Here is a 288358-nt window from a genome sequence, read left to right on the forward strand (position 1 = left end):
TTTTTTAATATATTAAATTGCAAATTGAATTTTGTTAATGTTTTTTTTCTTTAATTTAAATTTTAGTTTAGTAAGGTCAAACTTAGATAAATTTATAAATAATTTGGATCATTGTTATCTAATACCACCAAATCAATCTTAGTAAATTTATAATTGTGAATTAAATTATATCAAATTTTATAATTGGAATCTTTCAATTTATTTGAGATTTATTTGGTTACTCAGTTGGAATTTTAGGTTCATTTAAAACAATTAAGTCATATTATTATGATTTGATCCAAACTAATTGCTCATTTTGAACTAGCAACTCTATAATTAATTATTCTCGTGATAGAAGTAAACGTTGATTAATTTTGCATGTAAATGACACTATTTTTGCATCATACGAATTACTTATATATTAATTTGCATTCATTGATGAGTAAGTTACATTTCCATCATCTTCATGCAAGTTACACGTTTTAATATGTGAGTTCATAATTGTCATTATCATGCAATTATATAATAAATAGTTTAGTTGTAGAAAACTAGTATTTTTATCAAGTGGTATTTGAATGCCATCAAAGTAGTTGTTTCAATTAATTAAACTTTGCAATGTCTAATTATGTACATTCATTTCATAATTGTTTTCAAGCATGATGTTTTTCATAGCTTCTTAGTTAGAAAACTAAATAAAGGAAGTCGGAAAACCAAAACCTAGCAGCGTTCGGTATATACAGTGCCTCTGGGTCTTGCTTACGAGTAATGCCATCGTGTTGAACTACTGCACTTAATGCCTAATAAAGCTACATCAACGACGTCTGTGGCATCGTCCCTATAAATCATTGGGGAGTAATAAGGGACACTTGGAAGTTAAAATCCAAGGGGCGGGTAATCCCCCTTGGATCGATAATCTAATAAGATAATCCTTAAATGATTTTACATCGGTTGAGTTAAACCATAGTAAACCCCCTTTAGGGTTAATTAAGTGAAATGCTTTTATGAAATTGATTTAATCTTGAAGAGTTGTTGACGATTGACAATTTGGTCAAGGCTGACGCTTATGATAGGTATTAAGATCTAGTTGTTTTAGGCCACAAGCAATAGGCCATCTTGAGCCTTTGCTTAAGTGCTACCACTGTGGGTAGCAACTGCAAAGAAACTGTCTGGGACATTGACCCTAGAAAGAGTTGCGTACCCACTAATCAGTTTACATCAAACCATAGAGTAGAAAATAGAACTACATACTTTACGCCTTGATCCCGTGCCGAAACAGGTATGTAGGTTGTCTTGGGACAGAGTTGTCCCTAGTACTCAGGCGTTCGTGGGTGGGGTCTAGGTTTGGTAAGAAGAAGGATTGAGGAGAAACCTAGCTTGAAAGATAAGTATAATAAAAGGAAAAAAGGTAATTCAACGCATACTCGGAAGGAATCCCGTATGGATTCGCTTGACTTCCTGAGGCTTTAAGCCAAATTTCGAGGCAAAATTCAAGCTTGTATTATGTTATTTTGATTTCTCCTAAGGACGGCGACCTCGGTGCACTCCTATTAGAAGAGTGTAGTACTTAGTGAGTGACTCAGGACCTGAATGGTCCCGATGAGTCTAAGTCTCTGGCCAAAGCACCTTCTATCCCAATTGGATAGATGCCTACCCCGTATGGGTAGATGCCTATCCCATATTGGATAGATGAAACCTTCTGCTCTGTATGGACAGATGCCTAACCTGTATGGTTAGATGCTCATACCGATGGATGAATGCCTAATCCTAATGGATGGATGCCCAGAGTATGCGATTGAGTCAAACACAAATGATTAAAGTAAACAAAAAAAAAAGTGGGTCAAATTTTGTTGGGTTAAGTAAAGTGGGTTATTACATGTTATAAAAATAAAAAGAGATAATCCTTATAAAAGGATACTCGAAACCCTAAAGGAGAAAACCCTAAAGAATTATAAGATTCCTAAGTTTAGCTTAAGCATGGAGTATAATAGACTAATAATTTAAATAAATAATTATTAGCTAATAAAAGATAACTCCAACACTATTCCTAGTAGAGAGCATTTGATTTTCTTAAAAGGGTGTTTAGATATTTTTGAGGTACTTTTGATTAACGTTTGTTTTATCGTGCTATGGATGATGTGGTTAAGTCATTGGACATTCATGGTTTTGTTGATGCAGATTGGACATGTGACTTGGATAGTTGAAGGTCCACTTGTGGCTATGTATTTACTTTGTTTGGAGGAGTAGTGAGTTGTATGAGTAAGAGAAAGCCTGCAATTGCATCATCCTCCACTAAAATAATGCATATGGCTACTACACATGTATGGTTATTATTGTTTTTTCATTATAGGACTATGAGGGTCATATGTGATAGTCAGAGTGTTAATTGTTTGGCCAAAAATACCATGTATCATGCTCATACTAAGCCTATTGATATTTAGTATCACTTTGTGTGAGAAATGGTTGAGAATGGAAAGGTATTGATTGAAAAGGTTGACATTTTAAATAATGTTACAAATTCTCTTATGAAGACAATGATCATAGATAAGTTCTCTTGGTTTATTACTTGATCGTTGTACATTATTTGATCTCTTGGATGTAATTGCATTGTATAATGTCAAGTAGGAGGACATTAGGATAGGTAACATTAAAACTTGCATTCCTATGTTGTTCATATCTCTCCATGTTCATTAGAAAGTGTTCTAGGGGACATGAGAGAAAAACATTTTATATTTGCATTCTAAAATATTGTAATTGCATCTTGAAGAGGTGAACATTAGTCAATGATATTTACAAGTTGAAATGGGAAAAGATACTTCCTATGCATCCACTTGTAGGAACGCGAAGAGTCATGAGTTGGGCACCCAAAATTGTAAGGTTCAAGACTGCCCATTGTGTCATAGAAAGAGTCATTAGGGAGTTACAAATCATTCGTGAAGCTAAAGAGTTAAGTGGATATGGGTTAGGAACCCCTGTTGGAGCCATATGAATTATATTATTTTATTATCATGTCTGTTGTATGTCCATTATCATAGGTGTGGGTTCTTGAGAGTGATTTCTTACCTCTTGATTGTGTTACCACAATGGCTTTCCCACCCACAAGTTTCTATTAATTGTATGTGTGAGATAGTATTTTTATGTTGAGTTTTTGCAAGTAATAAGATGCTATTGAGTTGATTAGAGGATAGCGGTGAAGTGTATTATTGTACATATCTTCATTTAAGATTAATAATATACTTGTCCTCTTTCTTGTGTGGATTTTTCTCTCAAAAGAGTTCCTCCATGTAAATTTGATAACTCTTGTGGTTTGCTAATTTTTATATGAATGTTGAATGTGTAATCATATAATATCTATTCTCGTAATCTTATTTTCATACTCATTTATAAGTTAATATTGCAACTTTAACTTATTCTCAACACCTCCCGGAGTGGCTCTTTATGATGATTATTGTTCAATAATATTATAGTTCAATAGATTGTTTTGCTTATATGGACATGGTGATATGATGATAATTGTTTTGATGTTTTTATTTCATATACTATTGAGTTATTAGATTATTTATGTTATATGGATTGAATATTCCAATTGAAGTTATTTTAATATTACGAGTATCATTTTATGTTGTGAGAATTACCATGCTTACTTGATTTTAGTAAAATTTTATTAGTAAATGATAAATATATGGAAGTAGATAGAATGAAATGTGTTTAGTATGTATAGATGATATATAAGGAAATTGTGTATGTTGATCACTTGTTGCTTCATCTAGGTGTACTATATGAATAAGAATTGATGATTGTATCGAAGTGTGCACTTTATGCTAATGACATTCGGGTTATATAGTAGATCGTAAATTGTGCATACTAGTTAGTTGATCCTATTCCATATAGAGGGTCTACGATTGTAATTGTTGTGATCAATATGTTTTGTAAATGTAAATTTTGGTAGTAATGTGAAACTATTGTAACTTATTTAGAATTGATGTTTTACGATTGTGATATTTTTATTAGTTCATGCGTTGTAAATATAAGGCCACTAATTTTTTTATTTGCGAGTTTAATTTTGGAATAGTTTAAAATTGAGTTTTAGGGAGTATCTTTTCCCTATTCATTTAATTTTAATGTCTTAGGTAATAGAACCATTGTTTAGAAGATTTTAAAGAGTAAATAATGTAGGGAAATTAAGTTTGAACCTCTTTGAGTTGGCATTTTTAGTTAGTGATGAATTTTAGGGATGTTGGATCAGGTGTCACAACCTCATCCCTTTCCTTAGTTTATTAGTATGATGATTAGGATGAGGCTTAAGCTTTGGACATTACTCTCCATAGGTGATGAAATATGGTGGCCTCTCTTGGTAAATGATCTCCTAAGAGGAGACACTTGGGAGGTTCTCGAAGGTTGTATACTCCTAATTTGATGAGCCCTAGGATTTGGAGAGGATTTAACGTGAGAGGACATATTCCACTCCCACGTTCCAATTTGAGATAGGTAATATTTCTATTTATTCTTCCTTCCTCATTTTGGGAAGAAATTTCTATATTATTTTGAAAGCTTATGCGAAGTGTTGAAGTTTTTGAGAAGAGTTGGGTAGAGGAGTGTGGTTTGAGAGGAGATTCAAGAGGAGGTTGGTGAATTATACTTCAAGTATCTTCTACAAGTCTTTATAAAAATCTTGATGTAAGAAAAGGTATTTAATACTTAAAAATAAGTGTAACCTCAAAGACAAATAGACCTCACTTATCTCAAGCAATGCATATTTAACTATTGTACTCAATCTAGACCACTAGAAAACAAAGTGGAAACTTTTATGTGGAAAAACAACAACTTTTTAATTAGGGCTATATATACGTGCAAGATGTGAAAAACTCAAAATTTACTAAATTATAGAGAAATTGAAAATACTTACAAAAACGAGTCTATCGCTAATCAAAGGGACTCTTGACATTAGACACCAACACATTGTGTGGACTAAAACTTTCCCACACTATCATCCCAATTTACTCAACTACAAAGTTCCCAAAGCACGTCTTTAGATTTCATAATGCCTCAACCAATACAAAAAGAGGTAAAGAAAAAATATTGGGGACTGTTTAGGGGTTTGCTTCATTTAAACTCATGTTTTGGTATTTTGACCTCTATAGATAGCCAAATTGGAATAGATAAAAAGACAAATGTAATAAATGACACAAATGTAAATGGAATCATATAATTAATCCCTCTGTGAAGGAAAGGCACTATTCAACATGTGGTAGAACTAACCTCTCTATGGAGGAAATCCACTACTTGACACTTAGATAAAATATATATCTAGACAAAAAGAGTAGCAATAGAATAAAATACAAGAGAGTGTTACCAACACTTTAGGGCTCCTCAATTGAAATTATTGACATAGATACAATGAGAGAAAATGGAGAACCTTAGGCTACTGCTAATGTGCTTGTCGAGATGAAGCTTGTGATAGCTAGAAATGTTTAGCAAAGTTTCAATAGTTGGAGAGATAGAGTTTACTTGCTAGAGAGAGAGAGAGAGAGAGAGAGAGAGAGAGAGAGAGAGAGAGAGAGAGAATGTTGCATTATGAAATATCTTAAATGAGCCACACAAAAAATATATTTTTTAATCTAATTTTTTTTCAAGATGCTAGCACATCACCCAAGTTCATCTACATGTAGCACTACAATCCAAGATAATTCTATTAATTTTCAAACCAAAAATTGATAATGCTTTATCTGTATCATTTGAGGAGTTAGAATCTTTACAATCAATATATGTATTTTATCATAGATATTAAGAGATTTACAAGTGTAATGCATAATTGTAAAACTCCATGTGCAATTTTGGACACTACGTTTTGGCCCCACTATAGAAAGATAATTTCTCAAAGGAATTAGTTGCTAAAGTAGATGATAAAATTGAAAAAAACCATGATTTTTGAAAACGATACTATTGAGGATGAAAAATTTGACCAGGACAACTTGACGATGCTCCTAACATTTGAGCCCAACAAAAATCTACATTATTTAGTGCAAGGTCTTGCAAGATTTCATGGTTATTCACAAAAAAAAAATTGCAAAAAAATTGAAGTGCATTAGATTTATAAATCAAAAGAAACTTCCACAACAAGAAGAACATTACAAGAATTCACTTTAGAAGAAAAATTGATAAACAAGTGTGAATATATACCCCTTTGTGTTTTTTCCCCTTGTCATAAGGGCTAAAAAATAAAAGTTAATTCACACAGCCAAAATTTCACAAAAATAGAGCAAAAAAATAAGTATATACTAAAAATTTGACTTTGAATTATTCATTTTTACTATTTACAAAGAGGATTTTTATAAAACACAAAGAGAGTTAACAATGACAATCCCTTTCAGACTTGACTTTCAGCCACCCAAGTCCAAGGAGCTTAGGACAACGATCAAGGAGGGCAAGGTGCTAGATGAGGTACATAAATTTTCCCCTCTTTTGACAATTTGTAGTATATTTTTTAGTTGTTAGCCCTGCAATGCATGTTGGCCTCCAATAAAAATGATATAGTCTTATTGGTGCATAGGAGTTTAGGGTTCATGCCCACATCCACCCCATGTACTAGTGTCTCAGTGATGTTCTAACATCTTGGCAGAATGTGAAGAGTTTTATAGTTTTAGAATATTTAGAATGTATAAAATGATCATGTAAAAAAAAAGTAAAATGAATTAGTAAAATGAATTATTATATGTTTTCTAGTCGTTTCCCACTATGCATTAGCATGGTGGAGGAGCAATACTTACATTTCTATGGAGTCGCGTAGATAAAATGACCACACAAAAGCATAATTTCCTTTAGAGATTCAAATTATGGTGTGCCTTTTCTATGTAAAAGATGTTGTTCTACTCGACCATGTTGATGACACTTATGAAGAGGTTGAACTCAACACCATGACATGCCATCTCCCTATAAGGCAAATTACTATGATATTAATTCATGTATACCACATCCTCCAACTACCCATCCATGGTCAATGAGTCACCATCTAGAAGGATTGAGAACTTGCTATTGTTTAGGAAGGTTAACAATGTGTAGTCAATCACATTATCCCTTCATACACTACCACCCACATTTACATGAAGTGGTTAGTGCAGGGACGATTTTTTATTCCTCTTATTCAAAGGATCATGATCACCACAATCATGTTGAGAGTGATGATATATGGGCAAGGCACACACCTTCACAAGGGACCCATCCATACCATTAGAGACATGGAAGAGCATTAGATTGTTTTTGGGTGGGGACAAGGCATGCTCACTCACTTGTACCATGATCTCATATAGTAAATCTGCTATGAGGCCATGAGCCTTGTGATGTGCACATTTCTATAGGTATGTGTTAGGGTTTAAGCAGACTAGAACAATAAATAATATTAAATATAATGCAAAATAAAAGAAGCAAAAATAACAATTCATAGTAACACACAATTTTAATGTCATTCACCTTATGCAGGTTACATCCATAGAGAAACATCTGTCCACTTTATTTTTATTATCTAGTGAACAACAAATTACAATTTGACGATCTTTCACATTTGATAGTCATTTATTTATCAATTCTTCTTTGTGGTTTACAAAAGTTAGTTTACATACCAAAATAATATCCAACTTTATTAAATAACGAGTAATATTTGTTTTAGGGATGTTGCCCCTAAACCCATATCATAATTTAATTGGGGGAAAACAAAACTAACAAAGTCACCAAAATTTAAGCTCGACAACATGATTAGTCACCACATGCCAACAATCTCACACTTAGAACTGATTATGATCCATAATAAACAATATGAACTTTCGAGCATATCACCTACATGATATTTTCTATCTTGGATAGATTTTGTTTGATGCATCGAGGTCTCATGTGTGTCCCCTTGCTTGAGATTTTAGATATGGAGATTTATTATTTTGAAGATAAATCAACAATTGGCTATGTAGCATGCATATCCCATGTCATCCATTCAGAGGCATGAGTGCATGGCCTAGCTACACGAAACAATTGGCTTGCATGCACTAAGATTGACTATTTGTTGGTAGACACAATTATATCGTAGTTCCCTTCTACTACAGGTGAGTCATGTGTCAATTCGGCCTTGTGTAGTAATTTCCCTCAACAATTATATCATAGTTCCCTTCTAATCTCATTGTAGTGTCACTAGAGTAGGAAATCACCATTGGCCCACCATCGTAGAGGTCACATTGAACAATTCAAACTGTGAGGGAGAGGATCAAGCCCTAGCCCTAGATGTAAATGATGCATGCATCACACTAGTATTTATCAAGTGGTGGCAAGCTAATTTGCTAAAGGATTACCTTAAAGGAGATCTTGGTGCACAAAGATTGGAAGAGGAGGATTCATCATCAAGAAGTGGAGGAGAAACTAGACAATGATAAGAGAAGAGACTATTGATGACAAACAACACTCTTAAGACTCAAGCCAATGACCCCACCGCACAACTAGGCATAACATCCCCAATTTTAGTGTCTTATGGATGGTTTGTTGGTAGAACAAGAGTGGTAGATGATGCTTCAGGGCTAGATCAAAGAGCTTAGAGGAGAGATGAGAGGGTTGTGGTCATAAAATATGGAAATGAAACACTCATGGCCACATGCCTCCATCAAAGAGCCACCACCTCAAGGAGGTGATTTACTAGCATCAAAGGGGGCAACCATGGACCTTGATGAAGATATTTTTTACTCCATTTTATATATACATATACATACATACACCACTATTTTTTTACAATAGTGATGAGACATGCACATTTTGACTATATGTGAACATTATATATATTTTTAGATATATATGAGATATTGTTCCTATGGCTTATGCATGTGTGATTTTGATGCTTTATGGATATATATTTATGATGTGATTGATAAATTTTAGATTAGGGGCTATCATGATCTAATTAAACAACATTTAGATATGTTTAATTAAATGCAATGGTGATCTAATAAAAAATGTGTGCAATCATGTGAAATGCAACAACCATGCTAATAAAATGAAATAACATGATTTAATAGCATAAAGCACATTAAAATGATCATGACAATGAATGTTAAAGATTAAAAATAATATAATGCAAGTAAATGAAAAAAATTAAAATTTCTAATCTACACTACACTATAATGATAAGGAAATGAATGATTTTAATTAACTAACCATAATCATCCCTAATAAAAGGAATAAACAATTCTCTACTAATCACTATCAAAAAGTAAAAAGATAATAAACAAGTGATTGCATAGAATAGAATACACATGGATTGTATTCTCAATGGATATATACAATTCACACACATCATAGCACAATGATTATGTGTTGATGAAGAAATAAAATAACATAAGAAGCATAAATCAAAACAAGTAATGAGTGTTGTGAACATGGCACATGAGGAATCCCATACATAATAGCAATGAATATGTATTTCCTTTACAAGTTCTTTCAAGGTCTTACCATCCATTGAAGATAAGCCATAAGCACCAAAACCATAAACAAAGGTAATTATGTAAGGACCTAACCGATTATGGTTAAAGTTTCCTTTTTGTCTCATACATGCATTTAATTTTCTCTAATTGTCAGAGAGAATGAGATCACCTATCTTGAAGATTTAAGAAAGAACAATTTGAATGTATTATTTAGAAAGAGATTTTTAATGTGTTTGAGAGATCTTAATCAATGCTTATTGATAAATTCAAGATGGTTTAGTTTCTCATCTTAGTTCTTTGAGGGAAACTCGCAAATATAGAAGTTCCCCCTATAAAGGTGTAATAACATCAACACTATACATTGTAGGATTTGTAGACTCTAAGATCACCTATGAAATAATAATGCCTTCCACAAGAGAGTATGCAAGATAATGAGCTTGCTTGAATATTTAGATATGAGATATGGGATATATTACAATTTATAAGAGCCTTTCTTATATAGACAATGTGAGATGTAGTATGACCAACTACCTATACCAAACATCAAATGCCTAATACAAATATTAAATTCCTAGAAAAATAAAAGTAAATGAAGTGAACATGTCCAAGTTATAATCAACTTCTAGAATGACACCTAGGACCTTAGTTAACCTTAACATATGAATATGTCCTTGTTAAGAAAAGTGTATCTCAACCTTGCAATAATAAAAGGTTATTGTTGATAAATGAGCATGAAGGGTTCGAAGGGGGGTAACCCCCCCTTGCGAGGTCCGAGGGATTTGCCCCCTCGGTAGGGGGTTCGAGGCTCGTGTGCCTCGATGAGGGATTTTTGGCACAACACCCCTGAAGCCACATTTGTGTATAATTTTTCATTGTAAATCATGACAGTTTATCATTAGGTCATATATAATGGTGGATATATTGTGCACTTTTTCCTAGAAGATAACCCTATTTTATGAGGGAATTGTATTACGACTGTGTACTGTGATGTATTCAAAGAGTTTGATAGTTGTTGAGTTGTCTCTGACTCTCTATTGGTGATACTCCTATAAGAAGCTTGCATAGAAAGTATATTGTAATTTTTTGTTGATTTGAATATTATATTGGGCGACTTTTAGAGTATGGATTTTTTCTCTTGAAAGGGCTTTCCCCACAAAAAACATTGTGTTGTGGTATGCATGCTATTTATGTTTATTTATGTTGAGTTTTTGTAACTGTTGTAAATCTCTGTAAAAGTTTTTGTATTACCCTCCTCTCAAGGTTAGTATAGGAATTTGTTTCGTTACTTAACTTCCTTACAAGTGGGATAAGAGTGATCACATTTAGTTTCAGTTGTGGGTTGTTGGTTTTTTTTTGAACTAATCCATATTCAAGAGAGCTTCTGTAGAAGATAATTTTTAATCCTATTGTAGAAATATTTAGATGGAAAATTTGTTGGGGAGAATAGAGGTGGAGAATTATTTTGGACGTACTTTTGAGATGTTGAAGATGAAGATGGAAGATCTTATAGTAGATCAAAGATCAATGGGATGTTATTGATGTGGATGTCTCAAGACCTTCATATCCTACTATGGTTGTTTAGTACAATGTTATTGGTCTAATAAGATTGTGCTTGGAAAACTCTATTCTAATCAATGTCCATGAAGAGACCTTTGCAAAGAAGCTATGGAAAAAGATTGGCGAGATGTTTCAAGCCAAATATTTATCAAATCATATTTTATTGGGGAAGAAATTGTATTCCTTAAGAATGGAAGAGGGTGGACAAATTATAGACCACCTGGAAGCATTCAATGTTTTGGTGGCTCAATTGGCATCCATTGGTGTCAAGATGGAGGAGAAATGTTAGATTTTGTTTTGTTCTTTTCCTAATTCATGGGCTTCTCTTGTTATAGCTATAGGTATTACTTATGTTGTTTTGAAATTTGAAGATGTGGTGCATGCCATGCTTGGTGACGAGATGCAAAGGAATGTATCCATCAACTCAAAAGAAACTCTAACTATTCATGGAAGACCTAAGGAAAAACACAAGAAGAATGAAAAGTGTCATAAATCCAAGTCCAAAGGGAGATCCAAATCTCCTAGAAATTCCAAAGATATTTGTTGTGTAATAACCCAATGTGCTCAACCCAAAAATTTTGACTATATTTATTTTATTTTATTTACTCTTAATTGTGTTTGATTCATTCACATACTCTAGGCATCTATCCAAATGGAATAGGCATTCATCCACCTGGTATGAGCATCTAACCATACGAGTTAGGCATTTGTCCATACGGGACAAGATGTTTCATCTATCCAATTTAGGATAGGAATCTACCCAATTGGGGTAGGCATCTATCCATTTCGGGATATGAAGTGCTCTGGCTAGAGACTGAGACTCATTGGTACCATCCGGGTCCTGAGTCACTCTCTAAGAACTACACTCCTCTACTAGGAGTGCACCAAGGTCATCGTCCTTAGGAGTAAATAAAATAACATAATACAAGCTTTAATTCCACCTTAGAATTTGGACTAAAGCCTCGGGAAGTCAAGCGAATCCATACGGGATTCCTTCTGAGTATGCATTGAATTTTATTTTTTAAATCTTCCAATTAGTATCTGCACCATTTGATTAAAATACAAAGGACATTTGAGAACACACTACTCACCCAAAAACAAATCCTAATCCCCATCCTTGAACGCCTGAGTACAAGGGACAACTCTGCCCCTAGACTGCCTACATACCCATTTCGACACAGGATCAAGGCATAAAGTATGTAGTTCTGGTTTCTAACTATGGTTTAATGTAAACTGTTTGGTGGGTACACAACCCTTTCTAGGGTCAATGTCCCAGACAGTTTCTCTGCGGTTGCTACCCACGATGGTAGCTCTATAGCAAAAAGGCTTAAGGTGGCTTCATGCTTGTGGCCTAAAACAACTAGGTCCTATTTCCTATTAAATATGCCACCCTTAACCCATTATCATCCGCCAAAATTCATCAAGATAAATAAACTCCAGAACGTCACACACAACCAACCCTAATGGGGTTTTCTAAGGTTTAACTGAGCGGATGTAAATTCTTTTAAAATTTATCTTTTTAGATTATCGATCCAAGGGGGATTACTTGCCCCTTGGATTTTAACTTCCATATGATCCTTATTTCTCCCTGACAGTTTATAGGGATGATGCCACATACGCCGTTGTTGCAGCTTTATTAGGTGTTAAGTGCAGTAGTTCAACATGACATCATTACCCATAAGCGTCACCTAGAGGCACTATAGATACCAAACACTCCTAGTTTTTGGTTTCAACTCCACTTATTAGTTATATAACTAGGAATGAACCATAAGTTCATGAAAGCTTGAATACACATTACACTTAACAATTACGAAACTATTACATGTAAAAAAACAAATTATTGCTTGAAATTGAAACTAAGATATAATTAAAAGGAACATTTGACAAGAACGAAAAAATAAACAAATCTACTTTGGAGTAACGTTCTCGTGAAAGAAACTATGATAAAAAAAAAATTCTAATCTTGAACTAAATACATGAAAGTTCCAATTTCTTGAAGCTAGGATTCTCATAGGAAATAATTTACAAAATGATTTGAATTACTAACTATTACACTTTAAATAAGAACTTAATACATGAAATATGCTTAATTGCTTACAAGAAGGGTAACAACCAATTTAGTGCTTACTTGCTTGAAGGGGAATGATTTGTACAACCACATTACTCATGTTTGACAAAAAAAACGTTAGAAGAGAGACTAATTTCATGCTAATTAACCAATATGAATATGACTCTCAAATAATCCCAATCAATCCACTTTTAATTAACCATATGAATATGGTTCCTAAATAATTCCAATTAACCAATATACAAAAATTTCCTAAATAATTCCAATCAACCAATATACCAAAAGTTCCTAAATAATTCTAATTAATCAGTATACAAAAAAGTTCCTAAATAATTCCAATTAACCAATATACCAAAAGTTCCTAAATAATTCTAATTAATCAATATACAAAAAAGTTGCTAAATAATTCCAATTAACCAATATACCAAAAGTTCCTAAATAATTCTAATTAATCAATATACAAAAAAGTTGCTAAATTATTCCAATTAACCAATATACCAAAAGTTCCTAAATAATTCTAATTAATCAATATACAAAAAAGTTCCTAAATAATTCCAATTAACCAATATACAAAAGTTCCTAAATAATTGTAATCTTTTTTTTTTTCTTCTAGTTGTTCTTGAACCAATGCCAAATCTTTCGCAAATTATAAGGAGATAACTAACTAACCCATCCACTTGAAGCAATTTAACCCTTGCAATTTTTTTACAAATGATATCTTTATCAATCTCAAATTATTAGATGGGGGCTAAGGTTTGCTCCTAGATCTTCCTCAATTAAAATTGTTGTTTAATCTTCTAAGTGATCATGGAATAGATTTCTCAAAACCCACATTAAGCCAAGAATCCAACAATAACAATTTATAACTCATTCCATCTTCGAAGCTAAGTTTCATTAGACATTTACAACAAAAGACGAATACTTGATTTGAGGTTCACGAGCCAAGTCAAGTCTCATGGTAAAATGATTTCAGATTTGATAACTCTCTTTGGTTTCATATAAAGTTTCTGCACTTCCCAATTAATTTCAATGTTCTATATTATACCATGTAGATTATATGAAGCTTTACTATGAGATTCACCCCTACATTTAAATGTAACTTCTCCCTTTTACTATTCTTATGTTTCTTTAAAGTTAGAAGATAATTTTGACTATTATTAGGTTTGACTATACTAAATGTCTTGTTTGTTCTGCATCTTGGAATCCAATATCCAACCTACTACTACTACTACTAAGAGATTTATATTCAAAATGAGAAGGACTATTATTTCTAGCTTCTTGCAACTTGCATGATAACATCAATTGTGTAACTTGCATGATAATCATAAATATCTACGTGGTATGATGCCAATAATGTGTAACTTGGATGGAAACAATAATTAAGTAACTTGAACATGATGTAACTTGCATGATAACAATAATAATGTAACTCATATGAAGATTAAAAATGTTCATTTTCTTAAATGAGGACTAGTTAAATTAAATTTGAATCATTTTCTTGAAATAAACAATTGACTAAGGTGGCTATGATTTCTTAGAGAGGTCCCTTTATACAATCTTAATCAAAATAATTTAATAATTTAAGATAGGATAAAAATACTGACCAAATAACTCAATTAAATCTAAAACTATTTAGATGAGTCTAAACTTTACATATAGTTACAAGTCCATCTACAAATTTAATTCCCTTGATTTAGCAAGATTGAAGAGCCCCAATCCTTCAACAAAAATAACTCTCCAAATTTATCCCCTTTAATGGTTAAAAAAAAATTACAAATTTTTATATTAATAAAATTTTATTCATGAACTAGCCAACTCAATTTGCAATTAGATTTTATTTATAAATCACCCCATACAAATCAAGTTTTTGTATTACAAAACAAAATTTAATATTAATAATTCTTATTTTCACTAATAAATATGAAGTAGGATTAATGCATTTTTAGTTTTTAAAATAATAATAAATAAATAAATAAAATCAAATTTATATATATAATGTAGTCTTTAATTCTTTCTTTTGAATAAAGGAAAAGTGGGGGAGTGGGGGCCCGCGAGCCCTGCCACCCCTGCAACCTCAAAGCATTAAAAACGCTAACACAATTAAAACGCGTGAACATAATAAAAATGCTCGAACAACATTGATTTCAATTTCGATTTAAAACAAGGATTGAAGAGATATTTATAAATTTATTATTATTATATATATTTTTGTATATATGATTATTTATATATTTTTATTTGAGTTTTATTAAATTTCAGAGAGAAGCTAAATAGACTTAGAAATAAAATAAATAAATAACATAGATAAACAAATATTTGTTGATGTACTCTGGAAGATAAAATTATTGGCAAGGAGAAATTATTTGTTTTCTAGAGTTTTTTTTTTTTTTTGCCACATGGAATAAATTTACAATACATTTGAGGTAGATATGAATCTATAGCAAGTTTTCTCAGAGATTATTAAAATTTCTCAATGCATTCTCGGACTAAGTTTCCAAAATAAATTGCTTCACAGAGAAGAATTCCAGAGAAAAATTAACTTATATTTTCATGCATGTTTTGAGGAGAGAATAGTCTCAAAGGAAATCAACCAAAGAGAAAAGAAAGGTTTTCAGATAGAGGTAATTTGGAATAAATAAATATTTTGTGGTAGTGTTTTGAATTAAGTAAGAAAAATACATAAACAATTTTCCAGAGATAGATTTCAAGAGAGATGAAAATGAACATTCACAAATTTCACAGAGAGATGAACTTGGATTTCCACAGGTTTCACAGAGAGATGAATGGTTCTACACCATATTGAAAATAATAACAACCAAGTTTGAATTAACACAGAGAAGAGATTTCTCCACAACACACACACACAAAAAAAAAAAGTTGTTCAATATATATTTTTTTGTTCTATGCACATTTTGAGGAAAAGAAGAAGAAAAATACTCATAGAGAAAATCAAATACATAAATTTCTCACATATCTTTTTCTTAGATTTTTTTTTTTTTTTTTAAATTGAGAAAAACAAAAAGTAAAAAGAAATTTGTTTTTCTTTCTTTTCTCTAAAACAAATTAAATATATAAAAAAGAATTTGCATATGCATATTGGGAAGGAATTTTTATCAATGCAAAAAAATAGATTTTCCTTTTGATCAATCTTTCTAAATAATTAAGAGATGATTTCTTGAAGCAAAATTTTCACAAAATAAAATAAAAATAAATTAAAAAATAAATCTAAGAGAGATAAAATATATTTCTTTTTGAAAATACAAATTTCGCACATGCAAATAAGTGAATACAAAGAAGGGAACCTGGATTGAAGAAGCTTTTGATGTTGAATCCTTTCTAGCCTTCTTAGATCCTTCCTTGTAGCTTGGTGAGAATTCTTCAAGAGAAAACTTAATAATTCTACAATGAAATGTGACTAGAAACAAAATCCTACTACTATTAACAAGAAATTGAGAAATTATTTCACACCAAAAACCATGAGCTCCCCTATCAAAAGTTTGGCATACAATATATAGAAAGAGTGCACTATATTCCACTTTCGAAAGAATTAATTGAAATGGAGATTCTTTTCTAAAATTATTTTTCATGCAACATTGATTGTTGACATAGTGAGAGTTGCATGCAAGAACAAAAATTTGAAAAGACTCTTCTAGAAACTTCCCTTTTTCTCCTATGACATGTGCTAGAATAAATAATTTATAAATAAATCTTATGACCTCATATGTGTCTTTACTTATTAATTCTTTTTATTTAAAATTCCAATCATATTCAATTTATCTTATCTATCTAAAATTACTCATAGAATCAATAATAATAATAATAATAATAATAATAATAATAATAATAACAAGTTAGGAAAAGAGGGTTATGACATGTTGGATTTGTGGTAAATCAAGACACTTTTGTAATGAATACATAGAAGAAAAGAAGAAGAAAAATAAGTTTGATTTGATTTTGAGTCTATGAAGGAAGATGGTGATGTGTTCATTGCAACTTTGGCCACTCATGCAACCATGGTTGATTGACTTAGGTGCATCTTTTTATATGACTTCTAATAGAGACTAGTTCTTTAATACAAAAAAAATTAATGTAGATAAGGTGTACTTGGGTGATGATTCTCATTTAGATATTGTTGGTTGTGCTAAAGTTAGAAGCAAATTTCCTAAGCATAGAGTAAAAAGGATTAGTGATGTGTTCCATATCCTTGGACTAAAATGAAATTTGTTATTTGTCAATAAACTTATGGATGTGAGTGTGCAGGTAGTCTTTTCTGATGCAGAATATAAAATGATTAGACTTGCTATGGTGATTGCTAGAGGTGTCAAATTTGGCACATTGTATAAGCTAGAAGCATACACTATTGAGTGCATTAGCACTTCTATGAAAAGAAAATTTGTGGATACTTCATTAAAAGATATGAAGGTTTCACCTTCAGCAAATGGAGATGGCTTTTGGGTACCTAAGGGTGGTCTTTCTTCAGATAAAAAGTTACCTATAGAGAAGACTATGTTATGGTACTAGAGGCTTGGCCACATTGGAGAAAAAAGTATAAGGACCTTGAAAAATAAAAACCATGTTAAAGGTTTGAATGATTGTAATCTTGATTTTGATTTCTATGAGCATTGCATTTATAGAAAACAAAATTGCGTTCAATTTTAATTGAGTTCTCATAAACCTTGTGGTGTGTTGGACCTTATTCATTATGATGTATTTGGTCTTGTAGATGTTCCTTCCATTGGAAAATCCACGTATTGTGTTTCATTTAAATGATTTTTGTAATAACCCACCATAATTAACTCAACGAAATTGACCATTTCTTTTTTTTGTGTATGTTTAATTTAATCATTATGTTTGATTCAATCGCATACTCTGGGCATCCATCCATTTGGATTAGGCATTCATCCATCCGGGATGAGCATCTAACCATACGGGTTAGGCATTTGTCCATACGGGATGTAAGATTTCATCTATCCAATATGGGATAGGCATCTACCCATACGGGGTATCCAATCCGAATAGGAGGTGCTCTGGCCAGGGACTTAGACTCATCGGGATCATTCAGGTCCTAAGCCACTCACTAACTACTATACTCTTCTAACAAAAGTGCATCGAGGTCATCGTCCTTAGGAGTAATTACTAACATAATACAAGCTTGAATTCCACCTCGAAATTTGGCTTAAAGCCTCGGGAAGTCAAGCGAATCCATACGGGATTCCTTCCGAGTATGCATTGAATTACTTTTTCCAATTTAATTATCTTATCTTTCAAAATAGGATTCTTACTCAATCTTTCTTTTACCAAGCCTAGACCCCACCCATGAATGCCTGAGTACGAGGGACAACTCCGTCCCAAGACTGCCTACATACCCACTTCGGCATGGGATCAAGGCGTAAAGTATGTAGTTCTATTTTCTACTCTATGGTTTGATGTAAACTGATTAGTGGGTATGCAACCCTTTCTAGGGTCAATGTCCCAGACAATTTCTCTGTGGTTGCTACCCATGGTGGTAGCGCTTAAGCAAAGGCTCAAGATGGCCTATTGCTTGTGGCCTAAAACACTAGATCCTAAATTCTTATCATAAGCATCACCCATGACCAATTGTCAATTGACAATAATTTTCGAGATTAAATCAATTTCATAAAAGCATTTCACTCACCATCCCTATAGGGGTTTACTATAGTTTAACTCAGTGGATGAAAGATCGTTTTAGAGTTATCTTATTAAATTATCGATCCAAGGGGGATTACCCGCCCCTTGGATTTTAACTCCAAGTGTCTCTTATTACTCCCCAATGATTTATAGGGACGATGCCACGGACGTCATTGATGTAGCTTTATTAGGCGTTAAGTGTAGTAGTTCAACACGACGACATTACCCGTAAGCGTGACCCAGAGGCACTGTATATACCGAACGCTACTTGGTTTTGGTTTTCCAACTTCCTTTATTTAAATTTTTCTAACTTATGATAAACATCATGTTTGGAGAATAATTATGAATTGAACGCGTATATTTAGACATTGCAAAGCTCAATTAATCGAAATAACTACTTGATGAATGACATGGGATAAAAACCATAACTACAATTATTTATCATTCAAAACTTGAATATAACTTGCATAATAATGACAACTAGGTAACTTGCATATTAACAATTAAACGTATAATTTGTGTGAAGATGGGAACACCAATAATTGAAATCAATGTAAAGACATTTGCATAAAGCGAAGGTAGGGTAAGTTACATGCGAGAATATCGCTTATAAAACCACTAATCCCAACATAGAATTTAGCTTCAAGTCATTTAATATGGATTAATTGTTAAGTGGATCTTAAGAGAATCTAAGTATCATTTAATATAAATTTGTTAAAACTAGTTATAAATCTAATAGTTGCCTAAGTTTAAAAATTTATTAGCTAAAATTTATATATATACATAAAAGGAGGAATTTAAATAACTAAAGTTTTAAACATATATATAAAAAAAAGAATTTCTTTTAAAAAAAACATTGCCCTTCGAATTATGTTTGATCAGCATTAATAAGGGTTAATGGGAGTGGGACCCCACGGGTCCCCTCCACTACCTTGCGGCCACTGCCACAGCAGTGACCGCAGGCTAGTGGGGGGTACCGTTATGGCACCACTCCCTGCAGAGTATTAACTCCGTCCTCCACCTGCGAGCCGATACGCACAGGCATTATATCGTGCAATATAATTATTAATTACTTCGCATAAACTATTAATACCTTACATCTATGTGTGTGTGTGTGTGTGTGTACATGGCCAATTCGAATCAACTAGCATTCCCAATGCAGATGAACCACGATAGAAGGAATTGTAAAACACAGCTCACCCCGATGCAACCATAATGGCCTCTGTTTGAGCTCCAATCCCACTACTAGATCTCCCTCCCACCCAGGCCACAAGGAGGGTCATCTATCGTATCCGATTGGATTCGTTGGTTTTAGCCATTATTTATTAAATTGCCGCAACTCGGTATAATGCATTCCTCATAGCCAGCCTTACGGATAGAGGAAAAGAACGGAACCAAAGGTTGGGTGGACCGATCCCACTTCAGGCCCTCCATCCCCTGATGACCTACTTGCGAAGAACTACCCAATCCCGATCCTTCCATTCGAGCGATTGATCCGATATAGTTGGTGGGAGGGTCGTTCCTTCTATAGATGGATGGGTACCATAAACTAATTCAATGATGCTATCCCCATGCTTGTTTAAACAAAAGGATCCCCCTGTCGGTTCAGCTGGCAGCGCAGTTATAGTAGTGTTGGTCGTTCGATCGTGGACTTCCCATACGTTTCTAGATCCGATGTTGGCTTTCCACCACTCCCATCTGTGATTCCGTTCGGCAGGGGGTGGGTGGGAGGATATAAGATAATAGGTAGATCAATAGCTTATGAAAGACTATCGAGTGTTCAATGAGATACTTCCCATTCCAGTCATGTCCACGAGGCCTACCTACCTGTGAGTCTTCATTGATGGTCAACTATAGAACCTCCTCCCTCCAACCATCCTATGACCAACATACATACATACATACATACATACATACATACATACATACATACATACATACATACATACATACATACATACATATATATATATATATATATATATATCTATGTATGTATGTATGTATGTATGTATTTTTTTTTTCTATAGTTCATTCCAGAATAACAAATTGTATAAAAGGAGAATACATAAATAGGTATGTAAACTTAAGAAAATATTAATGTAAGAGAGAATATCATATTAATCCCCAGGGACGAAATATAACAGAGAAATAAAATAACCAGAGAAGTAATTTGCTCGTAGGTGGGTGTTTAAACTGAGAAATACAAGCTAACACAAAGGAATTATATTCTATTTCTCAACCAATGTCCAGAGAGGGGGATAGAGAGTTATTTACAGGAAGATTATTTATTTTCAGATTTCACAGGGAGAGAGTTTGTTTGACTGATATTCACAGAGATTCAGCTAATATTCACAGAGAAATTTGTATTCAACTAATTTAACTAATATTCACATAGAAATTTATTTAACTAAAAATCACAAAGAGATTTAAAATAATCACAGAGAGATTTTAAAAATAATCACAGAGAGATTTTAAAAATAATCACAGAGAGATTTTAAAGGTAATCACAGCGAGATTTTAAAGATAATCACAGAGAGATTTTAATGATAATCACAGAGAGATTAAAGAATGAGATTTAGATTTCCATTCGAAGGACCAGAGAAATGAATCAGAGGGAAGAATAAAGATTCAAATCACACAGGAAGAATTTTGATTTCAGAAAAAGAGATTTTAAACAAATAAAGGAATATGATTTTCTTTTGCTAAAATTTTTGGAAGAAAAACAAAAGCAAGATCATGTGCATATTTTCTTGAGGGAAATAAAATAATTTAAATAACTATATTTTACACGCACTATATGAAAGCATCATCATTGCTATTTATCCTCAAATAAAAGATTTAAAATCAAATAAAAGAATTTCTTTATATAAAGGAAGATCTATAACTATTGATAATACGAATTCCTCATAAGTAAATGTAAAGATAAACAACGAGAAGAGAACCTGGTTTATCAAGCTTGATGTTGAATCCACTAGCTACCCTTATGATCCTTGCAACTTGAGAGAAATCCTAAACAACAACTTAAAATTCCTGCAACGAAAATGAGACTACCAAAAAGATCTATTTCTAAAACTTGGGAAATTTTCTTCAAAACATAATCAACTGCCTTCTTTGAAACTTGCATATAATTTTATAAGAAAATTCCCTCCATTCCACTATCTAGAAAATTTAATTAAAAAGGAGATTCTTTCCCAATTTCGGACTTCATGCAAATTGATTAGGCTTAGTGGAGGAGTTACATGCAATATGGTGGAGAATCCTCTGGAAGCTTCTTATTCTTCCTACAACATGTGCCATAATTGGATGTGGAAAATAAATAAATAAAAATAATGTATATTTTCCATGTGTGTGTGTGTGTTATTATTTTTCATTCTTTTTATAACATTTATTCAATCATTTAAATAGCTTATCCAAAGATAAAATAAAATTGTAATTTAAATCCAAAAGTGATAAAGGAGGGTTGTGACAATTTTAGTAGAAGGACATGGGTATATTTTTTAAAGAGTAAATCGGAAGTTTTCAATTAATTTAAGGAGTTTAAAGCAATGGTTGAGTTGCAAAGTGGAAAGAAAATAAAATGTTTGAGGATTGATAATGGTGGTGATTTTTTCTCTAGTGATTTTCATAGATTCTGTAAATATTGTGGCATTAATAAACAAAAGACAACTTTGTATTCTTCACAATAGAATGGAGTTACAAAAAGAATTAACATGACACTAATGGAGAGGGCTAGGAATGTGTTGAGTGATGTTGGTCAAGAACAAAAATTTTGGGTTGAAGTTGTTGCCACTTCTTGCTACCAAATTAACAGGTCTCCAACATTTGCTCTTGTTGATAAAATTCATATGGAGGCATGGTCAGGTTATAAGCCTTCATTGAGACATCTTAGAGTTTTTGGTTATGAGGGATATGCACATGTACCAAAGGAGAAGCAAACAAAGTTAGAGAATAAGGCTATGAAAATGTATCTTAATTAGATACATCTATGGTGTGAAATGATACAAGCTCTAGGAAGTTGTTGCATACAAGGTAATACATAGTAGAAGTTTTATTTTTTGAGAAATTAATCCTCATATTTCATTGCAACTAGAACAAACTAAATAGGAAGATGTGATTCAATTTCTTTTTATGTCTGAAAGAGTTGATTCGAGACCCCTAGATAGGCAATAAGTTGAGGAGAGGTCATATAGCTCCGAATATTCAGAAGAGGAGGAAGAACCTCCAAATCAAATTGTCCAAAAGTCTATAAGACATAGACAATCACCAAAAAGGCATTCGCTTCATGATTGGAGATGTATTTTTGCTTTGAATATTAATGTGGATGAACCTAGATCTATAGAAAAGGCATTAGGTATGAATGATGTAGAATCCTAGAGGATTTCTACGGATGAAGAAATGTCAATTTTGAAAAAGAATGATGCATGGGATCTTGTACCATTTCTTGAGGGATGAAAGCCTATTGGTTGAAAAAGGTTGTTCAAGAAAAAGATTGGTGCAGATGGAGGTATTGATAAGTATACAACATGGTTGGTTGCAAAAGGCTTTCTCAGGTTGAGGGTGTTGATTATGCTGAGATATTTTCTCCTATTGCAAAAATGACATCCATTAGATTTTTTCTTTCTATTTATACTATTTATGATTTAGAGGTTGAGAAAATGGATGTGAAAACTACTTTCCTTCATGGTGATTTGGAGGAGGATATTTATATGGCAAAACTAAAGCACTATGTGATAAAAGGTAAAATTAATCTGGTTTTTAAATTGAAGAAATATTTGTATGGCCTCTAACATAATCTGAGGATGTGGTATGAAGAATTTCATACATATGTATTACGCTTGGGATTTGAGAATTCTAAATCAAATTGTTGTGTTTATTATGAATCTAATGGTGATGATTTCTTGTACATTGCATTATATGTTAATGAAATGTTATTCATTGGTAAAGGGAAATGTGTGATTTTAGAACTAAAGTCTTAACTTGCTACTAAGTTTGACATGAAAGATCTTAGTACAATGAAACACATTCTTGGGATGGAAGAGATGGAGTGAAAGCTTTGGCTAGGTCAAAGTAAGTATGTGAATTCAATTTTATAGAAGCTTAACATGCAGGATTGTAGACCATTATGTGTTCCCTTTATCGTTGGATCAAAGTTATTTGTTTTAGATTGTCCTACATACCCATCAGAGATGGAAGATACGAGCAGAGTGTCTTACTAAAGTGCAGTTTCAAGTTTGATGTATGTTATGATCTACACTAGACCATATAATGCCCAAGCAATGGAACTTCTTTCTAGATATATATCTAATCCAAGTGAAATTCATTGGGATGTAGTTAAAAGAGTCTTCAAATATTTGAAGGGAACCTCAGAGTATTCTTTGTGTTATCATGGTAATTTTTTAGGCTATTAAATTTCCCCTAATATTCATGGTTATGTAGATTCGAATTGGGCAGGTGATGTTGATAGTAGAAGATCCACCAATGCTTATGTGTTTAATTTATTTGGTGGTGCAATTAGTTAGATAAGTATCAGGTTGTTGTTACTTTGTACACTATTGAACCAAAGTATATGGTATCTACTCATGCTTGTGAAGAATCCATTTACCTTAAGAGACTGTGTTTAAATATTGGAATAAAATAAGGTGTGATAATAGTTTATTGTGATAGTCAGAGTGTGATTTGCGTAGCTAAGAACCTAACATTTTATGCCAAGACCAAGCACATTGATGTTTAGCACCATTTTGTTAGAGATATGGTTGAGGATGGAAAGGTGAAGATGGTTAAAGTAGAGACCCTGATGAATGTTACATATTCTATAACTAAGGTTGTGGGCACAAAGAAGTTCAAATGGTGTTCAGAATCTATGGGCCTCTCGGTCACTAGCAATTAAAACATGATGTTGCTACCCCTCCCGTTTCTCTTGCAATGTGTTTGACAAGTGGGAGATTTTTTGAGGAAATGGTGTCTCAACCTTGCAATAAATATAAAAAATTGTTGATAAATGAGCCCAGAGAGTTGCAAGGGGGGTGCCCCCTTTGCGGTGTCTAGGGGGATGGTCCCTCGGCGGGGGGTTTGAGGGCCTCACACCCTAAAGTGGATTTTTGGGGAAATGCCCCTAAAGCCATATTTTATGTATAGTTTTCCATTGTGAATTTTGACCATTTATCATTAGGTCATAGATCTAAAGGTGGATATTTTATGTGCTTTTTTTTCGGATATCAACCTTATTTTATGAGGACATTGTATTACAACTATGTATTGTGATGTATTCAAACAATTTGATAGTTGCTGAGATGCCTCTAGATCTTCACTAATGATACTCCTATAAGAAGCTTTATCTAAAAATATATTGTAATCTATTGTTGATTTTTGAATAATAAATTGGGTAGCTCTTGGAGTGTGGGTTTTCTCTTGAAAGGGTATTCTCCATGTAAATCATTTGTGTTGTGGTATACATGCTATTTATGTTTATTTTTGTTAAGTTTGCATAACTATTGTAAAGATTTGTAGTTTTCATCACCCTCCTCTCAATGATAGTGTTGAAAGATGTTTTGCTACTTAACTCCCTTATAGTCCCCTCACTAGGCAATTGCAAGGTACAAGACCTTGACTATGTACTAGTTAATATTCACTCAAAGAACCCTCCTTAAGTTACAACTCAGGAAGATGGAATTACTATTAATATTATGTTAATATGGGTCTTGGCTGCTAGGCCATGTTATGTACCCATGCACAAATGATCTCTCACAAAAGGAGAAAAGGAGAAAAACCACTTGAGAAAAAAACCCCCAAAATAAAGAAAGAAAATAAAGATCATATACAAGTGAGAGAATGAGTGATGTATGAAGGTCTCAACAATACCCTCAAGAGATACATTCATCACAAAGATACAATAAATATCACCCATAAGAGGGAAAGAGAGAGGCTAAGAAGCCCATCATAATGAATAATCTCTTGCAAAAATGATAAGTGTCTGATGAAAAAATAGGATCCAATGCTTACAACTTCTCTCCCGTTAGGAAGAAACAAAACCAAGTGTAGGAATACTTCCCATTCAAGACAGGAATTGAAGAATTGAAGCATGAAGAAAAATGATGATGTCTCTGAAAAGTGTTCAAGTGTTTCATTGTCCATGAAAGATGAGGATGCCACTATGCAATCATGCACATGACCAATCAAATAAGATGGTAAAAAACTAGAAATATGTAGAAACTAAAGTTGAATATACTACTAAAACAAATATGATTTGATAACATGAGTACAATGGTTGTCATTAAAGAGGATAGTTAACCCCTCAAATGTCTTCTCTAAATATAAAATACAATGATGATCTTGATAAACAAGAGTTCTTGAAGTCTCAATCAATGATTATGCATGAGTCCATAAAAGTGAAGGTAGATCAACTATCTCTAAAGAAGAATTAGGAACCTTTGGAGACACTTCATCTTCATCTTCTCAAGCTTCAAAGTACTCTAAAGAATCAAAATCTTGAATAGTATCACAATCATATGGTAATCTTTCTAAAAAGTGAAGAGGTATATTACAATATGAAATAGGATCATCTAGGAATGGCTAAGTATTAGGATCTCCATATAACTCCCAAATTTTAGTCAAAAGAGCATGAGTACTCTCAAAAACAACAATATAATTCAATATATCACCATCAACATGGAATTCTAGAAATCCTAAGACATAGTCCCTTTTACAATTCCAAACAAATTTCTTACTAGGTGTACCAATAGAAGGAACACGATTATATAAATTTGACAACAAATTAACCATCTAATATATTTTGTGATTCCATCTCTCCATTGTTTATAGTTTTCTCTTTTCAGAATGATCAAAGAATAATGAAATGAAAAACCCCTTACAAACTCTGATACTTATTCAAAATTACAAAGATAGAAACAATTAACAAAATATAGAAACTCCCAAATATGTTTTGAATTCTTTCTAAAAAGATAAAACCTCTCTAGGAGTCAGTATGCCCAAGTAATCAATCATAATACCATATGGTAAAAAATTCAAATAAATTATACATGGGGCTAAGTATGAAAAATGTGCATGGCACAATGATAGATCTTCTCAATACCTTTCCAACATTGCAAGAATCATGAAAATTATAGACCGTAACAAAAATTTATGAGCTCAAAGGACCAAAATGGAAAAATTAACTTTAGTGAGCAATAAAATTCACCAATAACAAAATCTATATAGAATACCTGCACCATTTTGAATTATGTGGAACTAGCTTACAAGTGATATCTCATTTTATAAAAAAATGATACCCTAGGATGAAGCTATAGTTTGAAAAATTGTGTATTTGGCTCCTTGGAGGGTCAAATCATGGCAGCTAGGGGCTAGTGGGTGGTTGTTCATACATCCATAGGCTAAACAAAGGAAAAAAAATAAAAGGTTGAAGTCGAGGGTGATTTCGCCACTCAATAATTGGCACTTGTGTCCCCACCCACAAGCCTTAGCCTTGGTCACTTGAGCAGTTGTGTGCTTCAAAAAAGGCACCAAGCCAAAATTAAACTAGAGAACAAATATAGTATTTGTTTTACCACCTAATGCTTTGGTTGTGTCATACATACTTTTCCCCCAAATCACTACAAAAGAAATATATCCTCTTATCAATCTACTCAAACTCAAGGTAAAAAATTGTAAGAACAAATATCAAATATCTAATGAATATTAACTTAGCAACTAGAGAAAAACACCATCAAAATCAATTCCCTCAATGGAGGAATATCCTTTTACGACTTGCATTTACCTATACATATCAGCATCGTCTTTCAAACTAAAATTATTCAAAACTCATTTGCACCAAATAGTTCTAACCATGAAGAAAATGAACCAAATCCCATGCACTATTATTTTTTAACATAGTCATCTTTTAATCCATAGTCATATTTTGGTATTTTCATTCATCTTTATCACCTCCTTCACAATTCAAGGTTCATTACAATTAGTAATCAATTAAAGAATATATCTAATATCAAGTTGGTTATACCTCTCTAGTTGTCTCCTCTACTGAGTGGATCTCCTCAAAAGTTGAGGTAAATGAGATTCCTCCTTTGATTTCTTCAAGATATTAATATTATCTTCATCTAATCAATCATGAACCTCGAGTTTAACCTCAAGGTCAACTTCCTTATTCTTTGGTTGTAATTTCACTATAGACCACTTTTCCTTAGACACATACACATATGCCTCACAACTAAAAACTTGAACATTTTGAAGTGGGGACTTCTTTCCCATCCAAGCCTCCATATGGCTTTTATCAATAAGTATTGATCTAGGAGACTTTCTTATCACATAACATATGGTGCTAACCATTTCCACCAAGAAATTTTACTCCAATCCAACTCTATTAATAATATGCATATCCTCTCCACAACTCCATTGTTTTGAGGGGTGTATAGATTTTTCATGTGTCATGTAATGTCATTGTTCTTACAAAATCTATAAAATATTGTTGAATAGTATTATCTACAATCTTCCATTATAAACATGTTGATATTTATTATATTTGTTTCTATACAAGAACCTTAAATTATTTATGCGTCCAAAAAGAGACTCATGTCATCCTAGAGAAATCATTTATAAAAGACATGTTTTGCAAGTAATTTAGTAGTGAAGGTATATCAATTGGACAAAAAAAATTTATATGAATAAGATTTGAAATCCCTACAAATTTATGAGAGTTGAAATGAAACTAAACATGGGTTTGTTTCACATATATACAATGTTCACATAAATTAAAATTAAAATCAAAGGAATCATTAACAAAATACTCTACAAAATCTATATTTTAAAGATCCTACTACCTTTCCTAGCAATGTGTTTAATATATTGATGCCATGACATAGTCTTATTGGTATATTTATCTTTGAGGTAAGAGGATCCTTAAGAACTCATGTTATATTGTGGCTTGAACTAGATAAACCAATCTCATTGCTACATTTTTCGATGCCAAAGGTGTAGATGTTACAAATATCTTCATTGTATATAAAAAAGAATTATTATATTGAATGTGGTACTAGCATTAAATCACAAAAGAGTTCCAATCTAAACCCCTTTTATGAGCATCATAGATCCATGAAACATATTGCACCATTCCTTGTTGAAGATCACTTGCACTCCTACATCATTCATATTACAAGTATCCAATAGTACTAAGGTAAGAGTGGAAACTAAGAAAGATCTATCCACTATAAAAGATATTGTATTTCAAATACCACTACCTATTGGAAACAATGTTTAAAGAAGCTCTAGTTTTGATAATCAATGCATTAATAGTAAACGTTACAACAAATACACCACCAACACCATCCTAAGAAGTCTTGGAGTTTGAATCATCATTTGATTATCCCTTGTCCATTTTATTATTTTCCTTGCAATATTTAATAATATGGCATGTATTTCCATAGTTCAAAAAATTGACTTTGAACTTCCCAAAAGACTTAGATCTACCTCTAGATTTTGGTTATCAGTCTTTCTTTTTATTGCCCATTTCTTTTTCCTTCAAAAAATTCATAAAAAACAATGCATCTTTTGTACATTTAGAATTTTTCTATCTTAGCCACTCTGAGATAAGACCACCTACTATCTCTTTAAGTTGTCTTGGTGATACCATCCCATTACCAAATTGTCCCAATAATCTAGCAAAGAACATAGTAGAGTAATACTATAATATTTAGTCTATTTGCATACCAATGGGTTTCAGCTATGTAATGATAGTGTTGAATGTATTTAGGTGTTGAAAATAAAATTGCCATCACACATCTTCAAGAAGTAGAGTTTCTTTTATTTAAAAATATTTCTCACTTAGGATTTGGCCTTGTACAAGTTTCTAAATTTCCAAAGGGTTTTTGTGGTGGATTCTCCCAAAATTTTCAAGAGCATTGAATATACCAAGCATAATCTAATCAAGCTTCTTGTTTTTTAATCCAACATCACCCAATATCTATTGACAAAACCACAAGTCTATTTCTCAAGACTACAATCCTTAGATATTGATCTATAACCAAGACCTCCATTTAAAGATTATATAGCTCAAAATTCATATCACTAAATATGTGTATCTCTAACCATGATCTCTTTGTCATTTTTCTTGAAGGAAAGATCTCTTCTATGCACAAATCCAACACAAACCAAGTTTATTCCAAACATTTCGGAAATATATTTGATCAAACTTTGAGAACAAAATATAAGGAAACAAGATACAATAAATGTTTCTTACACTAATCTATGTGAAGAGAAATGCAAGAAAGATGCAATAAAAAATAATCAAAAGAGAAATAACATAATATTTAAAATTCCATAAATAGATACATGACATATATCTTAGAAAAACACTTTTTGGAAAAAAATCAACTTTTGAATCCCAAACCAATTATATTCACAAAAATAGTCAATTACAATATAATCCCAAACTCAAGCCTTCATATGAGATCGACACCAAATATTGAAATTTTCTAATAACATAATGTAGGCACAAAATAAGATAATAATACATCCATCCTAGGCACAAAATAAGATAATAATACCTTTGTCCTATGCACAAAATAAATAAAACAAACCCAAACCACAAACCACTAAATAGTTTCAGGAAAATAATAGTACAAGGTTCCATGGGTTGTAAATGGCATGCAAAACTAAACCAAAATCCAACACCCCCTCCATGTTGGCTAACCTACTAAAAATAGGATGTAACTCTCATACTATAAGACATCATAATCAACCATCAAACTTGGACAATCCAATTTGGACCCCTTATCTACATCCAAATATGCTCTATAAAAAGGCATTTGTGTGTCATAAGCTGGTCAAATTTATGACAGTAAGCTATCTAACCTCCTACTTATATACTCTTTCATTGCATCGTGAAGTATCTTACATCTTATATATATCTTACAAAGTCATAGTTACTCCTTCCATGACATACGTGTTCATACACATATTAATACAAAATACATATAACATAAATGCCAAAATAAAGTGGGATGCCCTTTTTCATGAGTACACAAAAAATTAATACAAACAAATCAATAAATTGAACCTTAGGATTGCAAGTGTATAGAACCTAACCAAATATTTCTCTATGTGAGACATTGATATTTAGAACATATTTGACCATTAAAACGGATCAAAATTTTCCAAAGTCATGAGAGAAGCAATACTAGTAATAGTATTGACATGTTTATTATATTTGTGTGGATGGCATTGATAGTGAATGAGTTGATGGAATCAAGCAATTGCAATGCCAACTCATGATATTGTACAAGTTTTGCTTCTTTTGTATTATAGTCACCAATTATTTGTCTAACTACCAGTTGTGAATCACCATGTATCTTAATAGGTTAAAGATTTTAAAGAAATGCTTGACCCTACAATCAATGCCTATTTTTGGCCACATTATTAGTGAGAAGAAAGTAAACTCAAAAAGAGGAGAATCAAGTCTCCTAAGAGATGTATCAATATCAATTCTACCCTCGCAATAATCATACATTTTCATCCATCAAAAAATATAATATAAGTGGACAGAGATTCAATGTGTAATTTACACTCATTGGGAAAAGATGTAACAATAGGTGCATGAGTTGGACACGGTCTTGCTGCTAATTGATCAATAATTACATGTTCTTAAATTGATTTCTAGGAAACAAATTTATGATTAGATTCCAAAAGTATCATCACCCATCATGCAACATGGTTTGATAGATTAGATTAAAGCAACACATATCAATATTGCATCTCATAATCTACTACTATGTGACTAATTCAATAAACTGCATCTTCCTTTCCATTTTCATATTATATTCCCAAAGATCTCCAAAGAGTGAACTCAATGGTCTATAAATATAATAGAAAGATTTTTCCATGAAAAACAAGCATGAGTACATATAGATTGATCAAGTATTATTTCATATTACCAAATTTATTTTGACAATTTATGTTACACTCAAATTCATATCAATTTTAAAATTTAGTGACAATCAAATATTAAATCTATTAACAGTGTAATAAATCATTTAATAACCTTTTTCCTTTTATGTTTTGAAGCTGTAAAAATTTGATTAATGAAGACATGTTAATAATGACATCAATCTTTTCTTTCACAATTCTGTCAAGGATAGAAGACAAGGTAATCATATTTCTTCTATCAAAGCTGCAAATGGGGACCTTTTATCTTCTAGTAGACATATTTCTAGTGAGGCGGTCCGCTATTTTTGTACTCTATTTACAAAGGATACCCATGTTGCTGATGAAGAGGAGCGTCTCATTTTGGATTGTATTCTTTCTTTGGTCTCGAATGAGATAAATGAGCTTTTAATCAAACCTATCACCTTGGACAAGTTGGAAAGGAAAGTGTTTCAGTTGAAGAAGGGTAAGGCCCCCTGTTGGGATGGTTTTCCCTCATAATTTTTGCAAGAATGTTGAGAAATTGTCAAGCTTGATCTCTTGGAGGTGGTTATGCAATCTCATAAAAACAAATAGATGCTAAAGGTCACGATGTAATATCCCCTTTTTGGGGCATAGGAAATTAATTAAATAATTAAGTTTTAAGTTGTCAAAGCACAATAACTTAAAAGACAACTTAATTTAATCAATTATTAAAGTAGATTAAAGTGACTTTTATGTCAACATCAAATTATAAAATAAATTCACTTTATCATTAAAGGGGAATTCCAAGACACAAGCCGAGGAAATGTGAAGAGTCACAGGGATGTCCTATTTAAGTACATGGAGAGGCTCATTTTGGGATGCTTGGTTTTATGTTTGGAAATTGATTCTCTTGGAGAGTTTCTAGGAAGCTCTAGCTTTCAATAGGTTTGAGTACACAAACCCTCGAGCTTGGAGGCAGTGGACATAAATCAATTGTCAGTTGGAGTTATGACGCAGGTGACTCACATGTGCTTCAAATGCATGTTTGTTGGTTGTCCAATCCGATTGTAAATGTTGTGGTTGGGATTGATAATTTCTATTGATGTTCTTCTAAAGATTTAATGCAATATTTTTCTAATTTCAAACTATTATTTCAGTGTGAAAATTAATGAATATCCGTTAATTTGATTAGGTATTGAAAACAATTGCATGCAAATTGTTGTTTAATTTTTTTGTGGATTAATTGGTAAAAATCTAGAACAAATATCCTAAGGGAATATTTCACATGAATGCTACCTTCCTTTCTTTGATCCCAAAAACAATTGATGTAGACTCTCTGGATCTTTCTTAGGCCTATTTCTTTATGTAATGTTGTTTATAAAACATCACTAAATTGATTTTTGAGAGACTTAAACCATGGCTTGGTCTTCTCATTTCGGAAGAGAAAGGGGGCTTTGTGGCAAGAAGATAAATTCTTGACGTGGTGTTTGTTGTTACAGAATCCATTCATTTCATGACAACATTAAAAGAGAAGGCTATGTTCATCAAGCTTGATATGGAAAAGGCGTATGATCGTGTCAAGTGGTCATTTCTAGAAAAATTTCTTGGTGCTTTTGGTTTTTGTCGAGAGTTAGTTCAATGGATCATTAGTTCTGTTAAGCTTCCTTCTTGGTTTTCATTAATGGGGAACCATTTGAGTTATTTGGATCCTCTTGGAGCCTGCGCCAAGGTGATCCCCTTTCTCCTTACCTCTTCATTTTGATGGTTGAAGGTTTGGGGCTATTTATGTCTTCTCAGGTAAGTCATGGTATTATTGAGGGTTGGAGTTGGGGCAATATAATTCCTCCCCACTCACATTTGTAGTTTGTAGATGGCATTGCCTTGATGGGTCTGGCTAAGGTTAAGGAGGTTGTGAGTTTCAGATCGGCCTTGTAAATATATTTGGTTGCTTCAGGGAAAAGGATTAATGAAGTTAAGTCATCTATCTATTTCTTTAACATTCCTAACCTGATACAGAACATGATTGCAAGAATTCTCAAGTTCTAGGTTGGCTCTCTCCCCTTCATTTACCTTGGCATCCCTATTGTCATTGGTTCGGTTCCTAAGGGGTTCTGACAGGATATCTTGGACAAATTTCATAGGAGAGTGTCCCACTGGACTAACTGATGGCTTTCTGCAGTTGGTCACATTACCTTGCTTAATTCAATGATCCACACTCTTACTCTGTATAGAATTTTTGTGTAGGCTGCTCCTTCTAGTTTTATTTAGGCATTTGACGCTTTGTACCACCAATTCTAATGGGCTGACAATTTAGGATCGAGGAAATGGAGTTTGGTTAAGTGGACTTCGGTTTGAGATCAAAGCAGGCTGGGGGTATGTGTCTTCCTCAAACTTCTCTAAATGGTCAAGCTTTGGCAGCTAAGATTTATTGGAGATGGTGTTGTTTCTAGGATCGGGATTGGACCAAGATTCTTAATCTAAACTATTTGCATGGGGTTGCAAGTAGTGATGTGCCTAGGTACAACATTGAAGGGAAGGGAACCATGATATGGAACTCTCTTAAAATAGGGGCATGTCTTCTTAAGCAGGGTCTATTATGGATTTGCAACAAAGGTTTTGAAGCCCTTTTCTAGTTGGATTCTTGGGATGGGTTCCCTCTCATCTTGACTACTTATCCCCATCTGAGACACTTATGTGATATCTTTGTGGTAGCTGGATGGACTAAAGTGCAGGAGTATAAGATTTTTGAGTGGCATGGACAAGTTAAATTAAATAGATGGAAAGTCCCTGAGGAATGGCCTCCAGGAGGATCTATTGAGGACAAGCATGAGTTGTATAGTATCTTAGTTGGTAGAGCCTGTAGCTCACTGGAAGCGAGGGACTACCTCTCCTGGGGCTCAGACCCCAAGGGGAAATACACTGTCACATTGGGATATTATAAACTTGGTAAACAAATGTATGGGTGTGTGGAGATCTCATGGTGGAAGGAGGTGTGGAATAGATTTGCATGGCCTAAATGTAATTTTTTCTTATGGTTGGTTGCTTGGAGCCGTTGTTTCACATGAAATAATTTGGTTGGAAAGGAATAGACAGATCTTTCAAGGGAAAGGAATGTTAAGTCAACAATTGTGGATGCGCATAATGAGTATCTTATAGGAAACTATCATGTCTAATTGTGAAATGCCTGACCTTGTGGATGACAATGATCAGGCAGTTATCTAGAGGTTGGGTTTGGTTGGATGTCGGGGTTGGACCCTCCCTTGTAGGAATAGCTCGCGTAGTATGAAGAAAGTTAGACGAGATGGGTGTTGGACTTCACCCTCTTTGGGGATTTTGAAGATAAATACTAATGGTTCATCACGTGGCGATCCGGGGCATGCTAGAATTGGGGGAGTTGGTAGAGATAACAATGGTGTGGTGTAATTATTCTTCTCCTTTTACAAGGGACATCAGACCAATAACTTGATGGAGGCCATGGAAATTCTTTATGCTTTGGAGAAGGGTTTCCTCTTAGGTTGGAGGAAAATTATTGTTGAGTCGGATTCTCAGATCATTGTGGATATGTTATCTAGCAAGTAGCTAGATGGGGTTGGTTGGCATTTGGCTCGTATTGCAAGATTTTTTTTAGATATGTGGTTATTTGGATTTTTTTACCTTCTGTCATGTTCCTTGAGAATGGAATAAGGTGGCGGATTGCTTGGATCAATGGGCTTCAAATCATATTGGTCAGTGGGAGGTGGAGGATTGGAATCAATTTCCCTGAGATAAGACTAGGGTTCTTGAGGATTTACTTATAGAAGATATGTGGGAGGTGGAGGATTGAAATCAATTGCCCTGAGATAAGACTAGGTCTCTTGAGGATTTACTTACAAAATATATGTGTAGACATATGGGTAGGTGGAGGGAGACTTGATTCTGGTTTGTTTGGGTTTTGGATTTCTCTTGTTTCCTGGTCTAATTGCTTTGCAATGGATTCTTTTGTTAAATAAATTTGCAACCTTCGTTTCAAAAAAAAATAATGATATCAATATTTTTGGTTTCAACCTTAATGCCTCAACTGGATACAATAAATCTCAATGATCAATTGTTATCTTATTTGAAATACACATTTGTTAGGGTTTAGTTTGTTGGTTGAAAATTTTGTACACCTGGGAAGGTGTGCAAAGTTATGGTTTCGGCCATAGTGTGTGAGTTAAAAACTCTCGTAATTCTAAGGGAAGGCTCCCCCTTTCCTAATTATTCTAACTTTTACAAATTAAATGTAATCTATAAACACTAAAATTAATTTGGGTGAGACAACATCCTTTTCTCTTTTTTTTCAAAAAGATGACATTCTTTTCTCTCTTTTTTTTTTTTTTCAGAAAAGAAACTATAACTTAGAGTAACAAATTTAGAAACTTTCAAGAAATTTCCAAAATTACAAAAATGCTTATACAATAGGAAGAAAAGTTTCCATAAAAGCACAAAGTCTTCCATCACTTCCTAGGGACAAAAATTTAAAAACAAAATCTCAGAGTCTTCACTCTTCTACTATCCTATCAACCTTCCAAAATGATTATTATAGTAACAATGTGCAACATACAACGACTCAAAGTCTGTCAATATAATGCACTTATAGACTGCTATTGAACAAGAACAATTGCAAGCACAAAGTCTTGTATCTTCTTCCTAAAGGTCTAACAATCAACTATGCTAATTTAACCCTCAATATTTCCATCACAAACTCTACAAGAAATCAGATTAAAGCTCTTTTCCACAACTTCACTAGAATCTCAAGTATATGCAGAAATGTATATCACTGTGATATAAGAACACAATGGATATATGAACCAGGCTTCAACACAAATTCTGAAACTCAAATGTCTTCTTTATATGGCTTGAGAAACCAAATTACAAGTATAAAACACAAAGTCTTTATCACTGTAAATTTTTACAAAGTTTTCTTGCTTGCTAAAAAGATAAAAAAATGCATAAAGAACCCTTCAATATATGTAGGAGAGGGGCTGAGAGGAAAAAGTGGGAGAACCCCAACTAACTAAGACTTTTTCCACAACCAACTATAACTAACAATGACTTATTCCAAATTACAATCCAATTTTCTTCCAACTTATAACTTGTTTACACGTAATTACAAGTTACGAGATTACAAGTAATGAGACTACATGTAATTACAAGTTTTGATACTACATATAATTTGTCAAAAGGAAAATATATTCTACAACAACAAAAAAACATAACTCAAGTGTCAAGAGACTTCGTGTTCTTCTCTATCTCAGGCCATGAAAGCTTGAAACTTGCTAATTGATTCTTACAATTCATTAGGATTTGGACCTGTTGTAATCCTTGCAACAACAACAGTTTTGATGATGACATCAAAGTATCTCATTGTCACTACTCTATGTTCTTCAAGAACAATATGTATCTTATCGAGGGAAACTTGGCAATTCGCAAATCTATTGATTGAAGTCGATGTAAATTACTCAAATTCAAGCTCTTGACGAAGCCTTGACACCAACTCAAATAGTATCACATTTTTAGGACACAACTCTTCATCTTGACTTACCATCTTACATGACATTCTCTATAATTAGAGATAATACCCTACTCCACTTCAGCACTCATTTCTAGAGAGCTTCTATATCTTTAATTAGGTCATTAGTAACTAATGATTTATTGATCACCAGTTCTTCAAATTCAATGTAACTTTCTTTGTTCTGCATCATGGTGTTGTTGCTTAGGATTTCCAACTAAATTTGATCCATTTCATGCCAAACTTTCAAATATTTTTCAATGGATTCCAAACTTTGCTTAAAAGATTCTAAAGTCTACTTTAGTTTCATTTTTGTTGCTCTTACATTGCCCAACACCCGCAAGGCTTTCTTTACCACTTGAGAACATCGATTTGGCAATTGATTTACCCAGGAATCAATAGATTTTGCTTTCTAAGAAGTTCTTTTGACCTAATTTATGGATTCTTCAGAAGTGGAGGAAGTCAAGGGACCAACCTTTTCTAAATAATTGGTGATCTTTTGGATCACTGAGATGAGTTGTGCATGTTCCTCCTTGAGCTTATCCTTCTTTTCTAGGAGCTCATCCTAATTTTGAACCAATGAGGCTAACGAGTCCCGAGCATCATGCATTCTTCCAATATGTGTCTACTTTCCTCGTTCTACTCTCGTGAACCTGTAGTCAAATAGTTGTATTTATCCTTGTGGTTTTTCAGTAAGAGGTTCTGCCACCTCTGCATACTTCATCTTATTACTATCTACAACCACTCGCGGAATTGTTTTGGCTTTCTTGGTAGCTTTTGGCTTGGATTTTCTAAGATATTGAAAGTTGTGAAAACATTAGGAGAAATTTCCTGGTTTTTCCTCTTTGTAGTGATTGAACTCAACCATGGGGGCAAATCTAATGAGCTTGTATTTTTAACAACTACAGCTTGTGTAGAAACAGGCTCTACCTATACTGCAGTTGTCATTTTAGGGAAAGCCTCGATCTAAACAGGGACAAGTGTTTCCTCAAATGGCAAATCATGGAAGGCTTCAGATATGAATTTATCAAAGTTTACGTTAGATGTATCAATCTCAAGAAGTGACATACTTGATAGAATGGTATACAAAGACTTTGCATCAAAAAAAATATCCAAGTTGTCATGTGAAGCATCCATAGGAATCTCTACTGTTGATGACACATTAGTGCAAATAGATACACTTGGAATGATAGGATCAACATGAACCGTAAAGAAAGAATCAACATTTGTGTCTATTGGAGATAGGGACATCCAAAGACAATTGGGGAATGTCGTATGAGGAGAATCTTAGTTCAAAGTAGTAGGAGATTTTGGAACACTCTCCTCTTGTTGTTCATCCTCAGGGTCAATGACCTAAATTTGCACTTGATGCTTCTCTTTTCCTTTCAATGATACTTCTTTTGGTGGAATAACCAAGGCCCTACTAACTCTTAGCTTGATTTTGGTATCAAAGGAAGAAGCACCCTCTTTGGATTTCTCTCACCTCAGATTTACGCCCAACTGGTCCTGTTGAATCATCTTCTACCCCAACCTTAATCTTTATGGTTTTAACATTATTGTTTTTTAGCCAAGCATTGGTATTGAGGTACATTCCTTCTACAACCATTGGACAGATGGAAGAGAAAGTCTCAAAAACCCTTTGTTCTATGGACTCTGGGTCAAATGTTTTCCCGTCATCTACCATGCCTTCTGGAATCTTGGTTAGATCCAGATCTACAATTTGCTCCAAGGTAAGCCTGTTGTAGTCCATGTTCCTGGTGTCTTCCTCTGTGTGAAGATCAACCCAGATATCCTCAAGGCGATGAACATGAGTGAAGGCTCTCTTGATTTTATCTTTCATCCCTCAATAATCAAAATCTTTTCTCACCTTGAACTTCTTCAACTTGATTTCCTGAAGTTTTATCTCCATTGCCTTGGCTCTTGCTGAAGTTGTCCAGTAAAATTGGCCAATCTGTAGCGGATTATGTGAGGTTATGTTGATCCCTAACTTATGTTGAGCTAACTGGACTGTATGAACTATCATTAGCTATCTAGCCAATTCAATCAGAATTATTTTGATAATAGGATATCTTGAAAGCATATATGGACAACCTTCAAAACAACCAACTCTCATGTAAGTGAAAGTTGGGAACTGAAGGAACGAGCATCTATATTCGTTCACTTTCCTCTAGGCTGCCTCAAACACTCTCTTGTTCTTAAGTATCTTATCAAAAAAACAAATGAAGTGGCCAAAGAAGGCATCATGCACCCTCTTTGTAGTGAATCCTGTTAAGCCTCAAGGTGATTCGATCATAGTATTTCCACACTGGTACCAACGACCTGTCACCTTTGGTAGAAAGACCTGGAAACTGTCTTAGTGACACTGTTATGTACACCAAATAGGAATTCATGTAGAAAGTGAGAGTGGTTGGAACTTGTGAGAGTTGCTCACATAAGTTGTCACTGATCACTTCACCCCAAAAGATATGAGATTGAGCTTTTCTCATGACCACAATATATTTATACATCTAGATCTCAAACACATTAGATTGTTTCAACCCCATTATCCTGCTCAGGAGTGTGATCATGTCATTGATTTCTTCAATGAAATTAGAACTGTATAATTTAGGCCATCGAGAGAAATATGTCTTGGGAGTCTTAAGCCACTTGGAATTGATATGCCTTATGCAATCTGACCTTTTCTGGTTGTAGTGATCAAGAGCACCCTTCATGGAGATGTCTGCATATACTAGAGAAGCATGAACCTTGAAGATTTTATCAATGGTTTTTGCATCCAACCTGACAATAATATTGTCACCATCATCCTCGATCATCCTAAATCCTTTGTCAAAATGATCACCACAAGGACAAATTTTGGTTCCAAGGCAGCCACTGAGAAAGTGAAAACTGAGTGAATATGACTATTCAAAAGCAACTGCATGCTATGCTTCAGTGACCTTCTTGCTCTCTCAAGGAACTCGGACATATCAACATGACCAATCTTCGTATCTTTGATTTCATCGACAGGAGAGTTCACTTGAGAAGGAGAAATCTCATTCTGGTACTTGTCATATTTGTACTTCATTTTCTTGTTTGAAGGAGATGTTGGCTCTTCTGTTATTGAGCAAAAATTTGTAATGTTGCGATGAAAACCCCAAAGAGTTAAGACATTATCACAAGCTATTGGAGAAGCCATGACACCTTCAAATAAAAGAGCTTACAAAACAAGGCCCAACACTTGACTTACCATAAAGTCTATCATGGGAAAGGGAAAATGAGTGGATAAACTTGAATGATGTGTTATGGACAAAAAAATGATGGTGACATGGGCAAAATTTAGTATCTTGGAAGGCGAAATGCAAGTGCAGTGAACTTGGAATGTGCAAGTTGGGAAAAGACGTTGAAAATCATACTTGCAATCGGGTCTTGAAGGTTCGATTGCAAGTAAGTGTGATTTGAATGATAGATGGAAGCTTGTAGATGAGTCTTCAAGACTCGATTGCAAGTGTGGATGATAAATGCCAAGGCGTTTAGGCATAATAAATTTTACCACCGTCATCCTTAATTGCAAGTGCAAAGGAGTGATAAGCATAAGCTTGCAATCGGGTCTTGAAGATTAAATTACAAATAAACAAACTCGAAGTAAGGAAAGTGTGAATGATATACTTGTAGTCGGGTCTTCAAGACCCAATTGCAAGCAAACAATTTTACAAGGATGGCACAAACTTACAATCAGGCCATTGAAACATGATTGCAAGCGAGCACATTATGAAATGCAAGCAAACATGATGGCTTGTAATCGGGTTTCAAGGGCCCGACTATAAGTGTAGCGTAATAGAATTTGCAAGGGAAAAGGTTCGTCACACACACTTAGTGATTGAAAAACATAAACCCAAATGCGAATGAACCTAAAACACTTACAAAATGGGGAAGAACGTGCACATAGCTGGGTTATAGAAATCCCAATGCAAAAAGCGCTCAAACACACAGAGGAGGGCAAGATTACAAACAAAAACAAAAAATTTAACGCAACAAAGACATCCAAAAGAGCCCCAAAGAAAAAGATGCAAATGCATGAAAAATAGTCATACCTGGAAAAGAAAGACTAAAATGCTTGAAGAGTCACCCAAATCACAAACGCAATTTTAGGGAGCTAAATGAATCTCTAAAAACCTATACAAGGGCTTCAAATAGGCAATTAGAAGGAAGAACACTCCTTCTATAATGTAATGTCTAATACATTAATGAGACTCTTCCTCAAAATGCAGGTTTACAAAGAGAGAGAAAGTTGGCTTTCCAGACCATCGAAGCGAGTGAGCAAGAATGCATTATGCTTTGCTTTTGGCACAACATATATTTGTAATCATGCCCTAGGGACCCGATTACAAGCAAACAAACTTTTCTTTTATTTAGAAAAATGAAGTGACTTGTAATTGGGTCTCTAGGACCTGATTTCACTAGAGACCCGATTACAAGTAAAATTCATTCACTTGCAATGACATCTAAAAGTTTCTATTACTTGTAATGACCAACTTAAAACCCGAAATGCACAAAAAGGAGGAAAAAAGAAGACAAAAACCAACCAAAACCTAGACTAAGAAGGCAAAAACACTTACTAGCAACTAGACAAAATAATACGTTTTTCCTCATAAAACGTGCCTTGGATAAGAGAACTACAAATTTTAAATAAAAATTTGTAGGTGTTGTTAAGTAATTTTTGAAAATTCAAAAATCAAGACAACATAGTCTAACTTTATATTGTCAATGATGCTCAAAGACTCTCCTCAAATCCTAAATTTCATGTGTGTTTTTCTTAATTTTTCAAAAATATCATCCATATGATCTAATATATCATGTGCAAAGAAGATTAAGGTTGTGGCTCTTAACAAATAGCTCTAACATGTTTCAATGCAAAGGCAAGACCATATAAAAAATGTAATGCATAGTGTAGTAAAAGCAATTTTATGTTGATCTTGTGGATTTCTAAGAATTTGACTATATCTTGAGTTTTCATCCATAAAAGACATTTTAAGCACAAAAATGAAATCCGGAACCATTTCAAATTTAGCAATGGAAAATCACTCTTGGGTGATGCTTTTCTCAGGTCTCTAAATCAATGCAAATATGTGCATGACCATTAATCCTAGCTATGAGTACATATTGGAGATCCAAAGTGAATTTGATATATTGAAATTCACTTTTAGCTTTTTCTCGAAATTTTCTTTGAACATCAAGGTGACTTTTGGATGCTATTTCCTAATGTTATGCATAACTAGTTTGGCACTAAATTATAGAATAATGTTGTGCATTACAATATCACTAAAAAAACCCTACAAATTGATATGACCATGCAAAAAATTACCAAAATATTTAAGGTAGGTGGGCATATAATGTTTTCATAGTTATTCAAGCAATCCCCTATTTTAGGATCTTTTCTTTATTAGTTTTGTCTGCCTCTAGATCTAAAATGACACCAATAGCAAGTTCACTCCAATCTTTAATGAAAGTTTTGTGAGTAAAGAATAAGGAGGATTGGTTAATAAATGAAGCACCTGTCCTAAAAAATGAAGAAACCTCGAAGACATGTTGGGAGCATCTATCATAGTTAAACATAAGAAAATTAGTGTAATTCCTAAATATTCTAATAAGGCTTCATCATTGGTGAAAGTATCCAAAAGATGGATAGTATCCAAATAATCAATGTGAATCAATTTAGGATAAACTAATGGTAAGTCCATATTATTATTCATGGCACAAGAACAACCTATACATTTAGTGTTATTCTTTTCATGTGTTTGGATAGGTTTGACTATACCGCGTGCCTTCAAACCTAATCCCCTTCCATTATAGCCAAACTATAACAAAATGGAATATCGATTTTTATATTGACTAGTCAATTGAAATGAAGATGAGCTATATTTAGCATGAAGGCTAGTCCTAGATCCAAGAGAAATAATACCTTCATTAGTAATGATCATCCATCTTTTCCTTTAACCATAGATCTTGATGTAGATGATAAATCACCTTTAGATTCTCAATTGGACAAACATTTTAATGAAGGTTACAAATAATATTAGGGTGTTTGTTCAGTTGGGAATCTAAAGGTTATTTACTATGTACATCGAGATATATGGTCCAAGAAAAAGTAAGATGACCATTTTTTACTTTATTTTCCTCATTAGATCATGATGTGAAATCAAGATAACCCTAATCATCTTCAAGATCAACGTGGTGTATAAGTGGATCCAACAAATTTCATAGGTATATTGTTGGTGTAATTAATCAATTTGAAGATGTCAAGGTTTTATGTTTTTCAATTATATGACAAAAATTGATAAGGTCTACGTCAGTCTTAGCTACACATCTCATGTTTCTTATGAATATACATGAGATTATGATTAAGTGTGTGTGGAACTCCACCCATAGCATGAATTGAAGCTTGCCATAAAACAATGTTATACACAAAGGCACCAAGCATCACATGGAAGATTGTACCAAGTGTGACAAATACAAAGTGAAGTGCAAAATGACAAAACAAAGTGATTCCGATACCAAACCAAATCTTTTAACGATTACCTTAGATTTAAGGATATCAGAGTAATCAACTTTGATCACGATCAAAAAAATATGTTGTTAAAAATGTTTAATCTTGATCCATTGTCCACTAAAGCTCATAACAACACTTAGCATAATATATAATGCTTATGGTCTTTGATCGTTTTTAGAGGTAAATCATAGAGTGCTAGTGAAATATTAGTTTTATCTTGGAGAATATGCTTCGTTGTTTAATATAACTTAAAGTGATCGTGGATGGAACAATAATGTGTGTTTAGACTTGCATCAAGTTATTTCTAAATGTTTCTCAAGGAATTAATCAAATCCCAAAGAGACATTTTAGTGGGGGTTTTATGTCAAGCATGTTTATGATACCCCTTATTTATATGCCTAACCATTGAATAATTTGGTGATATAACTAGTGCATGAAAAGTAAGGTCAGCCCCCAACTTAGTATGAGAGGTCATACATGAAGAATCATAACCTATATGAACAACAATTCATCATCACAACATCTAACAATGTAAGTGACATAGATGCACACTCATCAAACAACAAAGCATATTTTAAGAGTCTCATTAATATATGAGGGTGTGGTGTAAGTATCTGTCATAACAAATGTGTTACTAGTTGGATTGTGTACTAGTTAGACTATGTGATGGATAGGTGCTAAAAGGTAAAACATCATTAGAATCAAGCAAATTACTATCAATATCCATAGAGGAAATTGGAAACATATGACAATAATGAAACATAGTAACGGTATCTGAAAGGTAAGGATAAGCAATAACAAGATCTCTAAAGGATGAAAAAGTGCATATATAATTGTACAATGCTTCCATAAAACTAGGAGCAAGTTATAAACTGGTGCAGAAACATCCCAATAAACCTTACCGCATTCTGTTGCAACACTTGATCTCGCCTTGCAAATTGGACCATGGACAAATTGGTGATGTCAATACAAACATATCTTGGTAACAACAAATGTGGGTGTTTTTCCAAAAGATCTCTTCACTAGAAGTTCACCCGATCTAGCAAGCAAAACCTAGACCTATTTGGAGTAGCGTGTGGAACTCTTTTGTACCTTGTGGAATCGTCATGGCTCATCACACGACAGATATGGGTCAGGAAAACCCCCAGATGGATCTACACCACTCCACATCAAATTTTGGTGCTTCATCTATTTTGGGCCAACACACATATTTCGTTATACATTGCGCTTTGCACTAAGCTAAGGCAAACACATATCACTTCTAAGGCTTAGAGCTATTATTTAATCACTCTTTGAATTCAATATAAGGTATCGAAGTAGTTTTAGAAATTAAGTGCACAAAGATGGGGAATTTAGCTTTGAGAACTATGATAAAGAATTGAATGTTGATGTCATGCAAATCCACTTGCTAGTGGTATAGAAATAAATGCCCACAATCTAAGGAATGTCTTGAGTTTTGAAGTCATAAAATTCCGTACAAGTTGAATAAATGCTCCAAGTGATAGATATCATGCTCCTCAAGAAATGCCCTGATGTCAAAATTGTCATGTAACCTAAAAGATTGATCTAGTTGACTATGAACTATTTAAAACTATGACATCCATATCTTCAACATCCACTAACATGTAAGTACTAGTAACAAAAAATGCCTTGTGAAGATTAATATAGTGCAAGGTCAAGTTCTATGGTTAACCCCCTTGATCAAATCAAATTCACAATCATGGATGAGTATCGAAGATATTACCCTCACACATGCAAATGCCTTAAATGATTTTGATGCAAATTTTGGTTCATTTACTGTGCTCCAAATCAAAATATTCTCAAAATCATTCTCTTTGCGATGCTTAGAATTTTTCGTCATGTCTTCAAATGCACAAATGATGTCTTCAATACCAAGAAATAACAATAAATTACAAAAGTATGTAGCAAGTTGGCTCAAACCCCTCCGTGTCAAGGCTTGGGTGTCTCTACCCCTCGTTAAGTTGAGCTCGGTTAGTTTTTTGGTCTGACAGGCTTTCGTGTTTGACTACTGACCTAGTTGTTTGGGGGCTTGCTCCCATGGTTAATTTTCTCACTGCCTGCAGGCTGTTGTATTAAGGGTCAGCACCCTTGTGTTTGCTGCTTTAAATATCAAAAACAACTAATAAAAAGGCGAGAAACACCAAAATTTGAAATTAAATTTTTAAATTTAATTCCACATGGTTCAAAATCAAACCCAAACACAACTAGATTGACCTAGGACACGGAGGCATGAATCTAAAGTTGGGAAATGAGTGTGAATTTAAGCACAATGATAGGCATAACAAATGGCTAATAATGGCAAATGTGTAGGAGTGCATGCACATAGGGATATGATAATGTCAAATGTGTGTTATGTGCAAAACTGGATGGGTAAAGGATTGGGGAATGAGCCCAAGAGTGTCATTTCTCAATATGTAACTGTATTAAGACATTCCCTCAAAATAGGCCCAAAACTAAATGGGTATTGGCAAATATGTGCAAATTTCACCATTACAAATATTAATGGTCAATTCGATTAACATAAGTAATTGTATATAAAAATTATGTTATATATTCTATAGTAAATATAATATAGATAACCATTTCTTACATGCAACCTTTTTAAATCTCATTTTCCGTTGCATTGCTATTGTCTTTACATTTTCTGGTTCTTGTTTCTGGTACCATAAGTTATGGCAATTTAAATAAGAGAAATTCCTTTGGCAGCTGCCCAGCAAGTTATGTTCAAGTGGCAAAGATAGAGTAAGTGCAATAATTACAACCTGAGTTTAAACACTGAAGAGCAAGCTCATCAGATTAAAGCATATGCAATAATACACACTCGAACTTAAAGCTGGGCGAAAGTCCCAGACAAAAGCTAAACCAGTGCATTTCTCGTACACTAAATGGCGATGAACAAATGTTCCCATCCAATGAAGAGAATTCCAGAAAGGCATAGTTGATGACAATCAGATATATGCTAATCAGGTAATAGGTCATTGTACGCAAATGCATGAACTGATTGTAGATCATATTTTTTCATTGAAATGTATTCTCATATATAATAAGATGATTTAAAATAGAGATCTTATTTTCCTCCTGGCATCTGGCCAAAGCTCTCTGTTGGTATTAAAATAGCAGAACTCTCTACATTAAATGGAAGAACTATAGCAGAAAAAATAATTACATAGAAAGTCAACAAGACATTGTTGCTCATATTCACAAGCAAATAGAATTTTCTACAAATGTAAACAAGCTATTAGATCCTTTAAATCCATTCAAGAATTCAGAATTTACATTTTGAAATATGTTACAAGTTTTTGTATTTCCAGAAAAATCGTAACTGGCTTCCGCCTTCCATTTTGTAAATCATCTCTCAATGCCAAACTGCAAAACCAACATAAAGCTATCAAATAATATATATAGGTAAGCTTGAAATGTAAAGAATTGAAAAGACCAACATTGCTCCATAGTATGCCTTTTTCCGATGCATTTTTGGAAAGAACTAATTTATAAAAGGAGAATCACAAATAGTAACAAAGCTTTGACATATACATATAGGCACCCACATAAGGACTATTCAGTTGTTCGACACAACTTTGCAACAATATTAAAACTAGTAAATGGTATACAAATTTAATAACATGCTTGCAACTTTTTCATACATGGGAAAAAATATTATGCAAACAGACGGATGCATTACCTTCAACAGACGAAGGTGATGAGGAGAAGCTTTGGCACTTTCAATTCTCCTCGTCAAATCTTCAACCTTTTTAGCCTCATATTCCGAATTCTCAGTCTCATTAGCTGTCTCACCAAGTTCTCGATACAAAGCTATAGTAACGCCCAAGCAATCACATGTGGCACCAAATTTATATATAAATAACACTTGAAAATGAAGTTAAGATTTCATCTACTTGCAAGTATATCCATATGGAACTCATCGGTGGGGGTGAATGTATACCTGTTAATTCAGCAAGCACCCCAATCTGTGTGGGAATGTCATGCAGAGCTTTAGCTAACGTTAAAGACGACTTCAGGATATCTCGTGCCTGCGCTATGTCATGAAGGGCAAGTGCCAAGCTACCTAAAACTGTCAGATATTGAGAAACCAGTTGAAGGTTCCCAAGACTCTTGTGGGTAACCTTCAGGCCACTTGCTAGGCGTGTTCTGCAAAAACCCAACATTAAATCAACGTTTATTCAAGCAATTCATTTGAATATTTCAGAGTAAGGTAAATGCTTCTCCGGAGCATTATATAAAGCAATCCATAAAATAATAGCAATACTCATAAGAAAGCTAGAGACTAAGCAAATCTGAATAACTGGTCCAAAATATTTATAATACATAGTGACAGGACATCAACAAAATGAAGCAGATGACCAGATCTAAAAAGATATATGTTTCACCAAGCAGCCCATTTGGCAACAGAACACGTAAATATAATTCATTGAATAAAGTCAACAATATTCTTCTCGGTCCACAAATAACAACAGTGAATTATCAGCTAACTAGCCTAACTTATGCATGGCAATACAATAACATGCCCCACGACTGAAAACTCTGAATTTTAAGTCTCCAAATTGAATTTCAAGTAGCTTACACACTTGATCATGATATTTTAAAAATGCTTTAAACACTGAAAACAACTAGCAATCGATATATAAGGTTTCTATCCAAGAAAGTTTTTGAAAGCAACATTATAACAAAGAATTTCCAACATAAAAGTTTCTACAAATTGACAGCTCCAACCTCCAGTCTGATTGAAATATAAAACTGAAAATGAAAAAAATTAAGACAAGAATAATGCCTATAAAAAGTATTCTCAAAAAATGTTTTAAAAAATATTTAATTATCAGAAAATCTGCAAACTGCAGGAAGCAACTTCATACAATTCATCATGATGTTCTAAAAATCCTTTGAAGTTTAAACATTGAAAACACCTAATAATCGATATATAAGGTTTGTATCCAAGAAAGTGTTTGAAAGCAACATGCTAATTAAGAATTTCCAACAGAAAAGCTTTTACAAGTTGACAGATCCAATCTCCAGTCTGATTAGAAAATAAAAATGAAAATGACAAAAATCACAAGATAAGAATAATGCCTAGAAAAAGTATTCTCAACAAAATGTTTCAAGAAACCCTATTTAATTCTAAGAAAATCTGCAAACAACAAGAAGCATAGAAGCATTCAATAACAAAGCATCGATCCACTAAATCTACTATTAGCTATTGCAAACAGTAGAAATTAACAGTCGCTTGAAACATTATTTAGCTTTAGATTGCAGAAGATGTACCCATCCTGAAAATGCTTACCGTGCTTCTTGTAAATTGTGCTGTTTCATTTGCAGAAGCCCAGAAGCAAAAAGTGCACCTGTTTTCTCTCTAACACCAACATACGAGTCCATTGCCCTGTAGATAGGACCTATCAAATCTAGTGCCTGACTCAAGCAATCGAAATTGGATGACTGGTTAGAAATATTTTACTAAATCAAAACCTAAGAGCCTTCTAAGACAAGACTGCCCGCATTTTTATAACAGGAAGATGCTTCTAAACATCAATGGCTATTTAAGAAAAAGACATTAGATTTAATGGCTATATACAATTTACCTGAGAGGATGACTCTGCATCACCGATACAAATGTAAGATATTGCTGCATAAATCTGACACATTGCTTGCGTACTTTTACTCTCTGTTAGCTGAAACAAATACCAGGGTATTAGCAAGGCAATTTAACATTGCTCGTTTTGCTACTTATGCTCTTACAGCCTCATAGTACATCTGTACAAGTTCTGATGTTTACTGTTACACGAAAATTCACCTCACTTCAGAAAGGCTACTGAATTAAATAACTTTATTAAACATGGAAACAATGTGATTACCTTGGTTGCTACAGTAAAGTGTAAAGCAGCTTCACTGAAGCAGCCTATTGAATGCGTATATTGGCCAAGAAGCATTTGAATGGTGTTCTCACACCCTTGTAAAATGGTTGGAAAGCGCTCAAACCAGTCAATGATTTGCACTAGAACCTGCAATAAAAGGCATTAGGAAAGGCACCTAATAAAGAAATTGTATACGTCTAAAAGATTTATATATCCTGGTCAATTTCATTTAGTAGACAAGAGAGGAAACATCAACAATACAAAGATGCACTACACAGCACATTTATGTGAATGAACATCAGAGATTGATCATAGAGTATCAAGTATCAAAAAATAATTTACGGAACAAATACTCTGGCTATAATCTATTTCTAGTAATACATGTGCTTGAATATGCATGTTCTGCTTCAGCAAGATATTTTACTTTAGAAAGAAACTTTGCAACTCAAAAATATGAATTTAATAATGAGGCTGTGCTCAGTTCCTATCCTCCATATCCCATTACGATTTGTAATTCTGTGTAGATTCACAAGTAGAGCATCTATAAAGTAATACACATCATGCCTGTGAGGTTTTGACCATGTTATCTGTGAGGCTACAAATGGAATTTTTTCTACGTACATCCAGTCTTTCAGGGTAGCTCATTTTGTAATCGAACTTTTTCTAGAGTGGGGGATGGAAGAAGAGCCTTGTTTCAAGAACTTGGGAAACTAATGGGAAACTAATGGGAAACTTCTCTCATACCTCCCAAAAGAGAGAATCTAAGCTAGCTCATCCATTATCTTCTAAGACGCATCCTCTAAAACGGGGGATCCAGGGACATTTCTCATGGCTGTTGCGTCAGGGAAAACTTGTCCATAAAATTGAGGGACTCATCTTCCCTCGTGAAAGTCAACAAAACCAAAGCTTGATAAAAGAAAAGAAAACCCTAATAAAATTATACGTACATAAAAAAGACACTATCAATGTGTATAGGATCATATAAACATTTCCTAGCACATGCCAGCCTGTGCATTGAACTCTAAGTTGGTATCTGAATTGGTTTGGGAGAGTGGTTTTCTACTGGTGTGGTAAATCATGACTTTTTGTTCTTAAGCTTTTTGAGCAATTTCTTAGAGTTGCAGAATTCAATTGCCCTTTCAACAAATGTAAGACAGCTAAAGAACAGAGCAAAGTTCGCACCAAGGAACCTAATTGGGTCCCACCCAAAGTATGCAAGTCAACAAAAACCTGTAACTTAGACAACTTGCTATTCCCTGAATTTGAGAATTTTTGCTTTTGGATGATCAACTGTTATCATGATTTTTAAAAGTTAGAACTGAGAATTGTTGAATTTCAATTTTAATATTTTTAATTGCATGATGATTCTTCTATCTTGAAGTTGTTTTAACCTGTACAATGTTAAGTGATTAAAAACAAAAAAATTATAAACTTTCTTTAGTTCCTGCGTCTGATCCAAAAATTTGGATATGGTTGGCATTGGGACATGTCTTTCCAGCTTGCAGTGTGTTGTCAAAAAGCCCAACGACAGGATTCATCATAAAGCCAATGTAACAGGGTTGTTTTAGACATTGGCCAATTTGTTTTATGCTTATGGATGTTTCAGATGGTGTGGACATCTCAATATCTTTGTTCGTTGATAAGACAACTTCCGGGCTTGATTCAGCTCATTTGGGACCTCATAAATGCATCCATTTGCAAGGGCAAAATGAATGGGCAAATGGAAGCAAAGTTGGATTTGATTGCGTATTAGGATAGCCCTCAAGCAATGGTGCAATTGTAAAATAAACTAAACCTAATTTTGAGTCCAGATGCCAAAAGTTATGGCCTCTAGAAGATCCCACTAATGCCTGCTGAATTGTGTGTTTGCCCCTAGCAATCAGGTGTTCACCCTGGCAACCACCATACACCCCAGCAAACATATACTAGTAAAGGAGTGACCAGAACTGGACACAAGCTGAGAGTTGAAAAAAGAAGATGTTTTGAGCATTTTCTTATCTATTTTGAGCATTATTGTAATGTCTGTTGGCACAGGAATCAAGAGGGTGTTACATTGCACATTCTTCATGCCTAGGAGAGCAACAAGCAACAGGGTTTGGCAATGCAAAATCCACTCTTGTTGGGAGGTAATCAATTTATGGTGTGGAGAGTATTGGCCCAAGGTTTGCCATTGCACCAAAAGAACGACCTATTAATGCCCGATAAACACTAGAGATAAACAAACCACAGGAGGTGGTTAAGCCATGTCACAAATCCCTGAGGGCACGTTGAACAACCAAGGGGACAAAAGCACCAACCTTCCCCTAGAGCGACCAAGGGATTCGAACCCGTGACCTGAGCTTTGATACCACTTGTTGGCCCAAGGTTGCACCAAAAGATCGACCTATTAATGCCCATTAGTAGTCCATAGTAGCAAAAATCATTTGGGGAAAAGATCGGCAAACCAAAAGTATAAGATTTTTTGAAAAAATCAGGATAAAATCAGCAAAATATGGGGAATAATCAGATTAAAAAAAACATAAAAAATTGTAGAAAAAAGAGAGAAACTATTTTTCTAAAAAACTTAAGGGCATTTCCATAGCATAGAGATATAAAGAGCAAATAATATAGAGTTTAACACATGAATTGTATAAAATATTTTTAAGAGGGCAGTCAACAAATAGTTGTCTAAATCTGAGATCAAATATTAGCTAAGTCTATGTAGTAACTGAGATCAAAAGTTAACAGACATAGTAAAAGTGGAAGCCATTTTGAAGTGATCCAAGAATTTCATTGTGGTTGAGGCAAGGAGTTTTGTAGGGTTAATTCAATATTTTAGAAAGCTTATCAAATCATATTCCACAATTGCAATGCTTTATATCATAGCAACAAAAATTGTTTGGGGAAAAAATCGGCAAACCAAAAGTACAATTTTTTTTGAAAAAGTGGGTAAAAAATTGGATTTTAAAAAATTGTAAAAAAATTGTAGAAAAATATAAACAAACTACTTTTTTTAAACTTAAGGGCATTTCCATAGCATAGAGATATATAGAGTAAATAAAATATAGTTTAACACATGATTGTAGAAAATAGATTTTTGTTGTTTATATTCATATTGCTGATTACATAGGCAAATATTCATTTAACATATTAAAAGGGCAGTCACCAAATACACCAAATTGTTCTCTAAGTCTGAGATCGAAAGTCTATGAAGTAGCTGAGATCAAAATTTATTAGACAGAGATCCAGCTATTGTTAGGAATTTAGTAAAAGTGGAAGCAATTTTGAAGCGATCCAAGACTTTCATTGTGATCGACGCAAGGAGTTTACTAGGGGTAGTTCAATATTTGAGAAAGCTTATCTAATCATATTCCACAGTTGCAATGCTTTATATTCCCCAATGGCAATTGGTAAGTCTTTTATATAGTGTATAATTCAGGCATTTGTTTAGCTGAAGTAAAAGATTAGCAAACCACTGGTTTTGGCAATACCTAGCTTGCAACTACTATTTTAGGTAGAGACAAATTTTAATGGTTGTGTTGGAGGCTCTTTTATTACAACTATATAAGCTTGTTTGTTGTCATTAGGATTTATTTCATGGAGCACTTTGCATATATTGCTCACATAATGAATTGTATGTCTTTGTTTGAGCAAAAATTAAATGTATCAATTATAAATTAAATATCATATATCTATATCTATATATATTATATATGTCTTCAGACATTTAGTGTTGTGGTACAAACACTCCATTGGTGAGGCAACCACCAAGGTTCAAACCCTTTTGGGGCCATTGAGCTCGCGGGCTTTCTACATTTGTTGGGTTGTTGAGCTCATGAGTTTGAACAAGTGAAGTGTGGGGAATGATGAACCCCCTGAAAAATGGACAAAATAACAAACTTTTTCAACATTGATTCCACATTGACTCTAATTCCGTCTGGGATCAACCCTATTTCTAAGCAATTCAGTTATTTCACGAGTTTTTCTAGGCTTTTGAAAGTCTTTACAATGATTTTTTTCACTTTTTTTGCCATTTTTGGGGGGTTTTAACGTGATTTAAATGCAAAAAATCATTGAAATTTGGGTCAACGATTTTTTTGTGAATAGGGATTTTTTCGGGGAATAAATCGGCTGACTCGTATTCAAGATTAATCGGGTATAATCACAATTTTTTGTAGACTATTGCTTCTACGCCCGATACAAACCCTAGAGATAAACAAACAATGGGAGGTGGTTAAGCCATGTCACGAATCCCCGAGGGCGCGCTGAACAACCAAGGGGACGAAGGCACCAACCTTCCAACAGAGAGCCACTCTTGGAACATGCAAGTGTATGTTGCAGGTTTCATTGTATGTTTTTCATAGTTTGAAATTTTGATGGATGTAATTCACTCTTAAATTATTAGAATAGATTGTTGTAGAGTGATATAGATGCCAAGGCATTGTGCAAGTTCAGGGAGTTGGTGGTAAACCAATGCAAGACACTTGTAACAGCTGAGAACTAGTGGTATGAAGAGTTTTACTCACTCTTCTTTGAGTTTTTTACCCAATTGAGTTTCTCCAACAGTAATGTTTTATTTCATAATTGTGTGTTGTAATCTTTGTTTATTGATTATTAATTTATTCCACATTTGTTGATGCTTTGAACCTTGTTTACACTCCTAGTCATAGTTAGAAAACTCATGCAGCCTCGCTGTGACTAACAAGTCCAAAATGAAACAGCACCAATCGTCCATAAATTCACCACAACTTGGCCAAGTTTAATAAAAAATGCGCCTCAGTTTCCCAATTGTACTCACAATTTTTACAGTTGGACTTGTGTGTTTCATGGTTCATAAATCCTGAAGGGTATTTTGCAGTTTGCAAACAGTCACAAGAGTATTTCAAGTCATGTCCGGTGTCTGAATGGGATTTCACAGCTGTGAATGAAGCTTTTTCTAGTGGAAATTACAGAACAGTGTAGAAAGTTTTTGACAAACATGGGCAGAAGGGCTTCATTTCTCAATCACAAGCAGAAGGAAATTCCATGGGCAGAGTAAGAAGGGGACCAGAAATTAATTCCATATTCACTCAGCTATATCGCCACCAGAAATAAATCCTAAATGCATTACAATATTCTGATCATCATTTTACATTATGCAAATACAAAATAAACCCCAACTTTTATTTTTATTTATTTATTTACCTATGTAAATAAATAAATAACCCTGCATTTACACAAAAATTCTGATCATCATCAAATTTCCATGATTCAATGAAACAAATAAAAATATCATCATCAATTATCTATTTATTTTTTTAGTAAATTAAGGAAAAAACCGTGACTTTTACATTTATTTCTTTAAATGCATTAATTTCTGTTTTTTTAGCAAAGTTTTTGCCAAGTCCAAAGCCCTAGTCAAAATTTTGCACTGCCCAGTCCAAGTTTTTCCAGCTATGTTCCCAGTACATTTAAATCTCATTTTAAATGGTAGAAAGGGATGTAGGAGTGTGTAGAGAGGTTTAGCATTTTAAATCCTTATGTAAGCGACTGCATATCAGCACCGAATCCTTATGTAAGCGACTGAATATCAGCACCGAACAGATCAGCACCCCACCTGGGCTCCTTCAAATTTGCAATCTTAAGTTTCTGTTACAGGCATTATGAACCTGGTTGAAACGCAGATACCGGAGCTGATTCCTGCAGTCTTGAATAGTTGTAACTTCTATGCACTGAGCTAAGTAAGCCACCTACTTGTCTATTTCTGCATTTCCACCTTGATTTTATGTCTATTTCTATCATATGAATATCCCATTGGCTCTTATGCTTACGCCCCACCAAGCAATTGCATACAGCATAGGCACTAATTTGGAAGCAAGGTCGCTTTCTTATGTAGGATATTTTGTAGCTTCTTCACATGCATGGGGAGTGTGTAGAGATACAATCTTACTTTTATGATTATTAATTTTCTGGCCTCAAGCTTCCTTGTACATTTTATCTGGAGGTGCTTTAACTCTTGCTACACTCAAAATTTGCAGATAATTACTGCAACTGCAGTGATCAAAAGCTGTGTTCATGTTTATTTATTGTCAACAGTAATTAGTAGAGGAACTTATGAATTAAAATGAAACATATATCTTTTTAATTCTTCTCCTTCAGCAAGGATTACTTGGGGCGCCCATGAGTGTGTTGGATCAGCAAAAATATTCAGAAAGTGATGCTAATATTAGAATGTGAGATGTTAAAAATTGACAAAAATTTCAAGTGATTAGAAGATGAGAATGGTATAACAGAAGCAATACAAACAAGTCATTAGATAAAATTATGTTTTTTCATTTGCAGCACTCCTAATTTTCCTCTTTTTAGTATTTAATCTACAAAACTAACTACAATTTTGATGTCTGGATTCAAAAATCTTTCATAGTTTATAACTTTAAAGGGCATCTATTGATTCAGATTTGTCAGTTTGATATGAAATTGCTGTTTCATGATTTAACTTCAACTTTTAGTCTAGCAAATCTCAAATTTCAAATGCAATGTAATGATTCTCTGTATTTTAGAATTTTTAGTTTCAGATGATCACCTATTATATTATCAAAAAAATAAGACTGAGAAGTTAGGTCTAAGATTTAATGAACTCAACTTTAAATGTTTTTTATTGCAAGATAACGTATGATGATTTTTTATTTTAAAGCTGATGTTAACCTGTAAATGTCACAGGCATTAAAAACCTGGTTAAAAGACTGGAAACTTGAACTGATTCCAGCACTGTCTTGAATAGTTGTATGCATCTAACTAAAGTAAGCCACCTACTTGTCTATAGCTATATTATGCACCTGGTTAATAGATTCTAGCCATTTGCTTGGTTGGCAATTTTAAAACATCATATTAGACACTGAAGAAAGAAGACCAAATTACTACAGACATCTGTAATTCTCTAAATTTTGATAACTTGTAAGAAAAACAGAAACAGTCCTCCATGAGAGCAATTTTGTTGTCAGAGCAAAGAAGTGGTGCTAAGAAAGGAGCAGGTAAGCAAGGGACATATTAGACTAGAATGGGAAAACCTCATTTGAACCTATTAGTACAGTTTGATAACGTGTGAATAAAGGTGATGAGTGATTAGTACCATAGCCGTGTTAAGACCAATTTTGTAGCAGACACCATGCAAAATGTCAAATGAGTTCATTTTGTTGTTTTTTAATGTGTGCTTTCTTTCGGGTTTAGGATTTTGAAAGGAGTGTGGGGACCTTGTGGGCCATCCCACCTCTTTTAATTCTGCTCTTTTTAATATAATTTTTCATTGACATTCCTAGATGTTTCTGAGGGTTTTAGCACCGTATCCAGACCAGCATGGAATACACAGGGATGGCCTGGGGGCATTTCCGAGGCATCCCTGAAATGCTACAAGGACAGAGACACGCAGAAAAGGGGCAGAATGTTTCCCCATGTATCCCTATTTTCTTCAGTGATTCTAGACTGCTGAACCTTGTGAAGAAGATCCTTTCTTTAAGATATACCTTTATTGCTGAAAAAACTGCAGGAACAACCCCTGGGGAGCTCTGAGCTTTTAATAAGAAAACAACACTTTTGAGCTCCTTCTCTAGATGTTTCTTCATACTTCGATCCCACACATTGTCAACAATACAAGATCTCAACACTTTTGAGCTCCTTCTCTAGATGTTTCTTCATACTTTGGTCCCACACATTGTCAACAATACAAGATCTTAAATTGGCTTTCTTGAGTCTCTTGGTAAGAGATACTGATGTAATCGGTCCTTCTAGCCCATGTTGCTGGTTCTTCTAGCCTGAACCTTGCTAATAACATGTGACAAGTACAACACTAATTTTTATCATTAGAGTCCTGTTGGGATCTTTGCAAGCCCATGTTTAATGAGAGTTATTTTTCCATCACTTGGCTATTTGTTCTTGTGCTTATGGTGCAGGGGCACAGCTGGGTCCATGGGACCTATTCAAGGTGTTTGTTCTTGGTTTCATGTTTTGTTGTTCATATTGGATGTAATAAGGTCTCAAGGACCATCTTCAAACTTTTGGATTCCTTTTGTCTCATTTTGTAAGGCCTTGGTGCCACTTTGTTGAATGTACTCAAATAGGGATATCTTGGTCAAACTAGGTCAACGCCTCCCAAAGTGTGGTATGGGAGTATCTCTCATGTACTTGGTGTTTATATACCCTATTTGAGATGTCTTCAAAGTTATTAGGGGTCATGGGTGTCAAAAATGCAAATTGTGCATTTTTTGTAAAAGTTGTTTGACAACTTTTCAACGTTGTCAAGACACTTAGCACTCAAAAGGTGGTTGTACGGCTAACCAATTCAAATGGTGGTTATAGCCATTGAGTCTAGAGTATTTATAGACCCCTCAGATGTTTGGAAGGGGTTGGTTCATGATTTTGTATGGAGAACTCCAAGTTTGAAGGCAATTCATGAACATTTTCTCTGCAATTTCCAGAAAAATGCTGCACTTTGTCTCATAACTCTCTGTTATGGATGAATTAGAACTCAAGGCTGGACTTGTTGGAAAGGTCTCTGTTACCTTTCATTTGGCACCGGTTTGGTTTGATTTCATTGGGTTTTGTGCATTCTACAAGCAATTTTGTCCAGACTGGTCTAAGACCCTAGGTTTGGAGGGTTTTATCAAGAATTATGCATATCCACTCATTCCACTAACGGCTTGACTCAAGACTTGGTGGAATGATGGGTATGAGGGTGCTCCAAGTGGGTTTTGAACCATTTTTGCAGAGGAGGAGTTCAAGTGGGGTTTTGAACAATTGAAGGCCTAATATCTCCATGTATTAGGCCGGTTTGACAAAGGTGAGTGACTTGTTGTTGGTTTGGGTATCAAAACAGCCAAGGAGACCTTGAAACCTATGAAATCCTTTAACTTTTGACACCCTCTTACCTTCCAAATTGGTTGTGCAGGGCAGTGGAGAGTCTAAGAGATGGTTGTAGTGTTGGTGGAGGCCTAATTAAGCTTTTGTAGGGCTGTAACAGTCTGATTTTGAGCACCTTGGTCCAAAGTACCTGTTGTGACCATTTCACACATCGCCCCATTAAAATGGGGGCCCCCTCTTTTTGCTCGGTTTTGCCTATTTCTCTCTCTGCTTTTAGGGTTTTTGAGTCGTCTGGATTAGGGTTAAGCCTTAGGGTTTCCGTTTTGATGATTTTAAGCCAGTGTCCAGTCCAATTTTGAGAGATTGTTGAGCTTCCTCTCGTAGGATGAAATTTTGAAATAGGGTAAATCTGTCAAGGGGTCAAGTAAGTTTGTCTAGGTTCAGTCGGAATTTTGAAAGCAAGTCCAAATTTTGCCTAAGTGTTAATGATGGAATTGTGAATTTTTGTCCAGGTGATTTTGACCAAATTTTGGGAATTTTGATAATTGATCCCAGGCATTGGAAATAGCTTAATTTTACCTTGTGAAGTGACTGAGGTCCTAAAATCTTGATATTCTGACCTATGGAGGTAAAATCGCTCCTGTCCCTCAGCCAAGGACCAGGGCGAAAATCATAATTTTGTGCATCCTGGTTATTAATTTGTTTCATTTGTCTTATGCAGGGTCGCCAGGAGATGCAGTTGAACGTGAATTGAAAGTTTTGAAGATTTTGAGTTTTACAAATGGCAAATTTTTGAAGTTTGAGGCCAAATCGCTCCTATCCTTCAGTCAAGGACCAGGGTGAAATGACTCACTTGGACCATTTTGACCTCATTTTGATCAAATTGAGGCGTCAAGGACGTAATGGAAGGTGAAATCAACATGATAGAGCGCCAGGATTGAGTCATTTGCAATGAAAAGTTGAACATTTGCCCTCAAGGACAAAAATCGCTCCTGTCCCTCACTGAAGGACCGGAGCTTGAAATCCAAAATTGCCTTGTCCTTGAAAGATTTGAATGATTTCGCGATTTGAGAAGAACAAAGGAAGTACATCTTATCAGTTGAATATAACTTGAAAGTACCATAATGAGGAAAATTGGCCCTAGAAGCAAAATCGCTCCTGTCCCTCTGCTAGGGACCAGGGCGAATTTTAGTGATAGCTCTCGTCCCTCTCCTAGGGACCAGAGCGATTTTCCTTATAAGACAAGTTTTGGGCAAAGATCAAGTGAGTGTTAAGTTTGAGGCAAGCAAAGGAGGCGTAACGAATCCATTGCAGATAATTTGAAGATTGCAAGACGCCAAGTGAAGCCTATATTTGCCTAGGCGCTCCTGTCCCTCTCCCAGGGACCAGAGCGATTTCTTCCTTAGACAAATTTCTCACCAAGATGAAGCAAATTCCATGTCAAGGATGAGTGAAGGGAAGCATGACGGACCCATTGAAGATAGTTTTAAACGTTGGCAAAGCACGAATGAGCTTATAAGTGATAGTTCGCTCCTGTCCCTCAGTCAGGGACCAGGGCGAAATCAAGGATATCTAATATTCTCCTCCAAGTTTAAACCACTCCAAGCCAAGGTACAAGGGGGCAATGATGTTTGGAACGCCTCGAAGAGAAATGAAGTTGCAAAGACCGCAAAATGTGATGGAAATGCCCAAGTTCGCTCCTGTCCCTCTCCAAGGGACCAGAGCGAAATAGTCGAATATGCTTAAACTTTGAAGGCCACGTTCGTTTCAAATGTTCAAGAAGGAGTAGAGAACATCATTTTACGCCTTGAAGACAATTTGATATCAATATGATGAAAGATTTGCACCATAGACTAAAGTTCGCTCCTGTTCTCCAGTCAAGGACCAGGGCGATATTCACTAGACTGGTCATTTCTTTCAAAAAACCACGTCAAGGCAAGGTCGCACAAGGTCGAAAATGTCTTTGGGAAGATGATAAGCAAGGAACCAAACGTCAAAAAAGTGACTAACTTGAGCAAAGAGGCAAAATCGCTCCTGTCCTTCAGTCAAGGACCAGGGCGATATTCATAAAATCAATCATTTTTCTTCCTAGATCACATCAAAGCAAGGTTACACAAGATCCGAAATGTCATTTGAAAGGTAATGAACAAGGAGTTAAGGTTAAAAGATGACAAATTTGAGCTGGAATCCAAAGTTCGCTCCTGTCCCTCACCAAGGGACCAGGGTGATATTCACTTGAATATCAAATTTGCCTTGTAGAAGACAAGTAAGGATGCGTGGGATGAAAGAATAAAGTTGTTACTTGCCTTATGATATAAATTAGTGATTAAGGAGGCAAAGACCAAGGAGTAAATGCAAAGTTCGCTCCTCTCCCTCACTAAAGGACCAGGGCGATAATGATCTTAAGAGGCATTCATCTACAACATTGAATCGATCAAATTCAAGATTCCCAATGAAGATGCCAGTTTCAACGTAGAGGAAGTGGTTTTGAACGTAAAAGGCGAGAAATTCAAGAGCAAAATGCTAAATCGCTCCTATCCCTCTCCCAGGGACCAGAGCGATGTGGTTTGTACCCCTTGTATCTCCTATGTTTTGGCGCCAACATCATTTTCAAATTATATTAAATGCTAAAAATCGATAAAACTTGAAATATTCAATTAAAATGGGCATTTAATAAGTGTGCACAAGACATTTAATTAATTAATTTTGCCTTTAAAAATCGAAACTATTAAATATGAAGGCGTTAAATTAATTAATCAATTAATTAAATAAATAAAATTGGAGCGCTTGGGTTTTATTTTCTATATTTTACAAAGTCGGCCTCTATTTTTATTTGAAATTTATTTATTATTCGCCTATTTTCAAAAGTCGGCCTATGGGGGATTGAAGAGGTAAGCGCTTATATAAAGGGGGTGTGATATGGCATTTTAAAACATCATTCAATCGTCCTTTGCATGCGATTTGGAGAAGACAATTACAAGGTGCGAATTTCATCAAGGAGAGGTGCGAAATTTCCATTCAAAGGGGAGTGCGAACTTGGTTTGTGTTCAAGTGGAGCGAATTTGCCATCAAGACGTTGAAGACCCCAAAAGTTGGCGAAGTTGACAAGGAAGGCGCCTTTGCTAGAGGAGGATCGCATTGATACTTCAAATTTCGATTTTTGCCTAGGCGATTTCCTTATTTTGCTTTTTTAGAGTTAGCTCTCAAGTGAAGTATGGCGAAGTCTTCCCTTGTCTTGAATTTTGAATATTGATCTTAAATTTTGAATTTTGAAATTTTGAATTTCCTGTAGCTCAATCGAATTTAGGAAATGATAACTCAAAGACTTATCATGAAGTTTCCTAAATTCAATCTCTAATCTAATCTATGTTTATACATTGCAAAATCTATTACTTATTATGAAATGTTGTGTAGGTGTTACGATGGCAACCCCGAAGGCGGGAGCATCCACCAGTCGTCCAGCCCTCATGAAGGAAGATCAAAAGAACGAAGAAGTGGAGACCAAGATCGTGTCTAAGTGGAGCAACATTGGAGATACTAACTTGGGGAACTTCAGTACGAAGAAGTTTCGAGAGGTCCTTTACAATGGCAAGCCATCACCTGTCGCCAGGAGGATAATTGAAAGTGGCAGGAGGATCGAAGTTGAGACAGATGTGGATTTGCAGGAATTAGAAGAAAGAGTCAAGGTCATCTTTTGCAAAGATGAAAATGTTATTACAGATGAGCAACAGGATCAGATGTTTGCTACCATGCTCCTGATTGAGAAGACCAAAGAACTTGAACCTGAATGGGACGCTGCTCTCCTCAAGGCTTTCGATCAGATCATCCACTTGGAAGAACGAATGAGGAATCTTCCCGAGATTCCAATTGCTGAGATCGAAGGAATCGTATCCAGATTCATTGCATATGCTAAGAAGGAGCATTGGAAAGGGAATAAGATTCTAGAAGAAAGGTTGTTATAGATGACATGGCACCTTAATTGTCATTGGTCTATGTCTCCTAGATTTTTGTGCCAAAATTTAATATTTGGCTATGCATTTAATATTGTTCAGTAAAAAGGGGACTATTTGTAATAAACCCTAATTAGGGTTTAGGTGTCATAATCTTGGCCGTTGATCTTCTTTTTGATCTGGACCGTTCATTGTAATTGAGGATGCTATATATACCCTCATTTCTTTTCATTTTGCATATAGAGAGAAACTAGAAACTAGAGATTAGATATCAGCATTAGTGATTAGAGATTAGCAATTTGATAGAAGCAAGTATTTTGTAGCAAGATTGAGCTTTGAAGAAGGAATTTCAAACAATTGTTGTTCATGATAACTTTGAGATCAATAAAATATTGAAGTTATGGTGTTTTATTGCAATTCTTGTGGTTATCTTCATGGTTGTTCGTTTTCTTGAATCATTCTCAATCAAAGTAGTGTTTTAATTTGGAGGACAAAGTGTTGGACTTGATCGTCGGTGAGATTCACTTTCCAAACCACTAGCTTCTTGCTGATTGTAGGAACGCCTTGCGTGGTCAACTGGAGAAACTTGAATCACTTAAACTTTCAATCATTGTTGTATCTTGGACATGTGCCTTTGTGGTAGTGTTTATGATCCTTGATGAATTGAAAAATCATTTGTTACCTTAGAAGATCGCATCAATTTCAATTGAGTTGTTACTTTATGGCAATATTGAAGTTGGTAGAATCTTGCCAAGTCTCGTCCACATTGAGTCATTCTTAGGATTAGATTAGACTTTATCTCTTGCAAGCCCTACTCTTTTGATTTTTTTTTTGAGAACTTGTTAGTATTAGGAAATCCTGTTCCTGCAGTCCGGATTTGGCGTAAGACCCCTTGATGAAATAGCAATCACAACGACCACTGGTGCTTATCCACACATAGAGACCCTACTTAAAAGAACATTGAAGTCACCCTAACTGATCCTTCTTGAGATATCTTCAGCAGTTAGAGATTTTATTCAAGAGAGGATAAGGTACCCTTGGGTATTTTATTCTGTGTATGATTGTGTACAAAATACACGTCAACAGTACCCCACCTTGGTTTTCACATATGTTGTACAACTTCCAAAAGGGTATCTCAAAATGGTTTCAATTCATCCCTTGTGTCTGTCAATCAAGAGATATAATGGAATTTGTCTCGTAACAGGGCTACTAGAGTCTAGGCCCATAGGATGCATTTGGTGTTGGATGGTCTAACACGGCTTGATTCCAAGGTTGAGATTGGTTTTTCTGAGTCCAAATAGGTCAGAGGACATGTTGGAACTCCTGCCCCAAGTCCTGCTTGTGCAATTTGCTATGATGTCTCATTAGACCTATGTGAAATGTTGTCTAGGCTATAGTCTTGGTTGAGCATCCAATGATCAAATTGAGCTGGGGTTTAGAATCTAATCCCTGATTGTTGTGAGACCTCTTAGACCCTCTGCATCAGCTTATATCTTATGATTTCAGGGTTTAACCATTTCCAGTTTGCTCCTTTTTGTTATGTTTCATTGCTTTTGTGCTTAGCATTAACTCACTTAAGAAAACTTGGGTCCTTTTTACCTAACACTTTCCTAATGTAACTCAACGTATTTATCAATCTATTGACCTGACTTGGTAATGAGTGGAGATCATAAATTTTTTTCTCTCTTCTCCAGTGGTTCTCTACTTTAAGAAGATATTATAATGCTAGGTATATACCTAAGAAAATGATGTCATCATTGTCTCTATAAGCATCACACTTTTCAAGAATCTGGAGATAATATGATATCTTTACTTTGAGTCTTTGGTAATAAAATCATCTAGCCTTTTCTTTGTACCTGTATGATTTTATGTTGATAGGTGATTTGAAGATGACTGAAGTAACCAGTGTTTCTATCATCTTCTTTGATCCATATCATTAATGATTTGCCTCCATAATTTCTATTTCTGAAAAACACCATTCCGTTGCATTAGAAGCACCCTCATGCTGCTCTGGATTTTTTTACCAAAAAAAAATATTTTTTTCTGAAAATTATTTTCCAGTCTGAAAAAAAAATTTGAAAAAAAAAAATTAAAAAAAAAAATTTTGAAATTTTTTTGGGATCCGTACCTTCTACCTAGTCAGCAGTGCACAGTCAGCGCCACGTCAACAGTCTAGTTGGCTGCCAAATCACCCTGCCACGTCAGCAGCCCAGTTGACTGCCAAATCACTTGCACAGTCAGCACCACGTCAATGCCACGTCAGCCGTGAAGATTGGGCAACGGTCATACGGCCGTCAAATTTAACCCCGCAGTCCGCTGACGTCATCATTTTTTCAAAAATTTTGCAGGCCCCTCTCATTGAGCTTTTTGATTTTGCAGTTCAACTTCAAATGGCCATATCTTGCTCATTTTTGCTCCTTTTTTGGTGCAATTTTTTTTGAAATGGGCTAGAATTTCGTGTACTTTCATGTGGTGGAATTATTTTCTGATTTTGATGGACAGATTTTTCAGAATTCTCAGTTTTTGGTGACTGTATCTGTCCAATCCCCGTTTCTGCAACTTCCAGGTCTCTGTTCGGGTTCATACGAACTCTTTTTCAGTTGCCGTTTTTTTTGAAAGTGCATTATTTTTTGTCTACTCTCAGAATATGCTATCAGTTTGCAGCAATTGTGGGTAGAAATTGTACTTTCATCATATGGTCTTATTTGACCAATTTGGCATTTGTCTTGCATAGATCTATCTTTCTGATCTGTTGCTTTGGAGTTCTCAACCTATTGGGGCAGTTGTAAAACAAAATCAGAAGTCCACCTTGCCATTTTTTGCAAATGGCCTATTGTACACGCACTACATATAAAGTGTCAAAATCATCATTTTTGGGGGGTTACTTTGATTGAGTGAATTTGGTGGGTGTCTCTTGTGCTTTTGTGCTCTTGTGTTCCTTCCTTTTTGCTACTATGGGTTCTTCTAAGTTTCCTCTCTTAACTCCTCATAATTATGCTACTTGGAAAATTGATGCATGGAGTAAACTTATGGAAAAAGGACTAACTCATTACATTGATGGAACTATTGTTGCTCCCGCTGATCCTAAGGTTGATCCAGTTGGTCACTTGGATTGGCTCACTAAAAATATCATGGCAATTGGTACCTTAAGAAAGTATGTATCAAAGGATCTCATTTTTCATATTGAGAAGTGTACTCTAATCAAGGATGCTTGGCAAAAGTTTCAAGACTTGTATGGTCAAGTTGATGAGATTAGGGGATATCAAATTGATAGTGATCTCACCATGTTAGATCCCAAGAACTTTGATACTATAAAAGATTATGTCACTAAGGCAAATGAGTTGAGGGCACAACTCAAAGATTGTGGCATTGATAAGAAGGATACTCAATTGATTTTCAACTTGATAGGCAAGTTTCCACAAGAATATGCAGCATTTGTTTCTAGTTTCCAAACCCATAGGATGACAATGGGTTCAAGCTACACAATGCCTACATTTGATGCTTTCAATGAAATGTTGATGATGGAACAAACTAAGTTGATAAGCATGGGCATTCTTAAGGCTTCTAAGTCTCAAGCATTAGTGGCAAATCAAGGGAACAAAGGAAATCAAGGAAGGACAACTCAAACAAGAAGAAATGGCAATCAAAGCCTAAGGACAAAGCATCATCCTCTCCACAACAAGGAGATACATCCTCTTCCAAGAGGGATAATTCACCAAAGAGGGAGAAACCTACTTGTGCCTATTGTAAAAAGTTTGGTCATGAGGAGCGTCATTGCCATTCTAAGAAGATTGATGAGCTCATACATATCCTCAAAAAGCATAACATTGATTTGCCTAATGTCTACAAGAAGGATGATTCATCAACTTCCACTTCCTCACATTCAAAAGGAAAAGGGCAAGCATTCATGGCTTCTACAAGTGGGAAGACTCACTCTTTTGGGACAAGAAAAGGAAAAGCTTTATGTGCTACTATCAGTCATGATTCAGAGAGATGGCCTCTAGATTCAGGGGCTTCTCATCATATGGCATCTTCGTAGTCTATGTTCTCTACATTTGAGCCTTGCACCATGCCGCAGATTTTGATGGGCAATCATATATACATGGATGTGATTGGGAAAGGATCTATTGACATTGGGGATAACTCCTTCAATGATGTGTTGTGTGTACCCCACTTGACAAACAATCTCCTTTCTATCTATCAAATCACACATGGCGCAACTAAGAGAGTTGTGGAGTTCACACCTGAGTCAGTTTTCATTCAAGACTTGGAGACTAGAGCTATCATTGCGACTGGGGTGGTTGATCATGCATCTTGGTTATACTCCTTTTCAGATTTTGTTGATGATGATGATTTCACATTTGATGATTCTACACATGTTGATCACACTTCTTGTGATGGTTCAAATTTTGAGAACTTTGGGCACTTGAACATGGGGATTCTCACATGTGACCCCGTTCTTGAGCCTTGCATTTCATCTCCTCATATTGATATCACATCACCTATTGCACCTGATGATGCGGATAGTGCGACAGTTTTGCCTTCATGTGATTCAGTGCAGCAGGATATTCATTGTCTTCCAGCTTCAGATTCATGGGATGATTACTTGACAGACATTGCAAGTTTGTTTGTGGAATCCTACATTGCAGATTTGGGAGACATCATTGATGACATTCATCTTCTCTTTGACGAAGGTGATCTTTCTTCGATTGTTGCGAGGGAACACTCTGACCCTCTTGTTCATTCTCTACATGATCATTCTTCCGAGGTTGACATGATTGTGGATACTTATGTACAGCAATTGGAGGAGGTCTCTTTATTTTTTGAGGAGACATGTGAGTCTTTGGGACATGTTCTACATCCATCTCCACTAGATCTTGGAGTGCCTTTTTTAGCAGTGTGGCACAGTTTACCACCTTTGGAAGGGGTATCTTTCAACATCGACATGGGTACACTTGATCAGTTTTCAGAGATTCCTTTCATCATGAGTTTTCTTCATACATCTTCCCTTCATGATTGGGGAGACTTCATGGATACACCTTTGGTTTTTCCTAAGGGGAGGAATGTTGTTCGACGTTCGTGGAGTAGTTTCTTCATACATCGAGCTTCTATCATTGGTGCAGATTCAACATTGAGGGGGGGCTTCCTAGCTTCTCTTCTTCTCTCATATGGGGGGGAATTTTTCCTCACATGGGGTTTTGTCTTTCACATACTTCTATGAGAGTTCTTTGTATCTAGTTTTTCATCTCTCTTTTGGGGGAGGGTTTTTTCCCATTGGGTTTTTCTCTCTTTCCCCACTTTGGGAGAGATTTCATTGCATTGGTTTGCATGCATTTGCATTTGTACATGGGTACCTGTTGTGACCATTTCACACATCGGCCCATTAAAATGGGGACCCCCTCTTTTTTCGCTTTTGTTTTGCCTGTTCTTCTCTCTGCTTTTAGGGTTTTGAGTGAGTGAGTGGTCTGTCTGGGCTAGGGCTAGGCCTTAGGGGTTTCTTTTGGACATTATTCAAGCTAAGTCCAGTCAAATTTTGAAAGTTATTAAGCATCCTTCCAAGGATTGAGATTGAGACGATAAGGTAAGTCTGTCAGGAAGTCAGATAGGTCCCAGGTTAGGTCTAGTCAGGGTTTTTTGAGGTAAAATCCAAATTTTGTCTAAGTGTTAGCATTTTGAAGATGGAATTGTGTATTCTTGCCTAGGTGAATTTTGATCATTTTTCGGAGACAAGATGATGCCTGAAACAGAGAAATCGTCCCTGTCCTTCACTGGAGGCCCAAGGCGAATTTCATTCTAGGTGCAATTTCTTATTTTGCGAGGGCTTGCTAACTGATTCCTAGCCTTGAAGATGACCTAACTCTGCCTTGTGAAATGTTTGGAGACTTAAATTTTGAATGGATTAGCCAGAAAGGACAAAATCGCTCCTATCCCTCACTCAGGGACCAGGGCGAAAATGTTATTTTATGCATATTTGTCACTGACTTTTCTATTTTGTTTTTTGCAGGGTCTCCAGGAAAGAGAATTGGACATGACTTGATACTTTTGAAGATTTTGAAGGCATGGAAATGAAGCACTTTGGCCTAGAAGACAATAGGCACTCCTGTCCCTCACTGAAGGACCGGAGCTTGAATTTCAAATTTGCACTATTTTTGCAAAATTAAAGTGATTTTACGATTTGAAGAGGTCAAGGGAAGCATGTTTTGTCCATTGAATATAATTTAAGTGGTCCACAAAGGAGTAAATCAACCCAAATGACAATAGGCGCTCCTGTCCCTCACTGAAGGACCATGGCGTTTTTTCAAAGTTTCTCCTCTTTGTTTGAGATTTTATGGCAAAACTTGACTTGGATGGGAAGGACGAATGATGTTTTATGCCTTAGACGCGATTGAAGGTTTAAAAGACAAGGAAATATACAATGAAGTAAAAGGGCGCTCCTGTCCCTCTCCAAGGGTCCAGAGCAATTTTCTAAAAAGTGTAAATTTCTTGCAAATACAAGGCAAGTGTTGTGATCGAAATTAATGGAAGAAGACATGATTAGCCCATTGAAGATAATTTGGAAGGCTAGCAAAGGACAGACAAACTTGAATTTGCAAAAAAGCGCTCCTATCCCTCACCAAGGGACCAGGGCGAAAAACATATTATCTAGCTTTTCTCTCCAAATTTGGACAAATCTAGGCCAAGGCGCAAGTTTGAAATAATGTTTAAAATGCTTCGAGGTGGAATTGAGATGCAAGAGTTGCAAATTTTGATGACAATTGGCAAAAGCGCTCCTGTCCCTCTCCAAGGGACCAGGGCGAAATTTCTAAATGTGCCCATCTACCTTACATTTTGAATTGATAATTTTGTTCCCAAGACTCAAGAGGTAGTGAAATGTGATATTCTACGCTTGGAGGGTAATTTGAAGATTGATGTGATCAAGAATTTGTGCAATGGACTCAAAAGCGCTCTTGTCCCTCACTGAAGGACCAGGGCGATTTTTATGAAATCAACAATTTCCCTCCGAGATTATGCTAAGGCAAGGTTGTGAGAGATGGGAAGGATCTTCTAAAGCATGGTGAACAAAGATTTGACTTCAAAATTTGAGAATCCTAGCCTAAAATACAAAAGGCGCTCCTGTCCTTCACTGGAGGACTAGGGCAAAAATCTTGGGAGAGCCTATTTTGCCTTGTAGTAACAAGTTAAGCATGCATAGAATGAACGAAGGGGATCATCGCTTACCCCACAACGAGAATTGGCAATTAAAGGATGAAGGATCAAGGACAAAAGTGAAAAATCGCTCCTGCCTCTCTCCAAGGGTCCAAGGCGAAAAGTCTTAAAGGCACATTCCTTCTACAAATCAAGCGAGTTAAATTCAAGACTCCAATTGAAAATGCCATTTTAAAATGCCTAGATGGAGTTTTGAACGTGAAAATGAAGAATGCAAGGTTTAAATTGCAAGTTCGTTTCTGTCCCTCTCCAAGGGACCAGAGCGAAGTTATTGGCATTCTTTATTTTTGCCATATCCCAACGTGGATATCCTACAAATCGCATTATATGCCAAAATCACCAACTTCGAAGTATTTAAAAAAAAAATTAATTAAGTTGGCATTTAATAAAAGACGCATGGGCATTTAATAAATTAATTTTGAGCCTCAAAAATCGAAGTTTTTATTAGAAAGGCATTTAAAATTAATTTTATTAAATTAAAATTAAAAGATGGAGCGCTTGGAGGTTTATTTTCATTCACTTTATCAAGTCGACCTCTTGTTTTTGCAATTTTATTTATTTTTTTAAGCCTATTTCATCAAGTCGGCCTATGGGGAGGTAAAGTGATGAGCGCCCTATATAATAGGGGTATTTGGAGCAATTTTAAGCAATCATTCATTCATTACTTCAAGTGCGATTTGAAGATCAACAAGGGAGTGCGAAATCTGGTCTAGTTGGAGCGAATTTGTCCAAAGTATTGAAGACTAGAGGTGGTGGAGTTGATGCTTGTGAAGACTAAGGGAGGTGCATTTTGCTAAAGGAAGGACTTCGATCTACATTTTGCCTAGCCAAAATTCACCTTATTTTTGCATCATTTTTTAGAATTAATTCTCAAGTGGAGGTATGGCGAGATCATCCTAGTCCCAATGTTGAAGTTTTGAATTTTGAACTTTAGTTTTTGAAAATTGCGTAGTTAATTAGGAAATGATAACTCAAGATTTATCCTGAAGTTTCCTAATTAATATCTTTTGTCTTCCTTTTGAATCTTCCTTGCTACTCTCTTAAATATATTACTCATTATGAAATGTTGTGTAGGTGTCAAGATGGCGACTCCAAAGGCAGGAGCATCTACTAGTCGTCCAGCCCTCATGAAGGAAGATCAGAGGAACGAAGAATTGGAGACCAAGATCGTGTCCAAGTGGAGCAATATTGGAGATATCAACTTGGGAAACTTCAGTGTCAAGAAGTTTCGAGAGGTCCCTTACATTGGCAAGCCATCACCTATCGCAAAGAGAATAATTGAAAGTGGCATCATCAAGGCGGCCGGTTTCTCTCCAGCAGTCCAGTGCCATGAGCTGATGATCAAGTGTGCTCGCCATTATGACCCACAATCAAGATCAATCGTATCCAAGGAAGGGAACACTTCGGCATACCTTTCGGAGGAGGCTATAAGTGAAGCTCTCCATCTTCCAGAGCATAAAGATATGATTTACAAAAGCCTAGAAGGAGCCCGGTCAATGTATGAAGATGATCCGAACACTTGCTTGAGCATCATCAATAAGAATTGGTTACTCAAAAGTCGTCCTCGCCTGAGCAAGATTCCCAACACACCACATAGGATCGACTTCCAGGAGGAATACAGAGATTTGATAACTTTGCTCAATCGAGTTACAGGGGCTCCTCAAGCCTTCTATTTTGAGAAGTGGATGTTCTATTTCATCCAAGTGATAGTTCAAGGGAAAGGAACAATCCATTGGGCTAGAATTATTAGCCATTGCCTGGATGTACAGTTAAGAAGACTAAAGCCTACCAAGTCATGTCACATGAGCTCATACGTCATATATGCCTTGATCAGGAGTTTCGAATATGCAGGACTACCTCACAGAGGAGTGATCGGAAGAGGACCCAGAGAAGTGAGAGTTTGTGACTCTTATGTTCATTTGCATCATCCACCTGGAAGTGACTACAAGTTAGTCAATGATACCTTCACGATGAACATCACTAGGATATTGCAAGGCGGGATTCACAATCGACTATCTCTGGATGCACAAGAGCTTGTGAAGAGGTATGGTGCTTGGTTCATCCAGTTTCAAAAGTTTACTTATATCAGAGTTCATGGGTGTCCTTCACCTCCCTACATGTTGCTGAGGTATCCGACAGACAGGATAGTGCTACTCGAGGTGACTAGGCAGTTGGCAGACTATGCGAAGGCATTCAAACACAGGCATAGAAATGGAATTCCCGTGTCCATCATAGTGGGGAATTCAGTTAAGGTATGTCCTAATGCTCTAGCCTTGGATGATGCAGAGAGGGAGTTGGCCTCATATTCATTCACGTTCTTTGCCTTAAGGGAGAATTTTGATCCTTATGGGTATATAGAAGAGACATATGGTAGGAAGTACAAGCACGAATTTCAGGTAGAAGACTTTTGGATGAATCTCTCAAGTGATTTAGAAGTGAAAAGAAAGATGCATTCCAGATTACCTTTAGATTTCATCAGGAAATGCAAAGTTTACAGACTAGCCGATCAAGCTCAGGACAGTGGCAAACATCTCCAGTCATCCTATGACAGAGAGGACAAAGCAGTGAAGATAGATTGGAACGAGCCTGAGATTTCAGACTTGAGAGCTTTGATGGCTCCAGTTTTGTCATGTACTCGCAGATGGGTGGATGTACAACATCAAAAGTTAAGAGAACAGAACGTACCAATGACTTTTACTTTAGACGAAAAACCAGAAGAAGGAGGAGCAAGTGCAAGTGAAGGCAATTCTCATCCTAGAGGCACGAAGATGAAAGAAAGACCTGAGAAAAGGGAACCCTCCAAGAAGAAGCAAGAGGCCAATCGAGATCGCTCATCAGGTACATCATCCCGACATGAGAAAAGGACAAGTCAAGTTGAAGGACAAGAGATGACGATGCCTGAGGTGGATGAATCTATGGAGACAATAGTACAGAATGATAAACCTGAAAAGGGGAAGGCACCTCAGCATTCATCAAGTCAATCCCCCCAAGTCAATGAGCTACATGAAGAGAAGAATGATGATAAAGTGACATCTCCTCTCCGGGAAAACGAACCATTGCCTAAAGAAATACAAGTTAGGGAGACGAGATCCGCCATTCCAGATTGGTTGAAGGAGAGACTGACAAGTGTGATTGTGATTGAGGATGAAGATAATGTAATTGACTTAGAGAGCCTTGTAGGAAATTCTCAGGAAGTAACGGAGAAGAAGAAGGCCACCAAGATGTCCAAGATGATCAGAGATGAAACAGGGTCCAAGAAGTTGCAGATAGCTAGACCAGCAGTGGACAAGTATGAAGGTGAAATTCTCGCAGAAGAGTATGATGTAGAAACATTTGAGCTTGGTCCACTCACTGCTGAGCAGGCACTGGATGAGGCAACCGATTCATTTGAAGTACTTGAAGACAAGCTTAAGGAAGAAATGGACAAGAATAGAAAGCTTGAGAGAGAGAGAGGTGCTTGGAGAGATTACTTTAGCCATCTCAATCAGCCCTTGGGACGTCAGGATCCAGCAGTGTCTCCTATGCAAGCACTTCCCCTTGAATCAGTTGGCGAGGCAGAGAGAGTCAAGAGCCTGGTTCAGCTTATGAGCTCTTGGATTGACAAATCCCACACAGTAGCCGTTGAATTTACAACAAGAATGATGCAAAGAATCCACCGAGCTATCCAGGTCCCTGAGATCGTCCACAACCTAATGATAATGGTAGCCGCTTTCGTTCATACTAGAGATGTTATCATTCCTGTCCTGCAAGTGATCAGGCAAACACCAAGGAAGATTCTGGCACAAGAAAAGATAATGGATGGAGGAACTCATAATTTACTTCAGTGGTCAACTCTACTCTAGATGAAGGAGGTTCTTTTCGAGGACATCAGCACCAAATGCAATCAAGTTGAGGGCGTCATCCATCCAATTCAGGACAAGGTGTTTGAGGTGTTGTGTACCATTCTTGGCAGGAGGATCGAAGTTGAGACAGATGTGGATCTTCAAGAGTTGGAAGAAAGAGTCAAGGTCATCTTTTGCAAAGATGAGAATATCATCACAGATGGGCAACGGGATCAAATGTTCGCTACTATGCTCCTGATTGAGAAGATCAAAGAATTCGAACCTGGATGGGATGCGACTCTTCTCAAGGCCTTTGATCAAGTTATTCATTTAGAGGAACGAATGAGGAATCTTCCCGAGATTCCTATTGCTAAGATTGAAGGAATTGTGTCCAGATTCATTGCATATGCTAAGAAAGAGCATTGGAAAGGGAATAAGGTTCTAGAAGAGAGGTTGTTATAAAATGATGTGGCATCTTAATTATCATTGGTCTATGTTCCCTCGATTTTTGTGCCAATTAAATATTTGGCTATGCATTTAATAATGTTCTACTAAAAAGGGAACTTTTTGTAACAAACCCTAATTAGGGTTTAGGTGTCAAAATCTCAGCCGTTGATCTTCTTTTGATCTGGGCCGTTCATTGTAATTGAGGATGCTATATATACCCTCACTCATTTTCATTTTGTTATTAGATATTAGAGATTGGATAGTTAGAAATTAGAAGATTAGAGCTTTTGGAGAGAAGAAAGTTATTTTGTAGCAAGATTGAGCATTGAAGAGAGAATTTCAAGCAATTGTTGTCTATTTTGGCTTTGAGATCAATAAAATATTGAAGTTATGGTGTTTTATTGCAATTCTTGTGGCTATCTTCATGGTTGTTTACTTTCTTGAATCATTCTCAGTCGAGGTAGTATTTAAGTTTGAAGGACTAAGTGTTGGGCTTGATCTTTGGTGAGATTCACGTTCCAAACCACTAGCTTCTTACTGATTGTAAGGACGCCTTGTGTGGTCAACTGGAGATATTTGGATTGCTTAAACCTTCAATCATTATTGAACTATTGATATGTATCTTCATGGTAGTGTCTATAATTCTTGATGATTCGAAAAATCACTAATCACCTTAGAAGATCGCATCAATTCCAGTAGAGTTGTAATTGCTTGGCAGTTCGAAAACGTAAGGCCCCTTGAAGAAACAGCATTTACAATGACCACTGGTGCTTATCCACACGTAGAGATCCTACAACGAAGAACCTTGAAGTCACCCTGATTGATCCTTTCTCGCGATATCTTCAGCATTCAGAGGCTTTATTCAAGAGAGGATAAGGTACCCTTGGGTATTTTGTTTGATAGTGTACAAAATACACATCAACAGTACCTAACATGGCCTAGTAGTCGGGACCCATCTTGCATTGCTTAGTTGCATTGTAGACTTAAGTGCATTCCCCTAAGTTGCACTTAAGGGGGGGTGTTGGTGTAAATAATTATTCATCATGGATATTATTACACTTTACTTAAGTTTACTTAAGGAAATGCATTTCATAGTAGTTTGGGTATGAGACACTTGGGTGTTTGTGCCACATTGGGATAGTGTGTGTAGGAGAATTTCCACCTTTTATGGTGTTGATCTTGTTGTTACACTCCACATTCAGTGGCTGATCCACCTCATGTGGACTATTATATTGTTTCTCCTACCTACCTACCCTTGTTTCTTATTGAGCCACATGTCATGTTTGTGTGCTCACATATCCCTAGCCTTGCCTATATAAGCAAGCTCATCTACATTGTATGTAATTGAACAATTGATCATTTATCTATTGATGAGAATACAGTTTATTCTTATCTTATATTTTGTCTCTCTATTGTACTTTTCATTGAGCTCTTGATCTTGGCAAAATCTCACAATCTCCTATCTTGGATCCATCATTTATGCCCTGTAATTAAGATGGATTTTGCAAAAGTGGAAGTTCTTCTCAAATGATTGACTCATACCATCAGAGTCAGAGTTTTCTCAATCTTCAAACTTCCAACACAATTTATCCTTGGCTACCTTTGCATTGTAAATGATGTTCAATTTACAATTCAATATGCAAGATGTATTCTAATTTGTATTCTCTCTATCTATGTATTATCTATTTATATCATAAATCTGACTATCTTCTTTTGTATGGCAGGTGAGAGGAGTATTTATCGATTTCAATATCCTTCTCACAAATATCGATTGATATATATATGCAAGAGGGGAGGATCAAGCAATGCCTTGACCGGTCATGTCTTATGGACATGACCGGTCAGGGCATTACTTGATCGCACCCTTTGATGTATAATTATCAATCGGTGTTTATTCTAATCAACAGCCCGATACCATTCGGGGTCTATGTAACTAGAGTTCAATGCCAATCGGTATTCACGTGGCATGTTAACCGATGCCAATCGGTGTTTGGGTGACATGTTAACCGATGTCAATCGATGTCTAAGTTGACCAATACCAATCACTAACTAATAGTTATAGACCAAGCGGTGCATACTTTGCCACCCGATAACAATCCGATAATCATCATTTGTTTACTGTTGTGAAGATATCCGATATAAATCGGGATACATGGTTAACTCTATAATAATCGGTGATCACTGTTATAATGCAAACCGATATACTATGCTATGATATGATTATCGATATTGATCGATTAAGTAGATTGGACATATACAACTAAAGAATGATCATCAAATGAAATAGCTTGAAGTTTTCCTTATAGTTTATCGATAGAATAAATGATTGAATGAGAGACTTCATTTATCTCTCATTCAATCATTTATCTTACCGAAGCTACCATACATTAACACTCCCTCTTAGCTAGGTAAGATAAATGAAAACAATATATCAAGCATCACAATTCAAATGAAGGTTAGTATTCTTTACACAATCTAACTTTCTAGGAAATCATATCACCTAATCACATGATATGAAGTATCACCTAAACACATGATACAAAATGTCCATCACGTCAATCTTGTGATGACAGGATATCACCTAAACATGTGATATCAATATTGCCTAAACACGCAATACTCAAGGATAATCATATGAGAAAAGATTCAATTCTCATCTTTATCCAAGTTGTGGTATGTGCATTAACATCTTATACAAATGTTTTACCACAACACAATCATGTCACATCTATGACACACCAAAGATCCAACATGATAATTGGTTTGGACATCATAAGATTGTCACCTTATAATGTCTCCATATAGGTGTTCATTATCTTGAGAGATTGTCACCTCTTAGATATGAACCCAGGGGATAAAATCCAAAATGTCCTATCATGACAAAGAAGTTTACACATTAAACATCTTATTGATATGTAAATACAGATTACAAAGCAAATTACCTTTCTATCATACCTAAACCTTTTCTGAAGTGATCAACCTTCACTTTAGAAAGAGGTTTGGTCAGAATATCTGTCGTTTGATCTCCTGTACAAACATATTCTAATTGAATCATATTTTTGTCTACCATATCTCACACAGTGGTATGGAATCTCGATATGCTTGGATCTGTCATGGAACATTGGATTTACTGAAAGTTTTACGCAGCTCTGATTGTCACAATGTATAACAGTGGGTTTCATAGGTTCTCCAAACAACCCCACAAGCAACTTCCTAAGCCATATTGCCTCTCGGGCAGCCATAGAAGTTGCAATGTATTCTGCCTCGGTGGAGCTTTGAGCTACAGAGGACTGCTTCCTGCTGATCCAAGACATCATAGCTGAACCTAGACTGAAGCAACACCCTGAAGTGCTTTTTCTATCAGTTACACTTCCAGCCCAATCTGAGTCTGTAAATCCATGTAGGTCTATATCAACTTTCTCATATTTGAGACCAAGGTTTAGGGTACCTTGTAGGTATCTCATGATGTGTTTTACTGCAACCAGGTGTATCTCCTTAGGTTCACACATAAATTGACTTAAAGCATTAACTGCATAACAAATATATGGCCTTGTATTCACTAGGTACATCAGGGACCCAATTATCTGTCTGTATTCGGTAGCGTCAGTGGGTTGTGACTCTGTTGCTGCTTCTTTAAGTTTGTGTAAGTTGGTTTCCATAGGAGAGGTCATGAGCCTACAGTTTAGCATTCCGAATCTCTTCAAAATATCCAAGGTATACTTTCCTTGGTTTAGTATAATGTTGTCAGAATTCTGCCATACTTCCAATCCTAGGAAGTAATGGAGGAGTCCCAAGTCCTTCATATCAAATTCTTTGGATAAATCTTTCTTGCATTGATCTATAAGGTGATCATTTCTTGTGATTAATAAGTCATCAACATATAAAATCAATATTAGCATATCACTTTTATTTCTTTTGTAGTAGAGATTAGGATCTGCATCATTCTTAGAGAAGCCTAGTCGTGAGAGATAGGTGTCAATTCTTTCATACCAGGCCCTAGCAGCCTGTTTAAGCCCATAGAGAGCTTTCTTGAGTCTACACACATGAGACTCTACATCATGAATTTCAAACCCTTCAGGTTGCTCTAAGTAGACTTCTTCTGAGATCTCACCATTCAAAAATGTTGTCTTAACATCCATTTGGTGTACCTTCCACCCCTTTGTTGCTGCAATGGCTAATATGGCTCTTACTGATGTATACCTGGCAACAGGTGCAAAAGTTTCTTCATAATCTATTCCTTCCCTTTGTGAGAACCCTCTAGCTACAAATCTAGCCTTGTGTTTTTCAATACTATCGTCTGCAGCATGTTTGATCTTAAAGAGCCATTTAGATGAAACAACAGATTTCTTAGTTGGCCTAGGAACAATCTCCCAAACATCATTTTTCATAATGGACTGATACTCTTCAGACATGGCATCCTTCCATACTTGATGTTTAAGTGCATATGATACATTGTTTGGTTTGGCTTTAGAAAGATCATTCATAAGGGCAACATAGCTAGTGAATTTATTAGGCTTTTTGCTTTCCTTGAAGGTCCCTGAAGGAGCAACAAACTTCTGAGCTTCTGCTACAGTCTTGGTGGCCCATAGTGGTCTTTTCTTGAGGTTTTCTCTAGATAGACTTTGAGTTTCACTTATAGTTTCCTCAGGATTCTCCCTCTGAAGCTCAGGAGTAGGATCTTTATCTATGCTAGGGGTAGGGATATAGACTTCAGGGTCTAGAGAGCTTTGGGCTCTTTTGAAAGCTAAGTCTTCTTCAAAGATCACATCCCTACTTAGTTCAATATTCTTTTGACCAGGTATATAGATCATGTAGGCTTTGGAGGTTTCACTATATCCTACAAGGATTCCCCTTTTTCCAGAAGGCTCTAATTTTAATCTTTTCTCCTTAGGTACATGAATATAGACAGGGCATCCAAATATCCTAAGGTGGCTAATATCAGGTTTTGATTTGGTAAAGACTTCCTCAGGAGTCTTATCTTCAAGATGGGAGTGATGACATCTGTTTTGGATATATACAGCAGTGCTAGTTGCTTTTGCCTAAAGATTGACATTTAGATTCTGATCAAGAATCATAGCTTTGGCAGCTTCAACGATTGTCCTATTTTTCCTCTCAACTATCCCATTTTGTTGAGGGTTATAAGGTATTGTTAACTCCCTCTTAATCCGTGAATTTTTACAAAACTCTTTAAATAATTCTAATGTGTATTCCCCCCCATTATCAGTTCTTAGGGTTTTAATTTTATTTCCTTAGTTCTCTGTTAGTGATTTGAATTATTTAAACCTATTAAGGATCTCTTCCAATTCTTTACATTTCAGAAAGTATATCCAAGTTTTCCTAGAGTAGTCATCAACAAATATTACATAATACAAAAATCCCACCAAGGAAGGTACGGACATGGGTCCTCATACATCAAAATGAACTAACTCTAAAATTTTACTTGTTTTCCTAGTACTATTCTGAAAAGCACCCTTAGTATTTTTACCTAGGGCACATCCTTTGCATGCCCCTGAATGATATTGCTTTAACTTAGGTAGACTGTGACAAGGTCTCCCATTGATGATAAAGCTCTAAAATTTAAGTGGCCTAGTCTTCTATGCTAGACTTCATTAGCATCTGTAGTTTCATGGATTAGGACTAAGTTGGGCTCTGTGCATAGCTCATACAAGTAGTCTTGTCTTTGACCAATCGTTTTAGCTTTCTTGATGGATGAATTCTTTGGCCAAGCCAATACTCTGTTGTCCATGAAGGTCACTCTGTATCCATTGTCCTCTAGTGCTGATATTGAGACTAGATTTCTCTTGATACCTGGAACATATAGTACTCCTTTAAGTTGTAATGATACACCTCACTTTAATTTGATGGTGCAGGTTCCAACTCCTTTGATTGGATGTGTAGAGTCATCTCCGATAGTTACTTCCTCATCATTCTCCTCTTTCATGGAGTCTAGCACTTCTCTGAATCCTATAATGTGTCTGGATGAGCCACTGTCGATCACCCAGGAGTTAACTTTGTTTGATGCTTGGTTTGTGAGTGCTGAATAGAGTACATACTTCTCGTGGTCCTCTTCCCTTTTAGATTTTCCTGTTTTGGCAAATGTGGCTTGCTTAGCTCTTTCTGGACATTTGGCAACATAGTGCCCAAATTTATCACATCTGTAACATTGAATCTGAGAAAGGTCCTTCTCGAAGGTGTTCTTGCCGTGACGACTTTTTCTCTTTCTGAATTGTTTCTGCTTGCTTTTCTTGTTTGAGTTCGTATTTAGTACTTGGAGATCTTCATCTATATTCTTTTGCTTGATCCCTTTCTTATTTTGCCTTGATTCCTCTTGGAGACAATCAACCTTTAGCCTATCGAATTTTGGAAATTCATCCCTCGCATTGATGCCTTGGACGAATGTTTCCCATATGCTAGGCAACCCATCTAGAGAAATGAGTGTTAATTCTTTGCTTTGGATCTCATATCCAAGGGTTGTCAGTTCATCCCTTAGGGCAGATATTCCCATGAAGTAGGCATTGACTGATTCTCCTTTGATCATGGCTATGTGATTTATTTCTCTTTTTAAAGCCAAGGTTCTACTGGCATTAGATATCTCAAATGCATCTTCAAGTGCTTTGAACATGTTGAAGGTTGTTTCATGTTTCCTTATGATAAGCATAATATTATTTCTTACCCCATCAACTATGATATTGATTGCCTTTTCATTTCCCTCTCTCCAAGTTGTTTTGTCAGGTTCAGTCTCAAGTTCTACAGTTTCAGTTTTTACAAATGATTCGAATTTATTTTCTTTTAGAATCATTTGAATTCTAAACTTCCATGCTAAGAAGTCATCACCTCCTCCGAGTCTGTCTTCAAATCTGATAGCGCTAGCCATTGAAAGAATTGTGATGTTGAATATATGCTTGATTTGAATTTTCCGTAAAATTGAACAGCCTCAGGTTCGATTTAATTATAGCTCCGATACCATGAAAATGATGTTCAATTTACAATTCAATATGCAAGATGTATTCTAATTTGTATTCTCACTATCTATGTATTATCTATTTATATTATAAATCTGACTATCTTCTTTTGTATGGCAGGTGAGAGGAGTATTTATCGATTTCAATATCCTTCTCACAAATATCGATTGATATATATATGCAAGAGGGGAGGATCAAGCAATGCCTTGACCGGTCATGTCTCAAGACATTACTTGATCGCACCCTTTGATGTATAATTATCAATCGGTGTTTATTCTAATCAACAGCCTAATACTAATCGGGGTCTACGTAACTAGTGTTCAATGCCATTCGGTATTCACGTGGCATGTTAACCGATGCCAATCGGTGTTTGCGTGACATGTTAACCGATGTCAATCGGTGTCTAAGTTGACCGATACCAATCATTAACTAATAGTTATAAACCAAGCGGTGCATACTTTGCCACCCGATAACAATCCGAAAATCATCATTTGTTTACTGTTGTGAAGATGTCCGATATAAATCAGGATACATGGTTAACCCGATAATAGTCAGTGATCACTATTATAATGCAAACCGATATACTATGCTATGATATGATTATCGATATTGATCGATTAAGTAGATTGGACATATACAACTGAAGAATGATCATCAAATGAAATAGCTTGAAGTTTTCCTGATGGTTTATCGATAGGATAAATGATTGAATGAGAGACTTCATTTATCTCTCATTCAATCATTTATCTTACCGAAGCTACCATACATTAACATGCATCAATTGACAAAAACTAATATAGTGTTTCAATGGATAGAGGAACATTCCTATGCCTTCAACATATTGAAGAAAAAATTATGTTATGCACCTGTTCTTGTACTACCTGATCTATCACAGCCTTTTGAGAGAGAGACATATGCTTCACAGTTTGCACTTGCAGCCATTACAAAGCAGAATAATCATCTAGTGACTTCTTATTTTGAGATTTTCTCTACAGATTGTTTAAGTTGTCCTACTCTGGCTCACTCTTTGAATGTTGTCGTCATTTCAAATCTTGAATTTCGGACTCAAGCTGCTTGTTATGTTGATGACCCAGATTTTGGACAAGCATATGCATGTCTATGCACTCTTGCTTCTTCCAATTAGGCATCTTTTCAGTATTTTCATAACAAGGAGGATTACTCTACAAGGAGCCACACCCTACTCACTATGAGCCATAGGTTATTAATCTTGTAGAGTAATCCTCCTTGTTATGAAAATACTGAAAAGATTCTTCTCAAGGAGCCACACCCTACTCACTATGGTGGTCATTTCAGCAAGCAGAAGACACTCATCATTTGTGGTGTTTCCTCCATTGGTCTCACATGCAGTGTCATGTCCTACAGTTCTTGAGACATGTAGTCTGTTGCCACTCCAAACCAGTAAAAAGTAATTTGGGCTTGAGTGTTCCTTTACCCATTCACACTCATCCTTAGGAAAGCATTTCCAAGGACCTCATTAGTGGCTTTTCAATGAGGGGTCCACTGCCATGTTTGTGCCTTTGTGGCTGTCAATCGTTTCAACAAAATGACAAAGTTCATTGCTTACGGCAAGACTAATTTTGTGAGCAACATAGCCCAATTGTTGTCTTGACTCTGTTTGTGATCCTTTGTTCTACTTACCAGTGATGTTTCTGACCATGACTCACATTTTGTGGGCCATTCCTAGCATTTCTTGTGGATAATTTCAGAAGTTTCACTTAACTTTTCCACTACCTTTCCCCTACAGTGAGATGGTCAAACTGAAATCATCAATCGCACTCTTGTGCAGAGTCTCCAAAATTACCACCTTACTTTTCCCACTAAATGGGATATGAGTCTTGCCAACATTGAGCATGTCTACAACTGAGCAATCCATTCTTCTACAAGTAATTTGCCTTTTTAGGTCTATCATGCTTTTCAACCTTTGGCTCCCTATGGCTGGCCCTTATCCTTGCCTTCTTCAGTCTAAACTGTTTAAATTCTTGTGAAGACTCAAGAGAAGCAGACGCAACTCATGGATCTTTGTTGTGTCCCTAGCCATTTTCAGGTTCCAGACAAAGTATGGTTATACTTGAACAAATGTTATTACTGGGAGCAAGCACACAGTAAGGTTAAACCTCTTCACTGTGAACCTCATGCTATTCTCCAACAAGCATTCAATAATGCTTTTGGACTCTATCTTCTAGCACAATTAGCATTCACTCTGTTGTCAATGTCAATCTCCTCAAACACTGCCATGTTGACATTGGAATTTGAGTTTCCCATCAGCCATCGTTTAGTTGCCATTCCTGATTTTCAGCTTATGCTGGGTGCCAATTTTGTTTTCAACATCAAGACTTGCCAGAGCTGCCCTCAATCACTTCATACCTTGTTGCCAAACAAGGTCAGCTTCCACATCAGGCCTGATAGATTTCTCAACATCATGCCTGATAGATTTCTCACCATCAGAAAATGCTTCTATTGTTGGGAAGAATGATGAGGATTCATAGGGTTAAGGGTACATAAGAAAGATGTAGGTTAGCTTCAATTATAATTTCCTCTCATTATTTAAATATTTTATTTTTTATCCTATGTAAAAAATAAAAAGGTGGATTCCTAGTTGTTAGCTTGTTAGCATAAGTTAACTAATTGTTGATTTGTTTTGATTTCGGTTCTCATGTTGTTTTTGACCCTGCCAGTATCATAGTTCGGGGATTTTCTAAATCTCATAATATACACATTTATGCCTATATAATCTTTTGTAAGTTTTTAAAAAGTTAATCAAGCTTGTAGCTTCTTTTCAAAGAAACTTTCTTGTCACATATTGAAGACCTCTGACTGCTACACTGCTGGGTTCCATAAAGTATATATTTCAGTTTCCAACTAAACTTCTATTGAAGTGTAACAAAGTTTCTTACAACATCCAACTACAATATTTACTAAGAATATTATCATGTAAAACCACCAATATGACTGCAGTTAAAGATTTCTTTCCATGTTTCACAAAGCAATCTAAATGAATGCTTAAGGAGCACAAATTTGAAGTGAAAATAGTCTACAAGGCATTAATAAATGAATGAGTATGATGAACTTCTCAAAATGAAATGCAAATGTATTCTAGATTGCCATTTCCATGAGCTCAGTTCACTTATCTGACCATCAGAAACCTAATTGCCTCTTGAGAACCCTGTAGTTCCTTTAAACATCTATAATCCTTTAAGTTTAACCTACCAAATATCACATAAACAGAGCATATTGCAGCTATATCGCACTGCGAAAAAACTGCCACACATCAAGCAAAATTGTTACCTCCTAAAGCAAAGCTTCAAACTGTAAGAATCTACTTAAGAAAATATCAAGATTTTTTTTATGCCTTCTCATTCTTTCTTTCCATATAGTTTAATAATTATTGTATTTTGAATTCCACCTAAACTTTTGACAGCAATAAAGCATTAACATCATTGTAATAATCTAGCACACATACTAATATCAGCATTTAATCTTAAAGAAGCCTGAAAATGCAGAAAACTCAACAAATTGTGGCATAAATGAACTCAAAACAAATTTTCCATCTCTGTCTGAGTTCCAACAAATGACTATAATCTAGAAACATAGATCTAGCAAATCAAACAGAATCTCTCCATCCTATTTATATAGAGATCATCTATGGATAAAACATTAGTAGCTAGTAGGACTACCCAAATTACAATAGCCTAAGTTATGCCATATCTCATAAAATAAGTTACCGACCTCCTGTGCTTCTGTAAATTCTGTCCTTGTCAAATCTATAATAACCCTGTTTTCCAGAAGCTGCACAAGAAGCATTAGATAAACACCTGCCATCCAAATTGCCCAATGTTGCAAATCCACCTCTGTAAAAACCAATAATATGACAAAATCAGTTGTCACTCCATTAATCAAAAGCATCAACCATGACTTGTGTCATACTTAATTTATTAGGGTAGAAAGCTTTAATGATTTTTGCTTGAGAAAGACTTGGAACCAAAAACAAAAACATTTATAATGAACAGAGACCACATGTGAACTGTCCTGATTCTTAACAAATGGCACAACCCCTTTATATGAGCGCATATGCAAGAAGTCTGCAGTCTACAAGAATGTTAATGTATTTCCATGAAAACCGAATGAGGAAATAAAATAACATAATGCAATACAGAACCCTACTAATGAATACATTTTAAGAAGTTTTCTCTAAACTTCCATAATTGATAAGATTTGGACCTTTTCTATTCAGCTTAATGTAGCATAGTTTTAGAATCCATTCCTCTGGCAACAAATAAGAAAACCAACAATTTAAATTAACTCACCTTTCACATTCCCACTTATTCCAAGCTTCCCTAGCTCCTCTGTACTTGACCACAGAAAGCAAAGTCATGTGAGATGTTCATGGAAATTAATAGCACAACAAAAGAAAAAAATAACAGAAAAGTATAATATTTTTCAACCTTCAATGCATGATATTCCTGACTCAATTCTCTTTATACATTCTTTAAACGTTCCCTTAGGCCGCATATATAAAACTGCCATAAGATCAACTAATACATAAACTGCACTCTTTGGTAACCACTCTCCATTTAGTGGAGGAGGTCCTAATTCCAGTTTTTCTTTCCAAATTGATCTAGGATTCCCAAAACTAGAGGGCTCTGCAAATTGGCCATTGTGGTCCATTTTTGACTTCTGCACCTTATGTAACTCCTCCTGTAGTTTCTTTTGCTTCTCAGACAGTTCTGACCTTTTCCTTTCCTGCAAACCAGGTCGAGAAAGTGTATTCTCTACACTCTTAAGTTCTGTACTTAATTCCTTGAATCGTTCTGTTTGTTGCATATCATTTTGTAAAGCAGCATCCAAGGCAGTAACATGCTTTTGGGCCTCTTTGTAATCACATATACGTAAAAGGTAAAAGGTGTGCAGCAACTCATTATAAAGTTGCAGACCACGACACAAATTTTTCTGAAAAGCATAAAGAGGACATGTCAGTTATAAAAAGAAAAAAAATCATTTCAGAACAACACAACAAGCATATATGATTTCCCTAATTTACAAATTAATATTCCATGTATATAGATATGGCCTAAATGCTATAATATACATGTTTGCATAGGTATTTTGTGTAAGAACCCCACTGGTTCTAACTCTTCTAGTGATTCAAATGCTATCTTGTTTTTGTATTTTCAAAGGTTTTGAAGAATTTTAAGCAAAAAATAACAAGTGTGCTAGGCAAGAATTGCACATAAAACTGAATAGACAAGAAATGAGGAGCAACTGCAACTATATCATGAATAAGGTAACTGCTACAAATAATTCTAATGCTAATTGCTGTTAAATTTTGATCAGATTGGTCTCCCAACAATGTGTTTAATCAGTTAAGAATATTATTCGCCACTCAAGGTTATGATATTGCTGAAGATGGTTAATGATCTGCAATATGTATTTGATCTTCTAATCTGTACGTATATTTCTGAAGAATAAACTTTATGTGGAGAGCAAAAATCTCCAATATATTATGGCCCAATCTGATATAGAGATTGTATGACCTGATATAGGAATGAATTATCGAGTTGCTGGCTATATCATTATTGAGGTAACATTACAATCGAAGTCCTCTCTTTAAATATGAAGCAATAGACTTATACATAAGTCATGACTCATTCCAAGAACCACAACTATTACCGATTCATAATTGAATCGGTTTATACATGTAAACCGATTCAATTATAGTCGGTTAGAATTAAACCGAATCAATATGTATAATCGGTTATACATTCTTAACCGATTCAATATAGTTAAACCAATGTAATACATAATCGATTATACATAATTAAATCAGATTCAAATCATAATTAAACCGATATAATCCATAATCGGTTATACATAGGAAACCGATCATTGTTAGTGTAGTCACAATTCAGTATAAATGATATCAGCAAATGATAGAAATCAGATCTATGAATGAGACCATGATTACGCATAGTCCGAAGATAGAGTCATTAAATATGTAAGGCCGATAGGCCATTCACATATTTAATTTCTGTAGTCAGAAGGATAACTTCCGAAGCTACAACATTAACACTCCCTCTTAGCTAGGGAGGGATCCTTCATAACCTTTATAAGTTACATCACCTCATTGTGATGATTTTTCACAATAGCCACATCTATATGTGGAAGAGAAAGATATCACCTCACTGTAATATCAAGTGTTATAGCATGTCCACAGATATCATGTCACATGATATCCACCATAAATCTCTTAATGTAATACCCACCATTATGGCTTGTCCACGGATATCACGTCTCATGATATCCACCATTATGGCATATTCAAGAATATTACTTCATGGCATGTTCACGGATATTACGTCACACAATATCCACCATGAATATCTCTTTATGTAATATCCACCATCAAGGCTTATGCACGGATATCACGTCTCATGATATCCACCATTATGGTATATCCATAGATATTACTTCTAGAGATATCAACTATCATGACATATCCATAGATATCACGTGTCATGATATCCATCATAATGGTGTGATCAATCAATATTGTAAGATCGTCACCTTACAATAATGATCAGATAGACAAATGTTTATCATTGAGAGATTGTCACCTCACAATGATATCCACCATGGCTCATCCAGAGGGTTAAAACACAAGTACAAGAAGGTCATCATGGTTTCTCTCACGAGATGTTGTCATGGAGTCATACACATGACATTAATCATGAACCATATCAAATTAATAAGTTGCATTAATAAGAGTTTACACTTTAAACATCTTATAATAAAAAAGAAAACACTAGTATATTAAACAATACAACCAAATCAATGATGTTGAGACTCAATCTTAGCTAGGACTACATTTTCCACCATACCAAGCTTATCTTGAAAGTACACAAACTTTATTCTGGAGAGAGGCTTGGTGAGAATGTTTGCCATCAATTCATTAGTACTAATGTTTCTTAACTGAATAACATACCTTTCCACTTGACCTCCACATGCTTTGACCTTTCATGAAATACAAGGTTGAGGTCTGCATCACTCTTGGTGTATTCCAAGCTCATCAAATATTCATCAATCCAGAAATATCATGACTTAGGAGTCAGCACAAAGGGCCTCTTAGTCTACATGGGACTCCATCCCATGAATCATAATCTTTTGACTGATCACTAGAGAAATCATCTCGACATAGTCCACTCCCTTTGAATCAATATGACCAAGATTCTCGGTAATCAATCGAAGCATATCTTCTTAGTTTCTCCCTCTGTCACAGAAGCATCCCTTGCTCATAAGGACCCAATAATAGAAGATATCTTGCTTCAAGAGACTCATTTTCTAGAATGATCCTCATATGTCTGAAAGTACAAGATCCAAAATCACAATGGAATTGTTGTCATAAGATCAAGCCCTAGACAGGAATATGACCAACCTAAGATTTAGAACAAAATCCCCTAGCAGTACGCTCCCTCTCACTTGGAGAGCCCTCTTGTCTCAACTTTGCTTTGTAACCCTAGATGTCATCATCCCTTGTACGAATGCCTCAATAATTACCTCCAATGGACTATTGCACTTTAGCAGGTAAATATATAAAAATGGAAATGTAAAATTTCAGAATCTCCACTAAAGTCCTTTGTATATTCCTCCTGAATTTCAATCTCTTCATCACAATTTGAACTTCAAAACTCTATAACCTGAAAGGCAACAGGTTCTGATTCTAAAGATGTCCTATATGTAAGGGACAAGTTGCTCATAGTAAATTGAAGAAATTAAAAAAAAACAAGATATCCAAAAGTAGCTTGTCGTAAGCGAACATCTGCTGATAATGTTGTTTCACAAATAACATGCATAATGTAATTGCATGAATTAATAACTACATATGAAAATCATGAACATTATTCAATCATAAAAACTTATCTCTTTCAAGTCAGAATATGAATCCATCTGAATCCTTTTGTGGAAGAGTTTCACCAACATCTGCAATGGAAGCTTGAGGGATAGTCCTAGTAGGACATTGCATTGCATAGTGACCATATTTGTCACATCTAAAGAATTGGATTTCTAAAAATTTTGAATGTAGGAGCACCATTAGATTCCTTATCTTTCTTCCTTTTGAAATGTCCTTTCTTACCTTTCATCTTTGTGGAGTGGGAGGCAAGAACATGAATATCCTCATTTATGGAGCTTTGGCCAATGCCTCTGATAGCCAATCTAGACTCTTCTTGAATGCAATCTTGCTTTAAGCGATCAAACTTAGGAAGTTTTGATCTTGCACTTCTTCCTTGAATAAATGCCTCCCATGAGGAGGGGAGACCATTTAGTACCAGCATGGTTAACTCTTTGCTCTCTATTGTGTGACCAATAGTAGAGAGTTGATCTTTCAATTCAATAATCCTCATGAAGTATGAGGTGATGAATTCGCCTTTTGTCATTTTGACATGATGGAGTTGTTGCTTTAGAGCAAGAGCTCGGCTTTTGTTGTTAATCGCATACATGTTCTCTAGATATTTGAACATGCCATAGGCAGTCTCCATCTTGGAGATAGTTGGCACAATATTATCTTTTACTGAGTCAGCTAACATCTTCATGGCTTTATTGTTCTTTCTCATCCATTAAAGTTTTTCATCTTCTTCTTCTGGTTCCGATATGGCTTTCTTCACAAATCCATCTAATTCGTTTTCACTTAAAGCAAGCATGATCCTAAACTTCCAAGATACAAAGTTGGAAGCTCCTTCAAGACGATCCTCAAATCTAACACCATTCACCATTTTGATGTTTAGAAGGGAGTTGAGGAATTCGAGGATATATAGAGAGTAGTCTCACCTATATAAATCTGATCTGATCTTTTCCTTTGCTGGCTCTGATACCATGTTAAATTTTGATCAGATTGGTCACCCAACAATGTGTTTAATCAGTTAAGAATATTATTCGCCACTCAAGGTTATGATATTGCTGAAGATGGTTAATGATCTGCAATATGTATTTGATCTTCTAATCTGTACGTACATTTCTGAAGAATAAACTTTATGTGGAGAGCAAAAATCTCCAATATATTATGGCCCGATCTGATATAGAGATTGTACGATCTGATATAAGAATGAATTATCGAGTTGTTGGATATATCATTATTGAGGTAACATTACAATCGAAGTCCTATCTCTTTAAATATGAAGCAAATAGACTTATACATTAGTCGTGACTCATTCCAAGAACCACAACTATTACCGATTCATAATTGAATCGGTTTATACATGTAAACCGATTCAATTATAGTCAATTAGAATTAAACCGAATCAATATGTATAATCGGTTATACATTCTTAACCGATTCAATATAATTAAACTAATGTAATACATAATCGGTTATACATAATTAAATCAGATTCAAATCATAATTAAACCGATATAATCCATAATCCGTTATACATAGGAAACCGATCATTGTTAGTGTAGTCATAATTCAGTATAAATGATATCGGCAAATGATAGAAATCAGATCTATGAATGAGACCATGATTACGCATAGTCCGGAGATGGTCATTAACTATGTAAGGCCGATAGGCCATTCACATATTTGATTTTTGTAGTCAAAAGGATAACTTCCGAAGCTACAACATTAACAATTGCATACCCGGAGGTCCTCAGCTTATTTTAAATAAAGAATTCTGGAGTTTGCCAAACAAAACTGGGAAACTGACCAAAATGAGTCTACAAGTCCAGGATGTGAATTCTCCAAGCCAGAAAGCTGATGGAATTGCCTGAATAGCCTAGGCGTTGGGAATGGTGCAACCAAAATACAAAATAATAAGGCATTTCAGCCCTCCAGGTCAAACGCCCCTTTCTAGAACCCACGTGCCAAGCTGGAAACTGTACAGCCAAAAAGAAAGGATAGTATGGCTGGCTTATTGAATTAAATATGCTGCAATTGGGACGTCTAAACCTGAATGCCCCTTTTCCTTATTCAAAATCTGCAAATAACTGAAGGAAATAACTTCTAATGTAGCACAGTAAGACTCCTGAATGAAGCCCTCTCAGTGGCAATTATTCAGTTGCTCTTTCACAGCCTCAAAATCACAAATCCATGAAGAATTTTCGTTCTTCAATAGCAAACCCTTTGAAACCCTTGTCTCAAAAAATCAACAGAGCAAAACCAAGCAATTTCAAATAATCAACAATAATAGAGTTTGAATTGCTTTTTTCCCTTATAACCCCAAATGGCACGAATTCCAACAAAGTAAGCCCAATTGCCTTTTAAAATACATTAAACGTATTTCAATTATTTTACATAGTTCTAAAATGAATTTGGGCGAGCTTTTTCATTTAAGTGATTTTTAAAGTCACTTTATAATATTTAAGTGGCTTTTTAATTTATATAAAGTCACTTTATGACTTTATAATATCCATAAAAGTTAATCAAATAACTTAACCACTAAAATATTGATATCTCCCTCAATATTCAATCTTTTGATGAGTCGTCTGAAGCTAGGGTCAACGCTATATAATCCCCATGTGTCCAAGTGCCTTGACTAAAAATAACACTACTGCCAAATTGACTTACTATAAATAGTAAGTTCCTCTACTGAGCCCATACACTGATTGCAAAGGCTTGGAATTGAAACCAAGACTGGAAAGACTAAACTAAAGAAGTGGAACTGCCCCTAAGACTCTCTATCCAAACATGTTAGCCTACGAGAGTCCAAATAATAGGCTAGCCCATCAGCAACTGATGCTGACTAGAGTGGGGACATTACATTTTGGACTCACTACAATAGAGGTTGTGTCACAAAAAACATATTCACAAACACAATCAAAGGGAAAAATCAAGATATAGATAATTGAATGTGTGCTTGCATGCTTTTCAACCATTGCAAATTTCCTAGATTAAATCCAAATCTAAGGTGTGAAAAACGTTCAAAGTGGGTACTAGCAATAAATAGCCCACAATGTTTGATGTTATATCAACAAGTTGAAATTATAAAGTCCCATTAGCTATTTCAGAGGTAATAATTCCTGGTGTCAAGTAGCCTGCTTTTATCTCTATTGCAAGAACTACTTTCAAAATAGAGTTTATGTTATAGTTTTTTGTATTCTAAACATCAAAATTTGTACTTGGTTTAAAGTCTTCATTGATATAAATTTTTCCACATATGCAGCTTATCTTCGAGTTTTGTTCATCATATATCATGACTCTAGAGAAGTTCGAGTCTTCTCAGAAAGTAGACACAATGTATAGTCAAATTGTTTCTCCTAGTTTGTACTGTCTTAATGCCTGTGTTGCCCATTTTCTTAAACTCATGTCATGCAACTCAACTCTGAGTGTGGCTGAACACTATGAAACCAATAAATTTTAGTGTGTGTGGCTTGGAATGGAAATTTTGTATTGTATTTGGAAAAAATGAAATGCCATCATTGTTAGTAGATCTGTTGCTAATAGTGTCTTACTCTTCTCAGAGGTTGACAAAATGTTTGTGAAGATCATATTGTCACTACTTGATCAAATGAAACAAAACAAGTAGCTATCAAGCTAGTCCACATCAAAGAGCATACTGCACATAATGATAGCACTCAATGAGCAAAGACCAATCTGAAGTTTTCAATAGGCTGTTCCAAAGAAAAAATTAACCGCATAAGATGGGTTCTAAGCACTCCTAACTGGCAGAGGTCATCACTGATGATCATGTTGGCATTGACCATATCTAAGAATACAAAGAATCTAGAAAACATTAAAAATGAAACACCTTTATATCTCCAAATAAACGCGGCTACAAATCCAAAGGGGCTCGTGCCCCTTCAAGATATCTCCCTTGGAGTTTATTGCTCGACCTTCAACCAGCTTCAATATATTCTATTGTTTATGCTAATCGTAACTTGTATCTTGACATACATAAAGAGAATTGTCACTCTTCACCCAAGTGATGCCATCTTTTGGTGCAATTTCAATGCCCATTTGGGGCCTTGAAAGAATCTATTCATGATCTTCCAACGGATGAGCTTTATCTTCCTGAGTTATATTCACATTAAAGATGGTTGAATATGGTTCAAATTTCATACCACATGAATTTGTACTATGTCCTGTTGCATATGGTTGTCATTGATGTTGTTGGTGTTGGAAATAGGCCACACCCGGACCGATGATGGACTGGTCCAAGAGGGGCGAGTAGCTCAGTGGTAGAGCACTCCAGCAGCGTATGGAAGGTCCTAGGTTCGAGTCCTCGTTGGTCCATGTCTCAACATGGTATCAGAGCCATGTTGATCGAACCTAAGGCATTCAAATTTGAAAAGTTCAAATCGAAGATATAAACATCACATTTTCCATGGGTAATGCTATCAGATTTGAGGACAGACTTGAAGGAGGCGATAATTTCTCAGCATGGAAATTCAGAATTAAGATGATTCTAAAAGAGAATAAAGTTGAATCATTTGTAAGAGTTAAATCTAAAGAACCAGAGAATGAACCTGACAAATCAACATGGATTGAGGGAAATAAAAAAGCCATGAAGATCATAGTCGATGGAGTGAGAAATCACATTATGCCAATAATAACAAAGCATGAGACTGCCTACCATATGTTCAAAGCACTCGAAAGTGCATTCGAGATAAACAACGCAAGTAGAACCCTGGCTCTAAAAAGGGAAATAAATCATATAAGTATGAACAAAGGAGAGTCAATCAATGCATACTTTATGCGGATATCAGCCCTAAGGGATGAACTAGCAATGCTTGGATATGAGATCCAAAGCAAAGAGCTACCGCTCATTGCTCTAGATGGATTGCCTAGTACATGGGAAACATTCGTCCAAGGCATTAGTGCAAGGGCTAAATATCCAAAATTTGATAGGCTAAGAGCAGATTGTCTTCAAGAGGAGTCAAGGTTAAATAAGAAGGGGATCAAGCAAAAGAACATAGATGAAGATCTCCATGTTCTAAATACCAACTCCAACAAGAAAAGCAAGAAGAAACATTTCAAGAAGAGAAAGAACCGACATGAGAAAAGGTCATCTAAGAAAGACAACTCTCATATTCAGTGCTTTAGGTGTGATCAATATGGACACCATGCAGCAAAATGTCCGGATAAAATCAAACAACAAGCTACATTTGCAAAAGTGAAAAGGGAAGAATATGACTCCGAGAAGCATGTATTCTACTCTGCCCTCTCTAGCAAAGTATCCAATAAATCTAACACTTGGATCATTGACAGTGGGTCTTCAAGACACATCACTGGGTATAGAGAATTATTGGATTCCATGTTAGAAGAAATTGATGAAGAAGTAACCATTGGTGATGACTCTGCACATCCAGTGAAAGGCGTCGGTACCTGCACCATTAAGCTAAAGACAAGCATGTCCCTCCAACTCACCGGAGTCCTATTCGTTCCCGGCATCAAGAGGAACTTAATCTCCGTATCTGCACTTGAAGATGATGGGTACAGAATAACCTTCATGAATGGTAAAGTTCTAGCATGGCCACAAAACTCTTCCATCAAGAAGGCTATAACCATAGGGCATAGAAAAGGCTATTTGTACGAGGAAGACTTGGATCTACTTTCTTAAACGTAAAGAATCTGAAGAGAACCTCAAGAGATTTAAGGAATTCAAATCTCTCTCTGAAAACTCTTCCGAAAAGAAAATAAAAATCCTGAGGACTAATAATGGGAGGGAATATACCTCAGACATTTTTCGGGAATTTTGTAAAGAAGTTGGGATTAAGAGGGAGTTTGTTGTCCCTTACGACCCCCAACAAAATGGGGTTGTTGGGAGGAAAAATAGAACCATTGTAGAAGCAACCAAAGCCATGCTTCTTGATCAAAACTTAGAAACTCATCTTTGGGCATAAGCCTCCAACACTATTGTATACATACAAAATAGATGTCCTCACTCCCACAGAGAAAAAAAAATTCCTGAAGAAGTTTTCACAAGGATAAAGCCCAATATCACTCACTTTAGGATATTTGGATGCCCCTGTCTACTTTCATATACCTAAAGAGAAAAGAACAAAACTAGAACCCTCTGAAAGAAAAGGAATCTTTGTTGGATATAGTGAAACCTCTAAAGCCTACAGAATATTTGCACCTGGACATAGCAATATTGAACTTAGTAGAGATGTAATGTTTGAAGAAGACATAGCCTTCAAAAGGGCTAAATACTCTATTGAGTCAGAAATCTATGCTCCATCTTCAGACATAGAAGAGGATCCCACTCCTGAGATTCAGAGGGAGTGTTCAAAAGAAAATGAAGTACAAATTCCTCCCCAAGAAAAGACCTCTATGGGTTCACAAAACAATGGAAGATGCAAAGGACTTTGCAGCTCCTTTAGGGACTTTTAGAGAAAGTAAGAGGCCTCGAAGATTCACTAGCTATGTAGCCCTAATGAATGATCTCTCCAAATCAGAACCCTCTAGTGTACCAGAAGCTCTTAAACATCAAGTTTGGAAAGATGTCATGTCTGAAGAATGTAAATCCATCCTAGACAATGATGTGTGGGAAATTGTTCCTAGGCGAAAAGGGAAATCGGTTGTTTCATCCAAGTGGCTATTTAAAATCAAACATGCTGCAGATGGTAGCATAGAGAAACATAAAGCCAGATTTGTAGCCAAGGGGTTCTCACAGAAAGAGGGAATAGACTATGATGAGACATTTGCTCCAATTGCTAGATACACCTCAGTCAAAGCAGTACTGGCCATTGCAGCAGCCAAAGTTTGGAAAGTTCATCAGATGGATGTAAAAACTGCTTTTCTGAATGGGAAAATTGAGGAGGAAGTCTACTTAGAACAGCCAAAAGGATTTGAGATGCACAATGCAAAATCACATGTGTGCAAATTAAAGAAAGCCCTATATGGACTAAAACAAGCCCCCAGGGCCTGGTATGAAAGAATTGACAGTCATCTCATGGGATTAAGATTCTCAAAAAATGATGTAGATCCAAATCTATACTTCAAGGAAGTCAAAGGTGATATGTTGATATTGATCTTGTATGTTGATGATCTTTTAATTACAGGAGACGATCACCTTATTGGCCAATGTAAGAAAGATCTTGAGAAGGAGTTTGATATGAAGGATTTAGGCCTTCTACATTACTTCCTTGGATTGGAAGTTTGGCAAAATTCTGACAGTATTGTACTTAATCAAGGAAAGTACACCTTAGACATATTGAAGAGATTTGGTATGATGAACTGCAGACCCATGACTTCCCCTATGGAAACAAATCTTCCCATTGGTAGATCCTACTCTCTACAAACAGATGATTGGATCACAAACTAGAGGCAGTAACAGACTCCCCATTGGTAGATCCTACTCTCTACAGACAGATGATTGGATCATTGATGTACCTAGTCAATACTAGACCTGATATCTGTTATCCAGTAAATGCCTTGAGCCAATTCATGTGTGAACCTAAGGAGATACATCTTATAGCTGTGAAACACATTATGAGATACCTTCAAGGCACTCTCAACTATGGACTCAAGTATGCGAAAGTTGATTTGGATCTTCATGGGTTCACTGATTTGGATTGGGCTGGAAGTGTGACTGACAGGAAAAGCACCTCAAGGTGTTGCTTCAGTTTGGGTTCAGCCATGATATCTTGGTTTAGCAGGAAGCAATCATCAGTAGCTCAGAGTTCTATAGAAGCTGAATATATCACAGCCTCCATGGCTACAAGAGAAGTAGTATGGCTCCGGAAACTGCTTGTGGGATTATTTAGTAAGCCACTAAAACCTACCATAATTCATTGTGATAATCAGAGTTGTATAAAACTCTTTGTGAATTCTGTATTTCATGATAGATCCAAACACATAGAGATTCCTTATCACTATGTGAGAGATATGGTAGACAGGAATGTAATTCAGTTATAGTATATCAGTACAGGAGACCAAACAGCAGACATACTTACCAAACCTCTATCCAGAGTGAAAGTTGAACACTTCAGAAAAGGTCTTGGTATGATTGAGTTATAATTAGTTTTGTAATCTGTACTAAAATATGAGATGCTTAATGTGTAAAACTTCTTTTGTCGTGTTATGACTTTATGGGCTCCACCCCCTGTGTACATTTCTAAAAGGTGACGATCTTTTAGACAATGAACACTTGTATTAAACATTATAAGGTGACGATCTTGTAATGTTGATATCATGTTGACTTGATATCATTCTAACTCATCGATGTGCCATGATATGTTATGGTAGACATTATGTGACGTAATGTCAGTGCACATACCATAACCTGGATTTAAGGGAATTCAACATTCTCAAGTATTTTATATCCAAGGTATTGCGTGTTATGCGATACTGATATCACGTGTTATGTGATATCTATATCACGATATGATGTAATATATTCTTGTGTCACCTATTATATGATACATCATGTCACAAGCATATGTGATATGATCCTTTGTATTACAAGGTCATGTAATACATTCTATTATGAGAAACGCGATGCTTATTTCAATGTTTACATAGGTCTCCAATTATTTTCCCTAGCTAAGAGGGAGTGTTGAAACTAAGTAGCTTCAGTAAGATAAATGATTGAAAGAGAGACTTCATTGATCTCTCATTCAATCATCTACCTTATCGATGCAACTACAAGCTAATGGTACACTTCATGATTGAACGAATAAACTTGTTATAATCATCCTTATATGCATTTCACATCAAATTGCACAGTTCGATACTTGAACATCATTATCATATATACTCGACCGTGCTATGACCATATTTCATATGCTATGGTTGAAATAGAACAAATCGGATAACAATAGTTATCGTATTAATCTCATACCGATTTATTATCGGTTGTTAATATTAAATGATATTTGACTTGACCCGATTTGTTATCAATTGTCAATATTATATAGCATTTGTCTTAACCCGATGGTTATCGGTAAAGCGCTTTATTGAAACGATGCCTATGAAACTGATCAAGACATGTCTTGATCGGGCATGTCAAGAGACATGTCCGGTCAAGGCATGCCTTGATCGGTAGGCATTACATATAAGTATATGCCTTGTGAAATGTTGTAGGATCATCGAAATTAATTAATGTAATCTACAGCAACCTGCAAATAAGAAGCAACAGTCAATAAAACAGTAAAAGAATTTCTGAACTTCTACAACTTAGATTTGAACATAAATTTGAATATCATTTACATGGTATCACAGCCAGGTCCAGGCTAGGAGCCCCAAGCACACGAGAGGTGTGGCTTAAGGGGGGGTGTTGGAGTTGGAAATAAGCCACACCTAGACCGATGATGGACTGGTCCAAGAGGGGCCAGTAGCTCAGTGGTAGAGCACTCTAGCAGCGTATGGAAGGTCCTAGGTTCGAGTCCTAGCTGGTCCATGTCTCAACAGATGTCAACACATGATTGTTTGTTGGTCATTGATGTCAACGAAGGTAATATTGTGATAAGATTGATGTTAGCAAAGGTCAACAGAGCAGGTATCATGATGACATATTAAGATGAAGATGAGGATTAGAAGTATTAAGATGAGAATTAAAAGTATGATGATGAATTGGGTATGATATTGATGGTCATGATCGCCAAACTGTTGTTCTATCTCTCTTGCTATTAAGGTGAGGAATTGATGTTACAACCAAGTTTCAGTCTCCACATATTGTTGGAAGGAATGAGAATGCAGGAAGTTGTACGAGAGAATACTCCACATTTGAAGGTACAAACTTGCAATTTGGAAATCAGGTTGTATGTGTTGTGGACGATGTATCTTTCTCATTTCAAGACACAAATGTTGCCACAGATGGTATTGGTAATTGCAGTATGTAGACAGTTTGAGTGTATGTCAAGACTAGTCCAGGAAATGCTCTGCATTTCTTTGCATTTATGTGTTTCCTCCAGTAGTTTGGTGGGCGTGCTCATGTTGTCTCGGCAATGTCTCAATTCAGGTTTCAAGTGTTGAAATGTACCACAAGTATGATTGTTGATGTTCTATCTCAAGACTCTGTTTACTAGCTTACTGAGAATGAAGCATTTTGTATCTGCTTGCTTGGGCCAACTTAATTTGTCATGGTAGTATGAAAGGAGTGAATGGAAATGTTGTTGAATGATTCATGGAACGTCTCTGTGGTTCGCATATCAAATTCTTATTTCTATGGGGCTGCATGTTGTCTGATATTGATATTCTAGGAGATTTGCGATTATTTGGCCGACAAGGCTTGATTTTTCATGTGTGCCATGTACCTAAGTGTTTGCACTGGCTTTAGAGGAAGTGGCAAGATTATTGTGGGTCGTGCTAAGTCTTGATGTGAGACGCACTGTGTAATTTCTCTTGGCAGATGTGTTTTTGGGCAGACTGGTAATTTGCTACATGTTACCTTATTGCCAACTTGGGGTGATTTGCGTCGATGTTGGATGGATGCGCCCACTTGGAAATAAGTGTCAAAGATGTTTTTTGTCCTATTTATCTTTTGGATAGGACCACAGTAGGTTTCTCTGCTCTGCAGAGGTGTTTTGGGCTGACCTATTACATTCTTCATGCTTTCCATCACTGGCTGACTTGGTAAACGATTATTGAAGGTTGTTGAGCATATATATTGAAGATCATTTGTTGGAGAGTGGTGAGGATGTGAACATTCAAGGTGGATTAACAATGGCATGCTAGAGGCAATAAGGCAAAGGCAGCAATATTTGCAGAAGCGATTTCAATCTACTAGAGGCAGTGAGCCAAAGGCTGCAATATTCGAAGAAGTGATTTCAGCCTATTGGATGCAGTGAGCCAAAGGTAGCTAAAGTGGTGATAGTGAGCTAGAGGCAGTAAGCCAAAGGCAGTTGTGATTCAAGTTGTTTTCTTCGTTGTATCTTGCTCCGAGGCCGTGAACCTCTTCAACAAGTCTTTATAAGTCTGATGGACTTCAGGGAGTAATGAGCTTTCCTTCATGTAACCATAATACTTTAGGGGGTGTGTGCTTCCTTTGGGCTCATCCCATAAAACCAATTGTAAATCTTGTTTCTAATTGTGAGGCTAGGTTTGCGCAATAGATCTAAGCAGCTTTTCTCACCGTAGTTTTTCCCCTATGGGGTTTTCCGTTTTCCACATATATCTGGTGTACTATTGTGCATTTGTGTTGATTGCTTTATCGTTCATTGATGCTGGCTACTTTAAAGATTTCAATTAAAAGTTGATGCTGAAAAGTTCAAGTTTTAAGGGATATTGATTCACCCACCCCACTTCCCCACTCTCAGTATCCAGTGAGTTCAACAATTGGAAACAAAGCCAAGTTCCATTGAAGAAGCTTAACCGCTTGAGGAAGATCCAAGATGGCTAAAGATGGATCTCACAAGGCTCTTAGGTTTGATGGAACAAATAATACTTTTTGGAAAGTAAGAATGGAAACTAGTCTAACCTCTTAGGCTTTCGTGTTTGGCACTCAGTCAAAGATGGTTATACTAATCCTGTTACTCCTCCAACTGATTTGGCTGAGATTAGGTTGTATGAGAACAATGCCAAGGCAAAGAATGCTATTTTGAGTGGGCTAGCTGATTGTGAACTTCTAAAGGTGATAAACTGCAATTTAGCTAAGGATGTCTGGGAAAAGCTAAGCAACATTTATGAAGGAGATAATAAAATGAAGCAAATCAAGATGCAAAACTTCAAGAGTGAATTTGAGACCTTGCGGATGTCAAAGAATGCAGATGTTGCTAGTTATATGCTCCAGGAGAATGAATTTGTTAATGGCATCAAAGGTCTTGGTGGAGAGTTAAAAGAAGATGAGATTGTGAAAAAGGTACACTAATCTCTCCCTAAATCTATAGTCTAAGGTATTTGCTATTGAGGAATCTACATATTTGGATAACTATTCAGTGTATCAATTATATGGTGCTCTCACTACTTTTGAAATGAGAGAGTTTGACAAAGATGCCCCAAAGAAAGAAGAAGCTTTCAAGGTGAGTAAGAAGGTGGGGGATGAAGCATCTAATTAAGTTGATGGATTGATGAGGAGGAAAAAAATTTGTAAGAAGACTAAAGAAGGGCACCAGCAAGTATAAAGGTAACTTACCTTTCAAATGCTTTAATTGTGCAAGAATTGGTCATTTGCATCTAAATGTCCTTTTAGATAATCAGAAGATAGCAACAAAGAGGATAAGTTCAAAAGAAGTCTTTATTCCAAGGAAAGCAACTATTCTTCAAAAGATGTGGACCATGATGATTCAAATGATGAAACTCTCTTCATGGCCCTGAAAGTTAATGACAATAATGATGTTGAAAAATGAAAGAAGCCTGGGACCTCACCCAATAACAAAGGTAATGAAACATCAATGATTGTGTGGACTGCTTTTCATGCAAAAGAAGAAGCAAATGCTTGGGTAACTGACAGTGGTTGTTCCAATCACATGACTGGTGACAAGAGAAAGTTCATCAGACTCAAGAAGTGAAATGGAGGATCAGTCAAGTTTGGAGATGAAAGCTCTACACAAATTTGTGGAAAGGGTGCAATAACTATTGATGGAAAGAATAAGACAGAGGATATTCTTTATGTCAAAGGACTGAAGCACAAACTACTCAGTCAAATTCAGATGTAGCAAAGGATATAATCTTCCATTTCATGATAAAGGATATGAAATCAAGAAGGTGGAGTTTGGAATATTGGTAGCAAAAGGATCTAAGATTGAAAGAAATGTTTATCACCTAAAGAAGGCCAGTGGGAGAAGTTGTCTAATGTTTCAAACCAGTGATTGTTGGTGGTGGCACAAGAGGATGCACCACATCAATTTTGACAATCTTGTGAAGATGAGCTCTACACATGCGGTAAGAGACATGCCAAAGATTATCAAGCACACCAACATCATGTGTAAGGAGTGTAAGATGGGAAAGCAAACAAGGACAAGTTTCAAGAACAAGTAGTACTCTTCTACAAAACCTTTGGAGCTGATACATATTGACTTGTGCAAACCTACCAAGACATGGAGTCTCCAAGGTGAAAGGTATTTTATGTTGCTTATTGATGATTACTCTAGGATGACATGGGTTACATTTTTGAAAGAAAAATCAGAAGCTCTTAAAAGCTTAAGATTTTGAAGTGTATGGTTGAGAATGAAATGAATGATAAAATCAAATGTCTAAAATTTGATCAAGGAGAATTTACGTCAAATGAGTTTGAGAATTTTTGTTAAGATAATGGAATTAGGAGACATCTCTCTGCTCCTAGAACCCCTCAACAGAATGGGGTAGTGGAGAGGAAGAATAGAACTATCCAAGAAATGTCTAGGACAATGTAGAAGGAAGCAAATCTACCTGCTATATATTGGAAAGAAGCAATTCATACTGTTGTCTATATTCTTAGCAGAGGTCAATTAAGGGCCAACAACACTAAGACCCCTTATGAGCTATGGAATAGGAGACCTGCTACTGTCAAGTACTTCAAAAAATTTGGTAGCAAATGTTACATCAAAAGAGATGAAGAAAATTTGGGAAAGTTTGATTCAAGATCCAATGAAGGGATCTTTCTTGGTTATTCAACTAGAAGCAAGGCTTAAAGATGCTACAACAAAAGGCTAAGGAGGATAATTGAGAGTGCAAATGTTAAGGTAGATGAAGAATTGAGTCAAAATACACAAGAACCAAAGGACCACGGATCAAATGAATCTCCCTGCATAGAAGAAGAAGAATAAGAGATGAAAGAGTTGGAACAAACATTAGAGAAGGCCCCTAAGACTCCAGCCAGTATGTCCAGAAGAATCATTCAAAAGATCAGATTATTAGAGATAAAAATGAGGGGTGCAGGCTAGGAGAAGGCTTGCAAAAGCAAGTGAGCAGGTGAATCTTCGTCTTCTGTCAAAGATAGAACCCAAGACCTTCATTGATACCAGAAAAGATGAAGGATGGACAATGGATTCAAGCAATGAAAGAAGAATTGAATCAGACTGAGAAAAATCAAACATGAGAGCTAGTTCTTAGGCCTGCAGATAAGAATATGATAGGAACAAAATGGGTATTCCAAAACAAATTGAATGAAGATGGAGAAGTGGTAAGAATTAAAGAAAGGGTGGTATGCAAAGGCTATTCAAAAGTAGAAGGAATTGACTCTGACAAAACATTTTCTTTTATGGCTAGGATGGACACAATTAGGATTTTTCTTGTTTTTACTGCTCACAAGAACTTCAAACTTTTTCAGATGGATGTCAAATCTATCTTCTTGAATGGTGATCTAGAACAAGTATACATAGAGCAGCTTGATGGATTTCAATCATCCAAAGATCCAAACATGGTTTGCAAACTCAAAATGGCATTGTATGGCCTTAAGAAAACTCCTAGGGCTTGGTATCCTAGATTGGACAAGTATCTACTTTAGCAAGATTTCAAGAAAGGTACCACAAATAGAAATCTTTATATTAAGGTTGGGGAAGAAATGTTAGGAAAGCAAGAGTGCGGAAACGCTTTCCAAATGCTAATTTCAACGGAGAGAATGCAGATATTGATTCAATTTGCAATTACAATTCTTTGGACACTAACATTCACAGGAGAATAACATAGTAAATTATCAAGCATAACACACAAAGGAGAACAAATTTTACGTGGGAAAACCCTCTCGGAAAAAATCCCACCACACCAAAGCAAGATCACTTGTATTATAGTAACAATTTAATTACATACAAGTTCAGATATCACTCTGATCAAAACTTGTCCAACAGTATACAGAACACCACTTTTCAGGTATTCAACTTGCTTACAATCTGTCCAATAGCAACATCAACATGATCATACACAACAGCTATTCATCGAACATTACTTCTTAATTGACCGATTTTGCTTAAGTTTTGTTCACAGACTAGAAACTATTCAAATTCAATTCAATTTGTTTCCCAAATGATCAACCGTCAATCGACCTGGTCGTTGAACAGTCATTGCAAACTCAAAACAAAGATCCAATGGCTATCGAACACGTCAGACAATCAGGACGGTCAACAAGCATCAAACTCACATTATTGGCGTGAGTCAGAGATCTCAAACCAATATGTTCAACCACTGCTCAGATTTTATTCTACTGCCTTGTTGGTGTGAGTCCCTCCGATGATCAACAGGGTGGATCCATCGACATGACTGCAACTATCGGACGAAGATCCAAGAAGTCACATCTGAGAGCAAAGTCACTCCGATGCTTCAGTCAACCGGCAATAGTCTCACCGATGAGTAACATGACCAAGTCTATCGACCAGAACTATACAGTCAAAAAGACATTCTTCAAGTCATCCCATAGACCAAAGTCACCCCGACGCTATTTCCTATCAACCAGACTCACCTCGATAATAATCCATCGGTTTGACTTCCCAAATCGGTATGAGTCTTGTCAAGGTCCAGTTTCACCTCGATAGCACCCTCTAGCCAGCCATCGGCCAGACTCACCCCGATGACGGTTCACGGCCACTCATCGGCGAGAGTCTCACCGATCCAATTGCCTGGAACATTTGGAAGAAAATATTGCTCATCGATAAGACGTTCCAGGGGTCTCACCAATTTCCTTGTTCAGGAGGTTCTGGACAATAAGATTTGAGGCACATTTTCCAACAAGAAAGAATTCTGATAGTTGTTGTATATGTTGATGGTATCATTTTTGGTGGAGATGATGGAATGTGTAAAAAGTTTGCTAAGGAAATGCAGAAAGAATTTGAGATGTCCATGATAGGTAATTATCCTTCTTCCTTAGACTTCAAATTGATCAGCTAGATGATGGTATCTTTATATCTCAAGCTAAGTATGTTAAGGAGATGCTGATGAAATTTAGTATGGAAGACAGCAAACCAATGAGTACTCCCATGGTAACTGATTGCCAATATACCAAGAATGATGAATCATGTTTGGCTGATCAGATTTTGTATAGGTCAATGATAAAAGGCCTACTATACTTAACTACATCTGGGCTAGACAGTATGCATGTGGAGCTGTTTGGTTGCAAGGTTTTAGGCTAATCTAAGAGAAAATCATGTGAATGCAATCAAGAGGATCTTCAAATATTTGAAAGGCACTCCAAACTATGGACTGTAGTATCAAAAGAATGATGACTTTGTTGATGTTTATAGCGTCGATTAGCATTCTTCTCTAAATCGATAGTGCAAAAACTAAATGTCTAATTGGCCTTCCTGCCTTAGACATTTCAGGAGATCGATTTAATTTACTCTTGCCGATTTTATATTTAATATTATAACTAAATACAACCCCGCCATGCTTAGTGAAACGTCGGGTTAATCATAACTTAACCGATGATTAAGAAGTGTCTCTTAGCATTAATCGGTTCTTTATAAAGACGTGTTGATAGAGAGCTGACTTTCCAAGAAGACGTGTTGGTTGGCGCCACCTTGTGTATGGGTATATAGAATCATTCCTTCTCTCATTCAAGGATGATTATTAACATACATGCAGATCGTGTTCTCCCTACTTGCAGTTTGAAGTTATTCTGAAGCAGTTTGGTTTCATTTCGCACACCGTATCTTGTGTGAAAGTCTTCTTCAGCAGATCGTCTTCATCCCTCAACAATATACTCTCATCTTCAAGGCAGATCGAACAAGATAAAAGTCAGATCAATCAGTTCGGATTTATTATTTCTGTCTAGGGTGAACTTATACCATCACTAAGCTTCAAAGTGTGAAGTAATTTCTGGTAAAGGCACTTGTCTTATTGAAAGAATAAAATATACTCTGTTGCTGGGTTTTTCACCTTCAAGAGGAAGGTTTTCCTAGGGTAAATTTTTGTGCAAATGTGTTTAAATTATCTCCATCTAAATCTGATCATAAAATTTAACATGGTATCAGAGCCACGGTGAAAGAAGATGGTGATCAGATTCTCTACAACTTCTAAGTATTCTCTCCTCTCTCTCTCTTCGTCGAGCAGTACCTCTAAGTCTTGAAAATGGTGAACGGTCTTGAAGTCGAAGATAGGCTTGAAGGCGCATCTAACTTCACCTCATGGAAGTTTAGAGTGCTCATTGCACTTGAAGAAAATGATCTTCTTCAATTCGTGGAGGAAAAGGATTTATCCGAACCTGAAGATCATGAGGAGAAACTTCAATTCAAGAAAAATGCCATCAAAGCAAAGAAGATATCAATCAACTCCGTGAGGGATCACGTGGTGCCTCTCATCTCCAAGATGACAACTGCGAGAGATATGTTCAAAACCTTGGAAGATTTATATGAGATTAACAACATAAGTAGGGGCCTTGCCTTGAGGCAGCAACATCAACAAGTGAAGGTGGCAAAAGGAGATTAAGTCATCACCTACTTCATGAAAATTTCAGAATTAAGAGATCAACTAAGCGCAATTGGGGATCAAGTGATTGATAAAGACCTTGTCAAGCTAGCCTTGAATGGTCTGCCTCATTCATGGGAGCCATTTATCCAAAGCATAAGTGGAAGATCCAAATTACCTAAGTTTGATCGACTCCGTGCAGATTGTATTCAAGAAGAATCAAGATTGACCACGAGGAATTATCAAGAGTTCTCAAAATGAAGATACACATGTTCTTGCCACTCAATCTACCAAGAAACGTAAGTATTGGAAGAAGGGCAACTTCAAAAGGAATAGAGATTTCAAATCAGATTTTGCACCTGATTCTAGGAAGAGGAAGAAAGATCTATCTCGCATCCAATGTTTTAGGTGTGACAAGTTTGGTCACTTTGCAAAGGATTGTTTGACAAGACCTAATCATCAAGGAGCAAACATCAATGAAGTCTCATCTTAGAAGGAGGTTGAAGATAACTCCAATGGTTTTCTTTTTATACCAGCATTATCAAGCAATGTTCCTGCGGACAATGATACCTGGTTAATTGATAGTGGAGGCTCTCGACATATCATCGGTTATCGAGAGCACCTTTCTGATCTAGTGGAGAAAGAGTCTCATCTTCAAGTTATTATTGGGGATGATGCATACTATTTTGTAAGAGGGTTTGGTGCCACATCTCTAAACCTTGAATTTGGAGTTTCTCTACACCTAAGTGATGTGTTGTTCGTGCCAGGGATCAAGAGAAACCTTGTGTCTATTTCAGCCTTGGAGGATAAGAGCTATCAAATTGCATTTTCTGAAGGATGAGTTCTTGCTTGGCCTAAGAACTCTAGCATCAAGACTGCTCGTGTGATTGGAAATCGACATGAGAGTTTACACAAACTCTCCACTCTCCCTATTCAAGTTCTTATTCATGATTCTTCCAATTCCAGCGAACTCTGGCACAAAAGACTTGGACATCTCCACTTTAGGGCTCTTCCCTCACTGGAAAAGATGGTAAAAGATATTCCTAAACTTAATCATGTACATGATGGTACTTGTAAAGGTTGTGCTATGGGCAAAAATATTAAAAGTCCTTTTCATAGCAGTGAAAGTAGGTCTAAAGAAATACTAGATCTTGTATATTCACATTTATGTGGTCCAATGTCAATTCCATCCCTAAGTGGATGTTTGTATTATGTAACGTTTATAGATGACTACTCTAGGAAGTCTTGGATTTATTTCTTAAGGTCTAAAGAGTCTGATGAAGTCCTAGGTAGGTTTAAAGAGTTTAAAGCTCTTGTAGAAAATTTATCTCGAAAGAAAATTAAAATTTTAAGGTCTGATAATGGAGGTGAGTACACCTCGGGTAGCTTTCATGATTTCTGTATTGAGGTAGAGATCAAGAGGGATTTTTGTGTCCCCTACAACCCTCAACAAAATGGGGTTGTTTAAAGGAAGAACAAATCTGAAGCTGCAAAAGCTATGATTCATGATCAAGACCTTCAGACTTTTCTATGGGCAGAAGCCTCTAGAACAACACTGTATGTTCAGAATAGATGTCCTCATCGAATATTACAAAATATAACTCCTGAAGAAGCCTTTTCACGTATCAAGCCTGATATCAACCACCTGAGAATATTTGGTTGTCCTGTGTATGTTCATATTCCCAAGGACAAGAGAACCAAGTTGGAACCTTCTGGCAAGAGAGGAATATTTGTGGGCTACACTGAAACCTCCAAAGCCTGTCGTATTTACATTCCTGGTCAGAAGCAAATAGAAGTTAGCAGGGATGTCACATTTGAGAAAGATGTTGCATTCAGGAAATCAAAGGGCTCATGCATGGAGATAGATGATGAGACTCCTCAAGACATGGATGTTGATCATGCTCCTGAGATTCAAAGGGAGACTATGGATGTTGATCATGCTCCTGAGATTCAAAGGGAGACTACAGAACCTGATATGAGTAATGATCCAGTTGAACCTTTGGATCCCACTGATGGGCTTAGAGATATTGTTGTGTCTCGAAAGAGACCTCTTTGGGCAAGAAATACTATGCAGGAAGCAGAACAGTTTGCCGCTCCTAGAGGCACATTCAGAGAAAGCAAAAGACCACAGAGATTTTCTAGTTATGTTGCATTAATGTGTAATCTTATTGAGTCTGAACCTTCTAGCATAGAGGAAGACTCAAAACAACAAGTTTGGAAAGATGCAATGGATGAGGAGTATCAATCCATTCTCAAGAATAATGTGTGGGATATTGTGCCTAGACCGAAAGGGAAGTTTGTTGTATCTTCCAAGTGGTTGTACAAGATAAAGCATGCAGCCAATGGTAGCATTGAAAAGTACAAGGCTAGATTTGTGGCTCGTGGCTTCTATCAACAAGAGGGAATAGACTACGAAGAAACATTTGCTCCTGTTGCTCGCTATACTTCCATTAGAACCATCATTGCCATTGCAGCAGCTAAGGGATGGAAGTTGCATCAGATGGATGTGAAGACTGCTTTTCTCAATGGTGTGATTGAAAAAGAGGTCTTCATCGAGCAACCTAAGGGGTTCATGATTCATGAGAAAGAGTCTCATGTGTGTAGATTGAAGAAAGCCCTATATGGTCTTAAACAAGCTCCTCGGGCTTGGTATGAAAGAATTGACAGATACTTAGTGGGTTTGGGTTCTGCAAGAATGATGCTAATCCAAACCTTTACTCCAAGGTATTCAATGGTGATATGTTGATCTTGGTACTTTATGTTGATGACCTATTTATTACCAAAGAAGATCATCTCATTGATAGATGTAAGAAGGAGTTGACTTCCGAATTCGAGATGAAGGACTTAGGACTCATGCACTTCTTTCTAGGGTTGGAAGTTTGGCAGAGGCCCAATGAGATTATCCTAAGTCAAGGAAAATACACCATGAATATCTTGAAGAGATTTGGAATGACAGATTGTAAATCTATGTCCACACCAATGGAAACTAACTTGAAGAAATTGAGGGAAGCTGCAGCTAGTTCAGATCTTGTGGACCCTACTATGTACAAGCAATTGATTGGGTCTTTGATGTATCTAGTTAACACTAGACCAAATATTTGCTATGCAGTGAGTGCACTTAGCCAGTTCATGAGTGGACCTAGACAAATACATCTAGTTGCAGCCAAGCATATCTTGAGGTACTTGCGTGGCACAGTTGGATATGGCTTGAAATACTCTTCCAGTGTGGACCTGATTCTTGAAGGATACACTGATTCTGATTGGGCAGGGAGTGTTACTGATCGGAAGAGCACCTCTGGTTGTTGCTTCAGCTTGGGATCTGCTATGATTTCCTAGTGTAGTGGGAAGCAGTCCTCAGTAGCTCTGAGCACTACAGAGGCAGAATACATTGCAGCATGTGTGGCTTCTCGCGAAGCTGTGTGGCTTCGTAAGCTCCTTGCAGGATTGTTTGGACAATCATTGAAGCCTACTACCATTCATTGTGATAATCAAAGTTGTGTGAAGCTTTAAGTCAATCCAGTATTCCATGATAGAACGAAGCATGTTGAGATTTAGTAACACTATATTAGAGATATGGTACAGAGAAATGTTGTTCAGTTGAGATACATTTGTACTGAAGAACAAACGGCTGACATTGTCACCAAGCCTCTTGCAATAGTGAGATTTGTGCATTTTCGAGACAAGCTTGGAATTGTGGAGAATGAAGCCCTCGCTGAGAGGGGGTCTCAGCATCAGTGATTACTTGATATGTATTATAATGCATTCTTCTCTACAAGAGAAGTTTGAGGTGCAAGCCCTTGTTATGCATTCTTCTCTGTGAGAGAAGTTTGAGGTATCAACCCTTGTTGTGCATTCTTCTCTGTGAGAGAAGTTTGAGGTTTTCAGCCCTTGTTATGCATTCTTCTCTGTGAGAGTAGTTTGAAGTATCAGCCCTTGTTGTGCATTCTTCTCTATGAGAGAAGTTTGAGGTTCCCGCCCTTGTTCCACCCTCTGCGAGTAGGTATGGTAGATGTCATTTGAGAGACTCCATGACTTAGCATTTGTATGCATTCACCCTCTGGGAGTAGCCATGGTGGATGTCACTACATGACTCATATATCGAGAAGAAATACTCCCTAGCTAAAATAGAAGTGTTGATGTTTATAGCATCGGTTAGCATTCTTCTCTAAACCGACAGTGCAAAAACTAAATGTCTAATTGGCCTTCCGGCCTTAGACATTTCAGGAGATTGATTTATATGAATATTGATTTAATTCACTCTTGCTGATTTTATATTTAATATTATCACTAAATACAACCCCGCCATGCTTAGTGAAAGGTCGGGTTAATCATAACTTAACCGATGTTTAAAAAGTGTCTCTTAGCATTAATCAGTTCTTAATAAAGACGTGTTGATAGAGAGCCGACTTTCCAAGAAGACGGTTGGTTGGCGCCACCTTGTGTATGTGTATATAGAATCATTCCTTCTCTCCTTCAAGGATGATTATTAACATACATGCAGATCGTGTTCTCCCTACTTGCAGTTCGAAGTTATTCTGAAGCAGTTTGAATTCGTTCCGCACATCGCATCTTGTGTGAAAGTCTTCTTCAGCAGATCGTCTTCATCCCTCAGCAGTATACTCTCATCTTCAGGCAGATCGAACAAGATAAAAGTCAGATCAATCAGTTCGGATTTATTATTTCTTTCTAGGGTGAACTTGTACCATCACTTAGCTTCAAAGTGTGAAGTAATTTCTTGTAAAGGCACTTGTCTTATTGAAAGAATAAAATATACTTTGTTGCTGGGTTTTTCACCTTCAAGAGGAAGGTTTTCCCAGGGTAAATTTCTGTGCAATTGTGTTTAAATTATCTCCATTTAAATCTGATCATAAAATTTAACAGACTTTTCCCTGAATGCATGCACTTATGCTGATTGGGCTGGTTGTGTTAATGATAGAAAAAGCACAAGTGGCAGAGCTTCTTTTTGGGAAACCGATTGATCTCATGGCTTAGTAAGAAGCAAGTTTCAATGTCATTACCTACAGCAAAAGCAGAATATATTGCTGCCCCATTTTTATTTTGTGCGATAACACCAATGCCATCAACATTTCAAAGAATCCAGTGATGCATTCAAGAACAAAGCATATATCAATCCGGTATCACTTTTTAAGAGAGAAGGTTGCAAATGAGGAAGTAAAGTTGGAATATGTTCCCACAAAGAATCGAGTTGCTAGCATCTTTACAAGGCGCTTTCAAAGGATACATTTGAATATCTAAGATAGGAGGTAGGGGTTGTTGCCCCTCCTCTTCCAACTAGATGAATAGATGGTGTGTTTGTCTAGGGGGAGTAATTTAAGATTTATCCTTATTCCTGGACTAATGAAGGCTACCACTCAGGAGGAGTTGGTTGATGGTTGATGGTTGTTGCTGACAAGGAGAGCTTGTATGTTGTTGCAAATTCAAAGGATGTCCATTTTCCATTTATCCTTGATGCCCAAGGGAAAGAAAGATGGGACATCTAGTATAAGGTGTTGCCATCAATGACAAAGGGGGAGATCGTTGCATATGGTTGTCATTGATGTCAACACATAATTGTTTGTTGGTCATTGATGTCAACAAGGGTAATATTGTGATAAGATTGAGGTTAGCAAAGGTCAAAAGAGTAGGTATCATGATGAAATATTGAGATGAGGATTAGAAGTATTAAGATGAGAATTAGGAGTATAATGATGAATTGGATATGATGTTGATGGCCATGAGCAAAAAACTATTGTTCTATCTCTCTTGCTATTAAGGTGAGGAATTGATGTTACAAGAAGTTTCGGTCTCCGCATATTGTTGAAAGAATGAGAATGCTCGAAGTTGTACAAGAGAATGCTCTACATTTCTCCACATTTGAAGGTATGGACTTGCAGTTTGGAAATCAGCTTGTATGTGTTGTGGACAATATATCTTTCTCATTTCAAGACACAAGTGTTGCCACAAATGCTTTTGGTAATTGGAGTATGTAGATAATTTGGTTGTATGTTAGGACTAGTATGGGAAATGCTCTGCATTTATATGTCAGTTCCTATGGTTTGGTGGACATACTCATGTTGTCTAAGCAATGTCTCAGTTCAGGTTTCAAGTGTTGAAATGTACCCAAGTATGATTGTTAATATTCTATCTCAAGGCTGTATTTACTGGCTTACCAGTAATGAAGTGTTTTGTATATACTTGCTTGAGGCAACTTAATTTGGCATGACAATATGAAAGCGGTGTATGGGAATGTTGTTGAACAATTCATGGAACGTCTCTATGTTGTTCGCATATTAGATTCTGATTTCTATGGGGTCACATGTTGTCTGATGTTGATATTCTAGGAGATTTGTGATTGTTAGGCTGACAAGGCTTGATTTCTCATGTGCCCCATGTACCTAAGTGTTTGCGTTGGCTTTTACGGAAGTGGCAAGATTGTTGTGAGTTGTGCTAAGTCTAGATGTGAGCCGCAATGTGTAATTTCTCTTGGCAAATGTGTTTTTGGGCCAACTGGTAATTTGCTACATGTTTCATTTGCATGTTACCTTGTTGCCGACTTGGAGTGATTTGGGCCGATGTTGGATGGATGTGCCCACTTGGAAAGACGTTTTTGGTCCTATTCATCTTTTGGATATGACCACAATGGGTTTCTTTGCTCTGCAGAGGTGTTTTGGGCCAACCTATTACAAGTTTCATGCTTTCCATCACTGGCTGACTTGGAAAGGGTTTTTGAAGGTTGTGGAGCATATATATTGAAAATCATTTGTTGGAGAGCGGTGAGGACAAGTACATTCAAGGTGGATTAACAAAGGCATGCTGGAGGCAGTGAGCCAAAGGTAGATGAAGTGCTGACAGTGAGATGGAGTGAAATATAGCGCCTTGTTTAAGGATAAATCTAATTGTTGTGTCTTAGAAAACTTTTGCCAAACAGTTGCCATGCAAACCATTTTTCTGTTTTAATGTTTAGTTGATACCTGGTGCGTTTTTTCAATTTTGGTGGTCTAGAATTTGGACAAGTTATGAGCATTCATACAAGCGACATTATAGTTTAAATAACTTATCACATGAGCATTATGTGGAACAAATACATTGTTTACCAAATTCGAAATAATATCCAGCAGTCAAAACTTGCAATTAATATCATGTATTTCAGTATGAATTCAGAAGAGTAAATACACAAGATTTTCAAACAGTCAGAACCTGGAAAATTCCTTGTGTCTTGTCACGCCCAGCAATTGACTGTGACTGCGTTGGTGGTCTAGTAGGCAGGAGTTACTTCCCTGCAGACTTATTTACTCCAGCCGCCTCCCTTCAACACTCTATTAGACATCCTTGATGGCAATTTAAATAGTTCGACCTGTATCCCACAAGTGTATTCGACAGCAACAAAGTGAACACATTTGGTCTATACCGAAGGTAGACAATTTCTTACCCCAAGCGTTCAATTGTAACTGCAGTCACCACTCCCAAATACAGCCACTACTCCTGCATATTGCATTCACCCTCAGAAACTTCGACCAGTTGCTTCCTTACTGATTCTGCGACTTCCCTAAAGCCGTAACCTTCTTCCTTCACTACCCACGCCAACTAAGCTTTATCTACTGACCTCCTGGACCTGCCGAATTGCTTGTAAGTACAAAGCTGAGAACAATGGTATGAATACCTGTAGTCTGCTGAGAGTTTGCCCAATGAAGCACAAATTCGAACTGTAGCTAAATTGCTCTCCAACTCCTCTATTGCAAGATTGTATTTTAGAAACCTTCCCAACCTGATCTCTCACAGGCAAGAAAGATTTCACATCTGAGGGATTTCATCCCCAAATGCCACAGTTTCTCAGATTTTCTCCAAAAACTCAGTTTCACAAATTCCAAGAATACCATTCCCAAGATGTCCACCTTCAGCATTAAATGTTCATATTTAAGACTTTCTTTGGGCACACTTTCCAAGACACCGCGAATGTGGGATAAATAACTTATTTTAAAATATCACTTCTCTCTTAAGGGAATAAAATGTACCTTTTAAAAATAAAGTGACTTTATAAAAAAATGTACTTTAATTTAATAGTCAATTTATTAATTTAAACTCTCTTTTTCCCCTGAAAATGCCTCTTTCAATAATATAATAATATTTTGACACTTAAGGTCACTGTTATATGCGCCCAGAATTTAAAACCTTTTGCGCCGGTTCCAATGAGCTATAACACTAAGGTTGGAATTAAATATTTTAATTAAATTTAAGCAACCTTAGTAAAATAATTAAAATGACTCATTAATGCTCCAATCTAAAGTTGTTAATTGAAAAACACACAAGTAATACTAAGGGGGGGAGGGGGGTGAATCAGTATTGTGTATTTTCAATAATTTTTGACAACATAAAATAAATTTTAAAACACAGAGAATAAGCATGAAAACATGACACCATATTTCTCGTGGAAAACCCTTTCGGGTAAAAAACCACGTCACCAAATAGCTTTTATTAATAAGAAATGGGCACCAACCCAGATTACAAACACTGAGCACCAACTCTGAAAAACTGAAGCACCCACTCCAGTGTACTGAGGCACCGACCCCAAAAAAAATCAGATGTGAGTACCAACTCACTAAGTACACTAACTACCCTTAAAGCACCAACTTAAAACAGCTGAAGCACCAACTCCAATTACAATCAAATTGTAAGAAATTTCAATTCATAATTCTACAACAGTCTTTTGAACAAGGTATCATCAGGTCAATGATAAACTACATAAGCATCTGAAAAATGAAACTTCACACCCCAAAAAAAAAATTTGTTGCAGATTCACTGTCAACATAAATACCTTAAGAATATCATCATATCAATCTCCAGACTTGTAGAGGTTCTGCCATCAGTGTTCATACAAGAAAATGATTCACATGTTTTTATGAGATAACTGAAGCTTTTCATTCAAGCAGCATTTAACACACTTACACTCATCAAAACCACCTGGTACCTCTGCGTACTTTTTAACTCCTTTGAGAATACAGCTCCTCTTTTAAAATCTGAGTCAACTTCTCCGTGTTCTGCAATTATTAAAAGGAAAGAAAAAGCAAAGTGTTCCCTGAACACACCACTCACAGCATTCACCTTTTGTTCATGTACTACGTAGGCCACAATACTCAGTAAAAATTATCACTTCACAATACACAGAAATACGTAGCTGCATACCACAATTTTTTTTTTAAAATATTCCATTCATAACAAAGGAAGTGCCAGAAAGGAATACGTAGTAGTCTTACATATATATATATATATATATATATATATATATATATATATATATATATATATATATACGACTCCAATTTATTCTTCCAGTAGTATATACGACTCCAATTTATTATTTTCCCCTCCATTGAATGCCAAAACTATGGTTTTTAAAACAAAACATGACTTCATTCCAACCATTGTCTAGTATCACTGCCACACACATGGGCTCACTGCTTCATATATCATTTCACTCCTAAACAAAAATTGCAAGCCACACTTAAATATGTAACCATGTCTTCTAATAGCTTCCCATAAAGAAGAGTCGGCAGAAAATAATAATCACACAAGGCAATTCGCACCACTACATATCAAAACGCACTCCCACAACTTCACACAGCAGAATATATGCTTCACGTCTTCCACCACGTCAAAAAGAACAATCCTCCAGAAACGTTACAAACGGTTGTAAGCCTCCGGTCCAAAAATAGGGAGAAAGAATAAAATTTGTTTCATATAGAGTTGTCAGTAATTAAGAAAACCTTTACTTATATTACCTTTATCTTCCACGCAGCTAGAGAAAATGTCTTCACCTTGACCAAATATTCGATGCAACTCCAGCTTAACAACACTAAAAAAAGAAACGTATTAATAGAGACTGCTCCACATACTACAAGCATATCATATTTTTAATATCACTAACTCCACGGTAGTATATAAAAAGGCAAAAATATAATTACTCCCTTATCATGCTCCACAATCTCCACATCCTCACATGCGTTGTACCTATATTTGATTTGTCCGCCAAATATCTAAGGCCAGGTGTCTTAAATTAATCTCCAAACTATAAAATAGTGCCATCACTTCTCTTTCCAAACTGCAGCCTTTCTCTTGCATTTTAAATAAACTTTATCCATCAACGTGAATGATCTCACAAGAATTTGCCTTTAAATACACCTAATGACTTGGCAATACATGGCAGCAAATCTGATATAACAGCTGACACAGTGACAAGTAAGCACACACCTAGCTGAAGAAAACACACACATAGCTCAAGTAGTTGATGCACGTCAAGCAACTCAAGTAGCTCAAGCATGTCAAGGACCTCAAGCACCTCAAACAGCTCAAGCACCTCAAGCAGCTCAACCGAAATAGAGAAAATCTAGTGAATAAACAGTAGCTCGAAAAACACTTCAAACTCAATCCAATAATACTCTGAGCAAACCTCTAGCTTGAAAGACATAGGCCAACAAGAACACTTGACATCAATGACAAAATGTATAACAATCTCCCACTTTGTCATTGATGGCAACTCCATTTGCAACTATCACCTCTTGAAACCAACATAACAATATTGCTCTTACTGCTGCCCCTGAATTACTGCTCCCCCAAACTTACTTCTCCCCCTTTGACATCAATGACAAAACCAACCTGCAAAAACTGAAACCATCCTGCAAAACTGAGAAGGGGCTGAAATAATATAACAATGAAAGAACTCCCCCTGAGTTCAAGCTACAATTCAATGATGGAGTGAAAACACTCCCAAAATCTGTCTCTTAATATCAAGAATATACAAGTTGTTCGCTGCCCTATTAGCATTCGCAATGTGTATACCATCCTTATTGATCTTACAACAATCTGGACAGAAAATTAAACCATAACCTTGATCACATAATTGACTAACACTCACCAAATTTTGTTTCAAACCCTCTACAAATAACACATTCTCAACCTCTATTTTACCATCATTTAATAAAAGTGTACCTTTACCTGCTACCTTTGCAGAAAAATCACCTCCAAACCTTACCTTGCCTCCATTAAGCTTCTTGAGAGCCAAAAGCTTACTTTCATCTCCAATCATGTGCTTGGAGCAACCACTATCCAAGTACCAAATATCTTTTACATCTAGTGCAAGAGGGGTTGTTTGCAGAATCAAAGATTCCACTAGCACTTCCTTCTCTTTCTTCTTCCAGACCTTAGCAACCTATTTAGTCTTGTCCACTTTCACATCCATCTTGCTTTGCTTAAAAAAATATGCCATTTCATTTTTACAAATCTTTGCAATGTGACCAAGATTATTACATTTATAACATATTACATTGTAATTCCTTGGAGGAATAAAAGAATTCCTATTGCTGAAACTGGAATCATTTCTTGAAAACATTATACAATTCACGACTTTGTGTCCAAAATAGTTGCAAGAAAAACAATAAACATGGAAAAAAGAATTACTGAACCTATTCATATGTCCTTGCCTTGAGATAGGAGGCCTCTTGAAAGCATAATTTCTGACTTTGATGATGAATTCCTTGAGCTCTCACCATTGAGAGTCCATTGTTCTACCTTTGATCTTTGACCTTCTTCAAGACCAACTCCACCCTTGTCTGAGGACTGTGTCACGTCCCCTAACAAATGAGTAAATATTGTATTAAAAAATATTAATTATATTATATAAATCCTCCCATTCATTTATATAAATAATTAATATTCTCTTGCTTTATGATTAAAAGACATTTTCTTATATCTTTTAATTAGCACCGTAAATAGTGTCTAACTATTACAGGATTTCTAACTACTTGGTGCAATAAAATGATGGATGGATGCCGAGATGTGCAGACGCGAATTTTATACAAAAACATTGTTAGAGGAGAAGATTGATTATATGCGAAGTTGCAAAACATATTCAAGAATTCCTTTCGCAAGCAATAACTGGCCTATTGGAACGTTGAACCATTGACGTGGTGTAGCAGAGGTGAGTGTCTACGTGCTCATACGCTCAAACTGGAGAAGTTTACCAAAAGGCTGACGCAACTCCTTTCTTCATGAAGACTTCCGGAAGTTAGCGGAAAGAAACCAGACTTCGGGCGTATTCTTGCTGCAGTCACGAAGATTTCCGTAGAGTAGCAGAAGAATGTAAATGATGTATAGCAGAAGTATCCCTGTTGTGGTGTAACAGAATTGAAATCACAGGAGTATCATTATCCAGGGAACCCGATATCGGGACTACATTTGCTCGCTCAGAATTCACGAAGATCATAGTTGTTGTGCGTGGTATATACAGTGGAGGGGCATATACTCCAGATTAGTGGTGCGTGGCAAACCAGAAAAGAACATAGTTGTTGTGCGTGATACGTGGTATATACAGTGGAGAGGCATACTCCAGATTAGTGGTACGTGGCAAACCAGACTAACAAGCGTATCATACCCGGGGCAGAAATGACAGAAGCATCTACAGTTTATAACCAACAGCACGAGAATTGGCATCTACAATTTAGCACGGGTATCAGGTGCACTAATATATATACTTATATATACCTTGAATAATAAATGTTTGTTCTATCAATAAATGAAATACCAGCAAGTGAGAAGGTAGACTGAGATTGTATGAATGAGGAATAACACTGTTTGAACGTTATTCATTGTCTTGTCAATAATTCATTGTCTATGTCTAAAAACAAACATATTGTTGATGAACTGGATATATATCCAATAGATAATTAAGGAATTTTACAGTGGTATCAGAGCTCTTTGTGTCCTTCCAGCCTGTAGGGTATTGAGATTTCATGAAAATTTAATACACAGTTGATTATGCACCAAGGATATTATAATTTCCGAAGTACTAGGGCCCGTCAAAACAGGTTTCCAAATTCTCCTATAGCACAGAATAGTTCATCAATCCCATTTGAAATTGAGAATAGTCATACAGAAACAAACGAGGAATTTATTTTTGAAACCAACATGGGAGACCCAGATAACAATAGGAATTTATTGGCTGCATTGATCAGAAGTCAGCAAGATATGCAAGATAATGTTAATAGAATGACCAATTTGATGACCAAGTTTATGGCTAATAATATTAATCAGCATCAAAATAATGGAAGACAGAATAATCAACATCACAATAATGGGGGAAACAATGGGGGTAGACATGAACAGTCAGTTAATAATCAGCCAGAAAGAACAGGAACAGCAAGACCATTTATGCCTACATTTACTACTAGAAACCAACCATCTGAAAATGAACCTACAATAAGAGAAATACAGGAAGAAATACATCAAGACTAGTTAGGTTCCAGTGAAGAATTCAGATCATCAATGACATTCAGAGAATATTTAGATATCAGAATGAAACATAGGCCCAGAGGACAACAAGGAAATAAAAGTGAATTACAAAGGAAAATTGGAAAGATGTCCATTCCTTATTTTGATGGTTTAGGGAAGACAACTGCACGGGCTTGGGTACAAAAACTAGATACATACTTTTAATTAAAGCCTCTGATGGAAGAAGAAGCAATTAAATATGCTGCACTACATCTTGACGGTATAGCACATGAATGGTGGCATCACGGACAAATAACCTTGGGCCATAATTTGATAGGCACTTATGTCGAGTTTACTAAGAAACTTATTGATAGGTTTGATTCTAAAGACCCTGAATTACACCTTAAGGATCTGACTCAACTTAAGCAAACTGGAACTGTTGAACAATATATCTCTGAATTTGAAAAATTGGCAGTCTTAGTTACTGAAATTTTTGAAAGACACAAGATTGTGATATTTATAGATGGGTTGTCTGATTCCCTCAAAGGATGGGTTAAATCCTTAAACCCCCTTACTTTACAAACAGCTATCAAAAGAGCAAGAGAATTAGAACCATCTTCAAAAGGAAAATTCTTTAACAGAGGACCACCTCCTAAACCGAAAAAGGACAAACAACCATTTAACAATGATAATTTCCCTAAAAACAGGTTAGATAAAGAAGAAAGAGAAGAGCTCAGAAGGAAAAAACTATGTTTCAATTGTAGGGAAGCCTGGCAGCCTGGACACAGATGTTTAGGGAAGGGGAAAATTCATTATATTGAGGTTATGTCTGATAGTGAGGATGAAGAGAATGTTGATCCTAACATAAAACGAACACATCAGAATACTGGGACAAAAACAGGTACTAAACAAGGAGAAGGAGTCATAGCATCCATGACAAGAACCCCACATTATAATATTTTCAGGGTTAGAGGAGTTTTGAATGGACAACGTGTAATTGTTATGCTTGATAGTGGTTCTACTCGTAATTTTATAGATGCAGCACTCGTAGAAAAACGTGGTTTGCAGACAAAAAAACATGAGGGGTTTGATGTTAGAGTAGCAGGTGGAACTAATTTGTCTAGCACTCATAAAGTTCCTAAATTGAATATTACTCTTGCCAATTACACTGTTACAGATGATTTCTAAGTGATTGATCTGGCTAACACTAATGTTATTTTGGGCATACAGTGGATGGAAACACTAGATGAATATACACAGAGCTTTAAAAGAATGGAATTCTCTTTTAAAGTTGATGATAAGAAAGTAGTCCTTCGTGGTATGTCTAATAGTGGGCCCAGGATCGTCAGTGTGAAAAGAATGGAAGCTATTTTCAGACATGGAGATGTGGCATGGTCAACACAATCATAGATGGACTACTCGCCGAAAACTCGCCGAGTTTTTGAGCCTAGCAAGTAGTTACCACTTCTACTCGCCAGAAAACTCGCCGAGTTTTTGGCGAGTTTTTGGCAAAAACTCGGCGAGTTCGTGAAAAAAAACTCGGCCGCCTAGGTCTCTTAGCCGAAAACGGCAAAAGAGTAATGCATTTTTTGTTTTTTGATTGTGTTTTGGGCTGAGAAGGGGGAAGTGGACTTGTAGTGAGTTGCAAGGTGATTTGGAGTGAGTTTTGAGTGATTCCAAGTGGATTTGAAGGGGATTTGAAGGGAAAATCAGATTCCCAGGTAAGTTTTTGCATTTTTTTTCTATGCTTTTTTAAAACAATTTGTTTATTTTTTGTTGCATTTAGATGGATTAGAAATGATTCCTAGGTAATCTAAATCATTTCTAAGTTATTTGCACAAGATTTAACACTAGATTTGACAAGATTTGTTGAATTTTCACAATTTTTTTGAAGAATCTAGTTTTCAAAAAAAAATTCAAACCCTACTTTTTTTGAAAAAAAACTTTTAATGATGTCTAAATTTATTTAAACTAATGTAGATAGTTTGCTAAATTGTTTAACTAAAATGTTATTTTTTTTTTTCACTTTGTATGTGTAGGTTAAGTAAGCATTAATCATGGCAAGGGAGCAATGGCCACTAGATCCATGCCCATCTGGATATATAGGCACCCGTCCTAGAGGTGCTAGAGATGGGGCATGGAGGTATGCCTATGAGGAACCTGATCCTGGGTCAGTTATATGCATAAAATGTGAGAAAATACTTCATGGGAGCATCAATCGCCTTAAATACCACCTTGCAGGAATAGATAGGCATAATGCTAGAGCATGCCTTGGGACCAATGAAGAAATAAAAAGACAAATGAATGCCCTACTTGCAGCTGGGGAAGAGAAGAAATTGCAAAGGGAGAGGGCAAAGCTAGCCATGAGATCAGCCACAGCTGAATCTCAAGGTGTTTCTGTTGACCTTGAAGAGGAACAAGAAGCACTTGAGGGCATAGTGGGCTCTCGGCATGGCCCACGTATCCGCAAACACACCATCACCTCACCCATTGCTTTTGCTTCCTCTAGTAGAGTACCAGGCATTGTTCCACTTCCATCACCACGAGCAAGGTCCATAGGTGATTATTTTGTGCCCAGGAACACACCTAGAGCACAACCATCATTAGATGCCACTGGATGGAATAAGGAGGTACATGAGAAAACTGACATTGCAGTAGTTGATTTTTGGTACTTCAACAACATTGCATTCAATGTGGCGGAGAATGCTTATTGGCTGAATTTGGTGACTGCTATGACAGTTTCAGGAAAGGGGTACAAGGCCCCTTCTCGCAAGGATTTGAGTGGGAGGTTAGTAAATTACTAAATAGTCCACTTGATTTCATTTTTAATAATTTTTTAGATTTCTTGTTTATTAAATCAAAATTGTGTAGTAAGACCTAATTTCACTTTGCACTTACAAGTTGCTCACAATGGCAATTGGTAGGGCAAGAGAAGTGATGGAGGATCAAAAAATTGAATGGGCAAATTATGGCTGCACCATTCTTTCTGATGGGTGGACAGATGGCAAGAACCACACCATCATCAATTTTTTGGTTGCTTGCAAGGAGAATGTAGTATTCTTGAAATCTGTTGACGCCTCCAACAAGGTGAAAAATGTAGAAACATTGGCTGGAATGTTGGAGCATGTCGTCATGGAGGTGGGGGTAGAGAATGTGGTGCAAATCATCACAGATAATGCAGCAGCATATGTGTCAGCAAGTAGAATCCTTTTAAATTATCACTTTTAGGCATTAGCAATATTTTCATTTGTTGTGGCTTTGTTTTACTTGGGTGCATATTTCTTAAGAATAAATTCTTCTTTTGCAGGAAGAATCCTCCAAGAGAGGCACCCCACTCTTTTTTGGACACCTTGTGCAGCACATGTCCTTGACCTTCTCTTGGAGGACATAGGAAAAACTTGAGTGGGTGACTCCAGTTGTGGAAGATGCAAGGAGGATCACCAAATATATTTACAATCACCCTTGGGTCCTACATTTGATGAGACAGCACACCTAAGGGAAAGATTTGGTGAGAGCTGGTGTCACAAAGTTTGCAAAGATTTTCTTGACGTTGCAAAGCCTTCTTACTGCATTGACTTCTTTGAAACAAATGTTTGTGAGTGGAGATTGGCTTAACTCACCTTAATCAAAGAAGCCTGAAGGAGAGGTTGTCGCATGCATAGTCTTCGACAGCCAATTTGCACAAAGGGCTGCAGAGATTGTGAAGGTTGTTACTTTAAAACTTTAATTTTTAAATTTTAGTTATTCTTGATTCAAGTCTCTCATTACTAATTTGTAACTTCATTGTTTAAATTTTAATCTTTTTGTAATTTGTATTTTTCAATTGTAGGTGTCAGAGCCCTTGATTCGAGTTCTACGCTTGGTAGATGGGGATAAAACCCCAATGGGATATCTTTATGAGGCCATGGATAGGGCCAAGGAGTCTATCAAAAATTACTACAAGGGGAATAGGCTCAAATTTGATCCCATTTGGGAAATTGTTGATAGGAGGTGGAACAATCAGCTCCACCAACCCATTCATGCAGCGGGGTACTTCCTCAACCCTCGTTTTAGGTTTGGGGGTTCTTACTCAGATTCGAATGGAGAAGTCATGGAGGGCCTCAGTACATGCATTGAGAGGATGGTACCTGATGTTGAGGAGAGAGACCTCATTGTGAGTGAGCTCCAAAATTATGAGGGAGGAAGGGGTAAGCTATTCTCTTCAGAGCTGCCTAGGAGAGGAAGAACCACTCAAACCCCAGGTATAACATTTGCCATTTGGATTTTGGGATCTAAAGACTAAAATGATTGATAAATTTTGTTTTCTCTTTTCTCTTTGCTTTACTACTTTTCCATTTTATTTATTTTGCAGATGCTTGGTGGCAAAATTGGGGTGGAAACACCCCACATCTCAAGAAATTTGCCCTCAAAGTCTTATGTCAGCCTTGCAGTTCATCTAATTGCGAGCCATCAAAAGGCTACGTCAAGGAATGCACCACCTGCCAGCAAGATAAAGCAGAACAAACGTATCCTGCCGATTTATTACAGCCACTACCTATACCAGATCAAAAATGGGAAAGTATATCCATGGATTTCATCACAGGTTTACCGAAGTCCCAAGGTAAAGATTGTATATTTGTTGTGGTTGACAGATTAACTAAATTTGCACACTTCTTTTCTATCACTACAGAATTTACAGCAGTTCAGATTGCGGAATTATTCTTCAGAGAGGTTTTCCAATTACATGGTGTACCAAAGACTATAATCAATGATAGAGATAGCCGATTTTTTAGTATATTTTGGAGGGAACTTTTTAGATTGACAAGTACAGAGTTGAATCATAGCACCAGTTATCATCTGCAAACCGATGGACAAACGAAAATAGTAAACAAATGGATTAAAGGTTATCTTCGTAATTATGTGGAAGGCCATCAAAAGGCTTGGGTTCGTTGGTTATATTTGGATGAATATTGTTATAATACTACCTTTTATATGTCAATTGGTATGTCTCCTTTCAAAGCAAAATATGGCTATGATGTACTTTCTTTTCTTGACCTTGCTTTTGAACAGAGCAATGTACCTAGAACTCGTGATTGGCTTCAAGAAAGTCAAGACATTTTGTCAGCTCTTAAGGAGAATTTGCAATGTGCTCAGAATCAACAGAAAATCTATGCAGATAAAAAGCGAGTTGAAAGCCATTTTGATGTAGGTGATTTGGCATTTCTCATGTTGCAACCTTATCAGCAATCTTCTCTCAAACGTAGTGGATCTGAAAAACTAAGGCCTCGGTTTTATGGTCCCTATCAGATAGTACAGAAGGTTGGCACAGTCACGTATGAACTTGATTTGCCGATAGATAGCAAAATACATAATGTATTTCATGTATCTTGTCTCAAGAAAGCTTTGGGACAGCAGATGTCAGTGTTCGAGGTTTTACCTCCTTTGAATGATGACGGAAAGCTCGAAATGATACCAGAAGTAATTTTGGAAACACAGGACAGGCAACTGCAAAATAGAACTATCTGAGAATATTTGATCAAATGGAAAAATCTGCCCCATGATGATGCCACTTGGGAAAATGAACGTGTTTTGGAGTTGCTTGAGGGCAAGCAACAAGAGGCGGGGGAGACTGTCATGTCCCCTAACAAATGAGTGAATATTGTATTAAAAAATATTAATTATATTATATAAATCCTCCCATTCGTTTATATAAATTATTAATATTCTCTTGCTTTATGATTAAAAGACATTTTCTTATATCTTTTAATTAGCACCGTAAATAGTGTCTAACTATTACGGGATTTCTAACTACTTGATGCAATAAAAGGATGGATGGATGCCGAGATGTGCAGACGGGAATTTTATACAAAAACATTGTAAGAGGAGAAGATTGATTATATGCGAGGTTGCAAAACATATTCAAGAATTCCTTTCGCCAGCAATAACTGGCCTATTGGAACGTTGAACCATTGACGTGGTGTAGCAGAGGTGAGTGTCTGCGTGCTCATACGCTCAAATTGGAGAAGTTTATCAGAAGGTTGACGCAACTCCTTTCTTCACGAAGACTTCCGGAAGTTAGCGGAAAGAAACCAGACTTCGGGCATATTCTTGCTACAGTCACGAAGGTTTCCGTGGAGTAGCAGAAGAACGTAAATGATGTATAGCAGAAGTATCCTTCTTGTGGTGTAACGGAATTGAAATCACAGGAGTATCATTATCCAGGGAACCTGATATCGGGACTACATTTGCTCACTTAGAATTCACGAAGATCATAGTTGCTATGCGTGGTATATACAATGGAGGGGCATACTCCAGATTAGTGGTGCGTGGCAAACCGAAAAAGAACATAGTTGTTGTGCATGATACGTGGTATATACAGTGGAGAGGCATACTCCAGATTAGTGGTGCGTGGCAAACCGGACTAACAGGCGTATCATACCCGAGGCGGAAATGACAGAAGCATCTACAGTTTATAACCAACAGCACGAGAATTGGCATCTACAGTTTAGCACGGGTATCAAGTGCACTAATATATATACTTATATATAACTTGAATAATAAATGTTTGTTCTATCAATAAATGAAATACCAGCAAGTGAGAAGGAAGGCTGAGATTGTATGAATGAGGAATAACACTGTTTGAACGTTATTCATTGTCTTGTCAATAACTCATTGTCTATGTCTAAAAACAAACATATTGCTGATGAACTGGATATATATCCAATCGATAATTAAAGAATTTTACAGACTGTTTTTGGGAAGTTAACAAGTTGTCCAACAAAAGTGAACCTTTTTTATTTATCTCTTCTTGGTTCAGCAGTGTTGATGTCTTAAGGGTTTCGCACCGACTAAATGAAGGAGACCTCCCGGGATTCGAAACCGTGACCCAAGGCTCTAATACCAATTGTAGGTATGTTTCCCATTGCGCCAAAAGCTCGAGCTATCAACACCCGCTACAAACGCCAAACTTACCCAGATCCACGGGAGACGGTTAAGCCATGTCGCATACCCTGAAGAAGGTGCTGACCACCAAGTCAACAATTACTTCCCTCAAAATCCACTAGCATACATCACACCACCAATTCATTTTGATGCTTTGCAATTTGATGAATATGTTGCATGCCTTTCTCAACTAATTTTTTATTATTGTTCCCTTAAACCAGAACTGAAAGCATAATAATTACCTATCCTTTAGACATCCACCCTTGACTCAATTGGTTGCATTGTACTTGTCTCCCAAACCATAGGTAAGATAAGTAATATAAATTCATACACGAGATTTTGTTGTGGACTTATCAATGAACTTTCTTCCTTCTCCACTTAGAGAGAGTGTTGTCATCTCCTTGAATTAAATAAACATGGGTTTCTTGTTTAGGTGACACAAACTCCTTGATAGCCTCCACAATTCCCATTAATACCTTTCGTTGTCACCTTCTCCCTAGGAAATTATCAATCCCAAAATTCCCATGCCAACTCTCTTTATGGAACCACTAAATGGTGCCTTTTCTAGGTTCCCTTCCCTCCAGCTTCTTGTCATTTATAGTCTCCTAAGGGCATTTATAATCTATTTGAATGTTACGCACTAGCAAAGAAAAAAAAATGTAAGGCTTCAATCTAAGTATCCCAAATGCAATGTGGATTCTCTTGTTCTTCTCAGTGCAAACTAATTTGATGAGGTTGTTTCCAAATTTCTTCACATACCCCCAGTTTGTTTGTAGCACATTATTCACCTGACTAAAAAATTAGGCAACTCTAATATAAATAACCACAAAACTACAAGGTTACCCCAAGTTATCGGGACAGGGGGACGCATTTCCGTGTCCCTGATTTTTCAAGCCAATTTTGGCGACAACTGTGAGATGGCTATATAAAATATGGGGAAAACTTTAAATGTTCATATGAAAACAAGGATAAAACACTCATATATACACTATATTCTATATGAAAACACAACAGAGACAGGGATTTTAGGCCCGGGGATGTGTCCCGAGGTAACGTAGCTTGAAACTCCATGATATAGTATTGAGAGAGCTCCATAATATTGTACTTGAGTCATAATCATCTTTGCAGACAAGCAATAGCAGTAACATCCATCTCTAATGCTTGTGTGTATTGGAGGATGTTTAAATGTGTTGGTTGAAAATTTTGTACACCTGGGGGATGTGCAAAATTGTGGTTTCAACCATAGTGTGTGAGTATGATACTCTCCTAATTTAGGGAAGGCTCCCCCTATCTACAAACTAAACTAATCTACTAAGGGTGGGACAGCAGTCTTTCTTCTTCTTTTAAGAAAAACTATACTCTTTCCTCTTCACAGAAAACTAGTAGCAATTGGAAATAAATAACAGCAAATACAGAAATGAGACTCTTTTGTAGGATTTTTAGAACATAAAGGGAAGCAAAGTTTCCATGAAAGCACAAAGACCTCTGTCACTTCCTCGGGATGAGAAAACAGAAATGAAAGCACAAAGTCTTCAGCACTTCTACTGTCCTATCAACCTTGTCAAAATGATAACAATGTACAACACACAACAGCTCAAAGTCTGTCTATATGATGCACTCAACCTTTCATGCACAAATCTTAAAAATAGAAGCAGCACAAAGTCTACAAGCTATCTTCCCACTTAAGCTTTCCACACTGACTTCAACTATGATAAGCAACTCAAACTTTGCAAGCCAAATCTGAAAACCAAACATATAACTCTAAACACAATTAGCAGCTCAAACTCTGCAAGATTGAATTTAAATCCCTCTTAAACAATAGAACAAAAATCACAATCAACTCCAAAAAATGTCGTCACATAACAACTTGAATTGGCACAAAGTCTCAACACAATTTGCCTCTTTTATTGAAAGCGATTCGATTTACATCTAAGCTCAAAGACTTAGAGTGCACATATAAACTGGCAGAATTTTGTTGCATTGTCAAAAGATTAAAATTACAATAGATCCCCTCAAGTATTTATAGGAGAGGAACCTTGAGAAAAAGGTGGGAGAATCCTAACTAACTTGAGAAATTCTCTCAACCACCATGACTTATTCCATATACAGTCCTAATTGAACTCAAATTGTAGTTGCTTTACATGTAATTACATTTTACAAAATGTTCAAAACTGAAATCAAAATGCTATAACACAGGTAAGAGAACTTAAGAAAACTTAAGAGAACAAGAACACAGCAAATTATCCTGGGAAAACCCTCCACCTGAGGGTGAAAAACCCAGCCACACCAAAATAGATTTTATTGAAATCTCAAAATAAGTACAAATTTGTCACACTAAGAAGACAGTCATTTTCAAAATGATAGATAATGCTCCAAATAGAAGCTGACTGTCAGAAAATCACTTACAAAATAATATAGAATATGATGCCAATAGAATGAATTTGCACACAGTTGGACATAGATTATAATCCCTAAAGATTAGAATAGGTACAAGTCACAGCTTCCTTCTCCTGAGAATTTAATCTAGAGATCATCAAAACAAAATGTAAATTACACACTATTTGACCCTTGGCATATGTATATATAGCCCACACAAAGACCCGATAGCATCCAAAAAGAAGAATACGAAAGGTGGAAGGTCAAACAACACTGACAAACTTCATGAACTTTTGAACTTCAACGGAGGAAAGAAACGATTTGTCACATCTGAAGCATTGTACTCTAGAGAGATCCTTTCTTTTCTTAGATTCAGGAGCTGAATCAGAATTTCTATCTCTATTCCTTTTAAAGTTTCCTCTCCTTCCTTTTCTTCTAGACGTATGGACAGCAAGAACATGATCTTCTTCATGATGAGATTTACGTCCAATTCCTCTTGCCTCCAATCTGCATTCCTCTTGAATGCAATCAGCCCTCAATCAATCAAACTTGGGTAATTCATTTATTCCACTAATACCTTGAATGAAAGATTCCCAAGAGTGAGGAAGGCCATTCATGGCCAGCATAACAAGATCTTTATCCTCAATAGAATCACCAATAGCATTGAGTTGATCCCTTAATTCAGTAATCTTCATAAAGAAAGAAACAACAGATTCACCTCTAGCCATTTTGATATGAAGGAGTTGACATCTCAATGCTAGAGCTCTACTGGTACTATTGAATTCATACAAGCTTTGAAGACACTCAAACATTTCTTTAGCTGAATTCAACTTGGATATAACAGGTACTACATGATCCTTAACAGAATCAATTAGAAACTTTTTAGCCATGAGATTATTCTTCCTCCATTGAGCTTTCTCAGTATCATCTAAAGGTTCATCTACAACAGACTTCACATAGTTAAGAAGATCATTCTCTTCTAACACAATAAGAATCCTAAATTTCCATGAAGTGAAATTGGCTGCACCATCCAGTTTGTCTTCAACTTTGAGTCCATTCACCATGATGAAAAACTTGAAATATACAGACTAAGGCTTCAAATAAAGGAAATTTCAAAATTAAGCAGTCTGATTTTGGATCTTATTTTTAAACCTGGCTCCGATACCATGTTCAAAACTGAAATCAGAATGCTATAACACAGGTAAGAGAACTTAAGAAAACTTAAGAGAACAAGAATACAGCAAATTATCTTGGGAAAACCCTCCACCTGAGGGTGAAAAACCCAGCCACACCAAAATAGATTTTATTGAAATCTCAAAATAAGTACAAATCTGTCACACTTCGAAGACAGTCATTTTCACAATGATAGATAATGCTCCAAACAGAAGCTGACTGTTAGAAAATCACTTACAAAATAATATAGAATATGATGCCAATAGAATGAATCTGCATACAGCTGAACATAGATTATAATCCCTGAAGATTAGAATAGGTACAAGTCACAGCCTCGTTCTCCTGAGAATTTGATCTAGAGATCATCAAAACAGAATGTAACTTACACACTATTTGACCCCCGGCATATCTATATATAGCCCACACAAAGACCCGATAGCATCGAAGAAGAAGAATACAAAAGGTGGAAGGCCAAACAACACCAACAAACTTCATGAACTTTTGAATTTCAACGGAGGAAAGAAACAACAAAATTTAATCACAGATTCTCTCATCGTGATAAACAAAGAACAACAAAATTTAATCACAAATTCGCTCATCGTGATAAACAAAGAACAACAAAATTTAATCACAGATTCTCTCAACGTGATAGGCATCATGGATTCACTCAACATGATGTTCACCATGGCTACTCCCATTGGCGAAATAACACAAGCTCTCATCATGGAGTCACTCAAAGTGATGTTGTCATGGAGTCTCTCAACATGACATCTACCATGGCTACCCCCTTAAGTGGAAAGAGCTTCAAGGGCTTTCACCTCTAATTTCTCCATCATAGAGAAAAATGCATTACAAGGGATTTCACCTTGAACTTCTCTCTCATAGAGAAGAACTCTTTAACATATATATATATAAGAAATCATTGAAGCTGAGATTCTCTCTCAGCAAGAGCAACATTCTCTACAATACCAAGGTTATCTCGAAAATAACAAAACTTCACTCTAGGAAGTGGCTTGGTAAGAAAGTCTAGTGTTTGCTCTTCTGTGCAAATGTATTTGAGTTCCACTGCTTTCCTTTGAGCCATATCTCTCAAGTAATGGTATTTTATTTCCACATGCTTGGTTCTATCATGAAAAACGGGATTAACTAAAAGCTTCACACAGCTTTGGTTATCAAATGAATCATTGTAGGTTCCAAAGACTGTCCAAACAATCCTACAAGCAATTTGTGAAGCCACATCGCTTCTCTAGCTGTTGTAGCAGCTACAACATATTCAGCATTTACTGTACTTTGGGCCACACATGATTGCTTCCTACTAAACCAAGAAATCATAGTTGAACCTAAGCTAAAACAACAACCAAAAGTGCTCTTCCTGTCAGGTACACATCCTGCCCAATCTGAATCAAAAAAACCTTGCAATTTCAGATCTCCACAAGAAGTATATTTCAGACCAAATCCCACAATACCACGAACATATCGCAATATATGTTTAGTTGCAACAAAATGAATCTGTCTAGGTTCACTCATAAATTGACTGAGAGTGTTAACAACATAACATATGTCAGGTCTTGTATTGACTAAATACATCAAAGATCCAATTAATTGCCTATACATAGTAGGATCAACTAAATCTGAACTAGCTGCAAACTCATGTATTTTTTTCAGATTTGCTTCCATGGGAGTAGCCATAGACTTGCAATCTAAAATACCAAATCTTTTCAAAATATCAATGGCATATTTTCCTCAACTCAAAATGATTTCATTCGGTCTTTGCCGCACTTCCAAACCAAGATAATAATGCATCAAACCAAGATCTTTCATTTCGAATTCAAAAGTTAACTCTTTCTTACATCTAGCACTGAGATCATCCTCTCCAGTAAGAAATAAATTATCAACATATAGAACCAAAATTAAAGCTTTACTATCAATTACCTTGAAATAGATATTTGAGTCTGCAACATTTTTGAGAAAACCCAAGCTTAACAAATATTGATCAATTCTTTCATACCAAGCACGAGGAGCTTGCTTAAGGCCATACAAGGCCTTTTTCAATCTGCATACATGTGATTATTTCTTATGAATCACAAATCCATCTTGCTGCTCAATAAAAACTTCTTCTTCAACTACACCATTCAAGAAAGTTGTTTTTACATCCGTCTGATGCAATTTCCACCCTTTAATAGCTGCAATAGCAATAATAGTTCTGATAGAGGTATAACGTGCTACAAGTGCAAACGTCTCTTCATAGTCTATGCCTTCTTTTTGTGAAAAACCTCAAGCTACAAATCTAGCCTTATGTTTTTCTACACTCCCATCAGCTGCATGTTTAATTTTAAACAGCCACTTAGAGGAAACAACGGATTTACCTTTGGGCCTAGGAACAATATCCCACACATCATTTTTTATAATGACTTGCTGATTTGAGGCTTCTTCAAAATAAAAAGGCTCGGATGCTAAACAATGACTCATTAAAGCTACATATCCTGCAAACTTATGAGGCCTTTTCTCCCTCTGAATGTGCCACGAGGGGCTGCATATTTTTCAGCCTCTTCCATAGTGTTTCGAGCCCACAAAGGTCTTTTCTTAATAGCTGGAATATTACTGGGCCATGCGGAAGTATCTATGAATCAATTGAAGCAATAGGATCAACAGGATCAGCAGAGTCTTCTAAATCTGTATTCTCCCTCTGAATCCGGATCAGCCATATCTATATCTTGAGGAGGTTCAAAGTCTTCTCTATCAGATTCTATGTAAGAGTCTTTGAATTTCTTGCAAGCTACATCTTCATCAAAAGACACATCCCTGCTGATTTCAATTTGCTTTTGACCAGGAATGTAAATTTTATATGCTTTTGAAGATTCACTATAACCAACAAAAATGCCTTTCTTTCCCGAAGGCTCTAACTTAGTTCTTTTCTCTTTTGGAACATGAAAATAGACAGGACATCCAAAAATCCTGAGGTGACTAATGTCAGGTTTAATACCTGAAAAAGCTTCTTCTGGAGTAATGTTGTCTAGAATTTGATGAGGACTACAGTTATGAATGTATATTGTTGTCCTGCAAGCTTCTGCCCATAAAAATGTTTGAAGACTTTGATCATGAATCATAGCCTTCGCTGCCTCAACAATTGTCTTGTTCTTTCTTTCAGCTACACCATTTTGTTGAGGATTATAAGGGAAACAAAACTCCCTCTTAATCCCAACTTCAACACAAAAGTTATGAAACAAACCAGAAATATATTCTCCCCCATTATCAGATCTTAGAATCTTAATCTTCTTGTTAGATAAATTTTCATCCTTAATGATCTCTGTGTCCTTGGCCAATGAACTTCAACCTTATCTTCTTACTTGGGGTAGTACTGGCTTTTCAGGAGGGAAATTCTTTGCAAGACTAAAGTAAGAAACCTATTTCTATCTTGAAAGCATTCTATAATTTGCATCCATAAATTGTTGTTGTATCTCTTCTTTGTATCATCCTCCAATCTTGATATTTGCTTGCAAAACAAGGCCCATGCCTTAATTTATTGATTTGGTAGGTAGGTATTGCAGATGATTGGTTTTATAACCTTTCTATCGATTCGATTATATCTTGGGTCACACTTAAAGAAAAGTTTGAAGAGAGGTTCAAGCTTGTAGAGGACGTGCATGCATTGTTAGCTCAGCTGACTCAAATGAAAAAAGAGCCACATGAACCCATGCAGGAGTTTGTGGCTAAATTCAATAAGTTGTGTAACAGAATTCCAGCTATTGCTCAGCCTACCACTGCAAATCTGAGGTGCTTCTTCATCAATGCTCAAGTGCCTGAGATGTGTTTCTTCTTGAGAAGGGATGTCCCAAGAGACCTTGCAGCAGCGCAAGCCTTAGCAATTGATATTCAAGATGATCTTATCCTTGCTAGTAAGATAAAGATAGAGCCAAATGGGTCAAAAGAAATCTCTTCATTGGGATCGTGGGCTACCAAGAGAGCAGATCCCATGGTGCAGAGGTTGGCTAATGAGCTGGTTGCCCTCAAAAGGCAAATAGCACAAGGTGTATTCTCTTCCCCTTATGATGAAGACATTCCAAGGAGGCCATATCCAATTAATGCTCCTAGTTATGTAGCTGAAAATCAAGACGAGCTTCCTTCAACACCCTAAAGGCTTGCTCTTGAGGCACCACCAACAAATGCAACAGTGAAGGATTCAGAATCTGAACAAAGTGATCTTGCTGGTCTCTTCCAAGAAGAGGAGGAAGCAGACGTAGCTGGCGACTCTCAAATCTGGTTTATGTAGTTGCAGAAAGCTAATGAGCAAAAAGAAAAGACCATATCGAATACCATGAGGAATACACAACAAGAGGTTGAAGGCCACCTTTGCAAGGTGCTGATAAAGGAGGACAATCACGTCATGGGATGTGAAAAGACGGTTTATGAACATAAAGATAATTCCATTTTGAAGTTTGGAAAGTTTAATGAGAGTTGTCATGAAGCAAAAATTAGCTCTCTTGTTCAAAAGAGAAAAGAAGATATTGAAGAGGATACATTTTGGGATGAGATGGAACTGTTTTGTTCAAGCTTTGATGCCAAACCAGTATCCCATAAGTTAGAAGATCGTGAGCAAATTGAGAAAGATGAAAATCAAGAGTCTATTTTCCAAGGTGGAGGTTTTGATATTTGTTCAGGTCTTCAAGAAAGTTCTTCTAAGGTTGAGTCTTGTTCAAGTCTCGTTGACGATTCTCTCCAATCAGAAGTTTGTGAACAGCATACTGAGGAATGCAATGCAGTCAAGTTTTCATTTGACTCACATGAAGGAGATCTTTCCGTTCAGCATGAGGTTGTCATGGTTGAAAAACCAGTTGTTCAAGTTGCAGCTAGTAAGAAAGATTCAGTCTTTGTATGATCAAGAGGATGTCCAATCAGACATCTTGCTTGGTTGGAGGCTAATGAAAAGCCAGAGGATTCACTTGTACCTGAACATGAAGATACAGTTGAGAGTTAGGCCAAAGATGCATCAATGGTTGAGCAAGGGCAATCCAAATTTACTGATCCACTTTGGAGCAGCAGCAGCATGTGTGATTTATTTGATAAGGCAAGTGAATTTGTTCCTCTTTTTCAAAGAGCAATGCATCAAGCTATGGTACAATTGTTCGTGTTTTTATTGGTTGTGGCTACTCATGATCATGCAAGGTACCATAAGCTATTAAAAAGAGGCAACTATTTTGTTGAGGCGGTGAATGGTTTCATTTGAAAGGTTTTCATTGTGGCTAGCTTAAGATAGGTAGGTTTCCATTTTCAATAAGTGCAGTTGCACAAGTTAGCATCTTGTTTTAAGTAATTCTTTGCGTTAGTCATATCATCCTTCTTGTCGTCTGTGTCTTTGTTGCTTGACTCTGTAGCCCAATGGATATTAAGGCACTTAGAGTTCTGGATTCTAATCCCTTCAATCGTTCCAACAATCAAAGGAAGTTCCCCAATCAGAGTCAATTGTTGTCCTCATTTTTTTAAATTCAAAAATGTGACAACCCCTACAAATTTTTGCCTAAAATGCGTCATTTTTGTCTCCAAGGCACATTTTACGAGGTACAAAACTCACATTTGTTAGTGTCAAATCATTGGGGGGTGTCTTTACCATCATTGTCCAAATTTTGGTAAGTTTAGGTCTTCTTTTTCCTAGCCTTTTATGCAATTTCGAGTTTCAGAGCAGTCACTGCAAGTTGAAGATTTCACTCTTAAGGCACGCTTCTCGAGGCAAAAATTTTGCTTCTTGTTGAACTAGATTGATCTTTGGTCCATCCTAGATTCACGTTTCAAATTTCATCATGTTTCGAGTTCGTTTGTCATGTTTTTTCTTCAATTTCGGGTTTTTCCTTCCTAACTGCAAGTGGGAAATTTTCTTTTGATTGCAAGTTTTATTTTTCTCTTGTTTTTGTGTTGTAGGGAAATTTTCAAACAATTACAAGTGCACTTTATTTAAAACTTGTCACTTGTAACTTACTTTTTATTTCTCTTTTAAACTTGTAAAAGGGATTTTATTTCCCTATTACAGATCTTTTTGTCAAAGTCATTTTAAACTTGTAATGGGGATTTTATTTCCCTATTACAAGTTGTTTTGCTCTTTATTTTTGTGTTCTTCCTCCTTTAAAACCTAAATTTGCCCAAATGAAGGAAAAAATGATGTAATTCAAAACTTGTAAAGGGGTTTTGAAAACCCGAATGCATCTTTTGGAGGGCACATTTTACTTGTACTTTCTTGCCAAGAACCTGACCTACACATTTGTTCTCCCAAATCCATTTCTTGTGGCATTTCTCCACTAAATCCGTCCTATATTCATGCAAAATCGTTGGAAATCAATGTTTATTGCCAGGTTTTTTCACCAAAAACGAATTGGGCAAACACGTTTTGCATTTTTGAAGGCATTTTTAGAGACAATTTTTGGAAGACATCTTTGTTGGTTATTGCCACAGTTTGGAGCATGAAATTCGCCAGATGGCAAACACATCTTGTATGCTCCCTTCATTGATGAGTGTTTGTAGTCAAATCTACTTCCCTTCATGTCGTTTTTGGAGGAGGAGGTTAAATCAAAATCCGTTTTTGGTTGTCAAGGGTTTTCAACGTATCTATTTATGGAGCATTTCATTTCTTCCCAAGCTCATTTGTTTTGGTCTAGGGCATTTGACCAAGCAAGAATTCGAGTTTATAAGTGATATTCTCAAATGGATAAGTTCTTTGAATGCAAGTTGTAAATGTGCAAGTTTTTCCCCTCTTTCATTTTTCCTATTTACTTCTATTTGGGTTTTCAAAACCCGATTACAAGTAACTGTGGTTATGTTGTCCTTCCCTTTGGTAAAAAGAGTTAACCTTCCTTTTACAAAAATTACAATGTTGAGAGTTTTTCCCATTTTCCAAGTTGCCAAGATGAGAATGTCCCTCTCCATATCTATCCATGGTGACATAAAGTTTGCCATTACTGGTTGGTATCATTTTTCCCATTTAAAGTCTACTTGCAGTCGGAATTTTAAAACCCGATTGCAGTTGTGTCTTCACTTGTAGTCAGCCTTCTAGAATCCGAAATTGGTCCAAAATGCACTCGAAAATGAGTCTTAAAGGTCCAATTACAAGTGCAAACTTGTGGTTAACCATTACACATATGAAGTTGCATGTTTGTTCTCTGCAATTACAGGTTAATGCTCTTGTTTTTCCGTACATGTAATGCAATTCCCAGAACCCGAAATTCACTTGTGAGCCCATTTTTGCATCAATTTATCCCTTCCCATGTCAGTCCTATTTGCACACACGGCCTACCAAATCAATAAATTAAGGCATGGGCCTTATTTTGCAAGCAGATTTCAAGATTGGAGGATGATACAAAGAAGAGATACAACAACAATTTATGGATGCAAATTATAGAATGCTTTCAAGACAGAAATAGATTTCTTACTTCAATCTTGCAAAGAATTTCCCTCCTGAAAAGCTAGTACTACCCCAAGCAAGAAGATAAGGTTGAAGTTCATTAGCCAAGGACACAAAGATCATTAGGGATGAAATTCCCGTTCCGGTTCAAGATGTCTTCACCAATCCAGAATACTTCAAGTTCAAGCATCCCGAAGCGACATAAAGATCATCATAGACAAAGGATGATGCAGTTGGATTCGTGTCTTTGGACACTAAAATAAATTATGCATTTGTAATTTTGTTTTGACAAGTTACATGTAATGTCAAAAATTGTAATTGCAAGTGTCACTTTTACTTGCATTTTGTAAAATGTAATTACATGTAAAGCAACTACAAGTTGAGTTCAATTAGGACTGTAGTTGGAATAAGTCATGGTGGTTTAAGAGAATTTCTCAAGTTAGTTAGGATTCTCCCACCTTTTTCTCAAGACTCCTCTCCTATAAATACTTGAGGGGGTCTATTGTTATCTTTATCTTATGAGAAGCAAGCAAGTAAACTCTCCTAAAATTTGCAGCAAGAAAGACTTTGTGCTTTTTATATGTAAATTGAAGTTGAAAAAAATAGAAGAAGATTGCTCAAGGATTGAGACTTTGTGCTAAATATCTTGAGTTTGTGTTCAATATTATCTTTATTGCTAGTGTTTCTATAAGAGCTTAATCAAATTTGATTTGCAGACTTTGTGTTGCAAGTATTGGAGATTAATATCAGTTAGAGTAGATATTCTATTGAGATAACTTGTAGGACTTTGTGTCTACACTTGTTCTGGAGAGAAAGTATAAGTAAATTTTGTGATAAAAAATAGTTGGGAGACTTTGAGCTCACACTGGTTCTTTTTGTTTTATGTAGAGAAGAATAAGATATTTCAGACTTTGGGCTGCCATACTTCGTTCTTGTTATCATTAATTTAGAAAAAGGTAGATAGTGTTGACGTGTCTGAAGTCGCATTGCTACAAACTCCATACAGCCAACGTAGAATAGAATAGCCGACTGATTATCCTATCCTCTCTTGAGATAAGGAAGTCTCTAATGCTGTTTTCTAAGTTTGATCAAAGGAAACTACATCAAGGTTTCTTTTGTCAGGCTTGACTGCGGGACCTCTTAGTGGCTTGATGTGTTTTTGCTGGAAACACAAGGGGACTTACGATTTGCAACAAGCTAGTCTGCTGTGATTCTCGAATTACGAAATAAAATCAAAAGGGAAGGGTTTAGGAAGCCTAAGGACAAGGATGATAACAGCTGATGCAGTGGGTAGACAGATTTCGATAAACCAGTTCTTGTTTCGCCAAAGATACCCTCACAACTAGACAAAAATGGTGCAAGCTCCAAGGGATGAAGGATTTTCAGACCGGAGACACCTGTTTTAGGCACCCAATTTTGGCGCAGCCTAAGACGAACACCCACAGTTGAACTAAGCAGAGTTTGGGTTCAGACTAACCATGCACGGTGACCTACAATCAACAGACCCCCAATGTTATGAACCAGAAATGCATCAAATACCCCTCCACACTTCACCATTAAAATCCCTGCACTCTAAAATTAACCAGCTGAAAGAAACCATGCAAACAGACCAAAACAAGACAACAAACACCATATTTCAATGTTCATATATTTGCTTCAGCTACCATTACAACAATTTCTGCAGCATCTCTATGCTACTGCTAAGATCTAACCTATTCTAACCTCTAAGATCTAACTATCTAACCATCTAACCCTTTACAAAAGAAAGGCCTCTGCCTTTTATAGATATTACAATTTTGAATCAAAGGCCAGGATGGACTGCATCCAAGGGCCCTGATCTGCCTTTTAGAAGCTGGCAGCTTTAACCATGCCCAATTAATTCTTAGTTATCCAACCAGCAACTATCTCAACTACCTGCCACTATTTGGCTTTAATTCAGGTCTATCCAATCTTCCTGGTGGTTGGGAATAGTTATCCACAAAAATATCTTGCGCGGGACCCATAGGCAGTTTACAATAAAGCAATTTCAGCTTTTTAAGAATTGAATTCCTTGAATTAAATCCAGCTGTGCACTTTCTTGATAATGCATAAACTTGCAGCATTCAAAGTGTTCTTTGGTCTTTGGTCCCGGTGGTGGACTTCATCTTTGTTCAGCGGCACGGTTCCCAATGCTCGGTTGTACTCGCGCTCCTGCAACTTTTCTTTTCCAATCTTCAGCGCCTGGCTTTGGATTGCGATCCTTCCTTGATTTGCGTCTGAGGCCTTCTCCTGGTTCTTCGATGACGTCCTGCGATCAATCAACCAATTTCATTTCATTAAATCAATGTGAAAAATTAAATAATTAATTTAACAAATATTAAATTTAATTACGACGTCTGGCTTGAGAAGCTCTTTGTGAGATGTATCTTGAAAATGCTTCTCCTTTCTCTTCGAATGTGAAATCTGATCCTTGGTCGATTTACTTCTGCGTGATTTTACCTTTGGAGTCTTGGGCGTTTTGAAAGGTTTTACGGCGCGATTCTGGAGGTTTGAAGAACTTCTGCAAATTTTAAAACTCTAACTCTCATGCTTTTTCTGGTGAATTTCGGAGAATGGAGGGCACTTTTTGTAATTTCATCATATTCTCCAATTTAGCCACCCAGGGTCCGAAATTGGCCTTTTAAGTGAAATTTCAGACCATTTGCGGATTTTTGCAACTCTTCCAAATATTAAATTTCGGCCCCATGGTCCAAAATTGATGTTTTGGGCGAAATTCGGAGCTCTTGGGGTTTCTTACAAACCTTTTAAGCATTTTCGGACCTTCTAGCGTTTTTGGAATTGAAAAGAAAACTTCGGGCCATAAGGCGCTTTACAACTTGCCCAGAATTTCGGACCATTCAGCATATTTTGCAAAAAAAACCTCGGACCCTTAAACACTTCTACAAATTCGGAGTTTCAAGGCGTTTTTGAAAATTCGGAGGTTTCCACGTTTTTGGCGAACTCTACTGGGAATATTTTCAGACCTAAATGCGCCTGGAAATTTCACGATTTTAATGCCAAATTCGAAGCTAGGCGCGTTTTACAACTTGTCCAGAATTTCGGACCATTCAACGTTTTTTGCGAATCTTAAAGTGAAGTTCGGATTTTTTGGAGGTTTTAACGTTTTGGTGCCCAAAGGTATTTTTCGCGATTTTAACATTCTGGAGCTTTCAGCGTTTTGAAGCATATTATGCGAACTTAAACAAATTTCGGAGCTCCCAGCGTTTTTTGTAACCTGTAGAAATTTCGGACCTAAATGCCGTTTGTAAAACTTCGAATCTATAAACACGTTTGCAAATTTCGGAGGTTTGAAGGCGTTTTGGGCGAACTGGGAATATTTTCGGACATAAACCACCTTTTGGCAAGTTTTTACTTTTTCAACTTTTTGCCCCATGGTCTGAAATTGATGTTTTAAGTGATTTTCAGACCATTGGGGTCTTTTTGCAAATTTATAACAAACTTTCAAATTTCGGAGCCAGGGTCCGAAATTGGGCGTTTAAGTGAAATTCGGACCTAAACCCACTTTTGGCAAGTTAAGTGAATTTCGGACCCCCAGCCAGTTTTGTCAGCTTTTTCACTTTTTGGCCCAGGGTCCGAAATTGGACAACTTAAGTGAAATTCGGACCTCTGGGGCATTTTCGCAACTTTTGAACTTTTCCACATTTTAGCCCCAGGGTCCGAAATTGGGCATTTCAAGCATTTTTAAACGTTTTCTTCAAGGAGCACGAGCTTGGGCACTTGGGCAAGTTTGTCCAGATCTCACTGAACGATCATTTCATGGAATATAACATTTAAGTATAAGAAAGGAAATGTCACTTATACTTTAAGTTATATTCCATATATACTTTCAGGATGTTTGAGAGTGGTTTCGGCCCTCCAGGAGTTATATTGCAAATTCTAGTTTTTGGAGGATTCCTCAGTTTTTCAGAGTTAGCCAAATTTCAGGGTCAGGACATTCCAGACTCAGCCAAATTTCAGGGCAGGACAGAAAGGCACAAACTGGGGGATCCCTGTCCAAGACAGGGATGGGTGTGCAATTCGCACAACAGATAGGACTTCACATATTCAAGACTTTGAGCTTGATATTGTTGTCTCGTCCCGAAGAAAGTGACGGAAGTCTTTGTGCTTTCAGAAAACTTCATTTCCTTTCTCTCACTTTGTTTTATAAGTTGTTGCTGCTGTTATTTTCAATTGCTATCACTTTTTTGTGAAAAGAAAAGGATATAGTTTTTCTTGAAGGAAGAAGAAAAAACTATTGTCTCATTCGTTTATAGTTTAAGAATAGTTTATAGGTAGGGGGAGCCTTCCTTTAATTAGGAGAGTATCATACTCACACACTGTGGCTGAAACCACAATTTTGTACATTCCCCAGGTGTACAAAATTTTCAACCAACAAAATGCAAAAAAAATATGTCAAGCGCATCATCAAAAGACGAAAAAGAAATAGAGAGGTGGAACATCAACCCTCTAGAGGAATTACTATCTTTAACCAACATGAAAAAACTGTTGGGAAAGTTATATATATAGTTTTGATAGATAAAGTGAGGGTAAGGGGCCCCTTCCATCATAATTTATATTACTTTGCAAGAAAGATGCATGCTGTTTATGATTGAAGATGACAAAACAAATAATAGTAAGCCTAATTGTGATGACAACAGCCCTTAAAGTTTGTCACCATAGACATTCTTATCACCATAACACACCAATATATACATGTAGTAGACAAAAGAGACAAGCACCTGGGAATAAAGGCCAACTAACAAATACAAATAATAATAGCAATATTACAGTTTTAAACAGAACAAAACCCAAACATATAGACCAAATCATTTTACAATGTTTACAACAATAACCTTAAAATAACCTAGAGACACGACCATGCAATTTTAGTAGCAAGACTGGACCAAATGACCTCAGCAACCTCCATTTGGGCCAAAGGAGCTGTTCTACAGCTTCCTCAGCACTGCTTTTTCAGCCTTGGTGACCAAGAATCTTTCTTGTGAGGAAGAAGACTTATTAGGATGAAGAAGATTTGCAATATCCACCACAGGTTGGTACCTTTCCAGCCAACATCCATCACTCAGAAAGCATTGGATAGAAGCTAACTCCATAATGATTCCATCCATGTGGACTTAGATAGTCCTCAACATTTGAAAAGAAGTTAGGTTTCAGAATTCAAGCCCAGAACACAGAATGAAGAAAGCTTTTCCAGGCTTGCTTTGTCAACTGCATCCACAGGCCCAAAGGAGCATCTCTTAAATGGAAAACCTGCCTAGAGATTTTGACTTGAGAGTCTGAGATTGTTTTTTTTTTAAGAGTGCACTACCACCAAGGACGTCTGACTGTCCCCGGGACAGTTGGACATCCCCAGTGGCAGTACATGCCGTCCCCAGTTTCGCAGGATAATTCAGCTGTTTTTCTGTGTATTGGGAACGGCCTGGGGACATCCCCAAGGCATACCCACGTTCCCAAGACAAGGACAGGGGTTTTAGGCCCGCATCCCTGAGAAATGTAGCAAAACTACCATAAAAATCAAGAACTTTGTAAATTGATGACAGTTTTTTGACACATTATTTTTCAAGCAGCTTGGCATAATTAGTTCATAGTAAGGGCCTGGGAAAGCTTCCCAAAATACTTTCAAACTATTACCACATTTTTACTCTGTATTATCATTGAAAAGCATCAACAATCTTTTAACATCTTTTGTTGCTTCATGCAATTTAGAAAGACCTTTGTACAGTTACCTAATGTTTCAAATTTAGAGGCTACACAATGCAGTATATCAAATCTATTTACCACTACTATTATGAGGTCCTCCAAGAAAAGGTGGCTTGGTTCTGAAGCAGCTCACAAATTCTCTTACTTTGCTAAAAGTACAAAATGCAATTGGAGTCAATCTAAAGTGCTTTCTCTTGCAACTCTGTATGGGATCTATTGGAAATGTTGTCACTGATGTCAAGAGTATATAGACGTTCGGAATTGTTATTAATGTCAAAGGTATATAGACAGTTGGACAATATTATAATTAATTAGAGAGATTAATGAACAAGACTATGAGCGAGATTAATTATTGTCATGTCATATCATCACATTGGAACTTTAGACAGACTTAATTAATTACATTTCTAATATTATGCTCCTTTGGAGCTGATGTTGGTCATACTTTTCTTTTTTTGATCTATTTTGATAATATTTGTATGATGATGCTTGTGTGAGCTATATTTGTGAACTTTCTCTGACTTTAAAGAAAGATTTTGGTGCTCCTAAGGGTGCCCACTGTAGTGAAAGCTATTTGTCCATATTTGGTTAAATAAATATTTTGTGGATCTACAATACTTCCTTTCATTCCATAATTTCCAATTTCCACATAAAGATGTCAAATATCTGATCAGCTGAAGTTCTTTGCACTTGAATTGATTTCTTATTCCATTTTAGGATCACAATGCAGATATTTATATCACAGATTCATTCTTAATTTATCTGAGCATCAACAGACCTTCATATTTGTGTTACATACTTCATGTGATTAGCAAATATCAGATATTTTATATATGTTTCTTACACAATATAAAGATGGATGGATAGCCCTTGCCGTCATTATCTTCTTACCATGTTACAAGTCAGACATTGCCATGAGTAGCAAGCCAAAGGAAGCTGTGAGTTTTAGCCCAGACAGGGGATTCCCAAAGATGCTTCCATGCTACTCCATTACTTGCATTGGAGTTCTCTTGTAACTTATGAGAGTAAATCATATGCTTGTCAAAGTACCCACCCTCTCTTTGGATTCTCTATATAACTATATCCCTCCCAGTCTTATTGTTTAAAAAAAGAGTTCAGAATTGTGGATGCCAAATAAGTTCTGTAAAAAAGTTCTACAAAGGGATTTCTAATAACAAACAGTCATTAAATAAGAATTAATAGTTTAACTTTTTTACTTTCCTATTATATTTTTTAATTTACTAGAAAAGGACCCTCCATTGTCAAGTAGTCACATGTTTCCGTTGTCTGCTGAAGGCTAAAACTGACAGGATCTACCCACACATCCCCTATACTTACCCCTCTGTTCGTGGAAGCATACAACATTATAATTAGTCTTGTACCCTTCCACATGTTCTTTCCCTGTTAATATTCTCAGGAGTCAGAAGCCCTGTTCAGCACATTTAAATTCTCTGTTATCTCATATGCTTCAAATGTCCATATAACAACAGGAAAGACTAATGACGCTCATAATTAAACAATTTTTGAATACTTTAAACCAAGCAATTCTCCAGCCAAGGGGATTGGGTGCAACAAGGCACTGCTAGCTTGCTCTTTCAATTTCATTTTCAAGGTTCCAATCTTAAGAAATTGATTACTCGTCTTGTTGAAAAGAAGACAAAAATGATCCTTGGCATAACCTATTGCAATTGAAAAATGATCGATTGGACTCATAGATCAGATATTTTCCCAAGATACTGAAAACAAATATCTTCTCCAAGGCTAAGTCTCTTGACAATTCCAGTCTGAAACTGTGGAAGACTAACCAAAATATGGATGATCATTTTCAGCTTCACAATCAAGATCTCAGAATATTTGCTACAGGATGAGGGTTTTCACCAAAGAAAAAGAGGCACCAGCTTTGAACTTATAATTTGTGTTTTCAAGTCTTAAGCAATCCTCAGGATTTCACTTTTCGGTTCCAGAAAACATAGGTTAAATGTAGAAAAGATCCCAAAGGGCACTTACCATTTGTCAACTTGATAGTCTATTTTGAGTTTTCAAGTCTTTAGCAAAGACTAAGGATTTCATCATTTAGTCCTAGAAAATGTATCTGAAATGTAGGAAAGATCACTAAAAGCACTAACTATTTGTACACTTAATAGCAAGCCTAATGACTGAGAAGCTCCATTTGAAAACAAACATAAAAATTGTATAATTAATAATTATAATGATAACTTACCTGATCTGATGGAATACTGTTCCAGATTGTATCACATGTTTCGACAGCTTTCTCAACAACGGCTGGATCTTCCCATTGCATAAGATGAACATGCAATATTGAAGTTGCAAAAACCATCTTATGAAAAAAATGATAAAAGCATATCATCAGAAATGTATTGAAGTTGCAAAAACCATCTTGTGAAAAAAATGATAAAAGCATATCATCAGAAATGTTATTAAGAATTTCAATAAAAAACTCAAGAAACAATTGTCAAGACAAGAACCTTGTTCTAACATATGCTTACCTCAAGTTCACTATATTTTGTCTCCTTGGCATACTGCTGTCCAGACTCTAAAGCACTTATTGCCCCTTGAAAATCCCCTTCAGTTGTCAAAGCATTTGCAAGCTGTAAATTGAAGTTGCATGACCATAACTTTGCTGACTCCCTTCAATGTTTAGTTTAATCCAAGTCAAATCACTAGTAAGAATTTCAAGAGGAAATATTAAGTTTCTATATATTTCAATATTTGAAAATAAATTAATTTGATTCCATTCATTAGTGCGTCCAAGCCTACAATTACAGGCAAGCAAATAAGTATGAAAAAAACTGACACTTGTGATCTCATACCCAGCACATTTTAAGGATGTCTATTTACATGACAAATTAAGCAGGGCATACGAATATAGGTTAACTAATTTGAAACTCAACGGAGATTCACATAAAAGCTGTGTTCCACAGGGAGGTGTCCCCAGCCCTCAAACCCCCACCCCATCCTCAATGGCATTTCACGTAAAGAGGGACAACAGGGAATGTACCCTTGCCATCCCCAAAAATCTTCAAATCTTTGAAACATTTCCAAAATGTGTTACAGAAATGGGAAATGCCATCGGGACATTTGGTCATCCCCAAGATGTCCCTCAAATGTCCCAGGAATGGCCAGATGCCCCAGATGTCAACCCAATTTTTTATAATGTTTTATATAAACAAATCATTTATGAAATTAAAAAAAAGAATGTTAAATATATCATGAAAGCATTATAACAGCAGGATAACAGCAGGATAACAGCAATAAATATATCATGATTCAGATTCATAGCTAATGATGTAAGTTATATAATGTATAACAATTAACACTAACAGCAATAATTTGAATTTTTAATTTCTCAAACTCCAAAAGTTCAATATGGTATTAGAGTCAGCTTTTATTGTCAACCACCAAATAGATTAATGGTGCACTGACCATGGTCTGGTACAGTGTAGTATTATATGATAACTGCAGACAAACAATTGTTGTGGGAATGTGATTGGCATGCAGACTTCTGCAGACATCACCCAGTATCATTTTAACAGCGTCATGTTATATTGCTACTTTTATACTGTTGTCAATTAACTTGTAGAAATCTGGCAATCTACCTATTTATCTATCTATCCATCACCCAGGATCATTTTAACAGTGTCATGTTACATTGATGTTGTTATACTGCTGTAGATTAACTAATAGGAATGTATCTATCTATCAATCTAATATTGTTGCTGTTACACTGCTGTCCATTAACTTGTAGAAATTAATCTATCAATTAGTCACCCAAGATCATTTTAAAAGTATCATATTATAATGCTGCTGTTATCTATCTATTTGTCTATATATCCATCTCTCTATCAGCCTGTGTATCTATCTCTCTATCTATCTATCTGTCTATCTATCTCTCTATCCATCTGTCTGTCTATATATCTCTCTATCCATCTGTCTGTCTACTATCTGTCTGTCTATCTGTCTATTTGTCTGTCTATCTGTCTATCTCTCTGTTTATCTGTCTGTCTGTCTCACTCTCTACCTCTCTAGCTGTCTGTTTTACTATCTATCTATCTGTCTCACTCTCTACCTCTCTAGCTGTCTGTTTTACCATCTATTCATCTGTCTATCTCTCTATTTTTTTGTTTATCTATATATATCTCTCTCTATCTATCTATCCATATATCTATATGTCTATTAGTCTCTCTCTCTATCTATCTATCTCCCAGGATCATTATAACAATTTCCTGCTATATTGCCTTTGTTACACTGTTAAAATGATCTTGGGTGATAGATAGATAAGTAGGTAGGTAGATAGACAGACACAGAGAGAGAGACCCTCTCACTCTCTCTCTCTCTCACTCTCTCACAGAGAACTAAGAGAAGTATACGGACTTGCCCTACAGTACTAAATTAGAACTCCAAGGTCATGCTTGTGCTGGAAAATGAGTTGAGGAAAGACAAATTACATACCCTTCTCCAGCAGAGACTGTCAACTCCAAGCCCTTTTTCAATGTTTGCTTTTGAGGAGGTATTGTCCCAACAAGATGATAGCACTGGCTAAGCAGACTATATGCACGACACTTGAGTTCAAAACATGAGGGTATTTGTTTCAACAATAATTGCTGCACACATGAGATAAGGAAAAATATTTATTAATGGACAGTTCAAGATAAAATTTTAAACAAAATGAAAATAGTGCTACCAAACAGTATTTAAATATATTTTCCATTTCATCATTAGCATTTATATTTTGTCATCATTGTCTTTTGGAATCAGAATGAATACCACATTTGCTGATTACGAACTGTTATATTACCAACACCGTTTAGCAGCCATCTTCATATCTCATTATGCACTAATATTTGTAGGTTGAAAATTCATTTCAAAATGCTCATATACAGACATATTAAAAATTTATGTATACGCTATGTGCTAAATATTCTCTATAAAGGAATCTACCCACCCTAAATACTATTTTCATTGATATACTGTGAATTATGCCAATCAAGATTAACAACATATAGGGCAATAAGTGTACATATAGCATATACAAAATGTAATTTGATTCTATGGTACCCTATAAAACTTTCTTATTAATATAGTTTTAAGTTACATACAAAATATAATGTGTCAAACTAAAAACAAGGGTGGGGTGCCCCATACCTGTCATTTGCAAGTATTCTATAACCACAAGACAAATTAAGCGATCATTAAATGATTGGATATGTAACTCATCTGCAATAATCAGATAATCTTGCAGATGCAGTTGGACTGCTAACAACATGAAAATGCAGTTATATTGCAGAGTCAAAAATGGCAAAAGGGATTTTCCTAGAGTGTGAAATATTTAAATATGTAGACTCCTCTCAAAAATTTATGCAATCTGAAATAAGGCACCACATTTCAAGTCTGCAAACAAAAGTTATGATCTCTGCTAGTTGTTGGACCAAGTATTAACAACAGGCTCAGCCACAAATAAACTTGACTTAGAGCTTCGACTATGGTTGAATTTGTCATTGATGAGATAGAATACAACTGAGGGTTTCATCCATGGTCAAACCCATCCTATACAGGACAAAATGGAAAAACTGAAAGGTCATCAAAAGACTTTAAACACTTTTCTTTCTTTGATGATCCAAAAATCAGGTCAATGACACTGGACCAGTGAGGTCAGTCGGAGTACATTTCTCAGGACTTGTACTAGTGAGAAATTTCCTTTGCCAAAATATAAGATGCATTACAGCCGGAAAAGTGAATTTGATGGTGTATGCAGTGGTCTGGAAAAACTCATTACACTTTGGTCCAATTTGCAGACGTCAGCCTTGATTGAAAAGGTAAACTTGAGTTCACAACTTACACAGGAGGCAAATGTATCAGACACTGCAGCAAACACCTGTTCACCCCAATGAACTCATCATGAAGTGGCAAACAAAATATTGAAAAACCAGCAAACTCACACTATCAAAGCCAGAGTGGAAAGCCGAAGGATTTTAGACATAGAAGCAGTTCATTAGATATTCATTTTCACTTCCTAGGTGATACCAAAGGGCGTAACAGGTCCATAACTACAATGCTCACATGGTTGCACAGTTTGACTCTTTGTAAAAACTTCATTTCTACGCTTGTTTAGTGGATTTGCATTGGAAAAGTCAGCATTTTCACAGTGTAAGAGTCAGAGCAAGTGTAAAGAAACTTGTATATGCTGTTGTAAGTCTCAATGAACCATTTTGGCATTGTAATACCTGTTATAAACTACTAAAATAGTGGTATGAGAGGCATTGGCATGCTCTTCCTATAGTTTTTCATCCACCTTGGGTTTTCTCCAGCTAAAACCTGGTCAATTCTCTTGTCTGGACATGTGTATTATCTTTGTTCTTGTTTCTTTCCATGTTGTCATCCATTCTAAGCATGTTGATGTTGTTGTAATGTTCATATTGAAGTGTATTGCAATGGTCATTAGAAAGTGTACATTGTAAAGCTAGCAAAAGGTCCATTGTTGATAAGGACTTGAGGCATAACCTCAGTCTTTTACAGAGCAGATGGTAACAAAGCTACATAGACCAGCAAATTGAGGTTGTGAACATGGTATGTCATCCACTAGATCAAGTGGAAATGATAATCTTACTCTGTACAAACCCAGAATTGCCTCTAGAGAGTGGACAGGGGCTACAAGAGCAAGGGCAAGGGCAGAAGAAAATGGTAACGCCAGATTCAAATGGTTCAAAGATCATGCCACAAGAATATGCAATTAAGTGGACAAAATCGACAGATTGAAGAGCATCATGCTTGCTCTAACAGAAATACTTTGTGTGGCTTGGACCCATGAGATGGGAAAGAGTTGGAAAAGTTTGAAACTGAATATGGAGAGTTCTTCAAAAAGGAGTTTCTTCAAAGCTGAAACTAAAAGAAAACATTCGGCCCTATGACAGAGATATAAGCACTGAGAAACTTGATCAGTGGATCTCTCAAGCGGAGGTTTACTTAAGCCTTCATAACCTCTCTCCCCACAAAAAAAATCACTTGCTAGGCTCAAGCTTTCCAGTCATGCCTTGACATGGTATGAGAGTCATGCAATGTCCTTGGAATGTAAGGAAGTGGCTCCAATATCCAATGGAAAGACTTCTTAGGGCTGCTCAAAAAGCAACCTTATCCAATTTGTCAAGAGGAAAAGCATATGATACAGTGGCACTATTTCCAGTGAAGGCAAGGTCAAAGTGTACAAGAGTACACAAGTGAATTCTGGAATAGGTAGTCCAGTTAGGAAAGAATGTCACGGATAAGGAATGATGAAGTATATTGGCGGGTTGTTTGGACACCTCAGATGGCTGATTCTGATGGCAAAACCCAAAGACATTGATGCAGCATGTGCCCAAACACATTATGTTGAAATTGGCAAAAGAGGACCTCTTCCTTTAAGCAAAATAAAATGGAAGAACAGAGACATTAGCAGAGTGGAGGAAAATATGAGGACAAAGGCCAAGGAAAATCTGAAAAGAAGGCCAACCCATCAATCCAAAAGGACATGGGGAAAGATAAAGGTAAGTTCCATTCTTTGCATGATAACAAGGACAGTCACTCAGATGAGGGATGTTGGAAATACCATCAGGAATTAGCACCTTCATGGAGGTAGAAGAGAAGGATTCAAACCAACCTTCATGAACAAAGGCAAAGAAATAAATGGAGAGACAATTGAGATGATAGGATTTCTTGTGTGATGTGAAAGGATGCTTGTGTGGTTGATAAGAGTTCCAATGCCGGAAAAGAGGAAGAGCTCATGAAAGTTGTTCCATATTAAAATCCAAATTAAGGACAAAAAGGTGGATTCATTGTTTGACACTTGCTCTCAAGTGAACCTCACTTTACAAAAACTTGTTAACGAATTGGGATCACAGACCACAGATTGTCCACAATCTCATTCACTTGGTTGGCTCGAACAAGAAGTGGATTATTCAGTCAAGAAGCTATGTAAGTTTTCAATCAGTGCCATTCCTCTTGATGTATGCAGGGTCATCCTTGAAAGCCAGTATTTGTATATGAAGGATGTTGTGTACTTCCATAGGCGTAACTAATATAGGCTTGTACTAATTGTGCAGTCTTACATCTTGAATGAAGAAGTCCAAGATAGCCATGGTGATTGCTTCCCAAGCTAAACAGTTGACCAATGCAAGTGGGAAATTTGCTTTGTTGATAATAAGAAGAAAAGCAGAGCAGCATAGAGATTAAGTACAGTGGTTACAAGGGTGCAAACTCATAAAGAACAGAGAGAAATTAGTCAGTTCGTAAAGAAATTTTCAGAATTGTTTGAGGAGCCTAAAGGCTATAGAGCATGAAATCTACCTTTTAAAGAACATTGAGTTGTACAGTCAAAGCGTAATTGAAACAAATGAGGTCAAGGAGATCAAGGACCAGGTAAAGAACCTCTTGGAATAAAGAGTGATAAGGCCAAGTGCCTTATGCCCTTGTGGTTCTCCAATTGTAATTGTAACTAAAAAGAACAGGACATCACATGCATCTGACTGTTGGAGTTTGAATAAAATCATTATCAAAAATAGGCACCCTCTGCCCCATACAGGTGATTTGCTAGTTCAACTCCAACATGAAATTTTCTTCACTGAACTGGATTCAACATCACCATATCATCAAGTTAGGCTAAAGGAAGAAAATATATGGAAGATGGCATTTAAGACAAAGCAAGGTCTCTTCAAGTGTTTGTGTTATAATTTGGTTTGTGCAGCATCCAGCCACTTTCTTGCACTCAATTAATAAGGTATTGAGGCCTTGAATGGATTCATGTGCTATTGTATACTTTGATGATATACTGGTGTTTAGTAGAATAAGTGAAGAAAGCATCTCACCTTTTAAGAAAGTACTTGAAATTAAGGAAAATCAGCTCTTGTTGAATGAGAAAAAATGTGTCTTTGCAAAGACTTTGTTGGTGTATTTAGACCATGTTGTCGGTCATGAAGAGCTAAGGATAAACCCCTCCAAAGTGAAAACTATCTTGAACTGTCCAAAGCCCAACACTGCCACTGAAGTGAGTTTTCTAGGAGCAACTCGTAATTCCGCAAGTTTGTGAAAGTTTTTTTTGTATGTAGCTGCCCAAATGCATGCTTTATAGGGAGCGATAAGAAATTCCATTGGTGAAATAAAAAGCACTGAGCATTTGACCATATTACAAATCATATAAGCATGGTCCAATTTTGGCCCTCCCTAGTCTTCAGCATCCATTCAAAGTTGAGGCGAATGCAAGTGGTTAAACCATGGGTGCAGCATTGCTACAAGGAGGTAGGCTCGTGTATTACCATTCTGAAATGTTTAGAGGGTCTGTTATTAATTATAGTAGGTATGATAAACATCTCTATCCCATAATTTCAGCAGTCAAGAAGTGGAAGCATTATCTAATGGGCAAAAAAACAGTAGTTCATATATATTGCCAACTGTTGCCATAATTGCAAGCGCAAACAAAGATGCAAGAGCCGAGCCATTACAAGTGGATGGGATTTTTGTAACAATTCAATCTTATCACCAAATATAAGCATGGGGTAACCATCAAAGTAGAAGCCATGCTTTCAAGGCAGCCTCTTCTCTCTGCAGTAAGCACTCTTCCTATGTTGGAGCCATTTGATAAAGAGATGCATGCTGAAAATTATATATTAGATGAAGATTTCAACAAGATATACAAATTAGCAACTTGAGGTTAGCATGGTGAGTTTGAGTCAAAGCTGACTTTAACCTCTTGGATGACAAAATCAAGATACGCACTTCTTAAGCATGTTTTGGCGCACCTTTGGAGTAGAATGGATGACAAATTGAAGCAATCTACAACATTCCATCCCTAAAAATTGCAAATAGCAGTAGTGAGTACAACCTACGTTGCCAGTTCTGTTTTAGGCAAAAAAAAAGTTGGGTTTGGGTTCGTTTTGGGTTCGTCCATGCAAAAACATATAAAAATAAAAAATATTTACATATTTGCAGCAGTAATTAACTTCAAAATACACCACTATACTAGTAGTCAAATAACACAGCAAAATACACCACCATATTAATAGTCAAATATTAGACTATTAGTCAAACTTGACTGGCATGACATATATTAAAGTTCAAAAATAATAATGTCAATTGTCAACAATTAGCCATCATTGATCAAATATCATATGGGTCATCAAAAATATCATCATCATCCTCCATATTAGATGATCTATGTTGTCGTAAATTAGAAGAACCAAAATTAGTGCCACTAGCAGTGGCACTAGCAACGGCACTAGCACTCTCATGCCCATTAGGTAGCTCATAGTCATCATCAACTCCAAATGTACCAAAGTAGGAAATAGAAGAATCCAACTCAATACACTCTGGCTCAATATCCCACTTCTTTGTTTCCCCTTCTTTGTAGGCACTTTCCTTGAGTATAAGGAGCCGCAAGTTTGAAAGCACAGCCACCAAGTCCTCTGCCTCTATTTTGAGTGTGATCAATTGCACTTTATTGAGTGGATGGAATATGTGCTCCAATTCCTCTCAGATGGAGATGAACTAGAAACCTATCAAGACTAAGAGTTATAAATAGAATTAAAATATAAATAAAACCTAAAAGATTTTTTAGTTATAAAACTTACTTGCAATAAAATTTTGATCACAAGAGGTTGTAGGTGCAAGTATGATTCTCCATGAAAGTACCACCAACTATGCGCATCAACCATATACTTGTTCTGAAGAGCATCAAGACCACAATCATTTGTGCTTGCAAAACCCATGAACTCAGCCCTCACTGCATCCTGCATGTCATGATCACCAAAGAGTCTATGACGTGTTGTCGTGTACCCTTCAACAAATTCGGTATCTCTATATGGGGCAACTCTTGTGGCAACAACAAGGAACTAAGAACTATAATATTTGGGACCCAATGCAAAGGCAAGAAGATGCAATAGAGTGATCATTTTGTTTCATCTCTCTACCATAATTTGGCGTACTTTGAAAAACAATTATTTGAAATCTTGCTCTTTCGCACTTATCACGACTTTCATCTTCTCAATCATTGAGTCAATTCCATCATAAATGTGATGTCTTCTACTACGAGACTGCCAGTTTACCAATAATTAACATATATCATTAAATATTATTATGCCTTAAATTGGGTGTTTGAGATTAGAGAACAACTAATTCTTCATATTGCAATCAATGACCAGTGATATTTAGTATTTATCCTTATTACTTCCCTAACCCTAACGGACGAAGGGGAATTACTATGCTAGGCCACTTGGGAACCAATCTACAAGCAAGCTCCCTAAAGGTTTCGGGAACACAGGTCCATACCCCATCTTGGGACTTCTCCCTCAAGGTTTCAACAACACAAGTCCATACCCCATCTTGATACTTCTCCCTCAAGGTTTCAGCAACACCTGTCCATACTCAATTTTGGGACTTACTTTCTTGTGAGGAATTACTCTACCTCTCCCTACACAAACCAACCTATCTTCACAAAGGCATTAGCGAAAGATCAAGGGCTAGACCATTTAATATATTGGTCTTTCAAGTATTACCAATGTATAAGAAATTGAATATAAATCCGGTTTCCTTATATTACGAATGCAAATTATTGGCAATATTTCCTAATATGCATCTATAAATATAATGTCTCATATAATAGATATTTGTTCTTTATTCTTAATGTTCCATATCATATAATTGCAAATAGTCACTTAGCAATAAGTTGGATACATTATACCAATCTGTTGTCACAAGCAGTAATGTATGATCTATTACATCCCTATCGTTCCCTAATATTTGTTATGTTTTAATGCACTGATGTATGATGTTCGATATCATTGAATAGTTACTCATTATGCATATGTGAATGATTTCGTTTGAAAATCATTAAGTTTAAATGAGCTATTTAATCATGTTTAAACATGTTAGAGCTAATGATGAGATTTTGGACTAACTACATTGTTTTGACCTAGTGGATGCAGGGAATTCATCATCTCCAAAAAGGGAGGGAAAGTATCATTAGGAATGGGAGGTAAGCAAGTTGATCGGTCAAGATTGCCATCTAAGACTCCAAACCTAAGTGTGGTCTTGTCATGTTTTGTAGATCTAGCCTAGTATCATGGAGTCGTGCCCTAGGTATTTGATTAAGTTGATTCAGGTTTGCTAGTGGAGAGATTAGGATATCTTCTTGTCATAGACTCCTGGTGTTGACTTTAGCCGTCAGTTAACCAAGCTCATTAAATAATGGTATTAATAATCATTTTGGATTTTACCTTAAGTAATTTAAATGTGTTATATTAAAATAGAATGACACAAGTATACATACGTATACACCTATGTATAAAATGTACTCCATATTGTATGCATCATGATCATAAAGTATCGTTAACAATACTAGAAGAACTTATCAATAAAGTAATACATGAATGTAATGACCCAAGGCCATGCTCACTTGTGCGAGCAACTTCTTTATTTCAAACATATATCTTTTGCGGTAAACTTTATTATGCCCATATTCTTTAATGTGGCAGCAAACTTAAGTGAATAAGCCACTAATCTCATAAGTTTGAAAGAATGCAACTTGGCACTTAATATTAAGGAGGCTGCCGTTATTTAGCAAACATTATAAAGAACTTCATATCATCGCATTACGCAAAATAAGGCTGCCGCCACTAGCTTATAAGCTAGAAAATTAATAAACTCACGAATGTGAGAAAATGCATCTTCTCCACCGAAATGAATTCATGGAATGAAATGGAAATTAACCAAATTAAACTTGCTTTGCGTAACTACTTAGAATAAGTAGTAAACAATAAGAATCTGAAATCCATTCAATAAAAATCAGAGAGAAGCAAGCTAAGCATTCTCATTCTGAAAACTGGAAGTGGAAATCGTACGAACTGCTCTGCTTAATTGAAAGGGAAAAACACAGCGATTACTTACAAAACAATTGGTGATAGCTAGAAGAAAGGGTTGGAACTCAAAGTTCATCCTCAGCTTGTTAACAAGATCGAGTTCAAGTTATGTAATTAGTTATTTCCTTGTTTTGAATTTGAAAGGTTTTATTTCCAATTTGGAATCAATTGCTTTTAAATTAAAGAGCTGCCATAAGAAAGGCAATAAGCTTCTTAAGCTTGAAATTCATCTTTACTTTGTATTGTTTAAGAATGGCTGAGAAAGCTCTAGTATTCTGTAAAAATCATTAAGCCATAACGTACCTAGCTGATTCTTCTTTGAATTAGCAGAAAATTAAATGAATAGAAGTTGATTTAAAGACTCTAAATTTTATATTCCAAACTCTGCATCGAGTAGATATGAACTCTGAAAGATATTGCAGTAAATAATGGTAACCCTCTCTTGTTGAAGGAGCAAACAAGGCTCATGGGAGCCTAAGATACTAGTCTATGACTTACCTAAAAATGGAAAGAAGGTTAGAACCAACATGTAATACCTGATACATTCCATTTAGAAGGAAAATATGGATTAAACATAATGGAAACATGAAATGAAACAAAAAATCCAAGAAAGAATAAAGTCAAGGAATTATATCAGACGTAATGTATATAATTCTTTACTCATGTTGTACAACAATAATCATTATCACATAGTAGAGATATTAATAGTGAGCTATTAATTTGAGACTAATTCCCATAATCATGAGAAGGCATGTAGTATGCTACTCATGATTGTGGGTATGAAGCCAATAATGCTTAAACAAGCAGAAATGCAATTCAATAAATATGACCTTAAAATGTAAAGGTAGAAGACCATTAATCTTGACAGAATCAAGTTGCACCAAGTATGGTAGCTATACTCAGTGACAGTGCACCTCTAGGTCATGTTAGTATGTTGTTACAATAAGAGACTTCTTTGTTGGTCAGTAAGACTAAATTCATATGAATGTTCTAACTGAGTATGGTGGTGGAAAAGACAACACATTTAATCATGTATGCAAGTAAAAACCTTTGGGCAAGGTGACGCTTTGCAGAGTGAGCGTCTGTCAGTTCATATGGTCCAAATACACCACCTAGTCAAAGGTCATACTAGTTAGGAGATTCCTATGGTGTGTGACCGACTAGAGTAGTGTAGGGTCAAAACACTAGTCTCAAATGGCAATAGACCAATTAACCAACTTACACCCTTGTATAGGGCAATGCTGCTTCCAGTAGGAAGATGTGCAGGTGATCGCCAGGTCAATGCTTGGCTGGTAAATCACCCTAATGATATCAAAGATTTGGGATCATAAAGAAGTTCTGAATGAAACCCTAAAGCTGTAAATTCTAAACTCTTCTTGTACCTTTTGAAATGGAATTATGTAGAGTAGATTTCATTTGTATTCTCTTTGTTGCTTTACGATGCTAATCACTTTTGTTTCTTTATGATGTTAGATACATTTTATAATTGTATTTAAAAAAAAAAATCAGTTCTATGTTTCAAGAATTTATTCTGTTTTTATAGTTACTTTTTCATTCTTGTATTGCTCTGTAAACTTGGCATGTTGCATGATCTTCCTCTTGATGAGTGTAGATTACTCATATTGTTCCCCTGATCTAAATTGATGTTAATGTCAATGGATGTGTTATTACAGCCTGTTTAGTATTGAAAATGAGACCCGTTCCACCAAAATTAGGGTCAGAATCAGGCCTTAGTTGCTCTCTTCCAGAATTTGAGGACACGTCCCTAGCTCATGCTGATTTAGATGAATTTTTAGAAAGAGCTAAGAATCCTTCTGGTTCACCCATGATGGGAAGGATTGTCGATAGTGGGCTAATAGAAGCTTCAGTTTTCCCTTCTGCTATACAGTGCCCTGAGTTAGTGCTCTAGTGCATGAACAAGTATGACCCTGAACACAAATGTATCAGAAATGCAAATGGAGGTGTCTTATTGAATGTGAATAGGGAAACTGTAATGGTTGTCTTTAAAATTCCCGCTAAAGAGCCGTATGAAGATTGGACGATAACCACCTCGTATGGATTTTTCTCAAAGAAGAAAACGCAGTATAGAAGTGTTATAGCCAGAAATTGGCTCTTGAAATTTCAGAAGGGTGGTTCGAGATTGCCCAAGCCCTTAACCAGAGATCATTTGATCAAAGAGGTGAGGGACATTGTTATTTTGCTGCATAAGGTGAAAGGGAGCCAGTAGGCATTTTATTGGGAAGACTGGATGTACTTTTTCATCCAGGTAATATTAGATGAGAAGCGATATATAGATTGGGCAGAGTTAATTGCTGAGAGATTGCATGAAGGGCTAAGTAATTGCCTCGGAAATAAGAACTTCTATATGTCCTCGTACTTGTTTTATTGTTTGGCATGTGTCAGACCTTGGCCAGGGCTGCATCATAAGGAATGGGTTGATGGGATGAAAATTTATGATTACCCTCCGCACCTTCAGCTACATAAGTGTCATGAGGATTTCCGAAGAGTTCATGATGTGTTTACAGGGAGGATGGTTTATGAACTTCAAGGGAATGTAAATAAACAATTATCTAATGAGGCTATGCAGCTAGTGAGTACCTATGGAAGCTATTTCATTTGGTATCCTCTGTTCACCTACATCAAGGTTGGAGGGTTCGAAGGAGAACCATTTAAATTACCGAGGTTTGCCCTTGATCGCTTTGTGCTAATTGAACTGTGTAGGCAACTTGCTCACATTGACAAGAAGACTCTAGCCAAACAAGATTCAAGCATCTCTTTCCCAGTTGAACTGGGTTATTATATTTGTCACACTGTTTCTGATGCTTTGAACCTAGAGGTTGATTTTAAAAAGCTTAACCTTCAACACTATGCAGCTCGACCTAATTTCAACAACAAAGGTTATGCTCAGGCACATTTAGCTCTTAAAGAAGACTTCTCTCATGTTTCGCAACTTGAAGATTTTTGGGAGGATTGCGGAGATGAATTGTAATGTCCCCTTTTCTAAGTGTAATGAGATGAGCAGGGGTTGACCTACCATTCGAGTTCCCGTAGGTCAATGACATGGTTAGGGGACTCATTCTAAGGGTCATGGAGCTTTGCAGGAGCTCTGTGAGCCGTTTTGGACCTTCAAACGACAGTTCCTACATTTTAGGGAGGTCTCCTATTTTTTAGGGAGAACTAGCAGTTGACTGAATGACCACCTGGGGGACCAAGGAGTAGAGCAGGATCCTTTTGAGCAGTTACAGGTGTTTGGAGAGAGGTTCCTACTTTTTAGGGCGATTCCCTACTTTTTAGGAGGTTGTGGCAGTTTCCATATTTGAGGTTCCACGGGACCATACCATGGTTTCAGTTTCAGGAAGATTGGGTGTGTTTCCTAGTTTCTAGGAGCACCCCTAGATTTTAGGGATGGGACTGCCAATTGGCCCATCTTGTCCAGCATCAATCACAGACAGGTGACAAAGTCAGATTCATGTTTGGTTGGTTATTTTGGGTTATTATTGGATCTATGGAAATATTTTAATATATTTAAATATTTCCTAAGTTAGTGATTAAATAAATTAAAATAAGGTTATGTATATAGGCATTTCGGAGTAATAAGGGGTTTTTGGCTTCATCTGGTTTGATATGCCTATGTGTTATAGCTCGTTGGAAAGGTCTTGAACTTTGCTACATGATTCTCACCTCCCGGAGTCTTTTTGGATGCTTGAAGCTATTTATTCGCAATAAAGTGATATTTTTCTATAGTTTGATGCCATAATTGGGAAAGTGTCACTTTAATTATAAAGCGCAAGCTTTATTATTCTTTAGGGTTCGACTTGCAAAGGGAAAGGAGTTATAGGAGACGAAAACCTACTTGATAGCATCTTTGATCATTTTGAAACTTGCGAATTTAAGAATTGCTCTGGAAGAGTGATTTTGGTCTGGGATGCAAACCCCGGGTCTGAGCTTGCTGGGACGTAGCCCTCAACAAGAGTTGACAGTGGATTTATCCAGGATTGCATAGAGATTGTCAGAGGTAGAAGACACATCTTCTTGGCCTGAAGATTCAGCGTGCATATTGGGGGTTTCAACAGGGCGGCTGGTCTATTTCAGCTGGCACGTGGCAGCTTCCACGCCTCCTTTGCAACCACGCCTTGTTTGTATGTTGGCTTGAAGGGTTGTATTCAGCTTATTTGGTCTTCATTGTTCGTTGCCAGTAATATTCCTCCATCTGGCATCAATCCAAATTGAGAACAGCTCCAAATAAATGTATGGATTCTTGCTAAATACAAAACTAGGTTATTTGCCTGGTATGATTTGCAGTATTTTCAGATTGCTTAAGTGTTCTTACATATGAACATTGTTTACTATTTTATTTCACAGTTGTTGCTATTTATCACATACTTTACTTATAACATCAAAACCCAAAAAGAAACAATCCCTTTCTACAACTTCTGCCTATTCTATAAGATCACGGAAAATTACAAAAATATAGTATGTTTAATTAAAAATTTACAGCAGCAACAGCAAAAGGATCCATTTGGGATCTTTCATGAATTTGAAGTGAGAAGAACATTTTCCAAGTTTACAATGGATCAGATTATTACTTTTTAGCTCAGAATGAATGTAACAGCGGTTGTTGAAGATGGTGAAGATTTAATTGATCCCCAGTATGCAGAGAAAGTACAGGGTTCCCCAATCCCTAAGATAGAATGGGATAAGGAGGAAGATCAGATTCAAATGAGAACATTCCCTGTTATCCGCAAAATTGAGCAGTGGTTACGAAAACAGATTTTGGGAAAACTGGTAATCAAAGATTCCCCTGTTCAAAAAGTTTTGTCTAATAAATTTGTTAAAACTTGTGTTGCAGGTGGTGCCAAGGTTAAACTTGAGGCAGATACTGTCAAACGTTCAAAGAAGTCCCTTATTAGCCAACTTCCAACTCGTGTTACCAGATCAAGGACCAAAAATAAGGGCAAAAAGTTGCCAAAATGTACAATAGTGGTTGATTTGGAAGGGCCTCCTGAAGCTGAGAATAAAATGGCAAAAGAAAACATTGAGATACCCACCATGGAAGTTGGAAATACTGAAGAGCCTGAAAAAGAAGAAGGCACTGAAGGTTCATTGATCTTAGTTAATATAAGTGTTGAGCAATCCCAAGCAAAGAAGGATGCAGGTTTCAATACTCCTCATTGGTTGGACACTGCACTTAGTAGCAAAAAGAGATATGTGGTTCCTGCCTCGGTTCCTATTGAAGACATGGTTAGTAAATGCTTGGGTAAAACTCCACAATCCAAAAGGCTGATGACAATTTCAAAAATAAATATTGATCAGGATACAGGTAATTGGACTGTTGAGATGGCTCGCCCTGTTTCAGACAAGGAAGTAGAAAACCCTTTAGCAAAGGATTTCAGTGTTGAGAGAATTAATTTGGGTGTTGGATCACGTGTGACGGATGTACATCATTTGGAGGCCTCCATCAAAAGAATAATAAGCAGGACATGGAAAGATGAAAGGGATAAACAAGATCTCAAGGAAACGCTGAAGCATATGGCAGAGTACATAGATGTTATTCATAATCCTAATGCCCAGCCGATTTCACAGTTGCCCATGTCATTTGATCCAAAGTTGCCTATTAATCAAAAGCTTCTAGGCCAAATTCAAAGAAGTAAGATGGTGACTGAGATTTTCTTGGAATGGTTGGAGGGGATCACTCAATCCAGCACGGAATACTTCAAGAATCTGAGCAAGGTGTACGAGAATGCCATAACTGTAATGAGAGAGCTTGAGACAGAGATTGCCAATTGGAAGAAGGAAGAAACCAAGTGGAGAGTTGTGATAGCTCAAATGGTTGATGTACAGAAGTATGGCATCATGAAGTTTCTGTCGGAAAAGCCGGTACAGGGCTTGGATGACTATATACTTAATGTATGTAGGAAAAACATTGAGTGGCGAAATTTTGTAGTAGAATAGGGATGTGAAGAATCTGCTAAACTGCGGGATGAGTTAGCTCAACTCGTTCTCTCCCGAGGATCCCGTTTCGTAGTTGCGATCTCGGTCGTGCAAGCCCTTTGGAATTGTTTAGTGATGAATTATAAGACAGTTTCAAAAAGTATTTTTTCTGGTTATGTTTTAAAAACTGAATCTTGACTTAGGGGCAGAGTTATGTAACTTTGTGTTTCCCTAAACTACAATTAGCCAATGTATGGCTATTTATATGTTTTTAAAAAACTATGGGAAGGTCCGAGAATTTTTGGCTTTCAGACTATATACATTTTATTTTGTAGTTACATAATGTTTCAAAAAGAAATACTCATTTATATGTGAATGAATGAAAGTGATTATTTTGGAGTCTCGAATTTGTGTGTTTGGTGTAAGAAATTGAATTTTTATGGGAGTTCATTTCTATCAAAATAGTCTTTGTTTCTTTATGGAATGTTATGCACTTAAGGAGTAATTCGGTCTAAAAGTTTCTTTTGAATGAGAAGTGTGAAACATAACAAAGTCTGTGAGCTTTGTCATTTCAGAATTATATTTTAAAAATTGCATTTACAATACTTATGTGTAGATTTGAAAATGTCTTTCGTACTTTCTGGTTAAAAGTATATGCGTAGTTTATTTTCTTGTTTTCATTCATTGAAAATCTAAAGGGGGAGCTATACCTAAGGAAAATTCAGAGGGAAACCTTTACTTGTTTTCCCAACTGTTTGGTTAATGTTTTGTTCTTTTAAAAGGCAATAGAGTGGTGTTATATTAGTTTTATCAAAAGACAAATCTGTTAACCAACAAATTTTTGGCGACTCTGATGGGGAGAGTGCATCAAGAACAATCGCCTAGATATGAGAAAAATGGGGCTATCTCATGCGATTAATTATCTTGTTGAACCAAATAGGAAATCATAGTTGAATTGCATATTGCAGCAGACTAGAGTCCAGGAGATATACTAGATCTTTAAGGAGAGGAGTTGTTGATCCTATTTTTCAAGAGTTACAAAATCTGAGTTTTTCATCTACTCCTCGCGTAAGGCAAGCCAAAAGTAGACCTCCTTCTCCCTCTCCCAAGCCTTTCACATCCCCTACTTGTCAAGCCCTAATCTTGCATGGAACTACCTTGCCTATTGTTATTAATCTTGTACCTTTCACCCTTCCAATGGCTCAACCGTGGGGAGCTGCTATAGGACCCCTGAACTTGGGAGCTAATTTAAATGCCCTGTTGTCGGGTAATTACATCATATTCTAATTAGAACGTTACGAGTGTTAAGGGTCGGTGGTTACGTGACAATTGTCGGCAGTTGGCACCGGACAACCTACACCGACACCTATATATATGTACTTGATTTCCTATTTCGGTGTGAAGTTATGGTGGAACAAAGTGATGTTGTGAATGTACTGGCATTTGACATTAATGAATACATACATCTGAGTTCTTTTGTTTACTTGCATTGCTGTATACTTTCATATTTCCTACATTTTTGTACTGTTATGCACTATTGAAACACACACCCCTAGGGGGAAAACATCCGGTGTCGTTGCCAAATTGAACTTGGAATGACAGGAACACACTATATGGCACGACAATAATGGGGCAACCAGTGAGTGAGGGAACCAGCAGCAACCCCGCGGAAGAGCCAATGGAGTTGTTCGAAGGAGAGGGAGCACTAACAAGGGATTTCACCTGCATTCTTCAGGCATCCATCGAAACTTACGTACGGAGGAAGGCCACGACCGAGGACGTCCCTAAGAGCACAGTGTGGAGTGCCCTTGGCATAAGTCCGGTCGTAAATCGGATGATAAACAACTTGCCAAGCTTGTTGGCACAAGCGTTCCTTGCTCTCCAAACTCATCAGGAAGAAACCTATCGCGAGACCCGTCGATAGCAAATTTTGCAGCAATTTGAAGAAAGAAGTCGACGAGAGGAGGAACGTGACGAAAGTCGTCAACGAACCTTCAACCCCACGAAAAGAAGGAATTGATGCCCGTGACGCTAAATAAGGATCAGAACCGTGTGTCGAGGGAGGAAGAAGATGCGCACAAGGTAGTAGCAAGGACGCTGAGGTTAGAACAACAAGCAGAACGTCGGCAACGACTGAAGAAACTTGCGGAAGAAAGCACAACTGGCAATGATGGCTCGGGTGCTGAGGGCCAAGTTTTCGTACTAATAGAAACCACCAGGGAGCGGTTGGGGGACCTGTCCCTGACATTGGAAGAGATTGGTGACAGGAGTACGGTAGAGCCATACACGCCACACAGAGGTGCCGAGACCAGGAGGGAGGAGGAGATAGAGACCGAGAACAAAGAGGCGGAGGATACCGGTGCGACCGAAGGTGGTGGGAGGACACAAGGTCACCGTAGTAGATGCAATTTGTTTGGTGCAGGCTCATCACACCCTGGTAGTCAGAGCAACTTGGTGGGACCCAACGGACCAAATCTTGGCGGAGTACCTTCGGGAGGACCAGTGTCTAGAGGAGGAGTTCCTGGAGGGTCAAGTTCCAATCCGGAGGGCAATTTGAAAGCAAGAGGGTCAAGTTCCAGTTCTTGGGCCGCCGCCAAGGAACGCGATGGCGAATCGGCAAAAATTGCCTAAATTCACCGGAGACGGGAAACAAGACCCCGTACGGCATTGTCGTACATGTGAGACAATCTAGTCGGCCAATGGCGTGGCCGACAGGGCGGAATGGGTCGTGCAATTCCCTACCACCCTACGAGGAATAGCCATCGATTGGTACTCAAATGCTGATAAAACCAAGCTGACAACTTGGGATGAATTGCACAAAGCCTTCGAAACAAAGTTTCAACTCCTCAGAGACGATAATGAAATCGTGGCAAAAATCCTGAGCACCAAGCAAGGGAAAAGTGAGACCATCCGAGCATATAGCCGACGCCTAAAGGAATTGCTGGGAAAAATGGACAACCAACCCAGCGATGGATTGAAGAAAAGGTGTTTTGTGGAGGGTTTAAAGTCGTCACTCAGAAGGAAAATGAAAATTGTACCCCCCACATCCTACGAAGATGCCTATAACCGGGCAATGGACCTGGAAAGTGAAGGGAAGACATCCAGGAAAAAGAAAGACGGATCCTCTGGAGAAGAGGACTCCTCCAACGGAAGTAGAAGCGATGAGGGGTCAAGTAAAAAGGTGCAAGCCCTTCAGAAGGATATGCATCGCATGAAGGAATTCAAAAGCATGAAGGGAAGCACAAGCAAAAATGAGGAAGTGTGGTGCGCGGAATGTAAGGAGGAAGGTCACACAAAAGGCTCCTGTCCTAAAAAGGCCTTCTGCGATATTTTCCAAGTGTTGGGCCTTCTCAATATGTGAACGCCTATTAGGGTCACACCAATTAAGGTGATTTTTACAAAGAAAGGCTCACTACTGAGAGAAAGAAAGAAGCGGCTCACATGGTATATAAAGGTATCAAGGGGGTGCGAGGGACAAACGTCGCACCCGTAACTACCTACCCTCGGTTACATCACTAAACAAAGTACTTCCTAATTAATTACTTTTTATTCCCGCACGTACAATATGCCGCCAACAATCCACCACAAATGCACTTCTGCAACCACAAGATCTATAGATACCTTCAGCTCACTGCTTTCAGTAGCTAACACATGAAAGCTCACACAACTCAACACTTTTCACCAACCAAACTATCAAGAAGATAGATCCTTTTTCATACACCTTCATTGCATTTCACTTTCTTTCACCCACACATATTTCATTTACAATACCCAAGCATCACTATATATATCATACTCACATATGCAAAATCTCCCAAAGTCAGCTAAGCAACTTAACCGAACACAATTCAAATTAGGTTGGCACTAAACATTCTTGTTGTGGAGAAGAATGTAGAGTGGACCACAACACATCTTAATTAGGACCAAAATAATTATCAAACACATTATACAAAAGTCCATAATCATTGGAGCAACAAAGTAGAGTGTAAACACCTAAGGTCGGCCAAACCTAGAGTAAACACCTTCAAACTTGAAAATCATGCTTCTGAAGCCCAAGAACACATGCCAACTGAATAGAATGAAGCTAAGGACATTAATAACACAACTCCAAAAACGCAATGCCAAAACCATAACGTGGAGAAATGCGGAGCATGCATTTCACATAGAAACACTATCAAACACTGTCAACCATATTGGTAAACACTAAACACAACTTCCTCATCACAACAATCCGGAGCACCAAATCCAAAATATAACATCTCCAAACATAGCTTAACAACATGTCCAAACTGCAAGAATAGATATGCGGAGCAAACTACTCAACACAACTGCACAGAAAACTCAACCAAGCAGTCACTAATAACAACCAAAGCATGTTGACATCAATGACAACACATAAGCAGTCCATTCTGATCAAATTTTCAACACATTATAGAAAGCAGCCTATTTGCTCCCAATAAATCACTCTCTACAAGGTGTCATCTTGTATATAAAGGGAAAGTGGTTGCCAACACTTATTATCGCCACCATTACTTATATTTTACGAAAGAAAAGGTAATTCAAGCTGGATTGTGGTCTAGTCAAGAAGTCGCACCTGTTTAAGGAAGACTGCGTGTTAATTAATAATTAAAATTAGTTTGTTATCATCAAATAGAACTTTATAAATCTGGTTTTATCACTTGTACAGCATAAACTATGTCTTAACAGCTTGAGAACGAGACCCCTCTAGACCTGAAAATTGAAGAATGAAAACCTTTTTCTTTTCCTTGCTGAGTTGGTGGATGAAAACCCCTAACTCGAGCAGATTTGAAATTGTTTACCAAATGCATCCATTGTATTAAAATATTGTAGACTTCAAGATATATATTATAAACAATTCTAAAAAAGCAGATATCTGATATCAATATGTGTAGATTTCAGAGAATAAAAAACATTAAATAAAATTAAGTTTAATAGCAACCATTGAATTAGCAAATAAAAAACAAAAATTCTTATTGACAATTGATTGCATAAGTTTTATGTTTTGAGTGCTAGGATTTGAAACTAGAGAAATTTGAACAAGACATTAAATGGAGCAGCTTGTTTATTAGTTGAGGAGCATTATTCACATCTCTTTTGGACACCTTGTGCTGTTCACTCCCTTGTCCTTATTCTACAAAAAATTGGCGCCAAAATTTTTTGGATCAAACAAGTGTATGTTGAGACCAAAGAGGTCCAAATATTTACCACCGACCACCAAATGTCACAAGGCATAATCAAAACATTCTTGAAATTGGAGTTGTTGAAGGTAAGTGAAGCAATACAATTTATTTTAATAAATACATTTCATTTTAATAAAAAAATTATTTTAATTTTGACATTCAAATAAGTTGTTGAGACTCATTTGAATCCAACACAACTATTTTGAGATAATATGTGAAGGTCCGACAGACACTTTCTAACCGTCATCTGACCAAATTGGTCCATATGGAGACAATCTAGCACTACAAGGGAAGCAAATATTAAGCATATGATGTCATAACCCAATTTTTCGTAGATTTTATTATTATTGAAAAATTAGACATGGATAATATTTAGAATAAATTATATAATCAGACTTTGATTTATCTGGAAGAACTTGATATATTCTGGCTTTTTAATTTTCTATCATTGGATAAATGGAAATACTATGTTTCAATTTTAGATGAAAATGTTATGCTTTTTACAATTGAATGTTAGAAAGAAATTATGATGCTGTATGTAATTAGTGATGTATTATTATTATGTTTGCTGACTATATGGTGTTTTTGTGAGTTGTGAGTATGTGGAGGTTGTCGAAGACGAACGTGTGGTTGAGGTAGAGGTCTCCTGGCTTAATGGCAGTGGCAGTTGAGATGGGATTTGTACACACACACATACTTAGCTTATAGCAATGCATGTATTATGTGAATGGCTAACTTTACATTCTGATTACTTGCAATATGAGTGGTTGTGAAAAATTGAAAGAAATAATGGATAATATTGTTTTGATTTTATTATTATTATTATTATTCTTTTGAGTAGCTATTTACCTCGTGTCCAAACTTTGATTTAGGAGGAATTTAAATGCAAACTAACAACTCAGTGCAGTGGAGGTTAAAACGAATTGAAAATCTTTAATTACAAACAAACTAACTGCCAAATATCTACACAACAAGTACAAAATGGAGTGGAGATTTAATTTTACTTAACAAAAGCAGTTTAAATGATATGTGGAGCCATGCTAAACCCAACCTTCCAGTCACATAGCCAAAAGGGTCACGTTGACAAAGGAGAAAAAACATGAAAATCACGCCTCGTTGCCGGGAAAGAAGGCATGATAAAAAGAAAAAATCTGAGGAAAATTTGGGGGGAGAAAATTGGTTTTGGGCAAACCTCTGTCGATAAATTATTTTCTTTCATAGCCCAGATACATATATTCTAGACTGATAACCAGAGGGTGAGGAGAAGATCAAGAAAACAAAGAAGATTTGGTAACAGGAAGGAGCATAGCAAAGAGGTCTGAGAACACGATCTGGAGGAGAAATTTGGAAGTCAGTCTGTAAACTCCATTCTGAGGCTAAGCTCTTCTGGAGGTAGGCATCGAAGATCTTTCTATGTTAATGTTTTTTTTTCTATAAACTGATAGTAGTAATGAAAATTTCATAGACCACAACGCGCATAAGTTAGGTCTTATTTCAGTGTTTTCTAAAAATCCTCTAGCATAAATCTGGAGTGTGTTTAGAAGGGGAAGCCACAAATTACCCTAGGTTGCATGAATGGTTAGTGTAATCACAGTGAGTGCTTCAATGCATTTACTGTGCGTCTACTTTACCTTTATTTTTAATTATCTTTGGATGACTCTTGATATGGGATGAATTGACAATCCTTGTGATTGAGAATAGAGAAAATTTTCTCTTAAATTGGATCCTGAAATTAGTTAGCAACAAAAATCTTTTGTTCCCAACTTCTGGCCATAACCACCTATAATCGTTTTGTTTTTCTTAGCTGATCTTGCAGACTTTCAAAATTAAATTATTTTGTGTCATGATTAGGAAATCTAAATTCTCGTGGGTTAGACAAGGTGCAACCTGCTCTCGGATTTGAAACCAGCCCTCACATTCAACTTGATGATTGCTTATCATTCTAAAGCACAGTGAGATTAATGCCCTTATTGTGCGACTTACACCTTCATAAGGATCTTCTGATGTAAGCTGCCTAAAAGAAAAAGCTCCGATACGATCCTTAGTGGGCTATTTCAGCCTGTGGCCTTTAGGAAACTTGTGAACACCAAAGATACATGGCTCTTTTTTTTATACAGACCAACTCCATAGATCATACCAGTTGCTTTTTCATATAAATACTGAATTGTTTACATTTGATTTTTTTTCTGAAAATTAAGGAACATAGGTAATCTATATTAGGAACAGTTTCATTGTTACAGAAGAAAATTTTGTTAACTAAAAGTTATTAGTGTCTTCAAGTACTAATAACTGTGGGAGAGATGAATCACAAATTAATTGGTAGTGTGCTGTTTCATAAGTATATGAGGCATTGATATTTTATAGGTAAAAAAAAGGTGATAGTAGCCATTTAATTGGCCTATATACAGATTGACAATTTATTTTAAAGAGACTGTACATCAGTAATAAACTTGACTGTACAATGGTGTATCGGATTTTAGAAGGAATGCATGAATTATTACTTATTTTCAATTTTGTGAATATATATTACTTAACTGTACTTAGGGTGTGAAGACTTCTATCCATACGTTTAATTATAGATGTGAATATGATCTATGAATTTTGCATAGCCTCTGGCAACACTGAGTGACTGTATATTATTATAGTCGTCACTGAAATTGTTATTACCATTAATCACCTAATTCACCTCAGAACCACACGTTTGACATAGTGGCAACAACATGCTTTTTTGAAACCCACAGGTTAAGGGTTCAAATCCCCATCACCCACGTGAGAATGGAGGAAACACTATTAATAGCCCTTAAGTTTTGTTTAAAAAGCATGATCATCAAAAATTAATAAATAAATCTCTAAACATTTACTTTTCCAAGATACTTTTAGTTAGTTAAAGGAAATATAACTTAGGAACCACATTCTCTCTTTTAATTATTTATTTTATTTTATTTTATTTTATATATTTCTTTTATAAAAACAATGATTTACTTTTTGTAAATAGAGGAATACATTAGATGGTAAATCTTTTCTGAATTACATTAACAAATATGTAATTTTTATTTAAATTCACTTGCAATGTTTTTGACTTATGAATTAGTTATTTTCTTGTTAAACTTTGTGAATAAGAGTATTGCTATTATAAAATTGATAGAAAATGCAAGGTTAATATATATTTGAGTGTCATAGTCATAAGTGTATTTCTTTTCCTTTTATTTTAGAAATTTGATGATAAGCTATTAAACTGTTAAACCATGGGGGTGATTAGAAATGAATGAATTTTCACCTTTTTATTTTATTTATTTATTTTGTTGAGAGTTATGAGCTAAACGGGCGGGTGCCAAATATGGGGAAACAGGGGAGGGTAAACCTCAAAACCTGGTTTACCTGCCGATAGTCGGCTAAAACTTTGGCCAAAGAAATAACAACATTTACTATTCTTGTTCTTTTTACCTCCTGCCATATCATGATATAGGAACTATGTAGTCTTAGGAGATATGTAGTTAGATGTATTCATGTTGCACCAGATCCCATCCGACTTGCCAGTTCCAGTTTGCTAGGACCTCGTGCAAGGGTCGGGCGTTCATTGAACTCCGGAAAAGCATAAACACTTCGTGGTTGGGTGGATTAAAGCGCCTAGGCCACATGTTCGTCTCACAGGAGCAGGTGGAGGGTAGTCTGAGGCTTACTAGAGACAACTATACATGTACCTTATGATTATTGTTGTTAAGCTATTGTAATCGACCATTGGTCATTGTATATTGAACAATGTATATGTAAAATTGACCTTATGGTCACATTTGTACTTTCTTTCAATGAGTGTAAAGTATGAAATTTAATGACTTTAATGTATATTATCACTTGATTTATGTAGATTTCTTGTAATTTGGAAGAGAAAATTTGTATTATGTTACTTTTGGATCTTATTCTGATATGTGTTTCTTAATAATCAATGAGTAATTATGTAATTATTATTTATGGAAATTTCAAGTCCTTACTTATGATCCCAGATGACATTTGGTGGGATAGTGTTGAATATCTCCTCAATTTCACCTAGCCCATATTGAGTATGATCCGCTATAGTGACATGGATAAAACCATGTTTGGAAGAGATATATGATGGCATTTACTCAATGATTGAAAAGACAAAGACCGTCATAAATGAGAAAGAGCAAGATCTTGAAGAAGTTTTCTTCAAATAACTACACAAAATTATTGAAGAGAGATGGAACAAAATAACCACCTACATCTTCTTGCTTACCTTTGCATTGAGTCCCAAAAATTATTTTGCTGAGATCTTTTTCGTGTCGACAAGGATTGCCCCATATAGAGATGTTGAAGTTGGTCAAAAGTACAAGGTAGCACTTTGTAGACTCTTTATTGATCCTAACATGCAAGTCGTGGCTAGGATTGAAATCATAGATTTTGTATGCTCTAACAACTTTAGTATTGATACTTTTAGTGATATTTTTTAAGGTCAATGCTAATAGTTGGTGTTTCTTCCATGGACAATCATTCATAAACCTACAACCTCCTACAATCAAAATTTCATCGCAGGTTTTATAAAAAAAATATTATATATTTTAAAATTTGATAACTCATAACTCTCTAATTTTATATTAATACATTGCTATTTCATCTACATATGAGAGGAATTGGAGCACATACTCCATCCACTTAGTAAAGCACAACAATCGACTACACTCAAAAAAGCTAAGAGGAGTACTTAGTGTACGTGTATTCAAACTTGTATCTCCTTTCACACAAAGTGGTTACAAGGGACACAAGGAAGTGGGATATCAAGCCAAAGCATACGAAATTGAATATTTCAACTTCCCACCTTGCTACACTTGATTTTAAAGACAAGCTAGTTGGCAAGCATGAGAGTGTCAATGCTAATGCCAACCCTAAACCTGGACCAATACCAAGATTGATAATTTAGGTTCTTACCATCCAAGTTTATATATCACTCACTCCTCCATTGCAGCTTTGCAAATGCTTGTTGGAATTGGCTATATCAAAAGCTAAATTGGTATAGTGCCTCACCCTCTAATCTTTTCTTGTTCCAAAGCTGGCTGCAACTTCATTAACAAGCTTTGAGGGGCAATTTATGGACTGCCTATCCATCAATGGTATTCTAGCAAATCTGTAAGAAGTGCGATCAACAAATCTTCAATGAGGTCAAAGAAAATTTGGAGTTGGTTCTCCCAAAGGTCGAGTTTCAAATATCCAAAGTTCTAAATTCTAGATTAACGCAACGAAATAGCAGATCTTTCACAAATTGGGATGATCTTATCATGAAGCAATGGCCAGCTCTATCCATCCCTTCTCTCCTCTCATATAATAACTACTCATTCAAAGCAAAAGATGGCTGAATGGCTGCACCCTCCTAGAGGAAGGTTAGAACTCAACTTTGACAAGGCCTCTTGAGGTAACCTTAGGGCCTTTTGTAATGTACCGTACGCTTATCCTATCATACGGCAACACAACCTCCATTGTACGAAAAACATAGCCTCCACTATATGGCCCTCCACTCCGTACGCTCCTTGCCTTCCGTACGGTCAATTGACTCTCCTGCGTACGGAACTAATAATCTTGGCCTCGGAAATATGGTTCCATTATATGCCATATGTTGGTGCTATGACTATATGAGAGATGTAAAGACAAGCAATGATGTTACAAACAACTACTGGAATACTGGAATGCTCGGATTATGAATATTATTCAGAACACAATATCAGATATTGCTATCTAATACAAATTTGTCTTCGAATGAAGACTTCACAAATTTGTAGCATAATATGAATTATCGGAATGATATTTCCAATGGCAGGCTAGGGTGGCTGTGAACCACTGAAACTGCGAATGCCAAGTAGGGAGGATCTTCCACCTCCGAAATGGCTAACAACTGAACTCCAACCGGAATTTGCACATACAAAGAAAACACCAAATTCGCATACCTACAACAATGACTAACTTGGCCATATATATGGCTTCGGGGAAACTTCCCGAAGGATTACAAAAAGTGCTAACACAACCAAAATGTTACCGCCAAAAGTAAAAAGGGCCTGAGATATAATAAATTTAACTTTCGGGCCAAACACACAATTATTAAATTATTTATTAATATCGGGGACATTACAATCCTCGCAGCCGGAGAATTGCTTGCCCTCAAGCAATTGCAAACTTGGATGCTCCAGAATCTACTCGCCTTCCCATGTGGCATCCTCGATCGGCAGATCCTTCCATCGCACAAGGAATTCCTTGACTGTGCGCGACCTCAGCTTCTTCTCTCTGACATCGATGATCTCAAATGGTTCCAAAATTAGTTTCCCTTCTTCGTCAATGGGTGGTAGGTTCTTCGACATTGTGACACACTGCCCAACGGCCTTCTTGAGGCATGACACATGAAAAACATTGTGAATCCGACTCCCCTCAGGAAGTTCCAACTCATAGGCAACTTCGCCCACCCTCTGAACCACTGCGTAAAGTCCATAGAAATGCAGCTTCAACTTCTCCTTACCACATATCCTCAGGGAGGATTATCTATACGATTGAAGCCAGAGGTATACCAAATCGCAAACCTCAAAACTCCACTCAATACAATGTCGGTCGGCATACATCTTCTGCTGGTTTTGAGCCCTCTGTAGGTTATCCTTGAGAGATCTCAGGATGTCCAAACTCTACTGTAACCAGTCTTTGGCCCTAGGTGTGCGACTATCACCCAACGCCAGATCCACGAATGATGGAGGTTCATAACCATACAATGCTTTGAAGGGTGCCATACCTATCGACATGTGGTAGGTGGTGTTGTAACAGTGTTCACCCAAACGTAACCAACGGACCCATGCCTTCTGTTGTGCTAAGACATAGTTCCCGCGATAACCCTCCAACCATTTGTTCACAATCTTCATCTGTCCATCCGTCTGCGGATGGTAGCTCGTGCTTGGTGACAACTCGGTTCCTACCAACAGAAATAACTCCATCCAAAAGGTGCTCAAGAAGCGACTATCTCTGTCACTCACTAGATTCTCAATCCTCCGAAGATGAGGGAACGTCCAGTGCACCCAGGGAAGAAATTGAAAAACCCAAGAAGAGAAAGAAGGCTAAGGCTTGTAGAGGGACTCGGACGTCCAAAAGAACAAGAAGGGAAAAGATTCCCATTAGGAGACTAGAGGTCACTTCATCATCAAAGGACCCCGGTTCATCCGACAATGTAGTAGAACTAGACTATATACCTGCTCTGCCTTCCCAGAGTGACATTGATGCATTTGGAACTGATGATCCTCCCGCACCCAACATGCTAGATGCCGAGCTAAGAGCTATTGAATCAGCTGAGCCAGGCAACCAAATTGAGGAAGGAGAAATTCCTTCCATTCAGGGGATTGAAGTGCGTGAACATACCCAACAGAGCTGCCATGAATTACTGCTCCATAATACGGCCAAAGATGACTCTACCGTTGAAGGAGAGCAAAGGACAAAGGAGACCCGTGAGCTCGAAAGGATTGAAAAGCAACCATCACGCGAGGGCACCAGGCAATTGTTCAGTGGAGTGGGAGAAAATTCAGCTGCAAGCAAGGAACTTGACACCTCCTCCACCCCTCCGGTAACAAAACAACTGCGAATCTGTGATGAGTCGGCTGAAAACATCAAAGAACAAAGTGTGAATTTAGCCATATCATCAGCCCAGGCTATACCTCAAGAATGGTTAATTGCCAGAGCCCAGCGCAAGGCCGCCACCAAACCACCTATTGATTTGGAGGATGATTTGGAGGACATTTTCTCACGCATGGACCAAGCTAAAGCTAAGGGGAAGAAAAAGCCCAAGGCATATTCTAGAATGACTAAAGACGATCAAAGGAACCGCACTCTTCACATTGCCACCCTGCCTGTAGACAAGCCAGCAGATCAGATTACACTGGCGGATCATAGCATCACGACTGTCCCCATTGGACGAGCCACTAAGGAGCAAGAAAAAGAGGAATTCAAGGACTCAGTGCAGAACATACTCAGGCAACTTGAAGAGATAACAATTGAAAAGGACATGTATCGAGCTCGTGTTGAGCAAGCCGAGGGATACATTAATCAACTCCTGAGACCTTTACACAATGCTTCTGAATCCCATATTCCCCCGACGGCATTGGCACAAAGGACCACAACAGAATTTGAAGGAGTACGAGACACCGCAAAGGCTGTTAAGGAATGGATGCGGGGCATTAAAGAGAGAGGGGAGCAAATCTTCAAGGATCTACACGAAATGGCCCTCCATAGGGAAGCTATTGTTATCAAAATGAGTAAACTAAAGAAAGAATGCTATAACATTCATGAGGCGATGGCCAAGACTTTGCCCCTTGTTAGGGCTCTATTATGGACATGTTCTCAGATCCCTACTGCTGACGCTATCCTAATTCCTTATAGCGTCAGTACCTTCAAAGACTAGTACTAGACCCTCAGCATGAAGGACGACATGAGGGATAGTATCAATAAAATGCATGATAAGTGCGATGACACTTTATCAAATGTGAAGGACTTTGGTGAGATGATCCTCAAGTCCATGGTTCCTAGTTGGAAGAATAGTATGGAGGATAGTGAGGTGCAGCCGCAATGGGATGACCGACTCATTCCCAAAATCACGTACTCCATAGGGGATCTAGATTTTGCTTCTGAGCTTCAAGCAGACATATCATATTTTGAAAATCACAAGTCATACTGGAAAGAGGAACTGGAGAATTTAGATGGCCTCCTACAAGGTATCAATTACAAAATGTTTGATCCACCTATGCCGCCAACAACCAAATTATTCAAGTTATGCTTGAGATTTCAGGACTACGTTTGGGTAGAACGTGCAGCTGATCGGGATATCTGGGGAGAATATTTACACGACGAAGTCGAGTTCGTCACCGAAGAGTCTAGAGCTAGGAAAGAGAAAGTGCTTTTTTCCTTTTTAAAATTTTGAAAAGTGCACTTTGGGACCAAAAAGGTCATGTTTGACTTCCAAGTCAAATAAAATGTAAAACTTTATGTATGCACCTTTTGGGATTATTTCTGGATATGTTCTAATTACCTTTTTGGGTAGTTATTGCTCCCTTTGGGGTGGTTGTTGATATTTGCCTCCCATTTATGAGTATGGGCAGCCATGTTTTATGGATGAATCTGGGCCACTTGTTTAGATTAGATCTTGGCCATTCATCCATTTTTTAAGCCTATTTAAGGGACTGGTTTTCCCTCATTTTGTAGGTTCTTGGATTGTTGCTGCATGGTCTCCTTCTTCATTAATTTAGAAATTTTTCAGTCATGTTTCTTTCCTTTATATAGCATTTTCAAATAAATATCCGATAGAATCCTCGTTGTTCACACCATTAGGGAATGGCTGATTGCCTTTCCTTCTACATGGTTAATCTGAACCTTTCATATGCTTAGTTCGGTTATTGAATGCTCACTGAATGAATGTAAAAGTTCTAATGTTGTATTTGATTGCATGAAAATCCTATTTTCCTTTGAAGATCGCACTAGATTGATGCAAGTATTGTGCTTAAATAGCTGGTAATGCTTAGTCTAGTTATTTGGAGGTGTCTATCTGTTTACTGAATCTGCTGTTCTAGTTAGATAATTTATATTTTTTTGTATCTCTCTCCCTATCCCTCCTTTTTCCCCTTTTTTTACCGAGAAAATCTGCAGTCCTATTGAAAACAGTATCGACCCGACTGAAATCATTTGATAAGAAAGACCATTAAAATTCCAGGTAACTCATCCATCAATTACCTATCCTACCGTAAGTCCCTTTGTGTTTCCAGCATAAACACATCAAACCACTGAGCAATCCCGCAGTCAAGACCTGACAAACGAAACCTTGAGGTTGTCCCCTTTGATCAAACGTAGAAAATAGCACTAGGGATTTCCTTATCTCAAGAGAGGATAGGATACTCAGCAAGTTTATTCTATTCTGCGTTGGCCGTATGGAGTTTGCAGCAATGCGATTTCAAACACGTCAACACGAGGTACTATCGAAACTTCGTCAATGTGTGCATGATGGCGAGCATCTCCTTGTCATAGATGGAGTACAACCGCTCTAATCTCGAGAACTTCCGACTCTCAAACGTGATGGGGTGACGGTCTTGCATCAACACCGCTCCAATGCCTTCACCCAAGGCATCGCACTCCAAGATGAAAGGGTGAGTGAAGTCTGGTAGTGCCAGAACCGGACACGTACTCATAACTTCTTTCAACTTGTCGAAAGTGTGTTGAGCCTACGCATCCCAGTGGAAGGATCCTCTCTTCGTCAAATCTGTCAGTGGTGCACCAATCTGTGAAAATCCCTTCACAAACCTTCTATAATAACTGCACAATCCAAGAAATCCACGCAGCTCCGAGAGAGTCTTGGGAGGCGGCCAATCCAGAATGGTCTAAATTTTCTCTTGATGTACTTGAACCCCACGGGCACTGATGATGTGTCCCAAGTACAATATCTTCGTCATTCCAAATTCGTATTTGGACCTCTTGGCAAACAATGATTGTGAATCCATGACTCCTAGAACTTCGTCCAAATGCCTCAGATGTTCCTCCCACGTTTTGTTGTAGATGAGTATGTCATCAAAGAACACCAACAGAAATTTGTGCAGTTGCTTGTTGAAGATGTGATTCATGCACAACTGGATAGTGGTCGGAGCATTGGTTAATCCAAACGGCATGACCAAGAACTCATAGTGTCCGTAATGGCAACAGAAGGCTGCCTTCTCTACATCTTGCTCCCTCATGCGGATTTGGAGCAAAATCAATTCTCGATACTAGGGATGGGGTATCTATTCTTGATAGTCTTTTTGTTTAATGCACGGTAGTCCATGCACATCCGGAGGGATCCATCCTTCTTCTTTACTAGCACTATCGACGAAGCAAAGGGACTAGAGTTGGGCCCGATCCATCCTTTGTCGAGGAGTTCCCAGATCGTCTTCTCTATTTCATCCTTAAACTTCTTAGGATGGCGGCAGGGTGTGGTAATGACGGGTTTGGCTCCTTCCTCCAACTCGATGGTGTGCTCAAAGCCACGATGTGGAGGTATGCCAGGTGGGATGTCAGCAAACACCATGCTATGATTATCCAACACCGACTGAAGTTCCTCATCCTGGTAGTGAGATTGTTGCCCTCTCACAGGTTCTGTCGAGATCAAGCAATGTGCTGCCCAAACGACTTCATCATGTCTGAAAAGGGCTTCCATTCGTTTGGCCAAAATCTCCCTCGGGCCACCATTCGACATTCCTCTCAGAACCACCTTCCTGCGATCCACCTCGAGTGAGAACTCCATCCTTTTAAAGCTCTGCATGTACTGGTCGAGGGTCTTGTTGTGACCTTTTTCACATATCACCCCATTGCGAATGGGGACCCTCCCTTTTTCCTGCTTTCTAGGGTTTTTGTTAGAGCCTTGGGACCTTCCTGCGTCAATATTGCCAAGTTTGTCAGTTTTGAACAGTTTGAGTTAAGGATTGAAAGTCAGTTTTTGCAAACCAAGTGATAATAGAGTCTAGACACCATCAAAGTGTCCAGAAAGGCCAAAGGACAAAGAATGCAATTGATTTGAACGAATTCGAACAACTCTCTATTTTTGGAAAGTTTGCTTTTTGCTTTTTCCTATTTTTTAGGAAGTTTCGTTTTTGGCATTTTTAGCTCAATCCCTGAGATGGCTACTTTTAGAAAGTTCCCTATTTTTTAGGGATGTCTACTTTTTGATTTTTCGGATTGGGGGCCTAGGATTTGCACCAATACCACTGACCTGTGTTGATCGCAACCGAAAACTTTCAAGTTTTGACCCAAAAAGCTAGGTTCCTATATTTTAAGGGTCATGACGCTTCGGATGGGTTACCTAAGTGTGGATTTCAAATATCATGTTATTCTGGCGAAAATGGAAGAAGCTATTAAATTTTCAAGTTTTCCAAATATTTTAAGTCTAGCTAATGGTGTTTAATGTTGTGACAAGAGCTTCTCAAAGTCCAACCTCATGGAAGGGGAGCATGGCCATGATCTTCATGAAGTCTGCCCCCCTTGGTGCCATAAAGATAGAAAAGTCCGCCCAACGTGCAACTCCAATAGTCCGCCCATGAAGGTGAACTCCAAAAGTCCGCCCAAGGTGCAAATGCAATGGTCATGTTCTTCAAGAAGTCCGCCCTACTCTTGATAGCAAAGTGGCATGAGCCAAGAAGTCCGCCCTATTGATGGAGATGGTGCAAGGAGGCCAGTAAAGTCCGCCATCCATGGTTCCTCAGAAAGTCCGCCCATGATGGAGACTCACAAAAGTTCGCCCTACTCTTGATAGCATTGGAGCATGAGCCAAAAAGTATGCCCTCCAAAGAACACATGTTTGAAAAGGTCCGCCCAAGGTGAAGTATAACTATCATGTTCCTCTTAAGGTCCGCCCAAGATGAAGGAGACTCTCAAAGTCCGTCATATGCAAGAGGGAGACTCATAAAGTCCGCCTTGATCTGTGGTGCCTAAGATGGAAGAAGTCCGCCCTTACCTTGCCTTGAACAAGATTCATAAAGTCCACCTATCTTTGATAAGTCAAACAAAGCCCGCCTAAGGAGATGGTGAGTGGTGTGTGAACATGAAAAAGTCCGCCCTCCTACAAAGAGCAAGTGCATAAGGCAAGAAAAGTCTGCCTAGGACTAGTTTGCATTGGGGAATGAAAGGCATGAAGTCCGCCTTCCTAATTGGGAAGAGAACAAGTAAAGTCCGCCCCACAACTTATGGAAGTAACACTCAAGGAAAGTCCGCCTAGAGGTGTGAGCATGGTCGAGGTAACAAGCAAGTCCGCCCTATCATGAGTTGAAGTGCAAACAAGGGTTGAAGTCCGCCTTGCCTTGAATGGTGCACATCCCTCACCAAGTCCGCCTAGAACACATTGAATGGTGCATCAAATCAGTGAAGTCCACCCAATCTGCAAGGTAATGTGATGCATGAAATCTGTAAAGTCCGCCCTGCTGCAAGTAAAGCTCACAGTGATCAACAAAGTCTGCCCTGCTGCAAGTAAAGCTCACAGTGATAAACAATGTCTGCCCTATGGTTAAGACCTCAAGCATAAGAAGATGGTGCCTAACTCTCAAAAAGTCTGTCCTACATCAACATTTGATGGTTCCCAACTCTCAAAAAGTCCGCCCTCCGAAGGATCATACATCAAACAAAGTCCGCTCTGCTGGTTAGACCTCAAGACACCCCTCCACGATGGCAAGATGAGATTGAAAGTTGATAAATTGATCAAACAAGACTAAGATAGGGGTTAGAATGATAAAATTTGAAGGTGAAATAATTAATTTGGAGGTGAGGTGGGTTATGACCTTCAAAAAGTCCGCCCTATCATGAAGAAGGAAGTGAGAAAGTCTGCCCTACCTTTGGTTGAAGAGGAACAAGTCAAGGAAAGTCCGCCCTAAGGTGAAAGGAGATGGTGAGGGGTGCATAGAATCACATAAAGTCCCCCCTCCCACAAAGACCAAATACATAAGATGAATGAAGTCCGCCTTGGGATGTATGTGCTGCACAAACTCCACAAAGTCCGCCTTCCTACTTGGGAAAGAAACTCACAAAGTCCGCCCTTGATTGGATATGAAGCAAGAAAATGGTGCACAAACTTAACTTAGTCCGCCCTGCTCATTGGGAAAGCAATTGCTGAAGTCCGCCCTTGCTCATTGGGAAAACAATTGCTGAAGTTCGCCCAAGCTCAGAAATAGTGAGGAAATATTTTGGTGAAGTCCGCTGGGCAAGAGGAAAGAATCACATGAAGTCCGCCCAGCTATCAAGTATTGAAATTTGAACAAAGAATTAATTTGGAAAGACAAAGGGAAAGCATTTTTAGAAAGTTTTCAAATTGGAAGAAATTGAAGATTGAATTCAAATCATGAACTCAAATCAAAATGGAAACTTTCTCAAGGAATTGAAATCAGACTAGAAACAAAATCAGAACTTTCCCCAAGTGACCAAGTTCAACTGAAATGAATTTAGAAACTTTCTCTTGCACTTTGAAGGACTAAAGACTAAAGTAGAAACAAAATTCAAGAGGATCTTCTTTGTTTCTAAATGAAGAATTCGAACTTCAACACAAATACTTCATTCATTTCTTTCATTTCAACAATTCGAGTTTGGAGAGCAAGATACTTGAAGAGAAGATTATTTCAGAGCTTCAAGAACAGTTCAAGGATTTTTCTAAGGCATATACAAGAAGGAGAAGTGAAGATTTTCACACCAAGCATCCTTTCTACTCATTTCTTGTCTAGATTTTGAAGGTGACGGATTCAAGACAGATTGGTTAAGTTTTTCAATCTGGTTTTCAAATTTTGATGAAGTTTTCATGGAAAATGGAGCTGATTTTCATAAAAAGTTTATTTTTCAGACATTTTCCCTATATCCAAATCTGATTTTGACATTCATTTCACGAACTTTGGGACAGAGTTGTTCATTTTCAGAGCAATCAAATTTCACTCCCGAACCTTCAAATCGGATTTTGTTTCCAAGGGTTTCTAAAGTTTCTAAGTGTTTGCAGCTTGTTGAAAGCTAAAAGTGTTGGGAGAGTGAAAATCATGATATACACTCTGCCATCAAACCTTCAAAATTTACGCTCAAATATAGAACCTTAACTTAATTTTCTTTTGGTTTTTCAGGTTTTGGATGATGGCTGAACGCGATGAATGTCTGAAAAGCTGAACTTTAGATCACATCAATTCATATTTGTGAGGAGTTATCTAGAGCTTTTCACCCTCCTCCCACGCAACATAAATTGGCAGTTGAAGGCGGGATCATCACAGAAAACACCAATGGAGTTTCAAGCCAAATTCAGAGTTGAAGACAAGACCACGAGCAAGGTTCGTCCGAGCATAAAGATGGCCAAAATTTGGCTAATTATGAGAAATACTTCGCAAAGAGATTCTTCCCCAAATTCAGGGCACTTGAAAGAATCTCAAGGCATCAAGAAAGAAAAGTTCTTAGACTTGGAGAAAATTTTGACAAGAATTTCCAACTTCTTGAAGGATTTCATCTTCTGAAGAATTAAAGACAAGCTCCAAATCATAATAAGATGGTGACAAGAAGAATCGAATTTCCATACTTAGACAATTTCTTCACACAAATTGGAGAATTCCGAAAAGACATCCAACACGCTGAGACGGTGCCTCGTCATCTTCCAACTAATCAGATTGTTCCAAGTCAGCATGTCCAAGTTCAATGAACCTGCCTTATCCAAAAGCTTCTAGAAGGGCACGCTTCACAATGCAACAACCTTCTATTTTCATTGTTGGTTCATATTTAGCAAGAAGGACAAGTGTCCCCAAATGTAATTTTCTTATTGGTTGAGGGGTAGTTCGTTTTGGGAAACCCTAATTAGGGTTTGTAGCTTTCAATCTGGGCCCTTGATCACTGCTTGATCTCAGCGGTTCATTGTTTTATGGAAAACTATATAAGGCTACCTCCTCTCATTTGGAGAGTGAGGTTTTTGAGATATTGTTGCATGAAGGTCATTTTTCAAATAATACATTGCATGTGCGCTTTCTCTTAAGGCTTTGTAATCTCTGTTATTTGAGTGAATGGCATGGTTTCAATTTCCTCAACAAATTAATTAGAAGTTAATTTAGATTTGCTTTCAAAGTTGTTAGAATTGAATGAAGGATTTGATAAGTATTAATTAACGGTGTATCTTTGCTCATACTTTTGGTGAATGGATATTTCCATTTCACTGTGCAAATTTAATCTGAGCCTATCCCTTGATCATAAGCACAACCCATTGAAGATTGCACCCGCATTGTGTAGTTGTCCTTAGTGTGGCAAAGCAAAGTGTGGTTTCCTGAGAACACCTAGTTAATACCGTCTCCAAAATTCGTAGGTTTAGATCAGCTTTCTTAAACCCTATCCTTTTTTTCTCTTTTTGAAAGTCTAAATCCCAGAAAATCCAAAAAAAAAAAGAGAGCCTAAAATTGATAAATCCATCTAAGTCCAGAAGCTTGAAAGACATTCGTAAACGTAAGTCCCCCATGAGATTTTCAGCATACACTACCCAAGTAGCTATCCCACTAAAGTCGCTTGTTCGCACATATAGACCTTGGAATCAGTAGTGATTTTTCAGGAGAGGATAGAATACCTTTGGGTATCTTATTCTAATTGTTGGTAGATGATAAAATGTACACCAACAAGTCTCCATCCATTGAATGCCCAATATGACATCCGTGTCATCCAGATCTACCACAAAGAAATCGTCTATCATCATGTAATTTCCCATGGTGACGCTCAATTGCGGAACCAGGTGAGTGCATGATAGGAGATTTCCTCCCGCCACCTTGACTTGAACCCTTCATGCTCTTTTGTACGCAAACCCCTTCGAGTGACGAGTGATGAGTTTATGAAGTTGAGCGAGGCCCCACTGTCGAGCATGACTAGGACTCGTTGCCCTTGAAGCGTACCACGTACCCTAAACACACTGCACCTTGGGGTACCAACCAATGTGGCAATGACGCCTCCCCTTCGTACCACTATGGAAATTCTCTCTGCCTATCCTGTTTCTTCTATAGACTCTTCATTTGGTGGCTCACTTCCTTCCAGTTCCTCCTCGCCATCAGACATGACCTCAATATAATGAATCTTTCCTTTGCCCAAGCATCGGTGCCCTAGCTCCCACGGCTCCCTGCAAGTGAAACAGAGCTTCTTCCTTCTGAGCTCCTGTTTTGTGGCCTCATCCAATGACGACTTCTTCGGAAAGGTTTTGTTATCCTTCTCCTTCGCGGCGAAGGGTGATTTGGCATGTGGACAATTTCTGGAGGAAGAAGATGTCACCATGTCACGCACCTTCTTTATTGCTTCCGTAAGCGTGTTGGGGTTGAACCCTTTCACCCAACCCTTCAGTGGTTCCATAAAGAAAACCAGCAATCTCCTCTCTGAGATATCTATCACCAACACGAACAGTCTCTGGAATTTTGTAATGTAACTGTCCACTAGTCCAAATTGCTTCAGTTGAGCCAGCTCTTTGAAGTTGAGTTATGGATCCTTTCTGTCAAAACGGTCTATGAGCCTCTCCGTGAATTCGGCATATGAAGTTATCTGATCATGGCCGAGGGTGACCATTCCATGATGCCACCATTAGTGGGCGACTCCTTCTAGGTGAACTGCAGCAAATTTGATAGCTTCATCTTCAGGCATCGGGTTAAGTTGGAAATAGGTATCTGCTTTTTGTACCCAAGCTTGCGCCGAGGTTGCCCTGGTCCCATCAAAGGATGACAAATTAATCTTACCAACCTTCTGTTTGATATCATCGTTATAGTAGCCATAGTAGACACGACTTTAGCCGCCCGAGTATTTCATCCGAAGCTCGACATAATCCTTGAAGCATATGTCTCCCTCGAGATTTGCATCCCTCCAATCTTGATTCAACTGTGCTTGCAACTCCTGGAAAGTGGGCTCTTGCTCCCCACACGGTGCTTTTGTTCTCTGGGGAAAAGTTGGCATTAGCGGTCGGAAATGTGAGCGCTATGAGTTTGACCTTCCAGTGATCGAATCATCTCTCTGTCCATTATGATCTCCACTCGTTTTTCCCAAGGCCAATTGTTGCAATGTATCTTCCATGAGTTTTTGTCATTGTTCCCCTCTGACCATGGTGTCGTTGAGCTGAGCTTGGCTTCTGGTTAGCTCCCTTAACAGTGCCATGATTTCATTGGCAGGATCCAGTGGTTCCCCCCATTCGGTCGGCAAAACGGTACCTCCTTCTGGTGTACACCTACATCCACTACCCGACAAGCTAGCAAGATTACCAGCTCTAATACCACTGTAATGTATTGTACGCTTATCCCGTCATACGGCAACACAAACTCCACCGTACGGTCAACACAACCTCCACCGTGCCGTCAACACAGCCTCCATCGTTCAGCCAACACACCCTCCACCGTATGGCCCTCCACTCTATATGCTCCTTGCCTTCCGTACGGTCAATTGACTCTCCTGCGTACGGAACTAATAATCTCAACCTCAGAAAGATGGTTCCGTTATATGCAATATGTTGGTGCTATGACTACATGAAAGATGTAAAGACAAGCAATGATGTTACAAACAATTACTGGAATACTGGAATGCTCAAACTATGAATATTATTCAGAACACAATATCAGATATCGCTGTCTAATACAAATTTGTCTTTGAATGAAGACTTCACAAATTTGTAGCATAATATGAAATATCGGAATGATATTTCCAATGGCAGGCTAGGGTGGCTATGAACCATTGAAACTGCGAGTGCCAAGTAGGGAGGATCTTCCACCTCCGAAATGGCTGACAACTAAACTCCAACCGGAATTCGCACATACAGAGGAAACACCAAATTCGCATACCTACAACAATGACTAACTTGGCCATATATATGGCTTCACGGAAACTTCCCGAAGGATTACAAAAAGTGTCGACACGGCCAAAATGTTACCGCCAAAAGTAAAAAGAGCCTGAGATATAATAAATTTAACTTTCGGGCCATACACACACAATTATTAAATTATTTAATAATATCGGGGACATTACACCTTTGGAGTTGGATGCATTATATCAGAACTCAACATTTGGGCCATTTAGAAAAAATCAGGCCACAAAACCAATAACGAACTTGAGTTTCAAGACTCATACAAAGGGGTAGAATTGTGTGATCGAATGAAGTACTCAATGGTTGACATCAAGGGAAACTCTTTAATTTGTATCAATGCTATAAAGAAAAAATCAACATCAAACTCGAGACTGCAGTTGTGGATTGATACGATTTGGAGCATTATCAAAATAATGGATTTCTCAATAAGGCATGTTTACCGTGAAGCTAATGAAGTTGTGGACCTCCTAGCAAACTTTAGGATTGATCAATCAACTTTTTGCAACCTTTACATTAATGAATCAAAGTGGGTCAGCCTTGGGACAAATTTGGAGGTGAATCATACCTTTGTATCTTGATAGAATGCTCTTCATTCACTACAATCCGATTGAATGGTCCTCAACCCTTTATCTAGCCCTCTCGATCCTCTTTCTTCACCATCTCTTTTGTCTTGCTTTCGAGATGCTCTACAAAATAGTTATATGCGGGTTATATGCACTAGAGTGTTGCTGCCTAGCTGAAGATGCCAAGACTCAGACTTGAAGGTTGTTTAAAGCAAACTTTGTTGGGGTGGATGTTGTTGGAACACTTAAATATACTAAGAGGGGGGGTGAATCCTTATATCTTCAAAATTTAACTTTAATAACTTCAGATTCAATCACTACTAGTTAGAAGCAATACTATCATAATCATACCACTTAAGAACACATAAAACTAGATATAACGTAGAAACCCTAGAAGGGAAAAATTACAGTGAACAAGCTATTTGGATCTACTGCCCAAATCCAACCTCACAAAGAAAATGAATGATTACAATCAGTTATGTAGGAACCAACCTCTAGGAGACTACAATCCCCTTCAAAATATCTCAATTAGGGCAAAAAACCCAAGAAGACAACAATCTCCTTCACCAATACATCAGTTCGGGCATCAACCCAAGAGAACAACAATCCCCTCTTCAATACATCAATTAGGGCACCAACCCTAGAGGACTACAATCCCCTTTACAAGATAAATACAATATCAAATGGGCACAAACGTTATACAACTCAAAAGGCAACAACCTTCTAAAGAATAAGAGGTAACAACCTAGCTATTGAAAACCAAACATACCTCTATCTGAGACAATTAAAGAATACCATTATGGACCTTGTAATTTTGCTTTGTGAATTATCAGCCTCTGGTGCACACACATTGTTTTGCAACAGTCACTTGAACTTTTCATCAAAAGCTAAGACATGACTTGCACAAAGAAACACTTCCTGTCATTGGTAAACTCTTTATTATGCTTGCCGCAACTCTCACAACCACTCTACACCAAAGAATAATTCCCTTCACGTATATATACGTTTGTGCCTCACTTACATGTCAACTAGGAGTTTCCCGAAAACAAAATTCATCAAACATGTTGGCCTACAACTGTATTTCTTCACTGCTTAATAGTTGGCGCCAAAACAATCAAATTCATAATTAGGAACTCGTCGTTCACACAGTTCGAACCAATCGTTGATCTTTCTATTTCGTAGCATGATGGATGAACAAGATGCAATATCTCCAATGAACCATATAAACTTTCCAACTGGGCCTACTATAGTCACGTGGCATTATCGCGCAACACCACAACAAGGAGACTTGGTCCCACACAGTCTTGTGAAAACATGTTGCTCGTTGATCATAGCAACGTGTCATCTCCTTGCAATCCCATGGCCAAACAAATGAGGTCCCATAAACATCTTGCAATCTTGTGGGAGCCGACCTATTTGCTGGCACCAAGTCAACATGTCACCATTACGCAGTTTTGCAACCAAGGGAGAAGGGTCCTATTGACGTGTTTTTAATGACCGCGTCTAACACAGAATAAAGTCACCAACGGTCACCTTATCCTCTCTTGATCAAGATTAGTCCGTAAGCTAGGATTACTTAAAGTTCAAACGGCTAAATCCCAAGGTTCATTCAGTGCGTGGATGTGACTCAGTTGTTCGATGGGTTTGCTGATAACCCAAGGGGCCTTATGTATGTTGAAGAAACTTATGCAAGCTCAAGGATTTTTGTACGGATGATTTGTAATGAAGGCTCTAGTTTTAGATCTTTTGGATTTTGAATTATGCAGAAAGTAAATAGGAATAGGGCAGAGGAAAACTAGACTAAAAGTAATCTAATCCTATGAACAAGGAGACGGGATAACTTGCGCAAAATCCAACCACGCTTCGCTTTGCCAGCAACGCACAACTACACGAAGGCAGTGCAATCTTCAAAGGGTGTGTTAAAGATTTTCAAATCGTCAAGAGAAACCATCAAATCGAACAATTTCTTCTGATAATCGAAGTTAAACATACACATATAACGGATGCTCAGGCTAACTTTGCACGGTATGCAACAATCAGTTGCACACCAAAAGTATGAGCATGAATTTTGCAACAAGCGATCCTATCAAATCCAGCTCATCTAACAACATGAAAGCAAATCTAATCTATGAAGAGAATGAGACCATGCGAGCTCTGAAACAACACAAGAACACACCAACAATTGAACAATCAATGTATTAAGTGTTTGCTTCAAAAACTCTTAGCAACAATCTCTGACGATAGTCTCTCCTCCTTACAAATGAGGGGGGTCACCCCCTTATATACGCCCCAAGCCATGATTACATGCAAAAAGCCTAATTAGGGTTTGCCCTAAAGATTCCCCACTCAAGGTGCAACAAGGTGGGAATCTGCAATTAATAACCCATTATGCCCATGCACAATTAATTAAAAGAGCCTAAAATAGCGCCCACTCAGCACATTAAATGCCTCATGATGTTGACCATGCCCAGAATATAACCAACAGCATCATAAATGCCCATCATTCTCCTAGTGACGGCGACATGCACGGAGAATCTGTCATAATGCCATAAATGTGATGGCTGCATGCAAAGAGATGCTTCATTAATTCAGCGTCTGTTGACTCAGCTGCCACTTGGTGGAAAAAACCCTGGAGAGAGAAAACTCCAAGAGGGAGAATCTCTGACTCTGGAAGTATTTTCTTGAAGTTTTTGAACTTGCCTTGCTCTGGAAAAGATTTTCAAAGATTTTTCAACATCTCCTATTTTTTAGGAATTTTGCAAAAATTAGGGTTTCAAGTCCAAGAGGAAGAGAATTCTCCTACGAATCCAAATCTGTAAAACTTTTGAAATTTGGATGTGATTTGATGCCCGAGAATGGATTTTTCAAATTTTTTCCCTGGGGGTAAATTTCTTGTTATGGAGGAATTCTCCTTTGGAAAGAAATTTGTTCCTTACCCTGAGGAAGGAAATTCTTCATACCTTAGCCAATTTTCATGATTTCCAAGGACTATGTCCTCAAGGAAGAAATCTCAAACACTCAGTCAATTTTTTACCTTTCCTGGAATTTCTTCTTCTTGGGTGCAATTCTTCCCCGATGAAGGAATTCATCTCTTTGTGCACTGTTCATTTTGGCGCACTCCACAAGGTCAGGGCGGAAATTCCTCCTGAGGAAGGAATTCATTGTTTTGTGAATTGTCCATGTCTTCTTTTCAACATCCCTATTTTTAGGGATCCTCCTAAAATTTAGGAGCCATGTTCATTGGATGGAGAATTCTGCCACGATTCCGAATCTATAAAATTTTCCACACTTGGTCGAGATTTGGTGTCTAAAAATAGCATATTCGAAAATTCACCTGAGGGGAATTTTGCTTTTTATTCCTCCTTGACTCCTTGGATTCCATGCCTTAGGCAAAATTTCAATTTTTTAGCTTGGGTGAAATTTTCACCATGCCAAGGATTCATGGATTTTCCTTCTCTCCTTGGGAATCCCATTTCAGCGCCTGACTCCAGACTTGGGCGCATTTTGGCTCTATCCGTGGACTCCTGGATTTTTCCACCGGTGAATGCCTTCTTCATTTTGGCGCCCCAGTCCAACCTTGGGCGCATTTTGGCCCTGTCCATGGACTGATGGATTTTTCCACCTGTGAAGGCCTTCTTCATTTTGGCGCCTCAGTCCAACCTTGGGCGCATTTTGGCCCTGTCCATGGACTGATGGATTTTTCCACCTATGAATGGCTTCCTCATTTTGGCGCCCCAGTCCAACCTTGGGCGCATTTTCACTCTGTCCATGGATACATGGATTTTTCCACCTGTGAATGGCTTCCTCATTTTAGGCATGGATTCTCAGTACTGGACCTATTTCTGGCTTTCTTTGTCTGTTGTTTGACTTTCCGGAATTAGAATTGTCTGTGAACGCCCGATCCTTGTCGCCTTGGCTGACTGACCCTGCCAGTACTGACTTTCCAAAAATAGAGACTTTCCAGGTGTCAACGTTAGATCCCTAGACAAGGTGCAGTAATGACTTACTATAAATAGAAACTTACTAAAAATAGAAATTAACAAAAATAGTAAGTTTGATTTTTGGCAAAATGGCGACATTCCGGGACTCGGAAAAATCCCTAAAAAATAGGGACTTTCTAAAAATAGAAAGTTGTTTTGTTTGGGCTCAAATTTTACTGGGACGTCCCTTGAAGGGTCCCGATTCCAGTCGTATGCTTAGTTTTCTCGAAACCCTAACAGGAACCCCTAAAATCTAGGACAAAAGGCAAAACCCTAGAAAAAGAACAAAATAGGCCCTAGACTTCATAGAATTCACTCGACAGAGAAGCAGATTAACCCTAACTAACCCCCGAACATCCGCAACGCGGAAAGATTTGAAGAGATTGCTACGAACACACACAAAAACCAAGGCCAAACAACCAAAAGGGCCTAAAAGCTAGGGGGGTCCCTATCTAGGATGGGGTGATGTGTGATTAGGTCACAACGGGTCCCACCATGAGCTTGCGGTATTGCGGGCACTATCGGATCTCCTAGAATAAATCGTGATTGTTGATCCAATCCAGCCAAAAAATTAACCCTCTGACAAAAAACAATAAAGTTTTTGTCCAACCAATCTACTTTTTGATGTTGTAGCAGCGGGAGTCTCCTTGTCTCCTTAGCCGTCTACAAAAATTAAATTAATTATACTAAGGGGGTTGACTTTGTGAAAGTCAGCCACCCTTGTGAAGAGACATATGGTGTCATTGAGGGCTGACCCTTTGTGAAAGGGTGACTCCCTCATATATATAGAAGGTGCAAACTCATTCTCTCATCCATCTATTCAATTCAAGAACAATTCATACAAAGAGCAGATCGAATAGAAGAGCAGTTCAAATACAAAGAGGAGCAGATCAATTTATGTGAAGAGCAGTTTATATATTATCTACAGCAGATCAATCTTGTGAAGAAAGCCAATCAGATTTGTTCTTGTGTGATTTGCTTCAAGGAGTGAAGCAACATATATTGGGCCTGTATCTTGCCCTTTTGTACAGCATTATTGCTAGACATATTTGATATATAAAAAGACATTTATTGTTGGGTTTTTCTCCCTCATGTAGGAGGATTTTCCCAGGGTATCTTGGTGTGTTCATTGTTCATTGTGTTGATTTTTCTAATTGCTATTAATCTGATCATAAACATAACACTACTCAATAATTGCTAGGAAGGGTAGATTACATAGCAACTGTTGGTGTAAATAATTATTCATCTTGGATATTATTACACCTTACTTAAGTTTACTTAGGTACATGCATATCATAGTAGTTTGGGTATGAGACACTTGGGTGTTTGTGCCACATTGGGATAGTGTGTGTAGGAGAATTTCATTTCCACCTTTTATGGTGTGATCTTGTTACCACTTTATCATATCCACTTATTGTGGAGTGATAATTCCACCTTCGGTGGGTGATCCACCTCATGTGGAATATTATATTGTTTCTCCTACCTACCACACCTATTTCCTACCTACCCTTGTTTCTTATTGAGCCACATGTCATGTTTGTGTGCTTACATATCCATATTGCCTTGCCTATATAAGTAGGCTCATATTCATTGTATGTAACGATTGATTGATTGATGATCCAGTTGATCAGTATTTTCATCTTGATAGAATACAGTTTATTCCTATCATCTATTTTGTCTCTCTTGTACTTTTCATTGAGCTCTTGATCTTGGCAAAATCTCACAGCAACCATAAAAGCTTAAGTGATGACTTAAGCTACCAGCAATGGGCGATACCCAATCAACGGGCAAATATAACAAAAGTGCTCATGCCCAAAATTGAAACCTAGGGTTTAAGAAAATGACAAATACGCAAACCCTAATCAAGCCAGTGAACATGAGAAATTTAATCCTTGTCCAAAACTGTCTAATTCATTTGAACTAATCATATCATGACATCTGCACATCTTCATATCATTTTCTTGCATGTGTGATTCATGAGCAATCTTCTGCATTGATCAAATCAAACCATGACAACATTACAACTTTGCATGACAACTTTTGGACAACATTTGCAACATTCTTGCAAACAACTACAAATTATTAGACATTCTCTTTGCGAAGGCAGGTACCTCCATGATGGCCAAGATTATAATGTTCTCTTCTCCAGTGTCATACAGTATCAAAGAAAATCAGCTAGGGCTCAGTTCTCTCTTGCACTCTCTTGCAAACGAACTTGCTAGAGAGTGCAAATCAAGCTATTTCCTCAATGGACATTCTCCATAATGATGGCCTCATTGCTGGGATTTTCAACATCAACGTCATCAAACAAAACAAAATTACCACTAATGCATTTAAACTATTCAAGGGCAGACTAGAACAAAAGAATATGGAGACTCTCAACTTTTTTGTTAGCATGCATGGTGATTTGTTCTTATTGGAACAAATTGTTCAAGTTGCTGAGAGCTCTACGGGGCTTTGCTTCTTGATATCTCTCAAAACTCCAATGCACTAATGTTTCCCCTCTCTTACAAGTCAATGCATTTTTCTCTATGATATTAATGCAATGGGAGCTACCCAATGGTAGCACTTATCAATCATATATGTGTGTCTCCAACCCCTAAGATGCGTCTCAGAGACGGAGACACATCTCCATCATTTTGGCCGCCATCTCCGAAGTATCCTGACTAGAAATTGACATCTCCCGCCAGAAAACTTAGGGCAAGACACGTTAAAAAAAGGAAGGCAAATAAAGAAAATAAGCCTACATAATGTCTCATGTTGATATTTTGGATGATACAAATCCATGCAAAGTTATAGTGATCGGAAATACTGACAGTGTAGACTTTTTCAGAGGGACACAAACAGTTGTGTGACTTATTTCCTATCAATTGTAATGGTTTAAAGAGAAATTGCCTTCACTGTTTACTATTCTTGTATGACTAATTTATTGTTCTTGTTTTCAAAATTCTATGTCATGATATTTTCTGGAAATTATTAAATTATATTTTTTTTTTTAAATCGGCATCTCCAAGCACCCCCATCTCCTATTTTTTAAAATTAGCCGTACCAATATCGGTATAGTATCTGGCATCTCCAAGTATCCCCATCTCCTGGTGACTATACATATATATATATATATATATATATATATATATAGTTTGTATCAATGCATACGTACATGTAAAATCAATAGAAATCAGTTTTGCTCTTCATCAAGAACATCAATGTCATCAGCTGGTTTGTTTAAAAAACCCTAACTGTAACTGGACCATTCAAATGACACTGTGCAGCAGCCTTGTACCCCTCATCCTCAATCAAGACTACAGAAGGCCCTAGTTACAGTTAGGTTGTTTTTCCCTTTTAGAACTTTTATCTTCATTAGCTTTTTGGGTCTAAAGCAGATTCCCCTGGGTTCACCCCATGCCTCTGTGCCGGCCCACGTATGTGTCCAAACATACCCAGATCAAACCAGAGGCCAACCCCAGGCAAGGACCAGGACCAAAATCACAACCCATGGACCAGTTTGGATTTGGCCAGGCTTGTTGAAGAACCCACTAACATAAGGAACATGCTCTCATCATCCATCCTGATTGGACCATTTTTTTGATAAATGTACAGCGGTTTGAGCATATTTTCTCTGTTATGACTACATTTAGCATAGTTTATTCACCTAGGCATTCTTTCTTAGCAGTAGAGATTTATGTTTCAGCAAACTAAGCCACTCAATACTTCGCAGAAGCAAGATGATGCCTCTCCACTAGTTCTTCCATCTCCTGTCATTTTCCCCCATCCTTCTGTCAGCACCCTTACAATAAAGTGGTTTCAAATTTATAGATTTTGCTTACACATTTGGGCCAAATCCTCTATTAAGGGACCCAACATCCCTTGATATTCCTGTATGTTTAGGCGAGTAGAGAGAAAAGTCCAAGCCTACAATACAATCAGAACTATAAGCCATGTCCAAGGAGTATCAATTTTGTTCACATGGGAATAGCATCCATCCTCAATCAGATGTGATCTGCATTTTAACAATCACTTTAAGACAGGAAGTATGTCCAGCATGGCTTTAACCCGCACAGTTCTCATGCAAATCATCTGCTTTACCACTAGACCATTGCCCATTGGATGCAGGACCATGATATTTACCAAGAGCACATGGTACAATATTTTGAGTTCACTGGTCTTCCGATTTCAGTTACAGGGAGTTCAGAAATCTGTCCCTACCTTTTACAGTGTGTGGAAAATGTTATGGGCCAGAGGATTGAGTCGAATAACAATATCTTTAATTTCAGATCTCAATTTCCTTTTAATTTCAGAACTAAAAGATTCACTTAAAAAAAATAAACAATAGGAACAATTTAGCACTTACCGCGCGCTCCAAGTGCATTTTTGCATGCGTGACATTGTCGGTGTAATTCAACAAGAGCGTTGCAATGCGCAGGCGAGTTTTCACTTCAATAATTGGAAGAAAAGAGACCTGGCTTTGGCAAATAGCTTCCAGGCATTTAACAGCCGGGCCAATGTTGCCTTTTTCTTCAAATTCCTCTGCCAAACCCCACAAACCCTCTGCAACGGCCTCCATTTTCAACGAATGCCTTAATTAACGCGCTTTCTGATATGTAGTAATTCCGAGGTATCGATATTTGTGAGTGCCTTAGACTTGAGCGGATAGCCAGAAAATTAGATGGAGTTGAACTGATGGCCAAAAAATTAGATGGAGTTGAACTGAAGAGTTGCGCGCAAATTGCTTTGAGTAGATTCGAACCCAGACAGTTTTGTGTAAGCATTTATGTATAACGTATGCTCGCAATGGAAAAATTTGGGAACCTGAGACATTTCCCACTTCTTTTCTGGAAAATCTTAAATGCATTCACAATGGGTTTAGCTTGGGTTCTGTGTGATTCCTTTTGTTTTTCATTTTAAAATTGAATTATACAAGCTTAATATGTTAATATTTTTTTTATTTTTTTTTTATTTATTTATTTTTAAATTGTAGAAGAGATTTGAACTAGCTTTAGATGTTTACAACATGGAATTCATCAACTTAGCCTCGTGGACCTTAAAATAATTTATTCTTCTTCTTCTTCAATAAATCAACTTTTTTAATAAAACAAAAGTCTTTTGGCATTGTTTTGTCTTCAATGTGATTGATTAATATTGTTTAATTATTATAAGAGGGAGAAAAAAATTGTTTAGAAGGTTTTTTAAAGGTGTCAATGAGTGCACTAATTATAGATACTATATTTAAAATTTACAAATAAGCAAAACATCATCTTACAAATATTAATTTATTTGAAACATCATCTTAAACAACATATGATATTATGTGATTTTAGGTATACATTGTAGTTATTTTACTTTGTCTAGTTTTATGTGATTGGAGGGTTTGTCTCTAATATTTAATATTTATTTTGTAGTTTATATTTTATATTTCATGTAAATAAAAATAAAATTATATATTATGTATAATTTTTTATAATATAATTAAATAATTGAAATAATATAATTAATTAATTTAGGCCCAGGGTCTCATTGGGTCAATCTAATTAAGCATGTTGACGAGCGAGTTGTATGGCAAAGGCCAAAGAAAGGATGGATCAAGATCAACTTTGATGGGGCATCTAAGGGGAATCTTGGCCCTTCGATTTGGGATGCATTGCAAGGGATGATGTTGAAACATCCTTCCAATTAGTGCTCAAATGTTAGAAGAAGGTACTAACAATGAGGTGAAAGCTCAAGTGGCAATCCTTGCACTTAACCTGGCTTCCCGGCTTTCAATCACAAAGCTTCATCTTGAGGGCAACTCCAAGTGATAATGAATTCAATTGTTAAGGGTGAAGCCCAAAATTGGAAACTAAACTAATTTATGAAGGTTATAAAATCAAAACTAACTCAATTTCAAGACTGAAAAGTCTCCCATATCAAACTTGAAGGAAATAGGGAGGCAGCATTCTATTGAACTGGGGGGTTTTTTCTAGAGATGGCAACATGATGGAGTGGTGGGATGACTTCAAAGGGTTGCATCTTGTCGATGGTGTCATCATAGGTGATGAAGCAACGAATGGGAGGAGAGTTCCTCAAGTGTGTGAAGAATACAAGCACAGGTGGTAGCGTGGAGGATGATTATAGACGGCAATATGCAGTCATCGGGAGATCTATGAGGGTAGTGCAAGTATTTATAGCTTGAGGTGGCAATACGTGCGAATCGATGGAAGTTGGTTGAGTTGTGATGCCTTTGCTTTAAAATCATAAGGCTTTGAGATTTTCAAAGTAATTGCTTTTGGAAGGTGGTGAGAGAAGCACGGGAGGTGAGATGCAAGGAGAGTTGGGGTTTGGTGAGTTTTTGTGAAGCAATGTGGAGGCCAAATTTTCCCTCTTAACAAACAAGCAACAACTCACCTTCATGGGGAAGATTTTAGAAGAAAGGATGAGGAACATCTTCAAAATTAAGGAATTACATTTCTCAAGGATTGTTGACAAGTTTATAGGGGAGAAGTATATGAACTTTGAGTTAAAATATTATACAAACATGAATGTGGCCTCTATTTTCTTTGCTTGGTGCTTGAAACGGGGCAATAAAGAGGGTATGAAATAGGTAATGAGAGAATGTATTAGGGAAGAGCATAAATTTGGAATGGAGACCCTTATGGCAATGGTGTGATTGGGTGAAGGATTCATCACCAAGAGTGGAGAATGGGCTCGGGATGCACATTTTATCACATAATTGAGCCCTTTTTCTAGTTTGGGGAGCAAATAGTGATAAAGAGTATCAAAGAGCAGAGGCACAAGGTGGTTGGACTCTCATCAAATAGTACCTTTGCAACCGTGAGCAAGTAGAGCAAGCGATAAGCGAAGAGGATCATAGAAAGGAAAAATAGAAATTTGTCTTTTGTAAGGAAGACTATTGGATCAGTTGTGAGATGCAGAGGTGGAAGGATTTGAAGACATAAGTGGTGTGTGAAAGGTATTTTTTTGTAATAGTTGATGATCATATTTGTTGGATGATAGACTCACATGTTTAGTTAGAAGTATATAATAATGCTTTTGTAATAGTTGTACACGGTTTCTGGGTGATTTGTAGTAGGGAATCCTATTTTGGAGAGTGGGTGTTTGTGTATATGTTGATAGTGGTTTCAAGCATAAGCTACTTGATGTCCATGTAATCTCTCTATTTCAGTATTAATTGATGAGTGCTTAAAAATGATATTTTAAATCTTAGTTTACACTTAAAAACTCTATGTATTTTGTTAATTAATGTGTTTGGTGGTAGACTATAAACTTGCATATTTACTTATTTTGCTCTTATATTTGACTAATTAGAAGTGTAGCATTGTAAATTGTACGCCCTTAATTGGGTGGTACAATTCCACGCTTAGGTTTAGCACCCACCTTAGTGTGTTTTCATGTTGCATTTTAAATTCCCTTTAAGCATTTAATTAATTAATTTAATTAAATCTAAAGTCTTCTTTTACCCTCCACACATCATAAAATTGGGCTCTTAATCCTAAGTGTGCCCCTTTTTATTTTATTCTTTTGATTAATTAATTCATCAAAAGCCCTAATTATGTCCTATTCCGACCTTCAAGGCCCAATTTTGCATATCAAAACATCTCAAATCGTCACATCCTCCTGGGAATCACCTTATAATCACGATACCTTGCATCCCTAAAAATTTGGGAAAAAGTTGGTCAGACCAATGTGATTCACATTGGTCCCTACTTTTCCTCCCCAAATTTCGAGATCATGTTTTGGCGGTATTATAATGTTTAAATCCGACTTGGTGCAAAAAAATAACATTTCTAGGTCGACCTATGATCAAAAACAAAGTTAGGGTTTCATACATATAGCCTTTCCTTTCCTCATTCAAGGGATCCAACAACTAGCAATTGAAGGAGTCTCTTGTGAAGCGAAAGTGCAGGTTTATATGAAGTCTTCAATTAGCAAATCAAGCATCTATCAAGTCTACATCAACCAATTTCATCATCAATTGAAGATTTGAAGATATTAAAGAATGATAGGAGATCACCAATTATTGATTGGCTTGTATCTCTCCCTTAGGATTTGGAAAGGTTTCATGTTATTTTTAGATCTTTGTATGAGCTTCATAAACACTTATTTTCAGATTTACATTCATTCTTTAGATTCATTATTACATTTGAGATTTGAAGCATTCACATTTACATTTGCATTCATTTAGGGTTTACTCTCTAAGCGTAGGGTAGAACTCTAGATTTACATTGAGGATTTTGCATACACGCAAGGTTCTAGCACACACACTTTTTCAATATTACATTGGCTATTTATGGAGGTGGAAATCACCAAAACAAGGGATTTGACTAAGGTAAAACCCTATATAACCACCTAGACACCATTTTCCCAATTGCACGTGTAGGTATAGGAATCCAACAAATGCACGATCTTTGAAACTGACAAGACACACAGGTACAAACTCAAGATCAAGGGCAAATATCAATTTTCTGAGACCAGGGTGTAGCACCCTAGTCCAATACCAAGCCCTGGTCCTCTATATTTTTCTCTTTTTTTTGGCAATTCAATAATGGAGACTCTCAAGCAACAATTTCTAGAAGAACGACTCTTTACGATATCAAGGACCAAGGCGTGGCACCCTGGTCCTACTCAGTTAAACTCAAATTCCAGTGACAGGTGCACATTTGAATTCCCCTCCCTGCTCTATATTCAATGTCTCAGTTTTAGATCTGCAAGCTTCAATGTTTTCAGTTTACATTCGCATATTTGTTTATCTCCTACCGTAGTTGATCATTGCATTGCATTTTGCACATTTCCTCTTCATAGTATCAAAGGAATAGAAACCCTAAAGACATTCCTTGACTCTCTCTTGCAAGAAGTAGTCAAAGTGAATCATCTCCTTAAGCTCTTTCATATTCCAATGTGTGGATGAGAGTGGAATTAAGTCTTTGCCTACCCGATTCCATTTTTACGCTACACAAGAAGATATATATTAGAAGTGATCTTTTGTATTGAATGCATTACTTCAATGATTAAATTAATGAAGAAACAACTGTTATCCAAAATCTTTGTTGTTATGTTCTTGTCCTAATTTCCTAGATATTATTTCGGGTGTTTGAAAAGGTTGTTTCAAGGCGTGAAACCATGAACTTTCTATCCAGCAACGTGAAACTCTTGATCATGCTCTTGGTTGCTCCAACTGGGTGATGCAACGGTTCTCTCTAGTTCAACTTCATCGATTGTCTATGAAACTTCTAGTTTCATCAACACTAAAATAAAGCATTGTAATTAAAGACATTGAGTTTTCTATAGTTTAGTTTGCATCCATTACTCATCTAGGCAGGTAACACATCATTTGAAATTCAAATAAGGATATGCTTATATATCCATCTGTTCTTAGTAGGAAATATTTAGTCATTCATCAATTTTTAGTATTGTTAATTCATTCAGCCTTGTAATTTCCAAACTCTATTTTGCTCCTTCCTAGGAGTCAATTTGAATGCAAGTTGGAAGTTGATCTGAATCTAAATGTTGAAAGATCCCACCAGAGGAAGAGCAGAGGCCGCTCAACTAAATGAAGGTGATCTTGTGTTATTTTTGTTTGTCTTTTATTTATTTTTCAGTCATGTTCCTTTCAACAAGTTTTATATTTAAAATTAAAAATCAAAAATCATTTTTAGTTCGTAACTATCATTTGGAAATCATTTCCAATTTAGTAGTCTTTAAAGTTAATTGGTTCTTTTAATGAATGTTTAGATTTATGTGTCATTAACTTAGTTTAAATTCTTATAATAATTCAATTGATAAATGCATTGTATTTTTCTGATTCTAATAGTGAGTAACAATGGTGTTGGAAGTGGAAACTAGATAGAAGTTTTATTGAGTTAATTCATGGGATTTAGTTTTACTTTAAATTTTCTTTATAATAGTATTTTAATTCTCTGCAAGCATAAAGTAAATTTCATTTTCAACAAAGTGGAATAGAAATTGAATTTTATGTGTTATAGATTAAATTTAATTTCATTTATAGCTGAAAAATTCCATGAATTGATCTTAATTAATTTATGCCTAGATTGAACTAAAATCGCCAAATTTTCTTCTTAGGATAACTTAAGCATTCTAAGTTTCAAATCCTACCATATTAGAACAACACCCTTAGTGTAGAACTTAGTTTTTATAAGTGGATCCCAAGACCTCCTGATGGAGCATGACCGAAGTGTGAGTCACTATTTTTAGTGCAACACCCCCCCCCCCCCCCCAACTTGAATACATCCTTATCGCATACAACTCCGAGACACATTCAGTTTGATAAATGATAAATTAAATAATTTGAGTTGTGATGTCAATGGCCTCGTCCATCATTTTTGGCGTCGTTTTCAAGGAACTAAAAGATTTGGCTACCAAAGTTTGAAGCCTTAGTGTTGATAAGGATAAGTATGTTAAGTTATTGATGAGAGGACATATAGATCCTTTTGGAAGATTCCTTCCAAGGCATTATTATATTGATCAAGTGCAATCTCAAGGCTTTGAAACATCTGAAGAACAACAAGAATGGTTTGAGCAACAAGATGAAAAAATGGGTGAGCATGTAGTAGCTAAAGGACCTCCACCAAATAGGACATTCTCATATCTTATTAATTTGAATGTACGAGATGACGAGCCCCCTATGAAGAATATTTCACCCTCTGTTTTACCTACCTTTAGAGGAAAAATTTATGAAGATCTCTATGAGTTCCTCTCTAAGTTTAAAGTTCGTTGTCAAACTTATGATTATACATTTAATAACCAGAAGTTGAAATTGTTTCCCTCTACTCTGAAAGAGTCAACATTACGATGGTTTATGGGTTTAGGTGTCGGTTCAATCTTAACATGGTAAGAGATGGAAATTGTATATTTGGATAAGTATCAAGATTATTGTCAAGCGAGAGATAGGAAGGATTAATTGTTTCGAATAAAGCAAATGGAAGATAAAAGTTTGGAAGATTATGTCGATAGGTTTTAGCTTGTACACAAAAGATGTGCTAATGGGTTGTATAATGAGATCAGTTAAACAATTTTCTTAAGGGGAATTGTTGTTTATTCTAGAGAAGCTTTGAATTTGATGGGAAAAGGAGATATCAATAATCTTTCTTTGGAGGATATTATTGATATGTGTGGAAACTATTCTAAAGTTAGAATTGGGAATGGGGACTCTAGAAGGAACAAAGCCTTAACTCCCAATACACCTCAAGTAATGGATGAAATGCAAAGCTTGAAAAACTAATACACTCCTCCATCTTAATACTCAAGTAGTTAAGAAGAATACCGAACACTTAGCCATTTACTATTTGAAATGTAGGGGAAAACATCTTTTGAGGTAATGTCCATTGAATCAAATTGATCTCTATGAAAATTGTGAGAAACGTCATGCAACAAGCTCTTGTAATATCTTACCAGAGATTAAGAGCCATTCGAAGAAACCTCCCATAGTGGAAGAAGAGCTTAATTATGTTGGACAAAGACCTCAAAATTCAAGGTTAATTCTTATCCAAGACAATATGGCCCTAGAAACAATTGGAATTAAAATCAATGGAAAAATGAAAATCAATGGACCCCTCCATTTACAATGCAACCGCCTCCTACATATTGGGGACCTCTAGAATGGATTAGTCCAAAATGAAACCAACCGCTATGGCAACCACAGTGGCAGCCCAATCAACCACCATAGCAACAAAACCAATCAAAATTTTAACCTCAGTAGAATCAAGGGACAAAACGACCCTGGGGACAACCTCCACCACTTAACACTAGACCCAATTCTATTAATGAGCAAGTGAATCAACCACAAATGCCAACATAGCCAACTCCAAATCCAAAGATCAATCATCCTCAACAAGCATTTAATGTTGATTCTAAGATCCTCCTGGTCTAAATGTAATAAAAGTTGATGATATTCAATTAAGGAATCATAATGTTCCTTCTAAACATGATGTTTTAGACAAGGAGGGGGAGAAGAAGGAGGAGTCTTAGGAAAAATATCAAAGTTCTATTTATGTTAAGGAAGTTACTGATAAAGCACCTTATCCCCAGTGTTTTAAACCAAGCTAAGTAGCTTATAACGCCTCCCGGCCTGATCATATCGACATGGCAGATTCTCAACTCCTTCGTGAACTAAAAAAGATAAATATAGAGATACCCTTGTTACAAGTTATCAAGGACATACCAAAGATTTTAACCAATTGGTTAAGTCACTTTATATAAAAACACCATGGACAAAAAGGAAATTTCTTTCTACAATCTAGGTAGGAACTAAGCTCACTGATGTATTGTTAGGGAGATTACTTCCTCAAAAATACAGTGACCCCAGAAGTCCTATGATTACTATGAGCATAGGAGGAGTTCAGATAACCAATGTACTGATTGATTTGGGATAAACTATCAATGTTATTACAACTGACATTAATAAATATTTGGAATGACATGTGTGCAGCTCACAACAATTATGCTTCAGTTAGTAGATCAATCTATTGCCAAACCTGAAGGTTCTTGGAGGACGTAACAATTATGATTGATGCATGGGACTATCCAGATGACTTTTTAATGCTCAAGGAAAGGAAGAAAGAATTAGGATATCCAATCATACTAGGAAGACCTTGACTAGCAACTACAACAACATTAATAGATTGTAATCCTAGAAGTATGACTATCTCTAATTGTCAAAAACAAAAGGAGTTGTCACTTTATCCTCCAACTAAACCGACTTTCCATTTTGATACTCAATTTTGGGTTGATCAGGAAATATAATTAGAAGGAGATGGAGTGGTTGAGCTAGGCATGGTTACTTTATCAAAACATGTTGAGGAATATGAAGAGTATGTGAAACAAGGGGAAGGTTTCAATATCATTTCTGGAAAATCAGGCTACATTGAAGAAGAGTGTCCTTTTATTGAGAATGTTGATAAAGAAAGTTGTAAGAAGACTCTACATCAAGCGAAGTTACACTTGTGTCCTCTCAATACAATTATAGGATATCCATCTAATGGAAAGAGTGAATATCAGGGAATAAACCTCTTTTTTAACTCATCTTTGCTTCTCATGCAAGAAGAAGAATTTAAGAAAACACTAGAAAAACATATAGAAGCATTTGTTTGGGAATGCAAGGACACGAGATGAGTTCACCCGTCTATTTGTACTCATCATATTTACACTGAGGAAATTAAACCTGTGAGACAAGGTCAAGGAAGAATCAATCCAACTCTTAGAGATTTTGTTAAACAAGAAATAGAGAAACTATTACAAGTAGGGTTCATTTATATGATTTTTGACAATCAATGGGTTTCTCCATTGGTTATTGTCTCTAAGAAAAATTCAAAGTGATGTGTCTGTGTGGATTATAGATTATTAAATAAGGCCTCTAATAAGGATTACTTTCCTTTACCATTTATTGATCAGGCACTTGATAACCTAGCTGGTAATAGTTATTTTTCTTTCCTTGGTGGTTTTAGTGGTTATTGTTGGTTCCCAAATCAACAAAATGTTAAAATTTAAAGACTAGCTAGGCCTTATGATCAATTCTAACACTGGACTTGTCCAACTAACAAAAAACACATATTTCCTCTACACTTTAGGCTCTATTAAACCTAAGGGGGGTAGCCCTATTAACAACGCCAAAGACTCATACATAAACCTAACAAGATGTTTCCTTAAACATATATTGTTCTCACCAACTATATGCCAAGAAACACAAATTATCACTCAACATTGACTCAAATCTTGATAAATCTTTAGTAACTTGCATGGAGAACATTGTAATCACCATAATTTATAAAATCCAATAAAACATGAAATGAAAGTCATCAGGTTAAGTGATTATTTTGGAAATACACTATGCTCTTCATAGATTTGTGCCTAACATTGGGCCAAAGGGTCAAATATATAACAACAAAAGAAACCCTATCAACAAAATAGATTTAGCTAGTGTATTCAAAACATGTTGATGCCTTGCAACAACAAATCCTTTAATATTACCATGAAATTCTACTTACAAATCCTAATTGTGCTCTTAAACCCACAATAGTTTATAAGTTTATATGCAACATTTAATTCCTTCCTTAAAGGAAACCCACATATATACAATACAATCACAGGAAAATTGTGATGACAAACTGGAATATCCTTGATATTTCAAGTTCATATGAAGTAAATGAGTACAACATGGAGAGAATTCCATGATAGTAACATTAGAACAACATAAACTAGCTAACATTTGTTGATAAAATCAAACTTCTACATATTACATATTCAGACTGTGACTCAAAAACTATGCACATCCCTGTTATGCCTTGCATAATACCAAGTTTCAGAACCTTTACAAATGAGAAAGAAGGAGAATAAATAGAAGTCCATCTCCCAAAATTGTTTATGAGATCTTTTTTATTTCTTCCCCCTCTTTTTAGCTTTTTCTTTGTCTTTGATATACAACTAATAAACTTGTCTTATTTTCCTTTTATTTGCCTTTTCCCATGAAAGATATTTCACATTTACCATACTCTATTTTTTCCTTATGAAAAAAAAACATTTTAATCCATATTTGAACCCACTAAATAAAATGAAATAACTGTAGCATCTTTTCATAATTTTATTTTCACATGAATAATTTTATCATTTGGTGAGATTTTTTTTGCATTCAACACTTCATCCTTTCCAAAATAATTTTGTCCCCTTTATCTGGTCTACATTCCTCTAGTTTACAACTTACATTGTCTTATATGCATTTGCATTATCCTTCTTATAGGTGCATTTTACTTGATAAAATATTTCTGATGGATACATTTAACCTCTCCTCTACAAATACCTTGGCCTACAAGTAAAAATAAAAATTACTACCTTGTAGTTGTGTTATATTCCCTGGAGTAAAATCACCATCACAATAAGACTTACCCTTTGTATGCTTATCAAAATTTTGTCTCATTATGGTGTGCAAAATATTATTTTCAACTTTCCCTTCCAACATACTACCTCTTAAATTATTTTTAAATGCTCAATATCAAATCTCAGGCCTCTAATTCACTTCCTATTTTGCATACTTCTTCAAATTTAATCTTTGTGGCTATTACTCAAATATCCACAATGTGAATAATGAAGATGCACTAATTCCATAACACCATGATGAAATCAAACCATCCATAGATGGACTCACTAGTACATTCGGGGCTAATTTCCGACGACCGATTGTCGGAATTGCAAAAACTCATCGTCGGACTACCGATAAAAGTAGTCATTGAAAACTCGTCGTCGGACTTGTCGATGATGCCTTTGACCGTCAGAAGTACGACGACCCCATGGACTTTGCCGACAGTAGGCATGATCGCTCTTCCGATCAAAAAAGTCGTCGAACATACAGCATCCTCGTCGGATGTTTGTTTAGATTGTGTCGGAATGTCTATGGAAGTCTCAAACTTTGCACCGACAGGAATGTTGTTTGTCCGACGGTTTTGTCATTGGTCCATTAATATGCATCAACGACCGTACAACAAGGAAGTGTCATTGGATATACATCATCCTCGTTGAATGTTTGTGTAGTTTGAGTTGGAGTTTCAACAGATTCTAGAAACTTTGCATCGACGAGAACGTTGTTGGTCCGACGATTCCATTGTCGGTGGAAAGCTTAGTCTCCGTCGTAATGTCGACAAAAAATTATTTAAAAATAAAATAAAATAATTATTATCTAGACGTAAAGCACACCTTTTTGATATGTACAACGAATGATATTCTATCCCCATCAACTACCAATAGGGGGCATAGGTTTGAAGCTAATATAATCAGGTGCACCATGGTTGAGATGGTCCAACTCCTAAGAGGACTGTATGAACCATTGAGTACTGGTAAACCTATTAAAAATGGTGTTGATAGGGAATTAGCTAACCCAAATACAAGAGCCTTTAAAGCCAATCAGGGAGATGAAATGACTTTATCTACCTTATCTAAGTTTTGGGAGCTACCAAAACTTATCTACTATATATATACATGAAATGAATTTATCTACTATATATGCACATATTTCTTATAAGTATATCCCAAATTGATAATCTCATATAAAGTGTCATCCTATGTCAATACATGGCATATACCTATTGAATGACATGTATATATCTCATACTAAGTAGTCACTCGTTATTATATATTCAACATATATTCAAAGACGATAATCATGCATTCCTGACTACATGAATATCCTTTTTAATAAAATAAATCACATGTACAAGGTTATTGGGTTGATCGAGTCCAATAGAAAAGTACAATAGCTAAAGATAGTACTAAAAATAATGTTGCTAGCATCTTAAAAGAAAACATAAATGCATTATGACCACCCACAAAACACTTGATATAAAATAGTTCCAACCATTCTTTTGTTTAAGTAACTAGGGTATTTGAATTTAAATTTTGGTATAAAAAAATAAAAATTTAAAGGTCATCTCTCCCCCTGTATAGTTCAACATGCCCACATGTTTACTCCTAAAAAATTTCAACTCATTTAGATATCTTATTTTCTAGTTATGAAATTGATCTTGGGACCTATGGGTTATGGGCTCGTAATATACTTAAGTGAAGTTAGCATAGATCATATCAATTATGTTCAATTACATCAATCTCCACTTGGAGTGTTTAATATACATATCATCAATGATTACAATGCTTATTTCAATATACATTTGAATTGCAACTTGCAAGAATAGATGAAAGAGAAAGAACATGTGTTGAGGGAGGTGGAAGTGCTCTTCGAGGTGATCACGAATTGAGTCCATCAGTCCCAAATGGTGGTTTTGAATGCCACCTAACCACATGGAACCCTTAGGTCCACCCCATCATGCTTTTGGAGATAGTTCCAAATAGTCAATCAAAGTATACAAGGGGGATGGTAGGCTCACACATGCCATACACGATGCATACATGAAACAAGTAATGGAACAATACAATGCAACATCAATAGAGAAGGATGACACCAAGTCATGGATCCACATAGGGTCACTACTTTAAAACTACATAAGGAATTAGATTCTAGAGTGCAGTGGAGGAAGTGTCATCGTATGTCTCTTTGCACAAGTCCCAATGCTCCATGTGCGGGCTTGCCTTTCATTGTATGTGCTCATGGGGATGCACCATATGCAACCAAGCATTCTCTCATACAGATGAGAACGATAATCACACAATCCCTATGCTACATGAGCGGGTATGTCTCTTTGCACAAGTCCCAACGCTTCATGTGCAGGCATGCCTTTCATCGTATGTGCTACATGGGGACAAACCATATGGAACCAAGCATTCTCTCATGTGAACAAGAACAATGATAACATAATCCTTGTGTGAATGGGCATGACTCTTTGCACAAGTCCCAACGCTCCATGTGTGAGCATGTCTTCCCAAAACACCCTTGGTGTTGTGATAGCCCTCAAGGCGTGCTCAAGGAACCAATTTTCTTGTTATTTGTTTTAACCCAAGTCTATTGTTATGTTATCACTTGATTACAAAAATCCCCAAACACAAATGCCAAGCGTACCACTTTCAGATGAGGGACACGAGTGGGAGCCACTCCCTAGTCTCACTCTAGGACTAAGCTCATGCCATATCTAAATGCAAGACATCTCAAATACATCAAATCATCTCAATTGCAAAATGCCATTTTTATACATAAGCAAGACATACTCAATTGGGCACAACACCAAGAGAACAGATCTCAATTGATTCCTTATCAAAATTCACATATATGTTATCATGATTCCATAATAGAATATCATCTCAAAATCATCAAATACCACTTTTCAATAATTCCCAAGTTTGGACCAAAAACCAGTCATGAGGCCAATTACCATTGTTGAATGAATGAATGAAAGATTGTAATGTCGTGCACGAGACTAAATAGTCTACGGGACCAAGACAAACACCCTTAACTAATGGACCTCAAAAACCCTGGAATTTCAAAGTGCATAAAATGAAAATACAAGATTAGCCTTTTGATTCTAATCAACTCAACAATACAATACTCCCTCGATTTGTCATTTCAACATCCCAAATAGAATTGAACAACATAACCTCATATATACTCGTAATTTCCAAATTTGGTTCATACAAATCATATAATCATCCAAATGGAGAGATTTAAATTGGAAGAATACTTTAATTCACTCAACAATTCATTTGCAACAAACTAAAATCAATTCAATTGAAAAACAAAGGATAAATTTGAGTTCCTACCTCAAACTTGACCAAATCTTCAAATTGACAATGTAATTGAACATAATTGAGATGAGACATGAGTTTCTTAAGTGAAGTTACCCATAAACTATGTACAATTGTTTGAATTCTTTTAGCATAAACCACAATGAATCTACACCTATAGTCCAAAGTGTTAATTAAGATGAGAGGGGGGGTGGGGGGTGAATCATAAAAACTTCACTATACAATATATTCAAGAGATTCAACCTCCGTAGCCTTTACTGATATGCAACTATGACTGTAAATCATTGAATACTCATAAACAGATACACTTAAAAACATCATAACACATTTAACACCAGATTTGATGTGGAAACCCAAATAGGGAAAAACCACTGTGGGATTTTGGACCCACTAAGAAGTATACCCTTCTAGAGTGTGCTCGGTTAAAAGCTTAATCCAGTTACAAATTACAAACACATTGCTAGATGTGACCCGGTTAAGAGATTTCCCTCAGACTTGTTAGAGTCTAGCACTTTGTTAGAAGTGACTTTGTCAAAGGATTTCAAACACTCATTTAGAATGTTACCTTGTTAGAGGGTTTACAAATAAGACTGCGAAGTCCACTCGGTTAAGAGATTTCTTGTCACTTACAAATAAATAATAGTAATAAAATATATCTGCAACTTCACATCTGAAATGCTAAAGCAGATTCTATGTGCTCAAAACAATTTTGTCATAAGACTTATCTTGTCCCTTGTTGGGCTTGCTGGGCTTCTCAATCTGTTCTTCAATCAGATCTTCAAGCTTCTGTGCTCGGTGAACATTATTGTAGCATCATTGTGCATACATTTGCCCGCTTGCATTGTTCATCAACAATTCCTTACTTATAAACATTTTCTAACTGCTTAATCTCCTTGATCACATTTCCCATGATCAATCTTAGCCATCAGATCATCAAACTTGACTAGGTTCAATGTATCCTTCGATCTGAAAAATGTTTTACCTCACCTTGGAACTTGCATTCCTTCCTTGGAACTTGTGCTAGGTTATTGTTGTTCAATCTGTGATGTAGATCTTCCTCTTGATTTTTGATTGTCGTAGATCCTTAACAAACTTCTTGTGCGACATACCAATCATCTGATCAACTCCAACTCATCAGCATCCTTCATTAAATAATGCTTTTATTCATCCAATGCATTCTATTATTACTCGGTTGTTACTCGATTAATATTAAACTTCACTCAGTAGACATTCTGCCTTCTTTAACCGATATCGATAACCTTAGGGTTTACCGACTAGGTTCTTTGCTCGGTGACATAGTATAGTATTAAACTTATAATCAACAACATATGTAGGATATCAAAACAATCAAAACAACATGATCTCATCATTGTCTAACTCAGTAATAGTTGCCCATTGAATAACTTATTTCTCCCCTTCATTATCACATTCTTTCTGTGTTACTTACCGACCTCTTAATACTCATCAAAACATACTTCTCAAGATATGGCAACATCATACTAAATCAGAAAATCAATTTCTTGACATCAATGACAAAATAATATTATTAAGACAATAATCATCCTTCTTCAGTTATATCAATAATCTCCAACAACCTTCTCAATATCCTTATTGAAATGCCAACAATCTCCTTTCTATTGTAATGCCAACACAAAGTAATCTAGTGAGGCATGCTATCTAAAATTCAAAATCATGAGTATTGGATCCAAGAGTATAGCACAAAAATTCGATTATAGCAATTTGTTATACATAATATATCAAATCAATTTGCAACCATATCTATTTAAGAAAGGTTCAACATATAAACTCTTATCTTTCTTGTTTTTGGTAAGCATTATCAGCTATAATGGATATATAATAGTGTAAAGAAGTTTGTATTGTTCATTATATAAATGGGGATATGTATAATATGGTATCGTTATATATATTTAATTTTAATAGATAAGATTTGAAAAATATATTTTATGTTTATATGTATTTATTCAAATAACTGATCTTTTGTCATTGAAATACAAGGATAGACACCACTTTATTATTATTCAAAATTACTCAGTGAGAATTAAAACAAAATAATTCTAGAATATGGAACAAAATTTTCTTAAGGTTTGACAATGGATGTATCCCTCAAATCAATCACAAAATTAACTATATAGATCAATATCTTACTTGAAATCACATAGAGAAAGCTTATTGATTGACTATGAACATGTTACCTTAGGATGAGCTTAGATATGAATTTGGAGTTATCAAAGCAATGTTAACAAGATGTATCGGACATCTGGGATAGCAACATAGAGAAAGTGGAATATAAGATAGGTGAGAGTGAAGTGCCTTGGATGGAATGTCGGAAGAGATGTGTGGGACCCCTACACACCCCATAGAAGCATTTAGAAGCCATAAAAAAGTGTCATAGACCAAATATTAATGACTCTCCTAAGGGTACCAATTGTGACAATCACAAGTTTACCAGTGATACTGCCTACTCAAACAAGTTGTGTTTGGAAACCCCACTAGGTGTGTATATGTAATGGTAATGAAATGTCCTAAGAGTAGCCCTTACACCAGTATGCACAAACCTTGGTGTCACAATGGTGTTGGTGTGGCCTTGGGCCAATGGTGGTTGATTGTTACAATTAGGACAATGGTCTCAAACACAATTTATGGTGTTTATAACTCTAATGTCCCAATCTACTTGTATGTATTTTCACAAAACAATTAACAACCCAACCATAGCTATTAATATGATTTCCCCATAAAATGCATGCAAAACGTATCATCATTGATAGGATAACTGACTTGCATTTAGTAAGAGACCTCAATGAGTGGAGTTTCATGCTGAAAAGAGTACGTGCAATAAAGCTATTGAAATCAACGAGACATTATGCTTTCAAAAATCCACAAGGAACATCTAATATTTATGAATGAAAGTGCAAATCAATCTAAGTTACATGTTTGATATCTTACTTATATCATGGCAACATAAAATGTATATATGCACTCAACATACCTCTTTTCTTGTTTATTTGAGAATGTTGCTAGGAATTAATAGGTGAATGATACATTGATCTATACATGAATCACTTGTACTTTCCCAATACTTTCATCCCTTGGTCAAGGCCACGCACCCCCTAACACTTGAATATTGTTTCAACCCTCATGATTACTTGAAGTCCATGCTCAAATCACACTAAATGACAATAGTTGGTACAAAATAGTGACCATAGTCAAGGAAGCCCAAATTTACTCATACTCAACATAATAAGAAATAACTAAATCATTTGGACCATTATTCATAACATAACCTCTTTTTCACATCATGGAAGACCAAAATTACAAGGATCACGCTTCTTCGAAGGAGCCATTGTTCAGAGCTACCAAACTATCAAAAAGAGTAGAAGCTATTAGGCTCATATAATTTTAGGACATATAAAGAGTTGAATCAGAAACGAGATCATGAAGCATACAATAGAGAGGTATTCATGGAATAGACATCTGAAAACATCTCATTCACGAAGTAACAAAATGCTAAATAAAATGACAAGTAATAAAAAAAACCTACAAGGACGAGGCATATTCATAACTTTTGCAGTCCCACTGTAGATATCAACACTAGAAGCAACTCATATTGTTAGTGTACATACAAGACAATATGGGAGTTCATTATACCCAGCAACTTGTGATGTTGTTGTTCATGTTGGCTCTGTTAGACCCTACAATTAAAATTCAATATACATTATTCAATAAGATTAACTGTGCAACATAATAAAATATTGAAAAGTATGTTATCTTGTTGAGCTTCGTTTGGTTTCAAGAATAGTTTAATTTTCTCTACTTAACAGGGCCAACCATGTGAAGGTGGAAGCTCATTTGGCCCCTCCTCCCCCCTAACATCACTCTAAATTCCCCATTAACATCTTATAACATTCATTCATTCATTCTTCTACCATTAATAAAATATAACATTCATTCATTAATATCACATAACATTCATTAACACATAACATTGATTAACATTAATTAACACGCAACATTCATAAATATTAATTAACACATATCATCCATAAGCATTAATTAGCACATAATTACATTCACTAACACATAAAAATCAGTCATTATCAAATCAGGTAGATTACAATCATTTGTTTTTTTGTTTTTTCTTTGAAGCTATGAAAAGACTAAGTAGAACATCGGTTTCTTCAGCATTTCCCCCCTCTACAGTTGTTCCACCCTCTGCTCGTGATCTCGGTGTATGCCTAGTCCTATACTGAGGACAAGGACACTGAAGCGAAGGGGGGTCCTCTACAATAACAAATAAATGGGTTAAATTCAAAACATTTTTTTATTATTGTTACAAGTATTTCATTAATTTAGAGAACATAAATGTTGCACTCTTTACTTGATGGGGCCACATCATTTTGTCTAGCCTCAACCTCAACATGCTAAATACCCTCTAGATCATCTGGAGTTGAAATACTAAAGGTTACATTAATGCTGAACACCAATTGCAATTATATTTGTTTAAAGGAATAACAGTGGTCCTCTTTACCTAAGTGGGGAACATCACATTCCTAATGTTGTGTACCCAGATCATGCTCCACTTGGTCACCACCAACTACATGCTCTAAAATATTAACAAAAAAAGTTACATTAATTACTACTCTAATTACAAATTAAGATGTTAAATTGTATTAATAACTACATAAATAAATTTGAATAGTAAATAAATAGCTCCACTACTGGGATGCACATCCGGACCTTCATGTGCAGGTGGTGTTTCACGATTAGTAGGCTACATTCCAATGTCATGCACATTGTTATCATTTCTTGCTTATTTAAAACAAATATAGTCACTTTATGTTGAAACTCGATATCAATTAGATTATTGGTAAATTATTAAATTTGAAACAATTTCCATTTAGCATATTTACCTGTGTGACGGATGTACTTGAATATTGTGTATGCCCACTCAATTCTCGTAGCCGATCAACCACAACTGAATAGCCTTGCTGGTAGGCAATTCTCTTGTCATCTTCTGTGGGCGCTCTATTGAATTCAGAGCCCTGCATTTTTGCTTGGTATCTTGAATTTTGCTTGCATTGTTTGATAAAAAAAAAATCGTTTGCAATTTATTAATATTTTGATGCAATATTTCGTTTACATGAGATACTTACAATTCGTGCAACAAGTTTCATACAACCACCAGAGTCAAGTTTGTGTTGCTTGTGCTTTTCTTGTCTTGCCTTGGTTGCCTTTGGCGTGTCACTCAGTCTATAAAAAGTTTGAAATATGTTAGATTATATAAATATAAAGAGTAATTAATTAGTACATAATTACATTCTTAATAGTATCTCGTACTTTCTTCTGGCGTCTGGTGGTGTATTTCCTTTTTTCCTTTCAATTCTCTTCTTGGCATCCAAAATCAGGTCTTTCCACTCCCTCTTTGGAATCATGGGGGGATGCTTGTACTTTAGGTTCCCTCTAAATGGGTCTTGTATTGGTCCCTCACACACTTTAGATATGTGCTAGCTTTTTCAAGGAGCTTGCTTTTGTCAAAGGTGTCATTTCCAAACCACTCAACCATTTGGTTTGTCAGTTCATCTTTTAACCTTTTTCCTTGGTCATTCCACCTTTTAAAGCAAAAACAAACCTGTTAGATTTAGAAATGAACTGAAGCTACATTTATTACAATTCAAGAAATGGATCAAAGGAAAACTATTCTAGCAATTATATGAAATCAAAATAGTGGATTAGGGTTAGTTCACATATGATGTACCACCTTTTATGTATGGTGGGCCCAAATATCTGCAATGCAATGTCACTAAGATGTTTATAGAAAATATCATTTCCTACAAAAAATTCATGGGATCATTAGTCCAAAATGCGTGATCATAAAGTAAATTACAATTAGACTATATATAATAATAATTTTAAAGTACCTGGAACCTTTTGTATCTTTAAGAGAATCATTTCTTCATCGCTCACCACCAATGTGGCCTGCAACGTTCCCGTACTAGCAATACGAGAAGATCCAAGAAATGATGGTATGTTATCAGCAATAGTCACCTTTGGCGCATCCTCATGTGCATCTCCTCCTGCAACAAATGAATCCACTATGAAATGCCCCCAAGAAAGAATGCTTGAAGGGAAAGAAACACATAACAAAAGATAGAGAAAAAGAGGAATCTACCAACAGTGGGTGGGCCAATATGACGTGCAGTAGAGGATGTTTGCATGCTATGTGTTGTCGACTTTGCAGTCGGCAATACAAGTGGGGCTAACCTCTGATGAGGCGGCGACGACATTTACACAGAAACATTGACAACACCTGAAGAATAATACATTAAATATATGAAAAGTGCAAGAATTGTAAACAAGGATGAACCTTTATTTTGAAGATTGACAATATCAAGTATGATGTGTTTTGGGTACTCAAAGTGATAAGCCAAGCAAGCGATAATACAAGAAAATCGTCATCACCTGAAGTACCTGCAACACCCTGATCATGGCAATGACTTTCATGAGGGTGGATAAATTACTGTTAAAACAACACATACATATTTTAGTTAATGACATAAAAGAGAATAAAATATAAACCATTATTGAACTTTTGTTATAATTAAAGCTTTCATTACTTCTTACTTGCAAGTTTTTTATTGTTTGAATCAATACTTGCACCCTCTCTCGTATCTCATCAGTCATGGAATGCATGGCTACCAAAGCAACAATCTCTTTAGTAATTTTTCTAAGAGGTTTTTTTATGGATTCCATAAGGTGTGTGGAATTTTTAGGGTCATCATCGCTTAATCCTATTGAGTCCACATCCCTAGAGAGGTGCTTAGGTACTGCAACTTCCTTTCCCTTTCCCCGAACATCCGTCTGTGTCAATAATATCATTAACAATTACAAAATTAGTGTAAATCACTAAAAAAAAGAACATAATAATGTAACAGTTTGCTTCTATCTATTTTGTACAATTACAATGAGGTTTACCTGCTCAGTAGAAGTGTCGTGACCTACATCCTTGTCTGTGATATGTGATGGATCTATGTCGCCCTATGACAAAGAAAAAATATAAAAAACGTTAGCGAAATTAAACCAATAGACTTAGCAAAAAAACTTCATAACAAAATGGTATGTTGGATTCATTAATTGGAGGTTGGTTAATTTAAATGGTATATAGTACATACCACCCCCATGATATTAACTTTGTTTGTATCTATACGATTCAAACAGTAATCGATTATAAGTTCTTCGCCTGCACTTATTGATTTTATCGCACATACAAATACATGATTTCCCTCGCGCGCCTCAAATATGCAATTGGGTTGTTTATTAGTTGACCCAGGTCGTGTACTATTTATAAAACCTGCAATATTCCCTGTTGCTTTTGGCCGACCATCAATGTATACAACCACTCGTTTACTTTGATCATTATCTTTCTGTTGTATATAATTTGCTGATAGTGCATACCTAAGCATATTTTTTTTATATTGAACAATTTGCATCCAATTATTGTAATTGTAACAAGGTCCGACAAACTCCATCAATTCAACAACTTTGTTGTAACAGACCTTTATGCCGTCCATGGAAAACAAGCCGAAACCATGTAACGACGAAGGTGCTATGCGATATATCCTATCGTTAACACAAAAATTGGTGTTTATTGGAGGAAGTTCCTTGGGCACCCATTTTTTCTGTAGATGTTTGTACCTCAGTGGCACCTCAATGTCGCCTTTGGTCTCATCATCATAAGAACATGACCCCCCTTGAGCAAGGAAAATTTTCATGCGTTTATTGAATTTTCTTCTAATATTTTGACCTCTTGGTGATCTCCCTATTGTAGACCTACTACATGTCTCACTTTCATTTTTGGAACTTGCATTTCCCTCACTCGATGAAGACAGATCTGACAAATACCTATTTGGGGGTACCTGCAATCTATCAAATGAGAGAGTTAATTGGTAATGAGAGATAAATTTTGCAAATGAGGGTAATGTTGATGAAGAAGTCGGCCTTAAAGTTGATTTTGGAATTAAAATTTTAATAAGTGCAACTAGGGCCTCAAGTGTTGATAACTGTATTAGATTTGTTGCTAATGTCGAGGTTTGAAAAACTAAGGAAGTTTGTTTTCCAAGTAATTTTTTAAAAATAAATTGTTTCTATAGGGTGTATTGACTAGTTATACTTATCCATCCACAAGACTGTGCAGGATCCTTGTTAAAGGGGTTCAGGTTCCTGCACATGTAATTCAATTATCTTATGTTAGCTAAAACTTACATAGTACACAACATGAACAACATGAACTTTGTAGACAAAAAGAGTATTAAATAATAAAAAGATGTTGTCATCAAAATCATTGTAATTTTTTTAATTCCTTACCTTTACTTTATGTAGACTATGTAGGATCCTCAACTAAATGGTTGACGATGTTTGCAGTCAACGACCTGTTCCCACCAAGGGTGACAACATCACACAGGGACTATACATGAAATCAACACCATCAATTGAGCATCATAAGTATTACTACATTTGTAAGTTGATAAACAAAAAATACATACGTATCATAAGCATCACATGATGTATCATCATATATGTAATTGAGCATCATAATTAGCATCACATATGTGTCATCATAAACATGTAATCCATCACATATGTATCATAAATCACCATCCATCACATAGGTAATAAGCAATCCATATTCTATAAATAAACACAAAGTTCAAAAAATGTCACATGTATCATCATAAACATGTAATCCATCACATATGTATTTTAAATCAACATCCATCACATAGCTAATAAACAATCCAAATTCCATAAATAAACACAGTTTAAAAAATGTCACATAAATAGTCACTCTCCCTATCTCCATCTCCATATTAAAAGGTACATCATGAATTAATTATGTAATGGCATTAGAATTCAAAACATCATGAATTAATTATGTAATGGCATTAGAATTCAAAACATAATGAATTAATTATGTAAAAAAAAATCTATCAAGAAATCAATATTAAATAGGTAATATACTAATCACATACCTCATACATTCCATTCATCATCATGAACATCATCGCCATCATCATCATCATCATCATCATCATCATCATCATCATCATCATCATCATCATCATCATCATCATCGTCGTCGTCGTCGTCGTCGTCTTCACCATCATCACCATCACCATCACCATCACCATCACCATCACCATCACCATCACCATTGATCACCACCACCACCACCACCACCACCACCACCACCATCACCACCACCACCACCACCACCACCACCACCACCACCACCACCACCACCACCACCACCACCACCACCACCACCACCATCATCATCATCATCATCTTCATCGTCGTCGTCGTCGTCATCATCATCGTCATCGTCATTGTCATCGTCATCGTCATCATCATCATCATCATCATCTTCTTCTTCTTCTTCTTCATCTTCATCATCATCGAGAAACTGTCAATCGTGATCATCATCTACTTCATCTTCTACTTCTTCGGTATCTTCTTCTTCCATCACATTATACTTTATCGGCCTTCCTCTTGGATCATGTCTAACAACAAATGACCAACCCGGTTTATGTGGAACCTCTGAGTAAAATACTTGCTCACATTGGCTTGGAAGAACATAGGGCTCATCCCCAACTGGTTCAAATGACCTTGTATTAACCATTGTAAAACCATTATCATGTTGAATAATAGTTCTATCAGGATCATTTTTATTCAATCGTAGCCTGTACCATTTGACGACGAACAAAACTAATTTGAAGGAATTAAAGTCACACTCAAGTATATCATCCAAAATGCCATAGTATCGATTTTGAGACTGTTGAGGATGTATATCATTTCTCGATGAAATATTTGTCACCTTAAAGACTACAGTGATGCCAGAATCACAAGTTTTCTTTGTATCATCCAACTTTTTAATGTGAAATTTATGACCATTGCAGCACATAGTATTGTGGTGTTTGACCAGGGATATGTCAAACATGTAAAAATTATTGCATTGTGAGTTGATAAACATATGGGTGATTAATAAATTTATACGTACCTGTTTATCTCTTAAACCATATCCTAAATCAATTTCCCTTTGCGTAACATTGGAATCTCCATTACGATGAGCTTCTTTAACCAATGAAGCCACACCTTCCCATGTTAATGTGCATCCAGAATGTTGACAACGTTCAATCCATACCGTCATCTAATCAAGATTGTTTGCAATATACAAATGTAGTGCATCCCACTCTCGACCAACTGTACAAAAAATAAATAGACGTCTTACAACCAATTTATTTTGAAGATTAAGAATTAATTAACTACAACAAAATCTTATAATTACCTCTCACTTTCCTCAATCTACCTTTCTCCATAAAGTACTCCCCTTCGAATTTGTTAATGGGGTTGGGATCCCAAATGCGATTCACGTGGATCTTTGCTGCAAACTTAGGTAGATATTCATAAATGTACACCATAGTCTAGTATACCATATATCCCTCCACCATAGAACCCTCAGGATGTGCTCTTTGTCAAACCAAAGCCTTCAAAACTTTAAAGTGCCTCTCAACCATCCACATTGACCTAGTGTGTATAGGTCCACACAATTCAATCTCCTCAACTTGGTGTATGAGGTAGTGTTCTTGTGCATTGAAAAAAGCTGGAGGTAGACACTTTTGCATTTCACACATTATATGAGGAATTTTTCTCTTCCAATATTTTATATCTTCTTGATGGATTTCTTTACATGACAACCACCTACAAGATATTCAAGATGCAAAAAAATATATTACATAGCAAGTAAAACAAATCGCAAATATAATAACTATACAATGAACTGAACAAATATCACTACTTACCTCATGTATTTTCCAAGATCATATATGACTTGCTTGATATTATTGTCGAAGTCGTCTGGGAGAGATAGAGGTAGAATATACTGCAACAATTATAAAATTATCTTTTCATTTTTTTCTAACATAATACAATGAAAAGTACATGTACGCGCAATACTTAAATACATAGTAAAAATACAAGAACATGAATTACCTTAATGAAGGTATGCCAATCATGCGTTTTCATCCCTGACCCAAATTCAATTTTCTTTGATATGAGATTGTTTATGTTCGCAGCAAATCCTGTGGGAAATCAAATTTTTCGTATGACTTCTTTTATAGCATTGCTTTGCTGGTCTGTTAATAACCAAGGAAGCTCACTTATATTAATCTGGTCTCCATGGTTATTTGATTGAATGACATTTATCATTGCATGATTGGAATCCTGAATGTCACTACATATTTTGACATTTTTTTCTTTGTCACGCCTTCCATCCAATATTTTCCATAATGTCTTTATTATGCATAGTATCAAACAAATGCACAACTTGTAATTGCTCGTAGTAGGGCAACCTACTAAATTGTCAGGGATAAATTTTTAGTCCCTTAGGAAGGTGGTCATTTATGCCTCCATGACCTTCATGATCCTCAATCACATCATTAGTAAACAAAACAAAATAGAAAAGATGTTTTATGACGTAAACCATTAGATGGAATGGCATTACCTTGATGATTAATTCTATTATATTCCAACTTCCACAGGTGAGGTGTCATTCTTTGTGGCTTTGATGTATTCTCTTCTTTCCCATTGAAAATATGTTTTTTAGTATTTTGATACTTATGATTTTTGTGGAGAAAGTGCCTATACTCATCAAACACCTACTTTCCTAAACTTTTTGAATGACGAGATTTCATCTTTGGACCACAAATTGGACATGCAAATTTTCCCTTTGTTTGAAGAACTACAAAATAATGTATATTGGATTAAATATGATAATTTTTTGAATTATGATGTTCATGCACAACTTAAACACTATAACATACCACAAAAATGTGTTAGCCCTGGGGCATCATGTATTGTCCATAGAAGCATCACATGGAATTGAAATTGTCTTTATCATATTGGTCTAGAGACATCATACATAGTGACACCATTCCATAACTCCAACAACTCGTCGATAAGAGGCTCGATATATACATTCATATCTTTAACTTGGTACTTACCTAATTGAATGAACAAAAACATTACATAATTATTATGACCATTTTACTGCAATATTTATAATTAAATATAGATGATTATATTTAATAAAATACCTAGAATAATCATTGCCAACATTATGTGCTCCCTCTTTATTGACATCCATGGAGGAATGTTATTGTTGATAACAAAAATAGGCCACATTAAGTAAACAGATCTCATCTCTCCAAATGGATTGACACCGTTTGCTGCTAATGAATGCCTGAGATTACAAGGTTCTTCTTTAAAGTGTGGCCACTTTTCCTCTATGTCCATAAATGTTGAACCATCCGCAGGCATTCGAATAATGTCATCTCGACTTCTATTGTGTGCATGGTAATCCATAAATTGTGCCAAGCTAGTGCACTTGAATAATCGTTGCATACATGGAATAATGAGAATATAGTGAAGAACCTTGCAAGGAACCCTTTTTGTTATTTGATATGTTTGATATCTACTGATATGACATTTAGAGCATTCAGTTCAAAATTCATGTTGTTTGTGATATATAATATGATCATTGGGACAAGCATCTATTGCTTGATACTCCATTCGAATATCTTTCATAATGGCAGACATTTCTCGGTATGAATGAGGTAGAATATTTGATGGTGGTAAAAAAAACTCACTTATCAATCTACAACAAAAAAATATAATTTGTTAATATAAAGAATATTAATGGTACCGCATGATTCACCATTTATTATGACATATATGACATACCTTAACATATGTGAGATTGTTATGTTGGATAAACCATTCATAACCTTCAAGTTCACCAACAACAATACAACGAAGAGAAGAGTTGTCTGCGAGCCTTCGTAAAGGGCCTCAAATGCCTTCTCAAGTAGAGGGACATCATGAGCAACATCAAGGTCATCTTCATCATCACAATCAGTTGCGCGAGTACTAAATGTGTCATGGATCAATGTATTTGTACCATCATCTTCAATTGTGTTTTGTGGCTCATGATCATCATCTTGCATGGGATCATTATCTTCAGCTTCGATATTCACACCTCCATGTTTGTCCACTTTGAAAACCATATTATTCGGTTGTGTTGATCCATATCATGTGCTCCGGGGTGATCGACCTATATAAAATTGATAAACATAAATAAACCATGATCATGATCTCATCATCAAGTGATTTATTATGTATATAAATTGTTAAAACGATATAATGAAAAACCTACCAATGGATGATAATCATGTCCACCTTCAATGTGACCATGCAACCTACAATGTTTCTTAGTTGTTTTGATTAGAAGTCTTCTAGTCTTTCACCCCTTACAAATTTTGCAGGGACAATAACATTTTCCATCAGCTTTTCTTTTCAAGTTAGACCACAATCTAGCAATTGTCTCCTTATTTTGTTGTTTGCTAATATTGTCTGACATGGTCTTTCTTCACAAGCAAGAAAATCGGGCTATAGAACTAGTTATATAGAAGTTGAAATGTTAGTTATGAAATCACGTTTCAGTATAATATACCAAATTAAATTACTTAAACATAGAAATTATCATCATTGAACCAAAACCATTTAACTCTTCTTTTTCATCTCAAAACATATCTAATGGCTTTGTGGTATGCAATCCTTGTATCATATCTTAAGTTGACGAATGCCTAATTGGGGTAATCCATGAGTGTAATATGAATTCATTATCAATGTTGTGAAGTCATCAAGAGTATGGTGATAGTCATTCCTTATAGGATCCTCTCAATTTTGTCCAAATCAGTCTAAAAGGAAAGCAACTATCTAATCCCACGCTCATGCATACTTACATGACTAATGTTGCCCTTGTGTATCCTAAACATTGAAGAGACTTTATCTAACTTGCCCAATCAATGTGGTTGTTGTCCTAATATGAAATAATGAGTTCTACTCTTGCCTCTGCATCAAACTTCTCACATCATGTTTCTTCAAAAAAAAAACACTAATATGAATTGAGCCAACACCATGAAGATAGGGTCGAGTATCATGGAAACTAATCATAATATGTGAAGATGGGGTTCACACATAAGTGTTGGCTCTCAACAATGCCACACTTCCAAAATTGTCAGTCTCAAGACTTCTCCTATTGGGTTAACACTCATTGATGGCCACAAGGCCAAATCAATGTATCTAGGCTTCGAACTCCTTACTCTAGGCTTGGAAGACCCTACACAAAGTCTATGAACATTCACTTGGTATTACAATAGAAAGAGCCTTCCTCTAGAACTTTTTTTGCAACGCACACATCATTGGCAATATGTTATGATGGATGGTCTATTAGGATGGTAAATAAAATGATTATTCTTTTTTCACCCATTGAAATTACAACCCTTTGAAATTACAACAAGGTATTTGACTTGGCAGGGTCCCCACACACCACTTCAACAACAAACATTAGGCAATTCAACCTTTTGCCTTCCCAATGCATTTTTTTTTGTCTTTCATTGGTTTTCTCAGTCTGATACATAGGGATATCAAACCTTTCATGGCATCATCACACACGCCTTCCAATATGTAGTTCTTTCATATTTTAGGTGCCTACACACTATGTTGTTGTTGTTAAGTATTGGTGTATTCTTAAGACATCTCATGACTCCATTGCATGTCCACACTTGGGCTTACAAACACAACTTTGTCAAAACAAAAACAATATCACTAGTAAAACTATGACTGTGACAATCAATACCCTTAGGACAGTCATAGAAATTTAATCTATTTCATTTGGTTTTGATCCACAAACCATTCTGAAGGTTGCATAGGGTCGCCTCACCCCTCTCTCTCTATCATCAACCACTTCAAAATACCAATCGCTTGGTCTTCCCACCAAATTCTTCACTCTTATTGCCTTTTACTGTTTGATACATAGAGATATTAGACTGTCCTCATGCCCAAACAGGTACCAAATCTAATTTGGAGCCCTGCACACAACATAATATGATACATAACATGAACAAAGGTCTTCCCACTTATTTGGGTGAATTTATATGCATGGGAGACCAAACTATACATTATTTACTCCTCTCGATAAACACTAGGCAGGGTTTTGATATTTTTTGGAAAAACTATGATATCTTCTTTAAAACACTATGAAATTCAATGCCACAAAAAGACAAAATGAAGTTAACTCTATAAAATGCAATCTTGTATTTATTTTTAATCGATGCTTTCCTACATTGTTTGATCTACCATCTTGTTAGAAATCTCATCTCTATTATGCTTTGATGGATGTCGCATCCTGTTACAAACCTCACATTTTGGCAATGGCAGAAAGGATTTTAGCAAAAGTTGTGGAATATGGCTTTTACATTTAGAAGAAATAAATTTGATAAATAGGCCATATGGTGGATGATAAGTGAAGGATGTAAGTACTAAAGGTGTGGCACTACTGGCTTTGGTGCATGAAGGTGACTAGAGGTTGTGGAAGGAGAAATGGTGGAAGTTGGATCTATGGTAGAGGTGGGAGTAGATGTTATTTACGCATGAAAATGTTAAGCTAATACTCATAAAATAGCTAGGAATCCAACTTAAGGCATTATATTTGTTAATAAATTTCTCTACCATTGAGCTACTGCCCCCTTTCCTACCATTCCATTGTTGGCTTGAGTGTAGATTATTTTCAACACCCATTACAAGACACATTATAGGTTCTTGGGGCTCCTAACCTAACTAGTTTTGATAAGAGTTTGAGCTACTACTCATGGACTAGTTAGGTTACCAAGATATGACCTTCTATTTGTTGTTAGAGTGCGATCTATGACTAAGTATTAGAGGAGCTTACTAACTTGGGTATCATGCTTTTATGTGTCTTTAACATTGTTGGTGTAAATAAATATTCATCATGGATATTATTACACCTTACTTAAGTTTACTTAGGAAATGCATTTCATAGTAGTTTGGGTATGAGACACTTGGGTGTTTGTGCCACATTGGGATAGTGTGTGTAGGAGAATTTTCACCTTTTATGGTGTTGATCTTGTTGTTACACTCCACATTCAGCGGGTGATACACCTCATGTGGAAAATTATATTGTTTCTCCTACCTACCCACACCTATTTCCTACCTACCCTTGTTTCTTATTGAGCCACATGTCATGTTTGTGTGCTCACATATCCATATAGCCTTGCCTATATAAGTAGACTCATATTCATTATATGTAATGCTTGATGATCCAGTTGATCAGTATTTTCATCTTGATAGAATATAGTTTATTACTATCATCTATTTTGTTCTCTCTTATTTGTGTTTTCAATTGCCTCTAGATCTTGGAAAAATCTCACATGGTATCAGAGCCATTAGAGTGTCATTGGTTTGCCAATTAAGAGAAATTTAGGGTTTTGCATTTTGGAGCTTTTTATTGTAAGATTATTATTGGAGCTTGTTGGGTCAGATCTGAGGTCACCATTGGATCGAGGAGGTTAGAGCAATTAAGAATCGCCTTTTATTTTGTCCAAATCCCACATCTGAGGCCAAATCTAGAGCCTTTTGAAGGTGGAGGGTGGTGACTTGTCTCGACACTGATCTGCAGTTTTGGAGCATTTTTGGTCAAATCCATCATCGCCATTGCACTTAGAAGGCCCAAAAACCCCAAGATCAACTGTCAATTTGTCGAAATCGGCCTCCGTTACCCCGAGTTGGAAAAATCTCCCCTCCTAACCTGCCGTACGGACTTGCAGGTACAGGTCTGAAAATATTTTTAAAATTTTTTTTTTTCGTTTTTTTAATTTTTTCGAAAAATAAAAAAATTTAAATTTTATTTAATTTAAGGGGGCTTTATTTGTTTTTCATTTTTTAAAGAAATCGAAAAAAAAATTGTGTTTGTGGGGGGGGGGGGGGGGGGGTGTCCCTTTTGTACCGCAGGCACTGCGGCCCCGCAGTGTACCTGTGGGCCCCTCCCCGTGTGGGGGGGAGGGGTAAATTTTTTTTGCCTATTTTATTTTATTTTTAATAAATTAAAAAAAATCCTTTTTTTCTTTTTTTTTTAATAAAAAAAAAAAAAAAGTTTTTTTATCTTGAATAATTTTTTTTCAAAAAAAATGACTATCGCCTTTTTTCATTTTTTAATTTATTTTTTAATCAAGTTTTTTTATGGGCTTTAATAAATTGTTTTTTCTAGATTCTTAAAATCTTTTAAAAACACAAACATCATTTATAAGTCAAATTGGAAACACTTTTTTTTGTCACTTCACACCTGTCTTGCAGTGCATCCAATCGACAATCAAGGGGGGGGGTTGATTTGCTCCTTTATATCTCTTGGCCATGTCCCAATCAGAGACACCCTTTTCTGTAGTATTCTACAAGGCTTCTTCATGGCATCATCTTCATGTTTCCAGATTTGCACTATCATGTTGTATGCTCTTGCATGAGAAATGTTGTACTCGCATTATCATAAAGTGCCACACCTCTTTGTATCTTGTCATTGTTGACTATTTGATGTAATCCTCTTGTACACGTAGATTAGGAATATCTTGTGAGACTTGGTGCATGGCTCCAGTTGAGACTTAGATTGTACACATTTGTGCATGGCTCTTGTGAGACTTTGATTGTACCGGTATTTCAACTATTTCTGAGTATCCGGATGATGCTCATAGTAGGTTGTCTTCATGCCCGATCTTCATTTTGTTGCAGCGAGTGATTCATCATCATCGACTTGGTACCTGGTTTTGTCACACTTTGACATTATTGGTGCAGCATTGACTCTCTTTCTTCCTTATGGGGAGGTATTTTGGTCATCATCATTGGACCATCTTTGCAGGAGATTCGACATTCAGGGGGGGCTTCATGGTCTCTTCTTCTCTCTTACGGGGGGGACATATTTTTTGTTCTTCTCATTCATCATTGAGAGCATTGTGTGCTTTCTTCATCTCTCTTTTGGGGGAGGGTTTTTTCCCATTGGATTTTTCTCTCTTTCTCTGTTTATGGGAGATTGCATTTGCATTTGTACATGGGTACCTAACATGGCCTTGTAGCCGGGACCCATCTTGCATTGCTTAGTTGCATTGTAGACTTAAGTGCATTCCCTTAAGTTGCACTTAAGGGGGGGTGTTGGTGTAAATAAATATTCATCATGGATATTATTACACCTTACTTAAGTTTACTTAGGAAATGCATTTCATAGTAGTTTGGGTATGAGACACTTGGGTGTTTGTGCCACATTGGGATAGCGTGTGTAGGAGAATTTCCACCTTTTATGGTGTTGATCTTGTTGTTACACTCCACATTCAGTGGGTGATACACCTCATGTGGAATATTATATTGTTTCTCCTACCTACCCACACCTATTTCCTACCTACCCTTGTTTCTTATTGAGCCACATGTCATGTTTGTGTGCTCACATATCCATATAGCCTTGCCTATATAAGAAGACTCATATTCATTGTATGTAATGCTTGATGATCCAGTTGATCAGTATTTTCATCTTGATAGAATACAATATTTCTATCATCTATTTTGTTCTCTCTTATTTGTGTTTTCAATTGCCTCTAGATCTTGGCAAAATCTCACAGACATGACTCCTAGTAACTATATAAGGATCTTACTAGTCCTAGATCTATGCCTTGTCTTTTTGATATGGTTCTTACTAAGAATATATGAATCTTACTAGTTCTAAATGTCATAAATTTGTGTTTTGCATGCTCCATGTGTGTTACCAATGTTACTCATATTACTCACTTTGTACTTCCCTTTTATCTCAATATTATAGATTGACAATATCATAAGTCTTGGGAGCTACCACCTTTCCAAACTTGTAGTCATCTTGACTCTTCAATATCTTGGTTTCAGAATATTTGGTTTCTCCATATTTTCCCAAGAGTACATGAGCATAATTTCATACTCTTGCTAAGAGGGGGCTAAATATTGCATCATAAGTTGTATCTCTTTGTAAATATACACTAGGTTTGGACTCACTTTAGTGGTTGTGCCTTATTTATGCCTAATTGTACTTAGGTTTTAGAATGTTTCCATAAATTTGGTTCATTCCCTTATTCATGATGTTCCTCATGGCTCAATTTTCTAGGAATAGGGTCTTGGGAACCCTTATTCATGGAAATTGGACCCAAAATTTTAAAGATGAATGTTGGATTCACAAATAGTAGGAATTTTCTCTCCAAATTTGGACTTTTCCAAAAGATCAATTTGAAAAGGTGCAAGCTGCATATAGATACAAGTCTATTTCTCATTTCAAACCCCTATAAACTCCAACCCACATCTACCAATTTTTCAATCAAGCAATTCAAATAAATTGAGCATAGATCTATAATCAAGGAACAAGACATTCAAAGATACAACTTTGTTACATCAGTTATGATCAACTACATTATGTTTTTCCATGATGAAAGCATACACTAACATGTTTTAGAAACATTAAAGCATTTCAAAATTGAGGTATATTTGTCAATTTTTTATTTACATATATGTTTGGAATATATTAACACAAACTGTAATGTTATGAAGCTTCCTCTGCTAGATACCTCCCTAGAACTGGTTCAAGATGACTCTCATGCACATTTGTAAATGTGCAAGGAAACACAGATATGCCTAAGTCTAAGAGCATAGTATAATTGTAGTATAGTATGCTCTCAGACTTAGGCATATCCGCTTTCTCTACTAGATACCTCCTTAGAACTGGTAAGCTCATTCTTCGCTGTGTATACATCCTAGTGCCATGGTAGGGGCAGGGTGGGAGAGAGAGAAAAGAGAAACAGAGGTCGATTGCCCTCCGGGGCGTATAGAATTCATGGTGGCGAAAGGGGAAGACTGAACATCGACAAGCAAGGCATGGGGACAACATTAAAAGACTTCAGATGACCTAGGAACGACAAAGCACAGGTAATTGTGAAATGCAGTGGATAGTTCAAGCAATGGGTGGGATGCAAGCAATTCCTCATATATGAAAATCAATGAATGAAGGTGAAGATTCAGCTACCTCGAATGGTGAAGATTTTACCCAAGCAATTCCTTAAATTATGCAAATATTATGCAAATCCAAAATTCCTCATGCAAATATTATGCAAATCCGAAGATTCAATGAATGAAGGTGAAGATTCAAAAATTCCTCATATTATGTAAATCCGAAAGGAAGGTGAAGATTCTACCTCCAATGGTGAGTGTGTTGTTTGATCTTGTCAGGGGTTGAGCTCGATGCGGAAGCCTGCGCAGGATTGCAAATGTCACAAATGACTTGCCCTCTTCTTCTTTTTTTAAGTATAATGCCCATTGTCGTCGCAATTGCGATGAACGCAAGCACTTTTTTGAAAAAAAAACAAACAAATTTCATTGCTAATGTCTTCTCTATCGAAACCAAATGTGAAATTATCATTGGAATTTTGATGTATTCGTGCATTTCTTAAAAAAAAATCAAATTTGGTCACAATATACCTTCTCCGTCGGAAACCTCCGTCAGAATTATAGACCAAATGTATTAGTGACTATGTAGCCAAAAAAATTCACTAACGTAATCATCACAATATGAGGCTACATGACACTTTTAGATGAGAAGATTAAGGTGCATAGGAGAATCTAGTGTTATAACTTGAGTTTTCAAAACTTCAAACCAAAAGAACACAAGAAACACTCCTTGCAAGACCCATTGCCTATTTAACTCAGATGCTAAACATTCACTATATGCTTGGATATGATTTACAAGTCTTCACATTTTCTAAAATGATCACAGCTCTTGGTTGTTGACTGTTTTTCTTTTACCTCCACTATGCCCATGACAATGATGCTTTCTTTCTCCATCTTTACTCAAGAACAAGCTAATCAAAATCTTCCTTTTAGCTAACTATTGCATGCTCAAAAAAAATAAAAATATCAACACAAATTTCATGAAAGAAACTCAATGAAAATTCTTATCATAGCTTCTTTTACATTAACCCTTCATCTGTGTAGTCATCACCATTTGCAACATTGTGGTATTTTCACAAAAAAAAAATCTATAAACAATGTACATGAAGCAATTCTATGTTTCAAATTTCATACCCATATTTCCTTTGAAATGCACACAAGTGACGCCAATACCTGCCTAGATTACTTACTCACATAGACAACACATCTGATACATAATCGACCATTTTATGAGTTGTGTATTTTGTCTTTAACTTTGTAACCCATTGAATGGATTCAAATTAGATGTTGCACTTGGCTATACTGAAAATTTCTCTCAGTAAATGTTGCACTGAAAATTTATAACCCTATGCTAGTAGACTTGCCCTTTCCACCACTATTGACATCACGCTTCCCTCCAAACTCCATTTCCTGGAACTTCTATAATCCTTTGGTCATGAAGAAACAACACGAGCTCTCCAACTGGGGATCTTCTTTGTCATTATACTAGATAAGAATCATTTCAAGAGGTAGATGGAAACTGAAAAAGCTAGAACAATCATCAAGCACACGGTTATGAAAGAGTTCCACTTGCTCAATATGAGTGAGCCATCTTGCAACAATGTGTTTCAATCTTGATCCATAATTATTGGCACCGTAACAACAAATCCATTCTCATGTCTCATAGCTCAAATAGAGGATGAAAAAGGCTTCTGAGACCAACAACATTTGGTACCCATGCAAAAATAAACACTAAAACTTCACCTTCCCAGCAAATTAGATCACTTTTTCTTTCTCATCGGGAGCTCGTTGAAATGTTATAAAAGCTTCAACGAGCTTACATTTATTTAATGACATGGTAACCACTGCAATTTCCCTTTTTCCTTCTCTTGGCTTCTCTCATATGCTTGTTGGAATTTAATTTTATTTCACCAAATTGTTGATGAAAAGCTTCCTGTGCAATGTGGAAAGAAATGGGACCCACCACTTGATATTTCATAGTTTCATTTGTCGATCAAAATTTATGGTTTGCACAAATGATTAAATCATTTTGTTAAAGTGATTTAAATAAACCCTTTTAATTTTCACCTCTATTCACCAAGAACATTATTTTCCAGTAGTTGATAATATACCAACTTTACCTTTACCTCATATCCTTATGCAATTTATTATTTAAATCCTTAATTGATTTAAATAATGTAAAGCAGTTAAAATCAAACCTTTAGATTGGTAGAGTTTTGGTCATCATTTAAGTTGATGCATCTGAGTCCACTTGAATACATTGAAGTGCCTTATCTATTACCTTATTATTTAAATCACAATATTTTTGACAATCTGTCTTCTAGGCCATTGCAAAGTCAAAACTTAGTCGGGTCTCTTTATGGGCCCGACAATTTTTTTTTCATTTTCAAATAATTAAGCATTAAACCACCTCAAGCTGGTATTGAGACTAATATAGATTGCATTGGGGATTGAAAAACAAGATGTGACATCATCATATTGTGCACTATTAAACCCCTTCAAAAGTATCATCAAACTAGGCCTGTAGCCTCTGGAACTAGCCTGGAAAACTGATCAAACCTCATCATGAAACCTTGAAAGTTGGATCAATAGGTAGACATATGACCTGAGAGTTCATGACAACAAACAAATTTGTGAAACTTATCCCGAGGTGCATGATATTAATCCCTAAAGATAGCCATTCAGGTGCACTGGAATTTTATCATGTTCAAAAAGAGCTAAATGACACTCTAAATCATCTTGGAAAACCAATCAAATCAACTCCCAAGGTCTTGAAAATGAACAGGACAACCCACCAATAATATTGGAGTATTACTACCAGGTGGAAACTAATGAAACTGAGTAGGGATAAAAATATTCATGGTCAAAGTTAGGCACTTATGCACTTTCAACAATTGCACTTGTCAAACACTTGCAAACCTTGTTTGGTTTGGGCTATTAAAAATATCAAATAAAGTCCAATGACTATAAATAATGATAGGGGAGTACATTAGGTAGCATAAGTCCACTTGATTAGTGGTTTTCCCTAACAATCACTGGGTGTCAGAAAACAAATCTTCAAAGATGACCTTTTTGGCAGATTGAGTAGTGCAAAATTTGAAAACCTAATTTGCTTTTAGCCCTTAAAAATATCAAATGAGGTATTGGGACTCTAGAAATTTACCATTGAGAGTATGAATGAGGGAAAAATATAGGAGAATAACCCATTTTCCTTGAAAATCAACTATTTGCAAAATATAAATACGAACAAGGAGCTACTTCAAAGAGTTGATATTGTGCAAACAACAGATTGGAACCAGAAGTCTCCAACTCGACCTTTCAAAAACTGATCAAACTCAATCTTGGGAGTCTAAAAATTTGCAAACATGCTTAATTATGATAGATGAGCATGATCCTAAGGTGATTTGGCATACAATGAAAATGGCTTCAAAATACTAATCTCCAAAGTGGGCTACTTAGGAAGATTTGCAAATGTACAGACATAAAACTTTAAGAAACTGCATTTGGATTGAGCTTCGTAAAAATATCAAATGAAGTCCCAAAGCTCTAAAAACTGACACAACATTGAAGAGGGGAAAAATACGGAAGAAGAATGAAGGGACAAAGGAGGTTAGAATGCAGAGAAATCAAAGAAGAAACAATATAAATGCAAACAACCAACTTTATACCTTGTCTTTCACCTCTCCCTCGGATTGAGCTTGATGAAGTAGAAGATGTGCCCCTTTGATGCTCCACTTGATTTTCTTCTTGCTTGATTTGGATGTGGATTTCTCTCCTTTTTTCAACAAGAGGGATTGGAATAGGATTTGTATAGATGGATTGAATGATTATTGATGGATGAGGATTGAGGATTTCATTGGGATGAAGTATTAGGGGGACATTATGATGGCATGATAGGAGGAAGATAGAAGAGAAAAGGGCACCATGAGAATGCTATATATTAAGTGGATCCTTTTGTGAGGAGATGAGACTCCAATTTATAGATTGGAGGAGGCCAATGAAGGGTCAAGATTGATTTGGTTACGGAGGGATGAGATTGATTTAAGATGGAAGGCATGGATCAAGGGTGCCTTGGGAAAATAAATAGGAATATAAAATTCCTTGAGAAGAGGGGGGAAAGGAAATTTGAATTTCAAAATGAGGAACTAAAAATTCCAAAATAGAGGATGCATGGAGGGATTCAAAGAAATTTGAACTTCTTTGAGGGGCTCAATGTTGGTATGATATGATGGAGGGATTCAAAGAAATTTGAATTTCTTTGAGAGACTCAATGTTGATGTGACACGAGTGGGGAATGTAAAATTGTGAAATAATTATAAGTGGGATTAAGAAAGATTCTAGAAGAATTAATTAGGCTAAGTGAGAATCAAGAAAAGTGATTTGTAGGAATCACATGATTAGGTTAATTAATTAACCAAAAGGGATTTAGAAGAATTAATGATTGAGATGACTTTGGAGGAATAAGGAAATAATTTATTTATTTGATAAATTAATTATTAGACTATAGTGACATGATTAATTAAATTGGATTTAATTAATTCTAAGAGGAATAAGGATAACATAATTAAATTAATTAATTATGTCGACAGGCTTAAATTAATTAAATATTGGTTTAATTAATTTTAGGTGTCTACATTTTGCCCCTCTTTGATATAGCGTCATGAAGTGATGTTATATCAAAGAAGAATAAAACATAGTGGATGAAAAGTATAAGGATAAGTAGCATGATGCACCAGTCATGAGATGAAGAAGAATGACGAGTAGGAAGGATGACAAGGACGTAGTGGTATGCCCCCTCAAGAGGACATGCGAGTTCGAAGAACATGGGTGTGCTCTCAAAATGGATTAGAGGAATAGATAAAGAGAGGAGGAGGATGAAGACAGATGGACAAATTGGAGTCTCTGAATGGAATGAGATGAATGAATGAAATGAAATGAGTGGATAGGATTTCTTGTTGAGCAGATATGGAGAGAAAACCTAGATTTGATATTGCCATGGATAGTCTACACTATTGATTATAAGAACCAGGATGATATGAAGATCTGAGGCATGGACTGACTCTTAGACAAACGAAAATCTCTTGCACACAATCATGCAAGTGTTGATAAACACTAATGTAGGGTTGTTGTATCATACAAGGAAAACCTTCAAACACACCATACCATGAAAACTATGCCCCATTATACACACATACCAAGATATAGGATGATCAAGACAACCATGAGCAAGTATGGTCCTGGGAGACAAGATAAAAATCAAAGCAGAAAGATCAACCATGCAAACAACACGCACATGACCAAGTAACATCTGTTGCCAAGAGTAGGATACGGATTTGGATAAACTATCAGACTAGGGAAGGATACATCCCGAAGGGCAGGTGATAGATTTGGATAAACTGCTAGACATGGGAAGGATTCATCTCGATGGGAAGGGTGTAGATAGATTGATGGATGACAAAAGACAAGATGGATGTGCGAGGTTTGTAGATGAGAGGATTTTTGCTTGGATTTGATTAGCATGGTATGGATGGGTGTTTGGATTAGGCACAAGTCAATGTAAGCTCAGGTAGATGGGAAAACTCAGTTTGCTGGATTGGATATGATGGAAGAAGGATAAATTATTAGATAGGATGAAAAAGGTGATGGATGATTAGGTAGGATCGGATTGGGGATGAGATTAATGATTGAATTTGAAGAGGTGGAGAATATGATTGGATGAGATAGGATTGGATTAAAAATATAATTGGACAGGGTGGGGTGGATTGGTGGATATAGGATAGATGGACTGGAATCAATGACAAGGGAGAACCAAGGATTAGTAAGAGAATGGATGGATGAATGGACAAAGATATTTTTTGTATAGATGGATCAAGTGGATGGATATGGATAGGAAATGGAGGAATAAAGGATGGATGGTAATATTATGGAGACCCAAGGACTATGCTGCAAAGGAGTACAATGGCCCAAAATAGAGGTAGTGGAATTAGGATGTAAGGATGGTGGATAAAGATGTATGAGTTTGAAGGATAATATGTAATGGATATGGATGGTAGAGGATTTAAGGCTTGTGTTTTCCAAAGCATGCATGCATATGCATTATTTTGCCTCTATATGATCTAGACCAAAGATAAGAATGGAAGATTCATTTTGATAGGATGAGGTATATGAGATGGAGGATATGGATATGATAGTCAAGATCAAATATAGGAAAGGAGAATGGACTTAGATAGGATGCAAATGGATGGGCCGATTGCATGGATGAATCTTGTCCCCAAGTGTAGAGTGCAAGAGGATAAGGGAATTACACATGACACTTGTTTGTCAAGTTTTCATTATGGTACTTACCCAAGGTGCCACAAGAAGTGATTTTCATCATTGGATGAAATGATTTTTCTTTACTTTTTTTTTTTTTTTTTTTGCCCTTTTTTTTTTGGATTGATAAATATGAGGATAAGTGGATATGGAAGATAATGGATGCGTGAAGGAGGAAGGAGGGAATCAAGCATCTAGTTCCATGGATAGTATCCCTTAGTGCTTCTTTTAACTAGAGGTGTGATCATAGATGTTGGTAACGATAATTGGGGAGATGAAATGGACAAGGGATGGAAAATAAGGATTTGCGAAGTATTGGACTAACGGAATGGGATTGTGAAAAATCGATGGGGTTTTGAAAATTTTGTGGAAGATAAACATTGACACACACCTTGAAGGGTGGTGGAGTAGTGGAGGAGAGGGTTTTGAATTAGATAAAGGATAAAGTGTGGATTTTGGGACATGAAGACCCAAAATAGAAGAAGGGGATGATGGAGTTGGGATGGTGGATTTTGGGACATAAGGACCTAAAAAAGATTTTGAAGATGGAGGAGTGTTAGATGGAGGATTGGAGGACTTATGAGTGGATGAAGCTTTTGGATTAGCAAGTTTGGATGCCAATTTTGAGATGCATTGCTTCTTTGAGTAGTTTGGGGATCCACATAGTTTTTAATTTTTTCTTTTGGGGCCTTTTTGGCCTTTTTTATTTTTCTTTCTTTGGGATCATATTTTTCTTTTGAGAATTATAGGAGTTGAGAAAATACAACACCACAGGAGCCCAAATAATCTTTGCAAGCTGAAAAACCTATCACAAGGAGAAGCAAGGAAGCAAATATAGAAAAACAAATACACAGAGAATATGCTAAAAAAGAGAGAGCTCAATATTCACAAAAATATGTAATGTGATTCTTCTTCATACAATGAAAAGAAAGAACTCAACCTTTAATAGGTCAAGAAACCCTAAAAGGGAAAACCTAGGTTTGCACATAATAATTAATAAAAGAATTAATTATATGCACCTAAAGTTAGCTTAAGTGTAAAAGAGATAAAGGGAACTTAAATAATTAAACAAATAATGTTTAATTAATCAAGTAAATACCCGAATTGTATGAAGAAGGATTATTATTGACAATACATTTTGGAGATTATTAAGCTTTGATACCATATAGGAGTTGAGAAAATACAACACCATAGGAGCCCAAATAATCTCTACAAGCTGAAAAACCTGTTACAAGGAGAAGCAAGGAAGCAAATACAGAAAAACAAATACACAGAGAATATGCTCAAAAAGAGAGAGCTCAATATTCACAAAAATATGTAATGTGATTCTTCTTCATACAATGAAAAGAAAGAACTCAACCTTTAATAGGTCAAGAAACCCTAAAAGGGAAAACCTAGGTTTGCACATAATAATTAATAAAAGAATTAATTATATGCACCTAAAGTTAGCTTAAGTGTAAAAGTGATAAAGGGAACTTAAATAATTAAACAAATAATCAAGTAAATACCCGTATACTATAACAAGCATGTCGTTTTGAGGGGACATGTTGATCCTTTGATTTTTGTGGATTTTGAGCTTTATGCTTTTTAGTTTGGGCATCCAAATTGATTCCAAAAGCAATGGGATGGGTGCATGAGGATGAAGGGTTGATGGATTTTATGGATGGGATGGTGGAGGGAGAATTTTGGAAAGCATTCAAGGATGTATGTTGTTGTTGATCTAGCTTAGGGATAGTGGATGGAGGGATGTAAGGATCCAAAATGGATGGAAGGAATGGAGTATTTAGCTTTGGAGCATAGGGTCCCAAAATAGACATGGAAGATGAGGGATGGCAGGATTTTGATTTGCATGAAGGACATTTGGATTTAGGAGGAATAGAGGATGTACCAACATCTTGAGCATTATCTTGAGGACCCTTATTATTTTGGAAATAATATGTGAGTCCATTTTGAGGGGGATGAGATGTGGAAGGAGTCGTAGGTGCTTGAATACAACTGGCTTGGATGGGAGTGATGTGATCTAGAGGAGGATTAGGTTCATGTGGGGGATAGGGATTATGCAGAGGATTGAGATTATGTGGAGGATTAGGAGTGTGATATGGATGGGGATCATGAAATGGAGATGAAGGGATACATTGATCTTGACTAGAGAGGATATCATGAGATGGAGTAGGAGGGGTAATTGGATCATGCGATGGAAGAGGATCATGCGATGGAGGGAGAAGGTTGGATAGAGGAATCATATGATCATGAGAGGAAGTGGAGGGGATGGGATAATTAGATGGAGTGGAGGGTAGAGATGGATTTTGAGATGGAGAGGAATCATGAGATGGAGGGATGATTTGATCTTGAGGTGAAGAGAAATCTATGCTAGCATGCATTGGAACAAGCTCTTGGCATATTTGGAGTTGTGGGGATGGTGTGATGGAGGAGGATATGGAAGCTTCAATGTGAGTAGATGGAGGAATGGGGGTATCATGAAGTGTAGGGGATTGGGATTTGCTTTGAGGTGGAGGTGATTGAGGTGGATGAAGGACTTGAGGAGATTTGGAAACTTTTCTTTGAGGTAGGGATTTTATCTCCTTTGCTAGCATGTCTTGGATAAGATTATGGATGATGGATTTGGAGGACGTGGATAATACGGATTTTGGAGGATTAGGATTAGATGGAGGATGGGGATTGGATGGATGATGAGGATTGGATGGAGGATTAGGATAATGGATTTGGGAATTAGGATTAATTCTTGGAGGACTATGGAGTAAAGGATTTGGATGGGGAGTAGAGGTAATGAACGTGTTGTACAAGGATGAGGATTGAGATGTAGATGGGAGGAGAGATGAAGATATATATGTGGATGAGGGATAATATGGAGATACATATGGGGAATAATATGGATTTCCCTTGTCAAAGGTAGAGCAAGGATAAGAGATATGATACGGATTGGGATAGGCAAGTTGAGGTGGTTCATGAACTTCCATGAGCATTTGCTCATACCAAGATTTGAAATTCTGGGTAGCCATGTTTAGAATGAAGGATTAGATGGGAATTGGATGAATATAAGGATTAGGACTTGGCTTTGAATGATGATGGGTCAAATTTGTTTGGACTTGATTTGATTGGATTGGTCCTTGGATTAGGACTTGATTTGATTGATTGGGTCCTTGGATTAGAACTTGATTTGATTGGATCGGTCCTTATATTAGGACTTGATTGGATTGGATTGGATTGGATTGGATTGAATTGGATTGCATTGCATTGGATTGGATTGGATTAGATTGGATTGAATTGGATGATTGATTGATGAGGGATTGGATAATCAGATTAGAAAGATGGATTGATTTGATTGATTGGAATTTTGGAGATTTGATTGGATTAGAGGGAGAATGATTATGGAAGAATAGATAGATAATAGGAAGAATAAAGGGGGAGGATACCCAACGTCGGGTGAATGATTTGGACAAAAATATTGGTCGAGGAAGGATGATTATTGTTTGAATGGATGAAAGTGGATTGAGGATTGGAGAATTACTTGGATAGATAGAAATGGATTAAAGATTTGATGATGACAAGATGGAATTTGGAAAGAGGGAGGATTGATTGGTTGGAGGAATGATGGACTTGGTAGGAGATATCAAGCAATGAATACACGTTGGCCACTAATGCACATAGAGAATCCAAACACAACATTCTATCCTAGGATGTTGGATGAGGAGGAAAATATTTGCTTGCTGACTCAGGTACACACCCAATAGCTAATCAGAATATGGTCACCGAGTCTCACGCAATGGATTCTCAATGCTGTATTAGCTGACTCCAAATGATAATGGGGGCACAAAATGGCAAGTCTCTTGGGGGAGTTACTATCTCCCTTGCACAAAGATTATCCACCTTTCAGAGGTGAACTGGGTGGATTCTAATCCTAGAGCTTTTAGTATGGATTTTTGTTTGAAGACTACTCCTTGTAGTCACGCAAGTGCGATTGAGGCCTATAGGCCTACAAAGTACCAAGCAAGTTATAGTCATGCAAGCGTGATTGAGACCTCAAGGGGCTCTACAAAGTGCTCAATATGAGAGTGAACTCTCGAATAGCTCCGTCCTCTGAGATTTTCATCTCAAAAGGCCTATTTATTAAAGTGAGTTGGAATGATTGGGTTTTATCCGTACTCACTTGGGTTGTTCCCCTCTCACCAATTCAGGAGGGCAAACCTGCTAAGGGTATACATGCAACAAACTAGAAAAGATTCGTGGGTCTGGATTTTTGATTGTCTATGTAGACAAGAGAATACTCTCCTACCTTACAATTTTTTCAAACAAATATTTCTTTTACCCCTAATTATATCCAAGTGCCTAAGAAAATGATTAAAAGGAAAACACGATGTTTGCTTGTATCTCCTTAGGCAACCTGCGAGAATGATGGATTAGTAGTTTTTGTGATAATTGATCTTTGGCATTCAAAATAAAAGAAGTTACAAACACAAGATGGTTAGCCCAAAAAAGATTGCAAAATTAGTTTTCTTATGATTTTCTAACTAATTTAAAAAAAAAGTTTGATAAAAACTGTTTTTATATGCTAAAATTATGAAAAATCTAAAGTCCAAAAATAAGGGTTGAATTATGCTATTTTTTTTGAAAAATATAAAGAACCCATTATAGATCTCTGAATCCCCTTTCCAACACATTTTTTAATTTTTGAAATCCAACACCTGAGCAAAAAGTCATGGTTGTTTTACTAAAACTATTTTTTTACCTAAACACACGCACTAATGTGCAGACGAACATGTTGATTCAGTGTGCTCACACTGAAGCACGTGTGCATGTGCTGATTAAGATTTTTAATAATTTTTTTACTCAACGCTCGCGTTTTGGCGCCTGCGTAGGTGTTGTTGTTCCTGCACACGCGCTATTTGACATTTTTAATCTAAAAAAATCAGATTTTTTAACCAAGCGCATGCGTTGATTCACGAGCGGACGTGCTGATTGACCAAAAACTGCATAAAAGGTGCCATAAAATTAAGGGATGTGGGTCCCATCGGGCGTGCCAAAATGAAGAGGGGAAAAAGATGGAAGAAGAATGAAGGGACAAAGAAGGTTAGAATGCAAAGAAATCAAAGAAGACACAATATAAATGCAAGCAACCAACTTTATACCTTGTTTTTCACCTTTCCCTCGGATTGAGCTTGATGAAGTGGAAGATGCGCCCATTTGATGCTCCACTTGATTTTCTCTTTGCTTGATTTGGATGTGGATTTCTCTCCTTTGTTCAACAAGAGGGATTGAAATAGGATTTGGATTGATGGATTGAAGGATTATTGATGGATGAGGATTGAGGATTTGATTAGGATGAAGTATTAGGGGGACATTATGATGGCATGATAGGAGGAAGATATAAGAGAAAAGGGAACCATGAGAATGTTATAGAGGAAGTGGATCATTTTGTGAGGAGATGAGACTCCAATTTATAGATTGGAGGAGGCCAATGAAGGGCCAAGATTCATTTGGTTATGGAGGGATGAGATTGATTTAAGATGGAAGGCATGGATCAAGGGTGCCTTGGGAAAATAAACAGAAATATAAAATTCCTTGAGAAGAGGGGAGAAAGGAAATTTGAATTTCAAAATGAGGAATTAAAACTTTTGAAATAGAGGATGCATGGAGGGATTCAAATAAATTTGAATTTATTTGAGAGGCTCAATGTTGGTGTGACATGATGGAGGGATTCAAAGAAATTTGGATTTCTTTGAGAAGCTCAATGTTCCAATTAATTAGAAAAATAGGTTTTAAGGACCTGACACCTTTTACAAAAAGATTAAAATATTGTTCAACAAAGATCAACTAGACCAGCATAAAGACAACATACAAAGGACTGGCAAGAAAGCAACCCAAACAGATAGCAAAAAACTAGGAACAATAAAGCAGAAAAAATCGGAAGTAAAGACCTAGCCATCTAGCAACACCTACAGAGACTTAAGAAGTTCAACAACCTTGATGACCAATAGGTCATAATTCGCCAAAGCAACTTTGAGCTCTTCAATTTCCTTGTTTGGCTTTTTCTCCCTCTTCTTGCATCTGGTCCTCGTTCTTGGTCCTTACACACCTTCCACGCCCTCCATGCCAGGTTCTTGCTCTAGGGATCCCTTCTCATTCTCCAACTTACTGATCAGGATTTTGATGTTGTCAGCTGAGGCCTTCAGAATGTTATAACTTTGTTCAACAATCCTTTTGAGACAGGTATCGGTTTTGTTGAGTTTGTTTTCAGCATCCACCATTCTCTGGTCCCTAATAATGTCATTGTTTTTAATTTCCTTTAGGGCCTTCTCCACTTGCTCAAACCTTGGATTGAAGGCGTCCCTAATCTCTTCATCTCTGGCAATAGTCTTTGCCAAATAATCAACATACTCAACCATGGATTTACCTTCACTGATGCTAATAGTCTCCAGAATTTGAATCCTATGACTCGGTTTCTTATTTTCCTCCACAAATTTCTTGTGACTGTTTATGAGCTAGTCAAGGGTGTCCACAAACCCTTTCAAACCCTCAAAAAAAGGGTTAGAAGGGGGGATTTTTTCACCAACCTTGGCCTGCTTAGTTTTGGGGTCTTCACCACCGGTTTCCTGTTCGACATCACCACCAACACTTTGGTTGAAACCATCCCCCGTAATCTCCTCCTCAACTTTTAGATCCGCATCTGAATCCTTGCTCTGCTCTTTGTCCTTCGTCTCCAACTCAGAATTGCACCACCTTTTTTGCTTTTTCCTATTCTGAAAAGAAGATTTAGGTTACTTCTTTTGAGGGGACGAAGAGTTATCCTTTTCAAAGTCCTCAGAGACCTCCTTCGAGGAGGAAGAGTGTATCTAGAGGACCTTCTCTTTACTTTTTTTAGTGGAAGAGGACAACTCTTGTTTTCTTTTCTTACCCAGTTCAACCTCGGAGTCCTCCAGGTTCTCCTCAGTATCACTTTTGTAATCACCGATAGAATCCTCACCCATAGAAAATTAAGAATCCGACCCTTCCTCCTCAGATTCAGAGACAAAAGGCTAGGGGCGGGCGATTTGATTAGATTTAATATGCTCATAGATTAGAACCATAAGACCTTGGTGCATAGCAATGTCACCCTTAGGGTTCTCTCTATGGGCTTTAATAGTGGCATTCATTGAGAAAATCAGGAAATAGGGCATGTTAACTTTGTCTTCATACCTGAAGTGGTTGAGCAACATGAAATGGTAGCCATAGATTTTGGTAAATCTGCCATCCAGAGTGATATAGCGCATGATTGCAAACAAAACCTCCCTCCAAGGCTTAGCAAAGGCCCTGAGAGGGTAGTAGGTCTTGCTAAGCTTAACCAGGCACTTCTTCTCCTTAGTAGTTTCAAGGTATCTCTCAATGGCCTCCTTGCTAAGCTTTCTATCCATGTAGAAATTACTTCCCTCCCTTTGGAGACCCATCACCTGAGCAACGAGGTCTTCGTTGATGGTGATAGTTTGATCTGCCATTTTTAGGGTGCCCTTCCTCTAATTTTTGGTGAAAAAATTAGTGATTTTGGCATTTCTCCCATGGAGTCTTTCCATGTACTTCGTTAGCCCGCCCTTCTACAAAATACTCCATATTTCCTCCTTTTGTTTCCATTCTTTATAATTATCGGGCTCGTAGCGATGCCTATTACCTCCAATTATTTCACAACTCAAACTAGAAACTCGAGAATTGCAGATAGCTAATAGAAAGAAAACTCTAGATGCAACCCCAAAAACCCAGAAAGCATGGGAGAAGGTGGCATTCATCTTATCATTATTGGTACTGACACAATAATAATTAATATTAGCCCTCCAGGTCATGTTATTAGTCATTATATAATCCATTTAAAATATTTGAGGTGCAGTTATATTGATCCATGAAAATGATCGATCTGGCATCATTAAGAAGATCCTCTTCACCCTTCTAGGTAATCATGTTGTCATGAGTGACCACCACGTTAGCTGCCCAATTGGCGGGACCATTTGCTTCCCGATAAATGTGAGAGATAAAACACTTATCAAAGGTTTTAATAAGATCCCTAGTAGCCTTAATAATATTGTTGATAGTCCATGAGGGCTTGGTAATTCCTTTAAGCAGTTAATGATATTATTAGAGTCCCCCTCGATTTAGAGATAAGGATAGTTCCACCTTTTATCCAGAAGGATGCTTTGGAGAGAAACCATAGCTTCCGCCATATGGTTAGTTTGACATCCTATAGGAACAACAACAATTTCCTTACAAACACCATTTTCATCTCTGAGAATTGCACCACATCCTGCTGGTCTAGGATTTCCTTTAGTGGCACCGTCAAAGTTGATTTTGAACCATCCAGGAGGGGGAGAGTACCACTTAGCTTCAAGTCTCTTGCTTTGTTTAGTAGCAGTCCTAACATCACTCTTCAGGTTCCAGGAGTTGAGGATGTGAGCTTCCAGGCTATTGACAGGAATGCAAGGTTCTCCAATGCTCCTGAGGTTCTCCACTATAGCCCTTTGAATTTTCTGAAAAACAAAAGAGAAGTATCCCTGAAGATGCGGTTGTTCCTTTCTTTCCAAATCCCCCATAGGATGTGAGGAAGAGAGAGCTGCCACAAAGTTCTCAAAGAGGGATTAGACCAATGGTAGCTCCAAGAATGGAACAAGTCTTGAATAGAGCTAGGGAACACCCATACCATGCAAAAAATATTAAGAAAGCTTTCCCAAATAGAGACAATGAAAGAACAGTGAATAGCTAAGTGGTCCACAGACTCTTCCTCCTCAAGACACAAAACACACCTATTGGGGAGATTAAAACCTCTAATCTTCAGGTTGTCTAGTGTCAAAATTTTATTTTGGAGAATAGTCCAGTAGAAGATATTGATCTTCAGAATAAGACCCTTGATCCAAGCTTTAGACCAAAAGGGGTTCTCTGAGGGGGCTGGAGTCAGCACTCCATACATGGAAGAAATTGTAAGATTACCTTTGGGATCAAGTTTCCCAATAAGAATATCTTCTTCATTATTCAGCCAAGCAGAAAACAAGTGTTTCTTGAGATTGATGAGGCCAGGATGAATACCTATAATATTTTGCCATTTGTCACCTATCCAATACCCCTCAACCAAGGAACCAAAAACTCTTTTACAAGGGGCAGCAAAAGGGGCCCAATTAGGGATTTCTAGAAAAGGATTATCAAGCAACTAGGGATCTTCCCAAAATTTGACTTTCCTACCATTACCAACTCTCCATTTAACCCCTTTAGCTAAGTTGTCTTTACACTTAGAAACATGGTTCCAAATGTGAGAGCCATTGATACTGAAATCAGAGTTGATGAGAGAGAAAAGAGATGAAGACAAGAGAGGATACTTACTTCTCCAAATTTCACACCACTCACTGTCAGAGTGGAACAATATCCATATCTGTTTGGACAAAAGAGCTTCATTGAGAGTCCTGATTCTCCTCAGACCCGGACCACCCTTGGTTTTCGATCTACAAACCTTGTCCCAAGCCACTAAAGTCATTCTCTTCTTTTCCTCAACCCCAGACCAAAGATTTTTTTTTTGGATTTTTTCAATAGCATTAGCAAACTTAACAGGGATTCTAAAGAGACTAAGAGCATAAATAAGAATGCTTTGAAGGGATGCTTTAAGAAGTTGTAACTTGCCAGCCTGACTTAAGAGAGCACCTTTCCAACCAGCAAACTTTCTCTGAAATTTATCCACCAAAGAACTCCAAAAGGAATCAGGGGAAGAGATGCCCAGGGAGAGGCCAAGGTAGGTAGCAGGAAGAAAAAAAATCTGACATTCCAGAATTTTGCTAATTCTATGATGTCTTCTCTCAGGAGTGTTGATGAAAAACACTTCACTTTTAACCCAATTAGTAAGCTGGCCAGAAGCAGACAAAAACTTGCATAGGGTGTCCTTCAAGATTTTGGCTTCCGAAATACTGGAATCCCCCATAATGATGGTATCATCCACAAATTGCTGATGGGAGTAGGTGTGATCAACAAAAGAGGGTTGAAGACCTTTAAAGATACCTCTAGTCACCATACTTTCCATGTACCTGCCAAAGCATTTAGCCATAATGATGAAGAGAATAGGGGAGATGGGATCCCCTTGCCTCAAACCTCTGGAGGCTTTAAAAAAAGGGGAGGGGGAGTCGTTAACAAGAACAAAAAAGGAGGCAGAGGAGAGAAGCTGCTTGAAGAGGTCCAGACATCTATTAGAGAAGCCAAAATCCAAGAGAACCTCCATGAGGAAAGACCAGTCCACCTAGTCATAAGCCTTGGAGAGATCAAGCTTGAGAATAAAACCCTATTTTTTGGCCATAACAAGAGAATGGATATTCTCATGGACAGTAATGATGGAATCAATAATTTTCCTTCCTGGCACAAAACCATTATGTTGAAGACTAATCAAGGAGGGGAGGACATTCAAGAGTCTGGAAGTGAGGACCTTGGAAATAATCTTATAGAAAGAGCTGCATAAACTGATAGGCCTGAACTTATCCATGGAGTCAGCTCCTTGAATTTTGGGGATCAAAGTAATGAAGGTGTCATTAATTTCTTTCAGTAATCTTCTTGCCCCAAAAAATTCTTTAACCCCATTGGAGACATCTTTCCCAACAATATCCCATAACTCTTCGAAGAAGAACATAGGGAAGCCATCAGGAATAGGAGCTTTATTACCCTCAAAAGAAAAGACAACATTTCTAATCTCCAAGTCCAAAGGGATGGAAGTCAAAAAATCATTCTTATGCTCATCAATAAGGCAAGGAATGTTCTGGAGGAAGGCATTTTGAGAATCATCATCCAAGATCTGATCCCTACGAAGAAGATTAGAGAAGAAACTTTTTGCTTCATTTCTAATCTCCTCCTCCTTGACTAGCTCCACATTGTCCACCATCAATTTTTTGATCCTATTAGCAACTTTGTGTTTGATAGTCGACATATGGAAGAATCTGGTGTTCTTATCCCCTTCCTTCAGCCAAATACATGTAGATCTTTGCTTCCAAAAAGCTTCTTCTTTTGCAATGATATCGTGGTATCTTTTGAGGATCTCATTTTCTTCTGTAATTGAAATAGTGGAGAATCCATCCTTTTGGATTTGGACCTGAATTTTGTTGAGGTCTTCCTGAATTTTTCCTTTGGCCTCAAAATATTCCCAAAGGTGGATTTATTCCAGGTCCTTATGTTTTCTTTTATGCATTTAAGTTTCTTCACAACTCTGTACATGGCAGTACCATCAACTTGAATGTTCCACCATTCCTAAATTTTATGAGTCAGATCTGGATGTAATGTCCATTATTTTTTAAACCTAAAGGGAAAATGCCTTCTCCTATTAATAGGGCCAACAATAAGAGTTAAAGGGTAGTGGTTAGACCCAACACAATTGTGAGTAGACAAAGAGCAGAAATAATGTCTGAACCAATCATCAGATATAAGAGCTCTATCAAGGCAAACTTGAATAAGGTCGTTTCCAGCCCTCCTATTAGTCCAAGTGTAGTTGAAACCCTGCATCTCCACATTATTAAGGGCCTGAGTGTTTATAAAATCCATGAGGGCCAGTCTACTATTTAGCTGAGGAGGGCAACTACCAAATTTTTGCTCCTCTTTCAACGGGGTGTTAAAGTCTCCCATGACCAACCAACTGAGGTTCTTGAAGATGTTCCTTATTTCCATAAGTTTTTTCCAAAACTTGCTTTTGGATTTCAAGGTATTGGGAGCATAGATGTTTGTGAGGACCCAATAGGTGTCATCCTTTAAATGCTCAAACTTAATGGAAGAAAAATTTCTTTCTTGAATAAGAACTTGACCTCTAACACTATTAAGATTCCATATTGTTGCAATGCCTCCAGAGGCACCTTCAGAGCTACCACCATAGATGCTACCAGATTTAAAGAAATTCAAAGCTTCAACCTTTTCTTTACTCATCTTAGTTTCTTGAATAAGAAAAATGTCAGGTTTTCTATCCCTATTCATATTCCTAAAAATATCATGCTTATGGGGATTATTAAGTCCCCTTATGTTCCAAGAAACAATCTTCATAATCACTTACCAATTCCTAACTCCTTTAGAGTCCTCTGAGTCCCATCTGCTATGTTCTTACTAGCCTCCTGGTCTTTGACTTTGTGGTTTGAAGGTTTTCTTGGGGATGAGGAGACATACCCAACATCAACTTGAGCAATTCTCCTAGACTTCCTTATTTGGGCAATAGAGGGAGTGGAGCCTTTCTTGTTCCTATGTTTTAGAATTTTCCACTCGACTTCTTTCTCAAATACCACATCAGGATCATTAAGGAGTCTAGAAAAATCCTCTTCATTACACCAGATAGGTGATCTAGAGTCATGTGAAGAGATATTAATTATTTTAGAGGCATGATCTAAATCAGAAAGATTCAGTCCCAAGATAACACATTTCTGGGCCTCTTGAAAATCAGAACTATTTGTGGGAGGGGAAGAGTCAGCCTTCTCTTCATGTGATCCAGTGGTCTCCCCTTCCTTAGATTTCTCCACTTCCTTAATATCCTTGTCCTTCTGATTCTCTTTGTTGGAAGCTTCCTTTCTAGCCAAGTTGTCAGCAATCACCATCTAGGTGGTTTCTTTAGAAGATTCATGTTGTTCTATTATTTCCTCTCTTGGGATCTGCCCTCCTAGGATATTATCTGCTTCCATACATTCCTTCCTCAAAGATTCCGGGGGGGAATGATTTTTAGAAACAGAGGCTGAGGAGACCACATCCTTGTTCTCCCCTAGGGGTCCAAAATAGTTGATCTCAACTGGGTCAACTTCCTTGTTTTCTGTATTTTTGACTTGCCAAACCTTTTTCTCCAAAGCCTTTCTACTCTCAACTGCAGTTTTGGCTTGCTTGTTATCCCCTCTAGGTGTTAGAGGGCAATGTTTAGCCCAGTGACCTGCTTTTTTATAGTGGAAACAAGAAAAGGGGATGGATTCATATTCGATCTGTTGTTTCCAAGTACCCAACTTAGACACAATATCTATCTGCTCGGGCATGTCTGCATTGTGGGTAACCCCTACACAGAATCTGACATGAGTGAGCCTTCTTCTTGAGGCTGTGACTGAATCTGAGGAGCTCACCAAAAGAGCTTGCAATACCTGAGAAAATACTTTCTGCATAGTATTCAAGAGGCAGACCTGGGAGCTTAACCTAGACTGGGACTTGCACCAGAAGAGATTCACTCATATTTAGATTCGGGTGCCATTTCTGGAGGACCAAAGTTGTCTTTCTGACCAACCAGGGCTACCACAAATAATCCTTATTTTATCTTCTTCACAAGAGAAGGTGAAGGAGAGAAGGCCTTTGGGCAGAGCCGAAATTTCAACATTGCCTTTCAAAGCCCATTTCTGTTTAACATAAGCCCTAACAACCTCAATGTTAGGGTGTGGTCCCATGAATTTACCCACCAGAGAGTTCAACATACTACTTATGTTATGATCCAAAACCAATTCAGAAATAGAGATGAAAAACTTACGACCAGTCAGGTCAAATATATTCTGAACAGGAGGCAGGGAAGATTTTCCAGATGGTCTAGTTCCAAAGAGGGTTTGACCAATTTCTAATTTCTTTTCCATTCTCCAATATAGCTTCACATGGGCTAGACCCCCCAACCGCGTTTCCAAGAACCACATTCTTTTTTGATAGAGTACCGTTAGCCTGCAGAATATCCGGAGGCTTGTCCGACTCCCCTATCTGGCAAGCTCCATCGATCTAGTCGCTACCCCCATTGGAACCAGAGTTCCCACCTTGCAGAGAATTCAAAATTTGAAGAATAATTCTTCCATTGCCGCCTACTCCTCCTCCACACGAGCTCAATGTTGATGTGACATGAGTGGGGGATATAAAATTGTGAAATAATGATAAGTGGGATTAAGAGAGATTCTAGAAGAATTAATTAGGCTAAGTGGGAATCAGGAAAAGTGATTTGTAGGAATCACATGATTAGGTTAATTAATTAAAATTAATTAACCAAAAGGGATTTAGAAGAATTAATGATTGAGATGACTTTGGAGGAATAAGGAAATAATTAATTAATTTGATAAATTAATTATTGGACTATAGTGACATGATTAATTAAATTGGATTTAATTAATTCTAAGAGGAATAAGGATAACATAATTAAATTAATTAATTATGTTGACAGGCTTAAATTAATTAAATATTGGTTTAATTAAATTTAAGTGTCTACAAACATCACATTAAAAACCCTAAGAATTATGAGCAACAATCAGTTTCTCTTGATCATCAACAAGTCATGAAGTATGAATCCTTTAAAATGGTCATTCTAGAAGGTGTGACATTGTGCATACTCAAAATCAAAACAAATTGCATTTGGTTTGAGCTTGTGAAGAAACATAAAATGAAACTATGGGGCTCTCAAAATGGGTACAAGGGTTCATCTTTATGTTGTCAACATTGCGGAACAACTGGTTTGTCTTGAAAATCAACTAGCATGAAATATAAGCCCCCAAAATAGGCTACTCCAACAATTTTGAAACTGTTGAGGATGTAGATCCATGTTGGATCCTCAAATCAAGTGCTTCAAAAACATGTCAAATTTGACAGTGGGGAGATGCAAAGGGGAAAATTTACTTAATGATAGCAGGTGAACATGTTCCCAAAGCCATTTCTCATAATAAATCACTGGGAATCAAATTATTAATCTCCAAACTAGGATATTCTGAAAAAAGCTTTTATAGGGGTATATCTATGTACCTTAGTCAAATTTTCATCATATGCATTTCAAATTTCTTTGGAACCTGGAGGTGCTAATAGTTACAACCAAATTCAAGTGGCTCTTGAGGACCAAGATAAAGCAACCTTCACATGTTCTTGGGGTACTTATGCATATAGAGCTATACCATTTAGATTTTGTAATGTGCTTGCCACTTTTCAACGAGTTGTATTAGCTATTTTTGTAGATTTAACTACCTCATATGTTGAATTATATATGGATGACTCTACAATCCATGGGAAGACATTTGAAGAAGCATTAAAAATTTTGAATAAAGTTTTACAAAGGTGTAAGGATCATAGATTATCATTGAATCATGAAAAATGTCCCCTCACGACGACAAAAGGAATTGTTTTAGGAGATCACATTTCAAAATAGGGAATAAAAGTTGATCCTGAAAAGGTGGAAATTATTAAATGGATAGAAATTCCTAAAACTAAAACTAATGAAACAAGTTTTCTTAGTCATGTAGGATATTATAGAAGATTTATTGAAGGATTTAGTAAAATTGTTGAACCTTTGTTTACACTACTTAACAAGGATACAAAATTCTCATGGATAGATGACTATTAGAAATCTTTTGAATCTATCAAGCATGCCTTAACTAACCTCCTATTATTAAAGGACATGTCTGGGGAGATCCATTTCACATACATGCAAATGCCTCTAACTTAGCCATTGGATTAGTTCTAAGACAAAAGGATGAAAATGGAGCAATGCATGTTATCTACTATGTTAGAAAAACTTTGAGCCCCAAGGAGAGGCATTACACAACAACTCAGAAATAATTTTTAGCTATGGTTTATGTAATTAATAAATTTAGACATTGTATTACTGGTTATAAAGTGTTTATCCATACATATCATGCATCCATCAGGTATTTAATGAATAAAGTTGTTGTAGGCAGACAAATTATAAGATGCTTGTTGCTATTACAAGAATTTGACATCACTCTTGTGGATAAAATTGGTAAGGATAATGTTGTTATTGACTTTCTTTCAAGAATGGTTTTGCAAGGTAATCATGAGCCGGTGGATGACACATTTCTAGATGAAGACTTTTTTTCCATATCAATTCAGTCTCTATGGTTTGTTGATCTTGTTAACTACCTTGTAATAGGGAAGTGTTCAAGTCATTTCAACCCTAAACAAAGAAAAATATTAATTCGTGAAAGTTCCAAATTTCAACAGATAGATGGACTTTTATTTAAAATGTGTCTTGATCATGTTCTTTGTAGGTATGTGCAAGAAGTAGATGTTTATGACATCATACATGTAATAACCCACCTTACTTAACCCAACAAAATTTGACCACTTTTTTTGTTTTGTTTACTTTAATCATTTGTGTTTGATTCAATCGCATACTCTAGGCATCCATCCATTTGGATTAGGCATTCATCTATCCGGGATGAGCATCTAACCATACGGGTTAGGCATCTGTCCATACAGAACAAAAGGTTTCATCTATCCAATATGGGATAGGCATCTACCCATACGGAGTAGGCATCTATCCAATTGGGATAGGAGGTGCTCTGGCCAGAGACTTAGACTCATCGGGACCATTCGGGTCCTGAGTCACTCACTAAGTACTACACTCTTCTAATAAGAGTGCATCGATGTCGCCGTCCTTAGGAGAAATCAAAATAACATAATACAAGCTTGAATTCCACCTTGAAATTTGGCTTAAAGCCTTGGGAAGTCAAGCGAATCCATACAGGATTCCTTCTGAGTATGCATTGAATTACTTTTTCTTTTTTTATTATACTTATCTTTCAAATTAGGATTCTTCTCAATCCTTCTTCTTACCAAAACCTAGACCCCATCTACGAATGCCTGAGTACTAGGGACAACTTTGTCCCTAGACTGCCTACATACCCATTTCGGCATGAGATCAAGGCGTAAAGTATGTAGTTCTATTTTCTACTCTATGGTTTGATGTAAACTGATTAGTGGGTATGCAACCCTTTCTAGGGTCAATGTCCCAGACAGTTTCTCTGCAGTTGCTACCCACGGTGGTAGCACTTAAGCAAAGGCTCAAGATGGCCTATTGCTTGTGGCCTAAAACAACTAGATCCTAATACCTATCATAAGCGTCACCCTTGACCCAATTGTCAATCGACAACAACTCTTTGATATTAAATCAATTTCATAAAAGCATTTCACTCAATCAACCCTAAAGGGGGTTTACTATGGTTTAACTCAGCGAATGTAAAATCATTTAAGGATTATCTTATTATATTATCGATCCAAGGGGGATTACCCATCCCTTGGATTTTAACTTCCAAGTGTCCCTTATTACTCCTCGATGATTTATAGGGACGATGCCATAGACGTCGTTGATGCAACTTTATTAGGCGTTAAGTGCAGTAGTTCAACACGACGACATTACCCGTAAGTGTGATCCAGAGGCACCGTAAATACCGAACGCTGCTAGGTTTTGGTTTTCTGACTTCCTTTATTTAGTTTTCTTAACTAAGAAGCTATGAAGAACATCGTGCTTGAAAACAATTATGAATTGAACGTGCATAATTGGACATTGCAAAGCTTAATTAATTGAAATAACTACTTGATGAACCACGTGGAATAAAAACCATAACTAAATTATTTAATATTCAAAACTTGAAATATAACTTGCATAATAATGACAATTATGAAACTCGCATATTAATAATTAAACTTGTAACTTGCATGAAGATGAAGAAAATGTAACTTTGTCATTAATAAATGCAAATAATGTATAAGTAATTCGCATGAAGCAAGGATAGTGTAAGTTACATGCAAGGTTAAGCGATGTGTTGATTTCTACCATGAGAATAATCACTTATAAAGTCACGAGTCCCAAAAATAGCAATTAGCTTAGACATTTGGTTCAAATCATATTAATATGAATTAATTGCTTTTAATGAGTATGAAATGCCAACTAAGTGACCCAATGAATCTTAAATAGTTTGAAAAATTCTAATTATAAATTGTGGTATAATTTAATTTACAATTAAAAATTTTCTAAAGATAAATTAATTATAAATTTATGTATATACATACATACATACATACATATATACATACATATATATGTATATATGTATGTATGTATGTATACATACATACATATCTTCAGGCAGTAGGATCAAATTAAATTCTTAATCACACACACACACACACACACACACACACACACACACACACACACACACACACACACACACACACATATATGTGTGATTAAGAATCACACACACACACACACACACACATGTGATTCTTCATATATGTGATTAAGAATCACACACACACACACATGTGATTCTTCATATATGTGATTAAGAATCACACACACACACACACACACATATGTGTGTGTGATTCTTAATCACATATATGAAGAATCACACACACACACACACACACACACACACACACACACACATGTGTGTGTGTGTGATTCTTAATCTCTCTCTCTCTCTCTCTCTCTCTCACACACACACACACACACACACACACACACACACACACACACACACACACACACACATATATATATGTGATTCTTAATCACATATGTATATACATATATATACATATATATATATACATATATATGTATAATACATATACATATATATACATATATATATGTATACATACATATATACATATATATGTATATACACATACATATATATATGTATGTATACATATATATGTATATATGTATGTACATGTATATACATACATACACACACACACACACACACACACACACACACACACACACATATATCACACACACACACACACACACACACACACACACACACATATATATATATATGTGTGTGTGTGTGTGTGTGTGTGTGTGTGTGTGTGTGTGTGATTAAGAATCATATATATTCTTAATCTCACACACACACACACACACACACACACACACACACACACACACACACACACACACACACACACACACACACATATATATAAGAATCACACACACACACACACATATATGTGATTCTTATATATATGTGTGATTAATCTCACACACATATATGTGATTCTTATATATATATATATATATATATATATATATATATATATATATATATATATATATATTGTGATTCTTATATATATGTGTGATTAATCACACACACATATATGTGATATATATATATGTGATTCTTAATCACATATATTAAGAATCATATATGTGTGTGTGTGTGTGTGTGTGTGTGTGTGTGTGTGTTTAACACACACACACACACACACACACACATACAAAGAATGTTATTATAAAAAAATGAGATTAAGAATTTAATCACAGGGGATGAAATAAAATAGAGAAATTATCTCAGCAATATACAGATAACTAAATTATCACAGAGATAGGTAAATGCTTAAATTTGATTTCACAGTGATCATATTCAACAAATTTGTCTTGTGTTGAGATGATAAATTTTTTTGATGAGATTTCTAGGAAATTGTTATTCACAGGGAGAGTTTTCTGAAAATAAATAATTAACAAGATAATATTTCCACAGGGATTTTATACAATAATCTGAGAAGAATTCCTACTTGAAATATTATATCACATAGCGAGATTTCTTAATATAAATGATTATAAGCATAGAAAGAAAAGGATTATTTTCAGAGATAAAAATAATTTAAGTTTAAAAAAAAAAGAAAGAATAAAGGTGTTGGAAAAGCATGATTTATTTTCCTCTTTTTTTTTTAATTCAAGATCTTCTCTAGATTTAAAAAAAACCAAAAAAAGTAGAATTTGGTTTCTTTCTTTTAAATAGATTAAATAATAGATTAACAATGAAAGAGAAATCTGCATTTGTATTTTTAAAAAGAAAAGAATTTTTTTTTATCAACGTATTTCTTTAATGAAAAATAGATTTCCTTTCTATCTAACAATTAAGAAATGATTTCTTTCAGAAAACAATATTCAACTAAAGAATTTAGGAGGAGATATTTCCTTTGAAATATAAAAATTTACATAAAGAAATATCAAATACAAAAAGAGAGGGAACCTGGAGAAGCCTTTTGATTGTTGAATCTTCTCCAAATCTTCAAGCCTAGCCTTCCTTGATCCTTCCTTGCAAGCTTGGAAATTTTTTTCAAAACAAACTTAACTATTCTCCAAAGATGAAAATATGACCACTAAAAAACAAACTATTTGAGAAAACTTTCTTCAAAGAATCACCAACTCCCTCTTTTGAAAACTTGCATATAATATATAGGAAAAATCCCTTAATTCCACTATTTAGAGAAATTAATTAAGAATGAGATTCTTTTCCAATATTGGACCCATGCAAAATTGATTGATATCCTAGTGGGGGAGTTACATGCAAGGTATTGAAGATTCCTCTAGAAGCTTCTAATTTCTCCTACAACATGTGCTATAATTGGGAATAAAAATAAAAATAAATAATGTCTTTTGAATTATATTCTCCAAGTGTGTATGTGGGTCCATTATTTATTCTTTTATAATATTCATTCAATTATTTTCAATAGCTCAACCAAAAATATAATAGAATTGTATCAAATCAAAAAGTGATAAAGGAGGGTTGTGACAATACATGCATGTCATAATGAACCAGAACAAGGACATTATTTTGCAGTCATAATAATTCACAAGATCCTTGGAGTGGGCTACTTTTGGCCAACCATGTGAAAAGATGTTTTATTTTATGTGAAACATTTTGATGAATGTTAGTGCACGAGAAGACCTACACCAACAATAGAGATGTCGCTACAAACCTAGATAGCTCTAGAACCATTTCAAAAATGGGGAATTAATTTTATGGGACCTGTTGATCTACCTTCAAAAGGACATCATTATATTTTGGTCTACACGGATTACGTAACAAAGTGGGTAGAAGTGAAGGCATTGCCAACAGTAAGAGAAGATAAGATAGTTGATTTCCTACATACAAGCATATTCTTCAAACATTTGATGCACCAAGACAAATAGTTCCTAATCAAGGACCACAATTTATGTCTGTTATGATTGAAGATTTTATGCATAAGTACAAGATGACACAAAAAATCCAAACCATATCATCCTCAAGAGATTGGGTAAGTGGAAGTCACCAATAGGGAATTAAAAAATATTTTAACGAAGATTGTTTCATTAAGAAAAATAGATTGGTCAGAGAAATTGGATGAAGCAATTTGGGCCTACAATACAACATGGAAGACAACTATAGGATTCTCTCCATATGAATTAGGGTATTTAAAGACCCTTGTTATGCCTATTGAGTTTGAGTTGTAGACATTGGGGACAACATTTGAGATTGGTATTGATTTTTCAAAAGCTGAGAAAAACATAATTCTACAATTGAATTGATTGGATGAGATGAGAATGAAAGCTTTGCAACATATAGAGATGATTTAGAAGAAGAGGAAGGCATGACAAGATAAACATATTGTCAAAAGAAAATTTAGGAAAGGGATTGAGCATTATTGTTGGACTCCAAATTCCAAGAATTTGAAGAGAAATTCCAGACAAGATGGTTAGGATCCTATGAGATTGATAAAGTTTTTGATAATGGAGTTGTTCACTTAATACCAATTAATGGAGAAAAAGGAACCATGCTAGTTAATGATCATCATTTAAAGTTATATCACAAATCAACATCTAAAGAAGAGTTTCTTTCAGAATTGCAAGCCAAAAATTGAACATTTCATCATAGAAGATATCACTTCCATGGAGGAACACAATTTTGAGTAAACCCAAAAGAAGACATGAATAAAGGAGATAAGCTGAAAACCAGAAATGGTAGTTTATCTCCCCCCCCCCCCAAAAAAAATCAAAGATTATTGAAAACCAAAAATAGTGGTCTACCCCAGGGTTGAGTTGAAAAGAAAAAATAAAAACTTTGCTCATATCAACTTTAGTTTTCTCTTAATGACTCCTTAAGGATGTCAAAGTTCTCAAGTAATAAGCCTTTTGTAGGTATCAAGAAGAAAGAGTGGCTTTAGAATGCTCCTGATCGCTCCAGAATAAATCTATTTTTTTTCAAGCAGACAATTCCAGATCATTTAATTTATTATTTTACTCCATGAAAAATGAGCCCTGAGTATCTCCCGATTAACTCATTGGCTCACACTATTCGATTTGATTCATATGCTTCGGGTGGCTCCTGATCAATAAGTCATTTTGTCTCTTTTGGCAAGATGGTTAGTACTGCATGACAACTCCTAATCGATACGGTAGTTTTTTTGGCGAGTTAGTCACTACTGCACGATAGCTACTAATAAAATATGCATTAAATGAGGAGTATGTATTTTTTGCAAATATTGTTTTTTGATTTAGTTAGTATAAAGTATAATTGGTAGGCATTTTTTGTATAAAAATCTTTGCCAACTCATTATTAACATTATAATTACAAGTTTTAAGTACCAAACTAATGATAGTGGAGAGATAAGGGAATATATTTGAATGACATCATTTGTTAATTCAAATTCGAAGTAATTATTATGTCGAAAAGCACACACACGTCATGACTGCCACCAACTTTGCGAATCAACGAAGAAGTATAGAGAAGTGGTGTGTAGATCGTTTGATCTAGTTCAAGAAAATTAATACAAGAATGTGTGTCATGAATCATCATCTATGTTAAAAATTCTAACTATTAAAAAAAGGAAATATCCATTTTATAGTTGAATGGACATTCAAATTGATAGAGACATTCTCGAGTTGCAGAGCTAAGATGGGGAACAAAAGAAAGATAAAGCTGGAGAATTTTAATTTGGACCTTCAAACAAAAAGATTGTTAGAAGAAGAAGGATGGTTGAATTTCATACACATGTATAAAGACTTTGAATTGTATTTAGTTGAAGAATTGTTATAAATTTTCATGTAAATGTCATAAGAGTGAAAATGGAGAACATAGAAGTAAACCCATTAATTATCAATGAATTGTTTGGGATTTTGGCAGAAGGGGAGCCAGTAAACAAAGGCCATATTAATTTGAAAGAAATGGTGAATGCATTTCATCAAGAGCTTGAGCGGGGACCTGAGTAACGGGAGCACCAAGGGTGTGAGCAAAGCAAGTTTGGACAAGCCTTGAAAAATAACTGTAATATGGTTGATGAAATTTTTCACCTATGAGGGCTAGCACGAGACCACTAGGGTTGTGAATGCGATTGTTGACACATTTAAGGAATTAAAATACTTGGCGTGAAGTCGGGATTAATATCCCAGCTTTCTCATTTTCCCAAATTTATTCTATGATATCTAAGGTAAAAGATAGGGGTAGTTCAATTCAATATCATAGCTTGATTCATTTGATAATAAAGCATCATTTATTGAAGAAAGAATCTGGGAAGGAAGGGTGGTTTGAATTTATTTCTACAATTGTGAAGAAAAAGTCCAAAAAGGCACCCACACCAAAAAGGGTTAAATTAGAAAAAGAGGAAATATTTGGGAAAAGAGAAAAATAGAAATTGAGTAGACTAAATCCACTAGGGTGATTGGTCGCTCCTTGAGAAGGGCAATTTAGGAGCAGTTAGAGGAAAAACCTAGCCCTGTCGCTACCCCTTCACAAGATCCTGGAAATACCCCTAGGAATACCTTTGAAGTTTCTCAAGAACCTCTTGAAGGTCGCCTTGAAACTCAAATCCCTGCACAGTCCCCTGATCTTGCAGAAGAAACTGCTATCTCACAACCCCCTAATAAAAAAACTGAAAACTCTCATGAGAATGAATGACCTGTCTTTATTACCATTGATGAGAGCTCTCCTGATGAGCCTAAAACATAACATTCACCCCAATATCCCTCTCAATCCAAAGATGGAACAGAGGAAGTTGAAGCTTTAGAGGAGTTTGAAGCCAGTCAAGACCAACCTTCCCCTTCACATCCTATTGATCATCCACTATTGCCTTCACCCCCTCAAACATTTACCAGAAGAGAAGGAAAAGAAGTGATGGGTAAAGAATAACCTTCAAAACAAATAGATAGGGGAAGAATTGAGGAGGAAAAAAATTAATCAAAGTCATGGCATTATCCAGATTGAAATCAGAAATAGAAGAAGCAAAGAAGAAAATGGTGGCTTCTTAAGGAGAGTTTAAAACAAAAAGATGAAGAATTGCAACAGGTTGCTAAACATATAGAGCAACTAAAGAAAGAGACAGTTGAGAAAGAAGACAATTTCAAGAAACAATTGGTTGAAATAGAAGAAGCACTTTGGTAATGCTCAAGCATTAAATAATATTGAAGAACTAATAAAATTGAAAGTAGAATTAGAACAAAAAGACAACCAATTGAGAAATCAAACTATTAAAAGTTGTGATCATGAAGTCTCAACTTCATTTTCTCCTCCTAGATACCTCTCCTTGGCTATCATTAAGTACAAATAGAAAAATATTGAGTTGAGGAGCGAGATTGAGAACCTTGAGAAATAGAAAAATGAAGCTAATAAAAAACTGGAACAAATGCAAAGTTGTCTTCAGCATTACCAGCCATGAGAAAGCCATTTGGATTGTATGCCTTATTTTTTAGAGAAAGATTGTTAAAATGGAAGATAAATCAGTTAGCTATGGGAAGAAAAACCGATTATGATAATGATGATGAATTTCTTTACTATAAAAGTGATCCTAGTTTCCAAAATTAAATGTGTAAATATTATTTTCATCGATTTCTTTTGGGTCACCTTCCTCAGTCATTTTTGAATATATATGCTAGTGAGGTGAAAATTAGAGCCTTTGTGTCATTATTGCATAATCAAGTTAAATGGGAAGACATATTGAATTAGTATAGAGAAACACAAAGCAAATTAAGTCTTTCGATGAGGGTTGAAACACCTTGGTCCATGGCATTCAAAAACAAATTTACTTCAATTGCATAGATGAACAAAGTAAAACCAATCTATAAAAACAACTTAGCTACAAGCATTCAAGCTTTAAAAAATGTTCAGAATCAGCTGCCTTATCATGCCTTGTTAGCATCTAGGGTGAGATTCAATACTATACTAGTTCAGTTAAGAAGAAGAGAACCCATCTCTCTGCACAATATCACCTAGAGTTGGAATAGAGTAAGGACAGTGATTGAGATAATAGAAGAAAAATAGAAAGAATGGATTGGTATGATATTTAGGCCACCGTTAATTATATTGCCATCACCAAGGTTAGATGCACCTTCCCATTATGTAGGAGAAATTCTGAGGAATTGGATGAACATAGTGGAACAAATGAATGGATACGCTCCCCCAAGGACTTATTAGGAGTACAAATTTCAATATTTTAATTTGGTTATTTGGATTGAGTCTATGAATAGGGATTTACCAAATGCTCAACCATGAGGACATGATTAACAACAAGAGGGGGAGGATGACGAGTGCTTAAAAATGATATTTTAGATCTTAGTTTATACTTAAAAACTCTATGTATATTGTTAATTAATGTGTTTGGCAGTAGACTATATACTTGCATGTTTACTTATTTTGCTCTTATATTTGCCTAATTAGAAGATACATATTAAAAAATAATATTTTGTATTGAATGCATTACTTCAATTGCTAAATTAATGAAGAAACAACCATTATCTAGAATATTTGTTATTATTTTCTTGTCCCACTTTCCTGAATATTACTTCAGATGTTTTAGGAGATTGTTTCAAGGCGTGGAACTGTGAACTTCCTATTTGTAGTACCTTGCCCTAATCAGATTTTAATCTTGGTTAGTTATCATGTAATCATGTTATAGTCAGATGTTTTAATTAATGTGCGTACCTGTTAATGTGGTTGTCACATCAATTCGTATGTAAGTTTATTATTCTCCTGAATTCTGTTATTAATCTCGAGCTAACACTCTTATTATATATATACATACATATGTGTGTGTGTGTGTGTGTGTGTGTGTGTGTGTGTGTGATTCATGGCTACAGGAGATTGCAAGTACAGTATTGCATGGGTGCGAGGTTCGACTCCATCTGGGTTCACAGGTTTGAGTGCTCCTCATTAACCCTTAGAAATTGGATTAGGTGGTCAGGAGACCCTCATTTGACCTTAGTCGTGCTCAAGTGAGCGTTGTCAGTCGTCAGTTGTCAGTCAGTATTCCTTTGGTTGGGTATGCAGGTCGTCTGTTTGGTTGGCTTTCTTGGATTACGTGTTTTATGTGTGTGGTTAAATTGAGTAATTAATCCTTTTCATTTTTTTTGATTAAGTTGTGTTTATGCATTAAAAATTAAGGGACTAAATTGAATAGGTTCCCTTTATGCGATTAATCGTTATTTAGAATTGCTCAATTCAAATTGGTAGCTAGTTTAAATTAAATGGTAAATTTTAATGGATTAATTTACTTAGTTATGATTTTGGAAAGGAAAGATTTAAATTAATTTGAAATAGAATTAATTTAATCTCTTGCCTTATAAAAATAGAAAGGTTAATTTCAATTATTTGGGAAAATCAATTTTAATTAGAAAAAAACAAGTTTAATATATTGATTTGTTGAAAAGAATGATTTTTGAATTTTATTTAAAAGAAAGTATTTTAAATTCAAAAACTAAGAATTAATTTAATTTTTTTTCCCTTTTAAAAAAATAAAATAAAATAAAATAAAATAGAGTTAAAACTATTGTCTTAATTACTTTTAGAAAAACTTAATTAAATGTCATGAGAAAAGAGAAATAAAAGAAATGATTTTTATAAATTACTTTCCCATTTACTTTTTGGAAATTAGAAAAAATTAATTTCTTTTATTATTAAATATAATGATTTATTAGAAAACATTTTTCAACCTAAAAGTGGAGGTTGAATATTTTTCAAGATTATGCCCGTGAGTTCACGGAAAAGGGGAATGGATATTTTTGACAAATTTTGGAGGCGAGATTGGAAACCAGAACTGGAGCTTGGAGGTTTGATTTAGATTGTTTGCAAAGTATTCATCCAGGATTGCTATCACAGGTTGGGTGTTTGTCACTCTTCTTTTTGTTTTGAAAATTTGAAATTTAGTTTAAAAAAAATACTTCTCTTATGTTGATTTTTCTGAAAGATCTCTGTTTGGAGAGTTTTTAAAGTTTTTTTAAATTTGAGAAAGGGTTTCCTGGTTTGGGAAAGGGTTTTGTTTTCCTGTTAAGTTATGCTTGTATTTTTTTGGGAATATCTTCTTTCTGTGTATTTTTGTGTTCTTCCTTTGTATGGAGAAAATTAGATATTTTTGGTTTAATAAATTTCCCTTAAGGCTTTGTGAAAGAAAGATTTAGGAAACTTTATGTTTTTCTCAAATCTTTGTTCTGTCACAAGCATTTTTTTGGTTCCTGGTATAAATTCTTTTTCAGAAAATAATTTTATGGATCGCTATAGTTTATTAAACATTTTTATTTAAAAAAAATAAAATTTGTCTATGATTTTATTAAACTCTGTTTTCTTAGAGTGTTGGGAAAAGAGATTTTTTTTTATAATCTCTGGGAAAAAAGATTTTTAGAATCTCTGATTAAAAATAAAAATAAAAGATATGTTTTGCTAGGTCTATGAATACCCAGAGATTGGGTATTGTATTTATTAGTTTTAATAATTTTTTAAAAAAATTAAGTGTTAATTGATAAAAGTTTATTAACTCAAAAATTTTGAGTTTGCTCGAACACTCAGAAAATTTTAGTATTCTCATGTCCCTTAAAAATGCATTTAAAAAAAAAGTATTTAATGCTAAAAAATAAATAATATAAAAATATTATAAAAAAACAAAAAAACAAAAAATGTAAATAAAGTTTGTTTTTATATATATATATATTTACTGTGGTTTTAACTAATATTTAATTTAATGAATATTAATTCATCAATGTGGTTTTAATTAATATTTAGTTCAAGGAATATTAATTAATAAATGTTGTTATGGAACAAGGTGTAGCCAATGAGAGAATGATTGAATAGGTCGGCTAAACGAGGATGTCGCATGTCTGGGCGTCTGCAGGCGGCCGAGCTAGGGTTTGACGACCCTAGATCATGGGTGGTGTCGCTGCTGGTGTGGTAGGGGAGGGCGTTGCAGGGAGTCGGGGGTCTGGCAGGGTAGATAGTGTTGGGCTGGGAGCGGCAGGGGGTGTTGCGGGGGTTGCTGAGGCTGCGCGGGGGTGAAGCTTTGGCGGCGCGAGGGTGGCGTTTCAGTGGTGCGGGGGTGGGGTTTTGGTGGCTTGCGGGTGGGGCTCCGGCTGGGGGTGGCTCGAGGGTCTCCCATGAGCTTAGGGAGCCGGCTGGCTTTGGTCTTCGGTGTGCTCAGGCAAGGTTGTGTCTCGGGCTCGGAGCCATCTTGAACAACCTTTTGGGGGGTGGTTTTTTGTAAGCATCCTCATTTTATTTGTACGCTCCGATGTCGGGTTTTGGTGGTGAGGCCTCACAGGTTGCTCCAACCTTGGATTTTCATGTTGCGATGGGCTCAAAACCCCCACCTCAGAGTATGAAGACCTTTAACAATAATATGTATGCATCAAATTCAGGGTTAGGGAGTGGTGCCAGTTCTCGGATGACGAAGATTAAAGGTTGTTTGGAGAGATGCAGCGAGCGACCAAAGTTGGTTATTCCTCTAGAGATGATAGCGGAAGACATTGATTATTTTTCAAAACACTCGCTATACTGCAAGTTTTTGGGAGTGAGAGTTTCCTTGCAGTTTTTGGAAAACTGGGCGCAGAGGACTTGGGCACCGGAAGGGGAAATGGAGATCATGTTGTTGGCCAATAACTACTTCATGGTTACTTTCAATTGCATGGAGGATCGCAATAGGGTCTTTGAAGGGGGCCCATATTTTTAGAACCAGGTGGGACTATTCATCAAGCCTTGGCATGCAGGGTTTAATCCCTCTGAGGAACTCCCAAATAGGGTTCTAGTGTGGGTTCAGTTACCATGTTTTCCTGTGGAATGCTGTCGGGAGGATGTGCTCCGGATGCTTGCCACTCTGCTTGGGAGGCCTGTGGGTTCATCAACACAAACTCTGGGGAGAAAGGTAATGACCTTTGCATGTATCTATGTTGAAATTGATCTTAGTAAACCTTTTCCAGATGCTATAGATATGTGCACAGGCTCTTATTCTTGGGTTCAACAGTTAGATTATGAGACTCTACCTTTCCGATGTCGTCTATGTCACGAGTATGGTCATTTACAATGTAAGTGCCCTAGATATAAGTCGGCGGTGCGCCAACCTCAGCAGTCAGACCCGAGCCTAGATAGGGCTGAGAAGGGGAAAGCTGCCATGTCGGTCGAGGGCGAGGGTGCTGATGGGTTTGTCTCAGTTAAGACAAAGAACAAGAACCGAGGACAAAAGAGGCCCTTATAGGAGCAACAGGAGGGGGATTCCTTCAATAGATTTGATGTCCTGGATGACCTTAGCCATCAAGAAGTAAATCCGGGGTTTACCCCTTTGGATCAAGATGCTTCAGGGGGGGCCCAAAAAGGGTAATTGAGAATTCTACCTAGGCCTTGCTTGTGGTAGGAAGTTAGCAGATGGAGATGGATCAGCCAGTAGGGGCCCAGTTGGAAATCACTCCAGGCTTTGAGGTGAACTCAATTGAGGGGGAGGGGTCTCCGATAGCTCTAAAATTGGATCCGGTTGGGGTTAGAAGTAATAAGCCTTCCGTTCACTTGGGTTTGCATCAGAAAGATATAAAGAAAAGCACTTCAGAGAAGAGTTCAAAGGTGGGCAGAAAGAAAGATCTGGAGAAGATCAAATTGATGGGGGAGAACTTGGTTGAGTCAGGGTCAGTGAAGACTTTGGATACTCACTTTTCCAATCCTCCTAAATGATTGTGCTTTCTTGGAATGTGAGGGGCTTGAATAGTGGCCCTAGACAAAAAGTTGTTCGGGAGTTGATTATGAATCATTCACCTAATGTCCTATTTTTGCAGGAAACTAAACTTTTAGTAGAGAGTATGATGGGTCTCGTGCCCAAGCTGTGGGGGTGAGGCGAGTGTCAGTGTGTTGGGGTAGTTGGTTCTTTTGGAGGGGTGGTCTACCTTTGGAACCCTTTAAGATTTTGCCCTGTTTGGTGGGTTGCCTCCAGATCTTCGGTATCCGGGGTTATATCTAGTCTCGAGACTGGAGAACTAATCTTGTTTTCTAACATATATGCCCCTACTGACTTTCAGGGAAAGCAAAACTTATGGTCCCATATTTCAGGTGTGCGAAGATTGGCCCCTTTTCACCCTTGGATTATGGCAGGAGATTTTAATGGAATCCTCGAGCTGAGTGAGAAGAAGGGGGGGGGGGTTATGAGGTTGGAACCTTCTTCCTACCTTTTTCAGGATAGTATATCCTTGTTGCACCTTGTTGACATTAAGCCTGGCAATGGGCTGTTCACTTGGAACAATAGGAGGGTGGGAGAGTATTGGATTGCTGAGAGGTTGGATCATTTTTTGGTATCTAATTTTTGGATAGGGGGTGGGGGGGTGGTCCACAAGTTCTGAGATTCTGGATTGGAGAGAGTCAGATCATTGGCCCATCAAGCTGGTGGCTTCTTCGGCTCGGGTTGCCCGCTCACCTTCTTTCAAATTCCAACTCATGTGGCTTTGGGATCCTACTTTGTAGGTTCTCGTAGTGAAGTGGTGGAGGAAAGGGAGGCTGGCCTTTGGCACAGCCATGTACTCGTTTGCCAAGCAGCTGCAATTTGTTAAGTTTTAGCTTAAACGGTGGAACCGTCAGGGTTTCGGGAACATTTTTCATGCTAAGAAAGCTGTTCAAAGTGTGCTGAATGGGATCGCCAGTGAAATCAGAGAGCAGGGGTTGTCTGAGTTCTTCCTTAGGGAGGAGGATAGGGCTATCAAGGTGGTTGAGGAATGGGAGCTTAGGGAAGAAATATACTGGAAGCAGAGAGCTCGTATTGATTGGCTGAAGGAGGGGGACAAGAACACCACTTTCTTCTTCAACTCAGTGAAAGCAAGAAGACATGGAAACTCCATCCTTGTTCTGGTTAATGATAGAGGTGAGCAGTGCCTATGCTTGCCAGAGATTTCGAGGGAGTCACTTCATTTCTTCCAGACCCTCTTCAGGGAGGACTCCATGGGAGAAGTGGTGGCGGAGAATCAGGTTCTTGCTTGCATTCCCTCTCTAGTCACAGGGGAGATGAATGAGAAGTTTTTGTGTCCTATTTTGTTGGAAGAGATGGAAAGGATTGTGTTTCACATGAGGAAAGGAAAAGCTCCTAGACCGGATGGGTTCCTGGTTGAATTCTTCCAAGAGTTCTGGGATATTATCAAATTAGATTTATTGGATGTAGTCCAAGAGTCTCAAAGGAATAAGCAGATGCTTAGGGTGTTGAATGCAACGTTCATCACTCTAATCCCCAAATGTGAGGGGGCTGACTGGTTGGGCCAATTCCGCCCTATCTCTCCGCAATGTGATTTATAAGATCATCTCTAAGCTGATAGCAGAGAGATTGAAGAAGTGCTTGGGGAATGTTATCTCTAAGAAGCAGAGTGGTTTTGTGGAAGGGCGTCAAATTTTGGATGGTGTGATCATTGCTACGGAGACCATTCATTCTATGGAGTCATCCAAGGAAAAAGCTATGTTTATCAAGCTGGATATGGCTAAGGCATATGATAGAGTGCGGTGGTCCTTCCTTCAGAAGATCCTCAGGGCCTTTGGTTTTGCTAATGAGTGGGTTCAGTGGGTTATGAGTTGTGTCACGTCTACTTCATCTTTTGTGCTTATTAATGGTGACCATACGGAGTTGTTTGGTGCTTCTAGGGGTCTTCGCCAGGGGGACCCTCTCTCACCTTATTTATTCATTCTTTTGGCTGAGGGTCTAGGAAGGCTGATCAAGCATAATGTGGGGCTAGGTATTATTCAGGGATGGAAATGGGGTAATGACTTGCAACCACAATCTCATTTGTAGTTTGTGGATGACATAGCCCTTATGGGGCTTGCCCAGGTCAGAGAAGCTACTAATCTGCGTAAGGTCTTGGATGTTTATCTTGTGGCCTCGAGCCAGTTGATCAATGAGAATAAATCTTCAATCCTCTTTTTCAACACTCCTGTTGCTATTAAAAGAAGGATTGCCCTTATCTTGAGATTCCAAGTTGGCGCTTCTCCCCTGATTTATTTGGGTATTCCTATTTCTCTTGGCAACCCTCCTAGGGAGACCTGGCAGGGTATCTTGGATAAATTTTGCACGAAGGTTGATCATTGGACTCATAGATGGCCATCCTTTACTGGAAGGGTTCAACTGATTCAGTTGGTGGTTCAGGCTCTTCCGATCTACCGATGTATGCTCCATGTAGCTCCTAAGTGGTTCCTGAAGGGACTGGATTCTCTGGCTAGGCAATTCTTAGGGGCAGGCAATCTTTCCTCTTCCAAATGGAGTCTAGTCAATTGGGACCTGGTGTGTAGCCCAAAACAGTCAGGGGGCTTGGTTTAAGGCAGTCTGTTCTTTTTTGGGAAGCGTTGGCGGCTAAGCTTTACTGGAGGTGGTGTGTGGAGAATGACCGAGGCTGGGCTAGGATTCTGGCCAACAAATATATGCAGAGGATCCCGATGGAGGAAATACCTAGATATCCGCTGGAGGGAAAGGGCTCTTCGATCTGGAATACTCTCAGGAGGGGGCCCTCTCTCATTAAGGATGGACTTTTTTGGATATGTAGAAGGGGGGAAGAGGTCCTTTTCTGGAATGACTCTTGGGATGGATATCCTCCCATCTTGGACCAGTTTCCTAACCTTGGAAATCTATGCTAGATATTTTTGGAGGCAAGATGGTCAAGGGTGAGTGACTTTAAGATTGCTTATAGGTGTGGTCGACTGGAGTTGGAGTGGTGGAAGGTCCCTAATGAGTGGTCGGTTGTTGAGATGGAGGAGTGTGCTGAGTTGTAGGGCATTTTGGTGAGTAGACATTGTAGCTCCCTCAAGAGTAGGGATGGGCTTGCTTGGCTTCCAAATCCTAGGGGCACTTTTACTGTGGCTAGTGAATACCGAGAATTGTTGAACCAAAGACTTGAGGGAAGAGAGGTGAGCTGGTGGAAACAGGTGTGGAATAATGTTTCTTGGCCGAAGTGTAATTGCTTCGCTTGGACTTTGGCTTTGAATAGATGTCTAACTTGGGACAATATCCGCAAGCGGGGATTTTTGGGACCCTCTATTTGTGTTTTGTGTGGTTATGGGGAAGAAGATTCCTCACACTTGTTCTTTAGATGCCCTTTCTCCCAGCTTATTTGGCATTATTGGTGGGGGGCATGGAAGCATCCTTGTGTCCACGCTGATTCTCTAGTTGAGTTCTGGAACAGTTTAGGCAGACCTCCTATCTTGTCCCCCTTCCTCCAGACTATCTGGTATACTGGGCCCATCTTCATTCTATGGCAGATCTGGCTCAAGAGGAACATGAGGATCTTTCGTGAGGACAAATTGTTAGTTCAACAAGTTTGGAATAGGATCATTGCTATGATCTGGGAGATAGTGGAAGCTAAATGTGAAGTGTATTTTTCGCTGAGTAGAGATGAGGCAAATATGGTGAGTAGGCTTGGCCTACAGGAGTTGTCTCCTGTTTCAACTTATGTCAGGAGAGGTAGACGGGCTATGAAGAAGGTGCAAAGGGTGGGAAGGTGGATTCCACCCTTGGAAGGGATTCTTAAGGTTAACACGGATGGCTCATCAAGGGGGAATCTAGGCCCGACTGGAGTTGGTGGTGTTGGCAGGAACAACAGGGGGGAGGTTGTTTTCCTCTTTTCAGTGCATAAAGGGTGGCAGTCTAATAACATTATGGAGGGATTTGCAATTCTCTATGCACTAGAGAGGGCTTGGGAGTTGGGTCGAAGGAAGGTGATTTGTGAATCAGATTCACAAATGATTGTTAACTTGTTGAATGATCAGAAGGCTAGTGGGATTCAGTGGCAGTTGGTTGGGATTGTCCAACAGAATCTCCAAATTAGTACTTTTATTGAACATGTGTCTTTCATCCACATCCCTCATGAATGGAATAGAGCAGCTGATTGCTTGGCCAAGTGGGCTTCGGATCAGGATAGTAATTGGAAAGTTGAAGGTTGGGAACATCTCTCTGGGGATTACAGCCCGTACTTGCAGAAGATTCTTATTGAGGACATGGATGGTTATGAAGTTGGTTAAGTTGGGGTTGGATTTGTGGCTTGTGTCTGTGGCCTCAGGGCTCCGACTCTCTTTGTAATTCTTCTGTTTTAATTTCAATAAAGTTTTTACCCCCTTTATTCAAAAAAAAAAAATGTTGTTATTAATATTGTTTAGTGAATATAATATTATATATATATATTTATATATTCTTTCATTAGTGGATGTATTTATATTTATTTAAATTAGTGGATTACATAATATATTATTTGGGAACTTGGAAATTATATAATATATTATGTTAATTGGGGAATTTCAAAATGGAAAAGTGGAAAACAATTAGATATAGTTGGAAATGAAATTATTTCCTTTTCGCTGTAATATATATATATATATATATATATATATATATATATAAAATGTAAATTGGGTTTAATCATAGAAATAAAATGATTAAATTTGATTGGTTACAATCGTGAATTTTGTTGTGAAAATGGAGATTATATTTACGTTTAGTCGATATGACTTTTATTTAAAAAAGATTATTTTGATTTAAGTATCGAATTTAGTTTTCACATGTATTTTAAATATTATTTTCATTAACTTGAAATTTAAACTTAAATAATGTTTGTGATAACCAAATTGGTATTAATTGAAATGAATTTATCATTGTCTTTAAATGATGGTTTATTTGAACATATGTTTACTTAGATTGTCTTCATGTGCTATTCCAATTGTGGTATTGAATCTATCTTGTATGCTGATTTTCTGTTATTGTTTTTTGAAAACTTAGATCCTTTAGAAAACTAGATCGATTGTTGTGTGAAAACAATAGGAAAGAAGATTATCTTTTCCAATCTATGCCTATTCATGTTTAATTTTCTGTATTCACATTTGCTTAAGAAATGGAAAGTCCTTGTTTGTAATTTTGGTTATTGTCGTTTGTCAATTTGGGTATTGGTTTATGTCCTTGATCTCGAATCTTGACTGTTTTCATGTGATGGTTTGTATTCTATAATGTCCTTTGTGCGAATGTTTAATATTGGTTTGTGGTAGACCAGAGCTGGTCAGGTCTCTAGTTAGAGTACCATTAGTCAGTGCACCCCGTATGAAGTTCAGTTTGACCAAGTGGGTAACCCTACCCTATTGAACTCCGTTTGCTTGACCTTGTGTATTCTTGGGTTTTAGGAGTTCGTGTGAGTATGTTCGCTAGTATGCTGTTGTGTTGCCTTTGATAGGAGCATGGTTGTGGAGTTGTCCTGATGTTATTGCCCTCATGAGAACCTGATATTCATGTTAGACCATGGGATTCTTATGATGGGTTGTGAAGATTTAATTTCGCGGATGCTCTCGTTGAACTATTATAATTGCTTTTTATAATGTTATGTTGGATCCTTTCCTATTCAGGGATCATTTATGTATTTATTGGACTAATGTGGTCATATGTTTTATTGGCTATGTTCGCCTTGATGGCATGATTGTAAATGATGTAAACCTTATGTATTCTTCAATATTGATTAAGTATCAAAGGGGTCTTGCAGTTTAGTAGACTTGGAGATGTAGCCCACTAGGGGTGAACCCTGAGATCATTTCAGTGTTATGTGGCATTTTTCCATTCTTATGTTACCTTTTAATTTGTCATGTATGGATGATTTAGGTTAAAATATATAATGGGGATTAGATGAAATTAATCATTAATGCATGTATGTAATCAATTTATTAAATGCAGTAATAGGGATCATAAAAGAATGTAGATTTGATTAATGGAATATATTCAGTATCGATAGCGCCATTAAGTATGCATGGAAAGTATTCATTAGTTTATGATGAAGTTAAAGTACGTTATGGAACTAGATGCATGGCATGTGTTTAATGTAAAATTGAATGTAATGAATGGTTAAAATTTATTGGATGAACTTAATCATGTTAACCATAGCTTTAACTCTAAATGATGAACTTCGTTAAGTTTTCTATATTTTAGCTCTAATGAATGAACGTCCTCATGTTATCTATGTTTTAACTTTAATGGGTAAATTTACTCATGTTGGCTAAATCTTCAACCATAATAGATGAACGTGTCCTATTATCTATAATTTTAATCTACTGAACAAATTATATCCTTGTTTAAAGTAATATCATGAAATTAAGTTAACCTGCTTAATTGGATCAAATGTTGTGAGTTGAGTTAGATGTTAATTAAGTAATCACGTTGGGAAACTCCTTAGGTATTGTTTAGTCTTCCGCTGTGTTATCTGAGTTGTTGATAACTCATTGTATCATTTTGTTATGTTTAATTTAAAAAAAAATTATTTGCACTCCATTAGTGTGTTTTAGCTTTAGCCCTTCGGGGTTTCCTGGCGGGGCATTACACTGTTAAGCAACGTGGAACTCTTGATTATGCTCTTGGTCACTCCAAGTGAGTGATGCAATGGTTCTCTCTAGTTTGACTTCATCGACTATCTATGAAACTTCCAGTTTCATCAACAATAAAATAAAGCATAAAGACATTGAGTTTTCTATAGTTTAGTTTACAGTTGTTACTCATCTAGGTGGGTAACACATCATTTGAAATTCAAATAAGGATATGCCTATATATCCATCTATTCTTAGTAGGTAATAGTTAGCCAGTCGTCAGTTTTTAGTATTGTTAATTCATTTAGCTCTGTAATTTCCAAACTTTGTTTAGCTCCCTCCTGGGAGCCAATTCAAATGCAAGTTAGAAGTTGATCTAAATCTCAGTGTTGAAGGATCCCACCAGAGGAAGAGTAGGGCCCACTCAACTTAAGGGAGGTGATATTGTGTAATTTTTGTTTGTCTTTTATTTATTTTTCAGTCATCTTCCTTTTCAACAAGTTTAATATTTAAAATTACACAATATCATAGCTATCATTTGGAAATCATTTCCAATTAAACAATGTTTAAAGTTAATCGATATTTGTAATGAATGTCTAGATTTATGTGTCATTTAGTTCAAATTCTTAGAATAATTCAATCGATAAATGCATTATAGTTTTCTGCTTCTAACAGTGAGTAACGGTGGTGATGGAAGTAGAAATTAAACTGAATCTTTATTGAGATAATACATGAGATTTAGTTTTACTTTGAATGTTCTTTAGAATAGTATTTTAATTCTATGCAAGCATAAAGTAGATTTCATTTTCAACAAATTAGAATAGAAATTGACTTTTATGTGTTGTAGATTAAATTTAATTTCAGTTATAGTTGTAGGGTTCCATGAATTGATCTTAATTAAGTTATTCCTAGACTAAAATCACCAAAGTTTCTTCTTAGGATAAGCATTCTATGATTCAATTTCCATCAGATTAGAATAGCACCCTTAGCGTAGAACTTAGTTATTTTTTAAATTTAATATGTTATAAGTTTATATATTAATTATGAGAAAACACATGGAAAAAATATATGATATTTATTTAGAATTCGATAATAATTTCAATATATCATATATAGTTTTATATAAAACATTTATTTTAATCTTTATGTTAAAAATGTATTTATAAAATTAAACATTTTTTTGTTATATAAAATTAGATAATGTATCATTTAAATTTATTTCATTTAACTTATAAATTTATTTAAATATTCTATAAATTTAATTCAATAATGAATAAGTGGTACATCCCTCTAATGCCCTAATATTTTGATATGTTTTAATGAACTGATGCATGATATTCTATATTGTTGAACGATGATTCGTAATGCATATGTGGATGATTTTATTTAAAGTCATTAAGTTTAAATGCGTTATTTATCATGTTTAAATTTGTTAGATTTAATGATGAGATTTCAGACTAACGACATTGTTAAAACCTAATGGATGCTGCAAATTCATTATCCTTTGAGAAGGGAGCGAAAGTGTCATAAAAAATGAGAGGTAAATAGATCAAGGATCTAATGCTATCTAAAACTCTAAGCCTATAAGCTATAGTCATGTTAAGTTGAGTTAGGGTTTAGGGTGTGGTGTCATAAACTAAGTACCTATACTAGTTAACCCTAGATGGCCAGTCTCGTTGTTAGGGTTTTTATAGAATTCTTGTCTTAGACTCTAGCTTCTTTTTAAAAAAAACCTTTAAATGAAATTACTCAGATAAGTAATTATGAATACTTATTTTATTCTTAATACTGACAAAAATAATACACAAATGACCACGTATAATTAGAATACGTACACACACACACACATGTATATGTATACATATACACACAGATATGTGTGTATATGTATACATATACATATATGTATATGTGTATACATATATGTATATGTATACATATACACACATATCTGTGTGTATATGTATACATATACATGTGTGTGTGTGTGTATACATGTATGTATACATACATACATATGTGTGTATATATACATATACATATGTATGTATGTATGTATGTACACACACACATATGTATATGTATAGTATGTGTGTATATATACATATACATATGTATGTATGTATGTATGTACACACACACACACATATATGTATATGTATATATATGTGTACATATGCATATATGTATACACACACACACACACACACACACATATATATATATATATATTTGTGTGTGTGTGTGTACATATACATATATATGGATGTATATGTATATATGTGTGTATACATATACATACATATATGTATATGTATATATACATATACATACATATATATATGTATACACACACACCCACGTATATACATATACATATATATGATAGTTCTGATAGTAATTGTTAAGTACAGATGCCAAGCTAACAAGATGAGAGATGGGAGTGAATCATACAAACTTAAACTTCCATGAAATCAACAGATTCAACCTCAGTAGCTTTAACAGATATAAGTAACCAAAATTGTAAAACATGCAAACTCATAAATAGATAACATCACAACACATTCAACACCAGATTTAATGTGGAAACCCAAATAGGGAAAAACCACTGTAGGATTTCAGACCCACTAAGAAATATACTCTTCTAGAGTATGCTCAATTAAAAGCAAATCTTGTTAAAGATTACAAACACATTGCTAGATGTGACCCAGTTAAAAGATTTCCCTCAGATCTGTTAGGATCTTCACTTTGTTAGAAGTGACCTTTTCAAAGGGTTTCAAACACTCAATCAAAATGTCACCTTGCTACAGGTTTTACAAATAAGACTGTTAAATCTACTCGGTTAAGAGGTTTTCTGTCACTTACAAATAAACAACAGTAATGAGTATGTCTGCAACTTTGCATCTAAAATGCTAAAGCAGATTCTTATTTGCTCAATACAATCTAGTCATAGGACTTATCTTGTCCCTCTGCTAGGCTCCTTACTTTGTTATTCAAACAGGTCTTCAAGCTTCTGTGCTCGGTAATCACTATGTAGCATCCCTGTGCTTACACTTTCCCGCATACATTGTTTATCAACAGTTTCTTATTTATAAATAGTTTGCTAATCGCTTAATCTCCTTGATCACATTTCCCATGATCAATCTTAGCCATCAGATCTCTATACTTGACTAGGTTCAATGTATCCTTCAATCTGAAAACATTTTACCTCACCTTGGAACTTGCATACATTTCTTGAAACTTGTGCTAGGGTTTTGCAGTTCAATTTGAGTTGTATATCTTCCTGCCGATCTTCCATTGCCATAGATCCTTAACAAACTTCATACACTTTGTATCAATCATTTAATCATATCCAGCTTATCAGCTTCCTTCATTAAATAACGCATGTATTCATCCAATGCATTCTGTTATTACTCGGTTGCAACCTGGGTAAATACTAAACTTTACTCGGTAGACATTCGGCCTTCATTAACTGATAGCGATAACCTTAGGGTTTATCGACTAGGTTCCTTAGGGTTTATCGACTAGGTTATTTGCTTGGTAACATAGTATAGTATTAACCTTACAAACAATAACATATGTAGGATATCAAAACAATCCAAACATCATGATCTCATCATTGTCTAACTCGATAATAGTTGCCCATTGAATAACTTATTCCTCCTCTTATTCATCACATTCTTTTTGTGTCTTTTACCGACATCTTAGTTCTCTTCAAAACATACTTCTTAAGATATGGCAACATCATACTAAATCAGAAAATCAATTTCTTGACATCAATGAAAAAATAATATTGTTAAGACAGTAAACATCCTTAATCAGTTATATCAACAACCTTCTCAATATCCTTATTGAAATGCCAACAATCTCCCTTTGTTTGTTATAATGCCAACAATCTCCCCCTTTGGCATTGATGGCAAAACCAATTGATTTGACCTAATTGATTCGGATTGCTGTGAGATTCTGAAATGTTCTCCCCCTGTCATTAGTCTTCTCCCCCATACATTAGTCTTCTCTCCCTTTGACAACAATGCCAAAAGAAAACTAATACATAATTTCTTCCTGTGTGAAGTAATTCCTTTGCTGTTCGGTATCAACTCAGTCTCGGTCAAAGCATTGTCTACAATTCCCGTTCCCTATTTTTTTTCTTGCACACCTTTAGAAAACCTCCTAAAGTGTGTAAATCAACATCAACCCCTAAAAGGTATTCTTTAGAGATATCAAATTGATGCGTTCATCGAACTCGGTTAGTGAGTAGAAGATAGGGGTAGGACCCCTAACTTGCTTCTGAGATACTCAAAGTGTCCCTTGGCAGTGGCTTGGTGAAGATATCTGCTATTTGTTCCTTTGTGCTAACATACTCCAACACCACTTTCTTCTCTTGAACTTCTTCTCTAAGATAATGATATTTGATAGAGATGTGCTTTGTCTTAGAGTGCATTACATGATTCTTTGAAATGTTAATGGCACTAGTATTATCACAGAATATAGTTACTGGCTCAGTAACTTTCTCATTTATGCCTTCCAATAGTTGTTTTATCCATGCTATATTGGTACAATTCAATGCTGCAACAACATATTCAGCTTCTGCTATTGACTGTGAAACACATCCTTGTTTCTTGCTAAGCCAACTTACTAGTCTTTCTCCTAAAAAGAAATCTCCTCCACTTTTGCTTTTCCTGTCATCAATGTTGCTTGCTCAATCAGCATCAGTATAAACTTTTAAATCAAAACCATTTCCTTTCTGATATACTAAGCCATAATCCTCAGTGCCTTTCAAGTATCTGAAAATTCTCTTGATTGCTGTCATATGTGTTTCCTTGGGATCTGCAGAAAATCTTGCAACTATACCTACTGCATGTGCTATATCCGGCCTGCTGTGAACAACATATTGCAACTTTCTAATCATAGATCAGTAAAGTGTCTCATCAACAGATGCAGATTCATCATTCTTTGATAGTTTACAGTTGGTAGTCATAGGAGTACTTATTGGTTTTGAATCCTCCATTCCAAATTTCTTCAAGATTTCCTTTATGTACTTGGATTGAGTAATGAAAATCTCATCTTTCATTTGCAATATCTATAGACCTATAAAATACTTTATTTCACCGATTAATGACATCTCAAATTCTTTGCACATTTCATTTCCAAATTTCTTGCATAAAGAGTCATTTCCACAAAAGATAATGTCATCAACAAATATGGCTGAGATTAGTATTCCTTTGTCTTCATCATTCTTCATGTACATATTACTGTTTTCACTAGTTCTTATAAAACCAATCTTGATTAAATAAGAATGCAATCTCTCATGCCATGCTCTAGGTGCTTGCTTTAGACCATATAAAGCTTTGTTCAATTTACATACCTAATCTTTATTCTCTCCTTCAACAAATCCTTCAGGTTGTTCAATAAAAACTTCTTCTTCTAATATACCATTCAAAAATGCAGTTTTGACATCCATTTGATATACTTTGAAATTTTTGTAAGCAACATATGCCAACAATGTTCTTACTCCTTCAAGTCTTGCCACAAGTGCAAAGGTCTCACCTTAATCAATTCCTTCTTCTTGAGCATATCCTTTGCAAACTAGTCTTGCTTTATTCCGAATGACCTCACCTTTTTCATTCAGCTTGTTTCTAAAAATCCACTTTGTACTGATTACATTTTTGTCCTTCAGTCTTGGGACTAGTGTCCATGTGTCATTCTTCTTGATTTGATCAATCTCTTCTGTCATAACATTTATCCAATCTTCACTGTTAAATGCCTCTTTCACTATCCTTGGTTCAAATTCAGATATCAGACATGTGTTCTATCTCAGTTTGTTCCTTGTCATCACTGGATCATCCTTATCTCCTATAATTTGACTTGATGCATGATTCCTTCTGACATACTTGGCTAATATAGGCTTGGTAGGCTCTGTATGATATTCTTCATCACTCGGTAACTGGATATCCTCTTTATTTTCTTCAGTAATTCTCTCGGTAGGACTTGTTGGTTGAACAAAGACAAATTCATCATAATCTTCTGGTTCCTTGGAATTTCCTTCATCATTTCTTTCTTCAAATTCATCAATTTTCACATTTGCACTTTCTACTATTTTGTTAGATGATTTGATCAGACATTTAAATGCTTTGCTTCTAGACAAATAACCTAGAAATGTTCCTTCTTCACTTTTCTGATCAAACTTTCCATTTCTATCATCTTTGTGTACATAGCATTTACTTCCAAAGATTTTAAAATAACTTACATTAGGTTTCTTGTCATACCAAATTTCATGTGGTGTCTTCAAAGTTCCTTTCTTTAGTTGTACTCGGTTCAGGGTGTAAACTACTGTGCTTATTGCTTCTCTCCAAAATTTTTGTGGTACTTTCTTTTCAATCATCAGGGTTCTAGCACAATCCACAATAGATCTATTTATTCTCTCAGCAATTCCATTTTGTTGTGGAGTTCTCGGTGCAGAGACTTGTCTTTTTATACCATGATCATTGCAGAATAAGTTGAACTCATCAGAAGTGAACTCTCCTCCTCTATCAGATCTAAGACATTTCAGTTGTCTTCCTGTTTCATTTTCAACTCTTGCCTTGTACCATTTAAACATTTGAAAAGCTTTTGATTTTTCTTTTAAAAACATAACTGACATCATCCTTGAATAATCATCCACAAATAATATGAAATACTTATCACCATAATAACTCTGAACTTTCATAGGACCACAAAGATCAGTATGCACAAGATCTAAAATTCCCTTAGAAGTGTAGGACTTACTTGTAAAGCTTGATCATGTCATCTTACCCATCTAGCATCCTTGACACATAGCATTCTCAGGTTTCTCAAGACTCGGTAGACCTCTTACTCGGTGCTTCTTAATTATTTAGATCAGATTATCAAAGTTTACATGACAAAACCTTTTATGCCATAACCAGGTATCATCTATCTTTGCATATAGACACTTATTTCGAGTTGAGTCAAGGTGAAATGTGTTACCTTTTGTTTGTGTCCCGGTAGCTGCTAACTTTCCATGCTTGTCATGAACTTTGACAATTCCTTTCTGAAACTCTATTCAGTATCCTGTATTGTTTAGCTATGATACACTCAACAAATTGTATTTCAAACCTTCAACCCAATAAACATCATTACATTTAGCATTGTCAAGAAGTATTATAGATCCTTTACCTCTTACTGGACAATGTGCATCATTACCAAATCTTATATAACCTCCATCATAATCTTCTAATATAACAAATTTGTGTTTATCACCTGTCATGTGATGTGAGCATCCACTATCTATGATCCAAGAATCATTAGTATTTATGTGAGATATTAAAGCTTTTTCTTCATACCTTTTTTCATCCGATCCATCTTTGATAGCCACATAAACAACTTCCTCAGTATCCGTTTCATCTGATTTATCATCATTAGATTCCTCATCAGCTATTAGGCATGTCTTTTTATCTCTTCTTCTGAAGTCTCGGTGTCCTCTGTAATGATTATCTTTCTGTCTGTCATCTCGGTAATCTCTCTTTTCACTAGATTCTCTATCAGGACAGTTAGAAGCCATATGTCCTATCTTATCACAATTGAAACATTTCAAAGGTAGTTTCCCTTTATACTTACCTTTGCCTCTTGGTAACCTTCTGGCTAATAGTGCTTCAAACTCTTCTTGCTTCTTGATTTCCTCATACAGTTTGTGCACTTTTTCCATGTTCTTGCGAAATCTTTCACTTGCTCCATTGTGATCCCCTTCAGTGTACTTACTTATTCTATCATTGTAATCATCAGATTCACCAATATGAAAAGAACTGAAAGCAGATTCTACTTTATTTACCAAAGACCCACTATTATCATAATTACTTAATTCAAATGCATGTAGCTTACCGATAGTAGCATCTAAAGAAACTGGCATATTGGGTATAGACCTCAATTCATTGATTGCAGAGACTTGGATTGCATAAGCTGGTAGAAGGGTTCTTAACAACTTACTTGTTATATCCTTTACTTCAATAGTTCCACCTGCTCCTTTGATTTGATTGACAATTTCTTTTAGTCTTGTACTGTACTGGGTCTTGTTCTCACCTTCATTCATCCTCATAGATTCAAGTTATCCTCTTAGACTATCCACTTTTACTCTTTGAACATGTTCATCACCACCATACACAGATATGAGCTTGTCCCACATTGCCTTGGCATCATTGTAGCCTTCTAGATCATTAAACTCTGAATCAGTCAATGTAGATGTTATTTCAATCATTGCTTGAATATGTTCTTGCTTTGCCTTTATCTCTTCCATTGTCAATGGATAGGTGCTAGGTGTAATGAAATCATTCTCTAGATAATATACAACATATTCTCCAATTCTTGATAGGTGCAACTTCATCCTTTTCTGACATGTAGAGAAACTTGACTTGTTCAGCTTCGATGCATCCCTCTTATACATCTTTGGATCTTTGCCTCAAGTACCTTTAAAATTTTCTTCCGGAGTCCAAAGCTCTGATACCAATTGATAGTTCTGATACTAATTGTTAAGTACAGATGCCAAGCTAACAAGATGAGAGGGGGGGGGGGGTGAATCATACAAACTTAAACTTCCATGAAATCAACAGATTCAACCTCGGTAGCTTTAACATATATAAGTAACCAAAATTGTAAAACATGCAAACTCATAAACAGATAACATCACAACACATTCAACAATAGATTTAACATGGAAACCCAAATAGGGAAAAACCATTATAGGATTTCGGACCCACTAAGAAATATACTCTTCTAGAGTATGCTCGATTAAAAGCAAATCCTGTTAAAGATTACAAACACATTGCTAGATGTGACCCAGTTAAAAGATTTCCCTCAGATCTGTTAGGATCTTCACTTTGTTAGAAGTGACCTTTTCAAAGGGTTTCAAACACTCAATCAGAATGTCACCTTGCTAGAGGATTTACAAATAAGACTGTTAAATCTACTCGGTTAAGAGGTTTTCTGTCACTTACAAATAAACAACAGTAATGAGTATGTCTGCAACTTTGCATCTAAAATGCTAAAGCAGATTCTTATTTGCTCAATACAATCTAGTCATAGGACTTATCTTGTCCCTCTGTTGGGCTCCTTACTTTGTTATTCAAACAGGTCTTCAAGCTTCTGTGCTCGGTAATCACTATGTAGCATCCCTGTGCTTACACTTGCCTGCATACATTGTTTATCAAGGGTTTCTTATTTATAAACAGTTTGCTAACTGCTTAATCTCCTTGATCACATTTCCCATGATCAATCTTAGCCATCAGATCTCTAGACTTGACTAGGTTCAATGTATCCTTCGATCTGAAAACGTTTTACCTCACCTTGGAACTTGCATACATTTCTTGAAACTTGTGCTAGGGTTTTGCGGTTCAATCTAAGTTGTATATCTTCCTGCCGATCTTCCATTGCCATAGATCCTTAACAAACTTCATACACTTTGTATCAATCATTTAATCATGTCCAGCTCATCAGCTTCCTTCATTAAATAATGCATGTATTCATCCAATGCATTCTGTTATTACTCGGTTGCAACCTGGGTAAATACTAAACTTTACTCGGTAGACATTCAGCCTTCATTAACCAATAGCGATAACCTTAGGGTTTACCGACTAGGTTCCTTAGGGTTTATCGACTAGGTTCTTTGCTCGGTAACATAGTATAGTATTAACCTTACAAACAATAACATATGTAGGATATCAAAACAATCCAAACATCATGATCTCATCATTGTCTAACTCCGTAATAGTTGCCCATTGAATAACTTATTCCTCCTCTTATTCATCACATTCTTTCTATGTCTTTTATTGACATCTTAATTCTCTTCAAAACACACTTCTTAAGATATGGCAACATCATACTAAATCAGAAAATCAATTTCTTGACATCAATGACAAAATAATATTGTTAAGACAGTAAACATCCTTAATCAGTTATATCAATAACCTTCTTAATATCCTTATTGAAATTCCAACAATATCCCTTTGTCTGTTATAATGCCAACAATATATTTACACATATATGCATATATACATAGATATACAAGTATATACACACACATACATATACATACATATATATATACATGTATACATACATACATACATACATACATACATACACATATACATACATAAGTACACACACACATATACATATACATATAAACATACATATATGTGTGTGTCTATGTATGTATATGTACATGTACATGTATACACATGTACATATACATATACATATATGTATACTAATATATATACATATACATGCATACATATTCTTATGTACATATACATATATGTATACGTATACATATGTATATACCTATACATGTATATATATACGTATATGTATATACCTATACATGTATATGTATATGTATAATATATGTATATACATATACATGTATATGTATATGTATAATATATGTATATACATATGCATATATATATGCGTATATGTATATGTATATATACATATATATATATATATATATATATATATATATATATATATATATATATATATATATATATATATATATATATATATATATATATATATATATATGTTGGTAAACAAATTTGTCACTATGAATTCTCCTTCAAAATTGACTGTTTGCCCAAAGAACTATGGTAATTGTTCCAACAATTGGAGAGGTTGCAATCAAACTGCAATCTTCCTCTGTGTTTGAGAGGGGCAACTCCCTCGATGATGGGGGTATTTGGGATTTTTGTATACTTTTTACCTGAAAGTACAAAAAGGAGAAAACATAAAACTAAAGAGAAATAGATAACATAAACCCCAATGGCAGACTCACGAATACACACTGAGATTCCACACACACACATATACATATATACATATATACATAGATACATATATATATGTATATATGTATATATATGCATATACACACACACATACATATACATATATATATATATGTGTGTGTGTGTGTGTGTGTGTGTGTATACATACATACATACATACATACATACATACATATACATATATACATACATAAGTACACATAGACACAGACACACATTTACATATATAAATATACATATACATATACATATATACATACATACATACATACATATATATGTGTGTGTGTGTGTATGTATGTATGTATATACATGTATATGTACATATACATATATGTATACAATGTATATACATATACATGTATATATATGTTTATATGTATATACCTATACATGTATATATATATGTATATGTATATGTATAATATACGTATATACGTATGAGTATATATATATACATGTATATGTATATATATACATTTATATGTATATGTATATATACATGTTGGTAAACAGATTTGTCACTATGAATTCTCCTTCAAAGTTGACCGTGTTTGCCTAAAGAGCAGTGACAATTGTTCCAACAGTTGGAGAGATTGCAATCAAACTACAATCTTTCTTTGCGTTTGAGAGGGGAAACTCCCTCGTATGATGGGGTATTTGGGATTTTTGTCTACTTTTTACCGGAAAGTACAAAAAGGAGAAAACATAAAACTAAAGAGAAATAGATAATAGAAACCCCAATGGCAGACACACGAATACACATTGATATTCCACAATAGATAACCATTACAAGGGGGTTTAAACATAAGATGGGTTTAAAATATGCAATGATGATGAAAGAAGCACAACTCCCAACATACGAAGAGATAGACTATACCAGCACAGACAAGTCAAGATACCAAGAAATGATGTGTTTCATCAAGTAGTTACAAAGATTATTAAATTGAAAACCAATAGATTCCACTGATACACAAAGGGATTACTAATTTAACAAACGAGAAATTAGTAACAATAAATCATGAATACATTCAACGCATACGAACTCAATGAATTCTTCATTATTCTTTTTAAAATATATAAGTCCAAAGCTTTGTGTACAAAATATGAAAACCAAAAGTTCTCAAAAAGTTTCTCTGCAAAATTCTCCAGAGTTTCCCCTTTGTAAGAATCCCCCTTTTACAATGAAAAAGCCTTGTATTTATAGGCACTTGAGAGAACAACTACCTTGATAACCAACTCATAACCATTTCTAATAACCACCTTAGGTAACTACTTAGGATAAATACTCTAGTTACCCACTTAGAATAACTACCTAACTGACTAATCCTAGTAACTACCTTTTTAGGAACAAGTTAGGATTTACCTAACTTTTACAAAGTTAAACTCACAAGGATAACTTTAATTACAATAAATGACATAAGTCACTTTTTCAAAGGCAAATTGAAACTTGTGACATTGAAGAAATAACTCGATGTCTATTTTATCAAGGTGGCCTCCATGTCTTCTTTTAATATGTGAGTTTCTTGCACTCATCAACAAGCTGGTCTTCAAACATAGGTGATCTGACTATATTTGCATAAACATACTTCCCTTTTATAAATAAAATATTTTTTTGAATAACATGAGAAGGTTGGTATAATGCATGCTCAAATCTCATAAACTCTTCTTTGACAAAATACCCATGCAATACAGGAAAGTAAATGAAAGTGACATCTTTATGATTTGAAACATCTTTGAGGAATCATCCATTCACTCACAATTTTGACTTTTGGAAAGATGTAGTTCAAACTGAACTATCCCAAATGGTATGAGTTTTACTCTAGGTTTTCTCTAATACGTCTTCTCACCAGCAAACAAATAAATATCTTTAGTATTGGGAATCTCAAACATCTTGAACCCTTTGAAAATATAAGAGGTGTTATCGATGACATCTCAACCTTCATTTGATAAAGTAAAAAGAAATGATGTCATTGCACAAATGAAAGATTTGTGTACGAATTCAATAGTTCCCAATACATCTTCATCCACTCCTCTGAGTTCACATATGCATCTTGGAGAGAAGGAAATATCTCTGAATAGCACAAATCTCTTTTGTTATTTAAGAATGCTTCTTTAGTTCATCCCCAATGCACATAATTTGTCCTAACATCTCCATGCAAGCATATGAGACCACATTCCTTCATGGATTCTATTAAATAATTCGGATATATTTCCAGTGACTCCACAATTTACAAAGCATGACCACTAGTGTGGCTATGCACACTTCTCTCTTTGAAGCATTCTATCAAACAATTGAGATCCATATCTATGATTTCACATTTCGCATGAATCTACAAGAGCATTTCCAAGTATAATATCTCATTGAAATTTTGCACTATTATGCTTTGATGAACGTCTTTATGTTGTCCCAAAGCTCGCGTTTTGGCACAAACAGGAAGGATGCTAGAAAAGTTTGTGGAATTTGGCTTTACACCCACCACTTGCATTTGCTCGAGGGATTCTACAAATTTGTTTGACAAATGCATTTCACGTGTAACCTGCAATCCTCGCGTTCCAGGAGAAGACATCTCTTTAATGCATTACATTAGACATCTCACATGCCATGAAGGTTATCTATTTTCTTTGAATACTGCAATCAAGGTGTAACATGAGACGTCATTGCTTTGAGACATCATGTCAAACATTTCAAATGCCTTACCATCACTTTGATGCATGTCCATACACCATTTTGAAGCTTCCATTTTTGTGCGGGTAGGGAGAATTCCAGTAGTGGTCGTGGAATGCGGCTTTACACCTGCCGCTTATATTTGTTTGAAAGCTTAGAAAGATTTTTCAACAAAACATTGTGTGCTTATCCTGTAATCATTGCATTACATGAGATGCCATCTCTTTGAATCATTCTGTCAAATAGTTTGAGTGTGCTGTCTATGCTACCACATCTCTTTGAAAATCAATTTTGGTATGTTGCCTTTGGGAAGATGCAAACAAAGGTTATCAAACATGACTCCATACGTGCCAATTGCATTTGATTTGGAGTTTGTGAAACCTTTTCAACAAATCTATTTGTGCTACTCTTATTATCATTTCAATCTGTAAGATGAATTCATTATGTGTATGAATTGTAGTTCTAACAGTCATAAGATGGTTTCTCCATGAGACACTCCGTTGAAGCGATTATCTACTTTTCAAACTCCATGCAATACATTTGAATTTGTGTCCTCTGCATTGATATGGAAATTTCTAAAGCTTTATCAACATAGCCATTAAGTACATATCCTGCGACCATCGCATGCCATATTTTTCTTGCATGTCTACAGAAACCTGCAACTGTGAATTTGCACTCATTGCTTCCTCCCTTTTGGCTTTTGAAAACAAACGAGAAACTCCCTTTGTCGGTGATTTGTGCAAGCTAGCCAACTTATATTAGTTGTTGAAGTTGCCAAAGAAGATCTAAAACATGCAATATAATATTTTCTCATATTGGTAAGTTGTGATTCTTTCACAAAACACCGATCTATTTCACTTCAAACTCCTTTGCATTTCACTCCATCAAATTTTCATTGTCCTGTGAAAAAGGTTAGAAAGGAAGGTTAGAGATGCTCCATTTTGGAGCAATCCTAACCTCTTTTGTGAGAGGTTATAATTGTGAGTTAGAGATGCTCCATTTTGGAGCAATCCTAACCTCTTCTTTTTAAGGTTATAAATTTGGGTTATGAATGCTTTGTTTTATCTCTCAAAGGTTATGATTTTGACTTTTGGAGTCGTTGACCACGAAGTGGGAGAAAGGGAGATGAAAAGTATTTTTAAATAAATTTTCCCCCGAAATGATCACAATAGGAAATATATAGAAACCAATTTTAAATATTAAATTATTTTTGAAAAACAATTTAAATATTTTCCATTAATTTTAATACCCAAATTAGGAAAAACAACCATAACTTTTAAATGGTAAGGAGTTAAGCTTTGAAATTTGAAACATGCTTTCAAGGTAGGAAAATGAGCATATACTGTTATTTGATCCTCATACAACCTTAAGACCAATTTAAAGTTCAAATTTTGGGTATTTCAAATGTGAGGCAATACTACATATACATATATATATATATACATGTATATGTATGTGTATACATATACATTCATATACACATATATACATGTATATACATGTATACATGTATATGTATGTATGTATGTACATATATATACATACATATACATGTACATATATACATACATATACATGTATATGTATGTATGCGTATGTATATATACATACATATACATGTATACATGTATGTATGTATATGTATGTATATGTATACATATATGTATGTATATATATGTATATTATATGTATGTATATGTATATGTATAGATATATATATATGTATGTATATGTATGTATATATACATACATATACATATGCATACATGTATACATATATACATGTATATACATGTATGCATATGCATGTATATATATACATACATATACACATATACATACACATGTGTATGTATATGTGTATATGTATGTATATATACTGTATACATATATACATACATATACACATACATGTATATATGTATACATGTATGCATATGTATGTATATATGTATACAGTATATATACATACATATACACATATACATACACATGTGTATGTATATGTGTATATGTATGTATACAGTATATATACATACATATACGCATATACATACACATATGCATGTATATGTGTATATGTATGTATATATACATACATATACATATACATGTATATATGTATACATGTATGCATATGTATATGTATGTATATATACATACACATACATATACACATGTATGTATATATACATATACATACACACATGTATACATGTATATACATATACATGTATATGTATATATACATACATGTGTATATGTATGTATATGCATATATATATACATGTATGTATGTATATGTATATGTATGTTGTATATGTATATGTATTATGTATGTGTATATGTATGTATATGTATACATACATACATGTATATACATATATGTATACATAAATATATGTATACATACATTTATGTATACATACATACATGCATACATGTATATACACACACACATATATATATATATACATGTATGCATATGTATGTATGTATACATATACATATACATATACATGTATGCATATATATACATATACATGTATATATGTATATATGTGTGTATACATATATACATGTATATGTATATATATGCATACATGTATATGTATATGCATATGTATGTATATACACATATATATGTATGTGTATATGTATATATATACATAAATATACATAGATGTATATATATACAAATACATGTATGTATATATACATATACATATACATAAATATACATGTATGTATATGTATCATATATATATACATACATGTACATGTATGTATATGTATGTGTATGTATATGTATGTGTATGTATCTATATATATATATATATCTACATATATACATATATACATATATACATATATATATGTGTGTATGTATATGTATATGTATATGTATATGTATGTATATATATATACATACATATACTTGTACATGTATACATATACATTACATATATATATATATATATATGCATACATACACACACACATATGTGTGTGTATGTATATGTACATATATATACATATGTATACACACACACATACATATATATATATGTATATATATGTATGTATATGCATATATACATATATACATATATGCATATATGTATATGTATGTATACATATATACATATATGTGCGTGTGTGTTTATGTTGCATCTTAGTGTATATGTTTATCACATTGCACTTGATCTTGTCATGCTAGAGCACTCATCGAAGTTTATCATTTCAACGACTTATCCTATATTCAGCTTAGCAAAACTATTTGTTTAAGGGCACCTGTTAAGTGTATCCTCTCAACAGATTGTCCAATTGGCAATGCATGTCTATCACATGGTTGTTGATTCTAGCCTTGTCTTCTGTTTATCTTTCCTAGGGCACTTGTTTAGTGAATCTTCTTAGCGGTTTATCCAATTGACAGCGTATGTTCATCACAAACTATCAATTTTAGCCTTTTTAGACATAGATGAGGTTCTATTTAACTCAAACATGTTCAACTAGCCTAAATGTATTCTCACTATATAGACGCAATTTTATTCTGCACAAATGTGTTTTAAAACATAGACGCAACACTGTTTTGCCTAAACCTGCCCCTATCACTCAAACGTGGTTCTATAACCTAGACACACTCCTAGAATGTAGACGTGCACATACACATCACAAGTGTGATTATATATATTCATAAATGCGTGCATATTTGGCACATACATGCCTGCGCATCTCAAATGTGTTCTAAACCTTCCCAAATACGTTCCAAAGCTAAAAACCCAATTTCGAGTTTATGTCTTAATCTACCTACAAAGTGCATTAAATGCATCATAAATACAAAATTAATGAGCAATTTGAGCTACATACCGGCTCACCCATGTCTCCTGGCTGCTCGAATTGTCAGACTTGCTCGAATCAGTGTAATCTGATTGTCATCTCTTGTAGACTACTAACTGCTCTCTAAGCTCTTTGAGTGCTTTTCTCTACTTTGATCTCTCTGAAGGACATGAATGCAAATGGGTATGTTTGTCCTATGGCCTATATATATATATGTAGATTGTGTAACCCTAGCCCACTATGTCTGTCTCCTGCTACCTGTTGACATATTTAGAGTTTTCTTTTCACCCGCATGACCTTGTCACTCTATCCTTAGCCTTTCTCACCTTTCTTTCTTATCAAGATATTGTCTGTGATCTTTTTCAAAAAAATTCATCCAATCTCTCGAGGGGGCATATCATTCCCATCCTGGGGCAACTTTGTATAAGTTCATCTTATATTCTTTGAGCCAACACGACAAGCTACATTGTCTCAAAGAGGGGCAAAATGTAGACACCTAAAATTGTCCTGTCTTAATTAAATAAATATTTATTTATTTATTTAATTATTATATCTCAAGCCTTCTATTATTTAAATAGATTTTTATTTATTTAATTAATTCATTTATCCCCTTCTAGCCTTTCCCTATTTAAATAAATATCATTTATTTAAATTATCCTTTTCCTAAATTAAATAAATATTTTATTTATTTATTTAATTAGTCCCACTTCCTCTATTAATTAAATATATCTTTATTTATTTAATTAATTCATTATCTTTTTCTCCATAACACTTGTCATTTA

General features: G+C 36.3%; 1 protein-coding gene across 1 annotated transcript; it reads right to left on the bottom strand.

Annotated features, from left to right (window-relative positions):
- Positions 1–46659: 46659 nt before the first annotated feature.
- On the bottom strand, positions 46660–194597 carry LOC131079690 (sister chromatid cohesion protein SCC4). The gene is made up of 13 exons (XM_058017713.2): positions 194069–194597; positions 147259–147410; positions 145296–145437; positions 145010–145126; positions 85195–85699; positions 85057–85095; positions 84479–84600; positions 49535–49681; positions 49262–49351; positions 48967–49091; positions 47614–47819; positions 47353–47483; positions 46660–47036 (listed from the first exon to the last, which is right to left on the bottom strand). The coding sequence occupies exons 1-13, from the start codon at positions 194279–194281 to the stop codon at positions 47019–47021; spliced, it is 2007 nt and encodes a 668-aa protein (XP_057873696.1). The 5' UTR covers positions 194282–194597; the 3' UTR covers positions 46660–47018.
- Between the last annotated feature and the right edge of the window lie 93761 nt (positions 194598–288358).

This window comes from Cryptomeria japonica, chromosome 9, assembly GCF_030272615.1.
Source record: "Cryptomeria japonica chromosome 9, Sugi_1.0, whole genome shotgun sequence".
NCBI classification, from domain to species: domain Eukaryota; kingdom Viridiplantae; phylum Streptophyta; class Pinopsida; order Cupressales; family Cupressaceae; genus Cryptomeria; species Cryptomeria japonica.

Coding starts and splice junctions, on each gene's coding strand:
- LOC131079690 (XM_058017713.2), bottom strand. CDS start 194,281: ATGGAGGCCGTTGCAGAGGGTTTGTGGGGTTTGGCAGAGGAATTTGAA. Junction 147,411..194,068: donor AAATGCACTTGGAGCGCGCG/GTAAGTGCTAAA, acceptor TCATGTGTGCAG/CAATTATTGTTGAAACAAAT. Junction 49,682..84,478: donor AATTTACAGAAGCACAGGAG/GTCGGTAACTTA, acceptor CTTTTATTGCAG/GTTCTAGTGCAAATCATTGA.